This window comes from Heloderma suspectum, chromosome 1 (assembly GCF_057233095.1).
Source record: "Heloderma suspectum isolate Gila_16-S chromosome 1, 16-S_ref, whole genome shotgun sequence".
NCBI lineage: Eukaryota > Metazoa > Chordata > Lepidosauria > Squamata > Helodermatidae > Heloderma > Heloderma suspectum.
Genome location: NC_139458.1, coordinates 378,139,096 through 378,383,957, shown reverse-complemented (window position 1 = coordinate 378,383,957; position 244,862 = coordinate 378,139,096). Strand labels below are relative to the sequence as shown.

Here is a 244,862-nt window from a genome sequence, read left to right as displayed (position 1 = left end):
GCCTGGAGAATAGGACTCATATATATGAATGCTCTTTATGCCTTCTACAGCAGCACTGTCTCCTTCACACCCAAGGGTTCCCAGGTCTGTGGCATGAGTGGCTACCATTCCCTATGAATGCATCTCCTGCTGAGTGGGGTCTACGTGATGCAATGTCCTGCAACCACCTTCATGTGTTTTGATTCCAAGACTTTTATAGTGGACACTGGAATCAGTCACAACAGCAGTCTCTAGAGTAACTCTAATTCCAGAGCTCAGCATCAGTATTGTATACTGGGTTTAATATAAGCATCTCATGGGGTAGCAGGGACCGGCCTGCTTAATTAAAGGGGTTTACAGCTATGCATAATAAAGTCATGCCATGGATTCAGATTCAGACCAATGCAAGCCCTTTTAATGGGACTGTAATTTCATTTTGTTGTGTGTGTGTGTGTTTTAGAGATACAGGTGTTTGATACGCATGCCAGACATCAGCCTGGGGTTCATTAAGTGATTTCACTCTTAATCATTGCAAGTTAACATAGTTTACGTGAATGTAACAACCTCCAGGCTAGGATGACAGGGTCCCAGCGCCGGCACCTTGTGGCATTGCACTGACAACAAACAGCAGCAAGGGCACCCTGCGTGGCGCAGCAGTATCTTGTGTACTTCCCCAAGCACAGTGCAGGAGTAGCTTATGTAAGTTCACATGTACCATACCTATCAGGTAAAAGGAGGAGTTTCAATCTGATTTTATACTGCACTCAATGAGCTTGTTGGACCAGTCAGTGTCAAAGAATCCAGTAACTCTGCAGTGGTGGTCAAAAGGCTTCCATCGTCTCCCATACCAGATGCTCCGATTTCCCTTGCTCAGCTTGTTTACTGCCCATTTGGAGCTGTTCCCCCCCCATCTCCTTTTGCACCATTTATTTTTTTCTTGCCTTCTATTCCAATTAGGGATCACATTGTGAATATGACAATATCATATCATCAGAATGAAGGCAGGAAGTATTGCCCTCATTGAACTGCCTTTGTGATTTGACTACACAATGACATTACAAAACTCATTCTAAGGCAACACCGAAAAAATTGTCAAAAGGGACTGCATTTTTCAGATGTGTAAAACCCTATTCAGCTCAGCTCTGGCTTTCTCCTCCTCCATGTGTAGGTGAGAAGGTAAGTTTGTCCTGAATCAATTGGTACTTTTGGGCAGTCGCTGTGAGCTTCTTGAAGGTGTGGGAATCACTCACTGCAGAGTATGTGATTGTGAGTGTGTGTATGTGTGTGTGAGAAGAAGGAGGGAGAGAGAGGCTCTCTCTGATGCTATTACTACCAGCATCTTGACTCCTAAGTTTTGCAAAACATTTGCATCCTTGTTGTATGCAACACCAGGAAGGAGTACTTAACCTGCAATACCCAATGTTATATTAACAGAGAGTATTAAATTGAAAATAAATTGTCAGCAAATTTTGTGTTGTTGCTCTTATTTCCAAATATAAACTTCCTTCCACCTTTTCAAGCGTTATACGAATGGAGCTCCTGCTAAAACTCGTGCATATGTAGGGAGGATCTGTCTATCGAAATGCTTCAATAGCAATACTTTGGTCTCACATGGCAAGGGAGGCAGTTTATGAAGTTCATACCAAAGCCAGCTGATATCTGGAGAGATGTGGGAGAGAACAGCTAAAACACTTGACTCTGTGTAGTAAGTAAACACCTCAAAATGAAATATTTAGAAGAATGGAGACTATCCAGCTGCTACTTTTTTCTTCACTTGAAAACTCCAGGTTGGAAACCACCCTTAGAATCAGGCAAGAAATATTCAAATTTCGTCAGTTCTATTGCACGCAATGACTGAAAAATTAATTGACACATTGCTCTAGAAACAAAATGCATAGCCAAAATAAATATACATTTTAACGATTATGTATTAATAGAGATTAGTCAAGCTTTACAAAGTGCCTAATGACACCAAAAGAGGTGTCCTTATTTGAAAATATTTAAATGAATTCATTGTCAAAAATCCTTCCGCTGTTCTTGAGCAGAAGTCATCCAACTGTTAACAAAGAGCAGAGAAAGATGAATTCAGCAGTCCACATTTTGGCTGAGGTAAAACCATGTGCATTTATTTCATCCGCATTTTAGAATTAGTTAAGCATAAAATTAAATATGTTGACTGTAATAAATTCAGTCATACAAGTGCAAGTCTCCAACTATAATGAATTTATGGCAGATTATTTTAAAAAAGGTACCAGTAAATCATAAGAGGGAGCATGTCCATTTGACCTTTATTGAAGTATACAGGAGGTTCTCTTTAGAAATCAAATATGAGAATGGAGATATGGCCAAACGTAAAATCTATCAAATTCAGTGAAAACTGTCGGACTTTAAATAGTAGCTGTAAGAATGACCAATATATATTCTTTGTTACAACCGCCCTCACTCTACAAGTAAAAAAAAAATAATAAACATTCAGTAAACATTCTTTCCTAAGGTAGCTTCCCTTATATATCAGTGATTTATCCATTCTTGTATACATAACTTTTTAAACATACCAATCAGTGGTTCTCACAATTGGAAAATAAAAGCACAAAAAAGTTTACACTCTTGTACAGGTAAATAAAAGATCATCTTGAATTAAACTGTATATCCTGAAGGGCATAGTATAGTTTTCAATTTCATTACCTATTACATAATTAGCTTCTTAGATACAAATATTGACATATTTGGCTTGTGCTTGAAAGCCTTGTGTGTCTATCAAGTCCATGTCAATGCAGCTCATAATTTGAAGTCACTTGGGAGGTCTTTACTGCTGCTCGGTTTGACTTGCTCATGCAACAGAGCATCTTCAGCACTTGTCATAGCACTGCACTTCTCAGCTGAATCATCAACATCTGGGTCCAGGCCTTCAGGGCAGGGGAGTTTCTGAAGCTCTTCCCGCAACTGAGCTGTGTGACGCTGCACATACATACAAATGCATAGTGAGGAAAGGTTCTCTTTCACAGCAGTGTGGGAACTCATAGTTAGATGTTGGTACAGACAAATGAGAACCCATCACCATAAAAAACATAATCTTTACATGGGGCAGTATCCAACACTGCCAGTCCGCTTACACTATTGACGTACCCCTAGCATAAGCGACCTTTAGCAGTATGCCAACAGTGTAAGCTGGCGCAACAAGCTCTCCAAGGAAACCTATCATGCCAGCTTATGTTGTTGGCATACTGCTAGGGGTTACTTATGCTAGTGATACATCAATAGTGCAAATGGGCTGACAGTGTTGGATACTGCCCATGATGGTTTAAGTTAGCAGCTTTTGCTATTCAATGCTGCAACCAAGGACAAGCAGGACCTGCAGGAAGATTGTTAAGGCTGCAGTCTTATTCCACTCACCTGGAAGTATTTCACGGAACCCAGTAGGGCTTACTACTGAGTAGACATGTATAGGATTGCACTGTAAGAATAATTCTGTGCAGTGGTCTATGCACTGAAACCACAAAGCAAGAGCTAGATCTGAAAACAGCAACTCATGGAAGATAGATGCCCTCGAAATGCAGAAAGCTACACAGCCATACTGGTTTAAGATTTTTTTAGTTTAAAAAAAACTACTCACAAAATGAATTAATGTGCATTTTAATTCTATTTACAGTGGTTATACCATGCCATGTCCTGTATACTGTTTCAACCCTTCATTTCCAAGACCTTTCTCCTTTTCCTAGCTATTAATGTTCCCCAGTAAGCTTATGTATCAGAACAGACAGGGGAGCAGGACAAAGAGCAGAGCTGCAAAGATTTTAATTTTGTTGTTTTTGAGATGCAGTTATTTTTACACCATGCAAGACAGAATACAAGGCTCCACTTTCTGATGTGGGTGGTTTGTTTGGGAGAGTTTTATACCATCTGCAACTGCTCTACAGCCTCCTGAAGAGTAACGCATGCTTTCAGATGCAATTGATCAGTCTCTAAGCAACTTGGACTCAGCAAGGCTTACAGATTACCTCTTTCACTATGGGACATTTCACACATGCAAGCATGTCACTTGATTCTTCATCACTGCAGCTGAATATATTAAATGACATTGAAAAGCACTGTGTCTGAAGTGGTATGATTAGTCTGTGGTTTAATCAAGCACAGCTCACACTTGCAAGTCACTACTTGATGCTGAAGACATGAAGGCAATGAACATGCAGGTGTGAATCAGCCCTTTGTCCTCTCATTATAAGGTGACAACAGGACTTTCAAGGTAACGGTGCCCTTGACTGTTCCATCCACATGCCAAGATCACACAAAGCAGCAGAGGCAAGGATTTACAAGCGTTAAGACGTTTTTATTCGGGCCGGTTTTGGTGAGCAGTCTAATTGGAGAGGTGGTGGGGTTTGAAGCTTACTTAATGGGGCAAGCTAGAAAACCTTACTGGACATACAACCAAAGCTGGAATTCTGTGTTATGGCTGACTCGTGGCTGCCAAAAGCAGCAGGCCCCACATGTCCCCCTCCTATTGCTCTGTAGTATTTAGCAAGGCAAAATGTGTAACGTGACATCATCACATTGTGATTTCCACACTCCTGTGCTGCGCTAGCTGCTGTTGGTGGAGGTAGGGAAGCCTACAATGCCATGAGATCAAGTAGCACATTTTGCATTATTACTCATTATCGGAGGAAGGGAGGGAAGAGGAAACACAGAGCTACAGCGTTTGGTAGCAGCCACCTACCAGCTGTGACATTCACTTCCACCTTGACACAGATGAACTCCTGCTTGTCAAAATACCTTAGATTTGGAAAGCTACCAATTACAGTGCTTTACATAAAGATCTGATTTTCATAAAATGATGCACTGCAATATGTTTTAAGGACAAGAACAGCCCATGGGGGTGAGGTGGGAGGAGGAAAAGGAGAAAGGTGGAGGGAAAATGTTTACCCAAACATTTTTGACCTCAAATGGCCATCATTCAATTCTTTTAAAGACCTCTTTTCATTACCTACTTTAATATAAGCTGCACTGAGGCATTCACAAGGTTTTACTGAAGACCACCTTGGAGTGCTAGACTCAGCCCCATGAGAAGCAAGCAATCACATCCAGGTGCCTTACCTTTAGAGCTGCAGCGTGATGAGACATAGTCCTGCCTACCCGTTTATCGCTGCTATACTGCTGTATATCTGCTATCCACTCCTCACACTGAGCCATGATCTCTACTCTCTTCAAGTAGAAGTGTTTATGTATAACCTGTAAGAAGAAGTGACAGACTGGAGATGAAATAAGATCAAGCTACTGATTTAAATAGAACATTTTAACTTACCAAAATTGTGTACCCAATGCTAAGAACTGACAAGCATTCCATTGTATTATTCTGCTAGTGTGTGAATGTCAGGCACAGCATGAGGCTTGGTTCTTAAGGAGATTTGCAGCCCAATCCTCTCCACGAATACTCAGAAGTAAGCCCACAGAAGCCAAAGTGCTTAATTCTGAGCTAAGTGCATAGGACTGCACCCAGAAAGTACAACATTTAGCTACTAGCAGTGGTCAACTCCATACAAAAATGACAATTGTATAGGACTATCATGTTCTGTTATATCATTGTATGTACTTGGGAAGACACCCTAATTTCTTTGCCACATTTCCTTCCTTTGTGGAAGAACCACCTCAGCCATAGATGTCTGAATAGATTTAACAATGCCCATAATAAGCATTAACAAACTGAGAGGGCTGCCTAAATGTCCTGTCTCTTCCGATATCAGCTCTGAGGTTGTGGAGTTAAATGTGGTCTTTGCAAGGATGGAACATCCTTGATTACGAACCCAACTAGCTATTGCAACTTTCAATAAAAATTAGTATCACAAGTAAATGGTATCATCATACGAAAGGGATGATATCACTACAAATTCATTTGAACTAATTAAAATTGTGGCATTTTACCAAACCCAGACTAGAAATCTACATACCCTCCCAACACAGAAATACAAACACCAGTAATAGAGACTCTAGCTAAAATGTGCTCTTTTCTCTCTGCTCAGAGCAAAATTCCCTAAAGAGTACAATACTGAGGGCTGTATCCAATGGAATCATCCCACTAGGACAAAGTTTCTGCTGCTCACAGAAATCTTGTTTTAAACTTTGTACAAGTCTCAAATCCAATACTTTGACTTCACTTGCACAAAGTGTTGCATCACTCATTATGGCTTCATTAGGCTAGGTGTTAGTTGTGCTAATTCTGCTAGCAGTTGTACAACTGCTAGTGTAATGCCAACTCTTGTAAATTTTCCAGTGGCATAACACTGGGTCCCAATGTTTTTAAAAATAATTCTGGTATTTCAACCTCTTGCTTGAGTGGAAGCAACGTATCCATAAATAAGTAAAAGAAATTCTTCTGTTAGCATACTGGCTCTTCTGGTACAGTATTTTTCTGGCTCTTATGTACCATTGGTATATGTCATTTCACTGAGAAGAGTCTTACTTGTGCAGTACCTTTAACCTTTAGGAAATACAATTTTTACGTGACTTCAGAAGCAACGTTGCTTTAATCCATTACATGAAGAATTTTCTTTAAAAATATATATTTTCATTGCTTTTAAAATCTAATTCAGTCAATTCTTCCTAACAATACAACTGTTTAAAATAATGAATCTGCAGCCTGCAACTGTTAGTATCCATCTATAATTCATAGGGGGGGAGGGTTAGGCAGTTTGACTCTGACCCCCCGTAAACGATTTCGTTCATTATTCCAGACTGAACTTCCCATGCTTGGTAATATTTATATATGTCATAAAACAGGATGGCATAAGAATGAAATAACTGGTGATGGTTCTAGGGCCAGTTTCTGTTGCCATTTTTTCCATGGGGCCATGGCTGCATTTAAAAAAGGATTGTGAATTAGGCCTGTCTTTTTCCATTTATCTGTTTCATCTTGGTCTGCTTTAGCTATTTCGATTCCAATATGTGGCTGAGTTCGTGTCATGCCCCGACTGGAGGAGTCCTCCTCAGAGGCCTCGGAAGACCAGGGACTACCACCAGAGCGACAAGAGCCTGAACCCTCGGGGGAGATGGCTGCAGGGCCATCCCTGTCAGGAGAAAGGGGCTAAGATGGTGTCTCTTAGTGCTTCATTTGCAGTGATATTATTTAACGGTACCATTTAGCAATGACATCTCATGGCCTCCCCTTCTGGAGGCTCAGAGGAGAATGCCCTGTGAGCAAAGACTACGTCCTGTGGGGTTATTTTGAGATCTGGAAAATTTTCTGCCAACTAACCTGTTAGAAATTTAATTGTGTCTTTACCCTTCACAGGCTCTCTTATACCCCTCTGATACACAGACTGGCCCTTCTGTTTCTGTCTTCAAGTGTCTCCTGCATTTGATTTGACTAGTTTTTAATTTTTTTGTTGCCTCAGCCCAAGATCCATAGCATTATCGGCTGTTTTAGATATGATGGTTGGTGTAGATGAGGCTTTTATTTTTTTGTTTTATAGGTTTACTCATCTCTAACGAGTCATTTCGAAGTTGCTTTACTATCACTGCCATAGAGTCCTTAGGCCGTTGAGGGCCTTTCGTTGTACATGTGCATTCACTATGGCAGTGCACATGCATCATTCTTGATCCCTTATCTACAGTTAAGGAACTGGAAGTGGAACACAAGGTCAGGTACCACTGCACTGACCTTAATTACAACTGAAGCTAATCAAGGATCAAGACCTGGTGTTAAGGCTAGCAAGGATAAGGCAGGGGAATGTGTGAGGGAGAGGGGAAGGGCTGGGAGCAAGCAGTCCTGAGGTGCAATCCACGTCTCTTAACTGCAGTGGAAGGAACTGGAGCACTGTCTGCACTGGCTCTATATGTTCCATTAGGTTAATTTGATGTCTGATATGCTGGCATTCCACCAGAAAGCCAATGGATCAAGTATGCTGGAATATTATGCAGTGTGACTTCACACACCTCTAATCTCCAGGAAACTAAGATCACGTCTATTACATATAATGAGCATTTTACAGATCTTTGCATTATAAGGACTGGGGCAAGGTGTCTGCATTATGGGGGAGCCAGAATTACGACACTACACAGAATTGCCTAGACATTACCAAATTATAATAGTGAAAGTATCTCAGATTTTGAGTACCATTTCAAATCAGGTATGTGACTGGCAAACTGATGAGAGAGACAAGAACTTTTGTAGTTGTGGGGCTTGAACAAGTCTGTGGCTGTGTATTACCTATTTCTGCCTCAAAGGCAAGCCTGCAAGGTCACTTCCAAGTTTTGCAATAAGCTAAGAAAGGGTATCTACAGATAATACAGAGAGAATCAGAGCCAAGTATGTATTTCATTACAGTGTCTTAAGTGCTTAAAGCCTTAAAAAGTAGAAGCTAGCGCTCTGGCTTGTCCTTGCTGTGCTGTACAGGGTCAAAGGCGTTTCCAGTGTAACGTTGAGGCTCTTCATTACTCTCCTTGAAATCAATGATTCAGCTCCCACTGCCAGCCCCTGCAATTACAAATGCCTTAGGCAATGTCACACCTAACACAGCAAGGAGAAAACCACAAGGGAGTGTCAGTGAATAGGATTTAACTACTTCCTTGGCAGAAAGGATTACTGGCATTCTTGTATTGCCCTCTGGCCATAAAGAGCCTGATTCTTTCAATGTAAACTCCGCTAATCTAGAACACCAGTCTCGCTGCAAGGAAGGGCGGGCGGGGTGGGGTATAATCGTCGCCTATGGCAGAGGTGGGCAAGACATGGCTCAGGGGGCGCATGTGGCCCCCGCTAACCCCAAAATTGTGAAAAAAACACCATCAAGGGGTGGGGGAAATGGAGTTTGGAGCAGCTATGCAGCATTAAAGCAATCTAATTACCTTGTTCGCAAGTAATGTTGACCCTTTTAGTGCTCCGTAGGCACTGCAGAGAGCCAAAAGGGTCAAAACTAGACTGTAAACAAGCCAGCATGGTGTAGTGGTTAGAGTGTTGGACTGGGACTCCATAGATCCGGGTTCTAGTCCCCACTCGGCCATGGAAGCTCACTGGGCGACTTTGGGCCAGTCACACACTCTCAGCCTGACCTGCCTCACAGGGTTGCTGTGAGGACAAAACAGAGAGAAGGACCATGCAAGCTGCTTTGGGTTCCCTTCGAGGAAAAAACATGGGATATAAATATAATAGTGGCAGTAGTAGTAGTAATATTATTGGCCTTTTCCGCACTCTGTAGGTGCTCCAGATGAGCAATTTATGCTGCTGCTGCTGCTGGGGGGGAAGGGAGGCTGGGACAAAAATGGCCCACGGACCTCTCAAAGATGCCCAGCCTGGTCTATGGGCATGTACTGCATGTACAACTCAAGTTTTCATAACCTGAAGTAGAACACTAACCTATCAATAAAATGGAAAAAAATATTTTTGGCAGTGAACAGAACTAATTTTATTAATTCAATTCATCCTTTTATATAAGAAGGCTTAAAAAGCAGGTTACAATATGTGAGAAATACTGCATCTTTGGCTCAAGGTTTTCTTTAAAAAATTATATAATTTACTAGGCATGCCCATATCACCATTATTGCATTAATCTATCTCAACCCAATTTCCTTGGATGCTGGGCAAGGTATTAAATTCCCAACTGGAAAATAACCTTAATTCTGACATGCACACCTTTATAGTCAATTAGAGGTATGAAATTATCAAGGAAAATTTATGACAAATGTCACAACTCTTGCCGGGCTACATTATTAGCCAATTTACCGCAGTATCAAATAACACTGGGAAGAAAGTACATCATAGCCATATGACACCTTAATTAAAATACTGAAATAAAAGGGAATCTTGATGAATTGCCGCTAGTTAGAAAAACTATATTTTTCTTTTTTTTCTGAGATTTTTTTTGCGTATTTTAAAAAAATCTGTAGATCTGTTTTTCCGGAGACTTTTCTGTTGTGGGTATCTGCACTTCTGGGCAAAAGAAGAGAGCTAAGCACTATCATTAGAAATTTACGCTTAAAATATACAACTGACTAGCCTTTAAGTTGACCACATTACGTACCTATCATCCTCTTGTCACACAACTCACACCAATGTGGATGGCCTCTGAAGCTTGGGATGGACTTAGGATTTTTTTAAAAAATTGCAATGAACTTTTGTTATTTTAAGTAGTGACTGATAAGCAGGGTAGGGTATTTTAAGATAGAAGCAGAGATTCTGACCAAAACAGGGATTGCAGAGACATAAGGATAATATTTGAAGTCATTTGCATTTTGACATGAGTTCAAATTACACCTTCCTTCCTATTTATAACTGGACTCCTGAAATGTGGCACACAGAGACAGATGGCATTTGATTCTAATTGCAGGACATGATCTGTTTCCAGAAACAGAGGATTTCCCAGAAAGTGATTTCATGGGCTCCACGAATATCAGCTTTGCTTACAAATCAGCCTCTATTTGTCCTTAGTATCAACTCCCCCACAAGTCCTCTAGCATTGTGCAGAAGCTTTGGGAAGAGGCAGGGCTTCCTTTCATGCCTGAAGAGCCTCTCCTGCTGTTTCATCCCTCTCGTGAAACTGCTGCACCAGAAAAAAGGAAGCTCCACATCTCAGAAGGGCCTTCCAGCAAGCTCAAAAAGTTTGAGGGAAAGATGTTATCGCACTTGCTTGAAGATATAGATAAGCAGTGGGTTTTTTCCTGCTGTTTCTAACGTTCTCCAAGCCCCCACACAAATGAGAGAAGACTTTGCCTCTTCCTTGAGCCTTTTGCACTTGCTGGAAGGCTTGGGAGAGAGGTGCAATCTTCTTTCACCTGTACAGCAGTCTGGAGAAAGGAAGGAGCAGGAGAAGCTCCTGCTACTCCTTTCCTTCTCCTAACTGCAGCACAAATAGGCTGTCAGAGGCTGCAGAGCGCCCTCCCTTGTCAGAGGGCCAAGGACAACTGTACCTAGTGAACAGAATTACAGAACCCCAATTTTAATATAATCAGCTTATAATATTTACTAACATGCTTTGCGTCTCAGCTGAGCCAAACAAATCATCACCTACAACAGTGACATACAACAGTGATCTACAGAAAATATGCAGAGCAACAATACTCCATTCTCCAAAGTGATTTTGCCATGCCCCTAATTAAGGCCTATTACTAGCTATGATGGTTACATGCAACCTCCAGGTTCAGAGACAGTAAGCCATTGAATACCAACCGCTGGGAAGTAACAACGGGAAAGGACTATTGCCTTCATGTCCTGTCTGTGGGCTTCTCAGAGGCATGCATTTGACCAGTGTGAGAAACAGGGTGCTAGACTAGATGAACCATTGGTGCTCAATGATTGCCACGATAAATTTGAATTTATACCATATCCTTATGTTTTGTTTAATTTCAAAGCAACAAAAGTTTTTTCAGGATTCCTATATTTACAATGGTTGGATCACAAGCAGGTATGGCAAACTATTGCACAAAACACAAACCTCTTTAAAACATGGCGAGGGATTTCTGATTTGTTCAAGCATAGCCCATTTGACTGTTGCTTGCCGTATATTTCCATCGTATTCTCTGGAACTCTGCGTGCCACTTGGAGTCCCTCTAGATCTTTCATATCCTGGCTCATTGAAATAGGGCTCTGCAACTAATATGAGGGATTGCACAGACACCAATACCTGTGGAGAAATGCGATTCAAAGAGTTTGCAATCAATAAAAAGACATGCATGGACCAGCAGTATTAGGTCTTATAAGGTAATAGAAAGCACACAAACTTTCCACAGATCCAGTGGAAGCAGAATGATGTCCTGTCCAAACATAATGGATTATGGGGTGTGAGAAAGGATAGCCTGTTTGACATTCTAAAAACAAAGAAACACAGGAAATATGCACTAGAGTGACTTCAAAGGAGATAAAACATGACAAAAAGGCTCACAAAATGATGGGTACTGCTATGGGGGAGGAGACCTTTGCTTGTGTTTTGCCATTTCTTCCTTTTGAAAGACAATGACTGCACTCACACAATCGCTGCGGGTTGTCGTGGCTTATTTAAGCCACGATGATACTGTGGCAGCCACAGGTGCCATCCTGAATATTCAATCTGCAGCCAAGCCTTGTTGTGTTGTCTGAACCCAGGAATCATGGGTTTTGCGAGGGTTAAACAACCCGCAGAGAACCCATGGCCTTTTTTAGGGTTGAATATTTAAAATGGCTGCTGGCACATGCTGCAATCCACTGTGGCTTAAATAAACCACAGTGTTAGATTGTACAAACCAGCCCAACATGAGTGCTCCTGTGTTTGAGTGACACAGCAGGGAACCACTAATTTTCCCTGCTGTGAAAATTAGCCACTAATTAACTAATTAACCACCAATTTTACGGAAATTTTAAAAAGTTTAAAAATAATCACAAAAGCAGTGTGGGCGGAGGACAGACTAGTTGTGCTGCTAATCATTTATATTAAAAATTGGTTCTTATTAAACTTGAGCACATTTTCCAAGCAATGGAAAGCACAGTGCATATGCCATATCCTTTGAAACAGAAAGTTTTCCCTGAAGAAAAAACATCTAGATCCCACACAACAAAATGAACAACAGATGACAGCCTGGGAGGGCCTTTTCCTAGAGCTAAAATAAGGGTCTGCAAATGAAATAAAACTATCAATAAAAATATAAATCACACTAAACTCCATTATTTTTCTTTTCTTTTTTTATCTTTCACTTTTTCTGCACTGAAGAACTTTACAGAAAATACTGATAATATTCCTAACTATGTACCTCATTTTCTCAGGCTTCAAGGCTACTAGTTGTGAGCAGATTCCTTTAACCCCTACAAGCTACATTCCAAGTAATGGCATTATCTTATTCCTTTACAACAAATCCCTGCGGAAGTAAGTGCAGGTTACGATCAAATTACAAAGGGTTGCACATTACAGAATACATCTGAATACATAAATTAAGAAAAAACTTTCTTCAACTGTTAACCAAAACCAAGCCAGAACAAAAAAGTGAGGGAGAAACTAGTGGTGATTCAAAGCAGCTTTATAAACTTCGAGTGCAGCTGGGACTTCCGCTGGGTTGTATCCACTTAACACTAATGGGAAAAGTACAAGAGGTGATCTTTTTCCACTAGTGGTTGTGTTTTCTGCTAGCGGTTGCGCTAGTGAACCAACTAGCACAGGCAAACACCTAGCATAATAAAGTTGTAAAGAATTGTGAACGTGCTTGTGTGACAGTTTGCGCAAGCAGAATCAAAATCCTGGCTCCGACACTTGCGCAAGAAGTGAAAACAGGGTTTCCACAAGCAGTAGAAGCTTTGCGCTAGTGGAATGACACCACTGGATTCAATCCACTGCTATTTCCCCAGCTATTCCTACTGCTGAAGAGGCAAACTGCTGTCTTGTTTAAAAACTGCCTTAATTTTTTAGCAGAGGCAAGTGACAAATTTAAAACGGGAAGGAACCTGTGGCCTGCCACACATTGCTGAATTGCAACTCCTACCATCCTTGACTATTGGCCATGCTGAATCAAGCTGATAGGAGTTGGAGTCCAATTACATCTAGAGGGTGACAGCCTCCCCACCCTAACTTAAAAGAAAACTCCAGCTACATTTGCAGTTCTTCCTAATCTGCAATCATAGCTTTTGGGAATCATGGCCACTGGATTAGGATGTTTTTTATTCCAAGCTCCCATTTAGTGACTGAAATCTGTCAAAAGTGAATGAAGGCAAAGCTCAATCTGTCATGAATGTTGCTGTACCTTTCTACAACTAAGATGAAGGACAAGTTGGAAAAAGCATACTATTTTATCTGGATGTTGGAGAGAAGAATTTGCAACAAACACTAGCATTCTGCAGCTCATAAAACAACACTGTTTAATTGGTGTTTTGCTCTGCAGTCAATTTCAAAACACTAATTAGATAATTCTCTGGAAATGTAAGCTGTTCAGCAACACAGAAAATATGGCTTTTCCCTTATACAATTTCTTCTGTAAGACACACATTAAAGAACACCAGCAGCAAAAACAAATTAGTACGCCTTATTGAATGCCAAAAATTGGTTAATGAACCAGCCCTACTTTTTAAATATATCAGCTTGTAGCAATGGATAAAAATGTCTATATACCTACATTATTTTGGTAAACAAATCACAGTAACTAACTCATAGCAGCAAATAACTGAAAATATAGGCATATACAGGTGCTGCCTCCCATTCCCATACTCCTCAGGGGGATGTACATTAAGGGTTCCCTTACTCCATTGCTATCAACACTTCATGGCTAGGTTGGGCCTACCCCAGAAGTGTTGGAAAGAGTGTGGACAGCTGCAAAGTAGCTGCCGAGTGCTCTGTGACGTCCCCATTTCCTTCTCTCCGAAAGAGATCCCAGTCTTTCCAACTCCAGCTGCCTGAGACACAATCTGATAACAACCTGCGCTACAGCAGATGTACATTCACTCCTTTTTGGTACTTCTGGCTGTTCAAGAACCACTTCTATTTCATTTCCACACCATTATCTTTATTTCCCACAGGTTTGAAAAGCCACACCTTTTGAAAACCATTAACCGACTGTATATAATCAGGAACAATGCCAGATTCTGTTAACTCAGGGCTTATATGAAAAGGGTTACTGTTTCTTATTTATTGAGTACGTTTTCCATTATTTGCATATAGTAATTTCTCATCTTCATTTCTGAGAATCCATTGCAATCCAATACCAAAATGAAAAAAAGGAAAACACATAATTGGCTTGAGAATAAAGAAAGTGGAAATCTATTACTTTTAACACATCTTCAAATATAAAGATCTCATCATTTCTGCAACTGTCTGTATGCTATATATAATTGATCTAGATGTCTTGGAATTCCAATCCTGCCTTTCCACTCCAAGAAAGCACCTAAGGTGGTTAACATATTACTTCATTAATATCAATGAAACCCATTATCGCAAATTTCAAGAAACAACCAAAAACAAGGCACCACAGAACTGGTAGACAAGGGTCTAGAAGTGCAGGGGGCCACAAACACGAGCAATTTTCAGAGTCTTCTCACTTGCTTGTTTTTTGCATTTAATGGCTTGGATCCAAAGGTGGTATTGTGTGATCAGAAGGCACTTCTGTTCATATAATCGGATCCCCAGTTTTGAGCAATTTCCCCTTACTGATACAGCCCATGTGCCACGTGCCATTCTATTCAAGAGGGTTTCCTTATCTTCAGGAATGGATTTGGGGCTTCACAGGACTGCAGAGGGAAGGGGAAGGTGTGAAAGCCCCATGCCATAGGTTCAACCTTCTTCTGTTCATACAGTGTTAAGTTTGGCTCCAAGCCAGCTTCCACATTCATTTTCTTTAACAGCTGCAAAAATATCTATCACTTTAGTTTATCTGGTGAATCTCTGACAGATAAAGCCAGTGACAAATGACTAACATAGGAACAATATTGCTTATAGTTTGGGGTCTGGCCTGAACTGTGAATTCCTCCAGAATCAGGCATTAATGATAAAAGCTCTTAGCAAGTGCCCTTAAGGATGTTAAAACTGTCCAGTTTCATCCACGAAGGACATAGACTTAAGAACGGCTACAGAATCAGAGTTGACAGCCTTTTTTATATCAGTATTTTCCAAATCGAATAACTTGCCAGTGAACCATTACACTAAGGTACTAATATTCACAAAATAAATACATTAAAATACTTCCTACCCACTCATGAATATTAACGTAACATACATTTATTTCCAATAAGTAATAATGCTATGACAAAAGAACAATGCTTAGAATGAAGTCAGGAAAAGCCAACCTAGTTTATGGGGTGGGCAATTTGTGGCCCTCCAGATGTTTTGGCCTACAAGCCCCATGATCCTTCATCACTGGCTATGCTGGCTAGGGCTGATGGGACTTGTAGACCAAAACATCTGAAGGGCCTCAAGTTGCCCACCACTGCTCTAGCTACTTTAGGCATTTCCTAGACTTGTCATTACAAAAAATCTTCATTTAAACACACATCCTTATCTCAATTCTTGAAAAGAATAACTCACAATGTAAAGCAACAGCTCAAAAATATATTAAAATATATACAACAAACCACGACACCGTGATTCCCAAGTACACTTCTTAAAGTGCACCTTGAGTTGCATCATGTCATGTCACTCCAGATGGTCCCACAACTTTGGAACTGCACCAGAAAAGGGGGTGGAAAAGGAGGTCTTAGAAGCTCTGGTGTTCCACAGAAGTTCCTCACATGCTCTTCTGGATCATGATCTACATTTCTGCTTCAAATTATATTGGGAAATGTGGCACCATGCTGGAAAACAGTGGTACTGTTCTCACAGGCAAAAGTTTTGTTACACACACCTCTGCACTGAAGAAGAAAAGTCACATACTTGTAAAAAGCTTGATGTCTGGGGATTCCACTTCTCTTCTGGTCTTCCATGCCAGGTGTTAAGTATACTTAAACAAACCTGAAGGTAAAAGGTTTTGAACAGTGAAACATTTCAGTACATGGTCACAAACTATGTGTTATAGTTCTAACCCAGAAATCTGCACATGCAGCAGTAGGCTGCACCAACGCCACCATGAGCATCTCCTCTGTCAAGCAGATGGTCAGTGCTGTCAAATTTGATGGAACTTAGTCAACTCTCCTCCCACTGGCTCAAGAGGTGATTGGTGCTGCCAAAGCCAACATCACTATTACTACCCAATTTTCAGCACAGCAGGAGCTCTCTTTTGCCACCCTGAAAAATATCCATACATAAAGTCCTGTTTCCATTCAGTGGCAGGATCTGGGCATATGACTATTCACATTAGTTAGTTCAGTAGGCTTTTGCATGGCGTTGCCAGGCAACTAGAATATATCCTACAGTAAAACAGACTGGTTAATTAATAAAAATGTATACTTTATATGGTCATCCAAACAAATTAAGCCATGCATACCCACTTCACCCAGGATGACCAGAAAATACACTCTCACCACATTTGTCTGCAATGAGATTAAGGCAAATTATTTACCTTGCCATCGTTATAAAGGTTTGGATTGAATCTCACACTGTGTCCTCCAGTTGTTTCCAGATTCACAAGTGGAGGTGAATTAGGATAGTCTTGTGGAAAATACACATCAAATTCAAAGCAGCCATTTGCATAAGGTGTGTCTGCTGGGCCAGTTATCAAAACCTTGGTGAAAAAGTTAAAATAAAGTTACAGCGAGAACTTTGGGAAACTAGTTTGTTATACACAGTGGATCTGCAGATTGCCACAGAAACATCTCTTCTTCTAGCAATCGTATTTGGCCAGGTTCATCCTGACACCCCCACCCCCATTTTGCCTGTCTGACTGGCTCTGTGTTTACACAGTGTGTGTAGTCTACACTGTGTGTAGACTATTTGGCATGTCTACTCCCTCCACAAAAACAGACAGATACTGTCTGTCCACAGGTTACATGATTTCCCCCAGAGTCCACACTTCTCACTGGATTCTAGTTTCAACTCCACCTCCTCCTTTTTCTTATATTTTTGCCATCTCCACCTTTCCTTCTCTGAATCTGAAACGCATCTGTCTTACTATAAACAGGCTAGTGTGTATCCGAAGATTCTGGAACTGGTATTGGATATAAATACAGTCTCAACTTCCATTTAACAAGGAAAGAAACACACAACTACCCAAAGGGGTATGTACTGGGCATCCTGGGCCAAATCCCAACCTGCATAGTTGTCAACCAAGAAGTGAAAAGGAGGTATGGAAGAAGTGGCAGCTGTTGCAAGGAGACTTACCAATAGGCTAATTTGAGAGGAAAACATGTGCCCCTCCATATCCACCCCATCCTCAGAGAGACTTTCTGGAGAAACTTGGTGCTGACCAAATTATTATGAAGACAGACTTGAAAAGTGAGTAAGTAATGCTTGGGAAGACTCAGGTTGTTTAGCATGATTTATAGAGGTTGCAGACCCCAGGTTTTCTTGGAACACATGTTACCTTCATGATGTCTAGTCTCTCCTCATCACAGCGGACAAAGACACTGGATGAAGAGGAAAGTGGCAGTGATGTAGAGAGCGTTACAGCTTCTTGAGCAAGACGTCGGGCCCTGGCAGCGCTGTTTGCATCACTGGCATTTTTCACTTGAGACATGTAATGGTAATTTACTTTAAACACCAGTTTTCCATCGTCATCTTCAGAAACCATCTCAAAAGTATCTAAAATAGTAGAAAGGATTACATTTTAATTTAGTGGGAGAAAATGTAGTTAAATGTGATAAAGTAGTTAAATTGATGAAAAAAACGTAATCAGTATATAAACCCCTTTTCCACAAGTAATTTCAATACAGTAAGATAAAAGGCAGAATCAAGTGCTGTCCCCTCCGTTCACACATCTAAGTTATCCTGCTAGTCTTGCTTACACACTCTGGCACTTACATTCCGGTGATGCTGCAGAATGGTCATAGGAGAAAGTAATGTGAGAAATATTTGCCCCAGATGCCTTTGCATCTGGCAAGAGTCCTGCACCAACCTGCATAATAGGCTACCTTACAAATATTTAACCAAAATAAAGTTATTAGTCTTTCACATTTTCTCATAAATTGCTTAACACTCCTAAACTACAATTTTCATAGAGAAACAAATGATACATTAAAACGTATTATCACATGAAGGGTGAATCAGTTTGATTCTAACAGAAGAATTTGTGCTGAAACGCTGTGACTTTTCACTGATCTAGGGGCCTGCTATGGGAAAGATGAAATTTTCCCAGCTAAATTCAGGAAAAAGCAAACTGTGCTTCAGATACGAGATTTGGGGAAAAGGATAACTGCTTACTAAACAATTGTACATATTCAGGTTATGATACAAATAAGTGAATGTAAAATATTGTGAGAAGTAGACAAAATCTATGAAAGAGAACGAAGTGGTATCTTGTTTGAAAAACTTAAAGAAATGTGCTCAGAATTGCTGGCAAGCTATGAAGTAAATATATTACCCCCAAATCATAGCTGAGAACTTTGAAAAGTAGTAATTGTTAGATAAATTCCTCTTTTGTGGAAAACATGTATTAGCAGTTCAAAATAAATAATTTAAATATGAGAAATAAAATACAGGGTCTTCAGACCAAACATTGGTTCTCACAGAATGCAAGATTTGTCTTCAGGAGGACAACAGCACTGGCCCTCACACTGACTTCTCTGCTCCCTTTTGCTACAAGCTCAGTTATCACAATTTCCTTGGACCCCTCTTTCCTTAAGCACACACACACACACACACACACACACACACACAGAGAAGCTTCAGTCTCACGCCTTTAATTCATTATGCCTTTAATTCATTATTCACCGGTTCATTACAGATGCAAATCCTCGAAGACTCTCTGGCTACAAAGGAATGCCTCCAGGGGATTCAAATGGGAACACCGACATTGCCTGACATTGCCCAACATTACTCGCAGTTTGAAAGGGAGGCTATCTGGCTAGGCTAACTTAGGGAGGGGAGGTCCCGTCCCTTGCGTGATGCTTCCCTGTGTAGCCTCTCACACATTGCTCATCGGGTCAACCGTCTGAGCTCCGTCCCAATGTTTCCCTCTTAGCTCTGCGCCACCGCCTCACATCTCTTAGATCACAGTCCTCAAGCCCCTCCTCCTCCTGCTCGCTGCTTCTCACAGAGGGGGGTACGGAGGACGCTTCGTGCCCGGCCATCTGGCCATTGGTAACCTGAGAAGCATGCCTACCCATATCTGAACTGGCTTGTGAAAATGCCTCCCCCACTTCTGGCTATTCCTCTTCTGAATCTGAGCTTCTAACTATCTCCCTGTGCTCAGAATCAATCCTGACATCAGTAATGCCATATAGCTGAGATATTTTATTACTTTAAAGGCAATGCTCCTAGAACTAAACTTAAAATGCTTTAAAATGTGTTTTGGTTGTAACAAGGATGTATTTTTGTAATTGTTGAATGCTCTTATGAAACTTGTGAATCATGTAGAAACTGCTTGAGATTTTAAAGTAAAAAGATAAAAAGAGACGCCTGATTCCAGAGTCTTCTATCTAAGACTTCTGTGTGTTAATACCAGGAAAGTTGTAAACTTACAATTCCTTGGTGACACTTTGTACCTGGAATATGGCATGGGATATCACAATCAAGCTAAATACAAAAAATCCTATATCATAATATCCCTAGACAAGGACAAATCTTTTACAAATTACTTAAACAAATTATCACATCATGCATTAAGGTTAAAGGCTTGTGTTAACTCTCCTAGATATATTTTCTGTTCTCTTCCACTGGCAGAATGAAGCTGAATCTACTTGGCAGATATTTGTGTAAGATGAAATCATTACTCTTCCTTCTCTCAAATATATAAGCAGCAACTGTACATTCCCCAAACCAAACAGCATCTAATGAAGACTGAGAAGATTATGTGGAACATCTGAACGCTCTAAAAATTGTATATAGATTCTAAGTACTAGCCACATGGTGCTTATATGAGACAAGCAACTTAACCATGCACAGGACTTTCTGAGGTATGATTACAAAGTGCTGGCTTAAATTTCAACATACCATTTTTTTTTTTTTTGCTTTTCTTCTCAAATGTTTTCGGCAGATAGCTAGTTTTGTTAGGAGAACTGAAGAGAATTACAAGAAGTAGTTTTCACTTACTGAGGTTCCTGATGTCTAAAATAGGCTAAATAACACTAGGAGATTAACAACTATTCAAGACTTTTAACTGAAAATCCTCTGGAATTCTCACTCGTTGCCATAATTAGGCGCTTCTGAAGCTACTGAATGCTGGTTTATGAGATTCCCTCCTTGCATAGGGCATGATAAATCCGATGAATTACTTGTACATTATATCTCCAGTATCTATGGATTGGCTGTGATGTATGTCAGAAAGCAATCTTATTGCAAAAGAAATAGGAAAGGGAAGATCACAAATCTTGATTTATTAATACACCCTGCTTGGCTCAAAGTTCTTTGTATTTTAGAACTGCTTTGGAAATTGCATGAGTTACTTGTGCTTCCTCTCCACTTCAGACAATTTAGAAAAATTAAATGCTGATAATCAGTACACTTCAGAATTTTATTTCATTATGTGCCTGTGCTACCTTGAATATGTTTTTCTAACTATTGAAAGACTTAAGACTGTATACTATTGCTACTTAACCTTACAGTAACTGGTGAGTAAATCATCCAATATATGCCTAGAGGTTTTGAACTGTTGAGTTAATAAACTCTTACATCTAGATACATCCTTGCCATGATCTTTGCTCCTCCAGCTCCACCATCCTCCACTGTCTAAAGCTCTTCCGCTCCCTCAAAACATTCTTTGTCCCTTAATGCCCCATATGTTGGAACTGCCTCCCAGAACACCTGCATAATGCCACCCACTAATTCCCATGTTCTACACTGCAGTAACTAAGGGTGTAATCTTATGCTTCTGGGCGGGGGCGGGGGGGGGGGACATAGGATTGTTCGGTTTCTGGGCTCTGAGGCTGGAAACAGAGCTCCAGCCTTGAAGCCCAGAAACCGTGCTCCCCACTCCCACTCCCTCGTAGCTAGCACAGGTCTGGCTACATCTCCATGCTACGGAAACGGAGTGTGGAGATGGGAAAAGGGAGTGTTCCCAGGGGCAGGGATGGGAGGAGATGGGCATCAGCCATACGACATTTCCTATGGCCACCTCAGCAGCCTTCCCTCCCCCTCCGAAGCACCACTTCTAGATGGGTGAAATGGCCCATCTAGCAGAAATGCAGGGTAGCTGGAGAGTGGAGGTGAAGATCGCCTCCACACTCCAGCCACCCTGCATTGGATACTTGGCAGCCTCTGAATTCAGAGGCTGCTGACTTCATAGGATTGCCCCCTGAGTCTGCAACCAAGCATGTGTGAGAATCACATATTCTCTCCCATTTAATCCTACCTCCCCTCCGTCTCTTGTTTCTCCTGCATTGAATTTTAGATTGTAAGCTCCTTAGGGCAGGAACCTGTCCTCTTGTACTCTGCAAAGCACCGTGAAAACTGATGGCAATATATTAATGAAAATTATACCACCTGATCAGCTTTTCAGTCTCTCTCTCTCTCTCCTTTAATATGCATATATGTTCCACTAAGAAGTTGCTGGAAAACTAAGCATCATAGTGACTAAGGTCTCAGACATCCCTGTTTGTTTTTTGTCCTACAATACGGAAGTACACGGATTAATTTTCAACTTACCAAACTGGAGTTTTTTCATTACAACCACATATTTTTCTTCAAGGGATCTTAAAAGAGACAAAGGCTTGGGCTTCACTGCAGCTTTTTTAGAGTATTCAGCCAATTTTCTCTCTAAATTGTAAGAAAACAGACCGCATAAAACACAAATTTATTTTAAATGTAGCCTTCCAGTATGGCACCAAAGCAGCACTAACAAGTCAAACATATGTGATTGTAATTAGACTTTTTTTTGTAATTAGACAAAGGTAGACTTTTATAGAATCTGAAGACATTTCCCCCCATCCTATATGTGGGAAATTTCATACCTATAGGCCAAAATCAGGCCCCTGGCAACTTGCCCTTGGACCACTTTTAATTAGGATCCACCCTGCTTTTGGTCCAGCTCCAGCCCTACCACCAAAGTCTTAGTGAGGGGGATTTTTTAAGGAGAAGCAAAAGCACCATGGACAAAAGCTTCTATTAGTTTTGTCTTAGTAGCATCATCCTCTTTGGTTGATGTCCTGGAGAAATCCCAAGCATAGGAGTCCAGATGGAGGGATGGACAAGTACATATATGGGTAAATGCATGTGCGTGCCTGTGCATGAGTGTAGATGTATGCTGCATGGAGTCTTTGCACATAGGATGCAACCTACTACCAATTTACACAGACATTAGTTATATTTGGTCTAAATACAGCCCTTTTGTTTTTTAAATACACTGTTGCATCTGTTTACTAACCTATATGAAGTTGTGTGACACCTTGCTAACCTTGGTATTTTTCTAGAATCCGAGTAGAAGTATTAATAAAACTGAAGCAGTGTAAGGAACACAGTAGTTTTGATCCACCTGTCCATGTTTTCATCTAAAGTTGCTCCTCTTTAATCATTCATGTATCCTATTTGCTGAGAATCTTAGAAGTCAGGTCATTTCTACAATCTATCTACTTTATGCATGTATGCAGAAAAGGGCTGCTGCTGAGATTATCTACCTTGGTTTGCCTGGCGCAAACTTGTTGTAGCAGCATAAACTATCTCAGCAGTCCTTTGGATATCTGGCACCAAAAGCGTCAGCCCCTCTGGTTCTTGATCTGAAGTATCTGACTTCACTCCAGTTTTAGATTTGTCCTTTTTAGACCTGCAAAAAAAAAAAAAAGTGAGCAAAACTTTATGAAAACCTTTGATTAAACCTAAAAGTAAAAGTACATAAGAAATGGTCAGTGGAAACATTTGGTCAGTGGAAACACTTTGAAATGTAGATTTACTGATAGCTGTGAAATATAATCAAAGCGTACCTGCTTTTAGATTTAAGACCTGACTGAACAACAACAACAACAACAACAAGACCAATGAAGTATATATCTTTTAATGTTAAGGGAATGATTGGCAAGAAAAATATATCAGATAAGCTATCCTGCTTAAACATGAATGCCATATAGCAAAACAGAATTTTGAACTTTTTTGGTTCCAATTCCTGCTTAATCTTAGATAAACTGGTCAACTCTGAGAAAGGATCTGTTTTGATCTGACAGACTTGAATCTCACCATGTGACTCCATTACTCCTGCATCTCTTGCTTACAGATCTTTTATCATTCTTTAGTTTCTCAAATTAAAAACAAATGACTCTCAGTTCTTCCAGTATCTCAGCTTCTTTGTTTCAAAATTGGTTTAGGATTCTAAATACATTTTCTCTCTATCTGGATTTCTTTTTAATTGTTACTGATCTTCTTTCCAAGCTTTACCATTCAGATTCTATATTACTTTCTATTTATTTTCTGAGCAACAATATTAGTACTCTGTTATTGCTCTATCCCAGGGAAGGGGAACCTCTGGCTTGTGTACATTCCCTGTCTGGTCCACAAAGGATTTGGTTCCCTCTGCAGGCCTCACAGAGGGAACTGGGGGCTTGGGAAAGGGGTGGGAATCTCCCTTTGGGAAAGGGACAGGAATCACTGATCAGAGATAAAAGGGAATTCCCTTCCCCAAGGCCTCTGGAGGCTACCAGAGACTTGAGGAGGAGGCAGGGAGAGAAACATTCATTTTCTCTGATCAGTGATCGGAGAGAACTGGGGGATTTCCCTTAGAGCACTGCTCACCCTCCCAATTGTGCCAGGGTGTGGGGGAAGGCGCTAAGTGTTTTACCCACACCATACCTTCCCCTGTGCACTGTTATATCATCTGGCCTGTGGAGGGCTTGGGGGGAGGGGCATTTGGTTCCACACCCTTGCTCTGATCTCTATTCCTGATATTGTTGTTCATTCTCTTTTTTCTTTGTATGATTTTGATATCAGGGATTCTATTGTACTTATCTTTCATACTGTGTTTACAGTTTTAGTAATGGTTATTTCCTTTTCCCCAATGTATAGGTATCACTCACGGGACAGTATCCACTGGTGCCCTTCTGCCAGCGGGGCCCTCTGCTGTGAGCAGCCAGCCCCACCAATTCCCTTCAGCAAGTGATGCCCACCACTTGCAGATGGGAGATTTAGTGCTTCTGGGGGAAAGCCCCAAAATGAGTGGAAATGTTTGTTTCTGGAATGGGACAGGTTGGCAAAGCTCCTTTATTCCAGAAACAAATGTTGCCCCCGGAGGTGCTAAATCCCCATTCTGCAAGTGGTGGGTACTGCTTGCGAAAGGGAATCCGCAGGGCTGGCAGCTCCTGTGCTGTCTCCATTGGATACCGCCCAGTGTTCTGAGATAGACCCTTTGACCTCTGGTTCTCTTATTTAGTCTTCAGTATTAATAAACATATCTGTGTTGACAATACTCAGTTATTTATACCCCATTCAGTTGTTCTTCATGCTTAAAAGCTAAGAGTGGAGAATGGAACAGCAAAACTGTGCTGATGGCCCCACACCAGGGGTGGGGCCAACAGCACAGATCCACTTTCTCCATGTGGAGAACAACTGAATAGGCCTGATGTCTTTCAATGATTTGTCTTCTGCTAACCTTTCATCATATCATCCTGCTGCTCCTCACAACCATTTGCTCATTCTTCAAAGCTACGTCTTTCAAAGATAATATCTTATGTCATCTCCAACTCTGTTCTTCATGTTCCTTCTGTTTCTTTGTTGACATTTCTCCAGGTCTCAGTCTGGTCAGTGCTTGAATGGGAGACCACCTGGGAAACCCATGTATGGTACTTTGAGTTCCAAGATGGAAGAAAAGCAGAATAAAAATGTACTACACAAACAGAAGTCTTAATTTTATTTTTATCTTTCTCTTCTGCTTTCTAAATGTCATAATTAGCATGTCATTTTCAGTTGTCAAATATTGCTGAAGTCAGTTTTCTTTCTGTGGATCCTTTCCATAGTTTTCTTCATTCTTTTGGTCTTCTCTATTCCCACCTTAAGTCTGTGGTTCCTGTTTAGTATTCAGCTGTTCATTTCATTTTTTCTGCTAACAAATACGATAATTTCCCTTTACTTCTGATTTGTATTTGCTGCTTACCTCCTGCCTTTCTCATTCAATTTAAAATTCTATCACATCTTCAAATGTATTCATATTCTAGTTGCTGCTTATCTTTCATCTCTGATTTCCTTATATTCTCTTCCTCCTTGGTCTTTTGTCCTTCTGGTTATTTGATGGTTTATTCTCATCTCTTCATGCTTTTCCCCCCTTCTGCTCCTTATTTTGGATTTCTTTACTAGGTGATGTTTAACTTATTTCTTTCCTCTTTTTCAACTTCCATCAGCCCCAACCAGAATGGCCAATGGTCAGGAATGCTTAGAGCTGCAGTCCAAAACATCTGGATGGCATCAGGTTGGGGATAGGCTGAGCTGGCCTATGTATAATTCCTTTTGGCCCTCTTCAGTCACTCCATTTTTTGCATTATTTCTGTCTAAATTAGATTGAAAGCCCATATTGAGCAGGGCTTTTATGCATTTTGTACTGCACCTAGTTTCCTTTAGGTACTTCACAAATAATGGGTTGAATCCAATGGTGTCAAGTCCATTAGCGCAAAGCTTCTACCACCTGTGGAAAACCTGTTTTCATCCTTACAGAAGTGTCAAATCCAATACTTTAATTCCGCTTGTACAAGCTATTCTGAAACTCATTACAATGTCATTAGTCTAGGTGCTGCTTGTGCTAGTTGTACTAGGCGTTTTACTACAGTTGTGCAGCCTCCAGCAGAATGATGCCAACTCTTTTCTGATAGAAAAATCCTTAATCCTTCATTATATTATTCTTCACATTCAATAAGCTTTTATTTTTCTTCAGTATTTTATCAGTCACAGAGACTCATCTTTAAGGCTTTAATACATTAACACAAACAATGTGTTTCTATCTGTCCATTATCACACACAAAGAAGAGAAACAGGTTCTCGGGATGCAAAAATTTTTTATTGTAGGAAGCTTCCTACAATAATTCTTTTCTTGCATCCTGAGAACCTGTTTCTCTTCTCTGCAATTTACTTTGTAAGCTCACTTCCTCCTATTCACTCATTGTCACACACACCAACATAGCAAAAAGCTGTTTGTGCATGTAAGAATTAATTATTTCATGCTTTGATAGTTCCAAACATTTCCACCCCCTACCACCCAGAAATCAATGAGTATTTCAGGCTTTCTGTATATTTAAGAGAGGATGAATTCATGTGTACGTAAAAAATCTCTAAAACATTCAACACAGGCATAATTATGGTAATGCTGAAAGGCTTGGAAACTAATGAAATTCAAGCTATCCCTGGAGTATGTTCACATTTAAACACAGGATTTTTTTTTCTTGCACCAGATTTTAGTACCCACAGAATCAAGTATTTGGCTATAAGAAATGCTAGATATAGGGGTGAGTGGATAGTAAACATAGTAGTACAGCAGAAGCATAGGCTATGAAGATGATACTAAATATTCAAAGAAATTTACGCCTTCTTTTATACCCTGTGCCTCTGGTTCTACAATCAAGCTTGTTTCGGCAGAGGGCTAGGATTGCATTTATAAACTATCTTCTAATCTGTTTTATATCAGTTGCCTTTTTGGTGTTGGGATTCAAAAATTCCAGCACTGCTGATTACAAGGAAGACCTTATTACAGTTGCCCAGGGGACATTACATAGATGGGTTTATTAAATCTGTCTGCTTTGGTAGCACTGGTCGTATGTTAATGTAGCATCAGTTTCCCAGATGTATCAGCTAAGGAATCAGGATATATCTTGCTTTGTGCATGGCTAAAAGGTTATGAACACAGCAAATGCAGTCATCTGGGTTTGTAATAGGAGTATTCTGTATGACAAATTACAATAATCGTAATACAGACGGAAAAGTCATGTTTTCGAACATTGGTAAAACTATTGCCAGTTTTTGTCCAAACTTTGAGTCTCATTATATTCAATGCACCAACTTCTTTGTATTCTTGGTATTGTCATCGGTTTCTTGGATGAAGGTATTTTTTAATTATATCAAGCAGTGCAGGGGTAGCCACTGTGATGCCCCAGTGCACCCTCAAACACCTTTCTTCGTGCCTGCTGAGATACTCTACTCCTCCTACTTTGTGTTTTTTTAAACAACAACAATGACATTTCTTACTGGAGGCTGGGATTGCTTCAAAGCAAAGTGAGAGCCTCTAGCTGCTCCCATCTTCTTTTCCCATGAATACATCTGGGCCACAGGTGAGGCTCAGGGACATTCTTAAGAAATAATGATGGCAGGTGGCTGTAAGCTGATGCTTTCATCTGCAGTGCACCCAGTTTGTGCTGATGCCTGGGACATTTCCTCAAAATGCAAAATGCACCCACAAGCCCAGAGAGGTTGCCTACCCCTGAAGCAGGGTATCATTGCAGCAGCCTTTAGGGTAAATTCCTGTTTGCCTTAAAGGAGCAAAGCTGCAACTCTCTTGGGCTTCTTGGACTATGACAGCGTTGCAGGGGACACTGCATCATTACAACAGACTTCAAGGCAAAACTGGACAGGCATTGGCATAAAAGTGTTTATCATTTTATGTCTAAACTAGTGAAAGCAATGCAGGAAAGTCCTGCATTTGTTCATGAATACTTGAATCTGAATGAACATCATGTCTGGATTCAGAGATGTAACTGCTTTGCTTTTAATCCCATTTTATTGAATATCCTCTTTTTAATTTCAATTCATTCCAGAACTGGATAGTACAAGTTGGAGTGTTTCATATTCAACAACCAGAAGGGAGCTGTAGATTATATTTAATATTTTTTATCTCATGCTGTGTGATATATCCCCCTAGAACAACTCATCTAATAGGCTTCAGTATTCTCAGGTGTCTGGACATATGACTTCTTCCTAAATTGAAATTACATCAGTTCAGTTTGGGAGTGATTTTGCAAAACAGTTTCAGGATTTCACTTAAGATATTTACATAAGCTTGTTTATTAGAACTAATTCTTTTGATTCCTTCTAGCTGCACAGAGGGAAAAGGGCTGAAACATTAGAAAAAGCTGTTCATATAATCTCCAAAGTTGTCCTGAATGTACAAATCTGAAGGTAATCCCCAAAAACAGTAGTACAAAAAGGACAGATTCTGTTGTGATAGCTAGCTCCAAATTTAATTAGTTTACTTGCAGTAAATCTGATTATCCAGCACAACTAGTTCTGGTCCTCCAACACAACTGAATTAAACAATGATAATTAGTGTGCGCACTCCCGCCTCTTTGTAACAAGTATATTCTAGCGAAATTGCTATATCTTGAATTGGCAGTCAATATTTTTTTTTAACATGGCCAACATTCCCCAAGCACTTGAGGACCAGCCAAAAGAACCACCTGGGTGGTTGGACTATCCTCTGGCAACAGCGGCTCATTGTTTTGCAGAGGGAGGGCAACAGCCTCCCTCTCCTGCTTCCCCACAGCCTTCCAGAGACCTTTACTAGAGCCCACGCTGTCTCCCATCCTCCCCCTCCCCCCACCAGGTACAAATCCTTGCAATCACTCCCTGAGGTCTCTGTTCTGTTTCTCTTCCTGCACATGCACCTCTTCCCATCTCCTAGCGGCTCACCTCACCCATTTTGTGCATGCTCAAGGCTCAAAGGAAGGGCCTTTAAAGGCTAATTGACTTAGTGTGTATGTGAGACATTGCTTATGTTGTGCATTCTGTAAGGGTGGTGGTGATATGTGGAATGAAGAGAGGCCTGCACTGTGCCACAAATCCCATCTCGTCTCTGGAGACTGGAGGGGAAACAAGCAACTGGTAGGTTGTTGCTTTAACTCCAGTGTCCATTTTTTTACTTTTCCACTCACCTTTTTGCTCACTCCTCACCTCATCTTTCTCCCTTCCCACCTTTTCCTTCCCTCTCTTTGCCTTGCTTCTGCTCTTTCTCCTCCCTTTTTTCTTTACAGCCCTAGAAGTCCACCCCGCCACACACACCTATAGCAATGTTAGGGGGCGTGTGAGTATGTATGTGTGTGTGTGCATGAATATATGAGAAAGAGAGAGAGATGTGAATAGGATATATGCAGAGCAATCCTATGAAGGTTTACTAAGCATTAAATCCCAATGACTTCAATGGGCCATACTCCCATGTAAACATGCAGGACTGCAGCCTTAGGAAGGAGGGACAGATGAAGGAAGGAATCTCTGTGTGGATGAGGGGAGCCCCTTGCTAATAATTCTATTAAGAATCATTTTAATTACACATTTTTAAAATTAAAAATCATGCTGCCTTCTGTTCATCTGGTTTCTGTGGGATCAGAAAATGTGGTTTCAGGAGTACTTTTGTGTGATGGCTTCCTCATACTTCCCCGCTCTGCTCTGCATTCAGGATCTTGGTCAACTTACTGGTTTCAATATTACTTTCTGAAAAATGGGTTTCTGCTGGAGCAGGTAAATTGTGCGTTTTGTTCCTCAGTGCCCCCACCCCCCTGCCGCCTTGCACTCATCATGATCTTGCTTCAGTTTGCTTTTCTGAAAAATACATTTCTGCTGGAGCAGAAAAATATGGATTCTAAGGAGCAGTTTTCTTCCCTCAGATCCCCACTTTGTCCAGCTCCACCTACTGTCAGCTTTGTTGTTATCCCTGACTCTGCCTACCAATAGCTCCCCTGCCCATTGTCCCACTAGTCCCAATGGGAACTAGCCACCACTGTCTTCTGGATACCTAGAAGAAAAAGAATGTATAGTAAATCAAATTTTCTTCTCCTCCCTTCAGGTGGCCAGAGAACAGTTTAATATATTTATAAGAGTAGCCAGAACCTGCACAAAACAGCCTATCACTTGCTGCCAAGTCTCTGGCTACAGATGTACTACCGTATCTTAACAATGAAGATCTATTCTACTTGGCCAGCCTGTCCATGCAGCAATCTTGATGTCTGCCAATTCTGGAAACCAGGGTCCCCTCTGACGGAAGAGGCCTCTGAAATTACTTCTTAATTAAGAGTTGACAAAAGCCCTCCTTCCTGTCCATGAGACAGGGTTGGTTCTGAGGGGGTGGTGAACTCTCTGGTAAAGCTTTCTGCACAAGAGGCAGTGCTGTTACTGCTTAAAAGACTGACCTCTGAACAACTGAGAGAGAACCTTCATTTAGAAGATATTTTATTAATTAATTAATTAATTAATTCATTCATTCAATTTTTATACTGCCCAGTACTCTCTGGGCAGTTCACAAAATTCTTCTCTTTTCCCTTTGATTTGCTATCCACTCTAATAAGAACATAATACAAACTGTGTTTGATATAGGACAATATTTGCTTAAAGAATGTAGACTTCAACCTAGTTCACAGTGATTCGGTAAACCTGTGTCTGATCTATATGCAGGAAATGATTTTGACAGGACAAACTTTTAATTATGTGAACCCACACCTGTAGTATGAAGTAGTACAGCCCAGGTACAGATTTATCACCTTAGTGAGAAAAGTTTTCAGTTAAAATGGTAACATATTATGCCATTTCTTAAAGTAGGAAAAGATTTTAAGGAAATACCTCAGTCGATTAGTATAGGTATCCACACACGTCTTCATTTTAGCCAAGAGAGTTCCAACTGAAGCTTGGGACTCCAACTGTTCTTCTTCCTCTTCTCCATTTTCCCCAGACAGAGGCAGTAACAATGGCACCATAGATATGCATGAAGCAATAGCACGGAGAAGCTCTAACAGAGCTCTGTAGAGGGGGACATGCCTGGCCATATCCAATACTAGAAGGAAGGAAAGAAAGAAAGCAACATGGTAAGAACTCCACCCATCTAGACTTACCCAAGATAGTTCGCATACAGCAGGCACAATTGCTCATTACAGATGCTTGTTCAATGGGAATTTAAACAATCACATCATACTGCCACAACAAAATTGGGTAATTTTACTGTAGACTGCAAAAAAAACTGTACAGAACCTATTATTCTTACTATGCAATATTAATAACAAGATCCATGTGATATAGTTTATCAGTTCATTTACTAAGGAAGTATTTTTGAAGAACTGTAATTCTCAAATCAAACATTACACACGCTCCTATTATTTTAAAATCACTGACAGCATGAAGAAAGGAACATCTAAAACTGCAAATCCGAAATTGAGCATCTAATTACTGGGGGGTGGTGGTGGTGCAGTTGTTGGTAGATGCTCTTATTCAAACTTGGCAAAAACATGAAGAACCACCAAATATGGAAGTATAAGAACAGGAGCAACTGATTAAGCAGAAGCACTTTTAAGTTAGATTTAGTGGTTATACAATATGACACTGTGATTCAAAAGGAATAACAAACAAGAAAGGAAGTAACTTTGCTGTTCCACTAAGTCCTGGCAAGACCTCAATTAGGAATATGGCATTACATTTTGGAAATCATGGTTCAAGGATACTGACTGGTTGGGGATAGGGACACTGGTGCACAGAGTCCATAAACTCATATATAGCCAGGCAACTGATACTATTTAAAGTCATAACATAAAGCATATGTTGCCACAGAGTAGCTGGGTTCACACAACATGACAACCCACACTCAAAGCTGAGTACAGGTTGTCATTGAACTGTGGGTTGTTGTGTTGTATGAACTCAGCTGCACTAATAAACCTTGGTTTGTTACCCATGAACAACCCACAAAGAGAACCCATAGTTTATTGTTGGGCTGTGAACTGCGAGTTGTTCGTGGTTAACAACCCATGGTTTGTTAGGACAGCTAGGTTCACATAACACAACAACCCATGTTTCAATTACAACCCATGGTTCAACCCATACTCAACCTTGAATATGGGTTATCATGTTGTGTGAACCCAGTCAGTCTCTCAGTGACATCAATGGTGGGCTTGTCCATCCTATCCACCAGCTGAACTACCCTCCAATAAAAACCCAGATTGAAATAATTTGGTAGACCAGGGCAGACAAGTTAGCAGTGGGGCTCTCTAGACCTCCCCAGAAATACTGCAAAGTGATACTCTGCAGTATTTCTTTTGCAGAAATTCTGCAAAAGAAATACTGCCCTTGGTTTGGCAGAAGGACGTTTCTTGTTCTGTTTGGTTTGTTTACAACATTTTTAACCCACTCTTAGGGCACTTGCTTCTCAGAGCAGCTAACACATTAAAAATACTTCCCCAATCCCCCACCCCAAATAAAAGAGATGATGGCTGACTTCTCAGAATGGCCTTGTATAGCATTATGAGAATGAGCTGCCGTGAGCCTCAGGCTCATGTAGTTCTCCTCTGGTGTGCCTGCGAAGATAAGCTTGGAAATGTTCACTTCTGTTTTAGATTGACTGCACTTTCTTATGACATCCAAATTCCAATACACTGTGGTTAATCTGAACTACAGTTTTTTTAAACTAGCCAATTTCAAATCCCAGTTCATGAAATTGGCTTGTTTCAACAAACCATAGTTCAGGTTAACCACAGTCTAGGGATCAGATTATATGCTAAACTATGGTTAATCTAAAAGCAAAGTGAAACCTTCTGATCTGTCATGCCAGAGGAGGAAAGGGGAGTACGAAAGCATGAGTTTTGCTGTGGCTCGTAATCATAATGCTAAACCATGGTTCAGCATCACATCTGAACACAGTCTTTATGTATGTATATTTTGATGGATTTTTTTTTAACAGAATACAAAATTCAAGACATTATTACTTTTTAGACTACTTTAAGTAATACAGAGTATTACTCCTAAGGGAACATGATGCTCACTGGAAGGCAACAAAATAAATTAAGATCAGAGAGAAATGTAGATTGCTTACTTGCAACTGTAGTCTTTTGAGTAGTCATCTGTGCATTCACACATATGGGCTCTGTGCCTGTGCTGAGCCTCATTCGGAAAGCTTCTATAGCTGAGGTATGTTTTAGCGGGAACCCTCCCCCGCCATCCACTGTGCATGTCCTAGTGGGTTCCCGCCCGTTCCAATGGTTTGTATGACCAATGGTTTGTATGACCCATGAAGCCAATCTTTGGGAAGAGACAGGCGAGCCCTTCTTGAGACCACCATAACTAACAAAAAGGTGCTGTATGACATGGAAAGGTGTTGTCCTGGATTTGTAAAACGCCAATGCCCTCCTGACATTGAGAGCATGCAACTTTCTCTCCAGGTCAGAAGAAGGGTCTGGGAAGAAAGCTGGTAATGATATCATTTGGTTGATGTGGAAATCTGAGACCACTTTCGGCAGAAAGTCAGTGTCCGGTCTCAGATCAACCTTGTCCTTGTGAAAATCATGTAGGGATGATCCACTCTTAAGGCACAGAGTTCACTAACACATCGAGAGGACAAGATGGCAACCAAGAAAGCAACTTTCCATTAAAGGAGGTGAAGGCCTGTCATGGCCAGAGCTTTGAAGGGCTTAGAGAGAAGGGATGTAAGACAACAGAGAGACCCCACTGAGGAACCAGAGTGCAAACTGGACGAGCCAAGTTCATTAGACCCCACAGGAACTGATGAGCAGTAGGGTGAGTAAAGAGGGAAAAACCTTGAACTGGCCCTTTGAAACAAGAAAGAGCTTCCAAATAAACTCTTATGGATGAAAGTTTTAAACCTTTTTGAAACAAACTACACAGAAAAAGAAGAACATTCTCCACCGATGCCTGAAGAGGATCGAAAGCATGAAGATCAGCAAAAATCAGAAAAGAAGTCCATTTTGAAGCACAGGACCAATGGATAGCCAGCTTCCTAGCCACATCTAGGAGTGCTTGAACTCCGAGTGGAACACAAGGAAAAACATTCATAGCCGAATCCTCCAAGCCGCTAGCTTCAGGGTGTCGAGAGCTGGGTGACGAATCCTGTCTCGGTCCCGAGAGAGCAGGTCTGGAACTTGCAGAAGGTGCAAGAATTGTCTCCTTGACAGATGCAGTAGGGTTGAAAACCATGGCTGCCTTGGCCACAAAGGAGCAATTAGAATGCAGTCTGTCTTGTCATGTGCTACCTTCTGCAGCACTTGGAGAGGAAAGGAAACGGCAGGAACAGGTAAAAAAAGTTCCCCTCGCCACTGTATCTGGAGCGCATCACCCAAAGACCACTGATCCCTACTCTTGTGCAGAATTGGGGGCACACGGCATTTACTGGGGCTGCGAACAAATCCACTGTGGGACGGCCCCAGTCTAGGAAGAGATGATCCAGGACGCAAGCCGACATCTGCCACTCATGAGGTGACTGGTACGCCTGACTTAGGGCGTCTGCCAAAACACTGTCTTGTCTGGCAATATGAAGGGCACTCAAGAGGATGCCCTGCTGAAATGCCCACTGGAAAATGTCCAGGGTGAGGTTTATAAGTCTGGAAGAATGCATTCCGCCTTGCATCTGGATGTGCCACAAGATTGTCATATTGTCAGTCAGGATTTGTACACGTTGACCTTGAAGGTAAGGTTAGAAAGCTCACATCGCTTTCCAAGTTGCAAGGAACTCTAGAAAGTTTATGTGTCACTTCTTTTCTTTTGTAGACCAGATGCCCTGTGTTCGCAACGGACCACAGTGGGCTCCCCATCCGGAGAGAGACGAATCTGTCGCCAGGAGTCCTGTAGGAGATGGTTGGATGAAAGGCATGCTTTGGTCCAAGCTGCACAGTTGTGTCCACCAGAGAAGGGACACCAATACTTCGTCCGGGATTGCAAGTTGGCAATGCTGAGCATCTGAGGTAGAATCAAAGTTTCAGAGCAATCAGTTCCGCAGTGGCCGCATCTGAAGCCTTGCCTATCGAATGACTGTTTATTTTTATTTATTTATTATTAAATTTATTAATCGCCCATCTGGCTGGTCACCCAGCCACTCCGGGCAATGTACAGTGTATAATAAAACAGTTTAAAACAATAAAATTCTACAATAAAAATTTTTCTAAAATACCCTAACCCACCCCAAATGCCTGCCTGAACAACCACATTTTTAATGCACGACGGAAGCTCATTGAAGAGGGGGCATGGCGGAGTTCCCTAGGGAGGGAGTTCCACAGAGTGGGGGCCACCACAGAAAAGGCCCTCTCCCTCGTCCTCACCAGTCTAGCTGTCCTGGCTGATGGGACAGAGAGAAGGCCATCCGAGGCTGATCTTGTTGAGCGGCCTGTCTGGTGTTGCTGGAGGCGCTCCTTAAGATAGGCTGGGCCGGAACCATATAGGATTTTAAAGGTCAAAACCAACACCTTGAATTTGGCCTGGAAAACAACTGGTAACCAGTGCAACTCCTTCAGCACTGGAGTGATGTGATCTTGCCGGCGGCTGCCTTTAATCAGGTGAGGCGCCGCGTTCTGTACCAGCTGCAGCTTCCGAACCGTCTTCAAGGGTAACCCCACGTAGAGCGCATTACAGTAGTCTAAGCGAGAGGAGACCAGGGCATGTACTACCGATGGGAGCAGATGGTCGGGAAGGAAGGGGCGCAGCCACCGTATCAGATGGAGTTGATACAGCGCTGTCCAGCTCACAGCTGACACCTGAGCCTCCATGGACAACTGGGAGTCCAAAATGACCCCCAGGCTGCGGACCTGGTCTTTCAAGGGTAGCTGTACCCCCATTCAACACCAGGTCAACATCCCCCAACCGCCTCTTGTCTCCCACCAAAAGTACCTCGGTCTTGTCAGGGTTCAGCTTCAGCTTATTCCTCCCCATCCAGCCACTCACCGTCTCCAGACATTTGGACAGGGATTCTACGGCCAACCTTGGTCAAGATCTGAACGAGAGGTAGAGCTGCATGTCATCCGCATATTGATGACACCACACCCCAAACGTCCTGATGATAGCCCCCAGCGGCTTCACATAGATGTTAAATAGCATCGGGGAGAGGATGGAACCCTGTGACACCCCACAAGTGAGTGGCCACGGGTCCAAAACCTCCTCTCCCAGTGCTACCCCCTGGTACCTGCCGGAGAGGAAGGACCGGAACCACCGCAATACGGTGTCTCCAATGCCCAACCCCTCCAGGCCGTCCAGGAGGATACCGTGGTCAACGGTATCAAACGCTGCTGAGAGGTCGAGAAGAACAAGGATGGAGCATTCATCCCTATCCAGAGCCCTCCTCATATCATCTACCAAGGCGACCAAGGTCGTTTCTGTCCCATGCCCAAGCCTGAAGCCCGACTGAAATGGGTCTAGATAATCAGTTTCTTCCAAGTGTGCTTTCAACTGCATTGCCACCACCCACTCAATCACCTTGCCCCAAAATGGCAGATTTGAGACTGGGCGAAAGTTGTTCAGAACTTGAGGATCCAAGGAGGGCTTCTTTAAGAGCGGTCTTATCACTGCCTCCTTGCGGGCTGATGGCATCACTCCCTCCTCAAGGGAGGCGTTCACCACCACCCTGATCCCCTCATCCAGTCTCTCTCTGCAGCCCATAATGAGCCAAGATGGGCAAGGATCAAGTAAGCAGGTGGTCGGCCTTACAGATGAAAGCACCTTGTCCGCTTCATCAGGAGGAAGAAGCTGGAACCGATCCCACAAAACCGGTTTGCCACAGGCCGCCTCTTGCTCACTAACTGTATCCACAGCGTATAGAGTAACACTCCTAATCTGATCAATTTTATCTGCAAAGTGTCTTGCCAAGGCCTCACAGGAGGCCTTAGAATGCTCCAGTGGTTCAGGAGCCACAGGACCGACCAGGCTCTGGACCACTTGGAACAGCCTCCTGGGACAGCACTCTGCAGACGCGATAGAGGCAGGATAATATTCCTTTTTTGCTGCCTTCACCGCCACATGATAGGCTGAAGATACAGCTCTAGCCGTGTCTGATCGTCTTTGGAGCGAGACTTCCGCCACCGGCGCTCTAACCATCTCACCTCCTGTTTCACAGCTCGTAACTGCGGATTGAACCATGGTGCGGTCCGAGCCCTGTTCAGAGGGAGAGGGTGTTTCGGAGCCACCTGATCTAATGCTCCAGTGATTACGGCATTCCAGCCACCCACCAGGGTCTTGACCGAGTGGCCATTTGTGTGCTCCAGAGAATCCCCAAACGCGTTCAGGAATCCATTCAGATCCCTAAGACGCCTGGGGCGGTCCATTTTCATAGATCCTCCACCCTACAGAGGAGTTGTGGAACCGAGAAGTCCAGCGTCATCAGATAGTGATCTGACCATGACAAGGGGTTGGTAGATATACCCCCGACTTCCAGACCACTCCCCGCTTCTCCAGAAACAAACACAAGGTCTAGCGCATGACCAGCTACATGGGTGGGCCCAGTTGGAATAGGGTGCAGCTCCCAGGAAGCCATGGTCTCCATGAAGTCCTGAGATGCCCCTGTGAGGACGGCCTCAGAATGTACACTGAAGTCCCCCAACACCAATAAGTTAGGGGACTGCACACGCACATCAGAGACCACTTCAAGCACCTCGGCCAGGGAGTCAGTCGTGCAGCGGGGTGGGCGGTACACGAGCAGAATCCCCAGACTGCCCTTCAGGCCCAACCTCCAGTACATGCACTCAGCAACCTTGGTTTCCCAGAGAGGGGGTCTGGTGAAGACCAAGGACTCCCGGTAGATAACAGCCACTCCCCCTCCCCGATCCCCAGCCCTCGGCTGCTGTGCATACGAAAATCCGGCTGGACACATGGCTGCAAGGATTGGAGGAGCAGCCTCGGCCAGCCAGGTCTCTGTAACACATGCCAGGTCTGCACCCTCATCCTGGATCATGTCATGGATGAGGGAGGTTTTCTGGGTAACAGACCTGGCATTGCAGAATAGCAAACGAAGGCCAGAAGATGGGGTCACGCCATCCTTTGGCTCTGGACAGGCCCAGAGCAGGGGACAGATACTACACATCTCTCCCTTGTTCCCCTTACCTGGCATGGCCTGCCCCTAGCGCTCCGCCAGCGCCTGCCACCCAGCCTCGGTATGTTCTGGCCCCCAACAGTCCCCCCACTGCCTCCATCAGGTGGACACATGCCCCCTCGCTCCCGCCTATCAGGCAGGCTACCCACCCCTAAAAACACAACAAAATCCCCCAGAAATTAAAAAAAATAAAATGTGACTGTAGCCACCATGTGACTGAGTAAAACTTGAATGGGGCGGGCGGTGGCCTGGCGAGGAAAGAAGACATTCTCCGTGAGAGTAACCAGCTGATCCTGCCGGGTTTGAGGAAGGTAAGCATGCGCAACTGTCAAATCTAGTAGTCTTCCTATAAACTGGAGATGCTGAGTAGGTTCCAGAGTTGATTTTTCTATGTTGACATAAAGGCCCAGCACACCCAGAAGGTTCAGAACAATCCCGATGGCACAGTAGAGAACCCCTTTGGAATCTGAGACAAGGAGCCAGTCATCCAGGAAAGGATAAGCCTCACTTCCCTGCAGTCTCAGATATGCACACATGACCGCCATACACTTCGTAAAAATTCTCGGGGCGGTCGCCAGACCGAAGGGAAGGACCTGAGACTGGAACATGTTGGTACTGATGAAGCATAGGTACCAGTGGTGGGCATCCACGATCACTATATGAAAATACGCATCCTTCAGGTCTATGGCGGCAAACCAGACATTCTTTTGAAGAAGGGGGAGAATCAGCCAATGTGATCATTCTGAACCTCCTGGGGTTGATGAACTTGTTTAAGTCCCTTAAGTCCATGATGGGGCGGAGGCCCCTGTCCCGTTTCAGTACGGTAAAATACTGAGAAAAGAAGTCGTCTACTGGCTGGAATGGAAGGGCTCTCTGAATAGCTCCTTTTCAAAGCAGGGTGGATGTCTCCAGAAGGAGGGCTTGTGAAGATGGAATAACGTGAAGAGTCCCTGGTGGGGAAGGGTATGAAATTCTATCATGTAACTCCGAGCAACTATATCTAACACCCAGTATCTGATGTTATTGCCGTCCAGGTGGGCAGGAAACGTGCCAGGATGGACCAGAAAACAGGTTGACTGGGGAGGCTGGGGGCGATAAATGTCGGGAAGTAAAAGGTGATGCTTCAAAGATGACTCAGGCCTGCCACGACCCTGACAGAACTTTGAAGATGGAGCAGTCTGCTTTTTCTGCTGTTGGGTAGGCTGATAATGCTGGTATCAGTTGAACTGTTGCTTGGGCGCATATGGTTGAGGCCGGAACCACTTGCAGCTCTTGTACTGGTGATGCACGGGCTGAGGGCCCAGGCCTATCTTATGGGTGGTTGTTTTCACTTTCTGGACAGAGTCCATTTGCTCATCTGTTTTGGAGGTGAAGAGCCCTTCACTGTCAAAGGGTAAATCCTCTACTCGAGGCTGGGCTTCAGGAGTCAAGCCAGCAGACCTCAACCATGCATGCCTCCTGAGAGCGATGGTGTCAACCATTGATTTCGCGCTACAATCCGCCTCATGCCGAGAGCTATTAATTTTCTGTCTCAACAGCTTAACAGCTTTAGTGTGGAAGACCATGGCTAGATCCTTTTGGTCCTCTGGGAGGTAGGCACAAAGGGAGTCCATATTCTCCCACAGAAATAACTGATATCTGGCCATCATGACCTGGTAATTGGCCACACAGAGTCCGAGGGCAGCCGAGGAATATAACCTCCGATCTAAAAAGTCTAGCCTTCTCCCTTCCTTGTCAACAGGTGACGCATAAGGCGTCTGCGACCATCACTGTGCTGATTCCAAGATGATGGAGTTGGGTCATGGATGTAGATAAAGGGATGCTGCATCCTTCTCCTGTACCTGATAAAAGGACTCAAGATGCTTAGATGTTGGGGCCACTGAGGATGGAGCCTTCCAGGACCGTTGAACAGTCTGAAGGAGAGTTGGGAGGAAAGGAACTGCAACTGGTTTCGACGACTCAGTATGAACTGCGTTGAAGACGGGGTCCTGCATGTGCTCCTCCAGCTGTTGTATCTCAATGCCCAGAGAAGCTGAACATATCATCCGAAGGGGAGGCTCCCTCCTGGGATCCCACTACATCATCCAGAGATGGAATGGAAGGTGGAATAGATGAATACGAAGAAGAACCCAACTTGTAACCATCAGCCGAGTCATGATGTGAGGCTGTTTGCGGCACAGGAGCCGCAGGCAGGATTGGTTGTGGGACAGAAGCCGTAATAGCACAAGCCAGTTTAGGTGGCTCCAATTGACTCTGCAGCAATGAAAAGGAACAAGGTGGCACAGGTGGAGGCACAAGGAAATAATCTCTCGCAGGAGGATGAGAAACAGTTTCCGATGTCCGCGGTAGATAGGTTGCTCCCAAATATCTGGAGCAGTCAGAGAAGTACTCTCAGTTTCGAAGGGTATGCCAGTCCTTGAAATGGAAAGGCCACTGTAGAGGGCAAAACTATTCTGAACTCCTGTCCCAGTCACCATGAGGAGACCTTGACCTCTCCCTATAAGGGAAGTCGAAGCAACAATCCCCATAAGAAGAACGACACAGCCCAGGATGCAACCGATGCTCTCGATCTCAAGAAGGGGATGGAAGATGGCGATGTGGGGCTTCCTGCCTCATTGGTGGCTGACGATCTCCAGATGGAGACATCTCTCAATCCTGAGAGACTGGTAGTAGAGGGGAAAAATCCAAGATTTCACCCTCAGACACTGTGGACACCGGCTCGATGACTAGAACAATCGGTACCCGTGACAACACACAAATTGGTGTATCCAGCAAAGGAGGAGGTGTCGGAATCTTTTGTTTGGAAGATTTTTCAGCAGCCTTCTTTTTCTTCTGTTTTTTAAGGCCATCCGATCCTGACTTTGGAATCTTTGCCTTTTTAGTGATCTTTCTTGTGACTGAGAGTGCTAAGGAGCGCCCCAGAATTGGAGGATCAACTCGTTTGATGGAAGTTGTTGGGTGAGGGGACACTGTCTTGGATGAAGACATAGTCGCCTCTGCTTGGCCTTTGCTGAAGACCTTGCAGTGTTCTTTGGATCTGTAGCCAATACCACTCTTCACCACAGCTCTGCCTTAAGCCTGTCCGATCTGTTCTTTTGTACCTGTTTAGTAAACAATTGGCACAAGGAGCAGGCGTCGAGTAGGTGGCCTTCACCCAGACAAAAAAGGCAGAGGGAGTGAGGGTCAGTGAGGGGCAACTTACTCCCACACTTGACACACTTACAAAAAGGTGCCTTTGTGGTCGTAAGCAACACCACGGTCGAGAAATGAATGATGAAGGATTTTTATTTTTTGAGGGAAACAATGACGAGGACAGGGAAAACAAACATGAACAAGAAAATAAGTCCTCAGCAGCAGCAGAAAAAGCTGCAATTCTCTTTCCCAATAGCGGAGAAGCTCCAAACGAGACTACCCACTATTTTGAAAGAAAACTGAGGGAACAGGCAGGAACCCACTAGGACATGCGCAGTGGATGGGGGGGGGGGAGTTCCCGCCAAAACCTTCCTCAGCTATAGAAGCTTTCCAAATGAGGCTCAGTGCAAGCGCAGAGCCCATATGTGTGATGCAAAGAGACTATGAAGAAGAACTACTATTATTGGATTTCACCTTCACACTTATTAACAGAAGCAATTTCCACATACTCATGAAAAATACATGCAGTTATAACATTACTGTTCTTTCACCTGAATAAATTTCTAACAACTAAACATCTCCACACAAATAGCTTTGTGACTCTAGCTTGCGTACAAGAAAGGAAAATAACAGCAAACCCCTTCAGTTACAGGAAAAATGTATTTGCAATACCCACACCCATAGATGCATCCTTATATAAAAACTGGAGAGTGGGTTGGGTTAAAATGAGAAGAAAAGAGGTCATGTGCACAAAAGCTACAATAAAGTATGAACGTTGACTAAATACATAATTTTAAATGCAGATTATGTTGTTAAGAAAACAAGAAATCACAATTTGAATGGGTTGAACAAACCTAAGTTAAAATTTTCAATTAGTCAATTCAGCATCATTCCATTCTTCTATAAAATTCCTCAACATACATTAATACTCAGATATGTTTCACAGCCATCTGATCTGACCCTAGGATGTGCTATTTTTAACACCACTACAGAGAAAGTCAATGCTCTAATTCAAAATATTTAAAGCAGAATGAGTTTCTAAAACACATTTCTGCCGTTCTTAGCAATTTTCTTAGGAAAAGAAAAGCCTAACCACCTACACTTTCAAGGAAGGCTAAGTTTCACAGGAGCACCTCATTTTTTCCCCTCCTTTTTGCAGCACCCTGAAAAAAATTACAACTACCCTATGAGGTAGGTTAGGCTGAAAGAGAATAACTGGCCCATGGTCACTCAGAGAGCTTCGACACTGACTGAGGATTTGAATCCAACACTCCAATCACTAACCACACCACCATGTCTAGTGAATGGTAAAAGCAAATGTATAAGAAGCCTGCTATTAAACATTTCATTTTCTAGTAATATAGTTCTAGAAAAAATTGAAACTAAGCAAACCTTTCTCGTTGATGTTCTACCTGTGGCTAACATTGGGCACCTTTATTTAGCCTTAGAAAATCTGTCCTTATTTTCTTTGTACTTACCCTTGAATTCTCAGAAGAAAACATACTGCACTGACTAGAGTTGATAGCTTGCTGTGTGCTTCTTCATGCCCTTTGAAAGTGGATAAGGTTCTCTAAACTTTTTCATTCCATTTACATGTGATTTATGATACGTTTAAAATTACATGAGGCCCTTCATTTCTAAGATACTGTTTCTGTTTGAATCATTATTGCTAAATGACAGCTCTCTAAGATAAACATAGCATCCCTGTCCACATCTGTTGCTTGCTAATCTGTCTCCCTCTTCACAGTTCTGCTTGCTACACAGCAAATGTCAGAATGAAACTGTGCAGGATTGATATAGATGCTCTTGAAGGAAGACAGCCCTCAAACTTGGTGTTCTCAATGTTAAACCTGCAGCGGTCCAGATTTCACAGTCACCTTTACTGCTTCTTAGGTGATTTAATTAGTACTGATTTATGGCATAGGCATCATGTCGTTAGATATGCACATATCTGAAGTGCATAACGTTGAAATGCTCTGTGAAGGCAATTGTGGATTAAATCCAGTTGTTCAATTTTCCCAGAGGCACACACTAAATATACTACAAACTTTCAGGCATGTAAAATGTAAACCACAAAACACTATGTATACGGATTCATTGAAAGAACATGTTATAAAGTACTCACAAACCACTTGAATGGCACTTATTTTAGAAACTTTAGCTGCTTACACAGAGGCAGCTAGTGATTGCGAACAATCACATAATGGGCACTAAATAAATGGTAAGTACTAGTGTGGTCCCTATGTTTAACGTTGGTCTCCTTGTCCAATAAGATAAAAAGTTTTCTATTATCACAAGATATATACTGGTTGCCAGTGCAAGCAGAAGCGCAATACATGCCTTTTGGATGCATTTTTATAAAACAGTCTCTTAATTCTTAGAACAAGCTTTCATATAAAAATTTTCTAGCCTTCATGAATGCAGGCATATTTGACATATGGGGGAAGTTAAAATGAGGGGAAATTTTAAAAAATCAAACAAGTTCACATGTCAAAGTTTTCCAAGGATAGAAGCATTTTTCTATATTTAAGGCCACAACAATATTAGAATAATGACTATTCTCCCAAATTAGAAGTGGCCAGATGTGTCCCTTGCAAATGAATGAATTGCAATATCTATATCAAAGACCTGAAATCAGACTAACAAGTGAATAATCAAACACCTACCCAATCCTTTGTGGCATCAAACATTCTGCAGGTACAAACAGCAAAAACGTGGGTACCACTATTTTTCTCAAAATAAGAAAAATGGTAAGAGGGATATCTGCTGAAAAACTGTTAACAATCCATCTGCAGTTAATACAAATATTTCAGTGACACTAGCTAATTTCAAAATAAACATATCCCAAAACTATTTAAAGTGTGTAATGCTTTCTTCTATCCTCTTTCTAAGAGTATGGTAAAATACAGGATATTGAACACCAAGAAAGGTGTCAGGGGGCACACTGGTGTCTCATCTCACCCCTCTCCTTCCCCAGTCAGCTCTAATCTGATGGTAATGTCTATAAGTGTTAGTTAAACCTAGTGCTGGCAGGAGCTGGGCATCGTAGCACAGGAATTCAACTGTGCAGGAACTCTCTATCTAGGAGTGCTGCAGACAGGGCACTGGGCAGCTCTTGTTAGGGATGTCCAAGTGCCTTGAGATGTCTGGCAGCTTCGATTCTGAATCAGAGTTGGAACAGCTAGATCAGTGCTCGGGGGAGGGACCCTCCCTAGTGAGCCAAGATGCTGGGAGAGATTCCTCCGAAGGCCATGACAGCACTACTCTTCCAGATGTCCTAATGTGGTCCTGCTTGGCTTCCCAGAGCCAGTATCAGGATCCAGTATTTCATGTAAGAATAAGGTGTCCACTCTAGACACACCCAATCGGTGTGTTTATTCTTCAAAGGAGTGGTTTTGTGGTGTTGTATGCAAACTTCCCTCTAAAACTTTGCTTTGCACTCATAAAGTTCAGCTGCATGCCTCAGTTTGCTCTTTCTGAGCAATGGGTTCCTGCTCTGGAGCAGACCCCTTGGCTCTGCCTATAGTTAACTGCCTTGACTTCTGCCCCACCAGCCACAATGGGGACAAGCTACCATTGAGTATGTAAGGGCTATTGTCTGTTATAACCAAAGTTTGCTTTAAATTTGGAAACGGTGCTTGCTAAAAAGCAATAATTTTTTATGGCTTCTCTGAAGTCTGTTATCCAGGAGGTGAAAATACTGGTTGAGAAGCTGTGACATTTCCCAGGAAAATACTGAACTTATTAAACTTGCATTAATTAGGAAAGATGCCTTTCAACTTCTGAACTGCTTTGTAAAACTGTGTTTGGTCAAGATGGGATGAGTAAACTTCTTGCTCAAGAGTATGCTAATCAGTGTCTGAAGTTGGATAGTCTTCTACACTCAAACATACAGTTTTAATAAGTAATTTGAGCACTTACTCATATATTCTAAAACCAGGAGTTATACTGGTGCCAGAAACATGGAAAACTGTTCACAGCCTTCCTCTGCAATGAAACATTTCAAATAAAAGCAGCCAGGCTTTACTACCAAGAGTGTTTATCAGTATGCTTGTCTCTGTGTGTGTCCTTCTATAATAAGAGAGCCTTCAGGTTAACCAAGTGACCTGGTTAACCTGAAGGCATGGGAACATGTCCTCCTATCTGACCTGGCCATGCGATGCTGTATTGCTGGTTTCATGTGAAACTGTCTCAGCTATGTCAAGGAAACTTTAAGTGCCCTTTGGAATTTGTTTAAATATTCAAAGACTGCCCCAAATTAGATCTGAATTCATCCACTTAATGGTGGTTTTAATAGCTAAGGTCATCAACAATATTCATGGTCTGAAGTCCTCAATATTTAAATTGAGATCTGAGATGACATCATTACAGAGGTCTGCATTAGTAAGCTGCTACCACTTGTTCTTATGCTACAGAAAATCCAAGCATGCATACAATATCTAATCTAACTTACTTATATAAAAACAGGTTGATCATTCCTATCATTGTTTTTTCTCTCTCTAACTCTTAACATTTTATCTGAATGGGGGAGGGTGCGAAAGATTAGAACACAGCCTTAACTAATACAAAAGAAGAATAACTATGAATGGGGGCTTTCACCTCTGTTTAATGAGTTCAATTCCAGTCCTGAAGCAAACATGTCCATAATATTTTTACCCCACTATAGAAATATAACCTTTAACTGTAAAAACAGCTTTTGTTAAAAAAGAAAAGAAAAAGAAGCTTGTCAGCACACTTACATTCAGGAACTGCTGAAGGTAATGAAAAGGTTGGGCCAAAGCCACCCATTACCTAACACAATTAATAAAAATATTTATGGTCTTGTCCCTACATAGCTATTTCCTCATTTGCTGCAGGACTAACAATATGCTTCATTTAATCGTTTCTATTTATAGCAGTTTTGAGAAAAGTATATTAAAGTTGTCTCTTAGAACAGAAACATTGCTTTAAATCAGGGGTGGGGAATGTGTGCCCCACCAGATGTTGCTGGACTGCAACTCGCATCAGCCTAGCTAGCATATTCTATGGTGAGGGCTGATGGAAGTTGTGCTCCAACAACATCTGGAGGATCAGACATTCCCCATCCCTGCTTTAAACTGTACATTGGAAGGAGGCATCTCTAAACATAACTATTCCTTCGCTCTCCTTTAATGTTCCAGGATACTCCAAACTAAGAATAACCAAGCCTAATGGGCCATTAAATAGATAATATTGAGCAGCTCTAAGTTCTTTTTCCAAGCCATTTAACATTCCAAGTATAGCTTAATTGGCTACAGGTGAAAACAACAAAAAAAACCCTTTTGTTACCACTGAAATGTGTGATGTATCCTCATAGAACAGATAGAACTGAGCACATGCAACCATAATGGACAAGACAAACACTGGATATCATGCAGTATCACTTAGGCAGCTAAGACATTCTTGTTCCACCAAGCTTTTAGTGTATTTCAATCTTGCCTCTTGTGGACTCATTTTTAGGTGTATTATCTTAGCTTGTTTTATTGCTCTCTGGCTTTTATTTGTAAGATTTTAAATTGCTGTAAAGTGCCTTATGGGCCCTTTTTATGTCTGAAGGTGGTATACAAATGTAATAAATTTCTCAGACCCCTATTCTAGTTAATCTAACTGAACACAGTTTTATTGGTTAGACAAGTGACATATTGGTTGGCTACCAATCCTAGCTGTATCTGTGCGGTTCAGGCCTGCAAGGTCCCAGGCAATGCAAAGTAATAATGTATTGCTTAGGCATGCCAGTGTCTAAGCTCTAAGGTAGATATTTCCAAGGAACTAGAGGAAATCTGGCAGTATGGGGATGAATGGTATGCATATAAATAAGGGAAGACTTTTGGAAAAGTAAAACTGAGTAAGTGTTCCCATTCTATTACCTAATTTGAAGTCATGTAATTGACTGTCAGCTGTTTTCTAAATAAATTTCTCCTCCACTTGGTTCTAACTTCTCATATTAGCCTACTCTGGTCTCAGTACCATTGTTTCCAATTATTAATTTCTTATTAATTTTGTACAAATCGTGCTTTCATCCCAAAAAGGATTTCAGGGCAGTGTAAACTGCTGATAAACTCTTCTGATAAAACTTAATGCATGGGCAGGTTGAGGAGGTGCTCCTTCAGATATCTGGGCTCCTTGAAATTTAGCGCTTTAAAGAGCATTGTGAACTGTTTGCAGTCCCTTAAGCTGTCTCTCCACAGACAAGACCAGTATCCAATATTACTCCCAGATGTTCTATGTGCTGCCTATTGCTGAAGCACTAGAAGCTGCAGCCTAGGCAGGTACATGTATATGTTATCCCCACCACCACCCTCGTACTGACAGAAGAGAAGGAAATACAGGAGCTGTTGCCACAGCTGTTGCCTGGCTCTTTTAAAAGTAGAAAGGAGTGAAAGCCCGTGCTCCCGCTGTTCAGTAGCAGTTCTTTCCCTGCTATTCCAGCCTAGAGGAAAGGAACAACAATTCTTGCTGCTACTGCTGCCGCCAGTTCCCTATGACCTGTAAACTGGGGGCTGAGGGGTAGGGGGAGAGACCAATGATACAAAAGCACTCTGTGCTGCTACAGTGCAGCTTATAAAAAGGAAAAATCCCCTCTCTGTCTCCTTGTTATTACCAGGCTTATTAGTCTTTTCCCAAACTAGGAACAGTTAGTGAGGGGTAGGTGGGAGGACTAGTAAGCCAAGGCTGCCAAGAGACCCCCAAGTCTGAAAGGGCAGGCACTCCCAAGAGGATGAAGGTACTCAAATTGGGCACAATATTCCAATTGTTTCTTTGCAGCTATGTAATGGCACACTTCCATTATTCACTAATGGAGACATTTTGAGATACACTGTTTTTGGATGCCCTTTTGACCTGCTTGGAGATTGAGCTGTCAGCTGACCTGACAAAACTATGCTGTTTTAGGATCAGCTATCCACAATCTTTTTTATGGCTTGACAGAACATTATACTGTAAGCTATTTGGAAAAGCAGAGCCTTAATCTCGGTCTCCATAGAAGACATGCAATTATAGCAGTGACCCAACTACTTACCACAAAGTAATGTTTTGGATGAGCCTTTACACAGACAAAAATTACTATAAAAACTTGAAAGCTGTTTAGGAGAATGCTTCACATTTTTATCAACATTCCTGCAGCTATACCACACCATCAGCTTCATCTCAAAGACATATTTTGGGTGCATAATTTCTTAAATGAAAAGGTACAGGTTCCCTTGTGATTCTCTATGACTCAAATGCTATGGGTGTGAAATGCAGGAGCATCAATCTACGCTTAACAAAAAGTTGAAGTTCACTGTTTGCTCCCAATACCACAATACAGAAACTTGTGCAATGCAGCTGATAGTAAAGAAAATATCCGAACAGCATCTTTTTGGAGCATCTGCATCATCCTTAGAATATGCAATAACTTCAGAAATTATCGAGACTACTCATTCAAAGGCTATGAACCAATACTGCTAACTAGCTTGAATCTCTCAGGGTCTGTTAGTTAATAGGATTTTCAAGAATCTCATTAACACTTCAAAGATTTATAGTAGCGACCATAGTAGTTAAAAAGATACTGCAGTTTAGCTATTCAATTAAAACATCTAATATTAGTTTTGTTGCTGTAGAAGCAGCCAAATATTTAGCATTTCAGAGATTTCTCAATACAGATCAAACTTTTGTTCATAATGTTTCTAAATAATTCAGAATTGTAGACTTTCCTCATCTCTGCTTTCTTAGTGCACCTTTCCAAATATATGAGATATGAACACAATCTATGCTGGAGGCTATAGTGTCAGTTCCAAATATTTCATGCTCTACTGCCTTTTGCTTTATCTATTTAAGCAATAACCGGAGGCAAGCCTCTTATAAAATGTCTAATTAACACTCTATATTCTGTTGCTTCTGAAAGAAGAGATTGCCTGGAGAACTCTGCACAAGTTAGGTAGGTCATCATTTAGCTAATAAAGGGGAAAAATCGCTTCAGATGCTTTTATTCTTCACAAATAGTAGTATAGCCCAATTTTAATACTAAAACACTGAGTAAAAAGCTAGGTACGATTAACATATTTCTGCAACTGGAACAAAGGAATCCTACACTATTTGATAAGACAAGGCTGCTATCACTATATTCTTAAAAAACTTTTCAGCTAGGCGTCTGGTAAATTAAAGCATACGAAGTACTATAACATAAGGTCTAGTGACTGAAAAAAAATAGTACTTTAGACGTGAAACCTTTACTTTTAATTATTGGAACAATAACTTCTGCTTCTGAAAATGGCCATCGAATCCTTGCTTAGAACACAAAAATGGGAACTTGTTCGTTTTAAAGGATGTCATTGCAGCCTGACAATGGGTTGTATCCAACTATGACCATCACATGCAGCATGAAAACTGCTGGTGGAATGGTTTTCCCCTCTCACCGTGCAGCTTCCACAGATGGGTACACTCCACAGATTTGGAAAGCACAGGAGGGGTGTGTGTGTGTGCAGGGGGAAGGAAGCAAGCGGAAGTCCACTCATATAACATTGGATTTAGGCCAATGTGATACTCACTTTAAGAGCCCTTTGGGGTCAAAAAGGTGGTCAAGAAATGTGAAAATCTATAATAAAAGAGGATGTGTATGTAGCTGTCCATCCATCAGCATCATAGCACCAAAACTGTGAAAACCAGACACTTGGAATTTGGCATGCATACTAAGGGCACCCTAGAGGCATGCACCTCAGGCTTAGTTTATTTTTAAAATGCATTAATTTTAATGAAGTTTAATGTGTTCATGTGGTTGAAGCTTGCAGTAACATCTTCAGCCACTAGGGGAAGACTTCCCTAGCAAGCACATAATTTTGCAATCCATACAGTTTGAAGCTGGGGGGCGGGTAGGCTGAGGGTCACAGTTATACTTGTGCCCCTGCCTCCGTGCTGTGGAGCAGCCGCCTTTAAGGGGAATAATGGACAGAATTCCCCATTTAGGGGGCTATAAACATGCACCATGGCAGAGGGTATGCCTTCACTCAGGTGGGGCAGGCATAATGTGTCCAACTCTGACAGATGCATAGGTTTGCTTGAAGGCTTCGTTGTATCAAACTAAGGAACATTCTAACCCATACAAAGCCAGGTCCATTCACTACTAATTAATAAAGCAGGATTGGTTTTGCAATTGGAACAACTCCAAATCTTTCAACCTGAAATCTAATCGAAATAGTCATTCTTATGTTGGGGTTTTAAATTACACAAATGGAAGATCTTCAGACACTACAGAAATTTCACTTACTCTACAGTAGAGGTCAAGTGACATGTCTTGTCACTCTTGAACTGGCAACCATTCCCCTTACCACATCCTCAGCTGTGAAGGCCTACTAAATGCCCTGTTCCCTTAGTTACCTTTTAGTGAGCTCTTCCCACCAGCCTCTATTAATTGCTGCTGACCCTAGCTATCTATATGCACATCGAGGTCACTTCCAGCTCTTGCCTGAGAATGTTAACTCTGTAGGCATACCTCTTGATTCCTGCACTTGTTATGCTTTCCCATTGCATCTGGTGTTGCCCTGCCCTTCCTGCCCAATTGCTTGTCTGGTTCTCTCTGTCTACCTCTCTCCAGTTTTCTAACTTTGCCTGCATTTGGGCATAATGATAAACTGTAAGTTAGCGGTATGTTAGCAAACCTCAGATTTGTGAGCTTCTCCCTCCATTTCCAGGGCAGCTGCAAAGAGGAGATCAGAAGCTTTTGCTTCGATTTTCAACTAACTGTGGTTTTTATTACATGAGAACCCAAACAAAATGTGGTTGGATGTAACAATGGTGTTGGGCAGCCTGGTGCCCTGCAGATATTTGGGACTTTAACTTCTGTCAGCACCTACCAGCATGCCCAATGGTTAAGAATCCTGGGAATTGTAGTTCAAAACATCTGCAGGGCATGAAGTTGGGGAAAGCTGGTTTAGGGAAACAAGCCGACCTTAAACCAAGGATTCTGATCCTAGCCTGTTTCCCTAATGCATTAACCACAGTTCACACATAATAGCAAGCTGCAAACTGAGGCAAGTTTCTAAGCTCCTATTCATAGCTGTGCTGAAGGAGAAGTAAAGGGGGAGCACACGAGCCCAAGGTTCATGCATGTAATGATAAACTATGGTTTAACGTTATGTGTGAATTCAGCTTGTAGGTCGGTCTTCCAGCCCCAGCAGCCTCATCTAAGAAACAGCCTGGCTAAGGTTAATAACTAATCCTACCTTTTAGGTATGTAATCTATAACAGCTGCATTTTAGAACTCCACAACATTCATACTGTTGTGAGAGCAAGCTGGAAGCTGAAAATTTAAACACTCTCAGCTACCCAGGAAAATTCCAGCAGAAAGAACTAACCAACCAAAGTTGGTTTGACCACGGTGTTTCCATTCTTTTCCAATTCCAGAAAGGAATAGAGTCCATCAGTTCACTTCTTGGGGAGAGAATAAACTGGGCTAAGGCAAAAAGGAGCAGGCTTGAGACATAAACAAATGAGTTTCTCTTCTCATTAGTCCAATTTACCAACTGAGTGCAGTAGTAGTGCTACTGTAATATCTAGTCATTTCTGCACAATTATCTTATAGCTTAAAATTATTTTGGTTTCTGAATGCTCCAGAGAGTTTACTAGGTTTGCATAATTTATTCTCCATGTTCCTATTTGCATAATTAGTTGGGCTTCTGCCATTTCATGGGGAAGGGAAGGGGTATGAAAGCCCCTCCCAGCCAACTGCTGAAACTCATTCAGCAATTCCACCGGTTCAGAGATTTAACCAGCCACTCCCCACACTTTCAAGCAACCATAAGGGCTTGAAATCTTTTTTGTTTTGTTTTTAAATCCAAGATTCTTAGGAAACTGAATTCTGCACAGAGTATCACATTCCGCACTGCCATGGAACTGCATTCATAGCCCTGCCTATAGGCATTCGTGTCATGATTCTTTTTTACCACCACTTTTAATATTGCTCTTCACATTTATCTAAATCTCTCTTTGGAATAGGGCAAACTGACTCCTTCCTGTTCAGATTTTTTCTTCCCTTTCAACAACCCTCTGCAGTAAGAGACACTTGGATCAGCCATGAATTATTGTAACAATTCATTGGCAAGTTGTTATTTAAGGTGACAGATTGGGAAGAGACTTATAATCATTTGAGCTCAGATGAGTGGCTGTCCAAAGAGATTTATGGTGAGCAATCATACTGTAAAATAACTAGTGTAAGAATAACTACTGCTTAATTTATGCCTTCATTGTTTCTTGCTTGATTTTCCAGAGAGAGGCAATTAAGATAGATAGATAAAAGAAAGCACAGCCTTGTGTTAAGAAGTTTAATCATAGATGTGGGGGTCTGTATTGCAGCCTAAAGGTTTACAGCTACAATATGTTATAATGCTGAATTCCAAGAGTTTATTTTCCCCCTACACAGCAAGTAAAGAAAAAAAAAGTATTTTCAGTGATTTAATGAAATCATCTTGCCTGAAATATATTTCAATCCTTGTAAATTATTTGTCCACATTTCTCTTCCAGTTTACATGCTGAATTTAAATAATTCTCTAAATATCCCCACGTTAAATGAGATCTTTGGAATGAAAAACTAGTAGCTCCACCATCAATTCATAGTGTCTTTTTAGGCCCAACAGAATGTGAAATGTCTGCATAGTCTGCATTTTAATCTCATTAAAAGAAATGCAGATAAATATACTTTCATACTACTTAATGAAATCCTTTTATCTGGTTATACAGAATATTGCCTAAAATTTGGAAATATCTTATTACATACAGTTAAGTTAAATAGCTGCAACCCTTGAAATACATATTCCTTTCAAGTCACAATATGTTTGTACCACTGGAGATATATTCTTTCAGAATCTTTTAAGAGATAACAATGGGCCGGGCCGGATGTCATGAAAAATCATGAGTTATCATGACAGTAACAAGCTGGAATGAGCTGGAGTGCGCCTCATGTTCTCCCACTTCTGCCTAACCTCAAAGAGATGGAAGCATTTGCGTGTTTTTATTACTGCAGCTTATTTTCTAATCCAAACCTGAAAAAAACTGTGGTTATTCTTAACTATGGTTTGTTTGAAACAAGCCAACCTCAAGCCATGGGTTACTAAGCAGGCTTGTTCAACCTAACTATAGTTTAGATTAACCATAGTTTAGGTCTCAAATGAAATGCTATTAATCAAAAACAGAACTGAAAGCTTCCAGTCTCGAGGTCATGCTGGAAAGAGAGGGTGTGCAAGTTAAAAACTTAGTCTGGGTTGTTCCCATCACAATCAACCATGGCTAATCAATGACTTCTATTCAAATGAAATTGTAGGACAAACATCATAGTAAGATAGTTGGCTGAATGTCAAAGTTATACTGTAAATAAGCATGAACTCTACTTGAAAACAGTGACAAAACAAATGTTTGGATGTGGCTACCCATAATCTTACTATATTTGAAGATCCAACTTGGCTTCTACAGAATCACCAAAGAGTGTTTTTGTCTACTTCAGAATGCATTTTATCAGAGTAGCAAAAGTGTCACAAGACAACTCAAGTTCTTGTTATTTTTTGAAGAATTAACTGGTGGTTGTTTGCTACTTTTAGCTGCTAAATGCTGCTTTACTAGCTGTTTGCTCTGTAAGTAATCGATGCACTTAGCTTTCACCGTTTCATTCAACAGTCCTGAACAAGATTTAACCTCCAATCTTTTGAGTGCCATGAATTAAAATGAGGTCACAACGATTAAAATCCTTCACCAATCTGTAACGGTGACATAGTTGTACATTAAACTATTTCACTACCCAGAAATTATATATGTACTGCTAAATCAAAAGTTGTTATACATTCCCAAACACCATCATGTGCTTTTAGCAACTTGGAAGGATGCACAGTGAAAAGCCATAGTGAAGGGCATACCATGAAGTTTATTTGAGAAAGTGCTGTTCAAGTTAACAGACCTTGCATGTAGCAAATATGTAGATCATGGGCAGAATCCAATGAGATTCTCTTACGCCCCTCCAATTCCATTGTGCAAGCAGCCCTCACTGGTTGTGCAACATCGATTTAGCACTTCTGGGGCAATCAGAAACAAGTGGAAACACTTATTTCTGCTAGGAGGTAGATTGGCAGAGCTCACATAAAGGAGCTCTGCAACCTGCCTCCTTCCAGAAATGAACATTTCTGCTCATTTCGGAGCTTCTAGAAGGCGCTAAATCTCCCTTGCTTAAGTGGTGGGTCCCACTTGTGCAAGAGAATCGCCGGGTCCCACCGCTTCTGGAAGAGAATTGGAGGAGCGGAAGAGAATCAGTGGGAGTGTAAGCACCCTACTGGATTCTACCCTATTTAGAGTATTTAAGAACAGAAAACATTCAAACAATTCTGAATCAGGATGATCACAGCCAAGGGAGGCTATGGGAGGTGGAGTAGAGTCACTTAGGAATAATAGTCACTTAAGAAGGTGGGAAAGGCTGTAGTTCAGTGGTAGAGCAGCTGCTTTGCATAGAGAAGGCCCTGGGTTCAATCCTTGGCTTCTCCAGGTAGGGCTAGGAAAGAATTCTGCCTAAAAAGCTAGAGACTCGCTGCCAGTCAGTGCTGACAATACTGGGCTAGAAGGACCAATGGTCCAACTCAGTAGAAGGCAACTAACTACGTTCCTAAAAATCAATAACAAAAAATGGATTGGGAATAGAGCCATTTAGGTCTAGCAATTCAGCACTCAGAGACTTAGGAACATAGGAAGCTGCTTTAAACTGAATCAGACCAACAGTCCATCTAGCCCAGTATTGTCAACACTGACTGGGAGCGGCCTGGAAATGCCAAGAATTGAACGTAGGACCTTTCCCATTAAACATGTGCTCTACCACTGAACTACACCCTCTTGCACTCCTACTTGTATTATAAAATGGGATGTCAACTATCAGTTATGAGGTAAGGACATTTACCTAAATTCTTTTCAAATTAAAAAATGAAATATTACTTCTAACACATAAATCCACATATCTGACAATTGCTAGTAATATTTTGCATGCCTTTAAATTCCATGTACTTTTCAAAAGTTTAGTATATTTTTAATGGTCGTGTTATGTAAAAATCAGTCACATACAGATCAAAATCTGGGCTCAGTTTCAGAATTCAATCTGAAAATCCATTTGCTATAAACAGAAGTAGGATATATGATACAACTAAAGTCATGTAAACAGTAAAGCATGTCTTAATACCATCTCCCCAAGTCACTTTCAAACAAGAAAATGTCTCATTTAGATACTTCATGCTAAGCTAATGAAATATTAAGCATTTCAGTAATATATCAAATACGCGGCTTTATATCGGGGAAGGCCATATTATTGGTACTACAGATTTAGAGTATATTTCCATGTTATTACAGACTTGATTACCTATCAGGTTTTAAACAGTAACACTTTTTATTCTACATATACTGTTTTAAGGCTTTGAGTGCCTCTAAAAGGATGATTTTAAAAACCACGCTATTTACATTGGAAGAGCCTCTTGAATAAAAATGTTCACAGAAAAAAATACATCTGTAGATAAAAGGCAGCTATACACCAAACAAACCATTTGCATACAAGCAAAAACAATTCACATCCGATAGCGTCCTCTACATATCTGCTAATGAATAATGAAATACTTTTCAGTGACAGCCACCTACAAAACCTAACTATAACCATTCCGTTTTTATCTGAACAAGTGTTGCACGCGTATCTCACACACCAGCCTGCATAAACACAGAGCTATAATTCATGCACCAAAGGTTTTCAGATTATTGCTTCCTATTATAATAGTTCAGGAGCATTTATTTTGTAAACTGTATTATCTTGACGACATTCACACTGACCTGTATGCTTCGGATGGAGAATGAAAGGGGGGATGAATAGATATTAAACAGGCAATTCCATTCTGAAAAAATAGCCTACCAAAAACAGAAAGAAAAGGAATCCCAAACAAAAATAAACAGCACCCCTATTTCGGCTCAAATGCCTTAATGTCACCATTTGTAACACCACACTTTGTCAGAAAACCCCAAACAGTTAATTCGATTTTATTCTACACAGCACACTTTTCACAGTTGTTACTGGATTAAAATGTGCCTGGCCTGACAATGAAACAGCAAAACTATCACACATTGTTATGCAACTCGCTGTCTGCAAGGGTGACTTGTAGCTTGTTCTTTATTCAGCAAGTGCCAACTGCATGTTTAATCAATGTCACCACTCACTACAGTATGCAACTGAAGCCACTGTCATTCCACTCTTCAGATTTGACTGGCTGCTCAATTATTCAATGCTCCGAAGAATGCCTTGGAATTATTTGTCAGATGCTTTGAATGCAGGTGTGTAACACTCCTAACCCCAGAGCAAACAAAAAAACTTTGTTCCTTCTGGACAAAAACGTAAACAGGCTAGGCTAATATCATCTGCTGCATTTGGATTTACAACCCAACAACAAGAGAGAAACATCTTCAGAGAGTTAACAAGATCGAGAGCATGTTAAACGACCATGCCAGTGGAATGTCTTGGGGAACAGCTACATATATAGGACAAGAAGTGGGAGATTAAATTTTAACTGGAAGCCTCAATGGTATTTTCACTGTTTGCACATCTCATGGAAGAATCCAAGATTTAAAAAGGGAACAAACATACAACCTGGATATGCAGAGCAGGGGTTTCTTGCCTAACACCACATCGTTTCAGTGGATAATCGAAATAAGGCCTGCTTCTCTTGGAAGATTTTGTAACATTATTACATCCACAGCTTAATTTATCAAGAAATTGTTCATACATGCAGACAATTTCTGCTCTGAGTGAAAATAACAGCTCTCCATGAAGATAAGGCTGTTTCTCCACTGCAGTGAGGAGTAAGCAGCATGTCTGATGAGATTTTATTCCTGATGCAATGTAGGGTAAGAGGGGCTTTTAAAAATCTTTATGTAAAAATTAGTTTATTAATTTCAATTATAACCAGCACTTTACCTTTAAATGTAATGCTGAAAAATCCAAAAACCATGAGACTTCAGTAGATGCAAAAACCACTGTAACATACAATTCCTTTCTGAATATTAAATGTATAAGCCAGTACAACTGTTAGCATTAAATTCTGATTAGACTGACAACAGAATTTTCCAACAGTAATGTTTAAATATAACAGACAGCAAACCTCAGCTCAAGTAAATTGCTTACATACCAAAACACATTAAGATTATAAGCAGAACTATGCAGCAAAAGCTGTCTTCAGTCTGTTTCAACACCACAAAAACAACAACAAAAAACAATTTACTGAATGGCTGATATTACACACAGGACATACACAGAGTATAACATACACATAACACCATAGTACATTCTATCATCACACTACATGAAAATATCTGTATAATTTACTGTATTTTTATTTCAGGATTGCATGCATTTTGTAATTTTTATTTCTTACACAAATACACAATAGTAAGAATGTAAGGGCGTAAAGCCTACTAAAATTAGCTTACTGTTCTACATGGAAGATTAACTACATGTATTACTATTGCTATATCATGAAAATTTACACTTCGATATCCCATCATAAACCTATGTAAACACCTGGCTATTTCTCATATAGTTATTGGGCTATCAGTAGACGCAATTTATTTCAACTTTGTTTTAATAGAGGAACTAGAGCTATATTAAAGCAGAATAGATGCAGATTCTGAAAACACTAGTAAAATATATTTTTTAAAACCCACGAATTTAAACTGGAGTTGAATAAACCACAAAAATGAAGTGTTATACTATAAGAGTACACACACACACACGTACGTGTGGGTGTGATGAGAGAGAAGGGGGACCCGACCCCCCCCCCCACAAAGTTAGTAATTTTTTCTCCTCCTTTCTAGCCAGCAGTCAGAACACTGGTGAAGATCTTTGCAGAAAAAATGAGGAGCTCTGCCATCACAACATTAGAAGATGTAAAAAGGCAAGAAGAGAGTGAGGAAAAAGAAGAATCTATTTTAGCTCTGCTGGGAATAATTGGAACAGTGCTTAATCTATTTGTAATTGTTTTTGTGTACATCTACACAACTCTTTGATGGATTTCTAGCAACTTTGAACAGCACATAGTGCTAAAAGACCAGCAGTGGCAAGTAGGATTGGTGAACGCTACCCAACAGGCAAGAAACCCTCAAAATATCAAACACATTCCAAAGAGAAGTGCCTAGTTAGAGGCATAGCACCAGTGACCGTAAAATACATCTACGAACCCAGTTAAGTATTAAACTATGTAAATGAAGGCAGATAAATATTTAACTTCTCACTGATGACTGTGCTGAAACACTGAAAATGCATATGGTATTGTTCTGTCAGTGAATAGGCAAGACATTAATATAAGCAGGTTAAAAAACAAGAGGTAATGGTGCCATAAAACCTTCCTGTGTTTTATTTACTTGATCCCTATTATGCTTTTGGATTTGTGACTATGTACCTCTGTGTAGGTGGGAACCAGGTTGGAAAGGAGTCTAGTTCATTTTTAAACCAACAGTATGTGCTAAAACTTACACAAATGTATACAAAGTGTAGAAACAAGAGCACTGTTAAGTACTGTATTATGGGTAAATAAAATTTTAATTGACTGCCTTCCACAACACTTTTAATTCTCATACTGCTGACAGTTGTGTCAGATATGCTTGCCTTTAGGTATCAATTTTCATCCATGCCTGTTAAATATATTCCATACAAAAGATACCATTTAAAAAATATTTGTACTACAAAAATGCAATTTTCACCCCTTTTAACAGTTTTGGTACATTTTGGGGAAGTCATTCTCTCAGTGGCAATCTCCATAAAAACAGGAGGATCTTTCATGGCTTGAAGTGAACAAAACATCTGGAGTCAGCTATCAAAAGCATTCAACTAGATTCGAGAAAAAATAATCCTATTAATTAGTTTTGAGCCACATGTGAAAAAACAAACCAGAGAGTTCTAAACTGTTTTGGTATTATTCCTGTTCCATGTTGAATATTGTCCATGTCTTGGATTCTACAGGGGTCTTTCATATACCGACTTAAAACTCTATCTAATTTAATTACTCTAAGAAGACTATTCTCCAGATCTAAAGGATAAACACCTATGCTATGGTCACTTAAGCAGTGCATACATATTTGGGAAAAAGCCATGCTGAAACCAATGGGACTTACTTCTGGGTAAACATATACAGAAGTGTGCTGTCAGACAACTATTATTTCTGACAGTGAAAGTAAATCTACATAAAACTCCAATTTCCCTCTACATTCCACTTGCAAACCAAACCTGCCATGCTCTCCTTGCCTGTAGCTTTTTGAACAAAGTTTTATACCACAGAAACTAGAGCTCTGTACTTCTGTTTCACTCTAGTATAAACAAAAACATTAACATTTGAATAATCTTTGAAAAATGTAATTTTAAAAAATAGATGCTATTAGAACAGAGATTTAAATATGTAAGTATAACAAGTCAGTTATCCTCTGCTGCTATTTAATCTTGTATGTAACACTCATTACTAAAACATGAGATAGGTCCCTTAATAGAAGGGCAACTGGAGCCCAGAGGCAGGTGGGATGAACCCAGGCCTCCCAGATTCAAGGCCAATTCTCTATCCAGCAGAAGCACTGTTAACTTAATCGAAAACATATTTATTGCCAACTTCTAAACTAATGCTTGGGACTAGCTAGGTGCTCAGAGATATAAAAAATGGTATTAGGGGATGTAGGAGCTTTATATCCCTGACATGCAAGAGGGACCCATATTTGGCATCAAGAAAAAGAAGCCTATGAAAGAAGGCGTGAAACCAGTAGGAGGGCTAGTTTTGTTCATAATCACTGATTTTATGGGATTTTATTATTTTGTAGAATTGTTTCTTATATCTTGTACATCACCTTGGGAGCATTCCAGCCTTAAAGGTGGCCTAAAAATGATTTTAAACAAAAATAAAAAGACTGGAGTACAAGCTCAACATAAAGAAATGAGAATGGAATATAGACTGAAGTAAATGAAAAGACGAAAACTAGGGGAGTAGAGGAGAACTATGTTTTAGAAGTGAAAAATGAATACATAGCACTTATGCAAGCAAGGAAACGTCAGCATTTGTAAAATGGTATGGGAGGAAGAAAACGTTTATATTATGAGTATTTTAGGGAGCAATCCTATGACCCCTAGACAGAGTCTGGGGGCCCATAGGATATTTCAGATTCCTGAATCCAAGATCAGAGACAGCGCTCCAACCTCAGACCCAGGAGTCCAAGCTCCCCTCCCGCTTGCAGAATGAACTGCACCAGTTGCCTCTCCAAGGTTGCAAAAATGACCTTGGAGAAGGGTTAAAAGGGGCGTTCTGGTTGGCGAAGTGGAGACGGGACTGGAGAGTTCAGCTTACACTGTATCCTGAGGCCTCTCCAGCCTCCTTCCTTCCCCCTCTGAGATGCCTCAGCTAGACGAGCAAAAAAGCCCGTCTAGCTGAAACACAGAGCAGGATGTGTGGTGGAGGTGACAATTGCCTCCGCCATGCCTCCCGCTCTCCACTGGATACGCGTAAGCGTCTGAGTTCTTTATCTGGTCTTCTAAGTGAATGCTACCAGGCTCAATGGAACTCTTCTTCAGACAGAGAAATAAAAGTGCTCTTGATAAAACATTTCACCTAACTTGCTGGTTGGCCAACTGTTTATGAAGATTTTAACTTTCATACTGAATTGTTTCAAGATTCCAGTGGTCACCAGCCATGGTAACAATCAGTTATAATCAATGAAAGGTACCCAAGCTTCTAGGAAAATAACTTCCATGGGAAAGAGGAGTGGGGTGTGAGGTTGCCACTATGGAGGTGACCCTGGATGCGGTGGCTGGCTACCTACTGTACTTCCGATAGCAGGGGCACTCACAACAAACCATCTCACAATGACCTCAAAATTTGGCATAGCACACATGGGAGGAGGTATGCTTCCATGTATCCAAGGCCTAGACTATTTATAGCTTTAAAAGCAGCACACTGAACTGAGTTAAAGAGAAACTAACTGGTATCTACTTTTGATTAGATGTAAATTGTGAATGAAAGATTATGTTCTGAGGGACAATTGTTAAAGAATTATATTTATAATTTCTGATTTATTTCAAATGAGATAAGCTGATAACAGATCTTTCTATCAATTACCTTAGAGCCTAAACTCCAGTACAATGAAGTGTACAGTACTAATGGCACATGATTTCCTAAGAAACCAAAGCCTACACATCAACTGTAAAGCAGAAGGAGCCATTTTCTTTTATGAAAATGGATGTTAACTTCAAGTGTTTTCATCAACTCAATTCTATTTTCCACAATTTTCACTGCAATTTCAGTGTAAGCATTGTTCACATTCACCACCTCCATGAAGCCATATGAACTACATATGATGCACTTTTTCTCCCTCCTTCTTTAAAATGAACTCGGAAAAAGGTAACCAACCTTCTAAGTACACAAAATCAGGGAAAATGTGACCATGTTGTTTAAATGGAATATATATATACCAAACATGGAAAAGTCACCATCAAAGAGTATTGCAAGCTATTCAAAATACATGTAGTGGAACATCTTTTAGAACAATTATAATTTAGGGATATAGAATTTACTAGTGTAATAAATTGATTAGGCCATTAAGCTTGACCTACCACTTAACTGGGTAGGGATTTAGAAGTTACTACTGCAGCATTGATGCCATCTACAGATCAAAAATATCAATTAGTCTTCAATGAAAAGCAACTGCATTACTTGTTTTGTACTGTATTTGGCAAGTTTCTGCAGTATTGGCTTTTAGATCTATGTATTGTACTTAAATTTTCCCCATAGTCAGTTTTCATTTTAAAGTTCATTTCTACTATAGATTTGGATCTAATTTTACAGCATGCTTGCAAACAGTGTGTGGTTGGTTTGTAATATGCAAGTGTCATGTATTACACAAATGTATTAACATTTGTGTAAATTTAACCAGCTAACTGATGCATCTGTAAAATCCAGAAGCTTAATTGGCTAAAAATAGCTTCTCAATGTTGGCAGCTATAAAAGCACTACAATACCAGAAATCCAAAACAGGATATTTTGTTTTGCTTCTGTAAGAGATACTTTCACACTGGGCAGGGACTTTGGCTTGGTTGAGGCAAAAATGGAGGGGGGGCACAAACCAGAGTGGTGATTAAGGACAGCAGCCATGGACCTATCTTGCACTATTCTCTTCCCATTTTTTATTCTGTAGGTAGGCTAATCATTGTCATGATTAGATCTTACCTTTTGGCTACTAAACTGTTTTGATATTAGGATGCCATACGACAGTTGTGGCCTATTTTGCCAGCCAGCCCTATCTTCTTCTATACTCCTGCTGCAGACACATGCATCCTTGAGAGTCAGTGTGACGCAGTGATTAGTGTGCTGGACTTGGACTAGTGAGATCTAGCCAGCACTGAACTCTCCACCATGGCCGCCATGCTGCTTCTTGTGGGTCTGCCTTGCCTAGATCACTGGTTAGGTGAAGGCAAGGATGGCGATGCTGGTGGCTGTGGAGTACAGGCATCGCTGGTCCCTGGATTAAAGCAATGGGGTGTTGAGTAACCTGGTGCCTTCATGATTTTGGGTCTAGCAATTTAGCTTGGTGTGGTGGAGGCAGTGGGGAAGGCACCAGCCTACCATCTCTCTGGTGGCTTCAGGAGGCCTATCCAACCCAGGTAGAGCAGCACAGCTTCCCTGGTAGGCCTACAACTGCTTCAGAGGCCCACCTGGTCTGGGTATGAAGTGGCCAGCCTCTGGTGGTTCTTTAGTATGCCATGCTTTAGAGGCCTGCCCAGCCTGGTTAGAATAGGGCAGTACAGCCTCCTGCTGTCCCCACATGTATTCAAGAGGCCCACCTAGCCCACAGAGATCTTCTGCTGCTTCTCCACATGGACTGGAGGCCTTCTGGACCAGGTAGGATGGCACTGTGAGGGGTGAATACAGGTAGAATACCATGGCCTTCTTGAAGTCCCCTCCCCCCTGCCAAAGAATGGTTGGAATCAGGGCCATGGGGGAGATGTGTGAAGGGGGTTATCCTTCCCCCTCAGACAAAATGGTGGAAATCACCCCCCCCGCCATGAAATCGGCTCCTGACCCTAAGCAGGACGTGTCGAATTAGGGAAGGTGAGCTCAAAATAAAAGGAACAAAATCCTTCAAGCAAGGGGGAGCAGGGAGGAAAGAACAGCTGAACTCCAGAGAGTTCAGCCCAGATTCTCTTAAGACATTACGCAGGGCTAATCTGGGGAAGGCAGGGCAGTCCCTCTCCTTGGAAAGGATCAAGTTGATTGGACCCTGCCTGAACTTTTCTATTTCCTTCTTCCCAAAGAGCAAAGGAGTTGCTTTTCTTTCCAGCAGACCTTGTTCTAGCAGTGACACTGTTCCAACAAGTTCTTGTAAATGTAAAACTGGGAACAGGATAAAATGGTGTTATTCAACAGTATTCTTTTAATAAACACTAATAAGCCCAAGGTCTGCTTAACATTAATCGTAAACTGCTCATCAAAACACTGACATAGAATCCATTGACTGGTAGGTATATGATTTTCATTTATTTTCTTCTCCTGGTGGCTTCAGTTATATGAAGATACAAGGCAGCAGTACCAAGGGATGGGGGAACGATAGTAAGCCTTACACTTCTTATGTCTCACACTTCACTGAAATGTCTGAATATAACTCTCACTACTTACTCAAAGGCAAGATGCACAAGTTATTCCCACATTGTGGGGCAGGGAGAAAGAGATATATGAGAGTTCTACAAGAAGTTCAAGGCAACTGTACTTTGTATTCACCACTAATACCCACATATCCAAATGACCAAGTCATGCACTGTGATTCTGCTAAAGTATTCGGCAGAAATAGCAGGTTAAACTAAGACACCTAATTATACCGTATATAACTCATCATAAGAAGAACCCAGCTGGATCAGTCCAAAGACTATCTAGTCTAGCATGCTGTTTCCCACAGTGCCTAACCAGATGCCTATAGGATGCCTACAATCAGGACATGAGGGCAATTACATTCTCCCACTGTCACTTCCCAATGCTGCATGTATTCACCATAGATATTCAAATGATGTTTCAACTACCATACTCGGGCTAGGCTACACTAAGAACACCACCATCACTTTGTGTGTGCGTGTGTGTGTGCACGCGCACACACACGTGTGTTGTAAGAGAACGAGAAAGAAGAGAGGAGTACAAATGAGAAAAGGGAAGAAAAGTAAAAGAAAGGAAGAGACAAACATATATAGTCAAAGTGTATTTTAGAAGTGGGATCTGCATTTCAGTTTGAGGCTAATGGTGGGCCTTTGGTCTGAAAAATTTGAAGACTTGCTTCAAACTGCCAATTTTAATAAAGCATGCAAAGATCTGAATTTGTGTGGAACTGCTTAAATTGAGCTTTTGACATTAAAAACGTTTAATATTATTAGAAAAATCATAATCAGAAACAATAGATCATAACATCTTAAATTAGATCCTACAGAATGTATAACAAATACTGATACCTTAGTGGACCACTGGATAATCTTCTTTGACAGTGACAGAAAGACATATGGCTGGTTTGGATGTCATGATAAGCCAGGCTTCCAGGGAAACCCTGGTTTATCATTTACAAGCTGCCTGATTGTTCCCACGTTGCTTCTCCTGCAAGTAGGAGTAGCTAAACAAACCCCAGACCTTCCATCCTAGGAATTCCAAACTGGGAATTCTGGTTTGTATCTCCCCAGAACAATTAGTTCTTAGGTTGGCAGTTTAACCCAAACTTAACCCATACACTGGGTTTGGACAACACACTGCAGCTCATCGTCAGTTATTTAACCCACGACAAGGCATGGTGCCCACGAGTGCCAAGCTGCATATGCTTGGGGGTTGTCACGTTATTATTAATTTTTTTATTAAATTAAATTTATTAATCGCCCATCTGGCTAGTCACCCAGCCACTCTGGGTCATGCAAACCTGGCCAATGTCGGTTATGCAAGGGTTAAGCAACTCTAAAACAGACAATGGGTTATGGAGGGTTGTTTAGCCCTCGCATAGCCCATGCTTGCCAGGTTCGCACAACACAACAACCCTGAGAGGGGACTACATATTCAAAATGGCAGCTGCATGCACCCCACAGCCTCACTGTAGGTTAAATAATTCTACAGTGTGCTGTTGTGTTGTATGAACAGTCCCACAGTGTCCAGGTTCACATGTCCAAATCAATCTCCAATTGATTGGAGCTTGATTACACAAAGTGGAAGTGGCATGTGCTCGGCAAATTGTGGGTTAATTAATTAATCAATCAATCAATCAATCCACGACTTGCTACCATTACGTGCAAACAGGACCAATAAACAAGGGTTCTCCAGGAATCCTGGCTGATCATGATATCTGAACCAGACTGGATTCAGAGAAGATTGGGCAAAACTCTGTTCATGCAACAAGTTTCTTCCTTCTCTCCACTATAGCCTCCTGCATTGTGCCTGACCACAGGAAGACCTTCTTGAGATTTTTCTGTGTTTATATTTTTCTCTACATTCCCATGTGTACAGAAAAAAAAATTACAAAGTACTGCATTTGCTAACTTGACACAGGAGTTAACAATTTCATAGTGCAAAGTTTCAACACAGATTTATTTGAATTTTTTTGTAGGAGAAAAACACACTATTAGACTATTGTGATACATTGGACCCCTTCCATTATTTAATATGAACCCAACAGGACTCCCTGGCTATAGCTCACAACTTCAGTATGCCCTCAACTGCCATGCAGGTTCTAAACTCCCATCACTGATTCAGACTTCTCTGAACTTACTTGCTACTGATCCTGAATTCACTTGCAACCTAAAGGCCCTCCCTCATCCCTATTAATCATGATAATCAGCAAGTCCATACATATTGACTTCAACTCCTGATGGTGTGTGCATGTACACATACTAGGAAGAGCAACTATTTATTTTGGTAACAGGTCTACCTAACACTGGAATGACAGGCAAAACATGGTGAAAGACCCTCATCCTGCAACAGTTCTAGGTGCTGCTACAACTATCATGTAGTTTCAATGGAAGTTTTAGTACTTATCACTGCATGACCTTATAATTATATTTTACATAATTTATATAGATATGCATACTGTTCTTTTATACAAGAACACATGACCAAGAAATCGAAAATATGCAATGTCAACACCAAAAACCCAGCAGCTCAATCAGACTTTTGTTTGCTTCCAGGTCAATGATGATCAGCATTAAGCTACTTATTTCTCACATGTTTTGCATAGAAACTTCAAATGCTACATTTGAATCTGATAGTCTTTGAAGCACCTTTTATAAAAACTTGCAAATCATAAACTGGACTGGAGTCTGAACACTCCATTTTAAAAAACAAGAAGCAGCACACTACCTGAATCATTGCGGAGATAAGATGACATTGCTGGAATAAGACATGATTGACTAAGTAGTTCTAACAGGACTGATGGAAGGGCATTGCTGTTTTGTCCTCTACTTTCATGACTGGCCTGGACATCTCCATTTGATGTGCTGCCTGAAGGATTTATGTAGCTAGCCAAAACCTGAAAGTTTTAAAAACATCGAGAGTCAAAATTAGATTAATAAACATTGGAAAACATCATATAGAATTTCAGAGAATATAGAATTTGAGTTGAAAGATAATAGGCTCATCCTACATGGAGTATGTGAGGTATTTGATAAATTAATAAAGAAAATTTAAAAACCTTTTCCATTACTATACATACAGAGAAAAGATTTATATTTAAAACAAAAATTTCAAGTATTCTTCTTTATCATTTCCAAAAGGTCATTTAATGATTAATTGTCATGGAGTTTAAAAAAATAGTCTTTTGTGAATAGGAAAGCTATTGAGAAATGGTTAAGCCACCTCCCTCAAAGCAATTTAAGATGTCTTTTAATGAAATACCAAATGAAGAGAAACTCAAAATGATGAGCAGCTGATTCCCCCAAACCTGGAAATTTAATGTTCCCGCCCTGCAGGCCCATGTGCTGCATCAAACTATTTTTCAAACTTCCAAGTTTCAAAAGTGGCTCATCATGTCGCACAAAGAACTTCTGCCTGAAAAGAAGAATGAAGCCCCATTGCAAGCCCAGAGCAAGCCTGGAGATTCTGAATTCCAGCGAGTTCTTTTAACCATACAAGTGTGAAAATGCACCGAAGGATACATAAATAGACAATACACCTAAAAAAATCAAATATAGTTTCTACATAATGAAATAATTTTGTCAATCTGTACAAATATTGTGCTGTTCTGCAGTACCTGTAAGAGACAAGTAACATGCTCTTCTTCCAGTCTTTGTTTAGTTAAAGCCTGTTCCACATCCCATCCAGAAGCAGTAGAACCAGTTCCAAATCCAGTGCCTTTGGCCCAGTAAAGCTGCTGTTCTTCTGTTGATGCACTGTTATGTGTGCTTGACACCTGTGGCTAGTAAAAAGAAAATAAATCATCCACTGTTTGGGATTGTTTAGATGTCACATTCTGAAAGACCTAGAAGAATATCTTATTAAATTTGTCCTCTTATTCTGATTCTTGGATCGTGGGTGTTAAGCAGTGAACCAAGTGTTGCAAGATTCTTATTCAGCAACTCTAGGTGATCTTGGCAAGTGACTTTCATCCTCAGTACCCAAAGTGTAGGATGAGATTTACCTATGTTAACAAGATAAGCACCTTGCTTAATGGAAGTACTGTATATACATATCATAGATCTGTTTGACTCTACTATTTAATACTAAATTGTTAAAAAGTAGTGGCCAATATGGGCAAAAATGGGATCAGTTTTCCTATTCAGGCCAAGTTCTGCTTAGCATAAACAAGGGTGCAAGCTTGGGTAGAGACTTCATCGCTGACAATTGTTTCTATGACTGCAATATGTAGATTTGCACACATTTACCTTGCAGAAAGCCTTCCATATCTAATTTTTTGAATAAGAAACTAAATTTATTCTTAAAATATTGAGATTCTTACAGAATTAGATTTTTTCTATGTTTTTAACTGGGGGAAGGCATGGAGAGAGCGAAAGAAGAAAAGATGAAGGATGCAAAATTCTGCCCCAAAACTATCCAAGTGTTTGAGGGACTACTAGTCTACAGCTATGAAGAAAACTTGGAGTTTCTATCCAGTGTCACACAAGCAGACATCTGGCTCATACAACAGGACTTCCCCTTCCTCTCCTCCCCTACATGTCTCCCCCCGCCCAAATCTATTCCAGAGGGTCACAATCCTCTGGAGCAGATTTTGGGGAATGGTGTGCGTGCGTGCGTGCAGAATCCATTCTACCAACTGCGACCGGTTCACTGGATTTCACCTTATATTTTTAAACATTGAAAGCAGAGGTGCTTGAGTTTCTAACAAAGCAACTAGATTATGCAATACCAATACCACTGTTATTCTTCAAAGCATGATACTAAAAAGGCCTGCTGGTTTCTAGAACTCTAGAACTTAAAGCCCTGGTCTTTGATGTGGAGAACACTTTCCGTCCAGTGGCCGACATCCAGTCCTAGGAGTCTCTTAGCATTTTGCCAAACATTCTTTTAAAAACCTTACTGCATGATGGGAGAATTCATTCATTTCTACAATATAACAATACAGTATTCCTATATATCTTGGGGAAAACAATATTCTAATCCAATCTCTTGTTAACTCATACTAGGCAATGGGATAAAATTTGCATGCTTTGATGCCCAATGTTAAACATATGGTTGCTTTTGACACCACTTTCAGTGTAATTACTCAGAAAGCCAATCTACTTGGATACTGAGACACCATTAGGTATACGTTCCACTGTAAGCCTACTGAGAAGATTATTATAGTTGTTCCTCAGGAGAAGTATTGACTTTTGATTCCACACAAATGTTCCACAGTGGTGATGTCATACTAGGAAAGTAGTCATTCAAGCTGAGTGTTTGTATCATCTGCGGGTATTAGTCAGAAAAGTTTTAGGTCTCCGGAGGCAGATTCTAACGTGGAATTCTATGTTACAGGAGTCTGGTGCCCTATAGCTACTTATTTGTCAGGGCAATGTATATTCTTTGTGAACAATGTATGGTTTTGATAAATGTTTTCTGATCATGTCAGCCATCTACTTGATATTAGATAATGTGATGTTCTCCTGTGTCAGTTGTAAACATGTTTTCCCACACCACAAACCAGCACAGAGTGGGAGCAGGGAACTGTGAAGTGTTTTTAATCAGGTTTATGAAAAGTTTGTACTAGACTGTACGTATAGGTCTGGTTTGCATGATCCAACAGCCACAGTGGGTTGCAGTGTGCGTCAGCAGGCATTTTGAATATTCAAGCCCCGACCGCAGCTTGTTGTGTCATCCAAACCAGGGGACTGTGGGTTATGCGAGGATGAAACCTCATAACCCTTTTTGTGAACCACCCATAGAGCTTTGGCTGTTCGGTGGTATGGTAATGTAATACATACATACATACATACATACATACATACAATTGTTATCTTTTTGGCACCAGGTTAAAACTGCCCTCTTTTCTCAGGTGTTGGGAAGCATATAACGAGTTTTTAATCGGGTCCTGGATTGTCTTTGGCTGATTGTTCTAAATTGTTTTTAGAGATAAGTTGCCTGTTGTGTGTGCTATCTGTTTTTATGCCCTTACATAAATGGTTTTCATACTTTATATAACGTGTCTTAATTGTTTTTAATTTTTGTGAACCGCCCAGAGAGCTTTGGCTATGGGGCGGTATAGAAATAAATAAATTTTATTTATCTATTTGATTTATTAGCCACCCATCTGGCCAACTACCCAGCCACTCTAGACAGTGTAAGAATTCATTTCTAATTGAAACGAACCCTCGCGTAACCCTAAAACAGATCATGGGTTCTGTTAGGGCTGTTTAACCCTCACATAACGCATGGTCCCTGGGTTCGGATGACACAACAAGCTGCAGCCTGAATATTTAAGAAGGCTCCTGTGGGTACCACAGCTCATCATTTAAATAAGCAATGACGGGCTGCAGCGATTGTGAAAACCTGGTCATAGTCTGCTTAGTTATGAGTTTTTAGCATATTCCTGGCTGAGTCTCCAAACCACAGTTTGAAGGATAGGGTACTTGATGTCTGAACCAGACCACTATGCATTCATAGGCCATGAAAATCCACATATTGCGCTGGAACAAACTTCTTTGGACTGACTGCAGGTTTTTTAGGAGCACAGCCAAAGCTGGCATCTGGTCAACAAGTTCCAGGCCACTGAGCTTGCTACAAAGCACACAGTGCCAATACAAGCTTCACCTACAAAAATTGCAGCCACACAGATTTCTTTCTCTCTTTTGATTGGACAAAGAATCTTCATTAGAGAGATGTAAGGAATTTGGGACAAACAATTCAGGACATGGCCAATGACTTAGACATTGTAGTCAGTGACAAGGGATACAATGAGAGTTGAGATAAGGTTCAAAGAACCTGCTGAGAATGCTTCCTGTTGACAGCTTCATTTGGTAAAATAATCCTCGAGTGAGAACACGACTGTGGGGAGTGATTGCTTTATCATCTTTTCTATACTGTGTGACTCTTCTGGGCCATTAAACAAAACAAATGTTATTTTGAATAATGGGCAACGCTTTGAAGTCCACAGGGGTAACCTTACATGTCTAAGTACATTAGAAAATTGAGATGTTTATGTTTCAGTGAAGACCTATGAGATTTAAATCCGTAAGAGTGCATATTACCTATATAAATTAAGGAAGACACATCAAGATTCTAATATAAAGCACTTCTTAGTTATAGCATAACCTCAAGGTTGTTTTAGAAGATTATATCACTATGAAAGCAAGCATTTAATCACTATAGTAGTTTTGCAAATCTGATATTGGCATTTTTATGGTGGAGGATAAGAGAATTTTTTGTGTGTTTTATCTCAGTTTTTAATGTATGATTGTTTTTAACCAAATTTTTACCTATTTGTTTTTTATGTTTCTATGATTGTTATGATTCACCATTTTAGTGGTGAAAAGGCAGGGTACAAACTGAAAAAAATAAGCTTGTTAAAAAAAACCTTTATATTTCCAAGACTATATTTCTAAGCTAATTATTCTGAAGCTAAACTGACCTCCGACTGGTTGGGACTAGAATTGGGAACTCTTGGAGCATGGTGGCTAAGAGCAGACAGACAGGCAAGGATAAGATGTATTGCCCCAATTTCCAGTGCCATCCGCCTAAGGAGTACTCCATCATCAGTAGTCAAAGGTGTGGTGCTGAACAAGCTGCGCAGCACATGAAATGGAAGGGTTGGAAGCACATTAGCTGAAGGAGACTGTAGAATATGACCTAGATGGAGAGAAAATAAGTGTTAAACATTTATGTCACAACAGATTAGCAGACTGCATTAAGCTTCAAATATATGAGATATTTTATTAGGTTTTAAAAATATTACTTCCGTTTATTATAGATTTCTAAACAATTAAGACTGACTGCAGGGATTGTATAAATGGGGAGAAGAAGAAGATGTGATCATACTTCCATTGTGAACTGTATCTAGAACACTATATTAATCTTCTTAAAAGTGACACTACAAGGAGAGGCGCTTATTCATTAGCCACACTAAATTAAGTATTTGCTATTGGGTAAATAACAATACTTGGCTCTTCTGCATTTAGTAAATGTATTCCTTGTCCTTCATGCACCACGGTATGACTAAGTGTTGCTCTCTCTGCACAGGATTATTATCTAGATATATGCTGAGCATTTAGGTGTTTTTGTGCATCACTATTGGTGGCTGGATAGGCCCCCTTCCAGATCTCTATTTGTTTAATGAAAAATTGAAAACAGCAAATTCCTTTCTGAACCTACATTTTACAAAGGCAACTGAAGTCACATTTTCCAGAAAAACATCAACTTTAACCTTAATGAACAAGAATTATTTGCTGTGCCTTTCAAGATCTTTACCATTGGAGAAGTACATCATTATCGCTATGTTCAGACAATCAAATCTCAGTTTAATAAAATGCTTCAAGCACCCCCACACAGATGCTTTGCTCCTACATTCGTATAAGAGGGGAAAGGATCCAAGAAATCACAGTTAACCATAGCTTCTCGTTACATACAAACTGGGAACTATGGGTAGTGGCTTAAACACAAGCCAGAATCTGGAAGCCAAATTTAAAACACATTTAGAAGCCATTAACCATAGTTACCTGGATCAGACATAACAGTAAACTATGGTTAACTGTGGCTCCCTGGGTTGTCTGCCTGCTCATGTGAAGAGAGTATAAAGCAGCTGCCTGCAGGTACGTGAAGTTGGTACTTATCTCAGCTTATTAAGCAGAGACTTGATTGTTCAAATGCGTCAATAATAATGTTTGAGTACATGATGTTCAAGTTCAGAGATGGAGATTATATAGAAGAACTTAAATCCAAGAACATTGCACATGCCGTCTTATTCAAAGTTTGCTTCAAACTATTTTTCCACTATGTTGTAGTGCAGATTTTTTTAAAAAATCCCCGTCTCTTAGCCATAGTTAAGAGCTATGGAACATGCTGTGGGCTGACATACTTCATTTCTCCCATGCGAATATCCCACTTCCCTTTTTGGCATTAGCCATGGTGTCGTATTGCACCTGCTTTAAGGATGACATACAACTTAGTTTAAAACCAGTTTGAACGCAGGACTTGAAGCTAGTTTGCTAACTCTAGTTAACAGGTAACAGTGGTTAGCACCAACTTCTTTCCAGACTTAACACAACATTGGAAAAGAAAGGGATATGGAAATTCAAGCAAGATGTGAACCCCAGGCTCTGGTAGCTTCTTTGCTACAACATTCTAGCTGCACTGGGCCTATTACAATTTTATACCACTTGAATTTGGATGATAATTTATTCATCTGTACTAGTGAAGCCAAGCTACTTGAAAACTGAATGTCCAGGTCAAGGCCATGGCCAAGAGTGCCTTGTCCAACTTAGCTTGGTATGTCAGCAGTGCCGATTCTTAGTCTGCAGATTTGGCTGTGATTAAATAAAATGCTTTATTTAATCACACATAGATGGGTTACTGCAATGTGCTGTACCTGAAGCTGTCTTTGAAACCAGGCACAAACTTCAGCTAGTCTAGAATACTGTAGCCAGGCTGTTGATTGGGGCACAGTATTGGGAGTATGTTACTCCTTTATTACAACAGTGACACTGGTTTCCAGCCTGTTTCCAGGCCCAATTCAAGGTTCTGGTTACAACTTTTAAAGCCCTAGATGGGCTTGGGACTGGGATACCTTCTGCCATAATTCCAATTACGGTCTTCTACAGAGGCTCTTCTCTGTGTCTGACCAACATCTGAATTGTGTTGGCTGGGACATGGCACAACACCTTTAACTATGCCTAGATCTGGAACTCTCTGCCAAGGAAGGCCTGGCTTGCAAAGTCTCTGATGGCCTTTCACCACTGTGCAAACATCTTTCTTTTTCTGCAGGCCGTTCATTTGCTCAGTTGCTAATTTTAATCTCCCTGGCTTGTTAGCTGATGTGTTTTATATGGTATTGTCTCTCCATTTAGTTGCCACTGTTTTTGTATTGTTATGTTTTTATTGTTGCTTTAATTGGTTTCTTATTTTGTAAGCTGCCTTGTATACTACTTAGTGGAAACACTGGCCAACTCTTAAATTAATTAATCAATCACAGCTTTGGTACTGGCCTTTCTTGAATGTGTTGAAGTAAATGAAACCAGTTAAAATATCCTTAGAAAAATATCTGAAATGCTCTGATAAAATGGATAATGTCAATAAATCCAGTTGTGCAACCCTATAAAATAAGGTTAAATGTTCATTTAATAAAGCCCAGTGATTTCTGCGCTAGGTTTAATCTAATTAGAAAAACTCAAACATCTCAGAATATGCATAACTAACTCATGAAAATACAGACAATATTGCTATGTGGAGGAAATTAAATACTGATCTACTGTCCTTATAGACCCACATTCATACATCAGGCCAATCAGTAAGAAGATAGAAAAACATTCCTGTCTACTGATAATTAAAATACAGGAGTTATTCAGAGCGTTTGGAGTTATGCTGAACATCAACATTCTCATGCTGTATGAAAGAAGGTTCGCAATAAGCAGAATGACAGTGGTCAAGAAGTGGGGAAATTTTTTGATTATAATCAAGTATGCTTTCGCACACCAATTAGAAGCAATATATACACACAGAAACTTTCTAGTAACCTTGGCTCACATTGTCTCCCACCCTGTGCATAACATAAGAAATGCTGCAACACAAACCTAGGGAGAGGGAAGCAAAAGCAGAAGATCAAGGTGCCAGTTAAGGTTATTTTGCCCTTTCTTATTAGTTATGACAGCCTGTCTAAACTTGGATGGATCCAGATGACAACAGAAATAACCCTCAGATGAAGAACTAGGCCAATATATAGATATTTAATCTTTGCAAGGCCATCAAGGTTTGGTTTATTTATCACAAAAGGAGATAATCAGTGAAACCGAGTCTAACAGTTTTTGCTCTTAATCAAGATTTCATTGGAAGCCCTGGAAACAATCAATGTTCAATTTTTTTTAAATTAAGTTAAACTTAATTCTATGAGCTCTGACCAATTTTTATCCTATGCAATGAAGGAAGAATCAAAAGATCTGCCCTTAAGGACCAGTTTTGACTTTCATATACTTTGGTTTCAAAGCCAGACGAGATCCAGGACTCTCTACAAAAGCCAGTTTTATCTCATTTCAAAATACTTGTAAACTTGTACACTCAAGAAAAATGTTTAGCAGTAGTTCTCAAATATACTTAGTAGTTACAGTACATACTTCCTTCACCATCATCTGTAACTCCCAGCACCAATCTAAGCAGACACTGGGCATGTTTCCTCTCTTTAAGTAGCACCTCAGCATAGCCTGGGAGGCGAAGAAATAATCCAAAAGCAGCCAAAGAATGAGCAGGTATGGGAGACATAGTTTGTACTGTTGATTTGATAGGTGGTGGTTCTGCAGCAATTGTTTCTGGGGCTTCATAAACCAGTTCTCCTGATTGTTCAATGGTAACCCATTCAAACTGATCACTGTCCTTCTGCTTCTCCTGGGTGGTGGATGTAACCACTGGAGCACTCACCTTCAGAAAGAAAAGAAGATGCTTAATACTGTCCTCTGAGGCAGCCACTCAAAGTGTACATTTGTTGCAAATATCATCACTAAATAGTTCCTAGACGGATTCATTTACAATATTCTGTATAATGAGATAACATGGATGAAAAAATGCCAACATAGATTTCTCAACCTCTATCCAAATGAATATTTTTAGGCTTGTGCAGATTATGACAAAGTTTGCTACATATTCAAAAACAAATGCAATTAAGAACTGTTATGCTTTTCTATTTATCACAGGAAGGAAATATACAGTTGGTAAGGATTTTCCAATAATTACTTCCAGTGATAGAATTATAAGACAATTTTAACTTGTCTTTTGTATTCTATATTGTCAGTCTAATTTCTATACCATCACTTCACAGTCCGTGGAACAAAAAAATACATCCTCTTTCAAACCTTTGTCTATTTCTATAGAAACAAACTTGAAAGAGCTCTTAGATATACTAAAGAGCCTTATATTTGTATTTTAGTAATGACAGTCCTAGAGGGTTTTTAAGGCCTTCACCTAGGACCTGGAGCACTGCACCATGACAAGTTGAAAGAAGAAGAGTTTCCAACCCTTTTCCCAGTAGAGAGTGTCATGAAAGTCAAAAGTTGGGAGAATGCTGAGAGACAACTTGCAAACCCACAGCCCCACATTCAAATGGGCATCCAGCCAATTCTAAGTAATTAAAGATATATTATCTATGCTTGCAGAATGCAAGCTGAATGTACTAGCATGCAAACATAGCTACAAGTATATGCCTAGCCAACTGTGTGTACATACAGGAATCTTGTATTTCTTCATTCTGTCTTGTGTATTACATAGAATATGTGAAGCTGTCTTACACCAAGTTAGGCCACTGGTCCACCTAGCTCAGTAGTGCCTGGCAGTGGCTCTCCAAGGCCACCGGAGAGCCTTACCTAGAGATGCTGGGGACTGAAGCTGGGATCTTCTGCATTCAAGGCATGTGCTCTACCAGTGAGCTATGGACCCTCCCTCTCATAGGGAAGGATCCAACAGTGTTCAACACTTCCTGGGAACCCTGTTGTGCTAGGAAGTGTGTTGTTGCGCAAGTATTGGTTTCCACTAGCACAACGTAAATAGCACTAGCATCCAGACAGCGTTGGATCCTTCCCATAACTTCTGAGACCCCCTGCATTCTAACACCAATGACAAAAGCTGTAAAATGGGGAATAAGGGGGAAGAGGGCTTTGTAATTAGGAACACAATAACAGACTAGAAAGGAGACTACTGACTGCTCCATGAGGAAATGACATTCGATTACAGTCAGGGATGTCTGAAGCCTGTATGCTTCCCCTTTTGTGCTTCTACCTCCTGCTATGTTATTGGCATGTGTCTGAATATGCCTTTCTCCCAAATCAATATATTGCTGAAGCAGGACAGTAGCTCATGCTACCATTTTCAAATGGCAGCCTTATCGCAAGCTATGTTATGCCTTCCCCTACCTATTTCCACCTGCAATGCCAAAGAAAGCAACTTTTTGCCTTCTTACTAGCATGTAGATGCATATGAGCTCCCCCACCCAGCCTGGACTGGTAAGGAACTCATACTGATTATTTAAGGTTACTATTGTCTTCAAGAAGCATTTCTTCCTGATACTTTTGAGTACTCTATTGCCAAGGACAGAAGCAACAATGATGTTAGGATTTGCATGCATATAGTGCTCCTGAAGAGTAGGTTGAGATTCACTATTTTAATATTGGATTTTGCCATGCTGTCAAAAACACACATAGGATGACATCTTAATGGTGGTGCATGGTGAAGTATTCCAGACAACATTTTCAATATACTGCAACCCTGTACATCAGAACTCTAATTTTACAGAATTACTGATATGCGTGACATTCCCATTTTAAAGATCTCCCAAATCCCTCCTGGCACTGTGCTTTGACATTTTCTTCTTTTGTAAGGTGCCTGGAAATTATCTGTGAAGGCTTGTTTGCACCATCAGTTATGCTTGGAAAACAAGTTCCTAAGTCTGATGTCTGATTTGTTATGAGGTCTAAGGGTAAAGATTAATTTCCCTTTCATTCCAAGATACACATTTGTGTAAACAGCAGGGTCAATATCTTACAGGAGATGGAAGGGATACAAAGTTTGCTGGAAACACAAATGCTTTGTGCTTGTATGAGAGCTAAAAACAGCAAGCAAGGGTGCATAAACTTGTCTGTCCCTACAAAATGAGTTGTTATTCTGGATAACAATAGGTCTGGAGCCAGTTTTCAGTGCTGAGCATCAACGCTTTGGACATCTGAAGAATTTTAATTAATCTTATTTACAAGTATTTATATACCTGAAATCGAAAGATTTCAAAGTGATGATTTTCTGAGCTAGAAATAAGGCATGCTTTTTATAAAACAAAAAAACCCTGATCTGAAGTGAAGACTAACAACCAGTCTCCAACATATCTGGGATAAAGAAGAAAAGCTTTTGAGTCCACAGATATGAGCCCAAACTCTCTCATTTTAGAAATAAGCACTAATAAACCTGAGACAACCCCCCACCTCGAGGATTTCCTGATGCTGTGCTAAAAGCTCACAAAGATCTCAATACCTGTGGTTATTAATCCAGGTCCATTTGTATTTTTAAACAGGAAACTTTGAAGAATAATTGCTATGCAGTTTATAACTCAAAAGCAGAATATAGTTTCCAATGTTTTTTTAAACTATGGAAAGATACAAAACTTTAACAAGAAAATGCACATGTATAAAACACTGGGCATAATCCAGCCAGAGCTAAAAAACATTTGTTCCATTCATTTCAAAAGCATGTGATTATAATTAAGTCATCTATACACGTATCTTTGGACTTACTTGTTGAATTACATCTGGATAAAGCATAGGAAGTCTTTCTGCGATGAGGGCCAACCCACCCATTCCAGCAAAAACTTGCAATGGAGACTGAATGGGGCACACTTCAAGAAAGGATTCATCCAGCACTGTATCCATGCACTCCTCACCTGGTGTGACTGCTTCATCTTCAGTGCAAGGCCCCAATATATCTGCATGTTCTATATATGCACAGACAAACAAAAAGTCAAATTGTTCAGTAAAATATTATTAAGCAACATTTCCTTAAGGATTGCTTACATAGACAGTTAGCCTAGTATAACCAAGCCACTTCAAATGCAGCATGCAGTGATATGAAATAAAGAGCTCATGTGTTCAAAAAGTAGAGGGAGAGTATGGCTCACTTCTTTCAGGTAAACAGTACAGTTATCTCTCTCTGCAGAGGTGGGCAAAATGCAGAAAGCAGCTTGTCATCAAGTGAGACAATAAGCAAAGGATACGAGTGACTCTGGAATTCCTTGCCCATGTAAATGAGCTTTTGATTCAGGACGAGAACCTTGAAACAAATGTGTGTATTCTTTATTCTGTAAACTGAGCCTAATATTTTCTGAACAAGGGAAGAAAGAATAAGCACACCTGTGATTAAAATGTACACTTCTTAAATACCAACCACTAACCCTGAGAGCTGAAACTGTCCAGAAAGCATTTTTTTAAATCATTCTATAATACTAAAATACTAAAAATGAATGAAGTGAAAGCACTGCTTCACACTGCAGCTTCATCCTTTGTTGACTATCCCTTTGTTTTTTAGATAGTGTACTTATCACTAAATGCCTCAGATATTAATGAGCTGCAAAGATAGTATCTATTATAATATTATTTGAAACTAGAATGGTGAATGAGTGCAGTTAGTTGTGAATTTTTCAAAAGATAAATCAAGTATATTTCCACATTTATGTATAGTCAACATGTGAAAACCCTAACCAGGACAAAAACCAGTGAAAAGTTAAAACTGAACACAATAAAAGCAGACAATTAAATGTATACCTTTTTCAGTATGAAGGCGCTTAAATGAATCTGTTTTTGAAAGGCTTGGGTCTGAGATCACTTTGGAGCCAAGCTTAACCGCCAAGTCTATGGATCGGTATCCTTGAGGGAGTTTGCGGTCATACAGCAGAGTCAGAAGCTGGGCAAGTGTCATCTCAGGTGGCAGTGGCTGACCTAAAGAACACTAAGCAGGTTACAAGCAGCTCTAATGCATGGGTTATCTGTACATTCGTTAGCTCAAATCATGGCTTCAATGCTCAGCTATGGTAAATGCAAACTATAGTTTGCTTTAATTAGTCTTTGACTTTTTAAGTTTTCACATATCCATTTCTTATAGTTAGCTCAAATCCTTGGGACTCCTCCTTCAGATTTCCCAATAACTTGGAAAACACTTCTGTTACAAAACTAGGCACACTGGGCATTATCCAGTGCTGCCGTTCAGCCTTTGCCAGTTCTGTTGTGCTCGCGGGACCCACCACTTGTGTAACAGGGAATCTGCAGTTGTAAAAGTAACCTCAGAAATGCTTGCTTCCGGAACGGGACTAGTCAACAGAGCTCCCTTGTGTGAGCTCAGCTCAGCCCTTCCAGAATTGAGCATTTTCGTTCATTTTAGATTGTTTCGGGAACTCCTAGGTTCCCATTGTGCTAGGGTACATCCCACTAGTGCATGAGCGGTATTGAATACTGCCCACTATATTACTCTGGATAAATATACAATATCAACTACTTAGGTAAATGTGATAACAAATCACTATTCATCTCTAAGCTGTCAAACCCACAAAATTCAACACAGTAGTCTCATCATGAGGTCATCCATGGTGGCCGGAGGCATTTAAATTGCTGATCCCTAGGAGAACAGGTCCTTGAAAATATGTTATGTGATACACAATATGATTCTTTCAGTATAATTAGCAAACATTTAATTCCAAGTCAATGAATTTTCACTCCACAGTAGAACCTAGGGAAATGGGCACATGCGTGTAATTGCCCAGCACTTTATGCACCTCAAGGTATATGATAACCATGTTTTTTCAGAAAACCTTGAACATTACCTGGTAGGAGTTTATGGTACAGGTGAAAAACAGGAACACTAATGGTTTTGCTGGAAGTGTCACCTCCTGAAGAGGAGGTGCCCACTTTATCTGCCATCACTCTTCCTCGTCTTGATGGTGGGCGAGGAGGTGTAGAAGATACAGCCCTTTTTGACTGAGATTTCAAACCTATAAAAGAAATGAAAGAATATTCTAAAAGCATCTGTAGTAACAAACGCTACTCAAATACCAATTAATTGTTCTATCTGGCACAATATCATGTTTAAAGTGCTTTTAACATGTTTGATAGCCGCTGTGAAAACAGAGTTTGCATGCAAGGACAATTCTACACGGGCCAGAGATGGCTGGTGTGTGAACTCTGCATAGACTGTTGCTGCTGCACGGATTTAGAAACCTTTAAAAGTGATGCAGGAATGTGTGGAACTCTGCATGACTAATGTCCCATGCCTATCAGCTCCAGCTATTTAACACGTACTATAATCTTTATTTCAATGTCTTGCATATTTCTATATTCCATCATGCTGGTCAATGAGGGCAAGGCGCTAGGATGGCAGACATTAAAAACATTAAATAACTTTAAACACAGCGAGGACTCCCTTAGCTTTTTGAACTGAGCTATGATGGCCACATCTTGGGGTGCCCCCCTTCTCCTCACACCACACCAAGGAGATGTGATAGCTTTATACCAAAGATGAAACAAGCACACACACATACCAGAGGCAACAACAACACTGTAATTGTCCTGAAACCCATTTTCTGCTTTAACTTTTTCTTTTTCTTCATAGTTCTTTTTTTCCTTGTCTTCTTTTTGTTCACTAATTAATTTTGCAGTTATGCTTGGGGTATCTGAAAAGCAAAAATTGCTTTATGTTGAGTAAAACTATCATTATTTGAACACCCAGTCCCTCAAAAATATTTTAGCTGCTTTTAGTTTGGTAGTTTCAAATTTTTCATGCCATCTCATTTATTCATACGTACTGCAGGGCATCGGTCTTGTGCCAGTATGCCCTGCCTCAGCACACATGCACAACTGCATATGTACATTGCGATCTGTGTGCGGAGGAGAGCTTAATACACATGGGCCTGATCAATACTATCAGTATACTGTCTACATGATCTAGGATCTGTGTGCAGGCCCTTATGGAATGTATGATTGTCAAGCGTGGTGGGCACACACATGGGGGGAGGAGTAAGACAGGCTGGTGGAATTTGTACAGATTGATCAGTTGTACAGGCATTTTGGGTCAGGCGACATGGTTATTACACAAGCTAATGTCAACCCAACCCTCTTCAACCGTTGACGCAAGTGGCATGGGGGAGCCACACTACAGTGGTTTCCATGTTACTATCAATAATATATGAACCAGACCTCTAATCTCTATTTGTGCCATATTTTGAAATGTGACTCTTTTGAGCACTTGTCTAGATCTTCTAAAACGTTAAGACATCTAGTAAGTTATGTTTTACTGGTACTGAAGTAAGGAACTTCATGAAGATTATATAGTACAGGCCTACCACTCTGCGCCACACGAGGCTCCTAGTACAGGCCTACTTTCCAGCATTAGTACAAACTTGTTTTCCTCTGCATTAGAACATGGAATATTCTGTATTTGGCACTAACGATACAAAATACTTAATGGTTTTTTTAAAAATTGGACATATAAAAATGGAAAGTTGATATTCAAAGCCTATCTATATATTCTCACCAAACAACATCTGCATGGTGCCCTCTCCACTTTAATATATAGCATGTCTTAGTATGTAGTCCTTGTGGATCACTTTTGAGTTTTCCACAAACCAACACGCATTCCTGGAGGGTGGCTAGTTCTATGGAAACTACCTAAGGCCTAATGGAGACATAACATATAACCAGGATTAAGGCATCAAACCATGGCTAGTACTAATGGTTAATGTGATACCATGGTTTAACTTGCCAAACTAAGCTCTGCTCCCGGAGACTGCATATAGGGAGACACCAGACCCCCTTGCTTATTATCTTGCTAGCAGAGATGGAGAAACTTGATTTAAGCTTAGTGTACTCAGTGTAGATGTACACTTTAGAAACCAATTTCAAACCACACTTTCATATCTTGATTTGTAGCTAATCCTTAAACATCTTTTGGTGTTCAGTTATAATGTTTCAACCATGGTTAATAAAAAGAAATCATAGCTAAGTGGTTTACCTGCATAGCACCTACAAGATCCAGGTGAACCACACTGCATGCTACAGAAATGGCACTGGGAAGACATCCTGGGGCTGCTGTTTCAAGCCAGCTCCACATTATGAATAGTGTGTAAATCAGTACTCAAAATTTCATTTCACACACATGCTAAATTCAACATGCACAAAAGAGCAGAAGTTTGATTTAATCACCCTGACTTTCCAAAAAACATACTATTTGATATTTAGAAGTTGAGTATCAGCCTCAAAACACATTTGCCCCATGTAAAAATCCATCAATGAAACTTTGTCAAATGTATTAAAAAGCTGATATCACTGGTTGTGATTGTAATCTAGGTCTAAACTTCCTATAACAAAAAGCCAATTTTTTAAAAGTAAAGAATATGCAACTTGCCTGACACACGATCAAGAACCTCTGCCAACGTTGTTGAGACTGGTAAGAGAAGAGTGCGGAACTTGTGTCCTGCCCCATACATTGGATGCTGAATTACATGGCTTGTAGCATTAATTCTACCTTTGTACAACTAGAAGTTAGGAAATATAAAATTAATTTAAGCATTTAGAAATAAAGTGCCATAATAGTTTCAAAATGCTATAAAAAGCTTTAGGTCTGGGGTGAGGAACCACTTTTAGGTGAGGGGTCAAATTGCCCCCTACCAGACTTTATGTCACCCATTTTGGCTTTCTCCACATGCCTCTCTCAGCATGGAGAAAAGGGCTCAGCTGGGAAGAACAGCCGTTCCTCCCAGTGCAGGCTGAATCCTGGGCTTTGCACAGTGGCTTTGGGCAGTGCGCACTGGACGAGTAGCCATGAGAGAGCCGAGTGGAGATAACATTGGAGATTCCTCCAGGGGTTGGGGTTTGGAGGGGATTCCTCCTCTGGAGTAATCCAAAGGGGTGCTGCAGGCTGGATTAGGCCTGCAAGGCAGAGGTTCCCCTCCCATGCAGGCTGCGGGAGCCTAATCCTATGTACTATTCAGTTCAGACAGCAGTATCCAACTGTCATTCTGCTAGCACAAATGATGTTGCGCTAGTGGAAACTAGGTTCTGAACTATGCCAAAGAGAAGAATCCAACTGAAGTTATCTTTGTGCAGTGGTTGTGCATTATGCTTATGCAACCCATTGTACGTAACTCTTTCACAACCCGTTGCACATAACTCTTGCGCACAACCCGTTGCGCATTCCGCTTGTGAAAACTGTTGTACAACCAGTTACACAAGTGTAACTGGCAACTGCTTGCACAATGGAAAGATTCAGTGGAGCTCCACTAGCTCTGTTTGAGTTTGCAGAATGACACCGTTGGATACTGCTCAGGAACCTTCACTAGAAATAAGTGAGCTGAATGACAAACAGTTCAGGACAATTAGGGCAATCCTAAAATAAAGCTTTTTGTTGTCAATTACAAACATATTCTTACTGCAGTATTATGGGGAAAACAGGCAAGTAGCTCAGAAACAAACACTAATTCCAGGGCTTTATACTGAAAAGATACTACCAAGAATTTGATATTGTAAGATTATCCCTGACGAAGGACCTCGTTATTCTGAAACACACTGGGTTCAGGAAGTGACTGAGTAAATTGCAATAAGCTAACAGAGAGCAAACCAATTCAGCCTAACAAGATGAATAGGATGATATCCCACGCTCTAAGCCAAGGGGGGGAATCAGTGCTAGGGGGGGACCCAATTGCCCCCACCAAATTGGACCCTCCACCCTCAAGATGTCAGTGGGTGTACCTACGCCCACTGACATCAGAGCACTGCCCCACCCATTTTTCCTTTCCCCATGCTGAATTCTGTGCCTTTCGCATCATTGAGAAAGGGAGCAGGCACTCCTCCCAGCACCATCTGAGTTCCCGGATTTGCACAGCGTGGAAACAGACTTGGCCAGAGCTGGGAAGAGCAGCTGCTCCTCCCAGCACTTGCCGAATCCCAGGCTTCAGGGCATGCGCCCTGTGAGAACGGGCTTAGCCGGTGCCGGAAAGAGCAGCCACTCCTGCTGAGTACTTTGCCACCTACATCCCCACTGTTATCTCTGATCTGACAATGGAGATAACAATGGGGATTCTTCAAGGGCATATTCCCGCAAGGGGCAGGGCTTGGATTCCACCCACTGGAGGAATCAAAGGAGGCTCTGCGGGCCAGAGATTCCCCTCCCATCCTCTACACCTCTGGATCATTCTTTATGACCGTTTGAACACACACAGAGGACTGTTTGAAGAGGCATTAACTTCCTTTTAATGTTTCAAAATAAACAAACCTTCTATTAAAAAAATACAGCATGGCATTTCTAATCACAATACACGTGCAATACAGCAGAGTAAAAGGGAAGAAAACAATCCCCTCAAGGTTATTTTTCATTCATTAGTGTCAATGTCAGCCTGCTATTGTGAAGCAGCAGTTTTAGAAGGAATTTCTATATAGTACATCACTGTATCTACATCACTGGGGCTGGAAAACATTGCATATATTTAGATACCAGCTCCCACTAGGGTGGAAATAATATCAAATCCTAAACCAGCATCAAATATCTAATTACACAGATTTTTCTAGCCCTGACAGTAGGTTGTGGGGGAAGAAAGTTAGCTTACTGGACAAGGTGACTGAAGGAACATTGTCACTTTTTCATCTTCTAGCATCAACTGCAAAAAAAGTCTTCTAATAAATCCTGAAATATTTCCAGATGTTGGGAGATTGCTTCTTTGAGGAGAGGAGTGAAAGAGTTCACACAGAACCTACAAAAGGGATGGAGAAAATCTCAAATAAATTTATTAAAGCATGTGAACTTCACCTATACATAATTCTTAAATCCAACTGTGTCCATCCACCTGTGCAATGGACACTGCTGATGAAATGGATTCACCTTTTCTCTCTGCAGCCCTCTGCACACTCATCAAATCTGCTTTGGGGGGTCAGGGGACTCTCCAGAGAAAATATGGAGGGGCGTGGGGGATTCCAGGGGGGAGGGGAAGTCTGTGATGTTGGATGGAAACCATTAATTGTGGTAACAATTAAAGCCCTGCCTTCTATTTCTCTTAAAGATCACAGGGTTTCAACAGCAGCAGCTTATGCCCTGAAATTAGGCTAAATGGTCAAACAAAACATATGGGTCAGCAAAAAGTTGCAAAAACCAAGCATCTATTTATCTGTTTATTTGTACATATATACTTTAAAACAGGGTTTAGCAGTTAGCAGGCAAGGTGTTATATCTGCTTCCTCCAAAGCCCACAATCATTAATTGCTTCACTCCTCAAGGGCTGGTGGAAGGGAACAAGCTGAATGTATCACCGGAGTGTACCAAAGAGCCCCACATAATGCACTCAGATTCACATGGGCAGCCAACTGGGTTTACTAGATGGTGGAATCCACCACTGAAAAGGCTCTTTTGCCAGATCTCCCACCAAGCTAACCTGCCAAGCAAAGTGGGGGGGGGGGGAGGGAGCATTTCCCCATTATCTTTAACAGAAGATGGGCTCATGAGGGAACCATCTCCATAACAGCACCAGACATTGTTGTTAGCATGGAAACCCTCTGTACAAATGGGGAAACCCATAGTGTGAATGATTTTCAGATGTCATGGTTGCCGAATACAGTTATATTGTTTGCACTAGCATAAAAACTTCAGCATATTCAAGATGCTATGTAACATTATTGCTTAGTTCTTCTTTCATCATAGGCACCAGAAAAGCACGTCTAGATGCCTCAAGAAAACCTCCAGTCCACAAACTCTCAGCCAGTCTTCAAAATCCAGTTAAAATGACATTTTAATCAATATCAACTACTCAACAGGTGAACTGGCTTATTACCTGAGCCATCAGTCTCTGGTTATTAGGATGGCAAGAGATGCACTGCAAGAAGAATGCAACAGTGGCATTTTCAATTGCAGTTCTTTGCTGAGTGGTCAATCCTGTTCCTGAAGCTGAAGAAAGTAAAGTAGGCCTGGCACTATTCTGTTGCGTTGCCATACCATGTCCTCCAGAAGTAGCACCAGAATGGCAGAGAAGAAATAAAAGTGCTGTCCACAGTGGGTTGACTTCAGAGCCACCCAACCAGTCCTTCATAAGATTGCTGTTCCCAACGTCTGTCAAAAACCTGAGAACAGGAGCAACTAAGTCTGCTGTGATGGGCATTTTATTAAAGTGCTGTGGAACATGGTGTCTTCTGAGCCTGTCCTGGGAATTGTCTGTTGACTGAGCATTGAAGTCATAGGCAGAGGTATGGTTAAAGCAAAAACTCGCAAGGCTTCTTACAAGAAGAGAGGGCAAACCTGAGTCCAACAGCTGTTTAATAGCTTCAGGAGATTGTGATGAGGCAGCAAGGGTGGCCAGGTGAGACTCTGTTAGTGCAAGAGGTGCTTGTGCATTTTTAGAGTCATCTGTTAAAGATGAACTAAGGTCCTGTTTTTTGCTGTCATCTGTCATAGACAGTCTGTGCTGCAACTGTACAGGGGGAGGTGTGATACCCATCCACCCCATGAGTAAGGAAAAATAATTTGGGTGAATGTGGCACATTGAACAAAGCAGACTGTCAACAGCTTTCTTCAAAACCATATTGCAGGGAAGAGACATGGACCAATTAAAGAGAGATCTAAGGAAGAGGAAAAAAGTAGTTAGAACATACCACGTGCTCATTTCTTTTAGTTAATCAAAAACATAAAAATGTTGTTCCATTGCTCTACTTAATACAGCAGACAAAAGAAGCAGAATGTCATCAGAGAGGTCACAGGGCCCATATCAAACAAATTCACTGGCTTCTAGTTGAAGAACAAGAAAACACCCCGAAGTGCTCATGGTAATATATGGTAAAGTTGGTGGGGTTGGGGAAATTTTAGCTATATCACACACTAAGTGCGTAATCCAATGCCTGTTTAAACAAAAAAAAAAGTCCTACAACTCCCAGCATTCTCCAGCCAGCCATGTATGCAAAATCTTGTTTAAACTGGAGTCTATGTTATGTTATAAACATTGCACTATGAACTTTCTATACTCTTTTATGCAACAAATCCCTAACTGTAAGAGTGATGGGACCTACCAACAGATTTAGAATCCATGGCCAAAGTTCTGAAATTAATGTTTCTAAGAACAGCACCTTTGCTGCTAAAAGAATTACTGGCTTCAGCATCCCTGCCAATGATAATTACAGAGCCAAACACTTTCATAGCATCTTGCAAATTACCATATTGTCAATGGCTAAAAAGATTCCTGACTCTGTGCAAAATGGAGGCAGTCTAAGGCCAATTTCATGAAATAGGCACTGCCTAAACAATTAGGAAATTTGTATCACATGGTAAAAGCATGTGAAAGAACAACTCCAGATTTGTGTGTGATAGTCATTAGAAACTGACAGCCATTTTGCTTTGCATGTGTTGTCTTTAAAACTTACATTATGAATTTGGTGCCAGAAATGTATGACAATACCTTTCAAGGTCATTTAAAATGTCACATAGAAAGACTCAAGGCTAAATGGTCTATAGATAGATCTGACTTCCTTTAGGAGAGCCATTTTTTAAGACTTTATCATGTTAGTCGTTTACGTCCAAGCACTTTTGTGGCACTCAAACCCCGGTATTAGTAGTTTATTAAACTACAAATGGAAAAAAAGAATCTGCAGCCCACTACTATTTTGTATAACTAACTTTAAAGCTTAAATGTCTTAGAAGGAAATACAATTCAAGATCGCTACATCTTGCACAAATGCTTGCTTAAACTACTTACTCAAAGAGCTCTCTGTTCAGCAATGCTGGCAAGTCATATTCTACAAGCAATTCATAGCTATGCCATAAAATCGCCGCTACACAGTGCAAATGGGAAGGAGATGGCATCAGAAGACCATACTCTCTTGTAGAACTGTTTGGACAGATGTAGTTAACGCGACCACTTTTTTTCATAGCAGCTATTCTTGCCGAATCGCTGACCCACTTCAACAGGGCTTGAATTCTAAAACGTGGATACACATTAAATAAGTTCAAGGTAAAAACGAGGAATATTGTGTTATGGACTGAAGAGAATATGAACTGGACTGTAGATAAAAGTACAGAATTTCAAACATGCACACAAGCTAAAAAAAACCTCCAAACAATTCTAAACAGATTAAACTCACAGCATCCACCTATTGTGCAGTGTTCAAGCATTTATGTTAGTAATGCTGACTTCATGAGAGTAGAGCCAAAGTAAATCAGACACCAACAATTCAATATTTTGTCTGATTACCAGGCTTGATCACTGAAAATGATTAGCTTAGCTGGGTTTTATTTTAAGTACATGCGCCAAACAGAGCTACCCTATGGTCCCTGGGAGAGCATATGGCAGGTCCCCCTTCCAAGGCCATAGACACTGCTACTACCTTGGGAGGGGGAGTCAGAGATTGTATTGTTCTACCACCCCCTCACAGCCAGTGCTCTTTTGAGGTAGCAACAGCAATGTCAAAACAGCTTGGGGAGAGGAGGGGGCAGGATGGGGGGGGCAGAGGGGCCTCTCCATCGCCCATCCTGCCCACAAGGTGGGTCAGCTAGATGAGCTGAAAAGCACATCATGGAAAATGTAAGAAAAGGACGAATGGGAGACATTTTCACCTCTGTCTTCCTCCAAGCCCTGGCCTGACTCTTGCTGGCAGGCCATAAAATAGACAGAGAGCTCTGATCTCAGAACCTTCTGCTTATCACTTAGGATTGCACTCTAAATTAACTGTGAATGATCTGTCAATGGCTTTGCACATCACTTTAGCGGGGAAAGTTAACCACCAAGAGAACTTTGGCTATTGGGCATTATAGAAATGAAATAAATCTAGAAAATCATAAATATATTTGTTGTGCATGATCACTTCAAATTCTTCCAGTTCTATATGAAAACTGTGCAAGGAGAAAAGAAGTCCAGGTATTGCTTATGTATGAGAAAAGAAATATCAATATTACACACACCTAAAAGTCAATTTGCTCCAGCATCTGTTTGTTGGCTACCCTCCACTTTCGGTGCTTTGCCCACTCATGACGCTCTAGAGAACCCTGGGGAACCTCTTTCAGCCTGAGGGATGAATTCAATTTCAGGGAAGCCCTTGGAGGCTGTGTTTCAATGGTGGATGGGGCCAAATGGAAATGGGGCGGAGCCAAAAATCCAAACACCATCACCATATTGTAGATTAAAGCTTTTCCTGCCAGTAACTAAGCTTTACAAGAGGCATTTCAAACCTAAGCATGGGGGGTGGGGAATCATAGAATAGTAGAGTTGGAAGGGGCCTATAAGGCCATCGAGTCCAACCCCCAACTGCACAGAAGTTGCAAACCCCCTGAATGATCAGTCGTTGGGGAAAAGGAGGTGGAGGGCCAGACTGGGACCCCACAGGAAGGCCAGATTTGGGCCCTGGGCCTGAGGTTCTCCACCCCTGCTCTAGAGTACACACACTGCTAGTATTCCAATTTGTAACCCTTATACTTTATCCACTGATATGAAAATTAGAATCAGAAAGGAGGCTGCTATCCACATCTCGACTAAGGCTGAACTATGCCCCTACTCCAAAACACTACATTTACCACTCTCAATTGACAGGAACCCATTGTATGCTCACACTCCACACATATGCAACTATGCATCAAAATGGATGTGTGCATATTAACAGAGGAATAGAACACCACAAGCCACTGCAATTAATAATTCATACATAAAACACAACAGAACAGATAAATTGTCAAACTAAAAATTATAAAAATTACGCCAACCACAAGATACATCAAATATAAAACACTATTAAGCAAGTAGAATTGCCAAACTATTTAAAAAAAAAAGGATTCAGGGCATCATAGTACACATTTTAATGATGGCCAACTAAAACTTTGCTGTCACCCATTTATCTCAGTCCGCAAGAAGGAAGGATACATACAAAAGAGATGAGCACCCTGACAGAGATACTATTAGTGGGGTAATAAACTCTTTCTGCAAATCTCTATAAAAGGAGCAAAACAGTACATCTCCAGATGGACATACATGTCTTAAAACAACCTCAAGTAATGCTGAGGGCAGTACATTTAATTGTGCACTTCAGAAAGCCTTCCTGTATTTGGGAATTGTTCAATCTTGCAAATAGGATGCCGATGTATTTGGAGGGCTAGGTGGGAAACAGTAAAGGCATAATTTTCTTGTAGGAGACAAACTGTTTTATACAGAAATGTATTTGCGGTAGCACTGCAGAATGCGGTAATCTGCGATCCATGCACCCTACATTTGCACGTACGTACGTACGTATGTGTATGCATGTGTATTAAAAACAAAGCAAATTGTTTACCTATCTTTTGTTCCAGGATCCTGAGTTGTCCCAAGCTGATAGAGAATGTCAATTGTGGAGTCAGATGATAGGCCATTTAATCTTCCAAATAGCAAGGGACTATTCAAATCTTCCCACATAAAAGAGAAAGATAATTATTTTTAATTAATGGTATGCATTGAGCAATATATGTCTCACTGGCCCACAAAGTGGTTTTTAATGGCCTGAAGAAGAAAAATCTTGACCTTTTAAAAAATGTTAATCACTATCATTTCAAAGAAAGGTTGGAAAACTTAACTGTCAGGCATCTTAAAAGGTGAAGAAATTAAAATATACTTATTTTAAAATCTCACTATTTCTATATCCATGCCATTCTTCTATGCCTCTTCATGTCACATGATTATTAAAACTGGAAATAAAGCAAGCTGCACTCTTACCTGTAGGATCACTCCCAGATGCAGAACAATTTCTTAAAAGAATATCTATTAGTTTTAGGCCTATCTTGGTGGACTGAAGTCCAATCTTTACAAGCACAGCCTCAATGTTTGGAGAGTGCATGCCACAGTATGGAGACATCAGCAGAGCAGCACATGTTTGCAACAGGTTGGCAGTGGGTGCTGCAGCACTAGCCATCATTCCTTCTAAATCACTTATGTGAGTGAGGCAATGATGCAACAACCTTAACCATCCAATGCTGGAAAAGAAAGAAGAGAAATTAAAATGGAAGGAAGGATTCCCTCCTGAATTCAACACGAACAGTTGAGAAGCTTAGTAATGCAAAATCTGAGAACAGGGATATGTTAATTGGAACCTGAAGAGAAAAAATGAAAGGGCTGTTATCCCAAATGTATCAAGTCCTTGTAAATAATGAGATAAGGATTTTTTTTTTTTAATGTGGGATAAAATGTTTGGGTTCAAAGTTCAGATTCTGTCTGGTATACTGTATTTATGAAAGGACCTGATATCATTATGAGATCCTGTATTGTTGCTATGTGACACCTCTGCCAACTAGCAAAGATTTATGCTAATTATGGTGTCTGTTGGACAGGAAATAAACCAGGAGATTGTATGAGGCTGGTGGCTGCAGCAGCCGTTCTGCCAGAGGGCTCCAGTGGCAGTGAGTGCTGGTCATTACTGGGGGAACCCACTGAGGGAAGCCTATGGAGGTGCCATAGCTCAGTGTTAGAGCTTCTGCTTGGCATGCAGAAGGCCCCAGATTCAATCCCCAGCATCTCCAGGTAGGGCTGGAAAAACTCCTGCCTGAAACCCTGGAGAGCTGCTGCCAGTCAGGGTTGACAATACAGGATGGGCCAATAGTCTGATTCAGTCTAAGGCAGCTTCCTATGTCCCCCAAAATCTGAAGCTAGGCCTATGTCATATGACAGGGGTGGGCAATATGCAGTCCCACCCCACCCCCGAAAGGAAAAATTAAACAAGAACAAATGGCATTCTATAGCAGTTACAGAGTGCTAAAACTGACAAACTTCGCTAGCGAACAAGCTACATTTGTCTGTTTTAGCACTACTGAGGGCTATGGAGTGGTTTACTGCCAAATTTCAGTGGCAAACCAGGGATTTCTTTTTTCATTTATTTCCCCCCTCCCTATGGAGCCTTCAGTTCCAGGCCAGGGCCTTTTCTCCTTGGCTTTGGTCATCTGGCACAGCAATTATGCTTTCTAAAAAGGCCAATGGCTCAAGCCCAACCTTTCCACTGTGATCTACACAAAGCTCAGCCCCACGCCCACTGCAATTGTGGGAGAGCGTCTGCAAGTGGATATGAGGGTATAGGTGTACAGCCCAGCTTATTTTTACATTGGTTCCACCCACCGCTATCATGCAGCCCCTGGAAGGTTGGCTATGAGGGTACGTAACCAACGAAACTTAGGTTATTCACTCTTCTTGTTATCTATTGACAATACATACCTTGTTTTGGATACCTGGTCTTCAGAAGGAAGGAATGGATTGTTGACTGTTGCAGATGAGGTGTTACCAAAGGCAGTGAGCCCTAGCAATTTAATCTGAGAGAGGCCTAATGTGCTGGCATCTCGTGGGCGGTGAAGGCGAAGACAAACAGCTGAGGCAACTTCAGCTTTTACAAGTTGTATTTTTATGTAGGTAAGACCACTTGTGATAACAGGCGTAGACAAAGGTAACATGTTCACCCCATCTGCACTTATTTCAACAGAAACTGAGGATGGGCATGCTGTAAAGACACAAACACATGCACATCTAAGATCTGGGTTACAACTTGAAGGCATTATTTTCATTGCTTTAAAATGGAAAATAAATAAAAATATTCAACACATGAACAGTAAGTGCATGCTGCATACACTAGCACACACTACCACCACCTAGAACAATTGGTCATAGAACTGACCAAATGGGAGAGACCCCGGACTTACTCACAAGTGGCACCCAGGACTTGGTAAAAGATGTAAGCGTTGCTGAACTGGAAAGTGACATGGTGCTATCCAATTCAAAGTAAAAATTACTTTTTCTTGGTTTCAAAAATTTTAATGGACTAATAGCTTAAATTAGGTACAGTGTTTGTTATCATTTTAAAAAACTGTCAGAAGTAATCAATGTCTTACACATTTTGAAAAAAAATATTATAAACTATTAAAAACTAATTTGTTATTACTCCTTCTTTTGCTTGTTTGTTTTTGCAATAAAAAGCTTTAAAAAAAGACTTCAGATTTCATACTGTGTGATATGTGGCATATGACCAGTGTGCACATTCAGAAGACCAAGATCGTTACATCTGAAGTAGGCAGTTGTTAGTGGCTTTGTTATTTAAGAAAGGGGTTGCTAACGCTTCAAAATTTCCCCTTTACCTTACAAGATAAATGAAGTACTCTAAATATACTTACTTGCAAGGGATGCAAGATGAGGCTGAATGTGTATTTCTTTTAACAGCACCGCAGCAGGAAGATGAATTGTAAGGTCACACCAGGCTTCCTCAGGCAGAAAGATATAAGACCACGCAGCAGACCGCGCTCTTCTGTGAGGTGGAGTTGCCTGTAGCAACACTTCAGCAGGCTGGGCTGTAGGACTGCTAGATGTGATTGAACCTTCAAAAAACAACTGGCATTAATATAGCTGTGTCGAGGATTTCAAAAGATGAGATCAGATAAACTTGCAATTATTCATACGTACAATTTTCCTTCCAAAACGCATAGAGTTAAAAACTCTCCTCCTCCCTCCCAAACTCTATTCCTTTTGTGTCATGTCCACCAAGGGAAGGCTCACAAATCTGGGAATGCACAGATGGGGATCCAGTGGAGTGCCTGTTTCGACAGTCTTCATCAGAAGTTACAGGAGCTATTCCTCTATTTAAGCCACGGTTTAAAACTTAACAAGGCCAAATGCAGTCAGATATTTCCCCCCCCCCTCTCCCAGCTTGTCAGTTGTTTCCTTATTTCATGCTGATCTTAGGACAATACTAAATGGCGACTGCAGCCTGCCATTTGGTCCAACAGGTTGAGATTGTCGAAATAGACACGCTACTGGATGCCTGTCTGTACATTCTCAGATTTGTGTAACTATGAATGGATCTCCATTTGTGCATTTTGAAAATGTAGTCCTGGTTCTTTGTATTTCCCCCTTCTTTTCTATATGGGCTTTGTAGTTTCGCACAATTATTTTCAACTTTTGTACAATAGATTGCACATTTGATATTGTTAATTACAACAATTGGGTGCTGGTAGCACTTTTTGTGATGTTCTGCAACTGTTGCTCTCCTTTTTTGCTTCTTGCGTCTGAGAGACGGGACTATTGACTTACTGATCTTTGTAAGCTGCTTTGGGAGCCCTTTTTTGGCAGAGGAGTGGAGTAAAAAAAATCTTTCAAAATAAATAAAATGACAAATCTCCAGAACTTTGGAGTAGGGGGAGAAAAGCTTTTAGATATTTCAATTTATGCAGATTAGTGTAGAGCAAAATTTGCAAAAAGTTATAAAATAAAAGTATCAGGAAAAAAACAGGTTGCTACTACTAATATACCTTTAAACATAATGGACCACAATTAACAACTTCCTATGGTGGTGAGGTATGGTGGGAATCACATCCACAGTGAGAGCAACATTTTGAAGCATAAAGTGCAATTTTCAGGCACTTTTTATTTCAGTCACTATGATAATACAGGAGGAGTTACTATTTCTGCTCTAATAGGCTAAAGTAAAGTTAAACGTGATGATTTAAATCATATTTGTGCTGCTATGAAACTGTGGACTTCAAATACATCACCTTCAGAAACTGGCTAACTATATGCAAACCAGATTTACTGAAAAATGCTAAAATTATGGAGTCAAATAATTCTCTCACCACACTTTTTTTTCCTTTTGTGTCAGTCCTTTACATTTTAAGTCTGAGGACAGGGCCTGTGTCTTTTTTAATCTTTTTACAGTGCTAGCAAATTGTAGGTGCTTTATAAATAAGTCAGACCTGAAATAAAATGTTGCTGTGTAGAGTACTCCTGTTCAGGGTACTCCATTTTCCAGGATACTCCGTTCCATTCCCCCTCCCCAGTTTTTCATTTTGCCCCCCAACAGTCAGCCAGCATTCCATGACTGAGAATGTTCAGTCCTCACTGTTTGGTTTTGGGTTCCCCCATTGGGGTTTTTCCCCCTGAAGGTTTTTTGTACTTTTGCAAACCTTGAAATTCCCTCAAGCCTGCTGATGCCTCCTCCTTGTATGTAGATGGTGCCTCTTTGGTCACATAAGGATAGGCACTTGGAGAATGAGTTTGCTATTAGTATATACAATAATTATTGTAATGTGTTTGAAAGGTCTTATTTTATGTGCTTCAAAATGATGCCAATGTAAAAGGTGGCACATAGCATACCCAATGGTGCAAAGTTGTGGATTCCTTCTGCATTATCAGGCTCGGAAGCTAGCACCCTTGCCTTCAGGCTACTATCTGTTGCCTTGCTAGGGCCAGAGTCTAGGAATTTCATAATAGTTGAAACCATGCTTCTTGCTGTATTTACGATGGCTCTGGTACTGGTCACCATATTATTGCAAATGAGCTGAACGCCTCCTATAAGTGAAACAGAGAATTAATGAACGTCTAGACTAATAACACAGCCAACCACAGTTTGAATGGTTTGGGCAAAACAACATATGGTTTGCTGAAAACTCAGAAGTTAAAAAATCATGGTGCATGAGGAGAGAAGGGTGTAAATCCAAAGCTTGTGCCTGCTCATGGACGTAATGTCAAACCATGGTTCGGCATTATGTCTGAAGTACAGTGTTAATATGCAAAACTCCTAGGCCAGGATGCAAGCAGCCATGTATGGAACAGTGTGTGCACACTGGGACCAACCCCTCTGCCACTGCAGCCTTGTACACCCCCACTCCCAAAAGCTGCTTGATGGTCAGGGGCCTTCTGGAACAGCACGAATTGTAGTTTGGAGTTACATAGATTTGGGGGGATGAGGAGTGGAGACTCCCTGGACACATGCAGAGTATATTTCTCCTCATGCACAAGGCTGTTTTGACCCCAAACATAGGATTTCTCTAGCCAATATACCAGGAAATGGAAAAGGACACTTACCCATATCGTGAAATGCTTTCAGTGCCTCGCTGGTATCTAGCACTCTTAAGATGAACCACAGTAGCGGTTCAGATAACTGGCAAGTGGCAAGAGAACCCTAGTGGAAATCCAAAGAATTGTATAATAAGTACTCATGATTATACTATCTACATTTAATACAGATAAGCTGAAAATTCAGAAGTGATTCATTTCTTTCCATAGTCTATTTTTCATACTAAAAAGGAACGATGCAGGACAAATCTGTCCACTTTGTATTTTTACCCCAAACATAATGCAATAAATGATGATGCATCCAACTCTCATAATGCCTGATTAATACACTTTTGTGATGGAAGATTCATGACAGATTAGCTGGCTAGCACCGTAGCAGCAGAAAGCAACAAATCTGACAATACATGTTATCAGCCTCTTTTTTCTTAATCTACTAGTGAAATAAAATGCATACCACTGCTATAAAAATAAGCAAGCCTAGAAACTGGTTAATATGTCCATGTCAATCAAGAGTTACGGAGTTCTCTATTTCTAACAGCTAGGATTAGTATGGATTTATATCACCCAAAAATGTTATTGACACACTCCTGACTTCTCTCAAGGCCATTAGTGAAACTATTCACTATAAACAGGGCCTCCAAGCATTACTTGATTACTTCTCTCCAACATGGAAGGAAATCTACTTTAAGTTAACAATTTGTTTTAAGATCGGTTTCCAACTTAGCATGTACCTGGTGTTACCTTGCTAAGTTAAGTACTCATTCCCTAATAAAATCAATAGTGTATCTCAAATGTATTAATATCCCACTAGTCAAATACAGATCTGCTACAATTTACAGGACACAGAAGGGACAATATGCTTCCCTTCCTTTGCTTCCTTCTTTGCAACTTCCATTCCTAAGAGGATCTATGCCAGTAACCCCAGGCTGTAGACTAAGTCTTGGAATGGATTAGCTATGGTCTTTCAAATGATGTATTTATTTATAACATTTCTTGGATGTTAGAGCAGGAGCTCTCACAAGGTGGCTTACAGCAATAAAATAGTGTGATGCAATTTCATAAGAACAATATAAAATACAGCAATAAAGCACACACATGATCAAGGGATCAGGGCCTGACGGACCCTCGAAGGCAATCTATTCCAGAGGTGTCGGGCCACTGAGGAAAGGGCCCTCTCTTGTGTACTTGCTCACCTAACTGCCTTCAAAGGTGGACAAGTGAGAAGAGCCCCTGCTGCTGTTCTTGCAGGCAAGCTGATATGGGTAAAGGTGGTCTTCTAAGTAATTTGGTCCCAAATCATTTAAGGCTTTAAAGGTCAAAACCTGTACTTTAAATTGGACTCGGAAACTCACTGGCAACTAGTGCAGCTGGTCAAGTATAGGGAAAATATGATCTGACTGCCTTGCCCCACCAACACTTGGACGGTTGCATTCTGTACCAGCTGAAGTTTCTGAGCTGTCTTCAAAGGCAGACCCACATACAGAACACTTTAGTCTATCCTGGATGTCACTAGTGCATGGCTAGCGAAGGCAAGGTCTGTTCTCTCCCAGTAGGGCCGCAGCTGGCGTAACAGCCTAAACTGGTAAAATGCACTGATGAGGACATCAGGCACTGATTTAGAACCAGAACAACTTCCTTGGATTTAGATGAAAAGGAGTGATAAAGTTGCTTGTCATCAGCATACTGGTAATAACGAACCCACAAACTCCAGACAAATCTCTCCCAGTGGTTTCATGTATATGTTAAATAGCATGGGGGATAAGATGGGACCCTGGGGAACACCACAGGCCAATGGCCACAGTGCCAAACAGGAATCCCTCGGCACCACCGTCTGAGATTACCCCTCCAAGAAGGACTGGACCTACTGTATAACAGTATACTCCCAGTCCCATCTCTGACAGATGCCTCAGCAGGATACCATGGTCAATGGTATCAAAAACCGCTGAACGGTCCAACATAATGAACAGGGACATTTATCTGCAAAATGTCCAGCAAATTGCTACAGAGGACCTTTGAGGGTTCAAAGCTGTTGTATTCTGGAGCCTATATCCAAGAGGCCTTGAACCTACAAAAAAACAACATTGGTTGACACTGAGCAGATGCAATGGTGGCAGAGAAGTAAGGTTTCTTCGCCATCATCACCACCACAGAATAAGATTGCAAATGGATTCTTACCCATGTTTGACCATATTTGTTACGAGTCTTCCGCCATTTGTGTTCTAATCGTCGACACAGTCATTTCATCACCCTCAGCAACTCGAATACCAAGGAGCTGACACGGTTATATGACTGGGTTGAGGACATTTGGGAGTGATCATAGCGATAGCCTGGCTCATCCCCTCATTCCAAGTGGAGATTAGGGCCTCAGCAGGAGTGGTGGCTAAGCCTGCAGGAAAATCCCCAAGGGTCCTCAGAAATCTATCTGGATTCATCAGCCTCTGGAAGCAGTCTATCAAACTTGGTCCCCCACCCCTGCAGAGGTTACAGGTAGCCTAAAGGTCAAAACTGATCAGATGTGAGAGTTGGGGACAATGGATGGCCACTTGGCAGCACACCTCGCCTTGCCACAGCTTGCTGTACAGAAATGCACACTGTATGCTATACAGTAGGAGAAGGAAGGGGGCCTCTGCATACACAACGCTCTGGAGCCTTGATATATGTGTCAACAGTCCTCCATAGCTGCACATGCTATTTTAGTTGCATACACAAAGAACTTCCACACATCTTTAGCAGTGACAGGATCAAAACCATTGAAAATCAATTACAGAGTAATCTTCTAAACACTTACTTGTCTTCCCATATACCCACAGGCCATGTAGGTAAGAATTGGCTGAAGCATCACCTGCACAGTAGTGGCTTTTTTACTGAGTGTTGTTAGTATGGTAAATAAGCCATCTCCAACTGATATGGCATCCAATCCACCATGAAAATTCTCATGTTTTGTAAGATGTAAACCACTTGCGCCTAGGAGCAATAAAATATATCTGTATCAATTTGAAGGCAATAAAGTGACCCTTACTAAATATACAGAATGTTTTGATAGTTTTACCCCCATTTAATCCTGGATGCCCTTTCAACTACTGCAAAATACAGAACTATAAAATAGAAAACTATAAAATTTCCAACATTTCAAGTTATTCTGTTGAAGAAGAGATGGCATACAGGACAATAACTTTAACTTATAAACGTTTGGCTGTTAAAAACTGGCTCTTAATATCCTTTTTGACAGCTACACACTTTTTAGGTTTTAGTGGCAAGTGAACAGCAAAAGCAAGACATTTTCTCCTTGTTCACACTAGAAATCTATCCTCTTGGGCCTGCCCTGAGGATCCTCTTTAGCAGAGGTGTATTCACAAGGGTCTTTTCTGCTGTGGAACCCCAGCTCTAGAATGCTCTCCCCAAAGAGGTTTGATTAGCACTGACCCTACAATTTTTCCAGTGCCAGATTAATCTTCCCATTCACCCACACATTTTAGATGTAATTTCTGTTCTATTTGTAAGTTTTTAGTCTGTTTTTACTTTCATTAATTTATTGCTGTATTTTATTATGGTTATTTGTCATGCTATTATATTGTATTATATTTATACTGTTTTGTTATTATATTGTGTATATTGTTATACTGGTGAAGAGAGTTTAAGCATTGGGATCTTTAGATACATCACAATTTATTCATTTGCTAGACTACTAGAAAGAAAAAGTATCCAGGTAGCTGTGACAGTTCACCTATGAAATAGTGATTTAGAATCAAATATTTCTAATAGTTATACAGGCTATTCCAGGTTAACTAGAAATATTTCAGATACATGGAAGTCTTTGAATTATAAACCTAAAAGCCACCGGTTTAACCATTTCTGTACATACAAATTCAAGCAGGTCTGGCTCTGTAATATACCAGCAAGGGAGACTGTCTAAGAACTGTATGTAAGTTGTTCTTAGCTTTTTGGAAGGCAATAAAAGTCACAAATAGATAAGTAAATACACTATTAAAATACCTACCAATTATCATTGCCATAGCACTGCTGTTACACTGGCCCAAAGCAGACAGAATCTGGCTCATAATCTGCTGGTTAGCTAAGACTAGGTCAGCCACGTAGGCAGTTGAGCCTTGAGTACTGCTGCTGTTTCCGTTGCTATCTTTTCCACCAGAAACCTTTTCTTCATCAGAGACACTGTCGGTAGTGCTGCTGGCCATCTGAGCCCGAGCACTATATTCTCTGTTGCTTGACAGTGGCAGCTGCACCAGGATATTAACCAGCTTGAGCAAATCAAACATGAGCTGATCCCTTGTCATCTCTCCACAGACTGCTTTGGCATCCCCTGGCCGGATGATATTAGCAAAAAGCCCTCCAAAACATGCTCGAGCACCCACTGAACTGTCGGACCCACTGCGAGACATCACTTTGTCAGCACATGTAATGTAATGGTGCACCAGAAATGTGATTGATTCAATAACAGCAGAAATGGTGCTCACTGAAACAACTTCAAAATTTTGTTCAAGTGTAAATTCCAGAAGCTTTACTTGCGCGTCCAGAGGCCCCTGACCAGTCTGAAAAGCACCCCTAGAAGTGAAGAACATTAAAATGAGGATTATTTTAGTTCATGAAAAATCAGCCTCTTACACACACTGAAATGTTCATGTAACAAAATAATTGCCTGTTCAAGTATACTGCTTTTCTCATTTGTATTATTTTCTTGTTTTATTCCTTTCATTACTTCAGAGCCTGTACTTAGAAGGCAGTGTATAATTTTTTAAAGTAGACAAATAATAATTGCAACTCATTAATAACCACAATTCATTCTGGCTTCTCCTCCTGGAGAAGCATGAATCCAGGACTTTTATCATCTATGAGGGGCCCCCTAATGCTAAGCAACTGAAGGGCTGTCTCATCTGGCCAGCACATCATAAGTTTCCCCAGCAACTTCCAATAGCCCAGGGGAGGGCAACCACTTTTGGTCTGCAGGCTGGATTACCCCTGGTGGGCTGGACAATGTCAAGGGGCGGGGCCTCATTTCCGAAGCCCCTTCCCTCCCATGGCATCATCTGCCAATTAAAAAAAAAATATCCGTGCAGATTCTGCACTGCAGAGAGAGGCACGGAGCTCCACGTCTCTCTCTGCACAGAGAAAGAGACTCAGTCGGGGCTTGCAGGAGCCACCTTCTGCAAGCCCCAGCTGAGTCGGGCTGCTCCTTCCTGCATTGTGCACTTCATAATTGAGGCACAAGCAGCGTGTGAAGTGGTGTAGGGGAATGCTGGTCGGACAGAAGGAATTCCCCTTTGCACCGCTGATAGGGGATAGTATGTGATCCAAAATAAGAAAGGGATTCCCCTTTGTGGAGCTCGCCCTCAGGGGGCGAGTCTTTGGAAGGGAAGGGAGTGCGGGGGCTCATGGAAGGTGCTTAGCCTTCCACAGGCCAGATTGGGCCCCAACAGAGGCTGGACTAGGCCTGTAGACCAGAGGTTAACCTCCCCTGCTATAGCCCATTGCGCCCCCCTCCCACTATAGGAAAGAGCCTGGAATGAGAACTTTTACCAGCTGCTTGCGGCAACACAAATAACAGTAATGTCAAAGTGATCCAATTACTGTCACACTTAGAAGTTGCCCTAGAGAAACGGAGGCCGAACACCCTACTTGTTTTAGCTTCTAATACATGGGCCTATTCACATGTCGCAGTGGTATTTGGCAGCAAATCTCCGATCAGCAAGACTGGAGGTTGTCAGTGTGACGTGTGAACCTGGACTGCTGGGTTGTTTAGGGGCTAAACAACCCAGCAGTTAACCCAACAACAAACCATCAGTCCAGGTTCACACATTATGCTGATGACCTCTGATTGGGCTGATTGGAGGTTATTTACAGAAATCAGAAGCAGCTCGCAGGCGGCATGCGTACCCCCAATTTGCTGCTGTGACATGTGAACCAGATCTATATGTTCTTTTCCCTTTTGACTTAAATCTTGGAAGACCATGAAGGTAGAGCTAAATAGCCTCTGTCGTGCTGCTCACTACCTCTGCCACCAGCATCCTCTCATTCTATCACACTATCACTATTGTGCTATCTTAACTTCCTTTGTTTTCTAAAGTTATTGCATTTGTTTTCTGCTCTCAAGCCTTTAAAGTTCTTGGATATTTTTCTTCTTGATTCCTATCAGTTTGGTTTTGGCTCCACTGATACGAGTGAAATGACTTTAATACATATCTCGAATGTATTATGTCCTCATTGATTTTTATTTTTTTCCTGCTCCTCTCTTATTTTTCTGTTTTCGGTACTATGGATTACTCTCCTCTCCTGCTTTGCCTGTGCTCTGTAGGCCTCTCTAGTTCCAGTTGTACCTTTTTCATTGCTCCCTTCAAGATTTTGGTTCTCTCTCTTACTTGCCCACTATTTGCTGGCATTCTCCAAGCTTCTGCCTTAGGTCCCACCTTTTTGCCATACATATATTCTCCCTTTTGGCTTGTTTGTTCATTCTCTTGGTCTTTCAATATAATTCCAATACTTATGATCTTCAGCTTTACTCTGCCTGATCATAAGTTATTCCTTTAACTAGAAGTTCTGATGCTCTCTTTGCTATTTTCTCCTGGATAACATCTTTTTTTAAAAAAAATAATGAAATCTGATAAATCCACTCTGCTGCTTTTTGTTGTTCTCCTCTTCCCTCAGGTCCACACTAGGCATGGACCTGGTTTGCATGCCATGGTGGTACATCATGGATTATTTAACCGTTAACTCATAGTTTGTCGTTGGGTTAAGGACTGGGTTGTTTAGCCCCTAAACAACCTTCACGCTGACAGCCTCCGATTCCCCAATGAAAACTGAAATGGCTTGCACACATCCACCGTTATGTGCGAACTGACCCATAACGGCAGGAGACTTCTGAATCAGAAAATGGTTGTTGTTGATTACCTAACAAGCGCGGTAATTTAAAGTACATTGGGGAGGGGCAGGAGGGGGATGCTGAACACTTCTCTCAAGCCTCCTTTCTCTTACTTGAACCCTTCAGTTTGACTTATTTATTTACATATCTTATTTAAAATTATTTTTAGGCCACCTTTAAAGGTAAAACCCTCTTAAGGCAGCGTGCAAGATAAAAAAAACCATACAAAAAGGCAATAAGCATATTAAAGATAACTATAAAACGTTATAAAAACAAGTGACACCAATCCATCTCACTTGATGCTATAATAATGATACTCCTCTTTTCTGCTCTCTAGACTGGCTTCTTCTTTCGGCCTGGATTCTATTTAAATAGCTTAAAATTAACTTTTAATTTAATTAAAATTCTTTTACTCTACTTACCTGATCTTCTCTCTACTCACAGTCCTTGGCACTCTTGCCATCCCTTTAGTACTATTACTTTATGCAAATGCAAGATTATATCCTCTGTTCTTCTTTCCTGCTTATTTTCTCTTGTTGCCCACTATTGTTAGAAATCTTTCCCTCCCAAAATCCATCTGGCTCCTTCCGAGGGTTTATTTAGATGGCCAAGAAAAATTTGCCTTCTGTCAGTGGCACTTTCTAACCACACACTTCACATTCACCTTCCTTTATGGGTTTTGACTAACTTGGATTGTAAATCTGAGCACAGGGCCTCTTATTTTTGTTTTATGTAAGTGCCTTGTCTTTTTATACACTCTCGTGATTATCTAAACATTTTTAAACCACCCTTCACCCTTGTGAACACCAGGGCATTGTACAAATATGACTAAAAATAAAAAGTACAATAAAAAACACTAAAACCACATCATATTAGCAGTATCATGAAGCCTAATAGTTTTCAAAAGTGTATTTGGAAACAGACTCAATCTTGGGGTGCGGTGGGGATGAAGGAGGGGTTTCTAGAAGGAAAAGTCTTTTCCCATCAATATATTGTTTTAAAAATATCTGCAAAAATACTGAGCTTAATATTCTTACTCATCTCCACTATTGCATTTTGAATAGGGCTAATTAAATTTGACAAATGCTGAAAAAAAGATGTGAAACTGTCTTGTTTCTTTCTGTAAATGTAGACTTCAATGAAACTTTAAAATCTTAAGACCTAAGACTAAGGTAAAACTATAACAAATAAAATTTTACCTCTCAGTTGAAAGAATATGTATTAATTTTAATAAAAATTCACTGAACATCTGAGGGCTTGTTGAAGAAAGGTGCACTTGTAAACGAGTAAGAAACTCTTGCATAGCTTGGGTGGCAGTTGGGCCAACCTAGAAAAGAAGGTTTAAACAGGCATTTGCATTAATCTCTGAAGAATTACATTTTCTGGAATAGTTCCAATGTCCGTGTCATAGGATGGATAGACCAATCAAAAAATGTCCCAGCACTGATTTTAATGGAACATAGAGTTCTAAGGATATATATTTTGGATTGCACAGCTGGACTCAAATCTACTGACAACACATATCACTTCCTTGAAATTTAACCCAACTCTTAGTGCACTCACAGGGAGGTAAGATTACTTTCGCATACCACATGGCTTTATAGATATCCACTTGCTTAACAACCTAGATAAAGTCTAGCCTTCCAAATAAGCTAGACCCACTGCTCAAGCCACATTAAGATTCACATGTGCATTCTGGCAGGCATATTGTTAATGTTTATCTATAAAGCTGATGTAGTTCATAGACGATTACTATTATGAAGATACAGACAAAAAAAGACAATGCCCATATGCCAATGCCCAGTAATTCTATAATGATTTGCATAATATTTCAGGAATACAATTAGCTTTTTACCATCCTGGGTGAGCTGAATATCTAGCTTGCTTGCATATAGCCATCAATGAAATTAAAAATATTACCTGTGGACTATGTTGATTTGTTCCATGAGGATTGGTTCCAGAAAGAAACTTCACTAAAACATGAATGAGGTTGGGATCTGACACCAACAGCTGGGCAGTACTTTCCTGAGATGTAATGGCACTGCTGGGACCAGCTGTAAGACAAACAGCTATTAAAAGAAACATTCTGAAATTATACTTCTACATGCACCACAGAAAAGGTCAAGTTCTGTAACATCATATGGGACCAATTAAAGTTATAGGGTTAAATACAATGTTAGCACTACTTAGAGTAGATACTGACTGAGTTTGCACAATTGCAGATGTTTAACAAGCCACAGTGGCTTATTAAACACACCTGTGCATGCTGGGCACATCTCACCCAATTTCCCTGTGCGTGCTGGGCACAGCTTATAGTTATGTGTAAACATGGCAAGGATGGGCAGCTGGGGTGGTTAACAAACCACCCAGTAATTCTACATCACAGTGTGGGTTCCGAGTGGTTTATTAACCACTCCAGCCACCCACCCTCTGGGTACGCATAGTACACTGGGTACGCCACTGTGGCCAGTGAGGGTAATTACGGGCAGCACACACCTGCCACATGCAGGGTTGGTTAATAAGGGTAGCTTATTAACCACCCTTGTGTCATGTGAAACTGGGCCACAATGACCTGGTTTGCATTATCAAAACAAGCCATGGTGGTTACCTGAGATGTGTGCAAAACTTGCTGGGTTCTTTGTTCCTTGTAGAAAGGAGATATGAAGGATCTGCAATACTTCTGTTGTTTAAGAGGACAGGAGAGTTGCATGAGAACACCTTAAACAAGGATTCAACAGAGAACTTAATAAGGTTGCCCACTTCTTTTCTTAGTAAAGGCTTATCCACTTAACTATCCAAGCAGATACCTGGGAGATGTCTTCTTCAAAACGTTATGCCAAATAGCCTGAAAATGATGCTCAAGATTTGGTAACAGAAAATTTTCCCTTCTCTCCTTAACTGCAGCCATTGCTCCTCCTGGGCCCAGCTCCTCCTGGTTATACATAGGAATACTGCTTCAGCCTCAGTACCTGTGAGTACTTCAATTTTTCCCATTTCATCTTATATTTTTGTGGTTTTATGGTAAATTTTCATTATTTTATTTTAAGATATATTTTCTTGTTCCAGCTAAATTCATTTGCACTTCCTTAGGCAGCGCCAGCAAAGAAATCTAAATACTAGGGAGGGATGGTAACAGTAGGGACTCTGTTCTGTTGCTTCATAGAATAGTCATAGAATAGTAGGGTTGGAAGGGGCCTACAAGGCCATCGAGTCCAACCCCCAAGGCCATCGAGTCCATCGAGCTTGTACGAGACTGCTACGGCTGGCTGCCATGGTGAAGACTTCATACATGCAGTCAAGGACAGATGGAAAGATGCTACTGGACTCATATTACTTCTCTGCTCTCTCCTGGGCTTCCATACCACCTGCAGCTTTCAAAGCCAAAGAGTGTGTCTCTTAGTCACCAGCAAAGGAGATGAGGCTGAAGCAGTATTCCTACATATAACGTGGAGGAGCTGGGCCCAGGAGGAGCAATGGCTGCAGTTAAGGAGGGAAGGGAAAATTTCCTGCTACCAAATCTTAAGCATCATTTTCAGGCTATTTGGCACAACGTTCTGAAGAAGATATGTCTCTCCCACGTATCTGCTTGGATAGTTAAGTGGATCAGTCTTTACTAAGAAAAGAAGTGGGCAACCTTATTAAGTTCCCTGTTGAATCCTTGTTTAAGATGTTCACATGCTACTCTCCTGTCCTCTTAAACAACAAAAGTATTACAGACCTTTCATATCTCCTTTCTACAAGGAACAAAGAACCCAGCAGGTTTTTCACAATATAAAACTTGGTTCTTTATGTATTTCAATACTTAACATGAACTCTCCAGAAAATAATGGTTTATTTTACATTTGCTACATTTATGCTGCCACATATTTAACAGATAAATGCTAAAGAAGGCTCTTACCTTGATTTAATATTTTAGCATGTGTACTTAGAACAGAAGTTCTGGGATGTCTACAGCTTTCATTCAAACTGAATCAAACTAATTTTAATAATATATTTTTAAAGTAAATGCCCATTACATTTTAAATTTAAAAAGTGCAATATTCCCAAGGAACTTACAGTTGAACTGCATGTTCGTCATGAGGGTTAGACTATGAAGTACAAGGCACCATGTTCGCAGTAAGGTATTAGGATACCATGCCAGGACTGTCAGGAAGCTAGTTACTGATGCTGTAACAAACACACAGTTCAAAACACGGCATATCACAGCTGTAAGTTGTAATTCTAATGTATTACTGCAGACGTCCATTGTTTGTAAAAACAAATTATTACTTTTTAGAAAGGAAAAGAGCAGGAAAATATTACTATGTCAGAGATCTAAACCTCACAATCCCCCAGGCTGGGGAATGTACTAAATGCATTAAGAATGCTAGTAACAAGCATATTGGCAGGATATTAAACTGATGTGCACAATGTGAGAGAAAGTGATCACAGGTTCATTAGCATCCAAGGACAAAAAATGAACCACAGAACTCTTCAAGAGGACAGACATGCCATGTTCTGGCTTCACTATTTCCTCTGTGGATAAAACTAAGATGGAGACTGTGCTGCTGTCAATAGGCCTGACCCAGACTTGGTCATACTTTGAATAGACCCACTGAAATCAGTAGGACTTAAGCAAGCACTGACTAATTTAGCTCCATTGATTTCAATGGTTCTACTGTAAGTATGACTAACTCTGGATCCAACTTGTTTGTTTGCCTAGATCAGCTTCAGCGGGGACAGGAGGAGACTGCTGTTATACACGCTGTGCTCGCAACCGCTTGGGGCCACTTCACATGTTGCCAACATGTTCACAACATGTTATATTATGATCTACCTGCAGAAATCAAGCAATTTCCTACACAGAAGAGGTTTCCATATAGGAATTTGGTAACATATGAAGCAGCAATTATCATCTTACTTTTGGAATAGGCACACAGTACCTATAATGGAAACAGCCTTCAGGCCCCAGATTTAGCAGGAGATCCTGAACCTTTTTATGAGGCATATTTACATCCCTCTTGCTAATTCTGCAAACACATCAGCAGGGGATAACACAGCCACAACACCAAGCCTATGCGCTGATAACCGTGAACAACCTCCAGAGACTGAAAGGAGAACAAAAAGGCCAGGCATGCCTGTTTGAAAAAAATCTGGTGAAGTATGGAGTCACTGAAATTTACCTAGGGGACAGCTCATTGGAGATGATCTGGCAAAGAAAGAACTTCTTCCCACTGGAAAAACTGGCAACAAGAAAGTGTTTGCCCATCTCAAGTAGTCTAAGGGTGCAGTCCTATGCCTGTTTAGACAGAAAAAAGTCTTACAACTCCCTGAATTCCCCAGCCAGCCATGCTGGCTGGAGAATGCTGGGTGTTGTAGGACTTTTTTATGTCTGAAATGGCATAGCATTGTGCCCTAAGGCCCCTTTTACATTCACATTGTTTTTGGAATCCCTTCCTAATGTGTATGCTTAATTCATCTTCAAATATGCCTTAAAAATATAACGTGTGAGGACAGGTATACTCCACACAATGATGAATTATCTGATGGCATCCTCAGAATAATATCCAAAAAAATTAGGTTTCCTTTCATCCAACTCATACACTCCTCATCCCCTCCTGAAATCCTGTGCAGAACACAGGTTCAAACAGACATCTGCAACACTAGTGCAAGGGTATACGCAATTCAATTGTTTCAGTGCTGTGAACTCCCTGTCCCTAGCAGTAACACCTATTAGTGCTGTTGCTTCATGCAAGGGCAACGCACAAAGATAGGGGGTGAGGGAGAGATAATGATAGGGCAGATAGCTATTTTATTGCTGTAAGCCACCTTGGGAGGGCTTCTACCCTGAAAGGGGCCAAGACATATTTTAAATAAATAAAGGCCCTCAGAACCCCATCTAAGTAGTACGGAGTTAGGCGATAAAAATAGTAATATTAGGGCACAATCCTATGCATGTTTAGACAGAAAAAAGTCCTACAACTCCCAGCATACTCTGTCCTCCCATGCTGGCTGGGGAATGCTTGGAATTTTAGGACTTTTTTCTGTCTAAACATGCATAGGATTGCACATGAAGGCCCCTTTCACATTCACATTGATTTTGGAGTCCCTTCCCAATGATGCAATTCATGCCATTGGGTTGTGTATTTGTACACTCATATGTCCATGTATGTGAAGGAGGACCTTGTTTATTTAGAATGTGTTTGGATTGCCCCTCCAATCAAAAAGCACTCAAGGTAATGTACAAATAAAAACAATTTTAAAAATTCAATACATAAACTATAAAAAGCTGCAGATTTTAAAAAGAATAAAATCGGGGATTAATAGTAAAAACAGAGTGTGGAATTAACTATGAAATGCTCAAAAGAACAATGCTCTCTTCACAAGCCATCTAAAGGACAATAAAGAGTAGACTAACCTAACCTCCCTGGCAAAGGAGTTTTACAACTGGGCTTCACCATGTTGCCTGCAAATTTTATCAGTACTCTTCTTTTTAAAATTACGATCCCCGTTTTCTCTTAAAAGTGTATGAAGTACTAGACTAAAGGCCAGTTTAATGTGGAATCACTGAAAACCAGTATTAGACCAAGTTCCTGTTGAGACCTTATCCTAGAGGTTTTTGCAACTGTGAAAAACTGCATTCCAAGACGTGTGTGACAGAAAGGAAAAGGGGGAAGTGAGGACTTTTAAATACAAACTGTTCAAGGCATAACTCTTCTGTCTTTTCCTTCCTGATAGTGAATTAGCCTTTGGTATGCATATATTTATTCATAAACTGGAAATAGTGCTTGAATCTACCATATAATTTTGCACTGAACTAATCCATGCTGAATACATTTAAACTGATGAGTTTAAAAACCAATGGGTTCATGCATGAACGGGCGCATTGCCTGCAGCGTGCCCACCTCTTCTGCTTTACTCCACAACCCACGACAGGCTCCTTTGCAGGCTGTGAAGTGTCCGAAGTCTGAACCTGGACTGCTGGTTGTTTAGGGGCTAAACAACCCACTGGTTAACCCAGCAACAAATGGGTTCGTATGTCATGCTCCACAACGTACAAAGCGGCCGATCATGGGTTATGGAATAAAAGCGGAAGAGGTGGACAAGCTGCAGGCAAAGCACCCGATCTCTCCCACTCATGTACAACAACTGGTTGTCATTACGTGTGAACAGGGCCTACAAATGTTATGACAGAATTTCATGAGTACTAACCCAATACCCTTAATAATGTTGCCTTAAACTGTGTAGAAGTACAGAAACACTGATGCAGCTCACCTTGATTTAAAGGAATGACAGGTGTCCGGTTGGCATTATACAAGAAAATGTCAGTGCAGTTGTCTTTAGTCCCAGTGGACCCAGAATTCAGGCTTAATGTGAGCCATAACTGTAGAAGGGACTCAAGCTAGAGGATAATGACAAGCAGCTGTTATTTAAAAGACATGCTTAGAACAAGACAACTATGGAATTGAGGATTTAAGGATGTGCAAATGAATGTGCATCTTGAGATTACAAACATTATAATCTCTTCTCCACCCTTGTAGGCTGCATTTATTATACATCATGTTATTTTGATCTTATATAAGCCAACTTATTTATGGTTAAGGCAGAACCACCACCACCTCCCTGCCAAAGCAGTAAATATAGCATCCAGAGTATTGTTTACTTTTGGCAGCAACCATCATCAAGGCAAGTTTCTGAACAGCCAGTATTGCTTTTAAGTAACTTTTCTAGCCCAAGTAAATTTCACTCTTCAGATGCTATAAGAAAACCTGCCATTAAAACAAACACAATGGCAACAGTGAAACCAAAGAGGAAATCAGGTGTGTCCACCCCCTCTTTTCCCCTCGCCCATTATATCTGCAAGCTGGGCCTTGCTGAGCATTCCAATGATGTAGTAGTAAGAACATCTGCAGGAAGAGACATGGCCTTATCGTAACTGACCCAAAATTCTAGAATTAGTTAGCAGATGAGCTAACTTTTGATTAGAACTAACAACCTAAAAGCATAACAGCAGCAAAGTAAAATTTGTCTCAATAAAAGATATTACCTGGCAAAAGTGCATCCCTCATTCTCAAAGGACAACATGGCAAGAACTCTCTACAATCTTTAAGTACATACCTGAACATGATGGACTTGTAGCATGGAGAATAGTTTGTTGAAGCATGCACTTAACATTGGTATGGAGGACAGCTGGATAATAAATTGGTTGTTCTGATTTGGTGCATGCAACCCCCGTAACAACGAATCATCTGTTCCACTAGGAGACTGAGTTACTGAAAAAGCAAGCCAAGGTATTTTTCAATTATAAATGAGAAATTACATCTTTTACCTTTGTCAATGAATACCTAGCTTTACTCTTTCACAATATGCAGATCAGTTCTCCAGAATTCAAACTGAATAAAGTAAACTGAAACCAAATTCACAGTTACAAGATGGGGGATACGTGGCTCAACAACACTACAAGCGAGAAAGATCTTGGAATTGTTGTCGATCACAAGCTGAATATGAGCCAACAAGGTGATGTGGCTGCAAAAAAGGCAAATGCTCTTTTGAGCTGCATTAATAGAAGCATAGCTTCCAAATCCCAGGAAGTACTAGTTCCCCTCTACTCAGCACTGGTTAGGCCTCATCTGGAGTACTGTGTCCAGTTCTGGGCACCACACTTTAAGAAGGATGCAGACAAACTGGAGAGGGTTCAGAGGAGGGCAACAAAGATGATCAGGGGACTGGAAACAAAGCCCTATGAAGAGAGACTGAAAGAACTGGGCATGTTTAGCCTTGAGAAGAGAAGACTGAGGGGAGATATGATAGCGCTCTTCAAGTACTTGAAAGGTTGTCACAGAGAGAAAGGCCGGGATCTCTTCTTGATCATCCCAGAGTTCAGGACACGGAATAATGGGCTCAAGTTACAGGATGCCAGATTCCGGCTGAACATCAGGAAAAATGTCCTGACTGTTAGAGCAATACGACAATGGAACCAATTACCTAGGGAGGCGGTGGGCTCTCCCACACTGGAGGCATTCAAGATGAGGCTGGACAGCCATCTGTCAGGGATGCTCTGACTTGGATTCCTGCATTGAGCAGGGGGTTGGACTCGATGGCCTTGTAGGCCCCTTCCAACCCTACTATTCTATAATTCTATGAAATAGTGTAAGTAGTCTAAATCTGCTATTAACAGTACTTGCTCAGGAAACCATCATAGCATTTTGTCAAGAGAAGCTGTGGCAGTATCCTATGCTGTTGCTGCACTCCTGCTGTTTCTATTGCGCCAGCGGGACTGGCCATTAGTGCTACAGGAAGCTAGCGCTTCCTAAAGCAACCTGGAAATGAGGAGCACACTCATTTCTGGAATGAGACAGGTCAGCAGAGCTCCCTTCTGTGAGCTCTACTGACCTGCCCTCATTCTGGAAATGAGCATTTCTGCTCATTTCCATTTGCTTAAGGATCCACTAGCTTCCCATTGCACTAGTGGTGGGTCCTGTTACCAAGCAGGCAGCACTGGATACTGCTTTGTTTTCTTAAAAACACTGCTGTGAAATTGAATTCTTCAGGTGGTAAACATCTGTTTTGATTTCTGTTCTATTTGTGTGCCTGCATGCATTTATTTTTAAATAAATAAAAAAGCACTCTACAAAGTAATGACATAAATTGAATGCCTACTAAAAGAAAAACATCTCAAGGAGGTGACAAAAAGGTAATTGCATCTCCTGGGACAGGGAGTTCTACAACCTGAGCATACCATGGAGAAAGCCCTGTTATACATCCTTGCCAAATGGGACAGGCAAAATGGGATAGGAGACTGGGAGGCTCAAGCATGCTTGCTCAACCATTATATGCAATTCATATACTATGTATATGATCTAGTTATGAGGTAAGTGACCTTTACAGTATCTTGGTTAGCGAGGAAAAGATTAGCCTAGCATTTAGAGATGTTTAGGTTTAACTGTGAAAAATTACATGTAGGAGAAGTGTTGGTCAATGCCTGTAGAATGGAATCCGCTTCTAGAGTAGACATCATTTTCAGCATCAGCTCTGCTTGTTGTTCAAGTCCAACTTCCAAACGGGCATCTAAAGCTTTGGAAAGCAGCATGAAGTCAATGTGTAAGTTACAACAAATATGTGAAATAGAACAGTAAATATTTTATACAATCTGTAATACATCATTATAAAAGAGCCCAGACTTAGGGTATTGACTGCATTTTGTTGCTATATATGGGCAAGGCAGTCCATTACTATGAGACAGACAGGAAAAATGTTGGAATACATAATGGATTGAAACAGATATGAGAGCAGGCAGTGAGGTAAGTAAGCCAAGTCAGATAACATACTGTGCCCTCAGTCTACAGCTGTTCATTTCAGCAGTAGGATTCAGTTCAAAGACAATCATTTTCCGGTCAAACACCAATTTAACAGGCCTTTTTACTGAATACAACAATGTTGGCCATAATCCAGATAATCCAGTTACCAGCTCCACTCATCCAGCAGGACATTGGACTTGAGTTTCCTGAATTACCATCTCCACCCCACACATAAGCCACACCGGTTTTGACACTCAAGGCAAATTTCAAAAACAGTTTGCACAATTACATGGATGTGCCTAAAGCAACTACTGGGAGTTAAAAAGAGAGGCTGAAATCTAATACCAGAACATGCATTTATACAAGTCTCAATTGTTTTTCAGTGCCAGAGGACAAATGCCTACTTCAATAACCATAACAAGACTGTCACATTACCAAAGCCACCAGTAATTCCTCAAGCAAGCCAAAACAAAAAGGACCACAAGGTAGGAATACAGCTACTATTTACCTTGAGAGACTGATACGCTCACAGTTTGTGATCCATTCTTCTCTGTCGTAACTGGTGGTTTTGCCACAGAGATTCCAACACCTCCAATGTAAGGATTGTAATTGTATGTACCATAGTCAGCACCCCAATAGTCATACCAGGTGCTGCTTATAGGCTTTATCAAATGAAAAAAATGGAGTAAGTATTTATTTGTCTGAGAGTCTCCACATAAAAGCTTTTTCCATAAAAGTTTTTTCTCCACTTCTTCCATTGCTACATTAAATAAATTATAAATTGTACTTTAGAAGTTACAATAAATTGTAATGACAATGGCCTGGTTCACACGACATGACAGCCCACTGTAGGCTGTGGGAACTGTTGCATTGTGCCGAGTACCCAAGGGCACCATTTCTGCATGGCGTCTGCGGGTGTCTGGCTTGCTTTGTCATGCAAACCCAGGCACCAGGGGTTGTTTGAGGGTTAGACAACCCTCAAATAAACCGGGGCTTGTTTTAGGGTTATTTGAGGGTTGTCTAATCCTCAAACAATCCCTGCCGCCTGGGTTTGCACAACACAACAAGCCAGGTGCCCATAGGCATCATGCAAAAATGGGCACCCAGCATGACACGACAGTTCCCATGAGTAATTAAGCCATAGTGGGCTGTTGTGTCATGTGAACCAGGTCATTTTGTTTTGCTAGGCACTGCAGAGAAGCAAATAAAGAGGAGTGTTTTCTAAATAGTTTTCCAATTAAGTTCCAGTTCCCACAACTATACTGACCCACTAGGATATGGGTTGAGTCAACCCATGCAGTAGATCACAGGATAAAACTGACATGCAACTGCTTGTGTGTGCACCCAGCTTGGAACTTAGCCCTGATTTACTTCATCACCGCAAAGCTTCCAAATATGGCATAGTAAATGTGAGGGAAACTTTTAGTTTGGCACATACTGAAGGAAATTTGGTACCTAGTCAACTGCAACAAAGATTTGCCCATCTTTCAGCAGCAGTCTGATGATGTAAACAGGTTATGGTTTATGACAGAAAGTAAGAGTTTGAGTAAAGACAGATTAACAAAGGCTGCAGAAAGGGACAGAAGGAGTCCTGACAAAATGTATGACTAGGTGGAAGATTAAGTAGAATTATTTTTCTTCTTTTCTAAGTTATGTGTATACCAACAAGATTCAGAGGCTGTCTCTTTAGAACTGTCATCCTGACATAACACATCCTGACATCCACAAGGAAATCTGCAGCACTTTTGCCATACGCCCTTGTTAACTTATTTGGCCACTCCAAAGTCAGTGACCAGATCTGCACAGCACAGGGGTGGTTAATAAGCCATGGTGGTTTATTAACCACCCACCGTGCGTGCCGGTTGTGTGTCGCCTGATTCACCTAATTACCCTCACTGGTTTGTCTTGTTGTCCAAACTCAGTGAGGGCAGATGGTTGGGGTGGTGGACAAACTACCCAGAACCCAGGTTGTTGGGTGGTTTATTCATCAACCTCGCAACCCACCCTAGCCAGGTTCAGACATCACAACAAGCCTCACTCAGCAAGGGTAATTAAATAAATCTGGCAGCATGCAACCGGCACATGCGAGGGTTATTAACCACCCTCATGTCATGCGAACCAGCCCACTGTGTCTATCAAACTGTGAATATCACCAAATCAAGGAAATAGCCAAGCTACTGTTTACATGATCATTTGATCAGAATGAAGACAAGTCAAACGCCCCGATCTTCCCTCTGCGTGATGAATTTTCTGGTTTTTGATTTATTGCATTTCTGTATTGTATTGCATTGTTCTTAAAATATTTCAATTGTTTGTCACGAAAAGACCTGCGGTTATGGGGCAACTAACATAAAAAGATCTGAATGAATAATGTCAACCAGGATTGACCTCAACGATTTGAAGTGGGTTTGCAAAACTCTGGTTATGGGAGATTCTGGCCTTAATCATAGTCTGGTGCCAATTCAGAGAACATACTACATGATGGTTAAAGCAAATCTCAGGGAAGACAGGAGGGCATCCATGTGGGAGAAAAGAGGAGAGGGTGGGAAAACATGCCATAAAACTCCTAACCATAGTTAGGAATCACGAATGTTACAACTGCTAACCACGGTTAGGAATCACGAATGTTACATCTGCACTGCACCACTGCAATTTCTATCCTGTTAACCAGATAAAAATAAAAAATGATGAAGCTGTATGAATTAACTCCATACTCTTGTATTTGATCAGTCTTAGCATCTGTCAAAATAGGTGGGCATATCAAGAAAAATGGATGTCTACAGTACCTCATGAGAAATGTTCCATATATCAATTTATCTGTTCTATTTACAAAATGTTTCTACAGTGTTAAGTTTAGAACAAAAATGTGACTGATAAGTGAACATTTGACTCAAGATTTCTATATCTAAAGTATGGCATTCTATATCATGTGAACAAGACAGAGATAACGTAACTCTGGAAAACGTTGTACGCTGTGTTACAGTTAGAAGCTAGTTTAAAAAAACAAGAGTGTTCCATACCTTGAAGACTTTTGCTGCGAGAGGATCTTTTTCCAAATCAATATCTAAAGGATCAATATCAACTTCCATCAGGTCTTGTAGTAACTCTAGATCAATGTCTTTATCTTTTTCCAAAGATGACAGAGGTGGAGTACCTTTAGGTGATTCAAACAGCTTAACACTGCCAAGTACTGTAAAGGTTCATAATAGACAGGACTAGCAAAAGCTGGGTACAAGGCTGTTTTAAAGGTGTGCAACACAGGGACCAATCCAGTTTGTGTGGGCAGAACACCACCTCACAGAAGGATTTCTATAAGGCATAAACATGCCCTGATTCCCCCCTGTCCCGTCCCCCATCAGTTTGCACACATAGGTACTCAGTGTATCAGGCTGTTACAGGGAATGGGAAATCTCTATCTGCCTCCATATTCTCTGGTCCCTTTTCAGTCAAGAAAGATGAGCTTCCCTGACTGAAAAGGAAGGGGTGGGGAGAGTAAAAGGCTATGCCCTACAGATCTGGCATGGCCACTGAACCTGCCACAGACTGGATCTTAAATGTTTAATACTATGTGTGAGAAGCAGAATAGTAAAACATCTTTTGCACTAGATTTTAAAATGCTGCAAGCTTTCCAACACGCAGAGCCCACATCAGGCACTGCCTTGAAATACATAAATGTCTAGGCCGATTTCTATCTGTAAAAGGAGCTTTGTCAATTAAGTCACAGGAAATTACACCCCACCCAGAGAAAAAGGTGAGAGCAAGTGCATACAATAGCTCAGTAAGGTAAGTCAACTTAAGTTCACGGAAGGAAGGTTTCCAGCCCTCTCCCTCCTCCTGCAGTCACCTGCACCCCCCAAAACCTCTCCAGAGTCAGGACAGCCACTCTTTAACAATGTGGGAAACTACATGGGGGTGCTCAGGTTGGGGAAACTATTGCAAATCAACTTGGGTGATTCTACCCTTCTTCCACCTCTCTAAACCATCCCACTTTGTTCAGACACCACCACCCCCGACAGCCTTTCTGGGGATCATAGGTGGTTACAGGGCGGAGGAAGGGATGGAAACTTCCTTAAGTTATCTTAGGATCGGAGCCAATGCCTTTAATATTTTTAAAGCAATTGCTGAAATGGAGGTACATTTACTGAAGTAAGATGACAAACATTAAACAAGTTTGGAAAAATTATAGTTCTAGCCTGTAAAGTAACTGTATTTACCTGTGATGTCATGTGTCAAAGGTTCATCAATAGTTTCCACTAACTGAACTGCAGACTGCTGAAGCGCATCATCAGAGTCTGCAGCTGAAGCCCCTGCCTCTTCGCCCATCGCAGCTTCCTCCATGGCTTCAGCAGCAATTGGAGCCAACAGTTCTCCTGAAGATTACAGGAAAGGCAATTGATCAAAATGGACAGAGACAGGACTGGTGTAAATTGTCAGAATGCTTACAACATTCGATCCCATATTTTAAATTAAGGCTGTTTGATGGTATTTCAGCATAGACAGTTTAGCCCTTAAAAAAGAAAAGAAAAGGGGCCATTAAAAAATCTTAAGTTACATTTGCTAAATTCATGTGTCCAATACAATTTCTTTAGAAAATTTTCAACAAAACATATGGACGTCTAAAAATAGAACATTAGTAAGCAGTAAGTATATCAGTGACTTATGTCTAGGCTAAATAACTCCAAGATCAGATCCCACTGGGTGGAGGGAAGAAAGCCCAGTGGTATCACACATCTGGACCAACGAGGTAAAGTCTGGCCATTTTCCAAATTCACCCCTGCGTTGCAAGAAGGATGTGACCCCTGGTGATGGCCTCAACACTGTCTCACCCCACCTGCCCTGCTATTGCTTTATCCAGGAGACAGGCTGGTTGCATTTTACTCAAGCAGCTGGAAACTACAACATGAGGCTCCCTACCCTGCAGGCTGCAAGCCCCAGGCAATTAAGCATGTTGTACAGAAGGTAACTAGGAATCCAGAGAATTAAACACGTAATACGTTGTCTCTGTGTATATTTTCTGTTCATGTGTTTTTATGTAAATGGATTTTAACCTCTGTATATTGTATTTTTAATGTTTTTAATCTTTGTAAACTGGCCAGAGAGCTTTGACTATGGGGTGATATAGAAACGTTAATAATAATAATAATAATAATACCCTCTTAAATACCAAATTATTGGAAGCTGGCTAGTCAATGAAGTTTTCTCCCCACCTTAGTATGCTCACGCCCAGTTTTCCCTTCTCTGCTTCCCACGGTTAAGTACAGCTAGCATTTTGCTTAGATAAATACCAGTTTTAACAAACCTGCTAGAATATCCTGCAGCATACACGTCAGAGAATATTGAGCCCATGCACCTCCCCAAGAGATATCACCTCTGTTAAAGTCTGTCCCAACTAGAAGCAACAGTAGCCTTTCCAGCTGAGCTTCATTCACAATTTCACACAAATGGATTGTAGGCCTTGTGGCATTGGCAATTCTAGCAAGAACCTGGAATGGAATTTCAGAAATGAAAAGCTAAATGCATAATTCTCCCTGCAAAACTTTGTTTAAAACCATACAGCATATAACACTTCTACAAAAGCAACTAGGGGTTAAGCCTCAAACGAAGGCATGTTGGCGTACAGGAATTCTCAGATGTGTGGAAACCTACGCAATGGCTTCATGATAGCAAATATTTACACATCAGAATTGGTGTACAGCTGCAACACTCTGTGCCACGTCCCATTCTGTTCCAGAGGATCCCCAACCATCAGGAGCAGTTTTTGGAGGGGACAGAGTGCTTACGGGGTTGTGCTAACCCCTGCCTCTTCTCCCATTGCAGCTTCCTCTGCTAAGGCAAAACCCACCATTAGGTGTAAGCCAGTTGGGGATTATGGGAGTTAAAGTCCAACACATCTGGATGGCACCAGGTTAGGGCAGGATGATATAGTCAGAAGTTAGGACAAAGAGCAATGACTTGATGTATTTGATGAGTGTGTGGAAAGTATTTATGCCTCCCAGATATCTTCCTTCTCACGTATGAAATGTAAGCAGAAAATTATTTTAAATCATGGGTTTTTATTTGGAACATTATGTAATTCCACAGCAACAAAGCCTTTAGGACAAGGACACCAAACTTAATTCTTTAAGTCTTAATTTATCAGACCACATCATTTTATTTGTATTCTGCTCTTCCTCTGAGGAGCTCAAGGCAGCACTCCTTAGGTTACCTAATTTTATCCCCACAGTACCCCTGCACCATAGTTTAGGATGAGAGATGGTGACTGCCCTACGGTCACCCATTGAGCTTCATGGCCAAATGGCAACCAGAACCCAGTCTTCCAACACACATCCACTACACCACACTAGTTCTCATTTAGGTCCTTTGGCTTGATCAGAAAACACAAGGTAAATACTGGAAAGGAATTTCATGACAATTGCTAATCCAACCTGGCATGTTAAAATGCAGGCCTCAGGATTCGATACCCTGATCTTTTCCTACCTCCACTGGATAATCATGTAATATATGATGTACCTTACAAACAAACAGCAGCAGATCTGCATGACAAGTAAAATCCATTGATAACAGAAAGAGTGCCAACTTCTGCACTACTGAAATACAGCGTTCATGTGCCAACGTAAATGGAAGGGGTTCAATTTCTGGAGTTTCTTTTGTCGTTGATACTTCTGTGTCTAATGTAGAACGGGGCCACTCTGCAGTCCGACGTAAACGAATTAGATCCTTAAAGTGCTGCATAAGTCAAGCGACAGAACAGGTTTGTAATTATTCAACTAATATATTAACAAGAAAAGTTATATTATTGTTGTTGTTGTATTTATTTATACCCCGCCTTTTCCCCAATACTGAGACACAAGGCGGCTTACAAACATTAAAACGTATACTATTAAAACATATGAAAATATACAAAAGTTAAAATAGAATTAAACAATACAATTAAAATTATATTAAAACATTAAAACAGCATTTTAAAATAGCGTTTTAGCATCTTACCCCCAGGTTCCAGCTATGTCCCAAAGGCCTGCTGGAACAAGAATGTTTTAGCCTGCCTCTGGAAACACATCAAGGAGAGAGCCATCCTAGCCTCCCTGAGAAAGGCGTTCCACAGCTGTGGGGCAGCCACTGAGAAGGCCCTCTGCCAGGTTCCCACCAAACGTGCCTGTGACAGTGGTGGGACTGAAAGAAGGGCCTCCCCAGAACATCTCAGGACACGGGCAAGTTCATAAAGGAGGACACAGTCTTTCAGATAACCTGAACCAGAACCGTATAGGGCTTTACAGGTCATAGCCAGCACTTTGAATTGTGCCCAGAAACAGACTGGAAGCCAGTGAAGCTCTTTTAACAAGGGAGTTGTATGCCCCCTGTAGCCAGCCCCAGTCAACAGTCTGGCAGCAGCTCTTTGGACCAACTGCCGTTTCCGAACACTCTTCATAGGCAGCTCCACATAAGAGCGCGTTGCAGTAATCCAAACAGGATGTAACTAAGGCATGTGTCACCGTGGCCAGATCAGACATCTCCAGGAACAGGTGCAGTTGGCATACTAGTTTTTACTGTACAAAAGCACTCCTGGCCACCACTGAAACCTGAGCATCCAGGCTTAGGGCTGAATCCAGGAGCACCCCCAAACTGCGAACCTGAGTCTTCAGGGGGAGTGCAACCCCATCCAACGCAGGCTGAATCCCTATTCCCTGATCTGCCTTTTGACTGACCAGGAGCACCTCTGTCTTGTCTGGATTAAGATTCAATCTGTTCCCCCTCATCCAGTCCATTACTGATGCCAAACACTGGTTAAGGACAGAAACAGCTCCCTTGGAATCTGGTGGAAGGAGTAGTAGAGCTGAGTGTCATAAGCACATTGGTGGCACTGAACTCCAAAACTCTGGACAACCTCTCCCAGCGGTTTCATGTAGATATTACATAGCATGGGGGACAGAACAGAACCCTGAAGGATCCCACAAGCCAATGGCCATGGAGTTGAACAGGCATCCCCCAACACCACCTTCTGAGTTCGCCCCCCTAGGAAGGAATGGAGCCACTGTAAAACAGTACCTCCAAGTCCCATCCCAGTGAGGCATCCCAGAAGAATACCATGGTCGATGGTATTGAACACCGCTAAGCGGTCCAGCAGAACTAACAGGGACACACTCCCTCTGTCCATTTCCCAGCATAGGTCATCCACCAAGGCGACCAAGGCTGTCTCTGTCCCACACACAGGACTGAAACCAGATTGAAATGGATCAAGATAATCCGTTTCATCCAGGAACCCCTGGAGCTGGGAGGCCACCATACGCTCCAATACCTTGCCCAAAAATGGTACGTTCAGAGACTGGACGATAGTTATCTCGTACGGTGGGATTCAGGGAAGGCTTCTTCAACATAGGTCTCACAACTGCCTCTTTTAAGCATAATGGAACAATGCCTTGTTCCAGAGAGGTATTAACCACTCCCATTGTTCACTCAGCCAGTCCTCCTCTGGCTTCTTTAATAAGCCAGGAGGGGCAAGGATCCAGCATACATGTGGTGGCTCTCATCACTCCAAGGATCCTGTCCACATCCTTGGGCTGAACAAATTGAAAAGAATCCATCAACACTGAACAAGCAGGAGCCAAAGTGACATCCACGGGATCTGCATCAACTACAGCATCCAAGTCAGAACAGATCCAAGCGATTTTATCAGCAAAGTGCTGGACAAATTGTTCACAGCGGGCTGTTCAGTGGTCAGAATTTTCATCACATGGGCCAGGATGTAGAAGGCCCCTGGCCACTCGAAAGAGCTCCACTGGCCGGCTCCCTGCAGATGCAACGGTGGCAGAAAAGAAAGACTTCTTTGATGCCCTCACTGCCACGGAATAGGCTTTCAGATAAGCTCTAGCTCGTGTTTGATCAGACTCGTTCCAAGTTTTCTGCCAATGTCTCTCTAGTCTCCATCTCATTCGCTTCATCGCCGCCAGTTCCCTAGAGAACAAGGGTGCTGGTTTGGCTTCACTCCGTGAGAGGGGACGCTCAGGAGCGATTGTGTCTGCTGCCCTAGCCATTTCCCTATTCCAGAGATCAGCCAGGGCTTCGACAGAATCGCCTGCCAAGGCAACAGGAAAATCCCCAAGAGCCGTCAGGAAACCATCCGGATCCATCAGCCTCCTGGGGTGGACCAACTTAATCAGTCCCCACCCCTGCAGAGGCACTGAGTTCTTGTGAGTCTCAGCCCCACCACGTAGTGAACTGTCCATGACAACGGAACAACAGAAAGTTTCATCACCGTCATCCTGCCCAGCATAGAAAACTAGGTCTAGAGTGTGACCTGCTGTATGAGTGGGGCCAGAAATCACTGGGGCAGACCCATGGTCGTCATGGAGGACATAAAGTCCTGAGCCATTCCCGACAGGGCAGCCTCACCATGGATATTGAAGTCTCCCAGCAGAACAAACCGAGGGGACTCCATCGCCGCTGCCAACATCACCCCAGCTAGCTCAGGAAGGGAGACTGTTAAGCAGCGGAGTGGGTTTGTCTAAAGAATGGTGGGCAGTACAACAACAGAATCCCTATTCTGTCCCAAGCACCCACTTTTAAGTATACGCACTCAAATGGACAATATATAACAATTACACATACAAATAATAAATACCTAAAACTAAAAATATTTCTAATACCACTATCATAATCCTTCAGTCAAAAATAAAGAAGAAAATATAGCTTTTAATTATATTAGAGAAGTCTCCAAGGCTGCAATCATACACCCCCCCCCCCCGAGGAATACGACCCATTGAATTCAATGGGGCTTACTTCTAAGTAGACATGCATAGGATTGTAAATAATCATAAACCATGAATATCTAATTTTATTTTCAAACATCATTCCAAAAGGAAAAATCTACTGAACATTTTTCCACAAACCAATTTTCTTATGCCTGCACATAGTTATTCTGATTTAGACATGTTTGGTTTTATAGAATATGAGATGTGGCAATTCGACACTGGTGAGTTAACATATTTTTTTCCAGTGAGATTTGATTGTGATTCCAGCATCTATCAACAAGCTCATAGCCATTTTTACATCTGTATTCTCTATCCATCAATTTTAATAGTTCAAAAGAACTTGAAAAGGATGCTCTGGGATCTCATATTCCCAAATGTGTTCTGGACGTTAAGACTAAAATACCAGAACTTCCTAATTTTCCTACATAAACATAAAATATTAATATAATTGTGTGTGGTTCCTTGCACCAATTGTCTTTTTTCAGATTATAAATCAACCTGTACTGGGTGAGGTATTCATTTGTGCCTTAACGTAGTTTTGTTTCAAATTCATTGCTATCAGTTTCTTATCTACTCTAGTGCCCATCCATTGGAACATTTTACTTGATACCTGCCAACCCAAATCTTTCCCATTTTTTCTGATAGGACACCAGACTATCAATTCTAATGTTGAGGATTGTATAGAATTTACTAAATAATCCTTTGCTAGCTGGAACATGCCAAAGAGCTTCTAGGTTAGTTGGTGTCCTAACATGGCCGTGTTTTATGATTAACACATGAATAGCATGTCTTATTTAAAAATAGTGAAACAGTCTAGGACAGTCTAATTGTAAATTAACTGTAGGTTGTTTAACCCATAGTGTCTAGGTTCGGACATCACAAAGCAACCTCCGAGGTTGCATATTCAAAATGGTGGCAGCACACACCACAGCGAATCATGGATTAATTAATTAACCCACAATTTGCTATTGTTATAAGTGAGCTGGAGCTATATATTGTTGAGATAGGTATCCACTTTTGTGCTTCATCTTGTTCTTGCTCCATAGGGTTGAACCAATCTCTGATAGCTGCCAACCTACATGTTCCATAATATGTTTAAAAATAGGGAATGCAACTCTTCCAGATATCGAGGGGCTCCCTAGCATTATAAGAGTAATCCTGGAGAGTTTCCCCTCAAATATAAAATTTGAATGTCTCTACCAATTTCTCAAAATAAACTTCCCAACCACAAGAAGATTAGTAATCAGCAAAAAGAGAATCCTTCAAAAGATCTTCAAGATATAAAGAATCAGAAAAATAAATTACACCCTAGATCTGAAGAATACATAATGCATAGTGAAAGTTGAAACCATTGTCTCTAACTTGCATGCGCTGCACCATTCTTTAGACAAACCTTTAACTGAGCTATCCAGTTTGTCTAAGAGAACCAATAAAGCGATAATATCTAACTTTTCATATATTCTAAGTAAAACTTTAGGGGGAAGGGGGCAGATATGCATATTAGGGAAAACTGCATTAATTTAAAATTAAGCCACCTATTTATGGCTCATTGGTTACCTTAAATCTAAATTAACACAACAGGAAAGGAGATAGTCACTAAATTTACAGAATTCCTAAAGACGCAAGATTTCTTAATATTACCTAAATGGAAAAACTAATACTGAAGCTGGAATCCAAGAGCTACTTCAGGCACTCTCAAGGGCTTTAAGACTGTTTGGTGAGATTGTAAACTTTTCTTCTTTCAACAGCATACTTCTACGCCATATCACAAACTGCTTTTCAAAGTCCCCTTCAGTTTCAAAAGCAGTTGCTATGCAGATTCAGAAGGGACAGAATAGTTGTTTGAGAAATAAAAGTCCAAATTCCTTTGGGCCCATAGAGCCAGTAATGCACTTGTTTGAATTCCAGCCATAACTTATTTCTGATGACTCAAAAAAGGGGATAGGGAAGATAATTGTTGAAATCCTTTCAATGCATCATTGTTATATATCATATCTTCACAGCATTCTATAAGCAGATTCATAAACAGTGCTGTGGATTGTTTATCATAATTCAACACCACACTAGATAAGTCTCCAAGGTAGTTCTTTACAACGAGGAACTAACAGGTGCCTATATTAGAATTAACTGAGGAGCATTTCCAAAATCAGGTATACATTAGGTGATGGAATTAGCAGATTAGGCCTTAAGAGGCATAATGAAATCATTTTTGTAAAAAAATGAACCCAGAACATATTTGAATTTGCAGAAACTGGTATTTCTGCACAAGACAATAAGTATAATTGCAGAACATCATACCTTTGACGTGGCCTGTTTTAGTTTTGCCTGTTCTACTAAAAGTTTATAGGATGATCCTTTGTTGCTTTGTATTTTCTCTTTTTCCATCTGTTCCACCAAAGCCTTCTGTTTTGCTTTTAATAAGTTAAGTTGCTAAAAGAAAATGTTAACAGAAGTATATGAAAATGTAAGCAATAAGATGCAAAATAGATATGCACTTTCATATGATGGTCAAGTTAAAGTTTTTAGTTTTTATGTTTATAAAACTTTAACAGGCTGCCAACAGAGCTGTATTGTAAAACCAGTTTAAATAGCAGCTTTAAAGTTGCAGAAACTGGTGAGCCTTCACAGACTGTGAATAGCAGCTGATATTTGCCATATGTCTGCCCTCAAAGCCAAATCTTTTAGATGACTGGATAGGGCAATAGTTAGATTACTGCCACATGTAGATCAGTGTTTCCTCAACATTTTTGCCACGTTCCTCCCACCGAAGTTTCAGACTCATGTCAGCTCTCCTTCTGACTCAGATGGTGGAAATTTGCTACTCCATCCTTCAGGGTACGCATAGGATCTCCTCAGGTCCCTTGTCTGCAATTATTGTATTGTCAATATCTGCCACACTTGTATAACTTTCAGTTAGGTTCATGGTTGCTGTGGGAAAGCCAGGCACCTGGAATTTCCTCCATCTTGTCCCTTTGCCTTAATACACTCTGGCTACTTGCTCCCTCACTTATTTATTTATGTATTTCATTTCTATACCGCCCAATAGCCGAAGCTCTCTTGCAAAAAAGAATTTGCACCTCAAAATCATGATCATGGAATTTAGAAAATTAAGATTGTTGCTATGAACTAGAAATTACCTGTTTGTGATGAACAAGTTGTTTTCTGATCTTTCTGGAATACAATCTATCTAAGCTACTGTTGCCTTTTGATGACCTATTGAGGCTTTGCGTATGAAGATTATTGTTAATGAAACTCCACTGATTGCCTAAGAGAAAAGAGACTGACTTTAAACATGACAGAAAATCAACATTTTCCCCACAAACTAAACACCCACTACACGTCTTGCAAAGGATAATCTTAAATGCTCATGTTCTTAAAGGGTATGAGGTCTAGTATGTATCTGCATAAAGCCTGAAACAAACATTAAAATTAATCCATGCTGGCAATGTACTCCATCAGAAGCACCTAAAAACCCAGGGCATAAAGAATCCCTGTGTGCATGCAGGAGGGATCTCCACAGTGCACAATGGAGTCCTTTTCTTACTCTCACCTGCTGATCCTCACTACAATGCACACAGCTATTATTTCCAGTGGGAAAACTATCTTAAGCACAAGTAACCTGAATGCACAGCCCTAGGAAGGAGTGAGGTCACAATTTCTACATATGGGAGGTGGCATGCCCACTGGAGGGAACTGCTGCTTGTGTCATAGTCCAGTCACCATTACTTATGAACAGTGACGGCCTGATGAGAAAGCTGGTGGGGAGTGCATCCTTATGCCCTTTGGGGATTTCCCCTGCAAGTATTCACTATTTCTGTTTCTTCTTCCAGACCTGCTCTAAAAGCAGACATTTACAACACAAGGACTGTGTTCACATAAGCTGGAGAATCCTGGAATTCTTACCAAGAATAAGCTGTGTGCTGGCGTGTACAGACTTTTCCTTCCTTCCTACAAATCTTAGCTGGTTTTGGAATGACAAGTCAGGATTTCCAGTTTGTACAACATGCTAAGCTTTCAGTTTCTGGTTAGTTTAGTGGGTAGGACAAAGCAAAAATGAATGGGCTATGTGCACCAGTCCACAGCTCATTCACGATAAGCCTATGTGAATCATTCTATATGAATCATTCTGTGTGAATGCTGCCTTTGCCTTTTACAAACTGAAAATTTTAAGTATCTGATCTCAGATAATAAGCAAGCTCTGCCATTTTAATTGTTATATACTGCACCTGTCAAGAATCTCTCTCTCTCTTTTCCATTCAAAGGCTTCTTAGATGTAGCCGCTTCATCTTCCACAGTTGCCACATAGTCTAAGAGCCTAGACACCAGCATTACAACCCAGCTAATCATAGGAATGTCCAGAACACCTTCAAAATAAGGCAATTTGATTAAGTGTTTCAGTTTTAGATCGAAGTAAGAAAGGCTTGAGATTATATGAGCACAATTCATATACATCTTTTCCAGAGTAAGAAAATGCTCTCTGGGGTCCCTCTTTCTCCTAGAAACCATGTAAAACCTCAATAAGGACAGTTAGTGGTGAACAAAAGCAAAGCAACGGGTGACAGAATGTCTTGATGCACTTTTATTTTATGTATTTAAAAGAAATAGGCCACCTTTTAGGGTACAAAACCTCCTTAATGCAGCTCACAATTTTACAACCTGCCCAACAAAACAAAATGTGGCTAAAGCCACAAGAGCTCCACTGTAACCCTTGACATATATGGAAAAGGTTTGTGTTCAGCTATGGAACACATTCTAATCCCCCAAAACCATACTGACACATTAGGGCCAGGACTCAAAGGGTTGCATAGAGTGTTCTGTGGATACTCAGGAGCTTCCCAGCCTCCCTTTCTCCTGCAGCCTCCTGTGCTCACCCCGCCCCCTCCAGGCCATCTCCAAAGTTCAGGGGACCTCCCACAGCAACATTCAATAAGGCCATGAGCAGGGAGGAAAGAGCTGGCCAGCTTCTCTCCCTCAGTGTACATGCCAAAAAGCTTTGTGTGTATGCACAGGCCTCGGAATCCAAGCCAAAGTATTGTACACTTGAAAAGCTATCTAAACCAAAGTACAATTAAAAATAAAAAAGGCATCATTTAGATTTAAACCTCTATCACATATTACTAAGTCATCTAAAGATATTTTGAACACCAGTTGTTTCTAAAGAAGCTGTAAAGGTTTGGCTATTCCAATCTTCTTCCTTTTTCTTCCTTCCTTTTTTTGAGAGAGAAGCAGAGCTAAGGTTGCCTAATGAATTCATAGCTGTGGTGATATTTTAACCAGGGACTTCACTCTCAGGATATTTTTTTTTATTCAAGGCTTAAGTCACCTTTAAGCCCCTCCAGTTGGCTTTTAATTGAATTAGGGAGCAATCCTATCAGGATAGGCAGCAGCCTCTGAACTCAGAGGCAACCACCTATCCAATGCAGGGCAGGCAGAGTGCAGAGGGGATCTTTGTCTCTGAGCTCTGGCCACCCTGCATTCGCGGCTAGATGGATGATTTCAGCTGTCTAGCTGCAGCGCTTCAGAGCGCACCAGGGAGGGAGACTCATAGGAAGCCGGCACTTCCGCACTCCCCGCACTCCTGGCCCCGGGAACACCCCCTTTTGCCCCACTCCGCAATGCACAGAGCACAGGCTTCGAGGTCAGTTCCCAGAAACCGAACAATCCTATGGCCGCGAGATAATTTTAACTGCTGCTATTCTATCTACATATTATGTCTGATGGCTACTCTTTGTATTTTAAATTGTTTTTATGCTTTTAATTGTGTACTCCTTTGGCCCTGAATGGCATTACAAAAATACCTAAATATAATATAAAAAATTAACCAGCTAGTGGTTAAGATCATCTCTTCACCCCACCCCACCCCACCCCATCCCACCCCACCCCACCCCACCCCATCCCACCCCACCCCTCACTCCTGGCAAAGCACAGTCCTTTACATAGATTAGATTTTCACCTGCTCTGCAAAAATAATTAGAGCAGCAATCAGATCTAGTCTTTAAATGGCATATTTAGTAAGGACATCAATTTTATCACAGCTACAGAAATCTACTACATTACCTTCTGTGCACCTGTGGGCAGGGAGCTGAGGCTGAAGAGGGGACAACAGGTTATCCAAGAGATTCAGCAAACTTTCTAAGACACCAGTGTTACTGAGTGATCTTTGGCCAATGCAAGAAAGCAACATGAAGACCCTAATTATAAAGACAAGTTTTTAAAAAGACTGTTAGGTGTAATTCTAACTGCATGAGCAAGGCAGCAATACCCCAATTGACAAAGTTACTTCGCTGAATTAAAAAGAAAAAGACAACTGAACTCAAGAACTCAAACGAGCCATTTCTTCCTGTTCTAGTTCCTCAGGAGTAAAGAACCAAATCATATTGCCACTATTTGGTGTTGCATGAATTTTTAGAGCCACTAACAAGATGAAGAAAACATCCTAGACCAAATAAATCAACATACAGATATATATTCTGAAATGAATATGCTTATATCAGCTGGGAGGTGGTATTAACCCTGATGACAATGACAACTAGACTGGAAGATTCTAGAATACTACAAGTTCTTTGCATATTCCTCCTAAGTTCTAGGGGTAAATGGATAATCATTCCAAATGAAGCTTAACTGAAACAGTAAAGGAGATGCATAGTAAAAGTACCTGTCCTGTGGGAAAATGAGCAGTTGCTCTGAATTGTACAATTCCTGCAGAACATTTGAAAGAAACTGTCCCCACCATCTTTCGCCTCCACATAGCTGAACAAGTAGAAGGCCTGTATGCAAGCGTATCTTAGGGGTCCCACTGATACACAAGTGCTTGAATAATTCTTCACAAGCTTGAGCATGAAACGTACTTTGCAGAACCACAGGAACAGAATGCCCTTTGAAGAAATAAAATTTTTAAGTTAAAATAAATTATTCTATGCACACAAGAAAAACTTAAGCTGAAGGCTGCTTCTAGAATTGAATACAGACAAGCATGTCTCTGCTCAAAATGCATCAACATCATTGAGTTGTTGGTTTTTGCTTTGCTGTGTAAAAGTACACAAATATCTGCAAAGAAAACTTCCCTCATGGAAGCTTCTTATTCAGGTAATTAAATCACAAAGGTAGATAAATTGAGAACTTACCTGTGAATTAGAAAGTTATGGCCTAAAGGCTATGAGGTGAAGAAGAGATTAACTAGTTTTGTCCTGGGCAAAGGCAGGAAATGAACTTGGAGGGAGGAGCCTGTCACAGCAAGACCAAGGTAAAGATTTTGGACACATGATCCCAGCCTTCCTGGGCAGTTGTGTGTGGGGGCACATAACCTGTCCTGATGCCTCCTCACACCAAATGGGGAATCTCCTTCTGACAGACAGTGGTTCAGACACTGGCTGCTTTCTCCACCCACCAACTGGCAGATATTTTGAAAACACCCAACTACAACACAACTCCAATTCTCTTCCTAGAACTAGTTATTACTGACAAGGCACTAATTCACCAGAGCCTAATTACCCCTAACACATACTGGGAACAAGGGTATCCTAAACAGAATGACCCAAAGCAATGCTTCCAAAAAAATAAGTACAAAAGAATTCCTAGGCAAGCAGGTTCTCCCTATTTGTTCCTTTGCAGTGATCCAGAAACTGGGGCATAAAAACGGCAGTACCTCCAAACGCACAGGAATGGAGAAAACAGCTTGAACTCAGGGCTTCAGCTCACTTGGAAGCATCCTTGAGCCAAACACCGTTTCTGCTGATGCATAAACATTGATCCTGTAATGTTCAGTCAAAGTGTAAAAGCAGAACCAGGTGCCCACCCTCTACAATTCTTCACTTACAGCATGGGACTACTAAATAGTCCAGGAGGTAGCTGCTCCTCTAAGGGAATGAACAAAGATTCCCCCTAGTGATGACTTGGCAGAATCTTTGTAGGTCTCTGAGAAATATGCCATTAGCCACTTAGCTAGGAAGGTTATAGATACTTTCTTACCCACTTTTTTTGTCCCATATGTCATAAACAGAGAAGAATGCTAGAAGGGGCATATCCTGTGGATAGGAGAGTCCATAAAATCTGACTAGCCAAGCCTTTTCTCTAGAGGGCTTAGGCCTGGGGAAGGAACTTGGAAGGATGGGTTCTGTTCCATATAAAAAAGGATACTAACCTTAGGAGCAAAAGGAAAGGAAGATCAAGCCACAGCACAAACCTCTTCTTGTGAAAAATGCAGAAGATGGTTTTGCATTTAACATGTCATTAAAAAATAACCTCCTGATGGCTGTGAATAGTTCTGCAAACTGCATTCACTTAACCCAGCAAGGCTCAGTGCTGAAGACATATTTTCTTTGATCTTCCTTCTTAATCTTGCCTACAAATAAACCCTAGCCTAAAGCCAAGCAACAGGCAAGACACTGAATCCTGAAACTGCCTACAATAGAAGCAGGATGATGAGGAAGATGCCTCCTAGTCCAGACTCCAGCAGAGTATTCCTTCAAAATACATGCCTCCTGTTGGATGGAGAAAGTACCCAGTATCTAGACTACTGGAAGGTGACAAAGATGGAGAATCTTGGATTTCATACAGAGTGTGTGTAGAAAGAAGATTAAAACCCATCACTATTAGTTGTTAAGATTAGATTCTGATCAAGTTTCTAAGCTAGTACTTGGAAAATAGTACTCTATCTGCAGTAGAGATGTTACTACACTTATACACATACAAAGAAAATGCCAAACATGTTCCACAATGTTATGTTCCCAGTAATGGGGTAAATTCTATCGCCTCATGGCGATAGTATCTTATGGATACTTTAGGTAAATACAAACAGCTACTTACCAGCCATTCCTACGAACAAGTACAGTAGGGTTTGAGTAGAAAGTGCACCTACTTGGGCATTAGTAATGGGCCACCCTAAAGAAATTTGATAACTCGCTTGCTCACTCACCTGTTGCCCCAGTTGCCAGGAGGAGGAAATTTAAAATACCACTTTGCTGTTCTTTGCATAGTCGGAAGGTATTTGGACTTCCTTCCATTGGCAGCAGGGGATTAGTCAGACACCCACACCAAAGGAGATGAGCTTGCTTTGACAGACTTCTGTGCTACTGCCAGTTCTCCATGCAGCTGAGCTGTCTCTTGGTAATCAGGTTAAGAGGTAGTGAGGGCCCTGGCTCTCAACTAAATTTAGCCCATCTCCCCGTCAAACCCCTCAATACTGCATATTCTTAGTCGCAAGGCACTCTAAATACCATGGCGATATGAACAAGCTGATGGACTCTGAAGTACCTTGCTGTGACAGGGATCCCTTGTGCAATCCATTTTTTGTTGTTGGTATCACAAGTCCTCTATAAAGCCAAATTGCCTCATAAAAGTAGGCTGCTATAAGCACATAGGTCCTGGTGTATATCACAGAAATAGAACTCTGTAGGTGCTTGTCAAATTTGATGGAGCAAATAAAAAATTGGGACACAAGGAGTTGTTGACATTTATATGGGTAGTGGCAGGACTAACTATAGCATCCTCTTGGAGAAAGGAAATAGCAAACCCAATGCCAATATGGAGGAATAAGTTATGATCTGTTGCTCCAATGGAGAAATTAACAAGTCAAGTTAGGAAACAAAGGTCTGAACTAAGGATAGCTGAACTGGGCAGCTTTCATATATTTTACAAATAATTCAAACAATATAGAACTCCCATAATTGCATGGATCTTGTTGGAATGATGTCTTGGTATAAATGAACAAATATGATTAATAATGAATTACAAATAGAGGGAAGAAGTTATCTAATTTTTGCATAAACTTGGAATCCTGAAATAAAATTGAAGAATAATTCAATTCTAGAAATGTAATGTACCCAGTGATAGTTTTGTGTTGATGTTATTGGTTTATTTGTTTATAGCGGAACAATATGTATTATATCAATTTTTATATGGAACTCAATAAAATATTTGAGGAAAAAATGCTTGTCAAATTGAAATGGACCTCTCCAAATCAAGGAGTTACCCTTTCTGTTATCTTAATGGCCCACCCACTCTTTGAAGTCATAAACTCAGCAGATCTAGATGCTTTAATCTTATAAAGGATTGTATCTGGGAAATCTTTTTAGCATACTGAATGATGGCTAGTTTCCAGGCAGAAAATACTCCCATGTCACCTCTCTGTGATCACTGGCTGGGCCTTGCTTCAGCCCCTAGAAACTGAGGCTAACCCTAACCACCTTCCTAGGATTTCTTCCTCTTATTTTACTTTGATTTTAGTACAATTACTGGTGGCATTTTACGTATGCATGCACATGCGTGTGCATGCATGTGTGTGAGAGAGCGTGAGAGATATGGTGGGAGGGGGTAGACACTAGAAACCACCTAAAGAAGCTGGTGGTAACTTAGAGAACCCAGCAAAGAGAAGTTGTTTTTGTGGGTACACAAGACCCAGGACAAAAAGTGGCACTCCAAACCCACAGGTGAGCCATTCCTGCAGTTCCATTGACACTTGCAAACTAAAATATACAGCTGCTGAAATGTCCAGATTAAGCCTTAATTGGTCCTTCAGCTTCCTAGCAGTCAATTCTCTCCTCTACTCCTTTATGAAGTCCTAACCACTTTTTACTTTTGTCTCATTCATTTAACTTGGAATGCAAGTCTTCTGTGCAATCGAAGTACGGCAGTATTCTGCACAGCTCCTAGAGCACTAATGACACTAAAAGTAGTGTACATTTCCAGCACTGGCACTGAAATAGGAAGCAAACATATTACTCCAGATTTGTCAATAAAAATAATCAAGCTACTAACCATTGGAAGAGTGAAGCAAGCTAAGTAAAGTATCCAACAGGTATCGGATAATTGTGCGTAACTGCTCTGTGGAGGACATCTGAATCAGCTCTTTGGGATCACTTTGTTCCTTGAGAATCTTCCTGCTTGCACCTAGAGCTACTTTAAGCCTCTGTACAGCATGATGAGCCAAATTGAGCTGAAGCTGTAGCTGAATGCAGTCTTGATAAGCAGAAAATACTCGACTGTCTTCCTCTACTGCTTTATCTGGCTTCCGTAAAAAATACTGAGCATTGTTAGCACTGTTCAATGGAGGAAGGTCAATGCTTTGCAGAAGTGTTTCAAGTCTATGGCAGGCTAGGTTATACCTGTGAGAGTGAAGGAAAAAATGACACACTTTCACTTAAATTAAGGAACACATCCCACCTAAGAGCTAACAGAAACAAGCTAACAGAAACACACTCAGCCTTCAGTGTTTTAAGCAGAGTAAAGAGGAGGGATTTGGTAACATTCAAAAGCTTTCTATTATACTGCTGTGTTAAAATTAGTGTTAAAATTAGTATAGTGTTAAAATTAATCCTGGACAGTAGATTTCCAATACGTCACCTTACCTGCACTGTATGTCTTCCTGCAATGCAACCATCATGGCTAAGTGTTGATCAATTTCTGGCTGGTTTGCAGATTCGACTTCCCCTCGTAGAGGATCATGCATAATCTTCAGCTCACTTTCCAGTGGCAAGATATATGTATGGCCATAGTAAAATCCTAAAGGAATTTTGGCTCTAGCATTTGTACTTCCATAACGACCAATGACAGTGATCTGAAAAGACAGGATAGCCTTTAATGCCATTTCATTATTATTTTAAAATATGAGGAACATACAACAATGGAAAAATATCTAATCTCAAGAACATTTAGCAAATCCAACTTATTAGAAGATACAGCATTTGTTATTGAAAGGATTTTTACCTTCATGAACCTGCAAACGGGTGGTGGTATTAAATCATGTAGAATGAGAGAATGAGTGCTAATATCCGTAGCAACCACTAGCCTTCTTCCATCAACTTCTTCACCAAGTGTCCAAATATCAATTGACAAGGAAGCCAGATCACCACAAGTTGGAATCAGCACATCTGTCAATAATATGGGTCTGCCAAAGTCCAAGGTCACAAACCTCCTTGCACCTAAAAAAAAAAAAAAGAGTTAGGCTTCATGAACTACTAATAAATAAAATGAACTCATGGGGCCAGTATCAGAAGGGCAGTCATGATCAACACACAACCCCAAAACAAAAATGCAAGACCAATGCTCTTCTGAAGTTACCAGATTTTTTACTTCACTAGAGAAGTTACTTCCACTGCAACTATCACTGCTGTAATTAGGACAATCCTTGCAACTATGATTTGAAGGATTATGAACAAGCTCAGGCTTACATGCTCCCTTCTTCCCTTGCACCCTTCTGTTTAGCTCTATCCATAGCTTCTTAGGACATCGAAATCAGCCAACCAGGGTTACCCTCCAAACTAAAACCAGAAACCATGGCTTTAATTGAGTTTCTGATCCTGGTTTGGAGGATAACCATTAACCACAGTGTGCCAAGTTGGACACCATGGAAAACTACAGTTAGTGCTAAACAACAAACTGAGATGAAATGGGGTGGGGGGGACATGATCCACAACTTGCTCCCAGTTCTCCAAATCATGATTTGAAGAACTGTCTAAGTTGAATTACCATGTAAAAACAGGAAACACTATTTAAAAGTAGGTTCGAAGGATGCCAACATGATAGTTCATGGATGTCCTGTTTCATTTCTTATACTATTTTACCTCTGCTTAATTCACAAACCTCTTCAGGTGCTTAGCCCAAACAAAAAACACTGGCTAATATCGAAAGAACTATACAACTAGTTCCACATCTCCAAGGGATCTTTGGGCTTCTCTTTTTGGAACAGAAGATATCCAGGCTATATGGCAAACTGCTTTTGAAACTGAGGGGAATGTAAAATGTTTGACTGGGCCCAGCAACCTACTTTTAAACCTAAGAGTCCAGAATCCCAATGGGCAGGCCTAAGCCCTTAGCCATACCTAAAGTAGCTCTGGATCCCAGTCTTTATACAGGCTATAAGGACAAATTAGCATATTGGTGTTAAAATAAAGATATTACAATTTTACCTGAATGCATTCGCTCTATAATGATGGACTGATGAGGTGGAGGCTGAAGAAAATGTGAAGCATGAGATATTGCAAGAGCAAGGCCTGTCCCGAGTGGATTCTGAAAGAAGGAAAAATTAACCAATATATCACACATTGTATCGGATATTAGTCACTAGTTACTGCACATGCAAAAGTAAAAAGAGGCAGCCTTTTGGAAACTCAAGATTGAAAAAATCAGTTACATTGTATACGGATTAGTTTATTAGCATACCAATGGAAGTTTCAAAGCATTAATGAGCTATCTATTTGCACTTGCTTTCTTATATGGAATTTAGGTTTAAAAGATTTGGGGATAGATCAAGGAATTTTAACAATATGCCTATCAAAACATACTGACTACACTCAGATAAATAGGAAAACTAGCAATCAGTCAAAGTAGTTCCTGTCATTAACATGAATTAGATTGGAATTTCATGAAAGCTGTTTTTTTTAGTTACCGTTCTGGACTTGTTTGCATTTTTGTTGTGTGCAGAAAGGTTAACTGGTGGAGGATCAATGACTGAGCCCGGAAAAAGCTGTGCAAGCTCTGCATTGATAGCAGCAGAAACTGCCTCATTAGGTGGTGTTAGAGGTGGAGTCATAAACAGGGGGGTTGTTTTAGGAGTGGGTGGGATGACATCCGACGGATGAATGAAGAACCCTGGGGCTGCTACTGAGTTGGAAGGCACAGAGTTGTGAACAGGACCAACTGCTGATGCTGCTGCAGCAGCTGCTGCTGTTGTCTGATGTAGTTTTGCTTCCAGCTTTGCTTTCTGCAGGGAAAATAAAAGCAGCATATGTACTGTAGGCCAGTGCTGCCTATAAACGCACTAGCAATAAAAGCATTAGCGACAAGCAGCATGAACAAAAACAAACCAAAAAGCAAATAGCCTCAGCTTCCATTTAAACACACCAAAAGTTTCTACCAAAAAAAGATGCAAAAAGTAGCACAAAAAGGTGATAAACAATGCAAGGGAAAAATGAAATTTGTAAGAACATTTTAAAACTCACCTAAAACCTACTCAGCACTTCAGTTACAGACACAGCCTGATGTATAAATCACGTAGTCCAGTTAAGAATTGATGGGCCAACTGGCTTAAATACATTTAGTCCGAATGCATTCAATGAAATTTTATTTCCAAGAATGCTCAGGATTGGAGGCTTAAATCCCAATCCACTCAAAAGCGATTAGAGGCCAGTTGACACATATGAATCATATATGCACAATGGGGCACCAGGTAAACACCCTTCCATTGTGCATACAAGCTAACATTCTTATACTACATGCACCTGACTTCTACGATTCTTCCACATCAAAAAAGGATGGAGGGATCATGGGAATACATACATATGTACTGACACACCATAGTCCATGTCACACATCAGAGTACCTTGAAAGAGGGAGGCATACAACTGATATGCCATCATATATATATGGGATTCCCAGATAGAGACACGCGCGCGCTTACATGCTTATCACCATGCTCATTTGGAATAGAGTCTATTGAAGTCAATGACCTTCTCACAAAAAATGTACTTAAAATGGTGGTCTCAGTCTTAAAATATTTGAGTTTAATTGTGCTGTGGACAGACCTAAAAAGGGCTTATCTTGTGCAAGTAACCTGGCCCAGTAGAATTGTAGCAAAAGTGCAAACTTGAAAAGAAATAGACAACTTTTGCATCCTTTTCTCCTTTTGAGTCCAATGAGATTCTTGTTGTAAGGCTCTTACTAAACAGCATCCTGTTTCTTTTATTTTTTTTACTGAAATAAATCAAATAAATGTATTTACTGGAAAAAAATCTAATAAATGTATTTTCTATCTTTTCAACTTTTGCCCTGAATTTGAGGTAAACATCTAAGTGTAAGTTAATGTTAATCCACATAAAGGGAAGATCTTGCTGCACAGGGAATAAAGTGCATCATGTGCACCTTTTATGTAGGAATATATGTAACACATGAAGTGACCTCTAAGCTATCCCCTAAAGATGTACTTTTGCAGATATTGGTTTGATTTTTTTTAAGAGGCTTTTTGTAATTATGGTAACTACTCTCTCAGCTTTTGAAGTTTAGAGACATCGTGAAAGAGATGGCCTCCAACCTGTTGCTGAAGCTTCAAAAGCTGCTGCTGTTTCTCTTGAAGCACCTGGAGCTGTTGCTCTGCTGAGGCCATTGCATGAGAGAGAGACTGCAAAGCTACCTGGGCCGCTGAACTCAGTGCTGTCGAGGCTTCCCCAACTGTCCCAGATGAGAGGCCACCAACTGCTGGGGTAACCCCGAAGGTACTCACTGGCATGAAACAAAGAAACAAAAACGTGTATGTAGAAAAGCAGCAAACAAAGCATTCTCCTAAATACTGCATTCTAGTTGTATAAATACTAGAGATGAAAGCAAGCTTAAAAAAAATAGCCAGTTACTGGAAAACATTTTCCTTTCATAACAAGAGTTTCCATTTTATGCAGCTTTAATTTAAAATTCAATTTGCAAAGCAAGCAGGGAAAACAAAATACCGATTATCCAATACAAACATATTTTTCCCACCACTGATTTAAACCTTGAAGTATTTTAAGATCATGGGGTTCTATTCTGTCTAATTTCACTAATGTTTTAGAGGCTCAAATCAATCAGTGGATTCTAGAACCTTATTCAGACAGAAAGGTTTCACTGGACTAATGCTCTAGTTTGGCTGGTTTACAAAGAAGTAATAAAGTGTATATACCAGTAAACGTACTTGCATCGTCCCTTTCTATTCTGGTTCCATCACTAGTCGAAACACAGGTAAAGTGCAGAGGTTCAACTTCCAGGAGACCAGTGAGGGAAGTAAAACTACCTTCAGCTGCTGCACAGCTACTGATCTTTCCATTTCCTGAATGAAAAACACACACACAGCATTATTCAATTCACTTTCATAATAACTAGAAATAAGGTAGTAACTTTTTATATAGGCCATGTACATCCCAACAAATGTTTCTAGAATGTTATCTCTAATTCTGACTGATGTTTACATCCAGTTTCCTAGGCTCAATTAAGGAGTACCAGACAGCAGATTAAGCAGCAACCACAGACAAAGTTCTTACAGAACTGTGCTTTTTCCTCAAGCCTGCAGAGTACAATTGTGCAAAATGGGATCGTTGGGGGGGACCTTTTTCTACTGCAAGCGGACATCTGCTCTCAGAAGGGGGCTTTTCCATTTTCATCTTCTCAGTGCATCCTGTGTCCCAAGTTGCTCTTGGAGGATGGGGAGACCCTTCAGAACGGTGTGGGATGTGACACAGGAGACCACAGCAAGAAGGAAGCATTGATGTAAATCAGCAAGCTCTACCTTCTTACACAAGTTGAAGTGCCTTCTGCTTGCGCAAGAGCACTTTTGGATTCAAGCATTTAAAAACAAGTGCAATCAAAACAAGTATTTGATCTATCCATTTATATAATGGGTTGGATCGAATTTGTCAGTCCATGAATGGAGAGGTTCCTTCTGTTCATGGAGGAACTGAGATCAAGCTGAGGCTTCCCAATGCAGAAAGGGGCTAGAGTAGAAATTTTCTCTGATTTCTTCCTTCTCACTGCAAGTGCTGGCACTACACCAATGCTGTTCTTAAGGGTTCTTCAACCCTCCAGAACAGTGTGGGAGGTGGTGCTGGGGGCTGCAGTCAGAAAGTGAAGAAAATCCCTGCCTCACCCCCCTTTCAGCACCAGCAGAACTCCACTGAGACCATCCAGATCCAACCCACTATCGTGAGGAAATCATCTTAAAATTAGTCAAGAAAAGTGAGCTACTGAAGTGAATACATTTGTATCTTAAGTAAAATGGCATGTTTCTCACAAATAAAGTTCTTCAATGACAGAACTGCCTAAGAAAGGTTATATAAATAAGTTATTGCAAAAAAAAGTGTACAATATTGATTAAAATATCTTCTAGCTGTGTAGTGAGAAGCAGGTAGTATGTCTGATATATGTACATACCTGAGAGAACATCAGATAAATCAATCTCATCTGATTGTACACCAATGCTGCTGTTATATATATTCTTACAAGAAGAGCCACTCATTTCCAAATCGAAGAGCACTGGATCAAAAGGTGAACTATATAATCCATACCTTTAGGGAGAACGACAAATCAGTATCTTAACTGACATGATGAAATGCATACTTGTTTTATGAGATAAGACAGACAATTAAAGTTATGGGTTATATCCAATGAGCGTCCTTCCACTAGCAGATCAAATTACCAGTCTCACCTGCACCTCCCATGTCCCCTCCAAATCTGCTCTAGAGAGTTGAGCTGTCCTTTAGAGCAGATTTGGAGGGCATGAAAGAGGGGAAGGGGAACTCCCATCGCACGAGTGCATGTTTGCTCACATAATGCTAGTTTTAGCCCTCTGGGACTTCAACAGGGCCCAAAGAATGGCCCTGTTTAATAATGATTTCTTCCACACCTTTGGGATTGCTGTTTTCAGGAAGAAAAAACTAATTGGGCCTTTCTCATCAGTTAAGACTTTTCCTGAAGTTGCTTTGATGATCACAAGTAGTGCAAACAAAAATAATGATAGGCATGTCGGTTGCTTTCAAATGAGGGAAGAGAGCCCTGATCTCAGAGTTTCTGTAATGCAAAGCCTCTACCTTGAATACAGAAGAACCACACTTGTTCATTTCAGCCTGAGAGCAGGCAGCACCCCTGTTTTCCAGCCTATGTTATGAGCCAGCACCTACCATTTTAATCCCATTAGTCCATGTTCACAACTAAAACCAAGTTTAAGCATTTGTAACTGCTCATTGGAAGGACAGATACTGAAGCTGATGCTCAAATATTTTGGCCACCTAATGCGAAGAGAAAACTCTCTGGAAAAGACCCTGATGCTGGGAAAGACTGAAGGCAAAAGGAGAAGGGGACGGCAGAGGATGAGATGGCTAGATAGCATCACGGATGCAATGAATATGAACTTGAGCACGCTCCGGGAGAGAGCGCAGGACAGGAAGGCCTGGCGTGCTATGGTCCATGGGGTCACGAAGAGTCGGACACGACTGAACGACTGAACAACAACAACAACTACATTTAGACCCAGTTCGCACATCACTCTGCAATTCCTGGGTTTTTTTTTAACCCAGGAATAGCTGGGGATGAGCGAAACAACAAGCACACTGCCTCCCACACGCCCATTTCTGCTTTCAATTAACAACCCAGGAATACCTTGTGACACGCAACCCGGAAACTGTGGGTTGTTTATGAACTAAACAACCCAGAGTTCACCCAACAAACCATAAACAACCCATAAACATAAATAATCCATAAACAACCCAGAGTTTCCAGATTTGCATGTCAGGAAACTTGAGAGATGAGCACATGGGAGGCAGCATGCTTGTCACTATGCTCAGCCCCAACCATTCCTGGGTTAAACAACCCACGAATTGCAGCATGATGTGAGAGCCAGTTCACAGAGATATTCCATCTGAAATTCCTGGTTCCCTACTTCTCTCTGGCCCATTCCCATCTGCCCTATGAGGGCAAGGCCTGACTGACTCCAGCTACCAACACTGCTGCTCAAGATGCCTCGAGGGTACCTCCTCATTTGGTGCTAGGGCTGGCCTGAAATGACCAAGAGGAGTTCAGAATTCTGTCACTCACCTTGAAATTTGGCTCTTTTGATTCACCTATTTCTGGAGAGGGGAAGAACTGTTTCGGGGTGGGTGTGAATCAGAGCTCTGACAGGCCTACACTTTGAGTTTTCATATGAGGAAGGGGAGTGTCTGGTGGGCCAATGATCAGCTGTGCTAGAGTGGGTAGGGTGGGGGGAGCCACCAGCAGGAAAGTACAAAGTGTGCTCCTTTGTGTGCACACAAAAACACACACACATGCACACACACAGAGCAAACTCCAGTTCCAAAGCCTGCAAGTGACTGCAAGTGCCTCTTAGCACTTGCCTATATCAAAGCAGTAGCAGCAGCAGGGGAGGAGAAAGGGATGGAAAATATCTCTCTGAGAACATACACACATTTTCTTACAGGAGCTGGCCCAGCTTGACAAATGGGGGTGGGAGTTTCCCAGGCAGGTGCCACAGACACCTGTCTCTGAAGGGAGCGTACATGACTAGGGTTGCTGGTGAGTTAGTGATCCTATTGCTCTATACCCTCCCTCCTGCTGATTCTGAAACACTGCAGCAACCTCTGTCTGCAGAGCTGCCTCCCTTCTCTGGAACTCTTCCTGACAGAGAGAAGGGGCTGCAGAGAACAGAGGTGCCTAGACAGTCAGTCAAATCCAATGTCATGTCAACAGAAGTCCACTAATGCAATGGGAATTTCTCTTTCTCCTCCCCCCGTCCCATGCAGCCCAAGCATCTACTCTGGAGGGTTTTCCAGTGCTCTGGAACAGATTTTGAGGGCACAGGAGGCTGCGGGGGGGAGGGGGAACTTTTCTTTCCCAGTTTCATGACAGAAGACTTCTGTGGCAGAATGACACCACTGGATCCAACTCAAAGCTTCCACCCAGACATGCCACCAAGTAATTCTTGTTTGTTGGGGTAGACCAAGCAAAATAAAGCAAATCAGCTACAAAACGATTCAGAGAAAACGGTGGATTACCGTAATTCACCAACACATTTCTCCACAAATTACAGCTTCAATTGTGCAAATTTTAGGACAAATCACCATTTCGCATCAGCCCTATTTGGTGCTGTTTGTTTTTGGGATCCCTGGTAAGAGATGGAAGAACTCATGATGGTGGAGGATGCCCTAGGTGAGAGCTAGAGGGTGAGATGGGTCAGGTGAAATAGGATGCCCAGCTACTGTGTTGTGTCCATGAGCTTCCTTGGAATGGACAATATGGGTGGTTAAGGGGACAGAAGGTGCAAGTATGTTTTCTGCTATTCTTATCTTGATTTAATTGAATGTACCTGGACTTTCTGCTGCCTTATGTAAAGTTGCTTCCTTGACAGACATGAATTGAATTGGTGGGAATCTTATTTCACCTGACCCATCTGGGCATCCTATTTCACCTGACCCATCTTGCCCTCTAGCTCTCATCTTGGGCATCCTCCACCATCATGAGCTCTTCCTTCTCTTACCAGGGATCCCCAAAACCAATATATATATGCATGTTTAATATTGATGTATTTTTGTTGCTGATATTTTAGTGATGTGGATTAGTGAAAAGCTTGCTAGTTAGCTAAATGTGAATTTTTGTGAATACTTATTTTATGAAAACTATCATATCATTTTTATATGATATGGGAAAACATAATTGAAATGATTATAGGTTAGCAATGTGGCTATACATATTAATGACATGTTATTATTAATAGATTTGGTATGTTTATGTACATTTTTGCTGTATCTATGTATTGATTTACTTTTACTCTGAGCTGCTTTGAGCATAATTATGGAAAAGCAACATATAACTGCAGAAAACATATACTCACATTCATCCCTCCTTGCCTTTGCATCACTCCCACCCACCTCAAACTGTCTATTTTAAATTGTTAACAACTTTAGGAGCAAGGACCTATTTATACCATGCTTATGGAACTCTAAAGCACCATGTAAACTGATGGCACTGTACAAATTACAAATTATCCATCCTTTACAAGGATTCCTAGTGATATATCGCAAATGGTTAAGCTTAATTTGAATAAATCGATTAATGAGATTTCTTGGGATTTAGACAGATGGGCATCTTTAAAGCTGAGTTTGTGGGGGATGGTAAATATACTTAAGATGAATACTATACCTTTGATAGTTTATGTTATATGTGGGATTCCCTTATCTATACCTGGCAAATATTTTCAGAAAATCAATGCTTCGTTTCATAAATTTGGGGGTGGGGGGTTTCCTCTCAGCCAAGATTATCTCTGAAAGGATGCAACTCCCAATTAAAGAGGGTGGATTTGGTTTCCCCGATCTTGCCTTATATCATCGGGTTTATCTGCTGATTCATACTAAATTTTGGTTTTTCCTGTCTGCATTGGATCTTCCGCCTTGGTCAGTTTGAGACAACCTTCTTGTCTGGTTCCTCTCTCCAAATGGTTGGCATCAGGTTCTAGCCATACAATAACCTTAGGATTCCTCTCAGTGTCTTCACTTAGAGATGCGTGGTGTACATGTAAACTACACTTTGATCCATTTTTTCATGCTAAACTGACTTTATGGGGCAACCCAGACCTGAAAACTGGTAAGGAAACATTTTTATGGTGGACATGGACAGATGGACAGATTTTTACTTTGGTTCAGCTGGTGGATGTTGATAATGAGTTTGTCATTTTCTGTCTTGTATGCCAAATATGACTTACCAGCTATGGCTAAATGGCAATACTGGCAACTGCAGCATTTGTTAGTATCTAGGTTTGGTCTGGCCACTTTTACTGCATCAGTCTCCATCATTATTGGAAGCATTTTGAGGCTCATCAAGTAAAGCGTCCCACAATCCACGTCTATAAATACTTGTTATTGGTGAATAAATATAATATACAGAATTTTAAGCAGGAATAGAATAGGGAATTGGATTGTCCCATTCTGCCTAATCACTGAACCGCTGCTTTGGCATCTATATTTCTCAAGTCTATGGAGCTTAGGCTGCATCTTATTCAGCAAAACCTTTTTTTCATGTCTACTGGACATCACATCTCTTTAATAAGGGACTATCTAATTTGGTAACTGCTGGCGGTACAATGCAGCTGATGCTTCTTTTAGACATACGTTTTGGCAATGTCTAGTAGTTGCTTCTTTTTGGGAGGAGGTTATTATACGGATAGTTTTGTACTGGAACAGTCTTTAATATTCGCTGATGTACACGCTCTTTTAAATTACTTACCTGCTTCAGGGAAATTAATGAATGGTCAGCGTAAATGGATTCTCCATGCCCTCTTGACAGCTAAAAGACTGACATTACAACCTTGGAAAGATAAATGTTCACTTCCTAAAATGCAATGGATTGAAGACCTTACAATGCCTTCAATATGCGAACAGGTGGCATGTAGATGCCACCTTCACACTGATAGTTATTTGGATACCTGGTCCACTTTTGTTGAAGCCTATATATAATTGCTAGTAAGTTGTGTTTTCATATATATATATATGCGCATTTCATATGCATTCATTGCTATGGGTATATACAAATTTATGTCTGTATATTAAAAACTTTTTTCACAAGGATGTGACCCTACATTAGAATGAAAGCGGCAAAACTGTCACACTGCTGAAAACAAACATATGAGTGCAGAAAAAATTCCTGTGACGTATTCAGCAATAGGAAAATAAGCACACAATTATTATCCATGAATGGGATTATATACATGTTATCCCAAAGGTGAGAACTGAACACATCAGTTTCAGCCTATCATTCTCTGCTGGATCTTCCCCTAAAGATAGCCATTTAAAGAACAAGGATCTTAGACTAAAGAACACAATAAATATTTCCATATGCCCAAAGAGTCTTTAAGCTATTTATTTTCTCAAACAGCAGCCACATAGCAAACAATGTTTGAAATTGTGGGAATTTTAAAAAGTAATTTGTAATATTGCCGGGGGGTGGGGGACAGGGACACAGAATGAGTATCAAGGGGGAAAAAAGTCAAGTCATGCTAAGCATGGCCAAAGAGCCCTAAAGTTAGCTCTATCTATGTCAAACAAAGTCTCTCAGTGTTCTAAGATCTGCTAAAGTCTTGACTACACAGCTGCTCATTATGGCTAAGATCCAAAGGCAGTCCAGTCCTGGGCTTTTCTGGCTGCCTCTTCTGCTGCAGCCCCTTATTGCTCAGGAAACATTGCTCCCGAGAGCCAGGAAACCCTTTGAAGCCATGTGCAATGTGGCCAGCTGGGGTGGGGCTGCAGCAAGACAAGGCAAAATGAAACAAGAAGAGAAAAGCATATTAGCAAGTTAAACCTGCAGAATGTAAAAAGAAAAAAATTGTTCTTATTTTATTTACAAGATTTATAGCCCATCTTCCGTAAAAATAGTTCATGGGGTTTAATAAAATCACTATTAAAACAAAACTTCACTTAAGAAAACCTAATCAGCATGAAACAACAAAATAAAACAAATCTATGACAGCAGCAGAACAAAACACAACTACAACTAGCACCTCATCATGGTAGGGTAAAACCATCTGAGCCACCTGTTAAAATCAGTTATTGGCCAAAGGCCCTTCTAAAAATGGTATCTGCCATCTGCCAGAATGTCATAAGGGCAAGTCGAATGTCCCCTCAGGAAGTAGCTCAAGAGCTGTGGGTGTGACTATGGGAAAGGTCCTTTTCCTGGTCCCAGCCAGATGGGCTTTAGAGATAACTGGAACACATAAGAGGGTTTCAGATGATGATCTTAATGAGCAGCAGGTTTATAGGGAGATGGCAAAATTGTTTAAAGCCTGAAAAGTGTAGGTTATTACTGGCACTTTAAATTCAGCCTGGAAAAAAACCTAGAAGCCAGAACAGTTCTATTCCTAGAGAACCACCACCTGATGAAATTAATAAGTTTGCCTCTTACCTCTCTTTCAGGAGTGGGGAGGGGGCAGCCCTGATTCTGACAAGAGGGAACTTCCTACTCCTATCACTGGAGTAGGAAGAAGAAAAACAGCACAAGAACAGCATGCACGCGCACGCACGCACACACACAGAAAATACAACTGTGAAAAATAAGACTGGAGGTATTACAAGTAATGTTTCTGCCCTCTAAAAGATGTGCATATGGTATACATATTTAGTCTATTACCTTGTTTGAAGTAATGCTTCCATGGGTGTTAACCGGTCCTGTAATTGTCTGGACACTGCAGTTAGCAGGGATGCACAAGCAGTACTACAACCAGCTAAATCTTCATCCTTTACGTAATTCAGCAATACAAAATACCAATACACAGATCCTAGAAAAAACACCAACAGATTTTCAGGTTCAGATAATAGCCAAAACAGTGTTTACATACACATTTATAGAAAACAGACTAATGGCTGTTAAACTATAATAAATAAAATATTTTCTGTTAATAAGTTGTAATAGGCTTTAATAATCTTGCAGATATTAGTGTCTGTTTAGACTTCAGGGACCATTCCATGGGCCATGACAACTAGTGAGGAGTACAGTTAATAACTGACATTCAAAATTAGTAATAGGCAAATTTTGATCCAAAGAAATGGCAAAGTATATATGGACAGAACACAAAATTAAGCTTACCTCCAGTTGCAGCTGCAGGTAAATAAGATATATTGCCAAGCAAAGCCTTCAGAAGAACTGAGCCAAATCCTTGTTGACTTGGCTCAAACTTCCCATTACTATGAAAATAATACACAATAAATGTCATTTTATGATTGTATTTTAGCACTGACTATATACTGCTCATTGGCAAATAGTCTATAGAGTTTATTACATAGAATTGTTAGTGGAGAAGAGGCTGCAATCCTATATCTACTCTAGGGATGTGGAAACTGTGTAAAATCTACTCTGTCTGTGTTTCGCGGATTGTCAGGCGTCTTTTGTTCCATCCCACAGATGGATGCGAGTATTTTTTTGTTATGCGGAAAAAGACAAATAATTACGTAAATCTTTACGTAAGTATTTACATAATATACCTCAGTACGTAACATTTAGTGTATTGTCCCCCATTCCATTCAGCATTTCCTCAGCAGAAACTTAAGTATTTTTCTATGGATTTGTATGCATAAATTTCAGGAAAGTAAAAAAATCATCCAAAAGTCCACGGACTCTGCGTGGCCTGAGGGGGGCGCTCCGCAGCAGTTTCCACAGGTCAGATTCTTAGAAATCCGAGCTCATTTTAATCAGTCTCAAATTTCTCCAGCATCCCTAATCTACTTACCTGGGAGTAAGTCCCAATGAATTCAATGAAGCATACTTCTAAGAAGACATTTATAGGATTGTACGGTAAAACAGTGATTTTCTCTATAAAAGATTCTATCTCCCAGTATGTTAACTACCGCATTCAATTAAAGAGAACAATCAGTTTAATATAGTCAGACTATGCAAGCACATGTCATATAATTACCAACCTTATACAAAGAGCTAGAAACCGTGCACATTTGTGTGCTATGCTTCGCCCTGCTTCAAAGAAGCAAACACGCACTATATCAAAGAGACGCATCCTTGTTTTAGATAGAAGGCTCTCATTTGCTTCTTTTGAACTGAAAAAAACAAAAACAGACTTTAAAGCATTCCCCTGAATTTTAAGAATATTTCATAACAAAAGGCAAGCAAAAGTTCTTTTACCTTCCTGGTCCATTGGAGTGAACTCCTGCCAGCCAACACAGGATATCTAACACAAGGCTCTGGGCATGCTCTGTGACAGCTCCATCTTCTGCCTTTTTGCAAAGTGTGTTAAGAAGTCTCTCATGGAATTCTGAAAACTGTAACATAGCACACCGCTGAACTCTAGGGGGAAAAAAAGACAATTCCCAAGGGGAATGTTAATTGCTGAAGTGGAAGATGCTGACATTAAAAGCCAACTTTTTAATATTATAATGCCCAAGCTCACCAAGAAGAAAATATGCACTTTTTTTAGTTTCTCTCTCATCAGCTGTCTTCATAGAAGCCCTAAGCTGTGTTTTAACTCTAAAGTTTAAAAAGCAAAACTGCTTTTGGTATAGAAAAGCATGTTACATGAAGAGCTACTACAGAGAGCTGCCCTGACTAGCTAAGTGGAAGGTAGCTATGGCTATATGCCTTGTCATATAGTACTAAAGGCAAAGATTATCAAGAACCCAGGTCTGCAAATACCTATTTTTCTGAAAGGTTTTATTTTTCCACCAATCCATTCTAATAAGCAGATTTGCTCAGTAATTAAAAAAGGTTCTCTGCTTACATAAAAAGTAGTTGGGATTGGACTTAGAGCTTCTCAGCCAACCCTCATATAATATTATTTGATCTAGCATAGAAATGAGAGAATTTAACTAAGTTTAACTATGCATTAGCTTTCAGCTGTCTTTGGAATTTAATTTAAAACATATTTATGAAGTAAACTTACACAGTGATATCAAACTAACCTTTCCTTTGAAACAGACGTTTTTTTAAATCTTCTAATGGTTACAGAGACTTCTTGAAGCAGGTCGCATCCTCGGAGGTTGTCAGATTTCCGTGATGAATTGCTGGCTTCTGTTTTATTAGATGACTTGTCCTACAAATTAAAAAAGCTAAAGAATCATACCCATTTATTCTAAAAGTCATACTCCATGTGCATGCTCACAATCAAATATTTTCAATCCCTCTAGATCGGGAAGTAAATATAAAAGCAACATCATATTCTGTTCAAACATTAAAAGGGCTGTTTTATATAAAAATAATATGAAGCTTACATTATATAAAATTTTACTGCATTTCTGCTCAATATATGTACACACTGAACTGGTTCGCACAATCACGGTGGGTTAAACAAGCCATGGTGGCTTGTTTAAGCCGTGGCACGTGCTGGGCGCCATTTGCCTAATCATCTGCCAGGCTATGGCTTGTCATGTTGTTCAAACCCAGGTGGCATGGCTTGTTGGAGGGGGAATCAACCCTGCAATATCCATGGGCTGTTGTAGGGTTACTGGAGGGCTGTTTCCTCCTCCACCAAGCTATGCCACCCGGGTTCGGAGAACATGCAAGCCATGCCCAGGCGGGTGCACCATGGCTTAAATTCGTTTAACCCTTGGCGATCACGTTAACCAGCCCATTATATTGTGATGATTTCTTGACACAATGAGCCTGTTTGTACCTCACAACAAACCACCTTGGGTTAATCCACCTGCGAGGCTCCATGACATGCACCAGCCAACATTTTACATATATACAAGCTATGACAGGGGCATGCTGTGGCTTGTTGTGTCATACAAACCTGGAGAGGGTGGCTTGTTGGCATGATTAAGAAACCACCCACAGCCCTAAAATAGTCCATGGGATGTGGGTGGTTTGTTAACCATGCCAACAACCCACCCTCACCACGTTTGCACAACACAACAAGCTGTAGAATGTCCTCAATGTGGCTTGCATATGCAAAATGTCAGCCAGCGTGGGGCACAGAGCCCCTGTGGGTAAATTAACCCATTGCGGCTTACCATGTCGTGCAAACCAGGTCAATGGAAATACGAAGATAGTCAACCAGAAAGCAAATGAATTTGGGGTTTATGTAGCTTTATTCAGACTATAGCTTGCTTTAACAATTATACTGGGGGAAAGGGTTTAGAGAAATATAAAGCAACATTGGCTGAAGCCATCTTATGTTATACACTCAAGATGAAACCATCGCTATCCCATGAATCTTAAGTTTGGTTACTAATCAGTTTGACTATATTGAGGGCATCAGAGCCAAGTGTATCAGATTCTGAAAAATTAAATATGATGTCCTTATTCACATGTCATGTTAAATCATAGTTTAGCTCAATGTGAACAAGAACAAATGACCTGCAGCGAGCCTTGGACTTGCATGCTCCCCACTCCTCATACCAACACAGCATGGAATATGTGTTTAGAAGCTTTTTACTAGGATTAAGCACAGCTTGCCATGTTATCCAGATCCAGAACTGTGATTAAACCTGACTATTGTTAGTTTAAACAAACCAGCTTCAGTAACTGTGGCTTGAAATTGGCTTGTTTGAATCTAATCAAATTAAGGTTAACCACAGTTTAGATGATATGAAAAACAGTGGATAAGCAAAACAGGAGGCATACACTTTTAAACTCCTTCTCCTGTTCTGCCTGAGGCTCACTGCAGCTTGCTCCTGCTCATTCATCTTGTGTGAAAATATGGTTTAGGGCGACATGCAAACATGGTCAGGGTTAGTTTACAGTCTCAGTTAGAGTTCTCAGGAATATAGAATAAAAGAGCAGTTGAGGGGCAAAAGAATCCCCTACCATCACACATTTTTTGAATTCCAAGTACGATTCTAAAAGATTCCACAATTTACTCTTAGCTACTAATGTTAATTTTAATTAAATCTATATTACAATTACGCAGACAACAGTTCAATTCAAGCAGAAGGGATTTCAGCAACTGATTGAATAGAAGCAGCATTTTGACCATGCTTTCTCTATACATTATTTAAATACCTTGCCTGCTGCAACTTTTGCTAAAAGTGAAGCAAGTGAATGACCCTTGCTATTCTGAGGTTTTAGAGATGGTATCCTTACAACAGGCCAGATTCCACCATTGCAGATCTCTTCTGTTCCTCTGTCATTCACTGCTTTCACATGAATTAAAAATGAACGGTATTTGCCTCCTGCCATTCCTGTAAGTAAATAGATATAAGCAAAAACTTTAAGACTTATTTCACATGTATGTTTCAAAGTAGGTAACAAATCAACACTTCATTCCTGCGATAAACCCTTTAAAAAGATATTTTAGCCTTGGACTCTAAGAGTCAACTGGAGAAACCAGGTTTTTCTGTGAATTTCTTAAAAATACTTCATGTTTTGCACTTTCATTAAAAAATGTTTATTATTTATTTACAATATTTATATACCACTCCATATCTAAAACAGATTTCAGAATGGTGAACATAAAAGGTAAAATAGTAAAAGGATAAAAAGATTAAAACATATTAAAATTATGATCTTTAAGAACACAATGCCAATAAAACCGTGGCTGGTCAGTTAAGGAATCCCTCCTGGAACAGCCAGAAACAAGACAGTGTTGGTGCCTGCCTGACCTCCAGAGGCAGGGAGTTCCAAAGAAAGGTGCCGCAACACTGAAGGCTCTTCTCCTTGTGGACTCCAATCGGGCCATAGGTCCACGTGGAGCCACCAGAAGCATGCCCTCTGATAACCTCAGTGGCCGAGCAGGTTGATAAGGACGAAGGAGCTCTCTCAGGTAGCCTGGTCCCAAGTTGTTTAGGGTTTTGTAGACTAGTGCTAGAACCTTAAACCTGGCCTGGTAGCAAACAGGCAGTCAGTGCAGTTCCCTCAGTGAAGGAGTTGCATGCTGAAAACATGAAGCTCCCAACAACCACTGAGCTGCTGCATTCTGCACTAGCTCCAGCTTCCGGAACAGCCTTAAGGGCAGCCCCACACAGAGCGCTTTGCAGTAATCCAGTCTTGAGGTTGCTAGTGCCTGTACCACTGCGGCCAAGCTATTCCTGTCCAGCGGAGGCCATAGCTGGCAAACCAGCCAAAGCTAGTAAAAGGCACTCTGAGCTTCTGTGGCCACTTGGACCTCCAGCGGCAGTGATGGATCTAAGAGTAATCCCAAACTACGGGCCTGATCTTTCAGAGGGAGTACAACACCATCCAGAACAGGCAATGAGCCTATTTCCCGGACCCAGGAACCACTCACCCACAGGGCTTCCATCTTGTCAGGATTCAGTTTCAGTTTACTGGCTCTCATCCAGCCCATTACTGAGTTCAGGCACTGATCAATGAGTTACACAGCCTCTCTTGATTCAGATGTCACAGGGAGATGGAGCTGCATGTCAACAGTGTACTAATGGCACTTGGCTCCAAGCCCCCTAATGATCGCTTCCAGCAGTTTCATATAGATATTAAATAACATTGGGGATATGATGATACACCGTAGAACACCATAGCTCAATTGCCAAGGGTCTGAGGGATGGTCACCCAGTGCTACTCTCTGAAATTGGCCCTGCAGATAGGACCGGAACCACTGTAGCACAATGCCTTCGATACTCATTCCATGGAGTTGATCCAGGAGGATACCATGGTCGATGGTATCAAAAGCCGATGACAGACTGAGCAGAATAAACAAGGCTGCACCCCCCCCCGCCCCTCTCTTGATAAACATCACCCATCAGGGCGACAAAGGCTGATTCAGTCCCATAATCAGGATGAAACCCAGATTGGAATGGGTCCAGATAATCAGTATCCTCCAAGAGTGCCTGCAGTTTTTCCGCCACTACCCTCCCAGAAACTTCTCTAAGAAAGGGGTATTTGCAACTGGGCAGTAGTTGTCTAATACCACTGGGTCCAAAGTGGGCTTCTTCAGGAGTGGTTGCACTACTGCCTCCTTAAGGACAGCAGGGACCACCCCTTCCCGAAGAGAAGCATTCACTACACCCTGGACCCACCCAGACATACCCCCTCGGCTAGATTTTATTAGCCAGGAGGGGCAAGGATCGAGGGGGCACGTGGTCGGTCACATTGCTGCAAGTACCTTGTCCATGTCATCAGGCCACAACAGTTGAAATTGATCCCACAAAATCAGGCAGATGGTAGCATTAGACACCTCAACTGGAACTGCACTAACATGTTCTAGCAAAAGAGATTTACCTTTAACAAGCTTTGGACTTGTTAGCGTCAACATTCCAGCATGCCCTGATAGATCAAGTCCAGTTGCCAACCATACAGGACCACACAGAATATCTTCTTTATGATCTTCTAAAAAGGGACATAGCCGAAGACCTGGAAAAGAACATTTCAAAAAGTAAAACTGCACTGGCCATTTAATAGCAAGCCACCTGTTCAAACGAATACACCATTTCTTCAAAATGGTCAATTACGTTAAATTATTAGCAAAGAACTTGCTTGTTTCAGATCTAATGGCAAACTATAATTTCTTCTTATGTGAAAGCGCCGCAGCAAGCTCATGCACAAGGAGAAAAGAAAGCTTCCACTTTTCAACTAACCACAGTTCCCCATTACATCCAAACTCATGGAACTATAATTTGTTCTACCCATAGTTAGTTAAACAAAGTTCAAACTTACAGATATCAACCACCAAAACCATAAGCGGCAAATACATTTTAAATGAGTACGGTACTTCAATGTAACTCACATTGTGGCTCCTCTACATCCATGTTTTGCATTTCTTCATTCAAATCATCCAGTCCTGGTTTTCCATTCCTTTCCATTTCAACATTATGAGCTGGTGACAGAGGAAAACTTATCTGTCTATCTACAGCAGCTTCTAGGAAATCAAACACATTGGGGGGAAAATAAGAACTACAATTTCTCTTCAAAACTCTTACATAGGTCCTTCTTGATTCTCACTTGAATCTGCTTTGGAATTTTTATTCCACAACATGTTTAGATGAGCTATAAAAATTCAAAAGGTGTATTTCTGAAACCTGCCTCTGACCTTGTAACACACTATAGAAAAGTATTCAGGATTAGGGAATATTTCGAATTCCTCGGCACAAGAATCAAATGTTTAAGAACCAGTATTAAACCTTTAGTTGCCTTGTCTGTGCACTGCGAAAAAAAAGGCAAATTCCTTCTATCCCAGCATTGCATTTTACATGCCAGTAAATACTCAGAAGGGGTGGTGCCCGCTATTGTTGCACCCTCCTCTCTCTTTCGCACACACATAGACAGACACGCGCACGCACGCACGCGCGCACACACACGCACACACACCAGCTCACACGGTGTTAAAGCCATCAGTGTATGTGTAGCTCATTGCCCTTTAGATCTCTTTAAAGGTTAAAAAGCAGACACATCCCTATGTAGGCTGCAGATGCAGATACTTTCCTGCTGCCCGGGGTCATTATGGTGACAGATGGGGTGTCTGGTCCCCTGGCAACAATTATTTGTGACAGGTTAAACCTGACAAGTGCTAATTGCTATGCCACTGTAGTTATTTGCACTGACTCCTAAATTCAGCTGAAGTCTTTTTAGTTTTACAATGTCCCTGTATATACAAAGGGCAGTAAGAAAAAAAAGTACAGGCTGTGAAGAGGTAATTTAAAGGTGTTTTTTTTTAATTCCATGGAATTTGACTGGATAATGAAATACAAATATTCAGAGCAGCAAAAACTATAACTCCACATTCCCCGCTCTCAAGACATGGCCAAAAGATGTATTCATACAACTGGAAATACTATACCCTCTTGCCACTGTGATGGCAACTGGTGCTTGCTGAGCTCCAGTTTACCACTAAGCTTTGTTCCACCATGATGTTTCCAAAAAGAATATAAACGGAATCAAGTCAACATTACTTTCTATTGCATGCCCAGAAGCAAAATACTTTCGTGATAGGCAGGAAAATATAAATTCAGTGTAAGCCATTACTTTGACAGTTTCAATCCATTCAATTTATTCATTGTATGTTTACATTTCAGCAGTCTTATCTTTAAATACTTAAGAGAGTAATCCTATGGGGATCGACGGTCACCTCCGAACCTGGGGGCGACTGCCTATCCACTGCAGGGTGGGAGGAGTGGTAAGGAGCGCATCTCCTCCATGCTCCTGCCACTCTGCCTTCGTGGCTAGACAGCCGATTTCAGCTGTCTAGCCGTGGGACCTTGGAGCGCAGGGTGGAGAGCCTGGACGACACATAGAAAGTGTTGTACCAGAACTTCCAACCTCCCCGCCCCGCCTCCAGGAACGCGTTTCCCCTGCTTGGTGCTGCTCTTCCAAGCGTGGAGCTGATCTGCACTGCCTATGAGGTGGCAAGGGAGGCGGTGCAGGTCAATTCTCCGAGAACTGACCAATCCTATGGCCGTCTAGCCGCTGACTAACAGCCATAGGACTGCGCCCTAAATGTTAATAATTTAAGCAAGATATTCACCCACTCTCAGCTTACCATTGACTTTCCCTAAGCCTGGAGCTTTATTTTTCAATAAAGTCACTTGAATCTGTGGAATGTTTGTGATGTTTGAATTCAAAACAAATTTGAAGTCTACGTGTCCAACCATACAGGCTTTTGGTAAAACCAGTTCAAAGACATGTTCATCCCAGCTGTTGCTACAAAAGAAGAAGGGGAAAAATCAGTCATTAAATGTGCACCCTTAAGAGAACTGGAACTTCTTATTTCTTTTGTACCTATCTCTGCTCTACAATAGCAAGAAAAGGTTGAGTTCTACACTTGTAACATATGGTTTCTGTTTACAAATCCTAGTATGAACCCCACTTCAAAGAGACTAAGTAAGAATTTAAGATATATTCCACTTCCAAATGTAAAAGGCTATCAATATTAAACTTCTTTTATACAGAGCTTTAATCTTGTGAGAAAACTCAGTATTTTAGCTTTACAATCAAGTGTGAGAAACAGCTTGACCATGTTGCTCAATTTGTTCATTCTGGAATCTATATATGTGGTGTGACTGGAATCCCATCTCACCATAAGGAGCTTTTCCTTATTGAATACCACCTTTGATCACAATGTCAGGTAGATTAAATCTTCAAACAAATGAGGGAATCCTTTGGTGCAAATATGAAGTTATACCATCAATTATTCACCTATCTGTTTGTAATTTCCAAGTCCGAGTATGCTGAGCTGCATCCCCATGATGCTGCTGGTGCAGGTGTTGTGGGTGCCGCCTTTGCTGCTGTTCTTGTTGTACCTCAACCCAGCATGGAGGAACCGTGGCAGAAAATCGTGGTGTCAAAGTTTCAAAGCGAGTAAGCTCAACTAATGATGTCAAAGTTTCAAGGGAAAATGGTTGGTCCACTAGAAGATCAACTCCTGTTTTTTTTAATTGGAAAGGAAGGGGAGACTCAATAGATAAACAATGAACCAATTAATAGTGAACACACAAATCTGTGACATGGTTGGCCTTTTAACACATAGTTGGTCTTTGGCATAGCTATACTAACACTTAAAAGTATTGATATGCATACTATGCTATAATTGGATGATTTTAGATTACTGAAAGCCTCCACCACAGCTTTCAGAAATAAAACTGAGTAACAATCTGCATCTGGAAAGAAGCCACCTTATTAAAATATCACTAATTTTTATAACTGTGTACACGCTGCCTTTAAAAAATCCTGACTTTTGAAAGCGCAGGTCTACAAAAGAAGAGTACACAAATGTAGTTTTAGTGCTATTCATAGTGGAAAGGCAGCATATAAATAAAATAAACATAGTTTATTTTTACTTCAATCATTTGGTGTCTATGTGCATGAAGCAACAGGGGCTTTATTTAGTTTAATGGTATATCATCTGCAAAATGTACTATGAAGGAATGCTCAAAATAAGACCATCTGCCCAATATTAGACAGTTACCTGTAATGCCTGGGCTGGAAGGATTAGATAAAGGCTTTGTGCCTTCTGTTAACTGCTCTGCGGCTTTCGAGAGAGACGCATCCACAAGTATATCAGCTTCATCAACATCATCACAAGTCCCTCCAATCTGGAGAAAATGAAGTTCTCCACCTAAAAATGGTTGGGAATTCAAGTTCAGAACATTCCAAGTTAAACATAAATATCTTTACCTCAAAATCTTGGGTAAGCTGCTCAAGTGGGTCATTGCTTCAATGAAACGGATTTTCTAGATCTATTTTAAATCTGATGTGAGGCCTGCTTTTGGAATAGATACTGCCTAGTTGCCCTGTGGGATGACCTTTGCCAAGACAAGGCCAGGAAAGTCTGATCCTGTTGATTCTCATGGTCCACACAGTGATCTCAATAGGCTGCTTGGGCTGGGGATTGGAGGTACTACAGCAGAAGGTGGTGCTGGGGGATTACTGTTCAATCCCTTGGTGGTCACACTTCAAGGTTCTATTCTTTCTCCCATGTTGTTTAAGATCTACATAAAACCACTGGGAAGTGTCATCCAAAGGGATTGGATAACTGAGGTGACATCAATATGCATGTGACACCCATCTAGAAGTAATCTTTAACACTCTAAATAGCTTGGGGCCAGGTTACCTGAGGGATCATCTCCTCCAGATATACCTGCTTGGGCCCTAAAATACTGGTCATTATTCCAAAATAAGTCTAATTGACATGAATTAAAAATTGCACCGGAGTAGTACTTGGGAACTAACTTGTTTTACTGGTTGTATGTAAGCCTGAGAGGAGACTTTTTGGCTGAAGAGTGGGACAAAAATACTTAAAATTAATAAACATTAATAAAAAAATTTACCATCACAATTGAATTCTTGATTCACTAGATTGCCGTATTAAATATCTAGATGGATTATGCTGTGGACAGTACAAAGGTTTCTATCTCTCAGATACGCAGCAGAATAGCATTAGCAATCTCTGTACACATTCAACATGTTACTGTAGCATAAATAATAAAGCAATTAAGAACAGGCTAAATGGAAGGTTAAGAACTTTCCAGGGAGCAGGGGACTTACGGAGTCCTTAATTTAAATGTATGCACACTTTCCAACTGGACTGATTTTTCTGGTATGCCACAGGACTGACTTAAGGCAAGCAGAAGATGCATTTGGTAAATCTCACTAATCAACTCTTTTATGGGTCAGAAATTCAGCCAAAATGGAGAACAAATCAACAGGCATCTTCTGCTTCCCTGTCAGTTCTGTAGCTTATCAAAAAACCTGGATACTTGGCAAGTATAAACGTATAGAACCAGAAAAAAACACTACAAAAACAGCAAAGCCATCAACCTTTCTGGGATACGAAGAAATTTGACATATAAGGCCAATATATACTATATTGGTATAGTTCACCAGGATGGTTTTTACTGTCCCAGTACAAACTAGCTCTTTTCACCCAGAAAAAATAATTAAGGCTACAATCCTATCTATGCACACTTATCTGGGAGTAAGGACTTACTTCTGAGTGAACATGCTCAGGATTGCACTGCACAATTACCTATTTTAATACAAATTCTATCAATGCATATCTCATTTCTATGGACTACTCTGTTGAGTTTTAGTAACTTACTCAAATTGTGAAAGCATAAAACAGAAAAATACACACTGACAGATTTAATGTTCTTGTTTATATAAATTTCTTATTTAAAGTATTAGAAAAACAAATTAAATTCAAAGAACTAGGCAATGTAGCATTATCTCTGCTCTCTCCTTCAAATTCTATTTGCAGACCTAACAGAAATAATTTCTGGTCTCTGTTCTTCCCAGTTCATTTTGCAAAATCCCTCCTCATATGGCCCACCCTCACATTTCTTTTGCTCTGTCTGCATCTAAAGGCTGCTTGACAAGTACTGGGAACTTGTTTAGGAACCTGGAATGTCAGATCAATGAATCAAGGTAAGCTGGAGGTGGTCAAACATGAGATGGCAAGATTGAACATCGACATCTTGGGAATCAGCGAACTAAAATGGACAGGCATGGGCGAATTTAATTCAGGTGACCATCATATCTACTATTGTGGGCAAGAATCCCTTAGAAGAAATGGAGTAGCACTCATAGTCAACAAAAGGGTGGGAAAAGCAGTACTGGGGTACAATCTTAAAAATGATAGAATGATCTCAGTACGAATCCAAGGCAAACCATTCAACATCACAGTAATTCAAGTCTATGTCCCAACCACTGAGGCCGAAGAAGCTGAGGTTGATCGGTTCGATGAAGACCTACAACACCTTCTAGAACTAACACCAAAAAAAGATGTCCTCTTCATCATAGGGGATTGGAATGCTAAAGTAGGAAGTCAAGAAATCACCGGGATAACAGGCAGGCATGGCCTTCGTGTACAAAATGAAGCAGGACAAAAGCTAATAGAGTTTTGCCAAGAGAACATGCTGATCATAGCAAACACTCTTTTCCAACAGCACAAGAGGCAACTCTACACATGGACGTCACCAGATGGTCAATATCGAAATCAGATTGATTATGTCCTTTGCAGCCAAAGATGGAGAAGCTCCATACAGTCAGTAAAAACAAGACCTGGAGCTGACTGTGGCTCAGATCATGAGCTGCTTCTTGCAAAATTTCGGCTGAAATTGAAGAACGTCAGGAAAACCACTAAACCGTTCAGGTATGACCTAAATCATATCCCTGATGAATATACAGTGGAGGTGAGGAATAGATTTCAGGGACTAGACCTGATAGACAGAGTGCCTGAGGAACTATGGACGGAGGTCCGTAACATTGTTCAGGAGGCAGCAACGAAATCCATCCCAAAGAAAAAGAAATGCAAGAAAGCAAAGTGGCTGTCTGATGCGGCTTTACAAGTAGCTGAGGAAAGAAGGGAAGCGAAAAGCAAGGGAGAAAGGGGAAGATATACCCAACTGAACGCAGAGTTCCAGAGAATAGCAAGGAGAGACAAGAAGGCCTTCTTAAATGAACAATGCAAAGAAATCGAGGAAAACAACAGAATGGGAAAGACTAGAGATCTCTTCAAGAAAATTGGAGATCTCAAGGGAACGTTTTGTGCAAAGACGGGCATGATAAAGGACAAAGAAGGCAGGGACCTAACAGAAGCAGATGAGATTAAGAAGAGGTGGCAAGAATACACAGAAGAACTATACAGGAAAGATCTGAATGTCCCTGATAGCCATGATAGTGCGGTCACTGAACTTGAGCCGGACATCCTAGAGAGTGAAGTCAAGTGGGCCTTAGGAAGCATTAGTAACAACAAAGCTAGCGGAGATGACAGTATTCCAGCCGAGCTATTTAAAATCCTAAAAGATGATGCTGTTAAAGTGCTGCATTCAATATGCCAACAAATCTGGAACACTCAACAGTGGCCACAAGACTGGAAAAGGTCAGTTTACATTCCAATTCCAAAGAAGGGCAACGCCAAAGCGTGTTCAAACTACCGCACCATTGCACTCATTTCACATGCCAGCAAGGTGATGCTCAAAATCCTACAAGCTAGGCTTCAGCAGTATGCGAACCGAGAACTACCGGAAGTACAAGCTGGGTTTCGAAGAGGCAGAGGAACTAGAGATCAAATCGCCAACATTCGCTGCATCATGGAGAAAGCAAGAGAATTCCAGAAAAATGTCTATTTCTGCTTCATTGACTACGCTAAAGCCTTCGATTGTGTGGATCACAACAAACTGTGGCAAATTCTGAAAGTGATGGGAGTACCAGACCACCTTACCTGTCTCCTGAGAAACCTGTACGAGGGTCAAGAAGCAACAGTAAGAACCAGACATGGAACAACCGATTGGTTCAAAATTGGGAAAGGAGTACGACAAGGCTGCATATTGTCACCCTGCTTATTTAACTTATATGCAGAGTACATCATGAGAAATGCCAGGTTGGATGAATCAGAGGTCGGAATTATGATTGCTGGGAGAATTATCAACAACCTCCGATATGCAGACGATACCACCCTAATGGCAGAAAGTGAAGAGGATCTAAAGAGCCTCTTGTTGAGGGTGAAAGAGGAGAGTGCAAAAGCTGGTTTGAAACTCAACATTAAAAAAACGAAGATCATGGCATCTGGCCCCATCACTTCCTGGCATATAGAAGGGGAAGAAATGGAAGCAGTGACAGATTTTACTTTCTTGGGCTCCAAGATCACCGCAGACGGTGGCTGTAGCCATGAAATTAAAAGACGCTTGCTCCTTGGGAGGAAAGCTATGGCCAGCCTAGACAGCATAGTAAGAAGCAGAGACATCACCTTGCCGACAAAGGTCCGTCTAATCAAAGCTATGGTTTTCCCAGTAGTAATGTATGGCTGTGAGAGCTGGACTATAAGGAAGGCTGAGCGCCGAAGAATTGATGCTTTCGAACTGTGGTGCTGGAGAAGACTCTTACGAGTCCCCTGGACTGCAAGGAGGTCAAATCAGTCCATCCTAAAGGAAATCAACCCTGAGTGCTCATTGGAAGGACAGATAATGAAGCTGAAGCTCCAATATTTTGGCCACCTAATGCGAAGAGAAAACTCTCTGGAAAAGACCCTGATGCTGGGAAAGACTGAAGGCAAAAGGAGAAGGGGACGGCAGAGGATGAGATGGCTAGATAGCATCATGGATGCAATGAATATGAACTTGAGCACGCTCCGGGAGAGAGCGCAGGACAGGAAGGCCTGGCGTGCTATGGTCCATGGGGTCACGAAGAGTCGGACACGATTGAACGACTGAACAACAACAACAACAACAAGGGCACCCACATTTCAGATACATGCTGATTTTGTATTTGGGTATAAGCAACCAAATACAAACATTGTCTAAGAACAGTTATTTTCCTTAGTATATTAATACTTCGTTTAGTTAGTCATTCCCATTTTCCCAGTGAATACAAGGAAAAAAACAGTTTTTAAATCCCTGGTAATTATCAAAGCCCTGTTCAATTTTTTACTGGTAAATTGCTATCCCAGTACAGTACACCTATTTAGAAAGCAAGACATTTCATTCTGAATAACCTCATTCTGAACTCTTACTCATCCAAGAATAACTAATCCCATTCTTTCTCAAGAGAGAACAATCAAACATGAATATGAGCAGGGTAACAAAAGATCTAATTGAATAAAGGCAGAAAACAGAAAGATACGGACAGGTAGTTCCACAGGAGCACTTGGGACTTTTATCTACACCTTCCCACTATCCTGAGAAGATGTACAACATGGTACACCAAAACTCACTTTGAAATTCAGGGAAGTTTCAGAAGCATGTCACAATGCGGGACTACCAAGATCTTAGTACATGCACCTAACAAAGCCCTTTTAACCGCAACCACACTCTCTTTAGTACACTACAGAAGTAAAAAGAAATAGCAAAATGTCCATGTCCTAACTCATATAATTCTTTAACAATAAAAGGTAACAGTTCAGTACAGTGATCATACCAAACCATAATGAAGAAAAGCTAACTATAGTGTGGCATGATGTCTGAATGCACAAACCATAGTTGTAGCACTTGGTCCACTTTGGGGCTCCAAACTGTCTGCTGAACAGATCAAAAATGAAAGCAAACAAGCAGCTATTAACCATGATTTGCCAGTACATTTAAGAGTTCAAAGCACAGTTTAGATCCCAAACTCTGGTTAGGGGAAACCAGTTTGTTGTAATGTCAGAACTGAGCCACAGTCTTTTAAAAGCATGATTAATAGATGTATTTTAGATTATTAATAAAGAATATATTACAAGAACAGTATGTGCTGCATTCTAGCTTTAGAAATTTGATTACAGAATGGAATAAAGATCTTACCTTTGGTGCATGCACAGAGTCTATCAGTGCCCGAGCAGTATATTACAGAGACAAATTTATCTGGTTCCTCAGTACCCTCCTTTTTAGGTGGCTCCACTTTGGCCAGAATTTCAAAGTTTGAAAGATCTAATATTTTTACATATCCTCCCTGAGTGGTTATTACCAGGTGCCCAAGAGCAGAGATTTCTGATCTTTTCTCTCTCTCGCTGCCGTTCTTAGAAGTTATTTGTATTTCCTCTGTAGGCTCCTCACAGTCATCTTCTCGATTATCTAATATGTCTGGTGGGAGCAAAATCAATGAGGTAATGGTATCCTGGGGGTCCTTGATATGCTGAATTTTTATGGGTTCCTCTTCTAAAGTCACAATCCTCGTGGCATAGTTCATTTTGTAAAGTACTAGGTAACCACCACTAGCAGTCCGCTGTTCCGGTTGAATTATTAAAGGCATCTGCACGTCTGCTGGTGACTCGTGCTGGATCATACTGATATTTGCACCATTCACTACAGTAAGGTTGGATTCTATTTCCCCCTTCCTTCTGTTACATAGTGCCGAGTTTAATTTATTTAAATTATTCAAGGCCTCTACTTGATTTATTGCACTCAGGGATTCAACAGGGCATGCCCGCAGTCCTATTAATAAATGAACTCCATCTGCACAAGGAGTGATTGAATCTACACAAAAGTTCTCCTCCTCTGCAAACTTTGGCAGTCGCAGGCACTGAACCAAAGTCCCAGGCTTGGGAACCATAGAGTTCCACTTGTCAGAGTCTGGAGAAGTTAGGCTAGCTGTTGCATCTGCAAACTGCTGAATGTATGTCACAGGTGGATCCTGCAACAGCAGTTGCTCCTGACTATCCAGCTCCATCTCTATGATCTGTGGAACTGTAAAACCATCATCATGTAAACTTTTACTCATGATATTGTTCATTTGTGAAAAGATTTTTCCTGTTTTTTCATCAGATTCCTTAATGCTGTAAAGCAGCAATATAGGTGAAGTTCTCCTTACCAGAGGAGAATTTAGTTCTGAATTAGTACAGGATTCATTGTCAGTTGATCCCTGGTCTGATACACTACCACCTTGAGTCCTGCTTAAATCATCCAGTGACCTCTGAGAATTACTACTAACAGGAGAGGTAGCAGGCGATTTGTATGTTAATAAACCTCCAGCTAATAAACAAGGAAAGGGAATGTTGTGATGTTCCAGATGCTTTTCCTTCATCTTTTCACTCTTAGAGTTAGTTAGGCAAGGATTTGCCCCAAGTTCTTCTAAGTCTTTCACTGTATCTTCAAGTACGTTTGCAACTATTTCCCACTGAAGTTTCTCAGGCTGCTGAAGAATGCTGAGGGCTGTTATATCAAGGCTCACTTCCATGGTTTCCTTTTGGGATGTATGTCCTTTAGGATAAAGCAAATTGCGTTAGATAAACAAATATCACCAATGGTTGAGAGATTGAGAATCCTATAATAAAGGCTAGTGCTAATTTAGCAGCCTCAATAAATAAGGCAGCATCCTAAGGAATTAAGCCCAAATATAACTGTTTCACACATTACTTAACAGAAGATCCAGGTCTGCTACGAAGTGTACACTCAACAGATAGACACACCCGAAGTCTAGCTGCCTGGCAAGTGTATGTTGGTCACATTCACATATATTTTATGTGTATGCTTAATTCATCTTGGAATATACCTTAAAACCATAATGTGTGAGGATATACTCCACAATATGATAAATTATCTGATAGCATCCTCAGAGTAGTATTCAAAAAAATTAGATTTCCTCCCATCCAATACATACACCTCCCATCCTCTCCCCAAATCCTGTGCAGAGTCTAAGTTAAAACAGACCATTTGCAACACTAGTGCAAGGGTATACTCGATTCAATTGCTTCAGTGCTGTGAACTCCCAGTCCCAAGCAGTAACACCTATCAGTGCTGTTGCTTCATGCAAGGGCAATGCACAAAGATCTCTTGGGGGGGATAATGAAGGGGCTGCTAATTACTGGCCCCCAGAACCCCATCTAAGAAGTACAGAGGTAGGCAATAAAAGTAATCACTGGATAGAATTATAAAAAGTCCTACAACTCCCAACATCTCCTGTCCTGCCATGCTGGCCGCTCTTACAAAAAAACAGCAGGGGTCAAAATATCCCCTTCTCCCCATCACAAAAGCAGGACCAGGGGTTGCAAATTCACATTGCAACCAGAGAACAGCATGCAAAAACTAGTCCTCAGCCAGTCAGCGCTGACAGAAGAATCTTTTCGGCAACCTTGGGGACCACCCCTTCACTGCTGAAAGGATCATGGTAGGAAAGGGATAAATTGGGATCAAAGGACACACTTTGCGCTGGTTTGCACATGACAGCTCACCATGGGTTAATTTACTCATGGGGGCTGTCATGTCATGCCAGGTGGCAGCAGCCACCATTTTTGCATGGCACCCACGGGCACCCGGCTTGCTATGGGTTGTCGTATCGTGTGAACCCAGGCCGTGGGGGTTGTTTAAGGGTTAGACGACTTTCAAATAACCCTAAAATAAGCCATGGGTTTTTTGAAGGTTGTCTAACCCTCAAACAACCCCTGCCACGTGGGTTTGCACAACACAAGAACCTATGGGAAGCCAGGTGCCCATGGGTGCCTGGCACAATACAATAGTCCACGTGGGTAAATTAACTCATGGTGGGCTGTTATTTTGTGCAAACAACATTATCAGAGCCCCAATTCCCCCCACCCTGTTTTTCCAGCAAAACTTTCATACATCAGAATTTGTTATATGCAAATCAAAACAATTTAAAGACAAGCTGTTCATTGCCTGATGTATCCTTAAATCATAGTCAGGGATTTTATATCCCACATTGTACACAAAAAATACTATGTGCCTACCAGTCACTGATTCTGATCTGGAATGCTCTTCACTGTCTGAATCGTCCAGTAAATCGTCACTAGAGACAAGACAAATATTAGAGATGGTGAAGCCAAGGGAGCAATATAATGTAAATCAATAATGCACTTAGGACTAAACTTTTTAAACGCTTGAGATCTTAAGATACGTTGTTAGTAAGCAAACCACAAAAAAGTCAAAGTGTTTAGTGTGTACTCAGATCTGGGATTCCCTCATATTTTGAATCCATTCACTGGCTCAATTCAGATAATCCCCTAAGCCAGGAAAAGGCAGCCCATTTTCCCATAGAGGGCTATATTCCCTTGGAGGCAATTTGTCAGGGCACACAAGCCGGTGGTGAGCCACCCCATACACTCACTCTCACACTCTCTAGATTACCACCCTACGCTACTTCTCTCTTAAGAATCTCGAGAGAAACAGTGCAGGGTGATGATGATCATAAGAGAAAAACAGCGGGGGTGGTGATGTTCCTAAAATCATCACCAACACACACACAGATCTGCCCTCCCCCCGCCCACACAGGGAAGGTTTGGGCAGAGCCTGCCAGAGGTGCTGAAGGCTACATGAGGCCGCATGTAGACCACAGGTTGCCCGCTCCTGCTTTAACAATGGTTTGGAGGATCAGAAATGACCCACAGGGTTGCACACTTCCCTCATTACATGTGACTTCAACTTCCATTTGTAGTTTAGCATTAACAAAGTTTGCCACAGTGCCTGAATCAACAAACGATGGTTAGTGCTTGCCCCCCAAATGAGAGTTGGACACTCACTTCAAGCTGTGGTTTCCAACTCTGATTTGAAGGGAAAGCACTAACCATACTTTGCTAGTTCAGGCACCATGGCAAAATATGGTTAGCATGAAATTGAAATGTTAAAGTGAAGCCAGAGTGGAGGAAGAGAGTACAAAAGTATGTGCATGTATAGGAAGGGGAGTGCACACAGCTTATTTTTGACCTTCCAAACGGTAGTTGGAAGAATTGTCTAAATTGGCCCACAACACCCACATTTAGATAATTAACCCAGGCATGATAATCCATAGTTTATGAAGTGCCATGGACGCTCATTTCTCTCTTGCCCCTCTTCCTGCTGTGCACCGGCTTCAGTGCAAAGCTCCTGGCTTGCATTAAGTCAAAGTCCCCAGTTATCTCTGAACTTGGGCTTAACGCAAGCCAGGATCTTCTCAAAGATGATGTGCAATGGAGGAAGGGAGGAAAGTCTGTATAGAATTTTGCTAATTAAAAATGCTATATAAAATTGCTTAATAGTTCATATAAATTCAGGAAGAACAAAAACATTATTGAAACATCTAAAGCTAATGTTCTCAAACTTTATACAAGAACTTGCTCAACAATAACCATTTACAAGCTTCTTTCAAAAATAGACTTCATATTTACTCTTGGCATATGAAGAGCTATAACGTATACTATCTATTCTCTTTTTAAATAATTTTACAGACATTCATGCGCTATACCTGCACGAACAGTTATGGTTGCACTGATCACATACAAAGTTTAACACCTAATATCCCTAAAAATTGATGGCAAGATTAGCATTTTTGTTTGTTTGTTAAAAAAAAATATTTCCAGGATGATCTGCAACAAACTTCTGCAAAGCAAAATCTTCAAATGTTGAAAATATTTTCCCCATCACTAGAACAAGATGTCATTTTTTTTCCACTGAAGATAGTAAGACAATTTGAGAGCTAGTATGAATTGAGAGTTAGTATGTCATTGATTTTGGGATAGAGAAAGAGGCTGAGACAAGACAATCTTCAAGGAAGGATTTAGCTATAGGGGGGAGTAGACTCCACACAGGGTTCTTTGGAAATCCAAAGAGCATGTTGAGAGTGAGCATGTGGGGGCTGGGGGGATGAAGGACAAACAGTTATGGGAAAGCTGGACACAATGACTGGGTTCGGATGATCTGCTGGGGAAACAATGTGGTATGGGTTATTTCCTCTGCCACTGCACATGTCAGTCACCTGACCACAATCTCCCTAATTAATTAACCTGCGCCAGATTGCTGTGTCGTCTGAACCCAGCATGCAGTGCAGTGGGGCTGGCTTCTTACCAACCCTACAACCCATGGTTTGCAGTAGGGGTTGTGTGGTGGATGAGAAGTCACCCTGCCCCACGCTGGGTTTTTTATTCATTCATTCATTCCATTCCATTCCATTTCTATACCGCCCAATAGCCGAAGCTCTCTAGGTGGTTCACAAAAATTAAACCCAAAAAGCACACAGTAAAACAATATAAAATATAAAAATATTAAAACCACAATATAACAACCAGAGTAAAACAAGAGTAAAACCTAGCAGAAATGCAGAGATTTAAAATACAGATTTAAAACAGCAAAGCTAAAAGTCTAGAAAGCTAAAATGCTAAAATGCCTGGGAAAATAAGAGGGTCTTCACCTGGCACTGGAAAGAATACAATGTAGGTGTCAGGCGAACCTCACTAGGGAGCTCCTTCCACAGCTGGGGTGCCACAGCAGAAAAGGCCCTCCTCCTAGTAGCTACCCTATATTGTCCTAGGGTTTGGATAACATAGCAACCTGTGGTGTGGGTAATTAGGGAAATGCTGGTCACGTGACCAGCATGCACGGGGGTGGGGGAAACAACCCATACTGCATCGTTCCCCCACTGATCATCTGAATGCAGCCACTGTGGTGAGTGAATAAACAGAGATATGTCACAAGAAACTGGAGGGAGGGAGGGAGAGGAGAAAAGGAGCTTGCTTGCTTCTACCCCCCTTTCTGGAGCAGCTCCCTAAGCATACAGGGCCACATTCATAAGGGATCAAATATGGATTACTATAGAAACCTTTTTCTTTCTCTCTACATTGCATCTTTCTTTGTTCTTCACAAAATGACACTACAATTCAAAATAAAAGTTCCCCTGTCCCTAGAAAGGACCTAAAATCATATTCGTAGCTAACATCTCACTATTCTACGACCAATGCTCACCTTCAAGCAAATCAGTACAGCAATATTAAAACAAAATATGAATCATTAAGCATTTCCTATATGAATACTCAGTGCTGAGAATACTTTATTAGTGTACCTGTCTCCTTCTAATTTTGGTATATCTGAACAGCTAGACGAATCTTCTATCCATGCTATTGTTGGCCTCCTTGAGTCAACCCCTGAGCTCTGCTCACCAGACAAGACAAGCTGCTGTACAATTACTGGATCATAAGCGTTGATCTCGAACTTTAAGTGAACCTAAGCAAATTCAAAAACATTAATGAATTTAGACAGAAATTCACATCTAGCAAAGTTAGCAATGCAACTCTTAACGGACAAAATACCTTCATAAGTTTTGAAACATCCCATATACAGATCTTTCCTCGTTTTGTTGCAGCAGCTAAAAAGTGAGGGCAACTTCCAGACCCAAAGCAGACTATTCTGTCTGTGCCATCTGTACAGGGAAACTGTGCTGGACTTGTTGCGAGAGTGACCGAGAGCGGCACATTCTGTGTGTGTTCACCTTTCACAAATGGGCAGTTTGGGGAATGTCTTTCATGTTCAGACCTTCATGGATTAGAAAGGTAAGTGTTAAAATGCAACAGCATTAATTCCTCTCATTAGCTATTCATTGTGTGCACCTCATTGCACACAAGCTAGGGTGCTTGGCTCAATAGCATACAAAACAAAAAGTACTGCCCCCAAGTGTTTAAAAAAATTAAGGGTTGGATACAGAGCTCCTTTGAATGGAACTCCGCACAGACACTTCTGCCAGAGGAAGACAGGAGGTGATTTTTGCCTATTCCTCCTTCCACCCACATCCCCCTGTACCTCCAGAAAGTCTGGGGCATTGGGGGACTACTTTGTACAGTGTAGGAGGTGGCACAGAGGACTACAGGTGGAATCAGTGAAAATCACCTCCTGCTTTCTTCCTCCAGCAAGAGCCTCCACTAGATCTCAGACTCTTCCTGAAGTCTGGATCCAACCCAATAATTGGAAACACTGTCTGAAGAATATTATTTTGTTGAAATTATGACTTGCACTACAGGAATTACTGAAGAATGAGTGCTGGTGAATGAAACATAACTTTTTTATTTGAACAATGTGTGTACGCATAAATAATTTTACTTGAAAATATAAAACCATCATCAGAATTCACTTGAGACATATTAACACTAAGATTATTCAACTCAATCTTAAAATCATTTTTTAGAAAACAAAGCACATTCATTTTCTGATTTTCATTGATGCATGGACAGTGGCTGCCTAATCATATCAGCATACTATATCCTGAACATGGAAACATTTTCAGGAAATATTTAGAAGTGTCCTTATTTGGAGCCACATTTTGATAGACAGGCATTTGTTTTAGTTTAGTAAGAAGTTCTTTGAGCTTTTTTCCTGCTTTAAGTATTGTTACCTGCCTTGAATCCAAGATGGGTGGCCTAAAGTTCTTAATTATAATTACAGGTAGGCCAAACATAATTTCTTATCTACAACACTGTATTTAGAACAGAAAGTAATGCAGGTATGTTTCAAATATTATATTCTCACCAAGGTTCATCTGTTGGCTCCCAGCACACCAAACACACACTACATGTAAAACACATGGCTCTGTCATCTCCTGATGAGGCAGGCTGGGGGTGGGCAGAAGAAAAAGAGGGAAAAAACCAAGTTGTAAGAACCTGTCAAGTCAATACTGTAACTGTTTAGTATAGTAAGGTTGTTGTCCTATATACCTGGGGTAGGGAACCTGCAGCCCTCAGCCTAATTTCATGTGTGGTACCATAGAAAGAGAGATGGGGATGGGGTGGCATAGAGAAAGGGAGAGCTATGCAGTGCTGCAAACTCTGCCCACATTTGGTTCTGCTTCTGATGACCAATAGATGCAACCCTGATTCACTTTTCCCATGGATGAACAGCCTTTCACTGGAAAAACTATTCCTCATCCCTAGATACACTCACTGGGAGTAGCCATATTGAAGAAAATTGGACTTACTTCCAAGTAAATATGCATGATTGCTCTGTAACCCATTGACCAGGATTCAAAGAATGGTAAAACCTGCTCTATGTGACCAAGAATGCAGCATGACAAACCACATTTTGGAGATAAAAGTTCAAAAGCAGTTTGGGATATTGCACATGGGCCTGCTGCTTCAAGAGAACAAGGCAAAACAAAAATGTCCCTATGTGCAAACCCTTGAAGACACAAACTTTTGAAATTCACAACTATATCTTCTGGTAGAAAATATCTTGCCTATGATGAAAACACTATTCCAAAATTTCTAGCACAGGGGTTTTCTGAATTTCCATCTTCAGAGTAACCTTCCACACCAACTTTTCTCCAGAAGAACACCTGTACATCTGCCGCGTAACTTATAAACATTGGAGAAAATTTGGGAAGGTCCTAGTGAACAAAAAGTGCGTATTGGAATATATAAGCAACACTATTCTACACCTGTATGTTGCAAGAAAACATTGGTGGTGGTGGCCAGCTGTCTTCCTGGAAGGCTAGTCTACCAATACTGTTCTGTTCTTTGAGAAACAACCTATAGGGTTCCCTGGAACACAGTTTGAAAACCACTGCTGTAGCTCAAGAGGTATTGGCCTCTCTCATTCAAAAGCAGTAATTAAAGCTTTAAAAATAGCATATTACTCTACGCCAAAGCCAAATAAAACATTTCAGGATTAGCCACTTCAAAGCAAAGGCTGCATTCACAAACTGACCAATCTCTTCTTGCAGACCTAAAACTGCGAGTAATTAGAGAATAATAAAATCTCATCCATGATCTCCATATTTTACACGTATTGCTAAATAATCTCATAAACACCACTAGAGTGCAACTATTCCACAATGTTTATCCCTTTTCATAAAGCAGTTTGATGCTATTATCTGCCAGAAATATCTGCAGAAATAAAAAAATATATAGAAGGTTGCACAGATCTATGAATCTAAATCATTGGTTTATAGACAAGAGTTATGGCCACATATGTATGGAACAATAAGCCAAGATTCGGGATAATCCTGGCCTATCATGAACAAGCTGTGTGTTGGTGCATACAGCCCTTCACTCCCATTTGGCTTCTCCCATTATTGTGACCAGCTAAACAAACTAAGAACTGTTTGTTTAGCATGTTTTCTGAACATGGAATCCCAAACAACACAAGATTTGTAAGCCAAGAACAAACCCTAGTTTCCAATGCTGGCTTATAAAGGGAGTGATAAATCAGGATTCCCAGTTCACACAATCTGCTAAGAAAACCATTGTTTAATCTGTCACACTAATGGGAGGGTCCAAGTAGGAGTAAACAGGCTGCATGCACTAGCTGTAGCTCATCCACAATAATGAGTTGCGTTCCATGCAAATGCGGCCATTATGGAACAATTTCCACATCTTCCTATTTTGTGAGGTATGCTCGCTTCAGCAACACATATACTAAAACTGGAATGAATGATTTTGTGAGGTGTATCATGAAGACAGCCAAACACAGTCAGAAATACATTTTACAGGCCCAGCTAAAACAATAAGCTAAACCCTGGTTTAGATCACAAATGTGCCACAGTGACTGGGTTCGGATGACACAATAACCCATTATCAGTTAAATAAGCCACAATGGTTTATTCAACCCATCGTTGGTTATCGTATCATCTGTCAGGAACATTTTAATCCACGATGGCTTATTTACCCAAAATAACCCACTCTAATAACCCCTACTGCAGACCATGGCTTATTTAACCCACGGACGGTTATCATGTCATCTGGCGGGCACCATGGGTTAATTTGGTCACCTATAGAGTTGTGCTGCACGAGCAGTTCCAATCGCTGCCATTCTGCTCCTGCGGGCATTCTCTGTGTTAAGGAAACAGTCTACATGGGCTATTTCAGTAGTGTCTATGGGGGGAAATGCACAACTGGGAACACCTTAGGTTTGCAGGATCAGGACTAAACTTCACACACAGCCTCTCCTAGTCAGGATGCACACAATGCACCTTTAGAACCCTGCATGATTACTCACAAAGGTGCAAAAATCCCAGGTGCACCAAAAAGGGGGGTAGTGGCTATAAAACCTTGGAGGTTTGCAAGATCAGGACCAAATTTCATACATAGTCGTAGCACACTTTCGCTCATTTACTTACGTGCTATAGCCCCTTTTTGCTATAGCACTATAATGCTTTAGTGAAAGAGTGCTACAGCTGTGTATGAAGTTTGGTCCTGATCCTGCAGACCTCCAAGGTTTTATAGGCACCACCCACTTTTTGGTGCACTTGGGATTTTTGCTCCTTTGTGAGTTTTGACAGTGCATTGTGCCTCCCAAGTGGGGGAGGCTGTGTATGAAATTTTATCCCAACCCTACGAATCCCCAAGGCTTTATAGCTGCCATGTACTTTTTGATGCACTCGGGATTTTCGCTCCTTGGTGAGTAGTCACACGGGTTTTGATGGTGGATCAGGCGCCTCCTCATGAATGGAAGCGGAGTATGAGGTTTGGTCCCAATTCTGCAAACCTCCAGCACTTTACAGCCACTATCCCCTTGTTGGGGTGATGCTGGAATGTTGTCAATGTGTAAAACAGCACCACTGCACGGGCAGGGGATGACTCAGTTTACAAACAGTAGCTTAATAAACTACTCGTGGTAGCTTATTAGCCCATTCATGTGGCAGGGCATTGTGGATTATTTAAAAAATAAGCTACCATGAGTAGCTTATTAAGCCCTCATGGCCTAAAGTAATGTCCAAATGCGGCCAATAAGTCTCAGACTCATGTACTCTCCCCTCCCCAGCTGCCCATGAGGAAGTGGCACTTTACTAAATCAGTTTTCCATTACATACCAGCTGGATGAACTGCGACCTATTCTAACTCCATCTAGTTAAAACAAACTGTGGGTGGATATCCTTGTTAACTAGAGTTGGAATATAGTGCAGTTCCTTGAGTTCATAACTAATGGGAAACTGGAGTATAGTCAAAAGTGGAAACTTTCACTCTCCTCTGCAAAACAAGGAGAGGGGGCGCGCACGAGCACAAGGCTCGCTGTGGCTCATTCACTTTCAGATGGTGGTCTGAACTGGGTCACACTGCTGTAATGAAATTTCAAAAAGAAACTGCTTCAAAAATGTGACAAAATATAAAACCAACTCCAAGGGGGTGCCTTCACTAGAAACCTAATCACAAAGAAATGCACAGGGACCAAGTGGTGTAATAATACCTGTGCGGCTAGCTTTTATATAGAAAAGGATGAATAGCCACTTGTCTGAACTTCTGTGGCAAGTAAGAATTGCCTCCAGATGACTGATGCAGGAATGTTTTACAAAACTAGTTTCTTCTTCTTTTTTAAGCTCACAGGTGACTAACAGGCAGTGAAAAATGTTCAGTGGCCTAAATCTATAAGGCTCTTATTTAGCATGCTTATTTGAAATGAGCATGCTGTCCATGCCAGAGGGCCTGAGCATGCCCAGCATCTAGGCAATACACAAATGTGTAAACTATGGCAGGTAAGAGAGAATCACACTTTTATGGAGAAGATCAACAGAAAGAAAGAAAATTGTTTATTTTCCACCAACACCATTTCTGATCATTCTGCTCCAAGAATATATTAACGTGAAATACACTGCTAAGGATCACTTTATAAAAGCTACTGATAATTTTACCTGATGGTAGAACCCAGCTTGAGCCATGGGATCTGGTTGTGCCCACCTATAACCTACATGAGGCCATGAGGTGAAAGTTTCCCGTCTGTTAGCCTCACTGTACATTAAAGATCTTCAAAGAAGAGAAAGGAATGTGCAAGTTTAGAAGAGTTCAGAGGCTCCCTAATTTTTGCAAACCCTTATTTTCCCTCCCACACAAGAAATAAAATCATCCTCTATTTGCATTTTGTTCACACAGGCAGAGCTTACTTACATAATCACCTGTATTCCTGGTCTCTGACCTACTAAGCTGCCTACCACTTATATATTTAACTCAGTCACCCGTAATCTACCATACACAAAACATACAATCTCCTCCTCGCATGGACACACATGCCTACCTCTGAGAGGTCTCTCCCAAAATAGCTATTACCCCCCCACCCCGTAATAGCTATTATTATTAATATGATCTGATCTGAGGGCTAGAAGCTATCTTGCAAAGCACAATTCAAGATAAAGCACCCACACCTGACTGCCTTTCACGAGAACAAGAAAAATCCCCACAGCAATCTGTATGTTGCATCTTCATAGACCTCAGCTCAGCAGCACTCTAATTTTTCCACCAGTAATTCCATGAAGAAGCTTGCACAACTTGTGACCTACCATGCCAAATGCAGTCTACTAATCAAGTATGATAGTCCCAGGAGGGAGTCAATAAACCTTCTCTTTGTTCTCTCTGCTTGGAACTGCAATCACAGTGGAACTGTCAGTCATCTGGCAGACCACAATAAATGACTGATTTTTGTATTTATATTAGTAGGTTACAAGTTTTGCAAGACTGTCATAAAGGATCTGACCCCTTTTAGAAACATCTGCACTGCAGCTGAGTACATACCCCAAAGCTGTACTTTTCTGAAAACTGTCCTATCACCAACTGATCTTCAAGGATCAGGCATCCCGCCAAGCCCACCTAGAGATGTTAGGCTAAAAACGGCACTGATATAGTCAAACCCTCACACCAATAACTTTACATTATTTCTTTAGTTCATATTCATTCCAAATGTTGTTCATTTTTGAAATGTCTGAAAAACACATGCACAAATGAAAGTTTGCAAAACAACATTTTTTTAAAAGGTTAATTATCTTTTCCATACCTATCCACTGATCGGCCAGGCCCCACACCAAGTTCAAGCCGTGCACTGGGCAAGAGGTAAGATAATCTATCCATTACAGATGAAGCTACAGGTAAGGCAGCAATATTTTGATTTATCTTCTTGAGTTCATTTACAATGGCACTGGCGACAGACTTCAATACATGATGAGGGAGATGGAAAGTAACTGTTGCCCACTATGGGGGAAAAAACCAGATTGTAATAGCAAATATAAAAAGTACTAGTAATGAACAAGGACCCACCCTCAAGCATAACAAGAATGTATCACTTAGGACACAGACACAATACAAAGAAAAATGGGTTACAAAATACAGGCTGTTTCAAAAGTACAGTTTACCTATGCTATTCTATTATATCTTTTAGCAGAAACTTGCCACATTTTCATTCTTATGTAGCATGTTACACTAAAGTGCAAGATATTTTGTTCTCCAAGCATTAATTATGCAATATGAGGTCTATACGTGGATTCTAAAAACTTGTCAGCAGAGAATATATAACAGCAACAATTCCACTATTATATGGGGAAGGGGACCATCACAGATTGAGGCTGGATTCACACAACATGGTTGAGTGTGGGTTGTTGTTGAACTGTGGTTTATCATGTTGTCTGAACGCAGGATGTTTTACGCAGGGTGGCTTGTTAACCATGTAATGTGGCTTGTTAACCACCCTGAACAATCCAACAACAAACCATGGGTTCGCAAGTTGGCTTGTTTGAGAAAAATAAGCCACACTATATGGTTAAACAGCCACCTTGCAGAAAACAAGCTGCATTCAGACAACACAACAACCCACAGTTCAACAACAACCCACCCCAACCACTGAGTGTGGGTTAGCGTGTTGTGAGAACCCAGCCTGTGACTAACCCTTGCCCTGGAAGCTTTATATACCATGGGACAAACCAGGAACTGTATGTAAAAAGGAGACTAGATTAAATTACAAGTTAAAATCGACAAGGATCCTACTTCTGATTATGCTGGGAGACAGTGTCTCCCCAATTTCCTGATTCTCACCTCCCCATACATGCCATTCTGGAAGATTCCCCAACCTTCAAAAGCAGCCTTTCAGCAGCGGCCTGTAGCAGTAAGGGAGGCATGAAAGCCCTGTTGCATAAGCAGAACTCTTTTTTCCCCCTCATGTCTGTAGCCCTTCTTTAGGGCTATACTCCCTTGCCCTAGAATCTGGGAAAACTCAAAGCAGGACAGGAACTGGGCTAATTTCACCCATTAATCTAAAATATACATTTTTATGGTATAGTGACTCTTGAAAGACGTTGCTCCTCAAAATTAGGGCAAGCACACACGAGTGTACCCAAGATGGAACACAGCAGCTGCCCAGCTGTTTGTGTTTATTCAGGAGCTATCAAGTACAGGCCTTTTACAAATTGCTGTTAAAGGTTATTTTTCTTTTGCATTTCAAGAATGCATAGCCAGTACCTTTAAGGTAAACTGTGCTACAGAGTAGTGGAAACCGAAGAGAAGATGTGATTTTATGCTTGGTCAGAAAGTAAGAGTCCCAATCCTGTGGAAGATAGCTGGCTCCCCCCTTCAGACCTTTGCTTAACCCATCATGGTTGGGGAGCAAAGCCAGGCAGGCAGATTGGAGGGCCAGTGGCATGCTCCAATCACATGGAGCCCCTTCAATGATGAACATATGAAGGGGGCTAAAAACATGCTAATGTCCACTCATTTCCAGAAACACACCAATATTCATTAAGTTCTCCATTCCTTACATCCCTAAGTTATTTCAAGTTCAAACCTTGAGTTATATATTCATTGTACTTGCCAACAAAAACCTGTAAAACATTTCCAACATAGAACAGAGAAAACCAAGAGGCTATCCTTCTAGCATTAAAAAGGTATGAAGTGATTTCTTACCTTTGCAACTTTGTGGTTTGCTGCTGTTTCATGTGAGGTATTTTTTAAGCCATCTTTCAGTTGTGCGAGGAACAAATCATATCCCTCTGTGCTTGACACATCTACCTTCTCTATGCAAGCAGATAACAGTTGTTGAGCCTAAGATGTGTAAAATAAGTTAGAAATATCTGGAAAATATCAGAACATCAGCATTATTCATTTATTTTATTTCCTACAATTCTAGCAGCAGGCACTTAAGTCTTACAAACCAACAAACTAAACACGCACATTCATTTTTTAAAATTTTGTATTTTCAAAAACTCAAGGACTCCACACCTTACAAATAATACATCAAGATTGCACTGAGACACAAGCCACTTATGTTGTAAGGCATCAAAATAGTCTGATGGTACCCAGTGGAAAATCAGGATAATCTGATCATATATGGTTTCTCTCCCTGGCTTGCTAACAGCTAAAATCTGTGCAACAGCAAGTTGTTTGCTGCTAATAACCAACTGTATATCTGCCCATGGCAAAACATTGAAGGTCATTACACCATGGTAATCTAGCCATAAATAATTAAAAGATAGATCATTCAAATGGAAGTCTACTAGCAGTGTAAGAATGAGCAATTCCTGACTACCACTAAGCTGCCAGCAACCTGAAATCCCAAAGGTAGAATTAGCCCTCCAGTTATTCATCAGCAATTTCCAACCAGGAAGGAGATTCAGCCAGAGGCACAAAGGGCACCCACTAGAGGAAAACAATTTACCAGCACTTTCAAAAGCTTACCTGGCCTTTGATATCAGCAATAATTACTGATTATTTATCAGCAGAGGAAGAATATTAGTATTCAAGAAAAACACTGAGTAACTAAACAGCAACATACTGTGAAAAAACATGCTGTTGAGGCACCCACTTATGGAATGAACTCCCCAAAGAGCTTCACCTGGCACCTATGGTGTTACTTTTTCGGAGCCAGGCAAAGACTTTTCTTTTCTCCCAGGCATTTTAGAGACTTTTATGGCTATTTTATCGATTCCTGGGCTTTTTATTGTTTTGCATGATACTGTACTTTATTCTGTTAAATATTTGTATTGTATTTTGTATTTTAACTGTTCTATGGCATTTTAGTTTTTTAACAGTTTGCAATCCACCCAGCGAACATTAGTTATTGTGTGTAGTAGAAATCTAATAAAATAAATGAATAAAAATACCAGGCATGGTTTGATCACTTGGAAAAGATGAGGTAATAAGAGCAGCTTGGAGGTTCTTATTTATCTGAATTTGCAGACAACTCCATACCAAATACTTAGGGAGGAATTAACTAGTTAAAGTAGCTAAAAAAAATTTAAAGCATAGGAAGCTGCATTACACCAGTGGCCTGATTTGGCATATCAAGCTCAGTATTATCTTACTTTGCACTAACTGGCAGCAACTCTCCAGGGTTTCAGATAGGAGTGTTTCCCAGCTCTACCTGGAAATACCAGGTAGGGATGGTGGAGAATTTCTCCACTAATCTCGGGGAGGCCGAATGCTGAATGCTATTTGCTTTGCCCTTATTTTCGCTGTAGTCTACATAAATCTTTACGTAGACTACCCGGCCCAAATAAGGAACGCAAATGGCGGCGCCCATGGGCACTGCCATTTGCGTATGCGTTTTTTTTTTTCAAAGTCACCCATGATAGGCTACGTAAATAGTTACGTAGCCTATCACGGCTGACTTTGGAAATCTAGCCGCGATAGGCTACGTAAATCGTTACGTAGCCTATCACGTGTGTGTGTTGTTGTTTTTTTACATTCACTTTTTTATTTCGCGGCCGGGGAGACGGGGCACTTCTCCCTGGCCTGAATTTCGGCCGGGCGAGGCGGGGCGCTTCCCCCCCCCGGCCTGAATTTCGGCTGGGCGAGGCGGGGCGCCTCCCCCCCAGCCTGAACTTCGGGGGGAGAACCGAAGCGCCTCCCCCCCACCACGAAGCAAGCTGCGGGACCAGGTAAGTGACTTTCGTACATCCCTAATACCAGGGACTGAACTGCATGCAAACCATGTGCTCCATATGACTGAACTACAGCCCTTCACCCTGCCAAGCTAACCCTAGCCACCAAGAGCCCCACCCAATTAAAAAAAAAAGTCATAAAGTAATTTTGCATGTACCTAAGCTTGGGACTGGTGGAAGTCCAGGGCACTTTCAGGTCTAAGACATGACACGGCCTGAATTGGGCCTACTCTAGTCTTATGTAGGGTTGGGCTGAAATGGGAGGGCATTCCAGCTATTTTCTGGGAAAGAGGAGCGAGATTTTCAGGACAGGCTTACCAAAACTCTCCCACAGCTCCCATAGGCTAGCAGCTGCTACCTCCCTGCTCCCAAAATGTCCTATTCCAAGTGGAAGGAATGGCAGTTGCCAGGTGAACAGAGCTTCAGTAAATTCGCACAAACTTTCACAGTCACTCCTTCCAAAGGAGGAGGAAAGTCAGCTTTTGCCCCTGACATCCACCCCAAATTCAGGCCAAACTTTCAATGGTTCAGAAGTTCAGCTCAGCCAAAACTATTTACTTCTCTATTACCTGCTAGACTCAAGTAAAACGTGCCATATTAATGTATAGCACCTTAAATATCATTGATACTTAGATATAGCATTACCCTGTAAACCATTAACATGTAACAAGGTGCCATGCATGTGAAAGTGTCTTTTAGCATACGATGACACAGACATGAAGACACTTTTTGGTGCCTTCTCTCAAGCTACAGAACACCCTACTTCTGAAAGTCTGCCCAGAGCTGGACAAAGTCTTAAATTAAAGGAAAACGTTTTAATTTAAGCTGGCTTTATGCGCCTAGGGATAGGCATAAAGAATATTTTAATTCTGTATTGTAATAATCGTGCAAGAGAAAAAGGAATCTTGGACCCTCACAGCAAAGACTTGCAGAAAATCAGTCCTACCGTTATCCAAGACTGGCTTTGTCATCTTTCTCCCAACAGTTCACCCACAGCTTTCAGCAGCAGCTTGGGGACACATTAAGAGTGCAATCTGTTTGGTGGCTATGGAGGCTTTGGGAATAGCTCCCATGATTGGATAGGTATGGGGAACAGTGGTGTTTGGGGGGTTTGATGCTTTGAAAAATGTAACTATTGGGAAGAAAGGACCTCAAGCGCATGGCTTGTGGATAAGAAACAGCTAGGGTAGATGGCCAACGTAAGGGACAGAACAGGGCTATAGTGTGTGACAATTCTTTGCAAGCTTGTACAACAGGTAATACACAATCTTAACACCTGCAGCAAGAAAGGAGACCTAAATTATTATTAAACAAATAGAATCAAGCCTATGATAAATTGGTCATCAGGTGTGTGTAAACCTATGCTTTTAAAGTGTAGTCAGAAGTATAGTGAGCCCTGATGTTTCTGTTAATTCTTCGGTACCTCCTCATTACTATGCATCTCAATACAAGTCATTTGTGGCACATCAAGAGCGTGAAAAACAAAACAAAGAACCCATTTGCATGCAAACTGCAAAAATGTTCCCTATTTGCCACTTTCAAGAAATCCTTGCTGAATTCAGGCAAAGTAGGCAGATGCTTATTTACACACATATTCTCCACACCCTAAGCACACTCAAAAAAGATTAACATGATTTTAACAAAGTCTAGGAACAGCTAGTCACAGTTAAAGAACTTTCCAAATAGCAAACTAATTAACGGAATGTAAGCCTTTGGATATGGTTCCCCCTCCCCACTTGGTCTGACATATGGCTGACTTTAAAACAAGGATTATAAAGGTGGATAAAAACTGGTGTTTTTTTAAATTAATTTTCATGTAAATGGAAACAATCTGACCCTGAAACAAGCAGCACCCACAGACGTTCATTACTGGAACTCAGTAATCGGGAAGGTACATATGGGAGAAGGCATTTCCAAAGATATTCCACATGTAGGCCATAAGGCTTTAAAAGGAAAGAACATGGCATCTTGAAACAAACATGGCCTGGAAACAAACTGGTAACCACTGGAATATTTGTGTTATATGTTCCTGGAAGCAAATCAGCATCACTGCCATATCCTGGACCAACTGAAGTTTCAAAACTACTTCATGGGAAGCCTGTAAACACATTACAGTAGTACAGTTGTGAGATTACCAGGGCATGCATAGGATAAGGAGTAACTACAGTATCTTCCCTTTAGGAGCAGTAGCAATGCTACCATTAATTCTAAAATACCTGTTTGTAGAACTGCTCTATTCCTGACATTTGTAAAATATTACTCATTAGGTAAAAGTTCAAGCACAATGTAGAATAAAAAAAGCAGCAGCAACAGCTCCAATTGCTTACCTCTGTCACTGGCAATTCAAGCTGAACCACATCATCTTGCTTAGAAACAGGTGTTTGCAGAGCTGTGTCTAACAGTAAGATGCCATTCAGATCTTTCCTACATCCAACTGCATAATCATCTACAAAGACGACTTTATCCACAGCAGAAATGTATTGACATTTCACCCGTCCACCTGGCTTAGCTGTAGAAAGTAAAGAAAGAACTGTGTTAAAACAATTATTCATCATACCTCATTAGTCTTGGAGAAGAAAGTAACCACCCTGTCTTTTTAAAAACACAAGCAATTAATCTAATTCCAGTTACCCAAGACATAATCTGAATCAATACGGGTCATACTCTACCAGTGGGGCAGGAGAGAGCTCTCACTAGCCAAAATCAGGGACAATCTGCAGCTCCCTTCCCAGCTCCAAGCTCAAGAGACAATTGGGGATTGTTCATATTACACTGAATTTCAGAGTTCTCTAACATACAGTGCCATAAAGAACATTCCCCGTCCTCTGCTTGGAGATAGAGAGCCTAAGACACCACTTCTTTTCATGACTGATCAATCAATTAAATATTATTTAAGCTGTAATCCTATGACTCTGTCCCAAGGACCATAGGATATATCAGATATTTCCCTCCAAGAGCAGAGAGAGAAGACTGCCCTCAGCAGGGGAAATCCAACCTCACATCCCTCTCCCAGCCCCTAAGAAAAATTTTGCATCACTTACCAGTCCAATGCAGGTGAGGTAAAATGGGGATAGACTGGAGTCATGGCCAAATCATGGGAGGATCCAACCCCATCCCTGCACCCCAGTCCCCAACAGGGGAAGAAATAGATGCCAGCCCTGCAATTGAACTGGAATAATTTCCCTTCCATGGCTTGCAACAGGAGGGAAATAGGTCAAACCCACCCTCTCTGAAACAGGAAGGAAAGGAATGAAGAATACTGCTCTTCCCTCACTTCCACCCTGCCAGCATTAGGAGGTTCTGACATCACAGCACTCCAGATCTAAAGTAGGACAGCAATGTTAATTGGTCAACAGCTTTAATTATAAAGGGTGAAGTCCAATGTCATACCAAGTGGAAAGCTGTTCACATGACAGGACTTTCTCCTTGCCCCATAATCTTCCAGAGCATATTTTGAGGGTGCATGGAGAGCTGCAGGAGGGACGGAAAACTGCCCCTTCAGACAAAAGCCATTCTGGCAGTCAGATAACTGGATGCGAACCAAAGTATCATATAAATCTTTTTTTTAAAAGCAATATCTTCAGAGACCTCCTATAAATATTTAGTCTTTGGCAGGATATATAGGGCAAAATAAGAGTCCCAACTGAGGAAAGCCCTGGTCACTTAGTGAAAGAGGTAAAATCTGCTGGCTAAGAGGACTCTGAGTAGACCCTCTCCTGGTGATCTGAATGGAAAACAGCAAGCAGGAGGTGTTAATATATTCTGCTAAGTATGTGTGATCCAAGCTGCACTGGGGTTTGCCAGCTGAAAATACAACTGGTTGCGCAGTTGCCACAGAATAGGCCAAATATGATATTTACAGAAAGCAAGCTGTGGCACCTGTAACAGCTAAAGTTTCTGGTCATTTCTAATGGGAAGACTCCATAATTCAGTGCAATGAGGTTACAAAGTAATGAAACATGGTATGTCAGTCCAGGAGGGGAGCAGTCAAAACATCAAATCTAACTGACAAGAGGTGTTCAGACAACAGCTGCCACCTCAGATACCAAAAAGTAATGCTGCATCCTGTCTGCATTTAGTTTCAGCTTACTTTTCTTCTTCCTCTTTCTTTTTCCTCCTTGGCACTGGCTCAGAACTGAAACCAATACCCCTGGATCTTCTAACAATGAAACACAAAGCTTAGCATCATCAGCATATAGATAACCCCTCAATCTAAATTTCTGCAAAATCTCAACTCACTCAGATGACAGTAATGGTGAAAAAAGCAATGACAACTCCCATGGGGAAGAGAGTTTCTTTTTCTTAGCCTCTGTGTCTATCCAGATGACAACAACAACAGGTTGGAAGGGGACCAAATTTGGCACCCTAAAGAGAACTTTTTTTTACCCAACAGTTGCTAATGAAAAGACAAAAAAAGGGAGAAATACCTACAGGACAGCATTTGCACGGAGGGAGAGACAAGCATTTGGGCCTTGGTCTGATCCTCTCTCAAAGTGGCCTTCTAGTCAAAGTCTAGTTCCCCAAGCCACTCTGAGAGGGGATCAGGCCAAGGCCCAAATGCTCATAGGACTAGAGTATTTTCTCAGGAGGGCTTAAATGCACTATGCCAGAAGCCTTGCATCATGTAAACCAAATATCTTCACTAGCATGAAATAATAAAGACTGGGTTGGGGGTGGGAAGATATGTCTGGACACAAAGTGAGCCGTTTTGAAAGAAATACTAGTGATGCTAGTATGCTAGTGATGATATTCAGTTTACATGATGCAGGGCTTCTGGCACAGTGCATTTAAACCCTCCTGAGATAGCATTTTATTTGTATCTTGCTGTGTGATTAGAGGCAATAGTACTTGCTTCTATCACATACTGGAGAACATGCACATAACTGTCCGCAATGCCAGCAGCTAAATTAATGAAGGCATTATAATACTGTTTTTCTAGCTCAGACCTCCCTGACTTGTTGCCTTCCGTAGGTGTTGGACTGAACTCCCATCATTCCAGTTGCAGTCCAACACATCAGGAGGGGAACATGTTGGGGAAGACTGCTCTAGCTTAAGGCAAGCTAATTCTGTTTCCAGAAAAGGGGGCAAGAAACCTGCCTGTAGGCAAAGATTAGCCCCTGTTATTAACATGTAGCATGACAGAAGTAATACAAAGTTGTAGAAGATAAAAACAAAGAATGATCAAATGCAATTTAAGCAAGTATAAAGAGAAATCAGTAAAAAAAAATGTTACATTTTAGGAAATTCAAACTTTCTAAAGTGTCAGCATTCCTCCCCACTCCTCCAAATTCTTCTTGTTCTTGACACCAGGTAAAATTAGGTATACTACTGCTCAGTTACAACACCCAGTCAAGCTCAAGTTAACAATTATTGGGTTAAGTTATAACCACTCTTGGGTTATAACCATTCTGTACCTAGAAAGTATATGAAGTTGAATTTAATGTGTAAGGTAAAGTCAGCAACTTTAGGCAATAGGTACAATGATGCCGCCTACAAGGTCAAGTTCATCTACACATAAGAAAATCGTATGAGTGGACAGCCAAAAGAATGAAAGCTAAACAGCATTTTTCCATCTAAGCATTCATACTGGAAAAGAAGTGACTAAGGGTGCAATCCTATGGCTGCTAGTCAGTGGCTAGACGGCCATTGGATAGGTTGGTTCCTGGGAACTGACCTCAGAGCCTGTGGTCCAAGGTCAGTTCCCTGAAAACCGACGTCCGCCTTCTCCCACACTGCTTCTCAGGCAGCTCGGAATGGCCCAATGCACGGAAGAGGAGCATGGAGCAGCAAAAACGGGGCGTTCCTGGGGGCGCGGAGGGCAGAAGTGCCATTCCGATGCTTTCTATGTGTCGTCTGGTGTGTGTGTCCCCCCTCGCCTTCCCGTGGCTAGACAGCCGAAATCAGCTGTCTAGCTGCAAATGCAAGGCGGCTGAAGTGCAGAGGGGATGATCCCCTGTGTGCTGCTCCTGCCCTGCATGGGATATGCGGTTGCCTCCGAGTTCGGAGGCAGCTGCCTATCCCGATAGGACTGCACCCCAAGAGAGCAATCCTATGGCCACTAGACACTGTCTGGAGGGCCACAGGATTTTTCGGTTCCCCAAAACTGTATTCCTGCCCCTGCCCCGCCCCCTCATAGCCAGTGCAGTTCTTTCTATGCCGGCTACTTCTCCACATTTGGAATGGAGCATGGAGAGAGTGAAAAGGGGATGGTTCTGGTGGCAGGGAGGGGAGGAGACCCCCCACCCACTCTGCTCCAACATCCCTGCCTAGACATGTGAAAACTAGCCAGGGACAGACGAAGCATGGAGGGTGCCTAGAGCACAGAGAAGAGGATTCCCTGCCACTCTGCATTGGATAGGCGTCAATCTCCGAGTTCAGAGGGTTATGTCTATCTCCATAGGTTTGTGCCCTATAGATTTTTTTCCCCTCAGCTCAGGCCCTTTCCTAACATCAACAGTCTTAAAGTCTGTACAGACCAAATCACATCTCTCCAAGCCCATCATCTTTAACAGTTTAGACCAGATGAATTCTGGAAGCTAATAAATTATTGTAGATACAAACCAAACTCAGACCATTCCTTGCTTTGCAGCTAGTAACACAACTTAAAAATGAAGTAACACTGTCTCTTAATGCAAACTTGATCAAATATGAAAGTACAAGAACTAATGCTATTAGGACTACAATATAATTAGGGATACCGCTTTCACAGCTGAAGTTCCACTGAAGTCAATGGGACCAGTACACCAACATAAATGGCAATCTTGAAGATGAGCTCAAATGGTGGCCAAATTTTAAACTGTAGTGAAGAACCAACTATCAGGGACATGTGAATTATGACCAAGACCTGTATATAAAGTTAAGGACAAAATTAACCCTAAATCATAGAATCATAGCATTGGAAGAGGCCTACAAGACCACTGAGTCCAACCCCCTGCTCAATGCAGGAAGCCCAATTCCCAGGCAGTCTCCAATCCAAGTACTAACCGGGGCTGACCCTGCTTAGCTTCCGAGATCAGACGCATCCAGCCCTTTGTTTACAAACGAAAAAAAGTATTCCGAAGCACAAAGAATTTTTGTAATATTCAAGTGCATCACAAAATGACATGCTTCTTTAATTCTTTATTAAATTTCCATACCCCCCCAGTAGGCAAAGGTCTCTGGGCAGTTCACAACAATTGAAATGTTCTCAATACTTTCACATTCTTTACACGTTAACTGAAAACCATATCTTTATTAGGTATTAACTGCTTTTGAAGGTTTTGGATGTTACTTCCTATACCAAATATAGATGACAAGTGACAACACATGTAAATAAAAATCTCAATTACAGTAAAAATGGAACATTATTGTAATTAAAGAAAAAGTACATCTTTAATTTTTGTTCAAGACTGAAATTACTAGCTTAGTTATGAAGCTCCAGGACTCTTTTTGTTTGTTTGGCTGGTACTGGTTCCATTTTATCCCAGAATGTATTTTTAGTGCTTGCCAAACATCTTCTAAATATGCATGCAAAAGCATGGCTATTTCACTGTGTGGACACATTCACCTACATGAATTTATAGAGGAAAATAGACAAGTGATCTCTGGTCACAAACAAGGATTAGTGAGTTGTCAAACTTTTCAAAGGCCTCTCCACCTCTGTCACCCAACCTGTCCTGATCTCACACAGAGAGCTTCTCTGAACCAAGCTAAGTTGTTTATCTAGACTGTTTTGTATCTCTTTTGATGTATTAGATGAGGGATGGTGAACCTCCAGCCTGGGGGCCTAATTCAGCCCACAGAGATTCCCCATTTGGCTCCCTCCCCATCCCCCTGCCACCTGAAAGCTAGCAGGGGCTTGGGGAGAGAAATCCTCCTCCCAATAGGAATCCTTATTGGGGGAAGGAGCAGTATGCTAAGCACTTTGCTCACCCCACATCCCCCACAGCGAAGGAAGGCGCAGAACAGGCAAGGCCATCCTGACCAAGGTGGAAGGACTCAGGGGTGGAAGGACTTAGTGCCATGGCCAGGGGCACAGATTCAATACACACAAGCTTTTCCCAGCTGGGGAAAGTTCGCACATATCAAAGCCAGCCCTCCAGCCATGACATCAGATGGAGGAGCAAAGCCGACTGTCTCCTTTACTTCTCCATCACCTTCCAACATTAGAGCAAAGGGAACTAAGCTGACTTCGCTCTTTCTGTGCAACCTATTCAGGAAACCAAGGGAGAAGCGAAACTTGTGCTCCATTCAGGTGGCACTTCGACCAGGAACCCAATGACATTAGGGACCCAGCCCAACATCATCTGGCCTACAGAGGGGTCCGGGGCGCAATCCAGACCCTGGAGCCCAAACAGTTCCCCTCCACTAAACTACAGGGTTTTGATTTATAATTATATTAATGTATTAAAAATTAGTCAGTTATCCTAACAAAATTAAGATTTCCAGTGTGTATACTGGGCAATCTGGGCTTGGACAGGAAAGGCTTTATGCGAATATCAAGGAGGGAATGAAGAGGGTGCTGCTGACAGCTCAAATATTCTTGAGCAGAAAGGGGTGTACATCTGTGCATATACCTTACTTACAGTTAGACCCCAAGACTGTGCAGCTGAACAAGCCTTTGAACCCAGCTCTCAATTCTACACTAGTCGTAGGCCAATACTGGCTTTTACATTTATAATCATTTTAAATAATATATTTATATAATTTTATTGAAACTGGTTTTATTTAAAATTATATGTTTTAATACGATTTTATTAATACGTTTCCAGTGTTTTTATGCGGTAAGATGCCTTGAGAAGACTATGCCCTTTTGAAAAGGCAGTTAAGAAATAGGTTAAATAAATACGTTCCTTACACTGACCAGGTTCAGACGACATGCCACAACTTGTCGTGGGTTATAACCCTAAAGTAGGCCATGGGATATGCAAGGGTTGTTTAACCCTCATATAACCCACACTCATTGGATTTGCATGACACAACAACCCCTGATTGGGGGTTGCATATTCCAAATGGTGGCTGCACGCGCCCCATACACACCACAGTCTCACTGTCATTTCGTACGAACAGTCCCAATGTCTTATGATTTCATTCTGTCTTCTCAGTTTCTAAACTGTTCTTATAAAGTCCCTGACCAATTTGATTAACATCCTTGATATCTTTACAGTTCTATCCTACCCTGCTTGAAATTTTCACAATTTCCACAAGGCACAGTGCAGTGCACAGATCATATATTTTATCCCTTTTTCAGGGACGTATTCTATTTTCTTTTCTAGGTAATTACATATATGGTGTAAACGCTGTCAGGTGACATAAGATTAAAAAAACCCCAAAAGATCAAGCACGTTAATGTACACTGTTGCACAACCGTTTCACGCCTAACATCTATACACATTTGTTTTTGCCATCACACAAATTAACTTACTCTGCTTCAATCCAAAGTAGCATTTCTGAAACATAAATCTGGCTTAGCTACACTTGGTAGTTACTAGGTAGAACACTGCCACCGATGTTTTCATATTGCAAACTTTAATACACATTGTAGTATTTTCTAAGTCAACGTAAAAGAAGAAATTAACTAAATTTAATAAGATGCGACAGAATTCCCACATGGAAGCTCTTCCGGGATCATTAACAACATGCACCCAAGAGCAGATTATGTGTAATTCTCACCCACACATTTTGCCATACATAAACTCTGTGTACAGACGCTGGGAAACCATGGCTAATCGCAGCTTCCCAACACACGCAAATGCAGCAAAACACAGGCACATGTATCTACTACACATTCCCAACAGCGCTGGAAGCAGCCTTTAGTGACGCTTCCGCCTTTTTGTAAAGCCGAGTCCTTCTCCCGCCTCTCCGCCCCCCGGTTGGGGCAGTCTTTACAAACTAGCTAGGAAACAAGGATGGGATTAAGCGATCTGAGGCCGGGAAAAGAGAAAGTAAGAAGGGCGAGAGGAAACCCTTTGGGAAGGCCCAGATGACGACAGGCAACTTCGGACTCTCAACTCCACCTACCTATCGCTGCCTTCCCACCCCCTCGTTCTAACAGCCCCGGCCGGCTCCTCAGCTCTTCCTTCGCCTTCAGCTCCGCCGCGTCCCTCTCACTTCGAGAGCAGAAAAAGCGAGCGGAAGACACCGGCTCGCTTTCGCGCTCTGCCAGTCAAGAGACGGGCTTCCAGGCCCCAGAACCCAACGGCCACATTCACAACTCGACCGAGAGCGCACGGCGGGAGCCACGAGAGGCTCGACAGCGTCCCCTCCCAGCACTCGCCCACACCGGCTCGGCTCGGCTCGCCCCCTCCCCCGCGGGACCCCGTCCCTAGGCCTGACCTGGCCCCTTCCCCCTCACCGTTGAGCGCCGACGCCTGCAGCGTGGCCCCTGAGGTGCCGTCGATGACTTTGATGGCGCCGCGGGCGGTCACGGCCAGGATGGCGTTGAGCGCCGGGTGGTAACAGAGGCTGCAGAGTCCGTCGGCGTCGCAACGCAGGCAGCCGTCCCGCAGCAGCAGCCACTCGCAGAGGCCGGGCCCGAGCCCGGGCCCGGTCGACACCGGCCCCGGCGCCGAGGAACAAGACGCTCCCCCGGCCTCCTCCGCCGCCATCGCGTAGGACAAGAGGCCCGGCGGAGCCGCTCAGTGACAGTCCCGAGAGGAGCCGCCGCCACCAGTCAGCATCCGGGTCCGGAGAAAGGGGGAGGGGAACAGGGAGAGGGGGAACAGACAGAGAGAGAGAGAGAGAGAGAAAGGGAGAGAACCGGGCGTCGGCAGGAAATGACGCGATCACGCCGGATGCGGAACGCCGACAAAAGAGAATCGGCTTCGAGCGTTGTTCGAAGCGAAAGAGTTAAAAAAAAAAAAAAAAAGGTCTCCGTCCGCCACCTGAGCGGCCAACTAGGAGGGTAAAGGGACAGTCCTCGCAGTACGTCACTGGCCCCGGAGACTCCGCCCAATGACATGTTGTCACGCGGTCCGCCCAGGCGAGCTGCTCGCCGCGCCGTCAACGCCGGCTGTGCCGCTCGTCTTGCGTCTCTTTCGGACTGGGGCGGGCAGCTTGCGGCCGCCGGATCTATTCATGTATTTGGCCTGCAGCGATCGTCAGCACTCCTCATTGGCTACGCCGGCTAAGGCCGGTGGAAGTTGTGGGCCCAAACGTCTGGAGAGCCTCACTTGCCCGCCCCGGTCGCAGGAAGGCGCGCGCGTGTTCCGCTCGCGAAGCGACAGGCGGGGCTGCAAGTCGGCGGTCCTCCGTTGGGCGAAGTAAGTCGCAGAAGAACGATTCTCTGTGACGGAGCAGTGAGGGCTTCCTCCTTGAGGAGGCGCTTCTTTTGGACACGTTTCTTTGGGCCCGGCGTGGCTTCTGATTCCCGTACTGAGCTCTGGAGCCACCCTGTTTTGCGCGGCCTCCGGCGGCACAATTCTCGCTTGCTATGAATGCGGCCGAGCGTGAAGGAGGCGCTTCCCAGAGCGGAGATGCTGGCCGTGCGTGTCTATTTTCATAGCTGGAACGGCGTTGTGTGCTGCGATGGCGCAGTGCCAAACGCGGGTAGGTAGGAGTTAAAGATAATGCCGTCACGCGGATTCCTTTGCTTGCTTGGCACGCTTTCCCCACCGACCCCCAGCTCTGTTGCCAAAACGGCACCGGCTGAGGAAACTGCAGCCCCACCCGTTTTCGCTTTGCCGGCGTGCCTGCTGAAGAACTTTGAGGAACTCGAAAGTTTGCACAGTATGTGGGGACCTTGACGTTGGCCTACTAAAAACAATTTTCCTGGTATGGATTTCGAGATTTTGCATTTAAGTTTCATTTTTGACAGAGCCTCACTGAGCAAAAACTGGACTTCTCACAGTCAAGTCAACAGTCTGCAATCCTGCGCAGCACTCTCACTAGGGAGAAAGTCCCACTCGTTGGGACTTCTAAACTGTTTATGATCCTTCTTCTGCTTTGACTAAAGTAATAAATTCAGCCAGGTTAGAATCAGACTGAACATCTACGGTTCTTCTGCTTTGAAGCTTGGAGAAGTTTGTGTTACTCAAATGCTTGCTTCCAGTATTTTTAATTATCATGCTGCCAAATAAAAGATAGTAACACGTGCTTTGTGTAGTTCTTGTTGACATTTTGCCAAGTGGCAATGGTACACTGATGACAGACTTGAATTTATTTATTTAAAACATTTATATCCCGCCCTATATCATTAAGATCTCAGGGCGGTGTACAGATAAAATCAATGTGGACAGTATAAAACAATTTAATCTAGTTCAACAATTTGAGGGAACCATGAAGAGTGCAACCCTATGCATGTTTAGACAGAAAAGTCCTAAAACTCCCACCATTCCCTATCCAACCATGCCCTAAGCCTTCTTTCATTAAATAAACCAAAGTGAAGCCATTTGGCGGCAGGCGCTGGCGGAGCGCTAGGGGCAGGCCATGCCAGGTAAGGGGAACAAGGGAGAGATGTGTAGTATCTGTCCCCTGCTCCGGGCCTGTCCAGAGCCAAAGGATAGCTGGGGGAGGCGTGACCCCATCTTCTGGCCTTCGTTTGCTGCTCTGCAATGCCAGGTCTGTTACCCAGAAAACCTCCCTCATCCAGGACATGATCCTGGATGAGGGTGCAGACCTGGCATGTATTACAGAGACCTGGTTGGCCGAGGCTGCTGCTCCAACCCTTGCAGCCATGTGTCCAGCTGGATTTTCGTATGCACAGCAGCCGAGGGCTGGGGATCGGGGAGGGGGAGTGGCTGCTATCTACCGGGAGTCCTTGGTCTTCACCAGACTCCCTCTCCGGGAGACCAAGGTTGCTGAGTGCATGTACTGGAGGTTGGGCCCAAAGGGCAGTCTAGGGATTCTGCTCGTGTACCGTCCACCCCGCTGCACGACTGACTCCCTGGCCGAGGTGCTTGAGGTGGTCTCTGATGTGCGTGTACAGTCCCCTAACTTACTAGTGTTGGGGGACTTCAACGTACATTCGGAGGCCATCCTCACAGGAGCACCTCGGGACTTCATGGAGACCATGGCCTCCTGGGAGCTGCACCATATTCTAACTGGGCCCACCCATGTAGCTGGTCATGCACTAGACCTTGTGTTTGTTTCTGGAGAAGCGGGGAGTGATCTGGAAGTCGGGGGTATATCCACCACCCCCTTGTCATGGTCAGATCACTATCTGGTAATGTTGGACTTCTCGGTTCCACAACCCCTCTGCAGGGGTGGAGGACCCATTAAAATGGTCCGCCCCAGGCGTCTTATGGATCCAAATGGATTCCTGAACGCGCTTGGGGATTCTCGGGGGCATGCCAACGGCCACTTGGTCGAGACCCTGGTGGGTGGCTGGAATGCTGCAATCACTGGGGCATTAGATCGGGTGGCTCCGAAACGCCCTCTCCCCCTCAACAGGGCTCGGACTGCACCATGGTTCAATCCGCGGTTACGAGCTGTGAAACAGGAGGTGAGACGGCTAGAGCCGGTGGCGGAAGTCTCGCTCCAAAGACGTTCAGACACGGGCTAGAGCTGTATCTTCAGCCTATCACGTGGCGGTGAAGGAAGCAAAAAAGGAATATTATGCTGCCTCCATCGCGTCTGCAGAGTGCTGCCCCAGGAGGCTGTTCCAAGTAGTCCAGAGCCTGGTCGGTCCTGTGGCTCCTGAACCACTGGAGCATTCTAAGGCCTCCTGTGAGGCTTTGGCAAGGCACTTTGCAGATAAAATTGATCAGATTAGGTGTGTTACTCTGCACACTGTGGATACAGTTAGTGAGCAAGAGGCGGCCTGTGGCAAACCGGTTTTGTGGGATCGGTTCCAGCTTCTTCCTCCTGATGAAGTGGACAAGGTGCTTTCATCTGTAAGGCCGACCACCTGCTTACTTGATCCTTGCCCATCTTGGCTCATTATGAGCTGCAGAGAGAGACTGGGTGAGGGGATCAAGGTGGTGGTGAACGCCTCCCTTGAGGAGGGAGTGATGCCATCAGCCCTCAAGGAGGCAGTGATAAGACCGCTCTTAAAGAAGCCCTCCTTGGATCCTCAAGTTCTGAACAACTTTCGCCCAGTCTCAAATCTGCCATTTTTGGGCAAGGTGATTGAGCGGGTGGTGGCGGTGCAGTTGAAGGCACACTTGGAAGAAACTGATTATCTAGACCCATTTCAGTCGGGCTTCAGGCCTGGGCATGGGACAGAAACGGCCTTGGTCGCCTTGGTGGATGATATGAGGAGGGCTCTGGATAGGGGTGAATGCTCCTTCCTTGTTCTCCTCGACCTCTCAGCGGCTTTTGATACCGTTGATCACGGTATCCTCCTGGACCGCCTGGAGGGGTTGGGCATTGGAGACACTGTACTGCGGTGGTTCCGGTCCTTCCTCTCTGGCAGGTACCAGAGGGTAGCACTGGGAGAGGAGGTTTCGGACCCGTGGCCACTTACTTGTGGGGTGCCACAGGGTTCCATCCTCTCCCCGATGCTATTTAACATCTATGTGAAGCCACTGGGGGCTATCATCAGGAGGTTTGGGGTGCAGTGTCATCAATATGCGGATGACACACAGCTCTACCTCTCATTCAAATCTTCACCAAGGTTGGCCGTAGAATCCCTGTCCAAATGTCTGGAGACGGTGAGTGGCTGGATGGGGAGGAATAAGCTGAAGCTGAACCCTGACAAGACCGAGGTACTTTTGGTGGGAGACAAGAGGAGGCTGGGGGATGTTGACCTGGTGTTGAATGGGGGTACGGCTACCCTTGAAAGACCAGGTCCGCAGCCTGGGGGTCATTTTGGACTCCCAGCTGTCCATGGAGGCTCAGGTGTCAGCTGTGAGCCGGACAGCGCTGTATCAACTCCATCTGATACGGCGGCTGCGCCCCTTCCTTCCCGACCATCTGCTCCCATCGGTAGTACATGCCCTGGTCTCCTCTCGTTTAGACTACTGTAATGCGCTCTACGTGGGGTTACCCTTGAAGACGGTTTGGAAGCTGCAGCTGGTACAGAATGCGGCGGCTCGCCTGATTAAAGGCAGCCGCCGGCGAGATCACATCACTCCAGTGCTGAAGGAGTTGCACTGGTTACCAGTTGTTTTCCGGGCCAAATTCAAGGTGTTGGTTTTGACCTTTAAAACCCTATATGGTTCCGGCCCAGCCTATCTTAAGGAGCGCCTCCAGCAACACCAGACAGGCCGCTCAACAAGATCAGCCTCGGATGGCCTTCTCTCTGTCCCATCAGCCAGGACAGCTAGACTGGTGGGGACCAGGGAGAGGGCCTTTTCTGTGGTGGCCCCCACTCTGTGGAACTCCCTCCCTAGGGAACTCCGCCATGCCCCCTCTTTAATGAGCTTCCGTCGTGCATTAAAAACGTGGTTGTTCAGGCAGGCATTTGGGGTGGGTTAGGGTATTTTTTAAAAAAAAATTATGGTAAAATTTTATTGTTTTAAATTGTTTTATGGTGGGTTGTACATCGCCCAGAGTGGCTGGGTGGCCAGTCAGATGGGCGATTAATAAATTAAATAAATAAATAAATATTTGTGTATATAGCCTACACACACATTATGTATATACATTTACATATACAATATACAAATGTATATACATCTACAATATATACATTTGTGTATATAGCCTACACACAAGCATTATGTCAGGCAACATAGTGCTTGTCTCACATTGTTACATGCTTCCTTTTGCTGAGTGAGATGTTCCAGTGACATCACTACTGGGTTTAGTTTCTTTTGGTTAAGAGAACACTTGAGCCTTATGGAGTCTACAGTTATACTAATGTATGACAGGATGTAGGTACTGCTTAAGGCCAAAGATCCACACACACACACTTCTCCCCCCAAACCCTGCATCATTGGTTTCAGCTAACTGGCTAGATATTCTTGGTGCTCTCTCAAAACTGCCAAATGTGGTTTTTCACAGGTATCCTACCAAGTTCTCCTTGTACCCCTCACACCTGAAGTTGAATTGCCTATTCACTGGATCATTAGCACCCATTAAGAAAAAGCAACTTTTTTTTGACAAAATCAAAATTAAGCATCAATTAAAGGCAAAACTTAGTAATAGACCCATTCACAGCACTCAGCAAGTAAACTCCCAATGCTAAGTTGCATTCCTCAGCAATTTGGTTTCTGTTCTAGGCTCATCTCCCATTCTCTCCTTTTTCATAACTGTTTAGTTAAAATTGCACATGTGGCAGCAGTGACCATGGAAGCTGCTTTTCTCTCACACATTTTCATTATGGAATCTATTTGGGTTATTTTTGTACAATTACATGAAAATATAAAGGAGAAATGTAAGGATTACCCTTTCAATTGGAATGAACAAGGATTATTACTGCAGTGCCCTACATTAATTGTACAGAAAAAGCAAGTGAGTTGTGCAGTACAAGCAGTTCAGATTAACATAACCCTGGAGTAAACTTGAGAAGTATGCACCAGCCTTTGATGATGATTTAGTCTAAATAGTGAAGGTTCAAAGAACAGGATAATTTAGGAAGGTTTCTGCTATAAAGCAGCAGCAGGTGAAGGAAAAGTATAGGTGGGATTTCCAAAGTGTGTGTGTGTGTGTGTGTGTGTGTGTGTGTGTAGTAGTAGTAGTAGTAGTGAATACTAAGTGATAGGCTTAGATGGACAGAATTTCTCTACATTTAATAGACTTACGGGCAAGTACAGCAGCCTTTCCTCACTCCTGGATGACAAGCTTCACCTACATACATTCTGTATTCTACACAGAAGTGAAAAGTTATAGGAGCCTTGTCCTCATTAGGATATAACATTTCAGTACAAGTCATAGTCTTTTTTACTTCTAGCCCATATTGGTATTTTGTGTGCGTATGTCTGAATTTTTAAAAAAGTTATTACATTTATATCCCACTTTTTTTCCCTTAAGGAACCCAAGGCAGCGTACATAATCCTCCTGCTCTCCATTTTATCCTCACAATAACCCTATGAGGTAGGTTGGGCTGAGTGTCTGTAACTGGCCTAAAGTCACCTAGTGAGCTTCCAGGGCCAACTGGGGACTAGAACCCAGATCTCCCAACTCCCATTCTAACACTCTAGCCACTATACCACACCGGCTCTCGGATGAAGCTCAGATATTCCTGTAAAAGGTTTGCCAAGCTATGTAGTCATAATTTTTCGTTGGCCTGTATTTATAACCTTAATGCATAAGTAAATGGAGCAGTGACAGATACAACTGTGCCTGCAGATTTTTTTGTAAACGCGTTACAAGTACCATGCTGTCAGGGCTGGATTGCTTCTAGGGTCTCCGCAAATTACTGCTTTTTCCTCTCTTAAATGGACAACATGCATTCTACTGATGCCATGTGCAGATAACACGAACACAATACTACATTACACAATTTGTAATGTAGCCATTCTTAATTTCATACAAAATGTAGGATAAGTTAGATGGTACTTAATTTTTAAACAACCTGATATAGAACACCTTTTTCCTAATCCCATGTATATGTAGCTTAACTATGGTGGTGACGGAAAAACATGCTTATTTTTGTATAAGGCTGAACTAAAAAGAGCTTCTACGTAAACAATAAGAGTACTTACACTGAAACAAACTGGTGAATAGGCAATACATTCTGAGATCTCTTATGTATATGCAATTAAGCTTCATTGACATCAATGATTACTCATTGACATGTGTCCTAGATGTCTTCCCCAACCTGATCTTACAACACCAGTTTTCCATTGCAGGGTCCTTGCGCAGTCACAATCTAAATTTTAGAAACCATGGGCCTTTATTTCTAGAGCTATTTATTACCAGTAGGACATGTGTAGTATAGTTGCTTGCATGCTGTCATCTTTTGAAAAATCGGGAAATTTTACCTAAGGTGTTAAACAGTATTTCCAGTCCTTTAGGGAGCAATGCTATGGCTGCTAATCAGCGGCTAGACAGCTATAGGATACATTCGTTTCTGGGAACTGATCTCAGAGCCAGCACTCCGAGGTCAGTTCCCTGAGAACCGACCCCCCCCCCCCCGTGCTGCCTCGCAAGCAGCTTGGAATGGCTCTGTGCTCGGAAGAGGAGCACAGAGCAGCGAAAACTGGGTGTTCCTGGGGGCATTCTGGGGCGGGAAAGGCAGAAATGCCGGTACGACACATCCAACATGTTGTCCGGCAGCTGCTTCCCTGCAGCTAGACAGCCAAAATTGGTTGTCTAGCTGCAAATGCAGGGCAGCTGAAGTACGGAGGGGATGATCCCCACAGCACTTCTGCCCTGCCCTGCATTGGATAGGCAGTCGCCTCCGAGTTCTGAGGCAGCTGCCTATCCCGGTAGGATTGCTCCCTTAGTGTAATCTGGGGTCTCTAAAGCCCAGTCTATGGTTATACCCATTTGGACTTCCTAATAGCTATCAAGAGTTTTGTCTCGGAAGGAGATAAGAGTAACAGTTCACGCTTATGCTGTTAGGTATACCTAAGGTCATTGAAATCATTGGCTAAGGGCAGATAGTTCTCTGCAAGACAGGACAGTGAAACAATGTCAGCATATATACTATTAAAATTTTTATTTGTTTTAACTGTTTGTGAAATTCCTAAAGCTGTGTTACTACCCACCATAATAATTCTTAGAAATTTTGCCAATGAAGGCTTTGAATGTCAAAACAATGGTGAGATGCTGTCTACATTAGTAGAGTGCAAATGTTTTAATGAAGGTAAATGGGAAAAGGAGAAAAAGGTTGCGTCTCATTTAAAAAGCAAAGTGATGTCTTCACCCCGAAACAGCTATCAAGTATACGGGGAAACGTGTTTGTAAACTGGAATTAGTCTTCTCCAGGACAAAACATTTAATATGAACACAGAAGAGGATGTATCAAACTCTCAAATCCCACATTTATATCCATATCCTTGAGCAGTGAAAAGTGGTTCATGTCAAAAGAATTGCTTTGAGTTGATGTCAAACAGAAATGTTACATGTTTTCAAATATGACAAAAGTTTATCTTTTCAATAATCCTAAAAATTTATTTACATTCTTAGAAACACAGAAGTTAAACATACGAAATGTGGATAGTTATCCCTTGGTTTAGAGAGTATAAATAAGCTTTCTATATATTCTGCAAACAAATTTAATTCCAATTTTTTATAAAATACATTTACTGTATTTACATTTATGCCTAGTTTAAAAACAGGAATTAATCAAATGTAATGTTACAAAACAAACTGTTGAAACCATTCAATAACTGTTGACTTTTCTTTGCACAGCATATGTAAGAGATATTTCACCTCTGAAATATTATGCAATTCTTTGCGTGTGTATAAAAATTGATGTTAAGTCCAAATATACACTTTAATCCAAACAATCTTCTAGGGTAAAAGCTTAAGAAAGTAACAGCCATGAGCAGCTAGTTGTTTTTTCGATGCATATGTGTTAAGTAGAGGTTGATGACTGGCCCGCTGCATATGGACATTTTTATTGTTCCCCATCAGTAGCGATGGTCATACCATCGTCTTACATCTAAACATGTGTATCTACTGCAAAGCTAGAAAAAGGACTTGAATCCATCTGCTAGTCATTAAATGGTTAAAGTTGCAATGCTATTTAAATATTAAACAGAAGTGATATTGTGTGTACTTCCTTATATGTATACTTTCCTTCAAAAATATTACATGCCAATTGATTTTCCTTGTCAAATTCCAAGAATCTTAAAGACAGGAAGACACTTACTCAAACATGGGTCTAAAAACTGCCACCACAAGGTGACACCAGTGCTGAGCATGTGCTGTTTTTAACTGGAGATGTGTAATTTCAAAGCTTGTATGTATCACTTAACATGGAAAATGGTGATGTATGTGTCATTCCATTCATCAGGTGAAGATATGTTGAGTTGTTCCTGGATTCTTATAATATACAACTTCATAGAAGGCACACATATAAAGCCTTCCCATGTTCTTATTTTACTAATGGGGGTCGACTCACAGGAGCTCATTCAAGAAAGAAAATTCTAACAAAGATGACTAAGGCTGTGATCCTGAACACTGATTACTTGGAATTAGGTTCCACAGAAATAAGGTAATGTTTAGGATTGAGGTCTCAATGTTATCTGCCAAGTGATGTGATATCACAATAAACGTAGCATTTGGCTTAGGGCGCAATCCTATGCATGTTTAGACAGAAAAATGTCATACAACTTCCAGTGTTGCCCAGCTAGAATGGCTGGTTGGGGAATGCTGGGAGTTGTAAGTCTTTTTTCCTTCTAATCATGTATAAGATTGTGTCCTTAAAGAATATGAAGTAAGAATTCAGCAGTTGGTTCCCCAGTACTAATTTGGACTAAGTTGAAATTCAGTGAATAAAAATGATATCAATATATAGGCACAAGCATTCATACATGAAATATCATAGCAAACACTGCACAATTGTTTGTTTTACTTCAATTCAATTAGAATAAATGTTACGTAACTTCTGTAGAACACAGTATGAACAAGTTTTAGACCAAATGCCTAATAGTAATCTTCCTTCCCCCTGCCCCAACCAGTTTAATATACTAGCAATTTTGCAAGGTATAGATTTCATTTTTTTTCAGTTGTTCCAGTTGTCAAGGGCTCTCATTAAGCTCATATTCTAAACGAGACATTAACGCAAGACCAGGTACCAAAAATGTGGGTGGGGGATGAGCTTCCAAAGGTTGATCCACTCAAAGCAATACAAGTACTGACTGTATCCTTACTTGGATTGGCAATTGGATGCACATTCAATTTATTGGTTCCCAACCCAGAAAAATGATACACATGCATGAGTCTGCTTATATGCACAGAGTTCCATAGGCAGACTGGATTCATGTACTTTGGACACTGAAGTACACTAAACAAGTATTTACTTTAAGAATATGACTTTGATAACTTTTCTTTGTTGTTAAAGATAATTTGCACCAACATTAAATAGCCATTTCAATAATATACTCAAGTCATAATAATCCTAGTAATTAAAAGACAAATTTAACTTCGTTACTATCAAAGCCTAAATGCTGTAATTCTTGTTCATAAGGTCTGAAGTCCTTATTAAAGGTATCATTTTACTATCCCCCCCCAAAATAGCGTATCCCCCCACAACAAACAGTATTACGTCAAAACCGCACAATAAGGTGTTATAAAAACAAGTACAGTTTTGGAGAAGCATTGTTTATTCCATTGTAAGACATTGTTCAGAATCTTAAGGTTTATTTAAACTTTTCTCCCCACTTAACACCACTACCATAAAGGTTGTGGGTAAAAAACCCAAACAACTCTTTTTGTGGAGATTTCAAAATCAATATTGTAAAAGAATATTTTCTTATGGCATACATACAGCTGGTTTAAAAAAAGGACTAATTCAAACAGTTGTAAATCCCCTCCACATTGTTATAGAATCTGTAAATCCCCTTAACAATGAAATATGTAAACCATATATGGATGACTGACATTAACATACTTCTTTTAAAGACAGAATTTATAACAACTCAACAGCCAAATCAAGAGTGTGAAAGGGACCACATTAAGTGTCATGGCTTGGTTACTAGTCTGAATAGTCAGGACTGATTCATAAATATATCTACAGAATCTGCAGTGTCAAATGTAAGAATTGAATGTTTGAACTATTACCATTAATCAGAATTCCACTTCAATTTAACATATCAATCACGTTGTCCTAGTGCTTTTAGCACAGGGTATCACTCTGTTATTCTGCAACTTTGAGTTATAAACACACAACATTCTTACTTTTGTTCAATAAAAATGTAACAAGTTTAAACCTAAAACTCTCTTATAAATCTCTAATGTAACTAAAACTGCTTACATAATATACACAGATATATTTAGATTACCACTGAAAATTTGACAGCTGGACATGACACAGTCATTTCTCTCTCCAATCAGTCAACATTTCATCAGTCTTCATGGTGAGCAAGACATTATTCCTGTCCAAACACTGCAGGTCACACCCCAGTATATAAGGACAAAAAGTAAATGTACAATAAAAAGATGGGATAGATCAGGAGGGGCTTCTTGGTTTTAAATTCTTCTCCAACTAATAAAGAAGCAGCACTGTACGCAGCCCAAAAAACTCCAAAAAGCTGACAAAAATAAGAAGATGAAATGTTACCACAGCAAGGAACCCCAAACTCCCCCAAAGAGCAAAATTTATATCTGGAACAAGCAGAACAAGTTGTGACTAGGTACAAGTACTTTAAATCAAGGTCTGTTCAAATCAGTGGAACCAAGCAAGTGGGTTTATAAAATTGGAAAGTCAGGCATTCTTACAGGTTTTTTCTTGCCACCTTTTGATTTCTGAAATGACTGGCTAATTCACAATATCTGAAAAAGTAATCAGTTCATATGGGTGCCTTCCACAACTGTTATATTCAATTAACAAAGCTGCATCAGAAAAATGATTTGAAACCTTTCACAAAACCAAGCACCACATGAAAGTTGCAGTTGTCACATGGTCCTCTACTATTATCAGCCAACTCTGCACTGGAATGGTGCCATACAGGAGATGGAATATTGCAAATTAAGCTCCTTTAACATTTGTGTCACAACATTTACAGATGTCAGTTCCCAAATATTTTTTTAGAGCATTTAGTTTGAAAATAAGCACATTTCAATATATAATACTAATACTGTGGACCATCTTTTAAAATTAACTCTTTCATGCCTTTCCATTAGGAACAAATTCAAGTAGCTATTTTAGAACTCCCAAAATGTCCACAGCTGAGTTTGACTATTTAAGCTTTAAAACCAAGTTGGTTTTAAACAACATGAACAAAAATCAGTAATTTAAAAACAGCATTCCCCAACTGGGTATTATTATTTATTACATTTCTATACCTCCCCTTAGTCAAAGCTCTCTGGGCAGTTTACACAAGTTAAACTGGGTATCGTCCAGTAGTTTTGGACTTCAGCTCCCATCAGCCCCACCCAGCATGGCCAATGTCAAGAATGCTGGGAGTTACAGTCCAAAACATCTGGAGGGCACCAAAAAGGCTGATTTAAAATATATATTTATGGGTTGGATCCAGAGTTACCCTTTTGCTAAGAGCAAAGGGTGATTAGCTTCTCCAAAACACCCCTTCTGAATGACCCAAATTCCCTCCACACTTGCTTTCTCCTCTTGAAATTACTGGGTAATCTGCTCTGATATCACAATGAATCTCTATTCACAAGGATTCCTTTGTTTTAGCTAATCTGATGTTGCAGAAGAGCTCTGCTGCTTTAGTCCAACCTGCTGAGTACTGTAGTCCTTAGAATCTGAATTCCAAGATCTACAGACCCCGTAGATGAAACATCCTAACCTGTGACCTTTTGTTATAAAGGATTTAAAACAATACTGCGTATTCATGGTCCAAATTGTAGGAAACTCCCCCCCGCTCCACCTGCCCACCCACCCACAAAACACTGCTTATGAAGGAAAGATGCACTTCACCATAGAAAAAAAATAAAATGGATATTTTTATTGTCAAAGATAATGTCAAACTTACTTTTATTAGAGTTGAAACAACTTCAAATGATCCAACCACCAGAAGCACAGGTGCTATTACAATAAGAGGAAGTAAAGAATATCCAATAACTCCGAGAACTTGGCCATATGCAACCTGCAAATTTGAAAGTAACAATATTACAGACATTGTTTCCAATAATTCACAGTCTTTATTAACAATAACAAACCATTTAGGATGACTGCTCAGATTAACATTTTGTTAGGTGGCTACTTCTCAAAATCCTCTTCTATTAATTGCTATTTTCTCCCTATATAATTGCTTTGTCAGTCTAACGTCACCTGTAAGCCCCATGGGAAAGAATCAAATCCCTTCTATATTCTACACATTCTAGATTGCTCTTCCAGCTATATTGTTAAATGAAGCCAACAGTAGCAGCCAAGAACTATTTTTCAAGGCGTTTCGGACAAGATTACTGTGCAATGCAACAATGAAAATTCATATGGCTAGAACCAATTTTAAGGTCATTCAAGTTGGGCTTTCATATTTATTTATTTATTTAATTAGGCAAGATGAAATCACACCTTGCTGTAAAGAGGTGTTCAATACTACCCTTACCCACTTGGCCAGCCTCCCATTCTCCGCCCACTTTTTTAAGCCAGGAAGGGCAAAGGTCTAGCACACACATGGTAGGTGTCACCTCTACAAGGATCTTGTTCACATCCTCAGGGTGTACAAATTGAAAAGTATCCATTATAACCAGAGAACATGCAGAGGCCACTGGACCTGTAGCAACTATGCCATAGTTAGTATGGCATCCACGTTGGCGCAGATGCAATCGATTTCATCTGCAAAGTGTTGCACAAATTAGTCACAACAGACTATCAAGTGGTTCATATTTTCTTCTTGTGGTCTAGAGTGTAATAGGCATTTGACCACCTAAAAATGCTCCACTGGGTGACACTCCATTAGGCAATTTCTTTGCCACCCTCACTACCACAGAGCAGGCTTTCAAATGAGCTCCAGCCCATGTACAGTCGGACTTGCTTCGAGTTTTCATCAACACTACTCTAGTTGCTGTCCCACTCACTTCATTGCCCCATTGTTTGGTTCTATTTGGCAAGAGAGGACTCTCAGGAGCAATCATGTCAACTGGACAGGCCATTTTCCTATTCCAAAGCTCAACCACAGAATTGCCTGCCAAGGTGACAGTAAATTCTGCAAGAGCTGTCAGAAACCCATCCAGATCCATCAGCCTCCTGGGGCAGATCTTTTTAATCAGTCCCGCACCCCTCCAGAGACTCAGAGTCCTAATGTCTAAGCCTCACCAGATATTGATCTGTACAGGACAACAGAACTTTAAAAAGTTCCTTCATCTTCAGGTCACTATCATCCCACCCAACACAGAAAACCAGATCAAAAGTTCACCCACCCAAACAAATGGGGCCAGATAACAACTGGAATAGACCCATGTTTGCCATGAAGCCCTGAGCCACTCTCAACAAGGCGGCCTCAGCCTGTATGTTGAAGTCCCCCCCAAAAAGCCTAGGAGACTCCAGCACCACCCGACACCAACCTGGCTAGCTCAGGAAGGGAGACTACTGGGCAGTAGGGAAGGTAGTACACCAGCATAATCCCTATTATGTCCTGAACACCCAGTTTCAGATACAAAGACCAAGTTTACTTGTGTAAGATTCTTACCTCTCCTCCTAGAACCCTTGCCAACAGGAAGATTGTCAAGGATCCAAATATCCAAATAGTTATAATCCAGGATACCACCTTAAGAAATTTGTAAAGAGTCTAGTCAATATTGCCTCTTTTCATGAAGTCTAATTTTCACTGATTTTCTGTAAACTATTTATTTTTACAAGTCATCTATTATCTTTTTATATAGGTAGGAAAAAAGATCAAATACACTCCCATTACTTCAGGGAAATGTCACTGCTTCAGTCTATCCATGCAATCTTGTGCATGCAACCATGGGGGTCTCACTGTGGGCAGAAGTCCATGGGTACTTGCAGAGTTCTAGCATCATAGTCAACAAAGGGACCATCTGGGAAGTTCACAAGCGGGGCTTGAAGGCACTAACTACCAGTAATAATGGTTCTACGCAGTCTCCAGGTTCAAATGCAGCATGTCACTAAACATCAGCTGCTAGGGAGCAACAGCAGCATGTACAGCCACTCTATCTCTATTCCTCTGATTAGAAACACCATCAGCACAATATACAAACGAAAATAAATACAATTTTAGCAAGAGAGTTAGACTAAAAGAAGGTACAAGAACCACTAGGTGAAGAAGAACCAGAGAGGTTTGCAAAGTTATTTTCCAGAGTATTTCAGTTTATATATGAAGGTGTATGCAAAACTAATACGCTGTTCAACTAATCAATACCATGGCATAGTTCAGCTATTTAAGATAAAGCTCTTTACCCACCTTGAATTGCCCATATAATGAGATCATTGAGAAGAATAGGACAATTGCCAGAGGGCCCCAGAAGTCAGGATTATCTCTTACTACTTGTCTATTAAATCCAAGAGAAGGCATTGGCATCAAGACACACCGAATTTTGTAGTATATATCCTTCAGATCAATGTCTAACTCCTCCCTAAAGTTAAAAAAAATAGAACTTCCATAAAATGCCCATGAAATTGTTTGAACACCAGAAAACAAAACACAATTTACTAAGAAGCTTAACAATATATAGAACATTCAGATGTATTTGTATTCCAGTTACAGTGACCCAATTCAGACATGATTTAGTACTACATGGACATGCCTCAACAAGCCTAAGTGAAACATTAGGCTCGTCCCCTTGCCTTCCCTTCCTGCATGGCTGGGAAGAGAGATTTTGCTGAAATTACTTCACTTTTAAAGAATCTTGACTTAAGACCAGGTACCCTGGTTTAAAATAAATGGTCAATTTCTAAACAACTTCAAACCATGGGTTCAAAAACTGACTTGTTTTGGTTCAAAACCATTGTTTGTTTCCAATCAGGATTCCTGATTTGAATGTAATACTAAGCCCAGATTTACTGAAACTAAACTTGACAGAATTTCTCCTCCTGGCCACATGGGAGCAACATCACAAGATGTCCTGCTGCCTGAGGCAAGAGGACATGTGCTGCCGCTGCCACCCCCTCCCTACCACAAGCAAATTCTCTATCATATGCGCTTCTAGCCATTTAAAAAACAAACCTGGTTTTCCATCAAATTCATATAATATCTCTACTGAAGATCTGAGTTATGTATATTTTGATCTAAGGACATGTTAGCTGAATTTACTACTTCTACATTCTATGACAAGTGATGTGTGGTCCAGAATTCAAACTTTTACCTATAATGTAAAAGAGACTTCCTGAATAAGACTCAAGAATAATTTAAATGACACTTTGTGTCCAAATGTCAATAATTATTTTAAGAATGGGGGAGCAATCCTATGGCCCCCCTAGACAAAGTCTGTAGGGGGCCATGGGATAATTTGGATTCCTGGATCCGAGGTTGGAGACAGTGCTCCAACTACAGGTCCAGGAATCAGTGCTCCCCCCGCCCCACCCCCCATCACAGCCAACGCAAAGAGAATCGCACAGGTGACCTCAGAGAAGGGGTAATGGGAATAGGTGGGTGGGCAGGGAGGAGACTGGGTGGGCAGGGATGCAACATATCCCCAGAGCTCCCCAACCTCCTTCCCTCCCACTCCAATGCACCCCAGACAGATGGGCAAAAAGCCTGTCTAGCCAAAATGCAGAAGAGCGCTTTGTATAGGACATCTGCTCTGCATAGGATGCCTTCAACTTTGGCATTGCCATATTATTGATTTTTCATTTATATCCTTGTCTACCAATCACACAAGATTGACACCGATTTAAAACAAGTAATCTGCTTAATATACAGAACTAAACAAAGAATTTCAGAGTAATGTTTATTTACAAGAGAGGTTTATTATCTTCAGGGTCATCATCTTCTACTTCCAAAAGCCAGCCATATCCTCTCTGCCTTAGGAATGTAGTTGCAGTAGATTCTTTGATAAATTCCCCACTTCCTCCTCCAAGGTTGAGCTTCACATCTGGAGAGGCTATTGAACCACTCAGATCTTGACAGGGAAAATGAGACATTTATGAGAAGCCAGACAAGAACATAGCCCTATATTCCAGAATAGGAAAACTATGATACATATTCTCCTTAAAAGTGAAACATACCAAAACTATAGGGAAGGTAATTAGAAGAGCTTCCAGAGGGATAGCCATGTTAGTCTGTTACTGTGAAAACCAAGAAACTTGTGGCATCTTTAACACTGACAAATTTGCTATGGCCTAAGCTTTTTGTGGAGTACAACCCACTTCCGCAGGTGCATGAAATGTTATCTTGAGTTAGAAGTATCCACACATGTTTTGGGGGCTGAAGGAGGTAAAGTTATAAACAGGGAGTGCAGAGGGAATTGAAATGCAGAAAGTACAAAGAGCAATAATTACCTTATTGCAATGATGAGTCTGTTTTGTCACCCAACAAGTACTTTATAAATGGCTACTGTAAATAAGGACATTAACAGTCTGTACTTTCTGTATCTCAATTCCCTCTGACCTTGCTGTTTACAATTCTACTGCAACCCCCACCTCAGCATGTATAGGTGTATACACACACTTTTACCTCAGGGTATCACTTTGGGCATCTGATGATGTAAGCTGTAGTCCACAAAAGTCATAATAAATCTGTTAGTTTTTAACATGCCACAAGACTCTTCATTGTTTTCATTATAAATAGTAATTCTCTTACCAGGATTAAACATTTTATCTCTACCTCACATATGAAGTGGCATATTGGAGAGAAGTACTAGCATACTGGCACTGTGGAAGACTAAAATATTAATTGCAGCTACAGCCTACTTCTGTGGAATGAAGTTGCCTACAAATTCATATTGGGAGAGACTGGACTGGGCCTGCCATTCCCACCATATTGAAAGCTTAGATAGCCATGGTTACATTACAGCGATGACGCACTATGTATTCATCCTTTCTGCAGGCCTTACAGTCACCAATACTGTCAGACAGTGCACTGCAACAATTCCATTAAGCCATACAAAAACAAAAATATCACAGCACATACTCCAAGCCTTAAAATATTACTTCACTGAAACAGATTGCCATATTATCATTCCAATCCAAGGAAGCACACTGATGTGCGTAGTAGATGCAGAAACAGCTGTGCAACATAATGCATATCTGGTATACACTGACTATGATAGTCCACTGTCTAAAGAACACAGTGCTTCTTGAGAATACAGAAGTCAGCCATCTTTGCCTCAGAGATCTAGTAAACTGGAAAGAGAGAGAGTACAGCCCACTCACACAACCAGTTCCACACCCCCAAATGCACATGCACACACCAGTCATGTTAACTGGATGCCAGAAGAACAAGTTTCCAACATCATCTACGTCAGCCTTCCCAACCTGGTGCCCTCTAAACATTCCAAACCACAACTCCCATCATCCCCATCCAGCATACTGGCCACGATCACTGGGGATGATGAAAACCCAGCACGTCTGGCTTGCTCTACATGTACAATGATTTGTACACACAAGCCAGCAATCTGTGCCCATGACATGCCAATACAGGCAACCTGTTTGCCACATCTACAGGTGTGCGTGTGTGAAAGAGACTTAACAGGAGGACCCCGCAACGGAGCACCCCGCAACGTTTACATGGCTGAACTCAGGTATGTTTCACTTTGTTCCTTTCCCCATTCAGTGTAACTCAAAAACTTGCATGTTCCTTTCCCACCAGAAACTGCCCCACGGAAGCTCTCCCGACTTCCTTACTGGGACCAGCTCTGAGTCCAGGCCGCCCCCTCTCCACGCTGGTGCCTTTGCCACGCAGACCAGGCTGGGCCACCAGGCTCAGAGGCGGAGTGTTCACACGGAATCCTGCTTCCACACCCAGTCAGCAGAAGAAAAGCCCGAAAAGCCCGACGGGCCTCCCCCCCCCCCCCCGCCGCAGCTTCGGCGCGGGGCGCTACTTCCCGCGGCCCCTCCCCGGTCTTACCTTCGGCGTCGGCCGAGGAGACGAAAGTGAAGTCGCCGTTGCTGGGCGCGTAGAGCGGCGGCGGCGGCGGCGGCGGCGCGGGGGGGAGAGGGGACTGCTGGGTACCCGGTGGCTGCATCGCCCCGCCCGCGTAGGGCCTCGAAAGCCCGGCCGGAGAACGAAGGGACGACGGAGCGGAGCCACCGGGCAGCACGCCAACAGCAACCCGAAGAGGCGGAGGCCGCCGCCGCCGCCGCCTCTTGAGTGACAGGCAGAGCGACAACAGTGAGACCGCCCTTCCGATTGGGCGTCTGTAACGCCCTCCTGGATTGGCTGTCAGGAAACGTTTCCTGATTGCCGTGGCCTTTCCCGCCTCCGAGCAGAATCTCGTTGGGCTGTGGAGTCATCGTGCTTGATGATTGGTTAAATCCGTGCCAGGGATTAGGAAGGAGGAAATGGATTTGTTTATGCACGCTCTGGTTGCTAAAAGGGAGGGGGAGGAGCGTGGCCTCGGCCACTGGAGCGCCAACCTCCCCCTCATTTCGATTTTCGTTGGTTTGTTCCCCGATGGAAACGCCGCCTACTAATCGCCTGTCGATGCAGCCCCTGAGAAAATGTGAGCTCACGAAGCCTGGTCCAGAATTCCTGCCCTTTCTGTTCTCTTTTGCCCCTTTCTGCCCAGGCCCTAGGGAACGGATCCAGATTTAGTCATGACTAACTTCAGTCCAGTTGATTTCAGTGGGTCCACTCTTAAGTATGACCAAATCTGGATCTAACCCTAGATCTTTCTCTGGCTACTGTCAAAGGACTACTACTGCTTTCTCTGGGTACATATTTTGTGATGTCTCCCTCTGTGACCTTCTTGCCACGCTCCTCTTTCACTGTTTAATCTTGCCTTTACACCACCAGAGGACACTCCTGCGCTATTTTTCCTGCACCTCTAATTTTTGCAGCCAACAACGACTTTACTAATGAAACACAGTGTTCATTGCTGTGCTGACTGGGCAAACCATAGAAAGGATGTGAAAGCAGTGTAACTGTACAAGTAGGAGAAGGCTATCAGTGGCTGCCCGTCATGATGGCTATATATTTCCTCCAGTATCAGAGCCATTGTGCCTGTATGACGAGCAGGAGGGTGCTATTGTGGTTATGTCCTGCTTGTGGGCTTCCCATACAGAACACTAGACTAGATCAGCCTTCAGTCTGATCCAGAGGGCTCTTATGTTCTTAGGTTTAGCAGGTTAGTGGTTATTGCCAGAGGCATGGCATTTCTATACGTATGCAAAACAGCTGTGCAACCAAGAGCACAGTCAGGTCCTGAGGAATACGTGAAGGAACTGTGAAAGATGAGAGGATTTTATGGGGGGGGGGGTGTTTTAAAAAATCATAACGGGAGAGCTATGTGATAAAAAAAAAGTCTGCCCTTGGACTTTAAGGACGTCGGTGCTGGTCTCCCGTCTTGGCACTCTGCCTCTACTACAGGTATCAGACTGGCAGCATGCCTACTCAGAAGTAAGCCCCACTGAACTTTCAGATAGCATCCTCAACGCCAAGTCAAAAAGAATAGTGAATCAACCTCAATACTGAACCTCAAAACCACAGCCTAAAATTTGCCAAAGAAGCACAGCACAATCCTATGCATGCCTATTCAGAAGTAAGTCACATTGCACTTTCAGATGGCCTTCAAAAGGTCCAAGCCAAAAATAAAACGCAAAAAAGTAAAGCCACTAATCCAGCCCCCACCTCAATACAAAGATAACCCCCCTATTCAGGAACTTAAGGCACAGACTCAGACTTCCTACTCATGTCTTATGTTTGTCTACTTGACATTAAAGTCAAAATATAAAACTGATTTGCACTCCCCCCACCCCCAACATAAAGAAGTCTTTGCAATTGTTACTGAAACTTAGTCATGACAGTGAGCTGACAAAGAAGCTGAGCAAAGTTTAGCCATGACCAAGTGGGAGCTTAAATGAGGCAGTACCAGGACCTTTCCGATACAGCAACATAGGCATCAAAGGCTGAATCTACACATAGCAGTTATACCGTTATCATAACTATTGGTATACATGACATCAGTGGGCATCAATAGTAATGATAACAGTATGATAACAGTATAACTGCTATGTGTAGATTCAGCCAAAGTGTTCTGGAATGCCTGAAGTCACCCGAGGTCAGGATGTTGCCAGGATGCATGGAAAAAGCACACAGTGTGTTCCAGAAACCCTCCTCCCCCCGCCCCAAATCCAGCTTGAAGGAAATAGAAATTTTCATACAAAGACCATGTAAGAATGGGAGATCAAAGCCAAGGGGACTGTCAAGTGGCTGTGGCGATGGGAAAGGGGCGTGCTCATCTGGGAGAGCTTTGGGGGCTGGATTGGGGAGCTGCTCTAGGTGTTGCAATTCCTCGGCATGGTTTGTTGTTCAGTCGTTCAGTCGTGTCCGACTCTTCGTGACCCCATGGACCATAGCACGCCAGGCCTTCCTGTCCTGCGCACTCTCCCGGAGTGTGCTCAGGTTTATATTCATTGCATCGGTGATGCTATCTAGCCATCTCATCCTCTGCCGTCCCCTTCTCCTTTTGCCTTCAGTCTTTCCCAGCATCAGGGTCTTTTCCAGAGAGTTTTCTCTTCGCATTAGGTGGCCAAAATATTTCAGCTTCAGCTTCAGTATCTGTCCTTCCAATGAGCAGTCAGGGTTGATTTCCTTTAGGATGGACTGATTTGACCTCCTTGCAGTCCAGGGGACTCATAAGAGTCTTCTCCAGCACCACAGTTCGAAAGCATCAATTCTTCGGCGCTCAGCCTTCCTTATAGTCCAGCTCTCACAGCCATACATTACTACTGGGAAAACCATAGCTTTGATTAGACAGACCTTTGTTGGCAAGGTGATGTCTCTGCTTCTTACTATGCTGTCTAGGTTTGCCATAGCTTTCCTCCCAAGGAGCAAGCGTCTTTTAATTTCATGGCTACAGTCACCGTCTGCGGTGATCTTGGAGCCCAAGAAAGTAAAATCTGTCACTGCTTCCATTTCTTCCCCTTCTATATGCCAGGAAGTGATAGGGCCAGATGCCATGATCTTAGTTTTTTTAATGTTGAGTTTCAAACCAGCTTTTGCACTCTCCACTTTCACCCTCAACAAGAGGCTCTTTAGATCCTCTTCACTTTCTGCCATTAGGGTGGTATCGTCTGCATATCGGAGGTTGTTGATAATTCTCCCAGCAATCTTAATTCCGACCTGTGATTCATCCAACCTGGCATTTCTCATGATGTACTCTGCATATAAGTTAAATAAGCAGGGTGACAATATGCAGCCTTGTCGTACTCCTTTCCCAATTTTGAACCGCTCGGTTGTTCCATGTCCGGTTCTTACTGTTGCTTCTTGACCCTCGTACAGGTTTCTCAGGAGACAGGTAAGGTGGTCTGGTACTCCCATCACTTTAAGAATTTGCCACAGTTTGTTGTGATCCACACAATCAAAGGCTTTAGCATAGTCAATGAAGCAGAAAGAGACGTTTTTCTGGAATTCTCTTGCTTTCTCCATGATGCAGCGAATGTTGGCGATTTGATCTCTAGTTCCTCTGCCTCTTTGAAACCCAGCTTGTACTTCCGGTAGTTCTCGGTTCACATACTGCTGAAGCCTAGCTTGTAGGATTTTGAGCATCACCTTGCTGGCATGTGAAATGAGCGCAATTGTGCGGTAGTTTGAACACTCTTTGGCGTTGCCCTTCTTTGGAATTGGAATGTAAACTGACCTTTTCCAGTCTTGTGGCCATTGTTGAGTGTTCCAAATTTGTTGGCATATTGAATGCAGCACTTTAACAGCATCATCTTTTAGGATCTTAAATAGCTCAGCTGGAATACTGTCATCTCCACTAGCTTTGTTGTTACTAATGCTTCCTAAGGCCCACTTGACTTCACTCTCGAGGATGTCCGGCTCAAGTTCAGTGACCGCACTATCATGGCTATCAAGGACATTACTATCATGGCTATCAAGGACATTAAGATCTTTCCTTTATAGTTCTTCTGTGTATTCTTTCCACCTCTTCTTAATCTCATCTGCTTCTGTGAGGTCCCTGCCTTCTTTGTCCTTTATCATGCCCGTCTTTGCACAAAACGTTCCCTTGAGGTCTCCAATTTTCTTGAAGAGATCTCTAGTCTTTCCCATTCTGTTGTTTTCCTCGATTTCCTTGCATTGTTCATTTAAGAAGGCCTTCTTGTCTCTCCTTGCTATTCTCTGGAACTCTGCATTCAGTTGGATATATCTTCCCCTTTCTCCCTTGCTTTTTGCTTCCCGTCTTTCCTCAGCTACTTGTAAAGCCTCATCAGACAGCCACTTGGCTTTCTTGCATTTCTTTTTCTTTGGGACGGATTTCGTTGCTGCCTCCTGAACAATGTTACGGACCTCCGTCCATAGTTCCTCAGGCACTCTATCAGGTCTAATCCCTGAAATCTATTCCTCACCTCCACTGTATATTCATAAGGGATATGATTTAGGTCATACCTGAATGGTTTAGTGGTTTTCCCTACGTTCTTCAATTTCAGCCGAAATTTTGCAAGAAGCAGCTCATGATCTGAGCCACAGTCAGCTCCAGGTCTTGTTTTGACTGACTGTATGGAGCTTCTCCATCTTTGGCTGCAAAGTACATAATCAATCTGATTTCGATATTGACCATCTGGTGATGTCCATGTGTAGAGTCGTCTCTTGTGCTGTTGGAAAAGAGTGTTTGCTATGATCAGCGTGTTCTCTTGGCAAAACTCTATTAGCTTTTGTCCTGCTTCATTTTGTACACCAAGGCCATGCCTGCCTGTTATCCCGGTGATTTCTTGACTTCCTACTTTAGCATTCCAGTCCCCTATGATGAAGAGGACATCTTTTTTTGGTGTTAGTTCTAGAAGGTGTTGTAGGTCTTCATAGAACCGATCAACCTCAGCTTCTTCGGCATCAGTGGTTGGGGCATAGACTTGAATTACTGTGATGTTGAATGGTTTGCCTTGGATTCGTACTGAGATCATTCTGTCATTTTTGAGATTGTACCCCAGTACTGCTTTTCCCACCTTTTTGTTGACTATGAGTGCTACTCCATTTCTTCTAAGGGATTCTTGCCCACAATAGTAGATATGATGGTCACCTGAATTAAATTCGCCCATTCCTGTCCATTTTAGTTCGCTGATTCCCAAGATGCCGATGTTCAATCTTGCCATCTCATGTTTGACCACCTCCAGCTTACCTTGATTCATTGATCTTACATTCCAGGTTCCTAAACAATATTGTTCTTTACAGCATCGGATTTTCTTTTCACCACCAGACACATCCACAGCTGAGTGTCCTTTCGGCTTTGGCCCAGCCGCTTCACTCTTTCTGGCGCTACTTGGAAATACCCTCTGCTCTTCCCCAGTAGTATATTGGACACTTTCCGACCTGAGGGGCTCATCTTCCGGCATCATCTCTTTTAGCCTTGTGATACGTTCCATGGGGTTTTCTTGGCAAGAATACTGGAGTGGGTTGCCATTTCCTTCTCCAGTGGACCACATTTTGTCAGAACTCTCTGCCATGACCTGTCCGTCTTGGGTGGCCCTGCACGGCATAGCTTATGGCTTCACTGAGTTACGCAAGCCCCTTCGCCACAACAAGGCAGTGATCCATGAAGGGGCCTCGGCATGGTATTTTAATATTTTACCTAAGGCACCAAAATATCTGATGACTTCCCAAGTGTCTATCCCTCATGGTTTTTGAGACAAGCCTGGTATGGTCATTAGTTTCTGCTAGCCATGCAGGTTTCAAAATCAGGATAGTAGCTAAGTGCCTTTTTCAGTGTAAGGGATTGGACACTATGATTAGTTAAGAAGTCAAACTCTTCTCCTGGGATCCTAGTCTGTATCTTTCTGCTTTTGTGCATTTTTTTCCTTTCGCTTCTGCAGTACTCCAGGTCACGAGTCGAAAAAATGGAGCAAAGATGTTCCCAATTATTCACAAGAAGTAAAGTGTGCAGTCCAAACAAATAATGCAAAGGAAGTTCAATATGAGGCAATTCACCTAATTTGCATCATTTATTGCATATGCAAAATCCTTTATTTTTCTTTCAATGGTCACAGATGTTCCAATTTTGAAATACAGAATGTTTGTCTTTTAGTAGGAAGCTCTATACCCTGTGATCATGTTCCAGTGAGTAGAATGTAGTTCACAAAAAGCTGAGCAGGTTTATAACTTCCCCTTAACGTGCTGCAACTTGGCTTTTCCATTTCGTAGCTATGTCTAAATCTGCAATACTTGAAGTCTTGAGAGATGTAAACTCTGTGTCAAAAATGTTGTCTTTGCTCTGGTGGAACAGGCAGATGTTGCAATTTTCCAGAGGGGGAAGTAATGGCTTTAATTTGCTTTACAATAGAGGCTTGAAATTTTGTGGTCTGAGAGACAAAATAAGCATAAGGCCTGTATACCAGCTGGGCCATATCTCGAGCAGCCAGACCTGGCCTCAGTTACCCATACACTAGTTACCTCTAAGCTTAAAGTGCTTTACAAAGGGCTGCCTTTAAACATGGTACGGAAACCTCTGTTGGTGAAAAAACTGACCGCATCCTAATGGGCCCAGAAACTCTGAATATGTAACACCTTTCTGGGGCCAATTGCATTCATTAACAGCACATTTCCATGCCCAAGTCACAGTGCTGGTTTTAACTTTAAAGGGTGCAATCCTATGCAAGTTTAGACAGCAGCAGGTATCAGACTTAAGGTGCAATCTTGTGCATGTTTAGACAGAAAAAAGTCCTACAACTTCCAGCATTCCTACACCCTGGGACTTGTAGGATTTTTTTCTATCTAAACATGTGTAAGATTGTGCCCTAAATGGCTTGGGACCAGGTTACATTAAGGTGGAGGTGAACTGGCAGGCTACTTTGGTTTTGACTAGTTCCCCAAGATCAACCAACCAGAGCTTGGTGCAAAACACACACCTAGAATGAAATAATGTGTTTTGAGTATCAGAAGTGAACGGAGCTCATAGTTCTCCCACTGCTGGTTACCTCCAGCTTATTATTAAAATTATTAAATTAAATTTATTAATCGCCCATCTGGCTGGTCACCCAGCCACTCTGGGCGATGTACACCATATAATAAAACAGTTTAAAACAATAAAATTCTACAATAAACACATTTTCTAAAATACCCTAACCCACCCCAAATGCCTGCCTGAACAACCATGTTTTTAATGCATGGCGGAAGCTCATTAAAGAGGGGGCGTGATGGAGTTCCTTAGGGAGGGAGTTCCACAGAGTGGGGGCCACCCCAGAAAAGTCCCTCTCCCTCATCCCCACCAGTCTAGCTGTCCTGGCTGATGGGACAGAGAGAAGGCCATCCGAGGCTGATCTTGTTAAGCGGCCTGTCTGGTGTTGCTGGAGGCGCTCCTTAAGATAGGAGATAGCTTTCTTCTTTTCAACAGTATAGTTTAGGGGAGGGGTTAATTTTGTTGCTGTTATTGTTAAACAAATGGGAATTAGAAATCCTTGTGGATCTACTACAAATCACCCAGAGATCTAACAGTACAGATCTACCTTCTGCCCATCCCTGCTTAAGGTCACCCAAATGGTCCTATCTGTAGACTCAGATCTCCTTCAGAGGTCCTGCTTGTGTGCAGCTAGTAAAGTCAGTTAGATTTGTGAGCAAGGGAAAAAAAGGTCTACTTGGTGGTGGCCCCAGAGTTATGGAACCTAGCTCCCTCAATAAAGGCCGTTAAGAAGGTCTTGGAAACTGATTTCTTCACTGCAGCCTTTCCTTAAGAATGTGGATGGCTTGTCTGATTCAGTGGCTTTCTTCACCCGGAGCTTTTATCCTGCGATTTGTAGGGTTGGCGGAGAATTTCTCCCCGAAACTTCGGGGGGCCGAGTGCCAACGTGTTCGGCCCCCCGAACAAGTTTCGGGGAGAAATTCTCCGCACCCCCCCCGGGACGGGACTTACCTTTGCCGAATGTCCCTCCCGGCGGCGGGTCCCGGCAGCGGTTCGACGGGTCTGCGTCAGGGGCGGGGTCGGCAGCCGATCTTTCGACCGGCTGCCGCTGCCGCCATTCCAATAAAACTAAAAAAAAAAAAACGCCCCCGTGATAGGCTACGTGACGATTAACGTAGCCTATCACGGCTAGATTTGCAAAGTCAGCCGTGATAGGCTATGTAAATCGTCACGTAGCCTATCACGGGTGACTTAAAAAAAAAAAAGCGCGTACGCAAATGGCGGCCCCCATAGGGAGCCGCCATTCGCGTCACTTATTTGGTCGCTGTAGTCTACGTAAAGATTACGTAGACTATGGCGAAAATAAGGGCAACGCTATTTGCGTTGCCCTTATTTTCGCCGTAGTCTACGTAAAGATTTACGTAGACTACAGCGACCAAATAAGTGACGCGAATGGCGGCTCCCTATGGGGGCCGCCATTTGCGTACGCGCTTTTTTTTTTTAAGTCACCCGTGATAGGCTACGTGACGATTTACGTAGCCTATCATGGCTGACTTTGCAGATCTAGCCGTGATAGGCTACGTTAATCGTCACGTAGCCTATCACGGGGGCGTTGTTTTTTTTAAAAAACTTTTAATTTCGCGGCCGGTCGAGGCGAGGCGCCTCCTCCCCAGCCTGAATTTCGGCCGGGCGAGGCGGGAAGCCTCCCCCCCGGCCTGAATTTTGGCCGGGCGAGGCAGGAAGCCTCCCCCCCCCGGCCTGAACTTCGGGGGGAGAGCAGGGAAGTGCCTCCCCCCCACCGCAAAAAGCTGCGAGACCAGGTAAGTGGGTTTTGTGCACCCCTAGCGATTTGAGATTGCTCCTTCACGGAAGTTTGCAGGCTCTTTACATGACACCATGACCCTCCAGGGCCTCCTTTGTTCCATTTTGAAATAGATCGCAGATAATGAGCTATCAAATAACCCTGTTGTGTTCCGGAAACGCGGCAAGAAGAGGAGCAAGATCAGTGAAAGATTATGGAAGACTCAGATACGGGGAGAAGGAGGGGGAAAGGGGAGGGGGAAAAGGAAGTGGGTGAAAAAGGGAGTTGTGATCCTGCATTTAAAACGGAAGGAGAAAGCCCCGTTTTAAATGCAGGATTTTAGGTTGGTGTAGAGATGCCCAGTATTTTTCCTCTTAGTAATGGTACACCTATCCATTATTCCTTTTGTATCTTCTGTCATTCCTCTTTGTATGTTGCTGAGTGAGAGCTTGCCCCTAAAACATTTTGAATGAATGAATGAATTCATCATTCAGTATTTTCCCTGCCCATCCTGCAACTGCTAAGCTAAATTGCCTTGTCCCTCTAAGAGGCACTTATTCATTAATCCTTTATATGGCATTTTGCACATTGCTGTGAGCTACATTGATATTGAATGGATATTGTGCAACCCCCTTTGCAAAGAGGAAATGGTGCAAGTAGGTTAAAATGAAACTGACCATAAGAAGGAACTTAACATTGCTCCATGTTGATGACACTTTTTCCTGACAGCGTTTGGAAGGAGGTAAATTTGCTTTTGTCCGATTTATTTTTAACATGCCAGGTGTGCCTAGGCAACAGTCTTTAGATTAGCATTCTCTGAATAAATGTAACTAGAGATGGGTATTCTTTGAACAAATGTGTCTTAAATGTCTTCCATGGTTATTTCTGTTTGCATCTGTGAATTGTCTTGAGAAAGAGGGACAGGGAGAGAAGCAGCTTCCATACACGCACACACGTGGCACTTCTTCAAGCAAAGGAGGACGTGACCCCACCCCAGACAAGTTGCTATGCCCCCACTGCTGGAGCCCTGTGGCACTTGAAGGAAAGGCATTTTTACATATTCAGAGGGCCTTTTTGTTACCATCTTTCTCCCTCTCCAGTGAGAGGGAGGGAGGGAGGGAAGGAAGGAAGGAAGGAAGGAAGGAGAGAGATCTAGACATACTTGTCCCTCTCTGGAGTGGGGAAGAGAACTTTGGAACTGGAAGGTAACTGATGTTAATCTCCTTTCCATGCCACAGACTTCAGCTCTCCTCAGCGCACAGTCAAACATTGGAATTCGCTACCACGGCATGTAGTAATGGCCACCTATTTGCATGGCTTTAAAAGGGGAGTGGACATGACTACTAGTGCTGATGGCTATATTCTACCTCCAGTATCAGAGGCAGTATGCCTATGTACATCATTTGCTGGGGAACATGGCTGGGAGGATGTTGTTGTACTCGTGTCGTGCTTGTGGGTTTCCCGTGGGCAGCTGGTTGGCCACTGTGAACAGAATGCTGGACTAGATGGACCCTTGGTCTGATCCAGCAGGGCTCTTCTTGTGTTCTTATGTTCCTCCATAGTTTAACAGGGCTTACTCTCAAGTAAGCATGAACAGGACTGCAGTCATAGATTGTGCTCCTGATAGACAGAGGGCTCTGAGATTGGAGTATTCCATCTATCCTATTTCCTGCTGGCAAGAGCCAGGCAGTATGGGAGGAATGAAGGAGGCTGTTTTGCCTCCTGTTCCTCATCCTCAAAAAACTCCAGCCAGACAGGCCCCTGCGCTCATCTAGCTCACTTACCAGTGGTGGGCAGGATCAGCGATGGAGAGGCCGTAGGACCCTATGGATCCATGCCTCTCCTCTCCCTCCCAGCCCACCAGAATGCCCCATTCTTGACCTCTCTGAAGTCGCCTGAGGTCACTATTGTGACTTTGGAAGAGCAGCCACCATGGTGCTTTCTGCAGCTGTTACAAGGGGGAGGGGGAATGGCCTGACCTCAGATTCACCCTCCCTGCCTGGGTTGTAGGAGTGAATACCTACGGCATCAGGAGGACGAGTCCACTATATCCCTGGGACACTCTCCCCAGGACCATTGGATGCTCTGTCCATTGCTTACAGTTCAAGCTACCCAAGAGTGCCACTTGCTGACGGCGGCATCATATTTATTGCTTTCATAATATACTACAAATCTAGTTCCCTGCATACCTGTTAGTTGAGCCAATATATGGAGAATTTCAGAGATGGTCCAAAATATTTTGGTGCCTGAGGCAGAAAATCCAAGTGCTGTCTCTTTCTGCCTCTCCACTAGGTGGTAAAAATATAATAAATAGAGAAGGAAGCCTCTGAACTTGAAGGCTTCTGTGTACCCAGTGACCTGCTGAGCTAGAGCCAGTAGGGTGGGAGGAGCGACACAGCTGATTTTCAGCACACCAGCCTCCATGTTTTGTTTTTCTCTCCAGACAGGCATCTGAGCCCATCTAGAGGGGCCACACTGGCGGGGGCAGGACTGGGGCTGGAGAGGCCACAGGATTTCTTGTATCCTGGCCTCTCCCTACCCCCCATAATGCCCCCTTACATACCTCGGAAAGCAGCCAGCGTGATTCTTTCTGCAGCAGCTGTGAGCAGGTGGGAGCCCCCCTTCTGAGGTCCCACCAGTGTCTACAGCCTCAGATGGGGGAATCTGAAGACTCCTGTGGCCCCTGGATGCTCTCCTGGGAGAATAGGGTTGCACTCTAAGAGCACATCATATTTGTTGCCAGAAGCATATCCTTTTCTTGTCCTGCTAAAAGGTTGGGCCTGCCTTTGGAAGTTTACTGTTTCCTTTGAGAAAATTTGTTCTTCAAAACGTTGACCGTTTTGGGGTGCCAAGGATGGCCCTTCATGTTTGGAAAATATCATACCACAAAACCTATGGTTTGGGGGCATACTGTAGCAGAGTGTGATTTCTAAGAGAGCACAAAGATGGTGTACAAATATTTTGGTCATTAAAAGTCAGTCTCAAAATATTGCTGTTTCTGTGACACATCTCTTCCCTTTCAGAAGGAACATGGAAGTACTTTACTTTGTTTGAACACTGGATTCTGACATATAGGTTTTGATTAGTCATACTTTGAATTTGAGTATAGAGAAAGATATAGTGTGAAGTTTCTTGAACTTCAGCCCAGGTACAATATATCCTTTTGCATGACTTGACTTAAGAACTTCGCATCTGTAAAAGTAAGTAATTTCCATCCAAAAACAGATGCAATATGGTTTTGATTATTAAAATACATCCTGCTTGCCTCCTTCCACTATTCAGAGGCTCAGAGCAACTTAGGCTGCAATCCTGCAGTCCCTACAAGGGCATCCCAGGAGAAGCCAGAGGATGCTGTGAACCTCAGCTTCCACAGGCAGAGAGGAAAGTCTGCCTGCAGAGGCCCTCCCTAGATAGCAGCAGAAAGCCTGCCCGCCCCCCACAGTCACTGCTCTGATGGCAGTAAGAGCAAAAGGGACATGTTTCGGGGTACGTGTCAGATGTGGATTGAGCAAAACTTTTGGATCTTCCAAATCCAAACCCCTCTCCGTTTCCTGGAGACGGCCCAGGAGTGGAGGGGGAAGGTACGCCAGCGGTGAAGCTGGTGTACTTACTTTCCCTCCACTGAGACCAACCAGGTGGCGGCAGGAGGGGGGGGCAGGGGGGCAGGGTGTGTGTTAAAAGACAAACCAGTGGCAAAAATCAGGGAATATGGAAGAAAAGCCACCACCACCCTTCTATCCTAGCTAGTGCAGGGCTTAGGAAATGGTAGTTCCTCCACCACAGACTCTTCCCCTCCTCCCCAAATACGATTGTTCTCCCCACCTGCAACCCTATTCACACTTGCCTGGGAGTAAGTCCCATTGAACAAATTGAGACTTACCACTGTATACACATGCACAGGGTTGCACTATTATTCATCTCCTGTCCTGAACAAAGAAATTATACACTTTCTCTTAAACTCCTCTTCAGAGGGGCTGGAGATTTTTCAGCATTACCTCTCATAAACAATGAATGTTCTAAGATCCCACGCTGCCTGCCTGTTGTATACAACAATATATAAAGGTAGACTTATCAGTAATAGGATTTTGTTGTTTTTTAATTATAAAAGGTAAGAGAGCCAGTGTAGTGTAGTGGTGAGAGTGACGGACTGGGAGCCGGGAGATCCGGGTTCTAGTCCCCACTTGGCCATGGAAGCTCACTGGGTGACTTTGGGCCAGTCACAGACTCTCAGCCCAACCTACCTCACAGGGTTGTTGTTGTGAGGATACAACGGTGAGGAGGAGGATAATGTAAGCCGCCTTGAGTTCCTTGCGAGAGGGAGAAAGGCGGGGTATAAATGCAATAAATAAATAAAATAAATAAATAAATAAATGCAACAGGATATATTTCAAATACTGTAAGCCTGCGTGCAACATCCAACATTGCATGAGCGGATTTCTGCTTGCACAACAAGACTTCTCCTTCCTCTCCTCTCCACTACACACCCTACCATGCAGCTCACAGATCCGTTCTGACAGTCTCCTGACCCTCCAGAGCAATCTGCTATATGAATGAATGAATAAATAAAATGTTACTGTTACAACCATGGGTTACAACAAGACAAAACAAAAACTAACAAAGAATACAATAAAAGTACAATATGATAAGAACAATTTAAAAAAACCATCAAAAATAACTGTTCAAAATAAGTAAAACTTATACCTCAGGGAGAGTAAAAAAATGGACTTGAAGTTTAGTTGCTATAACAGCAGTCCCCCACTGCCAATAAAATCAACTTATTATGTGATGTTACCCCCCCCCCAACTTTCTACAAATCAGACCAAATGTTTTTCCCTGTAAGGACTGGATCTAAAAACTTTATTCGAATTGTGGAGGAAAGAGGACAGTTAAACAGATAATGAAGGAAATCCTCCACCAACCCAGTGCCACATGGGCACAATCTAGAATTGTATGGAATTTTGTTAAAATGCCCTTCTAAAAGAGCGTTTACCATTTATTTAGTTATTGCATCCTGAGTCTCATTAGGGCAATTCTGAGGGTAGGATTGGAGAAATGCTTTAGATAGCTCTCACATTCACATTTGGATTTAAATATTGCTATACTTCTTTGTATTGAATGGTTTTATATAATAGTAATCCAATCTTCAAGTAAGTTAACATCAGTTATATAACATTGTATGAGCTTAGTTTATTAACAATATAGGCCAGTATGCCGTTTGCTTAAGATCCTTCTCTTTCTTGTGTAGTGCTTTTTTTTTTTGCACTCTTCTACAATTGGACAATTTAAGTACTGTTCTACACTCATTTAAATGATTGTGTAAAGGAATCAGCAAGATATTTAAGTTTTATAAAATTCCACTGGAAGCCCATTCAAACTGAGTGTCTAATTTAGTTCCAAGGTTCTTATAGTTAGTTGAATCTAGTTAGTTGAATCTCCCATATAACTATAGGAGCATTCAACAATTATCTGTCTTCTTCATTAACGAAGGGAATTGTTCTTTATCTGGGAATCTTGGGATATTAGCTTTTTAGGTGATTCAGATTGCTATGAAAATCCAAAGTGGTTCTCAAATTCAGTAACTATCTAATTGTTCAGTGCTAATATTTGTTAGGATGCACTAATTTATTATCTCAGTCACCAGCAACTTCATATGATAATAATTTATCTGCCTTATTTTTCTCAAAATATTTCTGATAGGTAAACCTTAAAGATTTGACCTGCAGTCAAACCAACTTGATGTTCATCGTTCAACAGATGAACTGATTTGATCATGTCAGGACCAGCTCGAGATGCGAAGTATTCCTCCTCCTCACTGGATTTCATACAGAAAAATAGTGTACAACTTATTCAAAGAATGGGGATGCCAACTGTCAAGCAAATTATGGATGACCTTTTTGCAAAAACTGTTTTGTCTGATGAAGAAAAAGATATCATCATTTGCCAGAAGACTAGGCAGGATGCTTCAAGAAGTTTGATACACTTAATTCTGAAAAAAGGTGAAAGAGCCTGTGAACTTTTGGTTAAAGCACTGGAGAAAATAGATTTTTTCGTTTTTCAGACTCTACAGGGACACCGTAAGTAGAACAATATGACACCCTCAACTCTCAGGACAGACTAATTTCTGCTATATGGTGAAAGTCTTGTTCAGTCTTACAGGGAAGTGCAGAAGTTCTCTACCTCTTTCCTTAAGATTGGCATGGCCCCCTGTACCTTCCCTCTGGAATCTTGTAAGGACAGGAAGGATCTGCAACACTTACCTTCTACATCTGTGTTTTCTTCCCTGCTTTCACCAAGCCAGCCAGAATGGTGTTAACAATGATCTAGACTAGGGAGTACATTGACCGTCATTAGGGATATGTTATTTCCTACTGCTGAATAGTTAGATGAACTCTTATTTTCTATTGCAGTATAAACTGATTTCAACAAAAATGCATTTTATCTACAGAATGCTTGATCTCTCTGATAGATAGATAGATAGATAGATAGATAGATAGATAGACAGACACACATGCATAGCAGTTGACTAGTTAACCTTCAACATGTGCCATTCAACTGCAAGGAAGAACTATCTAGAGAAGCACTAGGGTTTGGGGTTTATTTATTTATTTATTAAATTTATTAATCACCCATCTAGCTGGTCACCCAGCCACTCTGGGCGATGTACAAAGTATATAATAAAGCGGTTTAAAATAATAAAATTCTACAAGAAAAACATTTTCTAAAATACCCTAACCCACCCCAAATTCCTGCCTGAACAACCATGTTTTTAATGCACAGCGGAAGCTCATTAAAGAGTTATAAGTAAAACACCCCCTTTACAGTTTGTGTCCTCTGCATCCAATACGGACTGATGGCAAAAGCAGCCAGGCATAGCCTTTTATCTCCACAAAGTCTTGGAGTAGCACTTTAGGGCTAGACACCACCTAACGTCTTCAAGTTCCAAGCCCTCCTTTCTACTAACTTAGCCTACTAAAAAAATCTAAAACTAGGGTCAGTTTGTGCTGAAATGGACATTTGGGCCTATCCTTCTTGCCAAGACCATTTTTCTCTGTAAGTAAAACTATAGGTCTGGTGTCGTGTAGCGGATAAGAGACTGAGCTATGAATCAGGCATTCCTTGGCTTCCATTAGTTCACTAGGTGGCTTTAGCCAAGGCACTCTCTCCCTCAACTTCAGTTCACCCATTGACAATATGGGGGAATAATAATTATTACAAGGTTGTTGTAATACCTTACAAGGTTGTTGTAAGGATTACTACAAGATCATTCATTTGAAGAAGTTTGGAGTCATGGATACTTAAAAGTATCATGCAAATGTTAGGTATTATTTTTTGTGGAGTAAATTTTGTCTGACCACACTTGAGACAGAAGACAACTGCAAGCTTTAAACAGGACCTTACTTAATATTAACACGCATCTTCTTGTTACAGCTAAAACATGTAAAATAAAGTCCGACAAAGGTAAAACCAAGACCAGCACTCCAATTCCCTACATGCATTAACCATTTAGTGGCTTTCAAACCGGTTATTTTCCCCTCCAAACAGTAGGTTTTAACTAATGGCTGGTGATGATTTCAACATTATTATGTGTTACCAAAGAGTAAGCATATTAACACCACTGCTCTAAAACACCCTTTCAAAAGGTAATTCTATAAATTCTAGAGAACTTTTAGATCATTTTTCAAAACTTGTTTATCAGAATGATTTTCCTCCACCCCCAAGGATGAGCTCCTCCTTTGATCAACCCTTTCCCCCTGATTATCACCAATGATATAAAAATCCCACTACAAGAGAGAAATTGCAAGATAGTAAGCACAGTCAATGGCCCAAAAGAGTCTCTCCCAAGGGGCTCTCATTGGCCAGAAGATTAGAACTCCAAAATGGGGAATATAGGGTGATTTTCTTATGGGTAGAGAGTGGTTTGCTGACTTTACTTCTCCTTTGCTCAGACCCTGCTCCCTAAAGATTTTCTGGGAACTTTTTCTGATAACAAAATTAGCTGGGGAAAATAAAATATGTAAGTTAGGATGTACAAGCCAGCAAGACCAAAACGTCTCTACTGGTGGTCTCCTTTTTAGAAGATGAAGAACAGCTCCAAAATGGGGGAAAAGAAATGGTTTCCTCAAAATGTTGTCAGCCTTACAGGTACCAAACAAGTGATGGAGATTGGTACAGCCCAAGGCAGTCACTTTGGGAAGCTACCACGCCCCTTTCCAAACTCAGGTGGGTCAACTGTCACTGATATAGAGATTTCTGATCTGGCCATGGTCACACATGCCTTGGTTACATTGCATTTGGATTAATGTAATATTCGAAAGCAAGAAATTGCAAGTAGATAAATAGGTACCGCTTCGGCGGGAAAGGTAACAGCGTTCCATGCACCTCGGTGTTCAGTCATGCCGGCCACATGACCATGGAAGCGCTTTGGACAGCGCTGGCTCTTCGGCTTAGAAATGGAGATGAGCACCACACCCTAGAGTCGGACACGACTGGTTGGGGACACCTTTTTTTTTTTTAATATGCGGGTCTGTCTTCAAAAACTGCTCAGAAACTTCAGCTGGTCCAGAATGTTGTGGCCAGGCTGTTGGCCAGGGCTGGTTATAGGGAGCATGCAACTCCCTTGTTACAACAGCTTAACTGACTACCAGTCTGTTTCCGGGCAGAATTCAAAGTGCTGGTTTACAGCTTGGGACCAGACTACCTGAAAGACAGCCTTCTCCCATACAAGCTTTCCCAGTTCCTAAGATCTTCTGGAGTGGCCCTTCTTTCGAGACTGCTTCCTTCAGAGGCATGTTTGGTGGTGACCTGAGAAGGGCCTTTTCAGTGGCTGCTCCCAGACTGTGGAACTCCCTCCCAAAGAAGGCTGGGTTTGCCCCCTCTTTGATGTCCTTTCACCAGCAGGCAAAGATCACTTTATTTAAGAAGGCCTTAGCCTGTAAATGGGTTTGGTGGGTTGAGTTCTGTTTTTAGTAATATTTTTCTGTAATTGTTACATTTTTATTGTGTTTAAATCTATTGTTTTAATCAATTTTAATTGGTTCTGTAAGCTACCTTGAGTGCAAAGTTTTGGCAGAAAGACAGAGTACAAATACAATATAATAAAATAAAATTATAGTCACCACAGAGTCTCTCAAGCAAGTGCAGAGAGATGTTTTTAGCAGGAACCTACTAAATAGCACCACACAACCCAATTCTGTGCATGATTACTCAAGAGTAAGTCCCACTGAGTTCAATAGCATTTATTCCCAAGTATGTATGCAGCCTTACCCTGTATACTTTTACATTAGTTTCAAGAAATGTAAAAAATAAATTCAGCTAAAAACATGTTACTATGACACTTCAGGGCCAAGCAATAAACAGTTTTATAAACTCTTTTGGGGGAGTAGAGTTTACTGAATTAATAAAACCCTGAAGATAAACTAAAAAAAACTCAGCAAGGGACACTGTACCCAAAAGTCCACTTTTTTATTTCTATGGAATCTTGGTCACTGAGCATAAGCCTTCCCCAGCTTTCACAGTGACTCGGAATCTACTGAAGGCAAAATTATTGGATTTAAACTGTCTAACACCATTGGAATTTCATGAGGTTATCTACTCCTTGCTCAAGGAGATGTAGCATGTCAGGGGCAAGAATTCTGACATGTATTCGTTTTCTATGTGCAGAGAGCTTTTAACATGCAGAAATGTTCAACCACGCAGTTCAAAGTGGTACAGCCCCAGTATACCACATGAAGCTTCTAGGCATATTGTTCCACATTTTGTTGCCCTTATTTGACTTAAGTCTAAATACCTTCAATTAAGTGAGAGGGACAGAAGCAAAAGGGGAGGTGGAGATAGTAGTGAGGAAGCAGGGCCCTGATGACATTGGCACCTATGATTGTGGGGAGGGATAAAAGTACGTGCCTTCCATGTCACCTACTGATTTCCACGATTACTGCTCCTTTCTCCATGCTAGTGGGGGGGGAGGGGGCTGGAATTTGCTCCATTGGCTGAATTGTAGAGAAAAGGGGAGTGTCTGCAGTCAAAAGAACTGTTGGTGGCAGTGGTCCACTATGCATGTTTTGTGGTGCACTTGTGGCCACAGTTATGTATTTATTATAAGCATTTGTATACCCTCCTTCAATCAAATTTCCAGGGCAGTTTACAAAAATAATAAAACAATTAAATGTAAATATAAAAAACCAAAATAACCTAAATGCCACGAAAACCTAAAAACAGCATAAAACAACTAGCAGGATTAAAATTGCATCTTAAAAGCTTGGAAAATAAAAAAGGTCTTTGCCTGGAGCTGAAAGGACAATAAAGTAGGCATTGGGCAAACGTCTTTGGAGAGAGCATTTCACAACAGGGATGCCACCACTGAGAAGGTGTTCTCTCTGGTAGCCACCTGCCTAATCAAAGATGGTGGGGGCACCCAGAGGAGGCTTCCCACTGAAGATTTTTATGTACATAAAGGTACATATAGAGGAAGGTGGTCTTTCAGGTACCCTGGTCCTAAGCTGTGAAGGGCTGTAAAGGTCAAAACTAGCACTTCAAATGTGGGGCTGGAAACAACTGAAGGCTAGTAAGAGAACCGTAAACAAATAAGTGCAAGTCACCTCTCTAGCTCATCTTAATCTATTGTGCACAGTAGCAATTTCACTGTGAAATCACAAACATATTGATATTGCATCTGGATAGTCCTTGTTTTGTTTCTTTTAGGTGCTGCTGGGCAAATGACACAAGAAGACTTCGACTGCTTGGTTGAGGATTTAACGGACTTTTATAGTCTTCCGTCATTTCAGCAATTTCATCCGCTGGGTGAAGAAATTGACATCATCTTTAACCTGACAAAGACTTATACAGATACCTTGCTTTGGAAGAAAGACATCCATAACACCCGGCTAGGACAGCTGTCTTTAAAAGACCTTTTAGATGAACTTAAAAATCCCTGTATTGTAGAAGGAGAAGCTGGCAAAGGAAAAACGACTCTCCTGAAGAAGATTGCTTTACTCTGGGCTAATGGAGATCATCCCCCCTTGATGAAATTCAAGCTTGTTTTCTTTATTAGACTAAGTGATTCCCAGGTAGGATTGTATGAGACGGTGTGTGAACAGCTTCTTAAAAAGAAATATAGAATATGCAAAGAGGACTTTATGGATATGTTAGATTCACTAAGAGAAAAAGCCCTCTTTCTGTTAGATGGGTATGATGAATTCCAATCCCAGAGCTGCCCAGAAATTGAATCACTGATAAAAGAGAATCATAAATTCAAAAACACAGTCATTGTTACAACAAGGACTGAGTCGATTAGCAGTCTGAGGCTGTTTGGGTCACTGATTGCTGAGACAGGTGATCTATCTGAGGAAAGTGCGAAACAGCTGGTTAGAAATGTATTGAGAAAAGAGTTAGCTGAGGGCCTATTGTCTCAACTGGAGAAAACAGATTCCACTTTTCAGAAATCAGGCTCTCAGTTTGACAACCTGATGAAGACCCCTTTATTTGTGGTTATTGCTTGTGCCATCCAAATGGGAGAAACCACTTTTAATCCACACACACAAACCACTCTGTTCTCCACGCTACATGATTTGCTGGTGGGGAAAAACAAGTACAAGACCAGAGAGATACCTGATGAACATTTTCGCCTAAGCATAATCCACTGTGGAGATTTAGCCTTAGATGGAGTCTTTGAACACAAGGTTAATTTTTACCCTGAGGATTTCTCCAGCGTGAAAGAACAGGTCCTATTAGCTACAGGCCTTATGCATAAGTACGCAGCTCAGAGACTAACAGCAGTATACAGATTTTTTCATAAGTCTTTTCAGGAATACGTTGCAGGCAGGAGACTTTCCAGGCTATTAACATCCCATAGGGATGAGGAAGTGACAAAAGGGCATAGTTACCTACAAAAAATTAATAGCATCTCAGATATTATTACTACCTACCACAGTTTACTGCTGTATACCTGTGGATCATCAGCTGAAGCCGCTAGAAAGGTTATCAGTCACCTATCAGCCATTCATCAGCAAGGCAGTCTTTTTAGATTGCCTTCTCCCCATGATCGATGGTCAGAAGCAGAACCCATGAAAAATGAAGAAAATGCTCAAGAGGAAGAAGGATTAATTGCAACTTTGGGAAACTCATTTGTGGAGTGTGCTATGAGCTTCCTTTATGAAAGTCTCTCTGAAACAACTGTGAGAGAGGAGTTTGAGGGATTCTTCCATGGTAAAAACCTATATATAAATACCCAGAGAATTCCTACATACATCTGTGGGTTTTTTGAATACTTTTCTAATTGTGTGAGTGCTCTAGAACTCATTAAATTAGATTTTTTTGGCAGCTCTTCTTGCAGAGATGCAAAAGATGCGACAAAAGAATGTTCTAAAATGACTCTCTGGAAAACAGTAATCCCTGAAAAGGCAGTCTCCTTATTCTTCAACTGGGAACGAAAGCTCAATTCTTTAGAGATTACGCTGAAAGACTTCAACAAATTAGAAAAAGGTGATGTCAAGTATCTGGAAAAAATATGCTGCTCTGCCTCAAGACTCAGGCTGCACATCAGCAAAAGTCCTGGCCTCACAGGAAAGCTGAGGGAAGTCCTCTATAGCTGTACAAACCTACAGGACCTTTCTGTGGATTCGACACCTCTTACCACAGAAGATGAGCAACAGATAGCCAAAATGATGGTACTGAAAACCATAAAGTTAAAAGATCTGCAGAATGAAATTCTAGATGGTATGTGGGTAATACCTTTGGCAAACAACATGTACTTCATGGTTGAAACACAAGGTAGCTTAGGGGCACCCTGCAAAAATATCCCCTCACATCATTATCAACAGATAAAACTATATCTTCACCATAGGCCAATCTGGGATATGTCCTTCCTTTTTCTCCACCCTCTTCCAATCTCTCTGAAGAAGCCTCAGCTCATTCTGGGATTATTTATTATTACTGATTTATTTAAAGGCCTTTTTACCTTGCTTTTCATCTGAAAAGGCTCCAAGAGCAGCTTCCAAACAAGACAGCCCCTGCCCTCAAGCTTACAGTCTGAAAGACAACAACACAAACATGAAAAGGGATGGGGAGGGAAGAGGAAAACAAGCAAATGGAGGCACCAGTTTTTAAAGTTACAGAATTCTTATAATGACCAGCTTGCATGTCAGGTAGAAGAGGAGCCAAATGGAGATGGTCTTTTAACTGAGCTTATGAAGTGGCCTTGCAGTCCCATCTCTCCCACAGCTGCTAAGCGATGGGCATGTAATCATGTCATCTCCGTAAAGCAGGGAGCAATTTTCATGTGGGTTATTTTAAGTGGTATGGTGGCAGTATCTGAGACTTTGCCTCCCTTTCTGCTTCAGAATACCACTTTTTTGCCACTTTGCCTTCTTTTCTGTCCCAAAATGCTCAGTTCTGCCTATTTGTGGGGGGAACACACATAGGGCTCTGCTGGATTCCCCACCCACTGTCTAGTGATGATTCTGTTTCAAAGTAGGCTCTAACCTTCAACAGAATTGGGTCATATTTGTCTTGATATTCAATAGAAAATATTTTATTTAGTTAGTTATTGTATCCCACCTTTTTCCCTCTTGCAAGGAACCCAAGGCAGTTTACATGGTCCTTCTTGCCTCCATTTTACCCTCACAACAACCCTATGAAGTCGGTTAGGTTGAGAGCCAGTGACTGGTCCAAAGTCACCAGTGAGTTTCACGGCCAAGTGGGGACTAGAACCCATATCTCTCAAGTCCTAGTCCAACACTCTAACCAGTACACCACACTGGCTCTCCAATATGATTGGATAGAGGCAAGAAAGAACCTGCAGTTTCTGTGGACTAGACCTCTACAGCTGGATTTACCACAGCTGAAGATTCTTCTCAATGATGTGTGATGTCGCTGGCAAATCACCATGGGGTGAGCGTGGCATGCTTCTCCCTCTGCATAGCAAAATGGCCCACCAGCAAAACCAGTAGCATGTCAATATATTTAGGATGCAATCCTATCCACAGTTACCTGGGAGTAAGCCCCATTGAACTCAGTGGGGCTTACTTCTGAGTAGAAATGCACAGGATTGCACTGTCAGCCATCCACCACCACCCTCGTCTTCTGTGAGCAATGGATTTAGGCCTACAAAATAACCATCATTTGCCTTTCTCAGGCAAACCCCCCCCCCCCAAGTACAAATGGAACATTTAGACAGTAGTAGTAAGAAGAGGGAAAAGCCATTATAATAACAATATACAGTTAACTTCCATGACTCTCTACTGCAGGGGTGCTTTATTTTTTATTTATTTTTATTTATTTAAAAAAATTATTGGCCACTTTTCAGAGCAGATGCCCTCCCAAGGTGGCTCATAGCAATAAAATACATTAAAATAGTGTAAATATCAAAAGCAATAAAACAGAAACACAATAAAACAATAAAAGCCAACAATAAAACCAGCAACAACAGCAGCCATATCAAGGCCACGGTAAAGTAATATGTTTAACCTCAGACTTGCCTGGGATTCCAGTGTGGCCCTCTGGGGTTTCCGAGAAGGCCACACCCCTTCTCCTGGCTCCACCGCTTCCCCCGAGTGCTGATCTTTTGGTGGTTTCCAGGCTTTTGCATGATCCCCCACCCCACCCAGCCAGTATAAAGGCTGACCTGCCTTTCCCAAGGCTTAGTTACTGGCAGTAGGGGCTTTAAGCTAGAACATGCTGGCATTTTGGCCCAGCCCACTTTGCCTTTGGTCCTATCCAGTGCTGGAATGCAGGCCCTGAGAGCTTCTCTGAAATTGAATCTGGCCCTCAAGCAGAAAGAAGTTCGACACCCCTGCTCTACTGTATTCTTATATACATAAAACTGTTGTGTGTTGCTTAACCCTATCACGCTGTTTTGTTTGGAGGCCTTCTTGAGGGAATACCCGTCCTTGTCAATGTGGAAGAACTGACCTTTGACAACATCAAGATGAATGAGGCCACTGCCAAAACATTAGGTAACTTTCCATTTTGTTAGAATATTCTGCAATGTTACTCATCTTATTTGAATTTATCATAATATTCACAAGGTCTGTCCTACTGACTTCTGTCAAACTTTAGCTGATACATGCCTCTGAATTTTTAAGTCCCACATCCCTTCATCCTCTTGCTTTTTCTTTTCCTTCCCTTTACCTTGTTGTTACATTGGTGCACTCAGTCTTGTATATTAATTTGTAAAGCTCCGAATAAATAAAAAGTTAAATATTCAACTGTGCAATCAAATAAGTAATTTTAATTTGCCCCAACAGTAATCAAATAATAATTAAAACCTTTACTGTTTTCCCCCAATTTGTTTATAGGTGAAGGGTTAAAAAAACTGAAAAAACTAAAGTTATTGCAGTTGAATAATCTTACTGATACTGGAGATGGAATAACACATATAGTGAAGTCAATATCCTTCTGCCTCAGAGAGCTGGAAGAAATTCATCTAGTCAATTGCTGCCTTTCTGGGATTGCTGTGGAAAGTCTAGGTATTTACTGTTGTTGCTAAGTTTGCTTATTCTGTTTAACTGTTGCCCAATAACAATAATTCTCCAGGTGAGGTACAGAAATAATAAAAGAATAAAACAAATTAAAACCACAAATTCCAGGATGAACAAAATTCCAAAGGGCAGCCCTTTAAACACTAAATCCGGGGTAGGCAACCGGGTGCCCGCCAAATGTTTTAGAGTCTGATAGCCAATGGTCACGGATTATAGGAGTTGTAGTCCAAAATATCTGGAGGGCACCATTTTGTCTACTCCTGCTGCACTATACAATAAAATGCTTAAAAAAAAAATCTGCACCAACTCAGCTTCTACAAATTGGAAGCTGGTGGCTCCGATTTCAATGGGGCTGTGAGTCCAGAACCAGCCAGAACTCTAAAGGAGCTATCCAAGGTGCTGAACCTATAGACATCAGCACCTTTGATAGCTCCTTTAGGGTTCTGGGTGGTTCTGACTGAAACCCAGATTGGACTCACAGCCCCACTGAAATGGGAGCCATCAGCTTCCACTGCATTCTGCATTGACTGTGCAACCTTACATCAGGGAAGACTCTTTACCCATCTAGCCTAATATTATCTATTCTGGTTGGCAGCAGCTCCTGAGGGCATCAGGCAGAGCCCCTTCCATCACCTGCTACCTGATGTTTTGAACTGGAGATCCCAGGTATTGGATCTGGCACCTTCCATTTTTTAAAATTTTTTCCTTTGGTATTTTTTCTGCTCCACATTTTTGCCAGAGCCACCAGTGTGCTCTACCCCGAGCTATGGCCTTCCTCATTTTAAAGCAGCAAAGAGTATGTTCATCCTATGTTGATTCACTTTTTATGGAGCATCCACCTCCTATAATGTTCAGATTGCTGACTTGATTTGTGGTGATTGCAGGCGTCAGGGGACGGGTGTGTGTGTGTTAATAAAATGCAGTTGCAGCTCCATTCTGTCCAATGTGGATGAAATGCTGTTAAGGCTTTTAATGTTTCTTGTGCTTTTAAGGGCTTTTCTACATGAGACTTTTAACCTGCACCTTTACTGAATCTTCTGCTTCCGGATTCTTTGCATGATTAAGATCAGTTCCTTTATGTATGTTTTTTTCCTGGGGTTTCTTTCTCTGCCTTTCTGTATGTTCCATTACACAGCCACCAGGTGGTGCAGTTGTATAGCAGAATCGCACAATAACGCCATTGAGAAAAATAGCAGACATTCCTTGTTTGGAAAAAAAATGCGATAATGGTTGCAAAGCAAAGGAGAAGCCCTGGAGGATGCCGATGTTGCGTAAAGGACCTGCAAACTACCATGAGTGAGCAGTCACAAATGCACAATAAAACCCTCATGTAGGAAGGTTCTTAAAGAAGCACTTCTTCCTTTCAGGTTCATCTGGCTTAGTTTCTTATTGATACACTAACTGAGAATTGCCCCATGTCTGTTTCCTCTCTTATGTGTGTGTGTGTGTGGTGGTGGTGGTGGTGGTGCTGGCCTTTCATTGCAGATTTCATCTGTTATTATTGTTATTGTTATTTATTTTCTTTTTTTAAACAGTGAAATATATTGCCATTTATAGTGCTGCATGAAGGGTTTCATATTATGTGAAAGAATAGATTACGGGACAATTTGGATCAAACTGTGCTAGAGTTAGTGTTGCACTGCAGTGTAAAGGTGCCCTAAAATTAATTTGCCCGGCCACACAGGATTTTTCCCCCTTTACAATGCATATCACATAGAATAAACCAATTATCTATCTTTTCGAATGCTGCTGACTCAGAATGCAGATGTATGTGGAGGGAAGAAGCACAGAATTAGTATAATAAATAGTTTGTAGATATCATAGTAGTCTTAAAAAAAAGGCTAAAGATGAAAGACTTTCAAGTTCCTTACACGTTCCTATGTACATAATGGCAACTTAATTAATTGGCTTTTAAATTTTATTTTATAGTCCAGAATATTTGCAATTTACCGAAACTGTATGCACTTGATTTATCTGATAATTTTTTGAGAGATGCTGGAAAAGAAGCTCTTTGCAGACTGGGTAAGAAAGCAAATTTTGTCCAAGTGACATGTGAAAAATGATTACGCATGCAATCCTATGCATGCTTAGACAGAAAAAAGTCCTACAACTCCCAGCATTCCCCAGCCAGCATGGCTTGTTTGTGAATGCTGGGAGTTGTAGGACTTCTTTTTCTGTCTAAATGTGCATAGGATTGCAACCTAAGAGTCTTGTGTTGTTTTTCTCATAAGGAAGCCAGAAAATGCTTTGGAATAAATTGTAATGTGTTAGGGGTCTTTAGAATGGATGAAATCCTAATTTGTTGATGTTTTCAGGAAAGATCAGCTTGAGTCTGTTGATCATTTTATTAGATATAGGTAAATAGCATTGTAACTTACCAAGTCAAAACAAAAATGTTAACATTAAAATTTTGTAACTAAACAGTAACAAAATTTATTTTTAAAATATATCATCAATAAAATTAGAGACAGGAAACTAAAGAAGTTCTTCATATACTTGTGAAATGAAGTGAAGGAAGGTACCTGATAAGCCTCAATATCAGCATATGAAACTGTCATGTACCATTGGTAGGGATGTATGTATTTTGTAAAATCTGTTCTGCCTGCATTTCGTAGGTTGTCATATGCCATCATTTCCATTGTTTGCTCATAGGAAGAATAGGATTTTTCCAATTTCCTGAATTTGTGCAAATTGACACTTGTGCAAATGTGCAAATGGCTCCAAAAATGTGCATTTTCATGCTTTCTCCCTATGGGGGAAATGTGCATTTTCGGCTGTTTTTTAAAGAAATTTACATACTTTTCTACGACTAAATTTGCGTAAAATTCTGGAATTTATTATTTTTTTTAAAAGGTCCACACGTCCACAGAATCCATGCAACTCAGTAAAAGTCAGTCTGCTGCGGACTGTGGATCAGATTGATAGTAATCCGGACTTGTTTGATTCTGTTGCAGATTTCTCGGACATCCCTAACCAGTGGTCCATTTAGCTAAGTATTGTCTGCTCTGACTAGAAGTAGGTGTCCAAGTTGGGTCTTTCCCATCTCAGCCACCAGAGATCCTTTTTAGCTGGAGGAGATGCAGGGACTGGACCTTCTGCATGCAAACCATGTCTTCGTCCACTAAGCTATGGGCCTTTCCTCTGTGATGGGTGCTCTACAAATGTACCAACCACCACTGAGAAAACTCTAAACCAGTCTTCCCCATCCTAGCACCCTTCAGATGTGTTGGTCTACAACTCCCATGATCCACACAGCCATGTTGGGTGTGGATTATGGGAGTTGTAGTCCAGCACATCTGGAGGGTGCCAGGTTAGGGGAGGCTGCTTTGAACAACCTCAGGTAAAGAAGGGAATGCATAGCGGGGCCTCAGCTGAGAATCTTAAGGCACAATCCTATGCATGTTTAGACAAAAGAACCTTCTGGCTTGCTGGGGAATGCTGGGAATTTTAGGACATTTTTCTGTCTACACATGCATAGGGCTGCACCCTTAGCGGCTTGGGAGAAATATATGGGAGTTGGTGTTCTGCCTCCTGATCATTTTGCAAGTAGTCTTCTTGACTAACATTCTCCTTGCGAGAGCATGTTTAGAACATTAAGATACGATGATCTTACATTAGTGAAATTTGCTACCTCTGTACTGTATTCGTTGGAAGGAACTGTGTTTGAGATTATGTCAACGAATGTCATGTCCCAGGGTCTGTACCTCTTGTGGGTACCCAGCAAATTACATTGATGTAGGATTGTCACACACATTAATCATGTATTTTCCTACATGGAGATATCGGTCTGAGCAATCCCATGTTACTTGCAAAACGTAATGTGAAAAAACACCTCCCTGTCATGTCTTGATCCAAGGCATTAAAAGAAACATCCAACCGTGGCCTCTCTGAATGTGGGAGTTGTCCACAGCAAAAATCTAATAACTGTGCTATTTGTTTATTATTATTATTTAATTTATTACAATTATTCATAATTATTAACAATTATTTGTTGACGAGGCTCATTGAATTAGAAAAATCTATCATTCAGCTTCACCAGTATGGTTTTAGTGGCGCTATTTTTCAGTTGACAGCTTAAATATCCTACCAAAGATGAAAGTGCTGATGCTTCCCTGGGTGGATGAAGTGAACGTTTGCCTTGTTAAGCTAGAACAGGTAGAAAGAATGCCAGCACTGATAAAACTTGGGCTGAAGAAATGGGATATCACAGACTCTGATGTTGGGATTCTTGGTAAGTACAGAGCCCAGTAGAATAAGAGATATATAAAGACAATAGTTAAGGAATCTAATATGATAGCATACTGCAGCCTTCCCCAATCTGGTGCTGTCCAGGTGTTTGGGGACTTTAGCCCCGGCCAGCATGGCCAATGGTCAGGAATGCTGGGAGTTGTAGTCCAAAACAACCAGAGAGCACCAGGTTGGGGATGCTGGCATATTGGGTTGAAACAATTACTGTGGTCCAGAAGGCTGTGCACATGCTGCTGACTTGCTGCACGTGTTTGGGTGCATAGGGATCCCTAGTAGAGCAGGGATGGGGAACCTCTGGCCCATGGAAGTCCCCATCCAGCCCACAGAGCCTTCTTCGATGCCTCCAGAGGGCAGTGCTTAGCGTCAGTGGAGGCTAGTGGCTACAATGTCAGTGGGTGGTTTCAGTCAGGATTTCTGTACGTTGGATAGCTCCTTTAGAGTTCTGACTGAAACCCTGAGCAGATTCACCATCCCACTGACATTGGAGCCATCAGCTTCCACTGCTTAGCCTCCAGGCTCCACCCTCTGGAGAAATCCCCATGGTTATCTTCAATCAGTGACTGGAGATAAAAGTGAGGATTCCCCTGTGCACTGCTGCCTCTCCCAAGTGTCTTGTAGAGTGTCCTGTGGAAACTTGTTTCCATTGGTGGTCTGCATTTGCTAGACTGAGGCTATTGTTTATTACTGTCTCTATAAACCACTAAGGATGATGTGCAGGACTGATTTAAACAAATAAAAATAATACGTAATAAAATCAACCACAGCAGGATTCATATTCACACTCAGTACTAAAACACCTGAGAAAATGGGAAGCATGTTCCATTACTATGGCGGAACCACTTAGAAGGCTTTGCTCCAAACACTACAAGATCCAAAATCGAAAGGATGGGAGCTGGAGCAAGACTGTTCCTATAGTTCTCAGGGTACTAGGAAGCTCATATGAGATATTTTTTTGATGTAAAGCATTGGTTTTTGGGTTCTCCTTGACACTGGGTTTCAGTGTATACCATTTTAGGAATGCACATGCTTGCAATTACACGCTACATGCTGTCCTGAATAGCCACTTCTAAGAAATCATTCTTTTACAACGTTTCCCTAGGTACACTTTTTGCAAAGGCATCCCTGAGAGATCTTCAGCATCTGGACATGGCAGAGAATTGCATGACAAGTGATGGATGGCTTACCATTCTAAAAGTGTTATCGAATCTCAAGAAGCTGACACTTCTAGATTTCAGTCGACCACAAGGCTTTCTGCCTTCTGCCCTGTTAGTCTTGGAGATGGCCCGTATGATAACCAAGTTGGTTTCTTTGCAAGAGATCAATTTGACTGGCTGGCAGTTTGATGTCCATGAGCTCAGAGAAATTAACAAAGCAAAGCAAAAACACAGAAATGAGTTACAAGTTATCATTTCTTAAACATCACCAGCTCTGGACACAAGGTCCCATCCACTGCCACATCCATATTAACCCCGAGACTGACTGAAGGGTTTTTCTGACACATCCTAATCACCTGGACTTTAAAATGAGGAATAGTGATTGACTTTCAGGCTATGGAACAACATGGAACACGACACTTGCAATGTGGATTATAATGAAGTACAGAAACATTTCCTGTACAACAGTTTTTAAAAATATGCAGGGAGGACCAAAGCAGCAGATGTCCTTATCCACCTGGGTTTTAAAGATTAACATGTATACATTGTTTTAATTTTTTAATGGTACGGGTAGATTTTCATACCGATTTTGAAAGACAGTTCTCACATTGTTTAGTAGATACAAAATTCTTTCTTTGTACATTTTCCACAGGTTTTTATGGGGCGCTTGAATTTCCCCACTCCTTTGTTTGCAATTAAGAAAAAGAGAGGCTATTTAGAGGTTATCATGTACTAAAAGATCATCCATATTATGTGTTCTCTTCTTGCACTTTGTTGTTTATCCTATACCTCTTTCATGGAAGCTTAACTCCAGAGAAAAGCAACAAACAGGAAGTACCTTCATCCTCATCCCGTAGGTTGCAGGTAGCCCTTTCTCTGTGAAATGTCAGAGCTAGGGAGCACTGGAGTTCTTGGTGACCCGCTAGTTGTTGGGTGGGGACTGGGGAGTCATCTCATGCAATATCACCCAACTATGGCTAAAGGAGGGAGTCCAGCCATCGCAGCTAAAGATGCCTCCTTGCGCCAATGGGCCAGAATGGCTCAGGTGCTACTCCGTGATTATTTTAAAAGCAGACTAGGAAAAGATTAGATATGACATCAGAGGTCTGTGATGAGGAGCTACTGTAGTTTTTGTTTTATTAATTAGCAGCCCTATGTGGCTGAAGATTTGAACAGAAGCACTGTGGGAGAGGGTGTTTAATCCTTTCCTCCTATGCCCTTTCCTTGATGTAAATTGTCATCATCCCCCATGCTCTTATTGGTTGGGGGCGGGGAGAGAGAATACAGATGTTGTACTTGTCTTCCCCCTCCCCAGATAGTGTCAACTGAGGTACAGGGCTTCTCCATACAGAGGCTTTTTATCCTGTGATTTCACCAGGGCTTCTGCTTCCAGATTCTTTGCGGGATTAAGAATGGCCCTTTACATGTGCTTCCCTTCTCCTCCCTGCCACTTTTTCCCCTTAGAATCTGCGAGCTCTATATGGTTCATTATACAGCCACTAGATGGTGCCCTTGTTATAGCACCACTTCCACTTTTGCACAGACAAATTCAAACCGATTCTTTTTATTAGCTCATTATTTCTGCTTCAATGAAGCCGCGGAAGTGGTTGGAAACCATTGGAGAGATGCTGGAAGTTGACGACATCATATAAAGGATCCACAAACTTCCATGAGGAACCAATCTCAATAGCAGGATAAAAGCCCTATGTGGAGAAGCCCACAGGGGGCAGTACACTCTCACAGACCAGCTGAAGTGGAGGTAAAACCAGCAATAGTACTCAAAATTGGGCTGTCCCAATTCTGGTGCCTTGGTTAGAAGAGACAGTGTGGCAGAGCTTTCTGTAATAATTTTAAGGCAACACTGACATTGCAATCTGCTCACAAAGCCAAATTCCTCATGGTCAAATGATTTTTGAATTAGCTTGAGATAACAATCTTTTATTTTCTTTCTTGGGATTCCAAAGTTGAGGAAAATGGCGGCATGGGGGCTGGGAATTAGATGCAACCAAGAGTTCGTGTATGAAAAAACTGTGCTGAATTCAAAAATCTATGTTGCCATTTATTATTTTTTATTTGCTTAGTAGGGTGGCCAGTTGGAAAATGACCACCAAATTTTGGTTACTGTGTGCAATCTATTAAACCCATCAAAGCTTTTTTTTCATATCAATTATTGTGTAGGAAACTTCGCAAAGATTGTATAGGAAACTTCACAAGGGAAAGTTTAAGATCAGTTCATAAACAAAAACGTTATGGATTTTTCCCCTATGCCCCTGTTAATTATGATTTTATAAATCCATGAAATTTGAAGCCTGGAAGTTTTCAGCAGTTTATTTGCAACTGAATGTCTGCAATGTAATATGCATTGGGTTTGTACTAGGTTAAAGGTGTGTGATGCTCACCTTTTCTGACATACAAATGAGTCAGATAGACTGTTCCCTCAATGCAAAGCCAGCTACTGAGTCCAGCTATCTCACTCTTCTGTTTCAGCCCTGCAGCAGTGTGGGTCCGGTGTCACTGGGCACTCTGAAGTCCAGCTGCCCCTGTGCACTGATACATTCACACTCTTGGGGTGAGCCAGAGGTTTTGCAGGAAAACTATATATCCAGCATTGTATTATTTGTATGTGTGAAGCACCACATGCTTTCTGAAGGGGATATCCAAGCTTTTTGGGAACTGTGTAGGTCACAACTTTTGTAATAACATGGGGCAGTATCCTGTGGTGCCCTGCGTACCAGTGGGACCCACTGCTAGCACAATGGGGAGCCAGTGCTTTATAAAGGAACCGGAAACTAGTGGAAATGCTCATTTCTGCAATGGAGAAGTTCAGCAGTGCTTGCAGAAGTCAGCTTCACTGACCTGTCCCAGTCCGGAAACAGGTGTTTCCATTCGTTTCTGGGGTTCCTTTACAAAGCATGAACTCCCCATTGTGCTAGTGGTGGGTCCCGCCGGCACAACGGAATGAGTGGGAATGCAGCAGCAGTATAGGATATTCCTCATAAATAGGCTGTCTTGGCTGAAAAATACAGAAAGATTGACAAGGCCGCCATTTTTCAAGATGGTGGCGAAATTAGGTATTGGAAAATTTGTCAACCTACATTTTCAGATTCAGCACACATTTTCCATCAAGAAACACCAGGCTGCCACTAAATCCTCAAAAATGCCATCAACAAGTATTCCAGAAGCCTTTTCAGGATTTTGAACCAGTCTATGAAGTACTGCCCTTGCCTGGAGATAAGCAGCTTTGGGGTTCATTTTAGTTGGACTATTTCCCACAAGTGTAATAAAAGTGTTCTTAATGCTCCTTAACGGCTTGTTAAGAAGATTAGAAGAGGGATTGCAATAGTTGTACTAGATGACTGTCCGATAAATGTTTAATCTCCTTTTTAAGAGAAAGGGGATTGTTGGAAAAGCTGCCCTTTAGTATAAATTCCAAACAGTAGCAATTGTTAACTTTCAGCAGCTTATGGATATTAGGGGGCTGTTTGCTAATTAAAATTCTTACCTGGAAAAGTCATTTCACCCTGGCCTTGACCTGTCTCATATGATTGCAGCAGTTGCATCAAATTGGTGTAGCCGTGGAATGTGTTAAGCGTTTGCCAATCACCATCTTCACTTAACTACTTGGGTGAGCAAATGGCACGCAACAGGAACGTTGACTGTCTGAACATTTTAACCTGGTCACATGCAAACATAATTGGCAGGCAGGAAGGAAGTTATCTTAAAGAACACAATATTTGTTGTTGCTGTTTTGGCAATTCCTGTTCACATTGTCCTTTTCCCCTTTGTTATCTTTAAATTCTTTGGGTGTTCGAGTAGCCGCTCAAGGACCAGCCTTAACTGATGACAGTTAAATTGCTGTCAGTATTTGTCCCGTGGAGGAGATTGTCTTTAACTGAAGAATCAAGAATCTTGTGGCAACTTAAAAACTACACACACACACACACACACACACACTGATGAGGGCAGGAGCGAAAACATTTAGCTCTAAATATATTTTGAAATTACTGTGTTGTTAGTCTATCTTTTATATATATAATTGTGGCAAAGGTTGTGTTAGTAAACAGCCTATTTAGCAGCACAATCCTATGTGTGTCTATTTAGAAGTAAGTCTCACTGAGTTCAATAGGCCTTACTCTCTATTTACTGTCAAAATTTGGCAGTAGTGGTGGCAAACCCCCCCAACCCCCTGGATCCTTAAAAAGGACACATTTAGCTTGAAAACAGGCTAATTTGACCTTTTTAAGGGTCTATTATGGTTTGCTGCTGAATTTTGGGAGCAAACCACCAATTATTTTTGCCACTGCATGGCTAGGCATGGGCAATTTGGGTAGTGCAGCCTGGTTGGCAGGGGCTGCAGAAGAGGATGGACAGGTGCATGTAGTCTGTGGGCTGTGTATTGCCCACCCTGTACTAAACAAATGTAACGTGATAGCATAAATGTAATTGGGGATCAATTTTGCCACTTATAAGTTAAAATGTGTCAGGGGGCCTTTAGGAACAATGGAAGGGTGTGCACATACCATTGCACCTGTGTGTGAATATGTGTGCATAGGGGAAGAAGTGCTTAGTTATGTGTAGACTGCCACATGGAGTTGCACATGCACTTTTAGAAGGTCTCTGGATGTGGATTTTCCCCCTCTAGTGTAGCATGAATGGTTAAGTATATGGGGTAAGAGCCAGAAATGTCCTGATTTAAATCTCAAATCAGCCACAAGTTCATATTCACTCTGGGAATGCAGGGGAGGGGGTGCTTAGGCAAGTGATTATTTCACAGGATCCATCATCTTTCTATCTGTAATAGGGGAACAACAACATAAACAGGATTGTCGTAAGAATGACTGATAATTTAAGGGATGGCCACCATTTACTGTACACTAATGCTTAAAAATGTATGTATTAATATGTTTGAAAATGCACGCACTATATAGGTAGAGTTGCTAGGAAGGTGGAACTGGCTGCATATTCCTGATATGCATAGGGCTGTATGAAAATTCTGTTTGGGGGGTGAGAACTCAATGGATTTTTCCAGTTCAGCCCTGTGGATTTTGTTCCGTTTCCCCCCGCTGGTGTCGACTTGATCTGTAGCAAGTCAAGCCAATGCGTGGATTCTGTGTATTTTTTAATGATGGCAATTTGCACAAATGGGGGGGGGGATCTTGAAATTTGCCCAAATGTTGTCATAATTTTCTTTTAAAATTGTTTATTGGTGATCTTGCACAAGTGCACATGACCGCAAGTCCACCTGTCTGCTAAGTAGCACCGCAGAGGCATATTTCCCTCTTTTCACTATCTTCTCAATTCCCCTTCCCTTGGAGGATGAAATTGACAAGTTCTTTGACAAGTGTGGAATATGTCTCTGCTGGGCTAAATGAAAGAGTGTGTGGAGAGGATGAAACTGACAAATTTCAAGATCCCGATTTTTTTTTAAAAAATCTGCAAATTACAAATGGTGGAACGACACCCCCCCCCCCCCGCACAAAATATTTCTGGAATTGAAAAAACAAAATTCACTACAGTCAGCTGTTGCTAACTTCCGCTAACCTGCGGAAGCCTGTTGGGCTTCAATGGAATTCCCACCACTCCATATCCCCTAAATATGCATACTAGGTAGCAGGGACAGGTTTGTCAATGCTTAACGTGTCAATCAGAGCTGAGATAGTGTATGCATAAAGCCCTTTGAACAACTAGAGCATGGGTGGGAACCTGTGGCCCTGCAGACTTCAATTCCCAACAGCTCTAGCCAGCATGGCTAATGGTCAGAAATGATGGGAGCTGTAGTCCAACTTAATCTGGAGTGCCACAGATTTCCCAGAAATTAAGCTCTGTATAAATGTTAAGTATTATTAGTAGTCCTTAATGGCATATTAATTCGACAGGTAGTGTGAGCGGGGGGGGGGGAGATAGGATAGGTAAACATCACTTTTCTCACAGTGGCTTGGATCCGAAGTGCCCCTGCTCCGTTTCCACTGATTCTGTCTTCCCACTGCAACTTCTCGTGCCTCCTCCCATGCAACTGCCGATGGCCCCCCCAAGCCTCAGCAGCAATTTTTGGGAGGGAGAGGTGCAGGAGATTGCAATGGTGAAAAGGGGGCAGGAAAGCCTTCTTGTGCAAGGGGAGTTCTGTGCCAGTGTATGGCTTTGGATCTGAGCCAACGTATGGCCTTCGTTTGGGGTATTTCCAGATGGACGACTCCCAGCCAAGAGCCATTGTGCAGCTGTTTGGTCTTGCCCAACAGAAAAAGACAGGAGAAGCAGTGGCAAAACACAGGAGGATTACAAAGGGAAGACACTGATTTCTGGACCTCCTCCCCCCCTCCCGTAAAATTCCAGGAATGAGGCAGGGGGATTGCACAATTAAAGCCTTATCTGGAAGCACCCTTTGTCTGAGTGATTCAGTGGCAACAGTGCACACACCCCCCCCCCAGTAAATCAAAGTATCTGGAGAGGATCTCTGTAAGAAGTTATCTGACATACCTCTGCTATTTTTCATACTAATTTTATGTGTTTACTTTGGTTGTTTTCTCTTTGTTTTGTTTTTTGTTTTTTACTATGTGTTTTATTGACAATATACTTATTT

General features: G+C 41.6%; 3 protein-coding genes and 1 pseudogene across 24 annotated transcripts; 1 reads left to right on the top strand and 3 right to left on the bottom strand.

Annotated features, from left to right (window-relative positions):
- Nucleotides 1-2,241: 2,241 nt before the first annotated feature.
- BIRC6 (baculoviral IAP repeat containing 6) lies at nucleotides 2,242-190,438 on the bottom strand. 10 transcript variants are annotated; one of them, XM_084828379.1, is made up of 74 exons: nucleotides 189,613-190,438; nucleotides 181,607-181,788; nucleotides 177,304-177,441; nucleotides 175,409-175,602; nucleotides 174,276-174,387; nucleotides 170,183-170,265; nucleotides 168,973-169,195; nucleotides 168,726-168,886; nucleotides 165,646-165,704; nucleotides 162,767-164,161; nucleotides 156,958-157,107; nucleotides 156,189-156,414; nucleotides 155,533-155,693; nucleotides 153,784-153,915; nucleotides 153,279-153,410; nucleotides 151,107-151,285; nucleotides 149,066-149,196; nucleotides 148,293-148,454; nucleotides 148,076-148,207; nucleotides 147,246-147,343; nucleotides 146,790-146,937; nucleotides 140,058-140,191; nucleotides 138,814-138,960; nucleotides 138,196-138,383; nucleotides 136,555-136,869; nucleotides 136,076-136,175; nucleotides 134,874-135,088; nucleotides 134,516-134,724; nucleotides 133,926-134,272; nucleotides 129,826-130,045; nucleotides 129,228-129,361; nucleotides 127,397-127,534; nucleotides 126,308-126,435; nucleotides 125,469-125,600; nucleotides 119,935-120,150; nucleotides 118,724-118,907; nucleotides 117,639-117,794; nucleotides 116,445-116,578; nucleotides 113,933-114,086; nucleotides 113,084-113,200; nucleotides 111,245-111,399; nucleotides 110,402-110,528; nucleotides 107,204-107,314; nucleotides 105,068-105,201; nucleotides 104,347-104,474; nucleotides 100,274-100,836; nucleotides 99,065-99,240; nucleotides 96,286-96,382; nucleotides 95,575-95,769; nucleotides 93,603-93,803; nucleotides 92,656-92,935; nucleotides 91,171-91,427; nucleotides 90,755-90,863; nucleotides 88,195-88,416; nucleotides 86,287-87,067; nucleotides 85,072-85,215; nucleotides 82,875-83,004; nucleotides 81,013-81,144; nucleotides 80,299-80,466; nucleotides 79,247-79,420; nucleotides 78,224-78,420; nucleotides 75,071-75,371; nucleotides 71,380-71,597; nucleotides 67,570-67,734; nucleotides 66,681-66,849; nucleotides 30,939-31,149; nucleotides 23,048-23,193; nucleotides 22,080-22,190; nucleotides 17,863-18,080; nucleotides 16,903-17,064; nucleotides 16,278-16,355; nucleotides 11,394-11,582; nucleotides 5,068-5,202; nucleotides 2,242-2,937 (listed from the first exon to the last, which is right to left on the bottom strand). In XM_084828379.1, the coding sequence occupies exons 1-74, from the start codon at nucleotides 189,863-189,865 to the stop codon at nucleotides 2,758-2,760; spliced, it is 14,583 nt and encodes a 4,860-aa protein (XP_084684505.1). In that variant the 5' UTR covers nucleotides 189,866-190,438; the 3' UTR covers nucleotides 2,242-2,757. The 10 variants fall into 10 exon arrangements, with proteins under 10 accessions (XP_084684505.1, XP_084684502.1, XP_084684503.1 ...); XM_084828376.1 differs by having other exon boundaries at nucleotides 116,445-116,614; nucleotides 189,613-190,013; XM_084828377.1 differs by having other exon boundaries at nucleotides 67,570-67,728; nucleotides 116,445-116,614; nucleotides 189,613-190,013.
- LOC146359908 (uncharacterized) lies at nucleotides 121,096-122,790 on the bottom strand (annotated as a pseudogene).
- A 7,735-nt stretch (nucleotides 190,439-198,173) lies between the features above and the next one.
- YIPF4 (Yip1 domain family member 4) lies at nucleotides 198,174-208,894 on the bottom strand. 2 transcript variants are annotated; one of them, XM_084828374.1, is made up of 6 exons: nucleotides 208,688-208,894; nucleotides 206,579-206,741; nucleotides 205,085-205,256; nucleotides 204,350-204,427; nucleotides 202,691-202,804; nucleotides 198,174-201,286 (listed from the first exon to the last, which is right to left on the bottom strand). In XM_084828374.1, exons 1-6 carry the CDS (start codon nucleotides 208,803-208,805, stop codon nucleotides 201,149-201,151), a joined length of 783 nt encoding a protein of 260 aa, XP_084684500.1. In that variant the 5' UTR covers nucleotides 208,806-208,894; the 3' UTR covers nucleotides 198,174-201,148. The 2 variants fall into 2 exon arrangements, with proteins under 2 accessions (XP_084684500.1, XP_084684501.1); XM_084828375.1 differs by lacking the exon at nucleotides 204,350-204,427.
- A 215-nt stretch (nucleotides 208,895-209,109) lies between these two features.
- Nucleotides 209,110-242,283, top strand: NLRC4 (NLR family CARD domain containing 4). 12 transcript variants are annotated; one of them, XR_014786837.1, is made up of 9 exons: nucleotides 209,110-209,282; nucleotides 223,108-223,484; nucleotides 228,109-230,121; nucleotides 232,269-232,358; nucleotides 232,701-232,871; nucleotides 233,479-233,549; nucleotides 234,813-234,905; nucleotides 236,950-237,114; nucleotides 238,231-242,283. XR_014786837.1 is itself a non-coding variant. In XM_084828362.1 (8 exons), the coding sequence occupies exons 2-8, from the start codon at nucleotides 223,181-223,183 to the stop codon at nucleotides 238,545-238,547; spliced, it is 3,153 nt and encodes a 1,050-aa protein (XP_084684488.1). In that variant the 5' UTR covers nucleotides 209,110-209,282; nucleotides 223,108-223,180; the 3' UTR covers nucleotides 238,548-242,283. The 12 variants fall into 12 exon arrangements, 11 of the variants coding, with proteins under 11 accessions (XP_084684488.1, XP_084684494.1, XP_084684493.1 ...); XM_084828362.1 differs by lacking the exon at nucleotides 233,479-233,549; XM_084828368.1 differs by lacking the exon at nucleotides 236,950-237,114 and having other exon boundaries at nucleotides 238,231-238,300.
- The last annotated feature ends 2,579 nt before the right edge of the window (nucleotides 242,284-244,862 follow it).

What these genes read in the sequence shown, in the direction of transcription:
- BIRC6 (XM_084828376.1), bottom strand. Translation starts at nt 189,865, where the DNA reads ATGGCGGCGGAGGAGGCCGGGGGAGCGTCTTGTTCCTCGGCGCCGGGG. An exon ending in GGATGTAGAGGAGCCACAAT is followed by an intron (nt 153,411 to 153,783) that starts GTGAGTTACATT and finishes GTTCTTTTCCAG; the next exon opens with GTCTTCGGCTATGTCCCTTT. An exon ending in TACAAGTCCATCATGTTCAG is followed by an intron (nt 110,529 to 111,244) that starts GTATGTACTTAA and finishes ATTATCCTCTAG; the next exon opens with CTTGAGTCCCTTCTACAGTT.
- YIPF4 (XM_084828374.1), bottom strand. Translation starts at nt 208,805, where the DNA reads ATGCAGCCACCGGGTACCCAGCAGTCCCCTCTCCCCCCCGCGCCGCCG. An exon ending in GAAGATAATAAACCTCTCTT is followed by an intron (nt 205,257 to 206,578) that starts GTAAATAAACAT and finishes TTTTAACTTTAG; the next exon opens with GGAGGAGTTAGACATTGATC. An exon ending in TTGTTTCAACTCTAATAAAA is followed by an intron (nt 201,287 to 202,690) that starts GTAAGTTTGACA and finishes TATTTTTGTCAG; the next exon opens with CTTTTTGGAGTTTTTTGGGC.
- NLRC4 (XM_084828362.1), top strand. Translation starts at nt 223,181, where the DNA reads ATGTCAGGACCAGCTCGAGATGCGAAGTATTCCTCCTCCTCACTGGAT. An exon ending in GCAGAATGAAATTCTAGATG is followed by an intron (nt 230,122 to 232,268) that starts GTATGTGGGTAA and finishes TTTTGTTTGGAG; the next exon opens with GCCTTCTTGAGGGAATACCC. An exon ending in AGAAGCTCTTTGCAGACTGG is followed by an intron (nt 234,906 to 236,949) that starts GTAAGAAAGCAA and finishes GCTATTTTTCAG; the next exon opens with TTGACAGCTTAAATATCCTA.